The 244,115-nt window shown below is 37.5% G+C and overlaps 21 protein-coding genes and 2 pseudogenes across 30 annotated transcripts; 11 read left to right on the top strand and 12 right to left on the bottom strand.

Annotated features, from left to right (window-relative positions):
- Window positions 1-48,120: 48,120 nt before the first annotated feature.
- LOC145889081 (corticotropin-releasing factor receptor 1-like) lies at window positions 48,121-48,751 on the bottom strand. Its single transcript, XM_082979964.1, has 2 exons — window positions 48,304-48,751; window positions 48,121-48,218 (listed from the first exon to the last, which is right to left on the bottom strand). Exons 1-2 carry the CDS (start codon window positions 48,749-48,751, stop codon window positions 48,121-48,123), a joined length of 546 nt encoding a protein of 181 aa, XP_082836090.1.
- A 22,519-nt stretch (window positions 48,752-71,270) lies between these two features.
- Window positions 71,271-72,066, bottom strand: LOC145889080 (putative adhesion G protein-coupled receptor E4P). Its single transcript, XM_082979963.1, has 2 exons — window positions 71,586-72,066; window positions 71,271-71,500 (listed from the first exon to the last, which is right to left on the bottom strand). The coding sequence occupies exons 1-2, from the start codon at window positions 72,064-72,066 to the stop codon at window positions 71,271-71,273; spliced, it is 711 nt and encodes a 236-aa protein (XP_082836089.1).
- A 17,572-nt stretch (window positions 72,067-89,638) lies between these two features.
- Window positions 89,639-93,427, bottom strand: LOC145889079 (tetraspanin-18-like). Its single transcript, XM_082979962.1, has 8 exons — window positions 93,365-93,427; window positions 92,447-92,644; window positions 92,163-92,237; window positions 91,693-91,788; window positions 90,991-91,242; window positions 90,471-90,566; window positions 89,818-89,889; window positions 89,639-89,695 (listed from the first exon to the last, which is right to left on the bottom strand). The coding sequence occupies exons 1-8, from the start codon at window positions 93,425-93,427 to the stop codon at window positions 89,639-89,641; spliced, it is 909 nt and encodes a 302-aa protein (XP_082836088.1).
- Window positions 93,428-94,832: 1,405 nt separating this feature from the next.
- On the top strand, window positions 94,833-100,750 carry LOC145888341 (lissencephaly-1 homolog A-like). Its single transcript, XM_082979071.1, has 11 exons — window positions 94,833-94,945; window positions 95,002-95,080; window positions 95,176-95,250; window positions 95,504-95,707; window positions 96,638-96,734; window positions 97,005-97,076; window positions 97,336-97,438; window positions 97,572-97,671; window positions 97,823-97,951; window positions 98,141-98,399; window positions 99,324-100,750. The coding sequence occupies exons 1-11, from the start codon at window positions 94,914-94,916 to the stop codon at window positions 99,395-99,397; spliced, it is 1,224 nt and encodes a 407-aa protein (XP_082835197.1). The 5' UTR covers window positions 94,833-94,913; the 3' UTR covers window positions 99,398-100,750.
- A 462-nt stretch (window positions 100,751-101,212) lies between these two features.
- On the bottom strand, window positions 101,213-106,340 carry LOC145888758 (dynein regulatory complex subunit 2-like). 2 transcript variants are annotated; one of them, XM_082979592.1, is made up of 11 exons: window positions 106,127-106,340; window positions 105,799-105,903; window positions 105,561-105,708; window positions 105,021-105,244; window positions 104,374-104,571; window positions 103,805-104,010; window positions 103,471-103,597; window positions 103,051-103,191; window positions 102,511-102,626; window positions 101,982-102,067; window positions 101,213-101,365 (listed from the first exon to the last, which is right to left on the bottom strand). In XM_082979592.1, the coding sequence occupies exons 1-11, from the start codon at window positions 106,274-106,276 to the stop codon at window positions 101,334-101,336; spliced, it is 1,533 nt and encodes a 510-aa protein (XP_082835718.1). In that variant the 5' UTR covers window positions 106,277-106,340; the 3' UTR covers window positions 101,213-101,333. The 2 variants fall into 2 exon arrangements, with proteins under 2 accessions (XP_082835718.1, XP_082835719.1); XM_082979593.1 differs by lacking the exon at window positions 101,982-102,067 and having other exon boundaries at window positions 101,214-101,365.
- A 1,046-nt stretch (window positions 106,341-107,386) lies between these two features.
- On the top strand, window positions 107,387-112,947 carry LOC145889076 (neuronal acetylcholine receptor subunit alpha-3-like). The gene is made up of 13 exons (XM_082979959.1): window positions 107,387-107,474; window positions 107,905-107,998; window positions 108,424-108,517; window positions 108,754-108,896; window positions 109,165-109,354; window positions 109,803-109,899; window positions 109,953-110,098; window positions 110,476-110,605; window positions 110,777-110,918; window positions 111,115-111,207; window positions 111,576-111,690; window positions 111,932-112,050; window positions 112,770-112,947. The coding sequence occupies exons 1-13, from the start codon at window positions 107,387-107,389 to the stop codon at window positions 112,945-112,947; spliced, it is 1,629 nt and encodes a 542-aa protein (XP_082836085.1).
- A 513-nt stretch (window positions 112,948-113,460) lies between these two features.
- LOC145890684 (solute carrier organic anion transporter family member 4A1-like) lies at window positions 113,461-125,156 on the bottom strand. The gene is made up of 12 exons (XM_082981819.1): window positions 124,993-125,156; window positions 124,615-124,746; window positions 124,032-124,304; window positions 123,655-123,770; window positions 123,156-123,246; window positions 118,076-118,288; window positions 117,313-117,485; window positions 116,897-117,058; window positions 116,130-116,305; window positions 115,717-115,941; window positions 115,343-115,513; window positions 113,461-115,005 (listed from the first exon to the last, which is right to left on the bottom strand). The coding sequence occupies exons 1-12, from the start codon at window positions 125,073-125,075 to the stop codon at window positions 114,802-114,804; spliced, it is 2,019 nt and encodes a 672-aa protein (XP_082837945.1). The 5' UTR covers window positions 125,076-125,156; the 3' UTR covers window positions 113,461-114,801.
- On the top strand, window positions 118,529-120,031 carry LOC145890685 (uncharacterized). The gene has a single exon (XM_082981820.1). The coding sequence runs from the start codon at window positions 119,259-119,261 to the stop codon at window positions 119,910-119,912; it is 654 nt and encodes a 217-aa protein (XP_082837946.1). The 5' UTR covers window positions 118,529-119,258; the 3' UTR covers window positions 119,913-120,031.
- A 3,343-nt stretch (window positions 125,157-128,499) lies between the features above and the next one.
- On the bottom strand, window positions 128,500-129,189 carry LOC145889074 (uncharacterized; annotated as a pseudogene).
- Window positions 129,190-132,739: 3,550 nt separating this feature from the next.
- LOC145890683 (solute carrier organic anion transporter family member 4A1-like) lies at window positions 132,740-140,202 on the bottom strand. The gene is made up of 12 exons (XM_082981818.1): window positions 140,034-140,202; window positions 139,657-139,788; window positions 139,062-139,334; window positions 138,708-138,823; window positions 138,250-138,340; window positions 137,326-137,538; window positions 136,361-136,533; window positions 135,987-136,148; window positions 135,638-135,813; window positions 135,225-135,449; window positions 134,847-135,017; window positions 132,740-134,737 (listed from the first exon to the last, which is right to left on the bottom strand). The coding sequence occupies exons 1-12, from the start codon at window positions 140,117-140,119 to the stop codon at window positions 134,534-134,536; spliced, it is 2,022 nt and encodes a 673-aa protein (XP_082837944.1). The 5' UTR covers window positions 140,120-140,202; the 3' UTR covers window positions 132,740-134,533.
- A 776-nt stretch (window positions 140,203-140,978) lies between these two features.
- On the top strand, window positions 140,979-151,224 carry LOC145889106 (transmembrane protein 134-like). Its single transcript, XM_082979989.1, has 8 exons — window positions 140,979-141,233; window positions 141,356-141,498; window positions 141,560-141,612; window positions 144,068-144,142; window positions 144,344-144,420; window positions 144,901-144,945; window positions 145,118-145,171; window positions 149,682-151,224. Exons 1-8 carry the CDS (start codon window positions 141,209-141,211, stop codon window positions 149,759-149,761), a joined length of 552 nt encoding a protein of 183 aa, XP_082836115.1. The 5' UTR covers window positions 140,979-141,208; the 3' UTR covers window positions 149,762-151,224.
- Window positions 145,183-149,667, bottom strand: LOC145889105 (uncharacterized). Its single transcript, XM_082979988.1, has 5 exons — window positions 148,268-149,667; window positions 147,718-147,856; window positions 147,246-147,464; window positions 146,871-147,022; window positions 145,183-146,642 (listed from the first exon to the last, which is right to left on the bottom strand). Exons 1-5 carry the CDS (start codon window positions 148,428-148,430, stop codon window positions 145,837-145,839), a joined length of 1,479 nt encoding a protein of 492 aa, XP_082836114.1. The 5' UTR covers window positions 148,431-149,667; the 3' UTR covers window positions 145,183-145,836.
- Window positions 151,225-151,433: 209 nt separating the features above from the next.
- On the bottom strand, window positions 151,434-155,013 carry LOC145889072 (podocan-like). Its single transcript, XM_082979956.1, has 8 exons — window positions 154,790-155,013; window positions 153,927-154,092; window positions 153,361-153,474; window positions 153,012-153,189; window positions 152,697-152,842; window positions 152,244-152,468; window positions 151,897-152,048; window positions 151,434-151,533 (listed from the first exon to the last, which is right to left on the bottom strand). Exons 1-8 carry the CDS (start codon window positions 155,011-155,013, stop codon window positions 151,434-151,436), a joined length of 1,305 nt encoding a protein of 434 aa, XP_082836082.1.
- A 5,972-nt stretch (window positions 155,014-160,985) lies between these two features.
- Window positions 160,986-163,499, top strand: LOC145889517 (claudin-7-like). Its single transcript, XM_082980482.1, has 5 exons — window positions 160,986-161,168; window positions 161,481-161,583; window positions 161,898-162,004; window positions 162,317-162,462; window positions 162,978-163,499. The coding sequence occupies exons 1-5, from the start codon at window positions 161,034-161,036 to the stop codon at window positions 163,147-163,149; spliced, it is 663 nt and encodes a 220-aa protein (XP_082836608.1). The 5' UTR covers window positions 160,986-161,033; the 3' UTR covers window positions 163,150-163,499.
- Window positions 163,500-166,658: 3,159 nt separating this feature from the next.
- On the top strand, window positions 166,659-169,653 carry LOC145889150 (claudin-7-like). The gene is made up of 5 exons (XM_082980031.1): window positions 166,659-166,871; window positions 167,277-167,379; window positions 167,881-167,987; window positions 168,392-168,537; window positions 168,715-169,653. The coding sequence occupies exons 1-5, from the start codon at window positions 166,740-166,742 to the stop codon at window positions 168,878-168,880; spliced, it is 654 nt and encodes a 217-aa protein (XP_082836157.1). The 5' UTR covers window positions 166,659-166,739; the 3' UTR covers window positions 168,881-169,653.
- Window positions 169,654-172,211: 2,558 nt separating this feature from the next.
- LOC145889239 (claudin-7-like) lies at window positions 172,212-176,302 on the top strand. 2 transcript variants are annotated; one of them, XM_082980142.1, is made up of 6 exons: window positions 172,212-173,206; window positions 173,545-173,647; window positions 174,548-174,651; window positions 174,937-175,079; window positions 175,765-175,942; window positions 176,028-176,302. In XM_082980142.1, the coding sequence occupies exons 1-5, from the start codon at window positions 173,075-173,077 to the stop codon at window positions 175,937-175,939; spliced, it is 657 nt and encodes a 218-aa protein (XP_082836268.1). In that variant the 5' UTR covers window positions 172,212-173,074; the 3' UTR covers window positions 175,940-175,942; window positions 176,028-176,302. The 2 variants fall into 2 exon arrangements, with proteins under 2 accessions (XP_082836268.1, XP_082836267.1); XM_082980141.1 differs by having other exon boundaries at window positions 175,765-176,302.
- A 1,239-nt stretch (window positions 176,303-177,541) lies between these two features.
- Window positions 177,542-179,331, top strand: LOC145889071 (claudin-7-like). The gene is made up of 4 exons (XM_082979955.1): window positions 177,542-177,634; window positions 177,812-177,914; window positions 178,398-178,524; window positions 179,226-179,331. The coding sequence occupies exons 1-4, from the start codon at window positions 177,542-177,544 to the stop codon at window positions 179,329-179,331; spliced, it is 429 nt and encodes a 142-aa protein (XP_082836081.1).
- A 1,362-nt stretch (window positions 179,332-180,693) lies between these two features.
- Window positions 180,694-191,194, top strand: LOC145889070 (uncharacterized). The gene is made up of 8 exons (XM_082979954.1): window positions 180,694-180,711; window positions 180,778-180,947; window positions 181,003-181,865; window positions 182,501-182,659; window positions 183,209-183,322; window positions 186,069-186,179; window positions 186,270-186,380; window positions 190,047-191,194. The coding sequence occupies exons 1-8, from the start codon at window positions 180,694-180,696 to the stop codon at window positions 190,805-190,807; spliced, it is 2,307 nt and encodes a 768-aa protein (XP_082836080.1). The 3' UTR covers window positions 190,808-191,194.
- Window positions 191,195-191,445: 251 nt separating this feature from the next.
- Window positions 191,446-197,239, bottom strand: LOC145889850 (spermatogenesis-defective protein 39 homolog). 2 transcript variants are annotated; one of them, XM_082980894.1, is made up of 15 exons: window positions 196,958-197,239; window positions 196,592-196,749; window positions 196,083-196,202; window positions 195,950-196,003; window positions 195,259-195,404; window positions 194,741-194,977; window positions 194,474-194,615; window positions 194,275-194,410; window positions 193,692-193,905; window positions 193,040-193,265; window positions 192,815-192,912; window positions 192,627-192,750; window positions 192,473-192,562; window positions 192,184-192,291; window positions 191,446-191,823 (listed from the first exon to the last, which is right to left on the bottom strand). In XM_082980894.1, the coding sequence occupies exons 6-15, from the start codon at window positions 194,908-194,910 to the stop codon at window positions 191,779-191,781; spliced, it is 1,353 nt and encodes a 450-aa protein (XP_082837020.1). In that variant the 5' UTR covers window positions 194,911-194,977; window positions 195,259-195,404; window positions 195,950-196,003; window positions 196,083-196,202; window positions 196,592-196,749; window positions 196,958-197,239; the 3' UTR covers window positions 191,446-191,778. The 2 variants fall into 2 exon arrangements, with proteins under 2 accessions (XP_082837020.1, XP_082837021.1); XM_082980895.1 differs by lacking the exons at window positions 195,259-195,404; window positions 195,950-196,003; window positions 196,083-196,202; window positions 196,592-196,749; window positions 196,958-197,239 and having other exon boundaries at window positions 194,470-194,615; window positions 194,741-194,875.
- Window positions 197,240-199,782: 2,543 nt separating this feature from the next.
- LOC145889844 (uncharacterized) lies at window positions 199,783-213,154 on the top strand. 2 transcript variants are annotated; one of them, XM_082980888.1, is made up of 10 exons: window positions 199,783-199,908; window positions 200,091-200,260; window positions 200,319-201,178; window positions 202,292-202,450; window positions 203,300-203,413; window positions 204,733-204,849; window positions 206,769-206,879; window positions 206,970-207,080; window positions 207,816-207,926; window positions 211,938-213,154. In XM_082980888.1, the coding sequence occupies exons 1-10, from the start codon at window positions 199,894-199,896 to the stop codon at window positions 212,681-212,683; spliced, it is 2,514 nt and encodes an 837-aa protein (XP_082837014.1). In that variant the 5' UTR covers window positions 199,783-199,893; the 3' UTR covers window positions 212,684-213,154. The 2 variants fall into 2 exon arrangements, with proteins under 2 accessions (XP_082837014.1, XP_082837015.1); XM_082980889.1 differs by lacking the exon at window positions 199,783-199,908 and having other exon boundaries at window positions 200,122-200,262.
- An 839-nt stretch (window positions 213,155-213,993) lies between these two features.
- On the bottom strand, window positions 213,994-221,229 carry LOC145889200 (uncharacterized; annotated as a pseudogene). Its single transcript, XR_014399487.1, has 15 exons — window positions 220,189-221,229; window positions 219,658-219,777; window positions 219,526-219,579; window positions 218,829-218,971; window positions 218,355-218,584; window positions 217,927-218,078; window positions 217,728-217,863; window positions 217,147-217,360; window positions 216,507-216,732; window positions 216,280-216,377; window positions 216,089-216,215; window positions 215,939-216,028; window positions 215,643-215,750; window positions 214,544-214,628; window positions 213,994-214,178 (listed from the first exon to the last, which is right to left on the bottom strand). The product of XR_014399487.1 is annotated as an uncharacterized LOC145889200 (transcript).
- Window positions 221,230-223,080: 1,851 nt separating this feature from the next.
- Window positions 223,081-237,214, top strand: LOC145889069 (uncharacterized). The gene is made up of 13 exons (XM_082979953.1): window positions 223,081-223,098; window positions 223,172-223,341; window positions 223,399-224,258; window positions 224,885-225,043; window positions 225,481-225,594; window positions 226,899-227,015; window positions 228,598-228,708; window positions 228,799-228,909; window positions 229,183-229,269; window positions 229,920-229,997; window positions 232,324-232,413; window positions 232,611-232,730; window positions 236,100-237,214. The coding sequence occupies exons 1-13, from the start codon at window positions 223,081-223,083 to the stop codon at window positions 236,858-236,860; spliced, it is 2,796 nt and encodes a 931-aa protein (XP_082836079.1). The 3' UTR covers window positions 236,861-237,214.
- A 416-nt stretch (window positions 237,215-237,630) lies between these two features.
- On the bottom strand, window positions 237,631-243,443 carry LOC145889851 (spermatogenesis-defective protein 39 homolog). 5 transcript variants are annotated; one of them, XM_082980900.1, is made up of 15 exons: window positions 243,047-243,443; window positions 242,453-242,621; window positions 242,124-242,219; window positions 241,951-242,045; window positions 241,342-241,487; window positions 240,868-241,070; window positions 240,440-240,591; window positions 240,241-240,376; window positions 239,659-239,872; window positions 239,010-239,235; window positions 238,776-238,873; window positions 238,590-238,713; window positions 238,436-238,525; window positions 238,155-238,262; window positions 237,631-237,861 (listed from the first exon to the last, which is right to left on the bottom strand). In XM_082980900.1, exons 6-15 carry the CDS (start codon window positions 240,974-240,976, stop codon window positions 237,841-237,843), a joined length of 1,278 nt encoding a protein of 425 aa, XP_082837026.1. In that variant the 5' UTR covers window positions 240,977-241,070; window positions 241,342-241,487; window positions 241,951-242,045; window positions 242,124-242,219; window positions 242,453-242,621; window positions 243,047-243,443; the 3' UTR covers window positions 237,631-237,840. The 5 variants fall into 5 exon arrangements, with proteins under 5 accessions (XP_082837026.1, XP_082837025.1, XP_082837022.1 ...); XM_082980899.1 differs by having other exon boundaries at window positions 241,342-242,045; window positions 242,813-243,443; XM_082980896.1 differs by having other exon boundaries at window positions 241,342-242,045.
- Between the last annotated feature and the right edge of the window lie 672 nt (window positions 243,444-244,115).

Genomic DNA, 244,115 nt, shown 5'->3' with positions numbered 1-244,115 from the left:
TGAGAACTTAGTGAAAAATCTGTAATATTTGTAATGGGGTACAGTACAGTAACAGTCGATAAAACTTGACCAGATATGTTTCTATGTTTTGAGTAATTTTATTAAGTTCACTTACTGCAATAAAGTGACAGATGGAGGCAAGTGGATGGTTCTTGTGTTAAGTGAGATACGGCATTAATGTTCCCTGGGAAACCTGTAATAATGAACACAGTTAAACTCTATGTAAGAAACCAAGAAATAAAAGCATGCGTTTCGCTTTGATCAAAAGTATGGACGTAACAGTGTTTCTTGTTAACAAGGTTATCTGCGCTTTTTTGTTTTTCTTTCTGGTTGGAAATTGAGTTATTGTCTGGATGCGCGGGTTTGAATACAACCCGCGCATCCATTCAACTTTAAATTTTGTTACGATTACGCGACTTTTGCAACAACCTAATATTGGTCAGCCGAACACTCGCTTTTCATAACACATAAATGAATTGATTGTCGTGGTAAAAATACTGCTCCGGAACCTGGATAAACAGGAAAACATGCGTGGAAGGAGTGACCGATAGATATGACTTAACATATGTTACAATGTAAACAATTTATATCTGAAAAAGCCATTTCTATGAGGGACTTCTCCGATTTACATATGTACTTGTTATTGGAAAGTCCCGTAGTTAATTTTATTCATTTTAATTTAGCGTTGGCGCAGTAGATTAATTTTGATTATTCGACTTCATGTTAAAACTTATACAACTTTACTTTTTGTTGGCAAGATTTCAAAATAAATATTCTCGTATAATCTCATTAAATTATATTTGTACTAAGATATTTTGTTGAATTTCTTTCTTCTAACAAAATGTGCGGAATTTGATCAGGAAAACCCACTCACATTTTTCGTATCCTTGTACCGAGATTTTATAACCCGAGCCTGGAACAGAGGGAGTTGATCCTTCACAAAACAAACCATAAGCACTGCTTCACTGATAAATAATTATAGCGATAAAAATACTTAAATCGGTGTAACGCATTTCACCTGGTTGTAGGAATTGGATCTTTACGTTAACAGGTGGGGGTGGGGGTCGCAAATTCTCATTGATTGAGGTCATGCAGCATCCACTTCCAGTACAGTTAAGTTCTAAAATTGAATCATTTTTTGGTAGGTGTGAAGTGTTGCAATTGCAACCTCTGTTTCACGATCAACTTTAACCAAAAAGCTGTTTGTTTAAAGAAGGAAAGAATATTTTATCTGTAAAAGTTTTTCAGATTAATTCAAGTTAAAAGTTTGTACGAATTGATTCACCTGTGAGATTTATTTGCTGTACGTTCGCACCATTCCCTGTAATCAAACACAAAGTTTAAACAATATAAAATGCTAATATATGTTGAGTGAAATCGTTGAAAATAAATTAATACACAACAAAAGGTTAATTGTATAACAGTTGATCGTAAAAGTAGATAATATTTTAAAAATCCATTTCCTGAGAAAGCCTATATGAATAGCGGACGAATCGTTGGTGAATCAAAATGTACTTTTAAATATGCCAGAAGAACAGATTAATTACAATGCAATACACCTGGCAGCAACAGTATTATAATATTTGTAAAATAAAATAGCTTGATTTACAACAACAACACATAATTGCAACAGAAGAACAGACCAATTAAAACATTTTGTTTTGACTAAATTACAATTACCTGCTCATTCAAAAGTAGCCAATGTAATTAATAAGGACATCTACTTCAAAATAAAGAAACTTACACTCTCCTCCAGATCCGTAGTAAACTGGTTGTTATTGATTAAGAGGAGCGAAAACTACAACACAGAAACTTTTATATTTGAGGATTGCAATATACTGAAAATGATACAACCACATACGTAATAGAACCTTCACTAAACCGTAAAAAGTTTCAATTTAGTTTCAAACGAAAGCATTGTTGGTTTTAAGTCAAAACCATAGTTTTATAAGAATTTTTTTTAAACTCAGCAAGTAAAGTTTCAACATAAAAAGTTTTACATGTGGTATATAATGTATGTTACTTACCACAAGGAAACGTTGTTCCACCTGAAGTTGAGTTGCACAAAAATATCACACAATCCTTCGGCCCACGATCTAATAAGACATAATGGAAAGAAAGAAAGAAATCTCTGTAAACTTATATTTAAAATTTTTTTAAATGTTATTTGCTTTCAGGGCTTACACTTAATTCGAAAATTCTTCACAATGAAACGTAAATCGTCACACGCAAACGTAAAACGTCATAATCAAACGTAAAACGTCATAATCAAACTTGAAACGTCACAGTCAATCGTGATAATTATATTAAGACTCACCACAATAGTCAGAAGGATCCAACTGATAAGTTGCTGTGAATAGAACAAGCAGAAATGGCATCACTGCAATGTGACGTGTTGTGGTGACGCTATAACACCGGTTAAATTGTAAAATTAACAGTAAAATTGTCATTGTTGGGATTCCCTGTGTTTGAGATCGGCAAGAAACTTCTGCAGTAAATATTTTCCTTTTACCCTGAACATATTCGTATTACTTTCCTTTCAAAAATCTACGTTTTCATGACAGGATCGCCCACTGCGCAGCCTTTACTTGGCGATCAGTTTCACTGGCATCTCAACGATCGCAACCAAGTTTCCAGACGTTTTTTATTAATGAAACGTCTAATAAATTAAGTCATGTCAACGCACTGCACACAAATTAGCTGATTTGTCGATAACTTGTTCTCAGCTGCTGTAAGAACCTCATACCTGGCGCATTAAATTGATCAAAACACCCATACAAGTAAACGAATGTATTGCGATACTCCTTTTAAAATATACTAATTGGACATTCTCCTGTATTTTTGATTTATTTAAATCTCTGCGAAACTAGTTTTAACAAAAAATCTCAACTTTACTGGCCATCAAAGCCATTCACAGACTCTTGATGCACCAATATAACGACGCCCTTATATTTAACATCACGTCGCAATAAGAATGAAGAAGTTTGTTGCATTGCGTATAAAACACAATACAATATATCATGTCGTGATGTCAACACATGAGAATGAAACTATATGACCCAATAGCGCCACGTAGCGGTTAGGAATATTTGATTTAATGCAAGAACGAGTTTCAACTAATTACAAATTTGCTTCTGTTGCGTATCTTTGTCAATGTAGTCGTTTTGTACCACCTTTACATAATAAAAAAAATATATATATTGCATAAATGCAAAATGTTTCATCAGTCAGAAAGAACATAAAAACGAAAGTAACCACTTATACTCGCTCTGCGGAACATTTATACAAACATCTGTGGTCTACGTCAATGTTTCTCTTCTAAAAGCAAGAATGTTTGAATGAAATCCAAAACCTGAATCGTGTGCAAACTGTGCCAGCAACTACCAGACAAACACAACACCTTGATCATATTCTTGTGCAATTGTTCGCTATAACGGTTGGTTCGTGAATATAAGTACTCCACCCTTCGTACATCGCATACAATGGACAGGAAATGTTATAGTGGCAGAATAACGCGGTGAGGAAATTTTTGCTTGTTTCGCTTCACAGGAACGAGGACCAGCATTTTACCTCGGTACAATAAAACCCGGGGAAATTACAACGAATTTAATCAGTAAAGTGAGTTTCCATGCATATGGGAAAGTTGTTTTGGGTTCGCCATGAGGTGAAGGGTCAACAGTGGGGTCACATGCAGTAAAATATCAACCAGTAAGATACAAACCGCGTGTTCGTTACATTTTTAAACTATCCGCTCCACTTTATCGGTTTATCTCTAACTACGTCATCATGATTCCACCTACATGACGCATGGCCGGAATAACTACACGCGCGTTTCAATCAACGTTCATTTTCATCGAAATTTTAAACCAAAACCTCAGGGCGAGGACTGACACCTTACCTGCATGCAAAAAAATCCGGAAAGATTCCAAATATTTTATTGGCGATACAGGATTTGGTGTGAGTTCTGTTGTTGGTTCATCTGGAGGCAAAAAAGTGTCAATGGTTCATCACTGGTTGATATATCATCTGATAAATATATTGTGACACAAATAAAATTTAATTAGCGTTCCCAAAGTGATCTTTCATATGTGTGCAAACAAGGCCGATGTTGATGTTCATTTTATGTTCATTTTATGTCATTTTATGTACACATACTACGTCCGCCTCCAGAAAAGGATGTATAAAGATAAAAAAAACAGTGTCATATTTTAAATGCCACGCTTTTAAACAAGGTGCGCGGGCTTATTTACACCAATGGAATGATGGAAAATATTTAGTACATGTGGGTTGGGTTGTTGGTTTATCTTCAACAACGTTCAATCAACAGGTTATAAGAGAGCACCCCCTTACATATGGCCACTGTCTGGCATGCGATAATGTACAAAAAATGAGATTTTTTGCAATAGTTGTCGGAATATTGATGCAACTTTATTGTTTATAACAACTGCCAAAGCTTACCAAAATAAACCTAAATTCACCTTATTCAGTCAATGCAAGCTTATCAGTTCGTTACTTGATCCCAATGAGAACGCAAACACCAAAGTTGTTTTGAAAATTTATTAAGGAAAAGAAATTGTGCTCATATTGTGTAACAGTAGTGTTTCCCTACATACAAATTCGACTATACCGTTTGCTTTGTTTGCGTCATAATAATCTACACACAGTATTGGAGACACGGTTGTCGGAAAAGGCGATTAACGCACGTCAGGCTCTTGTGGGCGCCGTTTATTTTCAAACGAAGTCAGAACAAGGAAACACGAGAAGCGACTTACCTACGCATGATAAAATCCGGAACAATTCATGCAAATCCAAATACCATGTGAATGATGCAGCGGATAAACCAAAATGCGACATTTTTGCTAAACCCAGCCTGACAATAATGTGCAAATTGACAAAAACAGGCATACACTCCAAATGCCATTGAAAGCGAAGAATGTCTGATGGCGATCAAATCAATAAAAACTTTTTGCAAACAAATCTAATATTTATGACAACAAGTTATATCTACATAAAAGACAACCATAAAAAACAAACACAGAATCTCTAAGAACACTGAACAGAGGTTATGAAGTTTAAACGAACAGAAGTCAACGATAAAAACGTCTCAGAATTCAAACTTGAACAAACGTTTGTTACAATCCGCACTGTAGCAAACTTACACCAGAACTTGGAAAACTTGCAGCACAAATATATTGGTACAATTGGAAAGACACAAATACTTAGTGTTGAGCAAAGACGATATTTCCCACTCAAATCCACTCTACTCATCGTTAATGCGTTACATCACCTCCTCACGTACACGCATATCTTCCATAGCACCATTTCCCCCACTTCTATCATCACGTTTCGGTTTCTTCTTGTCGGGAAGGAAACGCTTTCTGATGACGTCATCCATGACGCAGTAGATAACGAACAGGACGAATCCCTGCATCCCGTTCACCAAGCTGTGAATGTACATGAAAACTTCGTTCGAGATTTCGTTTCCGATTCCTGAAACAGATTAACATTTTTTTACTTCAGCAGAGGGGAGAGCATTTCATATGACGGATTAAATTAAAGGAAAAGGTTAACGAAAAAATATATTTATCCTAACTCACCAGTGAAGAATCCCAAGCTCCAGGTTCCACCGAGCATCAGGAAGAGGAAAATGAACGTCTTTCCAGCTCTCTTTGCATCTTCCTGATCAGGGTTATCTCTTCTGTTTCGCATCTTTCGGGAGGTTAATGCGACATAAGATGTTTTCCCGATGATGAGGAGGTTGATGAGAAGGACGAGAGCAAGAGGAGCGATGACGGAAGTGTAGAAAATCGGAGTATTTGGAGCCAACCAGCATCTGTCGTACTTGGGAATTGGTGAAGTGTTGTTTTGATATTGGTGGCACGCCTCGTAATAAGGCTGTGGTTTCATGTAGACGCCGAAGTGGAATCCCACGGGTGCGGATATTCCCACAATCAAGACGGGAAGAAGCCATCCGAAGATCATGAAGTACTTGAGTCGATCTTTTGAATCCTGGGCTTGGAAGTCGATTGGATTGGAGGTAGCCATGAAGAGTCGTATTCCCTTGATCAGAAACCACATTCCTATGGTAAGAAAAGTTGGTAAATAAAAAAAGTTTTACTGTTATTTAAACATCTTTACCTGAGCACATCAATAAGAAATGGTTTAGTACTGTAAACGCCATGCATGGCTGATCGTGCGTGACGATAACATCGTGCAATAAGTTGACGCCGTGAAGAAGCAGAAGCGATGACGTCAAACTTATCTGGATGTAAATTCTGTCCCCTCCCTCATTGAAACAGAGCAGGATGATTGCGGTGAGCAGGAGGAAGAAGACGGATGTTGATTCTGTGACGTATGTTGTAATCTGGAACAATTGATACATTAAGAAGTCATAAAGTATTTCCAAATAACGACCTCGTCCAAGTTTTTTCAAGTTTGAATATAATGGAACTGGCTGATTTTATAAAGCACAAGTTGCCATTATGGATGGAAAATTATATGTCTACTTGCCTTAACACCGTGTGGAACGACGATGGATTTTACCGCCAGGAGGACGGAGAAAACAGTGAGGTGGTTGCAACTGCAGGTCACGTGATCAGAGCTTACTTCGGTGGTACAGCCCTCATCCGAATATAAAGACGCTGCTCCGTCGAAGAATGTGCATCTGGGAGATAGTTGGGAGATTTTCTGGTTGCTTCCGTTTTTCTTCATGTTTTCAATTTCGTCGCACGCTGATTGTGGTGACGTGGTAGGAAGGACGAATCTCACGTTGCCTTGCAATTGATTGTTGAGTTTTACTTTTCCAGGCTGTGTACTTGGGGGAATTTCGTCCACGTTCGAACCAACAATAACAATGAAGCTCGTATTTTTGATGGCTATGTAACGTGTTGTGGCGAGGGAGCCAACTTGGTCAGTCGGGCCTTCAACCTCAACATCCTCTGAAATCTTGAACTGGAGAACTGAAAATGCGACTTGGTTTGCTCCGTTTGTTTCCAACGTTAGGTCGATGCGAGTTGAACCAAGCAAGATATTGGCAGTGAGTTGAGTCTGGGGACCATTCAATGTCGTATGATTGAAGTAAAGTTGGGCATTACCATTGTGGAAAGTGATTATGTTTGAAGTTTGAGAGAATCGGGTGATATTCTCCACAAGTTGGTCGATGTTTGTCAAATCATCCGGGTTAGCCGGTTGTGTAGAAGTCAGATTACTTTCCAAACCTGAACAAATGTTATGCTGAGTTTTTTAGTTTGGAGCTTCAACTGCTGTTTACTGTTTTTTAATCTTAACTGTATATAAACCAAGCGTTTGCCGCTTGCATAACAATGCATGTTTAAAAACTCTGTAATTGATTTTTTAAAATGATTTGTTACCACTTTTGGTTGCCACGGTATATGTCAATGCACTAAATATATTCCTAAAGTCCATAAACCAGGGATTCCGCTGATGCCCATCGTTTCTTTTATAGGCTCTCCTAGCTACATGCTTGCGAAGTACCTCGCAAGAGTCATTGCCCCATTGATTGGCACCGGTCCCTATCATGTCAGGAACTCGCATGAGTTTGCAGTAGAAGTCAGGAGTGTGGAAATAGCGGGAAGAGAGTGTATGGCGTCTTTAGACGCTGTCTCCTTATTTACAAATGTGCCATTGGTTCTTGCTGTCAAAACGGTCATGGATCGTTTACAAGAAGACGAAAATCTCGAAGAGCGAACGCTATTGTCGCGTGAGGACATTGCTGAAGGGCCTAATTTAAGCCTAAATGCGACATATTTCTCTTTTCGAGGGGATTTTTACCAACAGGTATTTGGCACGGCGATGGGTTCCCCCATCTCCGTTGTGATCAAAGCAAAGAAGATTATTATGAAGAGATCAATATCATCCGGAACGCGCTAAGGAAAAACTCGTATCCCTCGTGGATATTACGTCGAAGATCGGCCGTCACACACAAAGACCTGACGCCAACCTACAGCACGGTGGTTCTTCCCAAGTCCCCACACTCATCGAGACCTTGCAGCGAATGCTGACAGATTATGGGATTAAGTTATACATTAGACCCCATACAACACTCCGCAGTTTGGTGTCGCACCCCATTGTCATGGAGGTAGCGGAACCAAAGGAGTGGTTTATTCAATTCCATGTGGAGAGTGCGAGGGTGTCTACATCGGGGAAACCGGAAGAACCTTGAAAACCAGAATTAAGGAGCACCGCCGCGACGTTGCGTCGAAAGACGCAAATAAGACAGCGTTAGCCAAGCATGCTGCCTAAAAAGGTCATCAGATCGCCTTAGACAAGGCTAAGGTTTTGGAAAAGGAGGTGGATCATACAAAGCGCCTCTTCCTAGAAGCGCTCCACATCTACAAGAACAATCGCTGTGTTAATAATAGGGAACAGTGCGTTTACTTCCCGTTGCTCTATAACAACTTACTGTAACTGTAGTTTTCCCGCCCATTTTTTATACATCACATGATTTTACAAGCGGTGTAAGCGTTATCCCCTTTTTCGTGTTGGCACGTTTTTTTTGGCGTTAGTTGTGTGCTGTACCTGTCTCATTACCTTGAGGAAGCCTTGTTGAATAACAGGCGAAACGTCGGTGAATAAAGTTACGTTTTTTATATATGCCAGAAGAACAGATTATTAAGTTGCACTAAATATATTAAAACAATTTTAGTCATTGGATTATTCGTCGACTCACTAGGAATAATTTCATTCCAACTTGTAGTGGGTTTGGTCGATTGTTGGTTTCTTATTGGGATGGTGGTTTTCGACACTTGTGCAGTTAGGAGTTGAGTGGTTGGGATAGTTGATGCTTGTGGAATTGTCGGTGGAATTTTGTTTGTAAAAGATGTAAAATCTGTAATATTTCATATGCGGAACGGTAAAAAAATTTTGTCAATAAACTTTAATCATATCGCAAAATATCAGTTTATTATATTTTGATTTTGAATTCACTTACTGCAGTAAAGTGATATATTGAGGCAAGTGGATGGTTCTTGTGATAAGATAATTGGTGCGAATGAGGGGGAAATCCCAGGGAAACCTGAAATGATGAACACAATTAAACTTCATGTAAGAAAACAACAAATACAAGCATGAGATTTTCTTGCAGTAAATAGTAGTTATTGTGCATCAATTAAATATTCTTTTAATTAAAATTCTCGAATTCCCATATAAATTTCAATGTGTTGTTAGTTACAAAACAAAAAGTGGTTGGAAACATTTTTAAACTGGAAAATGTAACATGCCAACTTTGGATTGTAGGCCGTACTGTGTTTTCAAATCTGCATTGCAACAAGATTTTGAATTCACTTACTGCAGTAAAGTGATATATTGAGGCAAGTGGATGGTTCTTGTGATAAGATAATTGGTGCGAATGAGGGGGAAATCCCAGGGAAACCTGAAATGATGAACACAATTAAACTTCATGTAAGAAAACAACAAATACAAGCATGAGATTTTCTTGCAGTAAATAGTAGTTATTGTGCATCAATTAAATATTCTTTTAATTAAAATTCTCGAATTCCCATATAAATTTCAATGTGTTGTTAGTTACAAAACAAAAAGTGGTTGGAAACATTTTTAAACTGGAAAATGTAACATGCCAACTTTGGATTGTAGGCCGTACTGTGTTTTCAAATCTGCATTGCAACAAGTTTTAAATAAACAAACCCCTTTAATTTCTACAGGTGAATTAAGCTTTATTACTTTTATTGTAATCTAGTATATATTCCACAGTCAAAGTTAATGAAGCAATGTAACTTACATTTTTCATATCCTTGTATGGAAATTGTATATCCCGAACCTGGAACAGTGGGGATGGATCCTGCAATGATAAAGCATTCGCATTGTTTCTACATTTAGTACATTCTAATACAACCATAACTGGTTTCACAATAAAAGAAAGGTGTGTTTAAAAATTGTTCATATATGCAAAAAACGTTTGTTTTATGCTCATATACACTTAAAATGACAACCATATGCACAAGTGTATTTCTATGGCAGAAAGTTGCTCGGGCGGAAAATCCCCATGTATGAGCATCTTTTGTTCAGTTAATGTAATTTTGTTCAAACGAAACAGCAATTCTTGTTGAAAGGCAAGAAAGCACTTGAGAATTTAGGTCAACAAAGGGTTTGCATAATATTTAAAATTTTATGTTACCGTCTCTTCTCTAAAATCAAACAAAAAATTCCGTGCGTGTTAAATAAGTGCATATTTTTAGGGCCAGGTCGACACTAAAGCTTTGTTTGTTTCATTGCCGCGGTCGTACGCTCGCGAGAATGCTGGGAAGCGTGAGCGTTTGGTCACAAGGTCACGGGCTTGCGTGGGTTCGGCGTAATACGCCCGCATTGTCGCTGAGCGTATACGCCGGCGAAATCATTTTGATTTAGTTCACACACGCAAGATTTGAAAATAGGTTGTAGTCCAAGGTATGGGTGTTGCAAATTGAAGTTTGGTGTGGGTATCAGAAATTTTTTTGGGAGGAATTAATCACAGCATTGCTTTTTAAATTAAAATTTGGTTGTTATCAAATAGAGGTCGCTTTATGAAGTTGTAGTGACCTTTCTTGTTAGTATCACAGATTAACAGTCAAGATCTGTGTCTATGAAAGATACATTACAAGATATATAGTGTTATATGGATGAGGAAAACTAATGGTAAGTTAAACATTTGACTATGACAAAATTATATCTTACAGCTTTTACATAGTTTAGGTAGTTTCATTTAATTAGAATAATGCTGTTGACATGGAAATATAAATTGTCATTTGGTCTATTCACCTTAAAACAGAGTGTCAGGCATTTGGTTTTATTTGAATTAGTTTTGACAAACCTGCTGCCTCTCATGAGGTGAAGTTTACATCATTTTGATATGTAGATGAACCCACTAACAATGAATAGGTGTGACAAAATGTTGCTTAATTATTATCTTAAAAAGTGAAATTACTTTTGCAAAAGTTAAAAATAACTTTCCAATCCAAGTCAATGCAATTTTCGGGCTAAACCAGTGGTCGGGAACCTATGGCTCGCAAACAAGATGTGGCTCTTTTGATGACGGCATCTGGCTCGCAGATAAGTCTAAGGTTCTCCATAACGTAACAATCAACCAAAACAATCCATTCGAAACAACCATACTAACATATGCCAGGCGTTATGAAAAACCTAAGGTAAAATACTTTCTTTATGTGCAAGATGTCGCTAAAAAAACCTCTCACAAAAATACATAGCTGTGATTGAGCATAACCAAGTACGTGCAAAGGACTACATTTAGTGACATATTTTTGAAACAGATTTAGTGAGAAACTCTGTGAGAGGATAAATTTTCCATATTGCGGATTAGGTCTGGGAAACTTTCCATTTTAAACTTTGCCTTAACTTAAACGCGCCGAGCATAATGATCAATTTCGTTTACATTAATTCGTACTTGAACACTTCATATGATTTTCATTATAAGTCTGTTGGGTGTTTTAAGGAATAGAGATATGAAATATTTTTACTCTAATTGTTCTTACCTTCAGCCAAGGACTGCATCAATACGTTGACAGGAGGTGGAGGTGTATGAAGGTCGCCATTGATGGAAGTCATACAACATCCAATACCAGTGCACGTATGTTCTACATTAAGAGAGTTTTTTATCGGGAAATTTTGATCAAAGTTTTAATAAACAATTTACCTGATATATTTAGTCTGTGTATGTTGACGCCATTCCCTGCAATGAAACGACAACGTTTATAGTTTATAAAAACTCATCTCAACCACATTAAAACCGAAGCAGCACTGTCATGTTATTGTACAGGGCACACGCAAATATTACGGACCAAAAACGAATAATTTGAAATGTACGTAACGCAGTCTAGATAATATTTTCTCATTAAGGTCAGTGGAATACTTTGTTATAAGTGTATTTTTAGTGTCGCGCAATCGTCCCCGAATTATTAATCTCGGTTAGTTCGACTCATCCGATAATTTTCACACAAATTTGTTCACACCGCCATCAATCATAAACTGCTTTAACCAACAACCAAGTAGTTCAAGCTTAATATCCAAACTAAACGTCAACCACGTAACAAGAGTTTACTTACACTGCCCACCAAATCCATTGTAAACTTTGTGTGATTCGTTTCGAGGAGCGAAAACTGAAAATATTAAAAGAAACTTTTCACTTTAATCTGGAAATATTTTATTAACAAACTATAGCTTTCCTAGCTTCATATTGGTTGTTTTATCAACAAAAGGTGAGCAGCATGTACAACGTTGTAGGAATATTTTGTTCCCCAGCGTCAAATATTACAGAGTCACCTCACACATTTATAAATTTAACGATAAAAACGTAACACACTTGTGGCGCATACACGAAATATTGAAACCATATATATATTGTTCGTGAACACATTTCCTCGTTTATTGCAAAAATTTCATAAAAATGACTTAAAATAGTAAATATTTACCACAGGGAAACGTTGTTCCAACACCGCCGAATTCGCACAGGAGGACGACGCAATCTCTCGGTCCACGACCTGAAACACAACAACATTCTATTTTAACCCAATAAACATAAATAATGCCACCTTGTTTCAAAATACTTGATGAAAAATGCGAAGATGGATTTAGTTTCAATTTCAAGAAAATTTCGACACAAATTTAAACCGACTTCATTTTTAAACGAACTTACCGCAGTAATCCGACGGATCGAGGGTTAAAACTCCACCAAATAAAGAACAGATTAAAACCAAAGCCGTGACGTAACGAATCAGCACTACGTCGCGCATTTTGTGACGTAGAACACAACGATTTACCATCTTCATTCTCAAGTGGGGGAACATAATTGCAAGCTTTACAAAACCAATGTGGAATTATAATATTAGGAGTGTCGGCTTAACTAAACAAATCTTTCTCCATTTAATACATAACATTTCTATGGTGCAAATCACCTTAAATCATTTCATAAATTATTCGATCTGTTTTGCCAGAGGCTCCCAATGGTGCGCCGTTTTTGTGTTTCTGGGATGTCGCACGCTTACTTGGAGGCTTTGGAATAATTTTGTTTCCATATTAAACTGCGTAACCTTCTTGCTGTTGCAGTGATAAACAACGAATTATCGTATTACGTAGTTTATTTCGTCCAAATAAAGAATGTTCAACATTATAAATATTTGCAAACGCAATAAATGTTTTGGGGTATGTCGAAATAACGTTTTGTTATTGCGTCACCAGTTCAAGGAATCTTAAACCTCTGTTCTCAACAATAAGCAACTGCAAATAGGGACAAACACCAACATTACCGCTCCTTGCATATCACACTTCTTGTGCCAAACCAACCTCAGGCTTTAAACTGAATCCTATGTCGCAATTCACTGTGTATTCATTCAGTAATTGTGCTAAATCGTGTGGCTTCTGTCTCGTTGCGTTGAAAATTTAACTGGAATGTTGATGACGCGAAAGGAACTGCGCGCGTGTTTTCGTCATTTCTCCACACAAACCCGCTCCTATTACCTTGCATTGCTATATTTTCGAATCGTGATTTCGACGGAAGCACTCTCGGTGACATTTCGTCTCACCGTAGTGTGTTGGAAATAAAGCCACCATATTTCATTGCAAATCGCAGTAACGTTCAATCTATTACACGAAAAAACACCTCTGTAAACCGCTATGACTAGTCACCACCTTTCTGCACACTCTGCTCATTACAAAGGTAAATGTATTCCACAAATGTACAGAAAAGTTGACGGAAACAAATTAAAAGGAACGATATCTTCGAACGTTGTACAGGATAACGTATCAATCCGCATTGCGTTAAATGATCACGACTTTATTAATACACATATATCATAAACACGTACATGGAATTTTGATTTAATCAATGAGAGTTAAACAGAAATAAGAAACTGCGGAATTTTTGAGATTTTTAAACAGCCGCAAATATTCGTCAAAGTGATGAGTTGTCGAAAACTTTACGAACTTGTATTACAGATAAGTTTGATGTTATGGGGGTATTTAAATGTGCAAACCGATATAGCGTTGCTCGCATTTCGCATTGACAATGATTTACAATCGAAAACATTTGCAAATTAATTTAACTTCAGTTGTATAGACTTTTGTCCCTAATAATGGTTAGGATTATTTGACAATAACATTGACAAGTGCGTATTTCTATGAAAATAAATCTAAGTTTTGAACCGAAGTTCAACATTTCGTTGCGGTAAGTGCTAAAATGTGGAAAAGAAAAATTTAAATCCAAACACAACCAACACAAAACAATTCTGCCATGCATTTTTTTTCTGACGGCCATTGGAATGAACACAGACGCGAGCAGAGCGTTGTAATCGTTTCCCACCCAGCAGCAAAGATATTCCCGGTACTGCTGTGATTGACTTTCGTCCATGTAACGTCCAGTGGGAAATCCAATCGCCGCCGAGAGACCCACGATAAGCAGGGGAATTCCCCAACCTAGGAGGAGCTTGCCAAGTGCGATTTTTCTGGGTCTTTTCTTGTTCATGGAAAGAATTCGGTCCGTGGTTTTGATGTAGAGAGTCAGACCTTCCAGCAACATCCAAATTCCTGGAAAAAAGGAGGTAAAAAAAAATTTTAACAAGTCATCATAAACCAACGTGCAGTCAAAAGTTTGGTATTTTTGATACGTTGAGGACATTACGGCGGCTCGCTTAATTCCATTTTCTGGCACATATGCAGGATTTTATGTAAACATTGTTGCAGTGTGTCGCCAACGTCACAAACACACAAGCTTCCTTGCTCTCTAGCGCCCACTCGTTGCCAATATTGACCACGTAAAAACACAACAGCGAGTTGTGAGGTTTATCTGCACAACGGTTCGACCACTGCGAACTTTCTTCCGCACTGACGTCAACGTTGCTATTGTTACGACGAGACAGAACACGCTAATTGATCCTTACATAAACGAAGTCATGATAATTTTGACATTTTCGTTGTTCCAGTTATACATCCACTAGAACAGCCAATGTGTCGAAGACAAGACGCATAATAACTTGTTAAAATCGATTCGCCTCATCCCCTGTTCCAACTCGTGTCAACCCACTGAAACAAGTATTGGAAAGAGTCGCTTTTGCTCTACCTGTGGCGTTTTTGATGATGATGGTTTCGTTTTCATTTGTGTCAAGTTGAGTAAGGAGATTTCCACTGCGTTGGACGAGTTGACAATTTCCTTCAACTTCTGGTCGGAGATTAATTTAATGTTGGTCATCTGGTTGTTTGGTTGCACGGTTGGTTTACTCTCTGTTATTGGTTGACTTGTTGCGGTTATTTTAGTCGCAGTGCGGTTTCCATTAGGGCTTGACGTCACTGCAGAAGTGGTTGGAGATGAAAGTGAGGGAGCCGTCATGCGTGACGTCGTTACGGATGGTGTTTTCAGCGGTGTTGTTGTGACTGCAATGGTTGCTGGGGTTGTAACCGTAAAAACTTTGGAAAAAAAATATTGTTTCACGGATTGTAGAAAGTTGCGACACTTCCTAGAATACGTTACAATACCGAACATAAGGTGTATTTGAAGAAAAAGGTTTTTTTTAATCTTGATTGTCGTTTATCACCAGCGTGCTTTGTCTGGCACCCTCTGTTATTGCGTCATGTTAAGTTTTGAACTCGCTTCCCTCTAGAATAAGAAAACTACTTTTTTGCCACCAATGGTATTGAAAAAATACAACCAACACTTTTGAATGTCTGATTCCTTGAATTCTAAATGTTTTTCACAAACCAACTAGAATATTGGTGCTTTAATAAATGAAAAAGGGCAAGAACGTTTTGTAAATCTCATAATTTCTGGATTAGATATGTAAATTTCTTTTGTAAATCATTCACTGCAGTAAAGTTATAGATTGAGACAAGAGCTTGGTTGTTGTTTTAAGAAAGTTGATGCACAATAAGTTCCCTGGGAAACCTGTAATAATGAACGCAAAGATGTGGGGAACCCCCAGAACAAGGAAGAGCATGAGGAAAACTTTCATGTCGGCTCCGATGTTTTTAACATTTCCACCTTCATCACTTCCAGATGGTCTCAGTTCGTTGCTCTTCAGTTTGTGAACGAAACAGATGACGCGCGCTGCTATTTCGTCATCACAATCCCACTGGATTTATTTCAGTTGCAGCGAAAACAACCGTCTTTAGCAACGTTAAGTTCCGTCGTACAATCAAATGAATGCATTAACACGACAAGATTGTGAGCTTCCCTTTGATTCGTATACGGATTTAGAAAAGCGATATCTTGCAAAAATAAAAGAAGTCAACTTGCGAGGTTTCGATAGTGTTAAACGGACGCATCAATGCACGTGACGCCCAATTCTGAACGTTAACCAACAACACCAAAAGAATGCTATTCAACCCTTGGCCAATATGCTGACAGAACATTGTTTCGCCAGAAGACAACAAACACGCATATTGTCAACAGCTGCTAAAAACCATATGTAGGTAGTTGGTTGGTATTAGCTGTTATTATTTTCAAGCAACATGTATGATTTGCCCATATAATAAATTTTCTCGCGGAAAACACAATAAAATGACCAACAACCCAAAATAATATAACAAAGCAACTGCGAAATTATCAAATTTTCCACATCGGCAATCGGGTTCATTTCGTTTACGTCATCATGTTGTCATTAACTGTGATAGGAGAAATTGTTGCGACAAAACGCGACGAGCGTTCGTCATGTGCGTTAATAACAAGAAGAGGAGAATTGTAAACTCGCTTTACTCGTGTTCCATGGAAGAAATCCGGAATAATTACCACAAATTTGTGGAGGGAGCATCAGCGTTCATTTGCGTGCGACTGCTGTTTATCAGTGAGATGAAACAATAAATGGTAAAACCAATGTAAAATATACGAATGCATTGACTTAAATGTAGATACAAGGAGACAATCTTTTTTCTGCCTCTATCAAAATTTTGCTGGGTTCCAAGTGTGTCATTTATAGAACACTTTGCATTACAGGTTTCCAAGGTAAACAACATTCCGAAAATATCTGATTGCGAACAAATATATAAAAGTTTTATGCAAACAAACTAACATTCATGAAAACGACAAAATACCACTCATATCAATTCTACTCATTGTTAATACGTTGTATCACCTATCATGACAACAACTTATATCTTCAAAAAAGTCAACCATACAAAACATACACAGAATCTCTGAGAACACTGAACACAGGTAATCAAGTTTAAACGAACACACAAGTCAACGATAAAAACGTCTCAGAATTCAAGCTTGAACAAACGTTTGATACAATCCGTACCGTCGCAAATTTACAACAGAACTTGGAAAACTTGTAGCACAAATATATAATGGTACAAGTTGGAAAGACACAAATACTTAGTGTTGAGCAAAGACGATATTTCCCACTCAAATCCACTCTACTCATTGTTAATGCGTTACATCACCTCCTCACGTACACGCATATCTTCCATATCAACGTTTACTCCATTTCTATCACCACGTTTCGGTTTCTTCTTGTCGGGAAGAAAGCGCTTTCTGATGACGTCATCCATTAAGCAGTAGATAACGAACAGGACGAATCCCTGCATCCCGTTCACCAAGCTGTGAATGTACATAAAATCCTCGTTCGAGATTTCGTTTCCGATTCCTGAAAAATGTTACGTTTTTTTACCACACGCATAAACTGGGGGAATAGATTCACACGAAGGTATGCTAAGAATAAATTGATAATATCGAAACTCACCAGTTAACAATGCCAAGCTCCAGGTTCCACCGAGCATCAGGAAGAGGAAAATGAACGTCTTTCCAGCTCTCTTTGCATCTTCCTGATCAGGTTCATCTCCTCGGTTCTGCATCATTCGAGAGGTTAATGCTATATAAGATGTTTTCCCGATGATGATGAGGTTGATGAGAAGGACGAGAGCAAGAGGAGTGATGACGGAAGTGTAGAAAACCGGAGTGTTGGGAGCCAACCAGCATCTGTCGTACTTGGGAATTGATGAAGTGATATTGGTGGCACGCCTCGTAATAAGGCTGTGGTTTTATGTAGAAGCCGAAGTGGAATCCCACGGGTGCGGATATTCCCACAATGAAGACGGGAAAAAGCCACCCGAACATCATAAAGTACTTGAGTCGATCTTTTGAATCCTGGGCTTGGAAGTCGATTGGATTGGAGGTAGCCATAAAGAGTCGTATTCCCTCGATCAGAAACCACATTCCTATGGTGAAAAAAGGTTGTTTAAATTGTTTAATTTGTTGTTATTTAAACATCTTCACCTGAACACATCAAGAAGAAATGGTTTAGCATTGTAAACGCTATGCATGACTGATCATGCGTGACAATCACATCGTGCAATAAATTGACACCGTGAAGAAGCAGAAGTGATGACGTCAAACTTATCTGGATGTAAATTCTGTCCCCTCCCTCATTGAAACAGAGCAGGGTGATTGCGGTGAGCAGGAGGAAGAAGACGGATGTTGATTCTGTGACGTATGATGTAATCTGAAAAGATTAATGTATTAAGAATTCATAAAAGTTTTTTCAAGTTTGAATATAATTGAACTGACTAATTTTATAAAGCACAAGGTGCAATTATGAATGAAACATTATATGTTTACTTGCCTTAACACCGTGTGGAACTATGATGGATTTTACCGCCAGGAGGACGGAGAAAACAGTGAGGTGGTTGCAAGTGCACGTCATGTGATCAGAGCTTGCTTCGGTGGTACAACCCTCATCCGAATATAATGACGCTGATCCGTCGAAGAATGTGCATCTGGGCGAAACTTGGGAAATTTTCTGGTTGCTTCCTTTTTTCTTCATGTTTTCAATTTCGTCGCACACTGATTGTGGTGACGTGTTAGGAAGGACGAATCTCACGTTGCCTTGCAGTTGATTGTTGAGTTTTACTTTTCCAGGCTGCGTACGTGGTTGAATTTCATCCACATTCAAACCAACAATAACAATGTAGCTCGTATTTTTGATGGCTATGTAACGTGTTGTGGCGAGGGAGCCAACTTGGTCAGTCGGACCTTCAACTTCCACATCCTCTGGAATCTTAAACTGGAGAACTGAAAATGCGACTTGGTTTGCTCCGTTTGTTTCCAACGTTAAGTCGATGCGAGTTGAACCAAGCAAGATATTGGCAGTGAGTTGAGTCTGGGAACCATTCAATGTCGTATGATTGAAGTAGAGTTGGGCATTACCATTGAAGAAAGTGATTACGTTTGATGTTTGATAGAATCGGGTGATATTCTCCACAAGTTGGTCGATGTTTGTTAAATCATCCGGGTTATCCGGTTGTATAGAAGTCAAATTACTTTCCAAACCTGAGCAAATATTATGTTGAGTTTCTTAGTTTGGAGCTTCAATGTTGTTTATTTTAACTGTATATCAACCAAAACTCTGTAAATACTTTTTTAAATGATTTGTTACCACTTGTGGTTGCCACGGTTTATGTCAAGTCACTAAATATATTTAAACAACTTTTCCCATGGCATTCTACGTCAACTCACTGGGAATAATTTTATTCCAGCTGGTAATGGGTTTGGTCGTTTGTTGGTTGGTTGTTGGGTTGGTGGTTGTTTGGTTGGTTGTTAAGATGGTGTTTGTCGACACTTGTGCAGTTAGGAGTTGAGTGGTTGAGAATGTTGGTGTTGTCGTTGCTTGTAGAGTTGTCAATGGGATTTTGGTTGTTTGCAAACGTAGTGAAAAGTCTGTAATATTTTTAATGGGAAAAGGTAAAAAAAAAGATGTCGATAGATGTTAATATTAATTTATTATAGTTTGATTTTAATAGCACTTACTGCAGTAAAGTGATAGATTGAGGCAAGTGGTTGGTTCTTGTGATAAGTAAGCTGATAACAATGAGTGGGAAATCCCTGGAAAACCTGTAATAATGAACACAATTAAACTTCATGTAAGAAACCAACAAATAAAAGCATGAGATTTTCTTTAACAGTAGTTATTGTGCAACAAACAAAAAATTTTTCATTAAATTTCCAATATAAATTTCAATGTGTTGTTAGTTACAAAACAAAAAGTGGTTGGAAACCATATTTAAACTGGAAAATGTGACATGCCAACTTTGAATTGTAGGCCGTACTGTGTTTTTAAAACTGCATTGCATCAAGTTTTAAATCAACAAACCCTTAACTTTCTACCGGTGAATTAAGATTTTTTACTTTCATTGTAATCTAGCATATATTCCACAGTCAATGTTAATGAAGCAATGCATCTTACACTTTTCATATCCTTGTATGGAAATTGTATATCCCGAACCTGGAACACTGGGGATGGATCCTGCAATGACAAAGCATTCGAATTGTTTCTACATTTAGTACATTTTAATACAACTATAACTGGTTTTACAACAAAAGAAAGGTGTTTTCAAAAATTGTTCATATATGCAAAAAACGTTTGTTTTATGCTCATATAGACTTAAAATGACCACCATATGCACAAGTATATTTCTGCATCTTTTGTTCAGTTAATGTAATTTTGTTTAAACGAAACAGGAAGTCTTGTTGAAAGGCAAGAAAGCACCTAAAAATTTGGGTCATTAAAGGGATTGTGCAATATTTACAATTTTATGTTACCGTCTGTTTTCTAAAATCAAACAACAAATTCCGTTCGTGTTAGATAAGTTTTTAGGGCCGGGTCCACACTCACGCTTTGTTTGTTTCATTGCCGCGGTCGTACGCTCGCGAGAAAGCTTTGAAGCGTGAGCGATTGGTCACAAGAGGTCGCGGGCTTGCGAGCGCACGGGGTAATACACCCGCATGGTCGCTGGGCGCATGCTCCGGCGAAATCATTTTGATTTAGCTCACGTTCGCAATCTTTAAAATAGGTTGTACGTCCAAGGTTTAGGTGCGGTAAATTGAAGTTTGATGTGGGTATCAGAAATTTTACTGGGAGGAATTTATAACATCATAGTTTTTTAAATTATATTTTGGTCGTTTTATGAAGTTGTTTATACATTTCTAGTTACTATCACAGCTTAACAGGCAAGATCTGTGTCTGTGAAAGACATATTATCAGAGATATAGTGTTATATGGATGGGGAAAACTAATGGTAAGTTAAACATTTGACTATAACAAGGTTATATCTTACAGCTTTTACATAGTTTAGGTAGTTTCATTTAATCAGATAATGCTGTTGACATGGAAAATATAAATTGTCATCTGACCTATTCACCTTAAAACAGAATGGTCGACAATTGGTTTTATTTGAATTAGTTTTGACAAACCTGTTGCCTCTCATAAGTTGAAGTTTATATCATTTTGATATGTACATGCACCCACTAACATCGAATAACTTTCCAATCCAAGTCAATTCAACTTTCGGGATCTGACTCGCAGATAAATCTAAGGTTCTCCATAACGTAACAATCAACCAAAACCATCCATTCGAAACAATCATGCTAAGATATGCCAGGCGTTATGAAACACATAAGATAAAATCCTTTGTTTATGCGCCAGATGTCGCCCGAAATACCTCTCACAAAAATTCATAGCTGTGATTCAGCATAACCAAGTACTGCAAATAACTATGTTAAGTGCAAGAAATGTAGAACCATTAGTGATATATTTTTGAAATAGATTTGGTGAGAAACTTTGTGAGAGGATAAATTTTCCATATTGCGCATTATGTCTGGTAAACTTTCCATTTTAAACTTTGCCTCAACTTAAACGCGACGAACATAATTATCAAATTTGTTTACATTATTTCGTGTTTTGCACACTTCATATGATTTGCATCAAAAGTCCGTTGGGTGTTTTAAGGAACAGAGATATGAAATATTTTAACACCAATTGTTCTTACCCCCGGCCAAGAACTGTATCAATACATTGACAGGAGGGTGTGGTGGAGAGGGAGGTTGGCCATTGATGGAAGTCATACAACATCCACTACCAGTGCACGTATGTTCTACATTGAGAGAGTTGAATTTTATCGGGAAAATTCTGATCAAAGTTTCAATAAATAATTTACCTGTTATACTTAGGCTTAGTATGTTGGGGGCATTCCCTGCAATGAAACGACAACGTTTATAGTTTATATAAAATCAACTCATTAATGTTAAAACCCAAGCAGCACTGCCATGTTATTGTATGGGACACACGCAAATGTTATGAAGCAAAACGGAATAATTTGAAATGTACGTAACGCAGTCTAGATGCTATGTTCTCATTTAGGTCAATAGTGCCAGAAGAGCAATACCGATTAATTAACGTAACAAGGGTTTACTTACACCATCCACCAGATCCATTGTAAACTTTGTGTGATTCGTTTCGAGGAGCGAAAACTGAAAATGTTAAAAGGAACTTTTCATTACAATCTGGTAATGTTTTATTAACAAACTATAGCTTTCCTAGCTTCATATTGGTTGTGTTATCAACAAAAAGGTGAGCAGCTTGTACAACGTTGTCGGATTATTTTGTTTCTCAGCATCAAATATTACGGAATCACCTCACACATTTTTTAATTTAACGACAAAAAGTCACACACTTGTGGCGCAAACACGAAATATTGAAACCATATACATATATTGTTCGTAAACACATTTCTTCGCTTTACGCCAATAGTTCCTAAAAATGGCTAAAAATAGTAAATATTTACCACAGGGAAATGTCGTTCCACCGGTGTAGTTGCACAGGAGGACGACGCAATCTCTCGGTCCACGACCTGAAACACAACAGCATTCTATTTTAACCCAATAAATATAAATAATGCCACCCTTTTTTCAAAATACTTGATGAAAAATGCGAAGAAGGATTTAGTTTCAGTTTCAAGAAAACTTCGGCACCAACTTAAACCGACTTAATTTTTAAACGAACTCACCGCAGTAATCCGACGGATTGAGGGTTAAAACTCCACCAAATAATGAACAGATTAAAACCAAAGCAGTGACGTTACGAACCAGAACTACGTCACGAGTTTTGCGACGCAGAACACAACGATTTACCATCTTCATTCTCAAGTGGGGGAACATAATTGCAAGCTGTACAAAACCAATGTGGAATTACAATATTGGGAGTGTTGGCTTAACTACACAAATCTTTCTCCATTTAATTCATTGCATTTCCATGGTACAAATCACCTTCAATCAATTCATAAATTATTAGATTTGTTTGACCAGAAGCTACCAATGGTGCGCCGTTGTTGTGTTTCTGGGGCGTCGCAGGCTAACTTGGAGGCTTTGGAGTTATTTTCTTTCTATAATAAGCTGCGTAACCTTCTTGATGTTGCAGTGATAAACAACGAATTATCGTATTACTTAGTTCATGAATGAGTCACCAGTTCAAGAAAGCATAAAACCGCTGTTCTTAAGAAAAAGTAACTGCAGTAGGGAACAAACACCAGCACTGCCGCTCCTTGCATATCACACTTCTTCTGCCAAACCAACCTCAAGTTTCAAACTGAATCCTTTGTCGCAATTCACTGTGTATTTATTCACTAATAGTACTAAATCGTGTGGCTTCAGTGTCGTTGCGTTGAAAATTTAACTGGAATGTTGATGACGCGAAAGGAACATCGCGCGTGTTTTCGTCATTTCTCCAATCAACCCCCTTCTATTACCTCGCATTGGTTTATTTTAGAATCGCGTTTTCGACGGAAGCACTCTCGACGACATTTTATCTCATCGTAGAGTGTTGGAAATAAAGCCACCATAACAATCCACAAATGTTGTGCATCCAGCAACAAAAGTGACAAACTAACCACAATAGTCAGACGGGTCTAATTGATATGCTCCCGTGAACAACACAAGCAGAAATGATATCACTGCAATATGACGTGTTTTGGTGACGTCACGACACCGGTTAAACGGCAAGACAACAACTGGAAACCTTATGTTTGTAAGAATTCTGCTTTCACAACAAAATTGTGTCTTATTTTTTTCCCCAACAAGCTTGCTTTTAATTTCGAGTTTTATTTACAAATACATTTTCACGCAATAAATACCAAGGTAGCAGACAGGTCGGCTACCAAGCACAGAAGGAAATGCACGTCTGGTGTAATAAACCGGTTCCACAATTGAGCAAAAACAACAACCTAAAAAAGCTGCTGTTTTGAAATCCTCTAAACTATTTAATTAATACTGTTGTATCAAATACTTTCAATAACCTTTGAAAGAACTAAACAACATCTGTCACTCGACAGGACAAACTCGTCAGCAGGCTTAACGTATGACAATACGCTTGCTCCAACACGCGTACTTGGGAAGTCACGCAAACGAAAAACGGTTGTTCTATTGTCGACTAAATGTAGCATACATACCATGGTTAAAAAAATGAAATGATACAATAGCGCCACGTAGCGCCTTAACATAATGTCATGTATTGTTAATGTTTTTGTGAAACGGCATTTTTGTGCAAATTTTTGAAGGAAAACAATTCATATATTAAAGCAAGTGTATTTGTGTCTCATTTTGAGATTTTAGTTTCTATGTCATTCAGCTTAATTGCAACCGATCTGTGTGCTTGGTGTTAGAGCAAGCTGAGAAGAAATATGTAAACGTTGCTGAGATGAAATGCGAAAATATGTTTGCGTGTAATTGTTAAATGCGCATATTGAGACTACAACAACAGTTTTGTCGTGAGCGATCCACAACAGCACGAAAGCTAATGATGAATTTCAAACGAAAAGTAAAATGTTTTGGGAAACATTTCCTCTCCACTTCTACTTGCAAGGCATCGATGAGTAATTTGCTATCCTGCGTTGCATCGAATCCTGATGTAGTTCGCATTCAATGGCTATGAACGTGGGCGTCTTTTTTTTATCAAACATGACTTACAAACAACACTTTTTATGATTGCACAGAATACATGGTGCGTTCTTTGTGTCTCTTCTCACACTGAAACCACAAGAATATTTTTAACACATAGGACAATCTAATGCTAAATGTCTGTAGCTTCCAGGCAAAGGTAGATCATGGCTTCAGTAACTGATCTATTTTTATACAAAACACAAATGTATTCGTTTAATTTGCAGAAACCGATGATGAATATGCAGGCGAAGTTGTTTTTTCCGATATTTTTAAATAATCTAGCTGGCATTTATCCATAGCATTTTGTTTCAAACAAATATATTCCTACACAAAGTGGAAGTCTTTGCTTGGCCGTTTGGTCAGCAAAGTCGTCTTATAGTCACACCAGCTGCACTGATGAGACCTTATAGTTCGAAACTCTGGCCAGATGTATACAGCTTAAAACAACTATATTCCTCTCTTCATAAATTGGTGTCGCTTGTATTAAAACAATGCACAATCAACGGCCAGATCTGCTACATTTAAGTATAGGCTAAGTACAGGCTTAAAATGTAACTAATGTTTAACATATGTTTTAGGTACTTTTCAGGTTGGTCTTTGGCCTATTTGGCTCAAATACCAAGTCATCTGCGTACCTCCTCGGGGTGCTACTGGAAGCAGTTTTGGCTGACCAAACACAAAGGCGCCTCAACTGAGAATGACCACCCAACTTTATGATATCGGAAAAAATATATTAATAAAATTTTTTATCAACTACAACTACAAAAAAATTAATAACATGAACATATGTTTTCATAGTAATTTTTGAATTTTGCATAGACCGAATTTGTTAAAGTTTGATGTTTGATTTCCATTGATAGGAAGATGTTTTTTTAGAGTAAAACAGAAATGAAATCAAAGGACCTACAGCGCCGTACAACCAATACAAAAAAATATTATAATCAATACGAATTCCAAACACAAGAATGAGAATTTATTCTTGTTACGTCACTGGCCGTCTCCAATGCCTTTGTACAGACAACAAGACAGCACCAATCCGAACATCTGGACAAATAAGATGCCTTTAGATGAAATATTTACTTTCCAAACGATTTCGAATTAAGTTTTTACTTCAGGTATGAAATGTTTACTTTCAAACGTTTGCATCACAAACTTTTTTTTCTCACCTCGACGATGAAGACACACACGATTATGATTCCGACCAACCAGAAGTAAATTCCAACTTTTCTTTTGCAGCCCTAATAAAGACGTGATAAAAATTCATTGTAAAACTACTTTTTTTGTATTTAAATCAAAAAATATACTGTAAGCTATTGTTGCATTGCATTTTGAATGTAATATTATTATTATTATTTTTTTGGGGTTGGGAAAAGGTAGATTTCAAAAAAAGCAATAATTAAAATATGAACTATGTTTAAATATTTGCTTTTGAATTGCAATTTAAGAGAATCTGGCCCTCTGTAAGGCATTGTCTGTTTCTCTGCGTCATCAAATTTATGTGAATGTTGCGTAAAGTGTGAAATCAACAAAAATTGCAAATTAATTTAACATCTGTAGTATAGACTTTTGTCCCTAATAATGGTTAGGATAATTTGACGATAACACTCACAAGAGTGTATTTCTATAAACGTAAATGCATGTTTTTAAACCGAAGTTCGACATTTTGTTGCGGTAAGTGCTAAAATGTGGAAAAGGGAAATCAAAATCCAAACACAATTAACACAAATTAATTCTGCCATGCATTTTTAAACGAAATTTTTCTGACGGGGATTGGATGGCGATTTTCCCGCAAACTCGTGCCGATATTTACGAGGAATCACAATAAAATGACCAACAACACAAAATAATATAACAAAGCAACTGCGACCATGTTACCACCAACATTATCAAATTCTCCACTTCGGCAATCGGGTTCATTTCGTTTACGTCATCATGTTGTCATCAACTGTGATTGGAGAAATTGTTGCGACAAAACGCGACAAGCATTCGTCATGCGCGTTAATAACAAGAAGACGAGATTTGTTAAACTCGCTTTACTCGCGTTCCATGGAAGAAATCAGGAATAATTACCACAAATTTGTGGAGGGAGCATCAGCGTTCATTTGCGTGCGACTGCTGTTTACCAGTGAGATGGAACAACAAATGGTAAAACCAATGTAAAATATACGAATGCATCGAATTTAATGTAGATACAAGGAGACAATCTTTAATTCTGTCTCTATCCAAATTTTGCTGGGTTCCAAGTGTTTTATTTCTGGAGAATTTAGTATTACAGGTTTCCAAGTTACACAACATTCCGAAACTATCTGATTGCAAACAAATGTATAAAAAGTTTTATGCAAACAAACTAACATTCATGACAACGATGAAACACCACTCATATCAACTCTACTCATTGTTCATATGTTGCATCACCATTAATGACAACAAGCCGTATCAAAAAAAAAAGACAACCATTTAAAAACATACACAGAATCTCTAAGAACACTGAACACAGGTAATGAAGTTTAAACGAACACACAAATAAACGATAAAAACGTTTCAGAATTCAAACTTAAACAAACGTTTGATACACTGTAGCAAATTTACATCAGAACTTGAAAAACTTGTAGCACAAATATATTGATACAAGGTGGAAAGACACAAATACTCAGTGTTGAGCAAAGACGATATTTCCCACTCAAATCCACTCTACTCATTGTTAATACGTTGCATCACCCCCTCACGTACACGCATATCTTCCATAGCAACGTTTCCTTCACTTCTATCATCACGTTTCGGTTTCTTCTTGTCGGGAAGGAAGCGCTTTCTGATAACGTCATCCATGACGCAATAGATAACGAACAGGACGAATCCCTGCATCCCGTTCACCAAGCTGTGAATGTACATGAAAACCTTGTTCGAGATTTCGTTTCCAATTCCTGAAAAAGATTACGTTTTTGTAGTACACACATAAACTTTGGGAATAGATTCACACGAAGAAGTGCTGAGAATATCGAAACTCACCAGTGAAGAAGGCCAAGCTCCAGGTTCCACCGAGCATCAAGAGGAGGAAAATGAACGTCTTTGCAGCTCTCTTTGCATCTTCCTGATCAGGGTCATCTCCTCTGTTCTGCATCCTTCGGGAGGTTAATGCTACATGAGATGTTTTCCCGATGATGAGGAGATTGATGAGAAGGACGAGAGCAAGAGGAGTGATGACGGAAGTATAGAAAACTGGAGTGTTGGGAGCCAACCAGCATCTGTCGTACTTGGGAATTGATGAAGTGTTGTTTTGATATTGGTGGCACGCCTCGTAATAAGGCTGTGGTTTCATGTAGACACCGAAGTGCAATCCCACGAGTGCGGATATTCCCACAATCAAGACGGGAAGAAGCCATCCGAAGGTCATAAAGTACTTGAGTCGATCTTTGGAATCCTGGGCTTGGAAGTCGATTGGATTGGAGGTAGCCATGAAGAGTCGTATTCCCTCGATCAGAAACCACATTCCTATGGTAAGAAAAGGTTCTTTAAACTGTTTGATTAGTAAAAATGTAAGTTGTTGTTAAATGTTGTTATTTAAACAATTTCACCTGAACACATCAAGAAGAAATGGTTTAGCACTGTAAACGCCATGCATGGCTGATCATGCGTGACGATAATATCGTGAAACAAGTTGACGCCGTGAAGAAGCAGAAGTGATGCCGTCAAACTTATCTGGATGTAAATTCTGTCCCCTCCCTCATTGAAACTTAGCAGGATGATTGCAGTGAGCAGGAGGAAGAAGACGGATGTTGATTCTGTGACGTATGTTGTAATCTGGAAAAATTTAAAATCCAGACGTCATAAATGTTTCAAATATTTTCAAAAAACGACCTCGACCTCCATTTTTCAAGTTTGAATATGATGGGACTGACTGATTTTATGAAGCACAAGGTGCAATTATGAATGAAATATTATGTGTACTTGCCTTAACACCGTGTGGAACGACAATGGATTTTACCGCCAGGAGGACGGAAAAAACAGTGAGGTGGTTGCAACTGCAGGTCACGTGATCAGGGCTTACTTCGGTGGTACAGCCCTCATCCGAATATAAAGACGCTGCTCCGTCGAAGAATGTGCATCTGGGAGAAAGTTGGGAGATTTTCTGGTTGCTTCCGTTTTTCTTCATGTTTTCAATTTCGTCGCACGCTGATTGTGGTGACGTGGTAGGAACGACGAATCTCACGTTGCCTTGCAGTTGATTGTTGCCTTTTGCTTTTCCAGGCTGTGTACGTGGGAGAATTTCGTCCACGTTCAAACCGACAATAACAATGTAGCTCGTATTTTTGACGGCTATGTAACGTGTTGTGGCGAGGGAGCCAACTTGGTCAGTCGGACCTTCAACCTCCACATCCTCTGGAATCTTAAACTGGAGAACTGAAAATGCGACTTGGTTTGCTCCGTTTGTTTCCAACGTTAAGTCGATGCGAGTTGAACCAAGCAAGATATTGGCAATGAGTTGGGTCTGAGGACCATTGAATGTCGTATGATTGAAGTAAAGTTGGGCATTACCATTGTAGAAATTGAATATGTTTGATGTTTGATAGAATCGGGTGATATTCTCCACAAGTTGGTCGATGTTTGTTAAATCATACGGGTTAGCCGGTTGTATAGAAGCCAGATTTCTTTCCAAACCTGAGCAAAAGTTATATCGAGTTTCTATGTTTGGAGCTACAACAACTGTTTAGTTTTTATTCTTAACTCCTGCATAACAATGCATGTTTCAAAACTCTGAAATTGCGTGTTTTTTTAAAAACGATTTGTTACCACTTGTATTTGCCACAGTTTATTTTAAGCCACTAAATAAACTTAAACAATTTTTGTCATTGGATTCTGCGTCAACAATATACTGACTAGGAATAATTTTATTCCAGCTTGAAGTGGGTTTGGTCGATAGTTGGGTGGTTGTTGGGATGGTGGTTGTGAACACTTGTGCAGTTGGGAATTGAGTGGTAGAGAATGCTTGTAGAGTTGTCAGTGGGATTTGGGTTGTTTGCGAATTTAGTGAACTATCTATAATATTTCAAAAGAAGAACGGTAACAAAAATTGTGTCAATTAATTTTGATCTGATGTTAAAATTTGATATTAATTTCAACCACTTACTGCAGTAAAGTGAAAGATTGAGGCAAGTGGTTGGTTCTTGTGGTAAAAGAGCTGAGGGATATGATTCACCCGGGAAACCTGTAATAATGAACGCAATTAAACTTCACGCAAGAAACCAACAATTAATAGCATGAGTTTTTCATATTAAGTTTTTTTAATCAAAATCCCTAAATCCCCATTTAAATTATATGGTGTGTGGTTAGTTACAAAATAAAAAGTGGTTGCAAATATCATTTAAACAGAAAAATGTGACATGCGAACTTTGGATTGTAGGCCACTGTGTTTTTAAAACTGCATTGCAACAAGTTTTAAATTAACAAACCCTTAAATTTCTACAGGTGAGTTAAGCATTTTTACTTTCATTGTAATCTAGCATATATTACACAGTCAATGTTAATGAAGCAATGAATCTTACACTTTTCATATCTTTGTATGGAAGTTGTATATCCCGAAACTGGAACACTGGGGATAGATCCTGCAATTATAAAGCATTTGCATTGTTGTATACATAAAGTATATTTTAATACAAAGTATAACTGGCTTTACAACAAAAGAAAGGTGTGGGTAAAAATTGCTTATATATACAAAATAGGTTGCCGTATGTTCACAAACACTTAAAATGACCACCATATGCACAAGCATATTTCTATATTAGAAAGTTTCTTGTGCGGGAAATCCCCATGTATGAGCATCTTTTGTCAAGTTAATGTAGCTTTGTTCAAACGAAACAGCTAGAAAGCTTGAGCGTTTGGTCACGAAAAGTCGCGGGCTTGCGAGCGCTCGGCGTAATACGCCCGCATTGTCGCTGAGCGTATACCCCGGCGAAATCATTTTGATTTAGCTCACGCCCGCAAGATTTGAAAATGGGTTGTACGTCCAAGGTTTAGGTGTTGTAAATTGAAGTTTAATGTGGGTATCAGAAATTTTATTGGGAGGAATTAATAACATCATCGTTTTTTAAATTAAATTTTGGTTGTTTTATGAAGTTGTAGTGACATTTCTAGTTACTATCACAGCTTAACAGAAAAGATCTGTGTCTATGAAAGATATATTATAAGAGATATAGTGTTATATGGATGGGGAAAGCTAATGGTAAGTTAAACATTTGACTATGCCAAGATTATATCTTACAGCTTTTACATAGTTTAGGTAGTTTCATTTAATCAGAATAATGCTGTTGACATAGAAAATATAAATTGTCATCTGGCCTATTCACCTTAAACAGAGTTGTAGGCATTTGGTTTATTTGAATTAGTTTTGACAAACCTGCTGCCTCTTATAAGGTGAAGTTTTTATCATTTGGATATGTACGAACCCACTAACAACGAAGAGGTGTGACAAATTGTTGCACAATCATTATTTAAAAAAGCGAAATTTTCTTTCTAGGTTTGACTCAAATCTGACTCGCAGATAAATGTAAGGTTTTCCATGAAGTAACAATTAACCAAAACAATCCATTGGAAACAACCATGCCAAGATATGCCAGGTGTTATGAAAACCACAAAGCGAAATCCTTTGTTTTGCGCCAGATTTCGCTTGTAAAACCTCTCACAAAAATACATAGCTGTGATTCAGCATAACCAAGTACTGCAAATAATTATATTTGGTTCAAGAAATGTAGAACCATCAGTGACATATTTTTGAAACAGATTTGGTGAGAAACTCTGTGAGAGGATAAATTTTCCATATTGCGAATTATGTCTGGGAAACTTTCCATTTTAAACTTTGCCTTAACTTAAACGCGACGAACATAATTATCAAATTTGTTTACATTAATTCGTGCTTTGCACACTTCATATGATTTGCATTATAAGTCTGTGGGTGTTTTAAGGAACAGAGATATGAAATATTTTAACTCTAATTGTTCTTACCTCCGGTCAAGAACTGCATCAATACGTTGATAGGAGGAAAGGGAGGTGGGGAAGACTGGCCATTGATGGAAGTTATACAACATCCACTACCAGTGCACGTATGTTCTACATTGACAGTTGAATTTTATCGGGAAAATTCTGATCAAAGTTTCAACAAATAATTTACCTGTTATATTTAGGTTTTCTATGTTGGCGCTACTCCCTGCAATGAAACGACAACGTTTATAGTTTATAAAAACTCATCTCATCCACGTCAAAAAACCGAATCAGTACTGCCATGTTATTGTGTTATTGCACACGCAAATATTAAGGACCAAAATGGAATAATTTGAAATGTACATAACGCACTCTAGATACTATTTTCTCATTGAGGTCAATGGAATACTTTGTTTAGAATGTATTTTTAGACCTCGGTCCTTCTAACTAGATCCGATTTTCGCGTAACACTTATTACCACTTATTTGGCTTTTTTATCGAAACAAAAAAACGATACTCTTATTCTTTCTCGCGCAATCGTCCCCGAATCAATAATCTCGGTTACATCGACTCATCCGACGATTTTCACACAAATTTGTTCACACCGCAATCAATCACAAACTGCCTTAACCAACAACCAAGTAGTTCAAGCATAATACCCAAACTAAACGTCAACAACGTAACAAGGGTTTACTTACATCTCCCACCAGATCCATTGTAAACTTTGTGAGATTCGTTTCGAGGAGCAAAAACTGAAAATGTTAAAAGGAACTTTTCATTTCAATCTGGAAATGTTTTATCAAACAAACTATAGCTTTCCTAGCTACATATTGGTTGTGTTATCATCAAAAAGGTGAGCAGTATGCAAAACGTTGTCGGATTATTTTGTTTCTCAGCATCAAATATTACGGAGTCACCTCACACATTTTTTAATTTAACGATAAAAAGTCACACACTTGTGGCGCATACACGAAATATTGAAACCTTATATATATTGTTTGTAAACACATTTCTTTGCTTTATGCCAATAGTTCCTAAAAATGACTAAAAATAGTAAATATTTACCACAGGGAAATGTCGTTCCACCGGTGTAGTTGCACAGGAGGACGACGCAATCTCTTGGTCCACGACCTGAAACACAACAGCATTCTATTTTAACCCAATAAATATAAATAATGCCACCTTTTTTTCAAAATACTTGATAAAAAATGCGAAGATGGATTTAGTTTCAGTTTCAAGGAAACTTCCGCACCAACTTAAACCGACTTAATTTTTAAACGAACTTACCGCAGTAATCCGACGGATCGAGGGTTAAAACTCCACCAAATAATGAACAGATTAAAACCAAAGCAGTGACGTAACGAACCAGAACTACGTCACGAATTTTTCTCAAGTGGGGGAACATAATTGCAAGCTGTACAAAACCAATGTGGAATTACAATATTAGGAGTGTTGGCTTAACTAAACAAATCTTTCTCCATTTAATTCATTGCATTTCCATGGTACAAATCACCTTCAATCATTTCATAAATTATTACATTTGTTTGACCAGAAGCTACCAATGGTGCGCTGTTTTCGTGTTTCTGTGGCGTCGCATGCTAACTTGGAGGCTTTGGAGGTATTTTCTTTCTATAATAAACTGCGTATTGGTATATTTTAAAATCGCGTTTTCGACGGAACCACTCTCGACGACATTTTATCTCATCGTAGAGTGTTGGAAATAAAGCCACCATAACAATTCACAAATGTTGTGCATTCACCAACAACCACAATAGTCAGAGGGGTCTAATTGATAAGTACACGTGAACAACACAAGCAGAAATGACATCACTGCAATGTGACGTGCCTTGGTGACGTCACGACACCGGGTAAACGGCAAGACAACAACTGGAAACTTCATGTTTGTAAGAATTCCGCTTTCACAACAAAATTGTGTCTTATGTTTTTTCCCCAACAAGATTGCTTTTAATTTGAAGTTTTATTTACAAATACATTTTCACGCAATAAATACAAATGTAACAGACAGGTCGGCTACCAAACACATAAGGAAATGCACGTCTGCTGTAATAAACCGGTTCCACAATTGAGCAAAAACAATAACCTAAAACAAAGCGGCTGTTTTGAAATCCTCTAAACTTTTTAATTAGTACTGTTGTATTAAATACTTTTAATAACCTTTGAATGAACTAAAAAAACATCTGCCACTCGACAGGACAAACTCGTCAGCAGGCTCCACATATGACAATACGCTTACTGCAACGAGCATACATAGGAAGTCACGCAACCAACGAAAAACGGTTGTTCTATTGTCGACTAAATGTAGCATACATACTGTGAGGTTAAAAAATGAAATGATACAATAGCGCCACGTAGCGCCTTAATATAATGTCATGTATTGTTGATGTTTTTGTGAAACTGCATTTTTGTGCAAATTTTTGAAGAAAAACTATTCATGTATTAAAGCAAGTGTTTTTGTTTCTCATTTTGAGATTTTAGTTTCTATGTCATTCAGCTTAATTGCAACCGATCTGTGTGCTTGGTGTTAAACCAAGCTGAGAAGAAATATGTAAACGTTGCTGAGATGAAATGTGAAAATATGTTTGCGTGTAATTGTTAAATGCTCATAATCAGACTACAACAACAGTTTTGTCGTGAGCGATCAACAATAGCACAAAAGCTAATGATAAATTTCAAACGAAAAGTGAAATGCTTTGGGAAACATTCCCTCCTCACTTCTACTTGCAAGGCATCGATGAGTAATTTGCTATCCTGCGTTGCATCGAATCCTGATGTAGTTGCATTCCAAGGCTATGAACGTGGACGTCTTTTTTGTATCAAACATGACTTAGAAACAACACTTTTTATGATTGCACAGAACACATGGTGCGTTCTTTGTGTCTCTTCTCACACTGAAACCACAAGAATATTTTCAACACATAGGACAATCTAATGCTAAATGTCTGTAGCTTCCAGGCAAAGGTAGATCATGGCTTCAGTAACTGATCTATTTTTATACAAAACACAAATGTATTCGTTTAATTTGCAGAAACCGATGATGAATATGCAGGCGAAGTTGTTTTTTCCGATATTTGTAAATAATCTAGCTGGCATTTATCCACAGCATTTTGTTTCAAACAAATTTATTCCTACACAAAGTGGAAGTCTTTGCTTGGCCGTTTGGTCAGCAAAGTCGTCTTATAGTCACACCAGCTGCACTGATGAGACCTTATAGTTCGAAACTCTGGCCAGCTGTTTACAGCTTAAACAACTATATTCCTCTCTTCATAAATTGGTGTCGCTTGTATTAAAACATTGCACAATACATGGCAAGATCTGCTACATTTAAGTATAGGCTAAGTATAGGCTTAATAATGTAACTAATGTTTAACATATGTTTTAGGTATTTTTCAGGTTGGTCTCTGGCCTATTTGGCTCAAATACCAAGTCATATGTGTACCTCCTCGTGGTGTGACTGGAAGCAGTTTCGGCTGACCAAACACAAAGGCGCCTAAACTTAGAATGACCACCCGACTTTATTATATCGGAAAAATATTGTAATACAATTTTTTATCAACTACAACTACAAAAAAATTTTAGTTTAGTTTTCATAGTAATTTTTGAATTTTGCATAGCGTCCTCGACCGAATTAGCTAAAGTTTGATGTTTGATTCCATTGATAGGAAGATGTTTTTTTTTAGAGTAAAACAGAAATGAAATCAAAGGACCTACAGCGCCGTACAACGAATATAAAAAAATATTATAATCAATACGAATTCGAAACACAATAATGAGAATTTATTCTTGTTACGTCACTGGACGTCTCCAATCCCTTTGTACAGACAACAAGACAGCACCAATCCGAACATCTAGACAAATAAGATGCCTTTAGATGAAATGTTCACTTTCCAAACAATTTCGAATTAAGTTTTTACTTCAGGTATAAAATGTTTACTTTCAAACGTTTGCATCACAAACTTTTCTTTCTCACCTCGACAATGAAGACACAGACGATAATGATTCCGAGCAACCAGAAGTAAATTCCAACTTTTCTTTTGCAGCCCTAATAAAGACGGGACAAAAAATTCATTGTTAAATTACTTTTTTTGTATTTGAATCAAAAAATATACTGAAAGGTGTTGTCACATTGCATTTTGAATGTAATTTTTCCACCTCCGTCATGCATAATATTTGGGGTTGGGAAAAGGTAGTTTTCAGAAAAAGAAATAATTAAAATATGAACTAGTTTTAAATATTTGCTTTTGAATTGCAATTTAAGAGAATCTGGCCCTCTGTAAGGTATTGTCTGTTTCTCTGCGTCATCAAATTTGTGTGAGTGTTGCGTTAATTGATGAAGCAGCAAGTTTATGTTGCAGTCGTTTGTTGCTGACGATTTCTAAATCCGTATACGAACGCATCAATGCACGTTGGTTGGTATTAGCAGTTATTATTTTCAAGCAACATGTATGATTTGCCCATTTAATAAATTTTCTCGCGGAAAACACAATAAAATGACCAACAACCCAACATAACATAACAAAGCAACTGCGACCATGTTACCACCAACATTATCAAACTTTCCACATCGGCAATCGGGTTGATTTCAAGTCACCATGTTGTCATAAACTTAATAGGAGAAATTGTTGCGACAAAACGCGACAAGCGTTCGTCATGCGCGTTAATAACAAGAAGACGAGAATTGTAAACTCGCTTTACTCGCTCTCCATGGAAGAAATCCGGAATAATTACCACAAATTTGTGGAGGGAGCATCGGCGTTCATTTGCGTGCGACTGCTGTTTACCAGTGAGATGAAACAACAAATGGTAAAACCAATGTAAAATATACGAATGCATTGAATTAAATGTAGATACAAGGAGACAATCTTTAATTCTGTCTCTATCAAAATTTTTTTGGGTGCCAAGTCTGTCATTTCTGGAGAACTTAATATTGCAGATTTCCAAGGTGCACAAAATTCCGAAAATATCTGATTGCGAACAAATGTACAAAACGTTTTATGCAAACAAACTAACATTCATGACAACAATGAAACACCACTCATATCAACTCTACTCATTGTTAATACGTTGCATCACCTTTCAAGACAACAACTTATATCTACAAAAAAGACAACCATTCAAAAACATACACAGAATCTCTAAGAACACTGAAGAACACACAGGTTATGAAGTTTAAACGAACACACAAGTCAATGACAAAAACGTTTCAGAATTCAAGAACAAATGTTTGTTACAATCCGCACTATAGAAAATTTACATCAGAACTTGGAAAACTTGCAGCACAAATATATTGATACAAGGTGGAAAGACACAAATACTTAGTGTTGAGCAAAGACGATATTTCCCACTCAAATCCACTCTACTCATTGTTAATACGTTGCATCACCTCCTCACATACACGCATATCTTCCATAGCAACGTTTCCTCCACTACTACCATCACGTTTCGGTTTCTTATTGTCGGGAAGGAAGCGCTTTCTGATGCCGTCATCCATAATGCAGTAGATAACAAACAGGACGAATCCCTGCATCCCGTTCACCAAGCTGTGAATGTACATGAAAATCTCGTTCGAGATTTCGTTTCCAATTCCTGAAAAAGATTACGTTTTTTTATAACTCACATAATTTTGGGGAATAGATTCACACGAAGAAATGCTGAGAGTATCGAAACTCACCAGTGAACAATGCCAAGCTCCAGGTTCCACCGAGCATCAGGAAGAGGAAAATGAACGTCTTTGCAGCTCTCTTTGCATCCTCCTGATCAGGGTCATCTCCTCTGTTCCGCATTCTTCGGGAGGTTAATGCTACATAAGATGTTTTCCCGATAATGAAGAGGTTGATGAGAAGGACGAGAGCAAGAGGAGTGATGACGGAAGTGTAGAAAACCGGAGTGTTGGGAGCCAACCAGCATCTGTCGTACTTGGGAATTGGTGAAGTATTGTTTTGGTATTGGTGGCACGCCTCGTAATAAGGCTGTGGTTTCATGTAGACGCCGAAGTGGAATCCCACGGGTGCGGATATTCCCACAATCAAGGCGGGAAGAAGCCACCCGAAGGTCATAAAGTACTTCAGTCGTTTTTTTGAATCCTGGGCTTGGAAGTCGATTGGATTGGAGGTAGCCATGAAGAGTCGTATTCCCTCGATCAGAAACCACATTCCTATGGTAAGAAAAGGCTCTGTAAACTGTTTGATTTGTTGTTATTTAAACATCTTTACCTGAACACATCAAGAAAAAATGGTTTAGCACTGTAAACGCCATGCATGGCTTATCGTGCGTGACGATAATATCGTGCAACAAGTTGACGCCGTGAAGAAGCAGAAGTGATGACGTCAAACTTATCTGGATGTAAATTCTGTCCCCTCCCTCATTGAAACAGAGCAGGATGATTGCGGTGAGCAGGAGGAAGAAGACGGATGTTGATTCTGTGACGTATGTTGTAATCTGGAACAATTAATACATCAAGAAGTCATAAATGTTTTAAACATTTCCAAAACACGACCTCAAACCAATTCATCATCTGTCAATATAATGGAACTGAATAATTCAAGCACAAGATACAAACATATGAACGAAGCAATATACGTCCACTTACCTTAACACCGTGTGGAACGACGATGGATTTTACCGCCAGGAGGACGGAGAAAACAGTGAGGTGGTTGCAACTGCACGTCACGTGATCAGGGCTTGCTTCGGTGGTACAGCCCTCATCCGAATATAAAGACACTGCTCCGTCGAAGAATGTGCATCTGGGCGAAAGTTGGGAGATTTTCTGGTTGCTTCCGTTTTTCTTCATGTTTTCAATTTCTTCGCACGCTGATTGTGGTGACGTGGTAGGAAGGACGAATCTCACGTTGCCTTGCAGATGATTGTTGAGTTTTGCTTTGCCAAGAGGTGGGAAAATTTCGTCCACATTCAAACCGACAATAACAATGTAGCTCGTATTTTTGATGGCTATGTATCGTGTTGTGGCGAGGGAGCCAACTTGGTCACTCGGACCTTCAACCTCCACATCCTCTGGAATCTTAAACTGAAGAACTGAAAATGCGACTTGGTTTGCTCCGTTTGTTTCTAACGTTAAGTCGATGCGAGTTGAACCAAGCAAGATATTGGCAGTGAGTTGAGTCTGGGGAACAGTCAATGTCGAATGATTGAAGTAAAGTTGGGCATTACCATTGTGGAAAGTGATTATATTTGAAGTTTGATAGAATCGGGTGATATTCTCCACAAGTTGGTCGATGTTTGTTAAATCATCTGGGTTAGCCGGTTGTATAGAAATCAGATTACTTTCCAAACCTGAGCAAATGTTATGTTGAGTTTCTTAGTTTGCAGTTTCAACTGCTGTTTGGTGTTTTTTGTATGTGCCACGGTTTACCAAGCCATAAATATATTTAAACATTTTTTTGAGGATGTTCACGTTTTAGAAAATATGTACTCACTACGAATAATTTCATTCCAGTTGGTGTTTGTTGTGGTCGATAGTTGGTTTGTTATTGGGATGGTGGTTGGTTGGTTAATTGTCGGTGATTGTAGAGTTGTCAGTGGGATTTTGGTTGTTTGCAAATTTAGTGAAAAATCTGTAATATTTTTTAATGGGAGACCCAAAACAAAAATTGCTTCAATAAAATTTGACCGTATATTTTTTGTATTTTGAGAGTTCACTTACTGCAGTAAAGTGATAGATTGAGGCAAGTGGTTGGATCATGTGATAACCAAGCTGATAAGTGTAGAGGATCGACATTGGGAAAACCTGTAATTAAACTTGATGTAAAAACTAACAAACAAAAAAAACATATCTTTTTAAATAGTAGGAATAAAGTAAAGATATTTTGATTAAGATTCCCAAATCCCGACATAAATTTTATTATGAGCGGTTAGTTACAAAACAAAAAGTTGTTTTAAATATTGTTTAAACCGGATAATGTGACATGCCAAGCTTTGATTGTACGCCCTACTGTGTTTTCAAAACTGCATTGCAACAAGTTTAAGTATTTTTACTTTCACTATAATCGAGCATATATTCCAGAGTTAATGTTAATGAACCAATGTATCTTACACTTTTCATATCCTTGTATGGAAATTGTATATCCCGAACCTGGAACACTGGGGATGGATCCTGCAATTATAAAGGGTTAGCATTGTTTCTCATTAGGTATATTTTATTGCAACTATAACAGACTTTACAATAAAAAAGGTGTGTGTAAAAATTGCTCGCATATACAAAAAAGGTTGTAATGAGCTTATATAGACTTAAATGACAACCATATGCACAAGTATATTTTTATGGTAGAAAGTTGCTTGGGCGGGAAATCACCATGTATGCGCATTTTTTTGTTCGGTTAGTGCAATTTTGTTCAACCAAAACAGAAATTTTTGTTGAAAGGGAAGAAAGCATTTGAATATTTAGGTCATCAAAGGGTGTGTATGTTTCTTACAATTTTATGTTACCGTTTATTTTCTAAAATCATACCACAAACTTTCCCGACGTAAACAAAGGCTTATTTTTTGTTCCGGGTCCACAAACACGCTTTGTTTGTTTCATTGCAGCGATCGTACGCTCGCGAGAAAGCTGGGAAGCGTAAGCGTTTGGTCACGAAATGTCGCGGGCTTGCAAGCGCTCGGCGTAATACGCCAGTAATTGTCGCTGAGCGTATACGCCGGCGAAATCATTTTGATGTAGCTCACGCTCGCAAGCTTTGAAAATAGGTTGTACGTCCAAGGTTTAGGCGTTGTAAATTGAAGTTTGATGTGGGTATCAGAAATTTTATTGGGGGAATTCATAACATCATCGTTTTTTTGAATTAAATTTTGGTCGTTGTCTGAAGTTTTTGTGACATTTCTAGTTACTATCACAGCTTTACAGGCAAGATCTGTGTCTATGAAAGATATATTACCAGAGATATAGTGGTATATATAGGAGGAAACTGATGGTAAGTTAAACATTTGACCATGACAAGATTATATCTTACAGCTTTTACATAGTTTAGGTAGTTTCTTTTAATCAGAATAATGCTGTTGACATAAAAAATATAAATTGTCATCTGGCCTAATCACCTTAAAACAGAGTTTTCGGCAATTGGTTTTATTTGAATTAGTTTTGACAAACCTGCTGCCTCTCATAAGGTGAAGTTCATATCATTTTGATATGTACATGCACCCACTAACATCAAATAACTTTCCAATCCAAGTCAATTCAACTTTCGGGCTAAACCAGAGGTTGGTTTGATGACAGGATCTGACTCGCAGATAAATGTAAGGTTCTCCATAACGTAACAATCATCCAAAACCATCCATTCGAAACAATCATGCTAAGATATGCCAGGCGTTATGAAACACATAAGATAAAATCCTTTGTTTATGCGCCAGATGTCGCCCGAAAAACCTCCCACAAAAATTCATAGCTGTGATTCAGCATAACCAAGTACTGCAATGTTAAGTGCAAGAAATGTAGAACCATTAGTGACATATTTTTGAAATAGATTTGGTGAGAAACTCTGTGAGAGGATAAATTTTCCATATTGCGGATTATGTCTGGGAAACTTTCCATTTTAAACTTTGCCTCAACTTAAACGCGACGAACATAATTATCAAATTTGTTTACATTAATTCGTGCTTTGCACACTTCATATGATTTGCATCATAAGTCTGTGGGTGTTTTAAGGAACAGAGATATGAAATATTTTAACTCTAATTGCTCTTACCTCCGGTCAAGAACTGCATAAATACGTTGACAGGAGATGGAGGTGAATGAAGGACGTTGTTAATGGCAGTCATACAACATCCATTACCAGTGCATGTATGTTCTACATTGGGAGAGTTTTTTATCGGGAAAATTCTGATCAAAGTTTCAATAAATAATTTACCTGTTATATTTAGTCTGTGTATTTTGACGTCATTCCCTGCAATGAAACGACAACGTTTATAGTTTATATAAACTCAACTCATCCACGTCAAAACCGAAGCAGCACTGCTACGTTATTGTACGGGGCACACGCAAATATTGTGGACTAAAATGCAATAATTTGAAATGTACGTAACCCTGTCTAGATGCTATTTTCCCATTGAGGTCAATGGAATACTTTGTTTTGAGTATATTTTTAGTTCTCGGCATTTATAACAATGCATAGATAAGTCCTTCTGACTAAATCCGATTTTCGCGTACCATTTATTACCACTTATTTTGCTTTTTTATCGAAACGAAAAAACGATACTCCTGTTCTTTGTCGCGCAATCGTCCTCGATTTATTAATCTCGGTTAGTTCGACTCATCCGACGATTTTCACACAAATTTGTTCATACCGCCATCAATCAACAACTGCCTTAACCAACAACCAAGTAGTTCAAGCATAATACCCAAACTAAACGTCAACAACGTGACAAGAGTTTACTTACACGCCCCACCAGATCCATTGTAAACTTTGTGAGATTCGTTTCGAGGAGCGAAAACTGAAAATGTTAAAAGGAACTTTTCATTTCAATCTGAAAACGTTTTATCAAACAAACTATAGCTTTCCTAGCTACATATTGATTGTTTTATCAACAAAACGTGAGCAGCATGTACAGCGTTGTCGGATTATTTTGTTACTCAGCGTCAAATATTACGGATTCACCTCACACGTTTTTTAATGTAACGATAAAAACATCACACATTTGTGGCGCATACACGAAATATTGAAACCTTAGATATACATTTGTGAAAGCTGCGGACAGATGGCCACTGTTTCGACCTATAAGGTCTCATCAGTGCAGCTGGTGTGACTATCAGACGACTCTGCTGACCAAACGGCCAAGCAAAGACTTCCACTTTGTGGTGACTATACAATCACCGTCATCCGTTGGGCAACAAAACTAGCTGCAACCTTACGGAGAAAACAAGGTGGAAACACTATGGCCAAGCAAAGCTCAACCAATAGTGCCGTCGGGCCCCGTGTCACAGCAAAATAGTAAATATTTACTGCTGCTGTCTGCAGCTTAGACAAATGATATTATTGGTTCCAATTTGCTTATCATATATTGTTCGTAAACCCATTTTTTCGCTCCATGTCAATAGTTCATAAAAATGGTTTAAAATAATTAATACTTACCACAGGGAAACGTTGTCCCACCACCGCTGTAGTCACACAGGAGTACGACGCAATCTCTAGGTCCACGACCTGAAACACAATAAAATTCTATTTTAACCCAATAAATATAAATAATGCCACCTTTTTTCAAAATAATTGATAAAAAATGCGAAGAAGGATTTAGTTTCAGTTTCAAGAAAACTTCGTCAGAAATTTAAACCGACTTAATTTTTAAACGAACTTACCGCAGTAATCCGACGGATCGAGGGTGAAAACTCCACCAAATAATGAACAGATTAAAACCAAAGCAGTGACGTAACGAACCAGCAGTACGTCACGAATTTTGTGACGTAGAACATAACGATTTACCATCTTCATTCTCAAGTGAGGGAACATAATTGCAAGCTGTAAAAAACCAATGTGGAATTATAATAACATGAGTGTCTGCTTAAGTAAACAAATTTTTCTCCATTTAATTCATTGCATATCCATGGTACAAATCACCTAAAATCATTTCATAAATTATTTGATTTGTTTGACCAGAGGCTCCCAATGGTGCGCCGTTTTAAGTTTCTGGTTGTCGCACGCTTACTTGGAGGCTTTGGAATAATTTTGTTTCTATAATAAACTGCGTAACCTTCTCGCTGTTTGCAGTGATAAATAACGAATTATCGTATTACGTAGATTATGAATGAGTCACCAGTTCAAGAAAGCTTAAAACCACTGTTCTTAACAATAAGCAACTGCAGAAGGGGACCAACACTACCGCTCCTTGCATATCACACCTCCTGTGCAAAACCAACCTCAGGCTTCAAACTGAATCCTTTGTCGCAATTCACTGTGTATTCATTCAGTAATTGTGTTATATCGTGTGGCTTCTGTCTCGTTGCGTTGAAAATTTAACTGGAATGTTGATGACGCGAAAGGAACATCGCGCGTGTTTTCGTCATTTCTCCACTCAAATCCGCTTCTTTTACCTCGCATTGATACATTTTCGAGTCGCGTTTTTGACGGAAGCACTCTCGGTGACATTTCGAATCACCGTAGTGTTTTGGAAATAAAGCCACCATATTTCATTGCAAATCGCAGTAAAGTTCAATCTATTACACGAAAAACCACCTCTGTGAACCGCTATGACTTGTCACTACCTTTCTGCACACTCTGCACATTACAAAGGTAAATGTATTGCAAAAATGCACAGAAAAGTTGACAGAAACATGATAAAAGGAACAATATCTTCGAACGCTGTGCAGGATAACGTATCAATCCGCATTGCGTTAAATGATCACAACTTTATTAATACACATATATCACAGAAATAAGAAAGTGCGGAATTCTCAAGATTTGAAACAGCCGCAAATATTCGTCGAAGTGATGAGTTGTCGAAAACTTTACGAACTTTTATTAAATATAAGTTTGATGTGATGGGCGTATTTAAATGTGCAAACCGATATAGCGTTACTCGCATTTCGCATTGACAATGATTTACAATCGAAACATTCGCAAATTCATTTAACATCCGTTGTAAAGACTTTTGTTCCTAATAATGGTTAGGAATATTTGTCGATAACACAGAGAAGTGCGTATTTCTATGAAAATAAATCTATGTTTCAAACCGAAGTTCAACATTTCGTTGCGGTAAGTGCTAAAATGTGGATATGAAAAATAAAATCCAAACACAATCAACACAAAACAATTCTGCCATGCAATTTTTTTCTGATGGCGATTGGAATGAACACAGACGCGAACAGAGGGTTGTAATCGTTTCCCACCCAGCAGCAAAGATATTCCCGGTACTGCTGTGATTGACTTTCGTCCATGTAACGTCCGGTGGGAAATCCAATCGCCGCCGAGAGACCCACGATAAGCAGGGGATTTCCCCAACCTAGGAGGAGCTTGCCAAGTGCGATTTTTCTGGGACTTTTTTTGTTCATGGAAAGAATTCGGTCGGTGGTTTTTATGTAGAGAGTCAGACCTTCCAGCAACATCCAAATTCCTGGAAAAAAGAGGGTAAAAATTTTTTTTAACAAGTCATTATAAACTAACGTGCAGTCAAAAGTTTGGTATCTTTTGATACGTTGAGAACGTTACGGCGGCTCGTTTAATTCCATTTTCCGGCACATATGCAGGATTTTATGTAAACATTGATGCAGTATGTCGCCAACGTCACAAACACACAAGCTTCCTTGCTCTCTAGCGCCCACTCGTTGACGATATTGAGCACGTAAAAACACAACAGCGAGTTGTGAGGTTTATCTGCACAACGGTTCGACCACTGCGAACTTTCTTCCGCATCGACGTCAACGTTGCTATGGTTACGACGAGACCAATGTGTCAAAGACAAGACGCAAAATAACTTGTTAAAATCGATTCGCCTCATCCCCTGTTCCAACTCGTGTCAACCCACTGAAACAAGTATTGGAAAGAGTCGCTTTTTCTCTACATGTGGCGTTTTTGATGATGATGGTTTCGTTTTCACTTGTTTCAAGTTGAGTAAGGAGATTTCCACTGCGTTGGACGAGTTGACAATTTCCTTCAACTTCTGGTCGGAGATTGGTTTAATGGTGGTCATCTGGTTGTTTGGTTGCACGGTTGGTTTACTGTCTGTCATTGGTTGACTTGCTGGGGTTATTTTAGTCGCTGTGCAGTTTCCATTAGGGCTTGACGTCACTGCAGAAGCGGTTGGAGATGAAAGTGAGGGAGCCGTCATGCGTGGCGTCTTTACGGATGGTGTTTTCGGCGGTGTTGTTGTGACTGCAATGGTTGTTGGGGTTGTAACAGTAAAATATGTGGATATAAAAATATTGTGTTACGGATTGTAGAAAGTTGCGACACTTCCTAGAATACGTTACAATACCGAACATAAGGTGTATTTGAAGAAAAGGTTTTTTTGAATCTTGATTTTCGTTTATCACCAGCGTGCTTTGTCAGGCACCCTCTGTTATTGCGTCATGTTAAGTTTTAAACTCGCCTCCCCCTAGAATAAGAAAACTACTTTTTTATGCCACCAATGGTATAAAAAAAAAATACAACCAACACTTTCGAATGTCTGGTTCATAGAATTCTAAATGTTTTTAACAAACCAGCTATAGAATATTAAAGCTTTGATAAATGAAAAAAGCCAAGAACGTTTTGTTAATCTCATAATTTCTGGATTAGATATGTAAATTTCTTTTGTAAATCACTTACTGTGGTAAAGTTATAGATTGAGACAAGTGTCTGGTTGTTGATTTAAGAAAGTTTATGCATAATAAGTTTTATGGGAAACCTGTAATAATGAACGCAAAGATGTGGGGAACCCCCAGAACAAGGAAGAGCATGAGGAAAACTTTCATGGCTGCTCCGATGTTTTCAACATTTCCACCTTTATCACTTCCAGATGGTCTCAGTTCTTTGCTCTTCAGTTTGTGATCGAAAGAGATGACGCGCGCTGATATTTCGTCATCACAAACCCACTGGATTTATTTTAGTTGCAGCGAAAACAACCGTCTTTAGCCAACAAACACACATATTGTCAAGAGCTGCCAAAAACCATATGTAGGTAGTTGGTTGGTATTAGCTGTTATTATTTTCAAGCAACATGTATAATTTACCCATTTTATAAATATTCATGCGGAAAACACAATAAAATGATCAACAACCCAGCATAATATAACAAAGCAACTGCGACCAAGTTACCACCAACATTATCAAATTTTCAAACATTGGCAATCGGGTTCATTTCGTTTACGTCATCATGTTGTCATAAACTGTGATAGTAGAAATTGTTCCGACAAAACGCGACAAGCGTTCGTCATGCGCGTTAATAACAAGAAGACGAGAATTGTAAACTCGCTTTACTCGCGTTCTATGGAAGAAATCCGGAATAATTACCACAAATTTGTGGAGGGAGCATCAGCGTTCATTTGCGTGCGACTACTCTGTCTACCAGTGAGATGGAGCAACAAATGGTAAAACCAATGTAAAATATGCGAATGCATTGAATTAAATTGAGATACAAGGAGACAATCTTTTTTCTGATTCTATCAAAATTTTGCTGGGTTCCAAGTGTGTCATTTTTAGAGCACTTTGCATTAAAGGTTTTCAAGGTGCACAACATTCCGAAAATATCTGATTGCGAACAAATGCATAAAAGTTTTATGCAAACAAACTAACATTCATGGAACCGACAAAATACCACTCATATCAACTCTACTCATTGTTAATACGTTGTATCACCTTTCATGACAACAACTTATATCTTCAAAAAAGTCAACCATACAAAACATACACAGAATCTCGGAGAACCCTGAACACAGGATATGAAATTTAAACGAACACACAAGTCAATGACTAAAACGTCTCAGAATTCAAGCTTGAACAAACGTTTGATACAATCCTCACTATAACAAACTTACATCAGAACTTGGAAAACTTGTAGCACAAATATATTGGTACAAGTTGGAAAGACACAAATACTCAGTGTTGAGCAAAGACGATATTTCCCACTCAAATCCACTCTACTCATTGTTAATACGTTGCATCACCTCCTCACGCACACACATATCTTCCATTGCACCGTTTCCTCCACTTCTATCATCACGTTTCGGTTTCTTCTTGTCGGGAAGGAAGCGGTTTCTGATGACGTCATCCATGACGCAGTGTTGCGACCTATTATGTCAAATATGAGTCTCGAATTTGGTCTTAACAATATTATTTATGATCGATGGGAATCCTATTTGATTAGCGCATTTGACATTAGATCGCACGTGAGTTCTAATTGTTGTGTTTTCCTAACCTGACTTTACTTAACTCTCGATGCAAACACTACACCAATATTTATTTACCACGAACAATTTTGGATACGAAATTAACATGCGCAATTATACCAACGCCAAACTAAGTGAATTTACGAACTGAGGAGAGCACAGTACCGCTGCACTGCCCCGCTCCGCCTCAGCTAAACGCACACGGAAAGTTTCATTATTTAAAACCGGAGAGAAACAAAGCGAACGAAGTGTCGTGAAAGAAAGGCGATTCAAGAACTAACGGTCAGCGAACAGTTAACAAAAGACGCACTCTCACACAAAACAATGAAGGACTTCTCTAAGGCGACACATTTAAGCTGGCCAATGAAATCACATAAAAACACAGCTGTTGCGTAGAAACTAGTAACGAGATCAAATCACGTGAGAAAGCAACCGTTGCTATACATTTTGAAATGAGATGCTGGACAAGACTACCTACAGAATGCCTTTACACAAAAAACCCATGGAAAGAGATTCCGGACGTTGATGACGAAACTGGCTGTTATGTGACCATATAGTTCATATTTCCAAGAATGCAAACGTTGCTATGTAACGTAAAATTACGTTACACGCAGTAGATAAGGAATAAGACGAATCCCTGCATCCCGTTCACCAAGCTGTGAATGTACATGAAAACCTCGTTCGAGATTTCGTTTCCAATTCCTGAAAAAGATTACGTTTTTTTAGCACGCTCATAAACTTGGGGAATAGATTCACACGAAGAAATGCTGAGAATATCGAAACTCACCAGTGAAGAATGCCAAGCTCCAGGTTCCACCGAGCATCAAGAGGAGGAAAATGAACGTCTTTGCAGCTCTCTTTGCATCTTCCTGATCAGGGTTATCTCTTCTGTTCCGCATCCTTCGGGAGGTTAATGCTATATAAGATGTTTTCCCGATGATGAGGAGGTTGATAAGAAGGACGACAGCAAGAGGAGTGATGACGGAAGTGTAGAAAACCGGAGTGTTGGGAGCCAACCAGCATCTGTCGTACTTGGGAATTGGTGAAGTGTTGTTTTGATATTGGTGGCACGCCTCGTAATAAGGCTGTGGTTTCATGTAGACGCCGAAGTGGAATCCTGTTGGTGCGGATATTCCCACAATGATGACGGAAAGAAGCCATCCGAAGGTCATGAAGTACTTGAGTCGATCCTTTGAATCCTGGGCTTGGAAGTCGATTGGATTGGAGGTAGCCATGAAGAGTCGTATACCCTCGATCAGAAACCACATTCCTATGGTGAGAAAGGTTTGTGCAAATTTTTTGAACTTTATTACTGTAACATTTTCACCTGAACAAATCAAGAAGAAATGGTTAAGCACTATAAACGCCATGCATGATTGATCATGCGAGACAATAATATCGTGTAATAAGTTGACGCAGTGAAGAAGCAGAAGTGATGACGTCAAACTTATCTGGATGTAAATTCTGTCCCCTCCCTCATTGAAACAGAGCAGGATGATTGCGGTGAGCAGGAGGAAGAAGACGGATGTTAATTCTGTGACGTATGTTGTAATCTGGAACAGGAAATACAGTAAAAATTCATGATTTTTTCAAGCATTTCCAGAAATTGACAATGACGAAGTTTTTTCAGAAATTGACCATGACCACACAGAAGTAATGCCATGCTTTCGCATAGCAAGGCAGGATCGCCCCACTGCCCAGGCCCTTTATATTTGGCGATCACAGCTTTAATATTTTGATCATCAGGTTCACAGGCTTCGAAGCCAAGGCATGGAAGCCAAGCTGGATAAGCTACTTTTCCCGACAAGTCGCAGCGAGATCTGAAAAATCAAGCTCCCGGTTGAACTCACGACCCTGCAATGCCTTGGCTGCGAAGCCTGTGAACCTCATTGACCATGACCAACTTTAAATATAACGGGTCTGACTGATTTTATAAAGCACAAGGTGCAATTATGAGTGAAACATTGTATTTCTACTTGCCTTAACACAGTGTGGAACGACGATGGATTTTACCGCCAGGAGGACCGAAAAAACAGTGAGGTGGTTGCAACTGCACGTCACGTGATCCGGGATTACTTCGGTGGTACAGCCCTCATCCGAATATAAAGACGCTGTCTTGTCGAAGAATGTGCATCTGGGAGAAAGTTGGGAGATTTTCTGGTTGCTTCCGTTTTTTTTTCATGTTTTCAATTTCGTCGCACGCTGATTGTGGTGACGTGGTAGGAAGGACGAACCTCACGTTGCCTTGCAGTTGATTGTTGCCTTTTGCTTTCCCAAGAGGTGTACGTGGGGGAATTTCGTCCACGTTCAAACCGACAATAACAATGTAGCTCGTATTTTTGATGGCTATGTAACGTGTTGTGGCGAGGGAGCCAACTTGGTTAGTCGGACCTTCAACCTCCATATCCTCTGGAATCTTAAACTGGAGAACTGAAAATGCGACTTGGTTTGCTCCGTTTGTTTCCAACGTTAAGTCGATGCGAGTTGAACCAAGCAAGATATTGGCAGTGAGTTGGGTCTGCGGAGCATCGAATGTCGTATGATTGAAGTAAAGTTGGGCATTACCATTGTAGAAAGTGATTATGTTTGAAGTTTGATAGAATCGGGTGATATTCTCCACAAGTTGATCGATGTTTGTTAAATCATCCGGGTTAGCCGGTTGTATAAAAGCCAGATTTCTTTCCAAACCTGAGCAAACTTTTTGTTGAGTTTCTTAGTTTGGAACTTCAACAACTGGTTAGTTTTTATTCTTAACTCCTGCATAACAATGGATATTTTAAAACTCTGAAATTCCTTTTTTTTTAAGAACGATTTGTTACCACTTGTATTTGCCACGATTTATTTTAAGCCACTAAATAAACTTAAACAATTTTTGTCATTGGGTTCTGCGTCAACAATGCACTGACTAGGAATAATTTTATTCCAGCTTGAAGTGGGTTTGGTCGATAGTTGGTTGGTTATTGGAATGGTGGTTGGCTGGTTGGTTGTTGGGATGGTGGTTGTCGACACTTGTTTTGTTAGGAATTCAGTAGTTGGGAATGTTGATGTTGTATTTGCTTGTAGAGTTGTCAGTGGGATTTTGGTTGTTTGCGAATTTAGTGAACTATCTATAATATTTTTTTTATAGAAAAACGGTAACAAAATTGCGTCAATTAATTTTGATCTGATGTTAAAATTTGATATCTTTATTTTTAAGAAGTAAATTTCAACCACTTACTGCAGTAAAGTGATAGATTGAGGCAAGTGGTTGGTTCATGTGGTAAAAAAGCTGAGGCCACTGATTCACCTGGGAAACCTGTAATAATGAACGCAATTAAACTTAATGAAAGAAACCAACAAATAAAGGCATGAATTTTCACATGAAGTTTTTTAATCAAAATCTCTAAATCCCCATATAAATTTTATGATGCGTGGTTAGTTACAAAATAAGTAGTGGTTGCAAATATCATTTAAACAGGAAAATGTGACATGCGAACTTTTGATCGTAGGCCGGACTCTGTTTTTGAAACTGCATTGCAACAAGTTTTAAATTAACAAACTCTTAAATTTTCACAGGTGAAGTAAGCTTTATTACTTTTATTGTAATCTAGCATATATTCCACAGTCAATGTTAATAAAGCAATGTATCTTACACTTTGCATATCCTTGTATGGAAATTGTATATCCCGAACCTGGAACAATTGGGATGGATCCTACAACAGTACAGCAATCGCATTGTTGTCTACATTAAGTATATTTTAATACAAAGTATAACTGGCTTTACAATGAAAATTGCGTATATATACAAAATAGGTTGCTGTATGTTCACAAACACTTAAAATGACCGTCGTATGCAGAAGTATATTTCATATAAGAAACTTTCTTGTGCGGGAAATCCCCATGTAAGAGCATTTTTGTTAAGTTAATGCAATTCTGTCAAACAAAACAGCAATTCTTGTTGAAAGGCAAGAAAGCACCTGAAAATTCATTTATTTTTTCATTTTTTTGGCGAAATGTTTTTGATTTAGCCCACGCCCGCAAACTTTGAAAATAGATTGTACGCCCAATGTTTGAGTGTTGTAAATTGTTTAAAGTGGGTCAGAATACTTTTTTGGCGAAATTACTTTTTTTTTGGTTGTATTTTTTAACTACTCGAAAACATGGAGTTATTGAACTGGAAAAGCGATGATTGTGTAGAGTATGAATTTTCCTATGATTTTTGTGTTTTGATTTTTTGTCTAGCGTTTGTAGAAATAAAGTTATAGCTACCTGAACTTAAGCCATCAAAAAGTGTTAATTTTTTTAACATATGGCGGCGCTTAAAGGGTTAATAGGCAAGATCTGTGTGTATGAAAGATATGTTATCAGAGATATAGTGTTATATGAAGGGGAAAATTGATGGTAAGTTTAACATTTGACCATTACAGGGTTATGTCTTCCGGCTTTAACATGGTTTAGGTAGTTTCATTTAACTATTGATAATGCTGTTCACATGGAAAATATAAATTGTCATCTGGCCTATTCACCTAAAAACAGAATGGTAGGAATTTGGTTTTATTTGAATTAGTTTTGGCAAACCTGCTACCTCTTATAAGGTGAAGTTTACATTATTTTGATATGTACATGCACCTACTAACATTGAATGGATGTGACAAAATGTTGCAAAAGTATTATTTGAAAAAGGACTTGTATTTGTGAAACTTTCTTTCTAGGGTTTGACTCAAACGTTCCGATTTGTTTAGTTTTCAACCTGTGAAATTACTTTTGTGTATGTTACAAAAAACTTCCCATGCCAGGTCAATGCAACTTTCGGGCTAAACCAGATGTCGGGAACCTATGGCTCGCGAGCCAGATGTGACTTTTTTGATGACGGCATCTGGCTCGCAGACAAGTCTAAGGTTTTCCATAACGCAACAATCAACCAAAACCAATCATTCGAAACAACCTTGGTTTATGCGCAAGATGTCGCTTGAAAAACAGATCACAAAAACACATAGTTATGATTCAGCATAACCAAGTACACCAAATAATTATATTTAGTGCAGGAAATGTAGAACCATTAGTGACATATTTTTGAAACAGATTTGGAAAAAAACTCTGTGAGAGGATAAATTTTCCATATTGCGGATTATGTCTGGTAAACTGTGCAGTTTAAACTTTGCAACTTTGCCTTAACTTCCAAGCGCCGAACATAGGCCCGAACATAGAATTATCGAATTCGTTTACATTAATTCGTGCTTTGCACATTTAATATGATTTGCATTATAAGTCTGTGGGTGTTTTAAGGAACAGAGATATGAAATATTTTAACTCTGATTGTTCTTACCCCCGGTCAAGAACTGCATCAATACGTTGACAAGTGAATGAAGGGCGTCATTGATGGAAGTCATACAACATCCACTACCAGTGCACATATGTTCTGCATTGACAGTTTAATTTTATCGGGAAAATTCTGATCAAAGTTTCAATAAATAATTTACCTGCTATATTTAGGTTTTGTATGTTGACGGCATTCCCTGCAATGCAAAGACAAAGTTTATAGTTTATAAAAACTCATCCACGTTAAAACTGAGGCAGCACTGCTATGTTATTGTAAGGGGCACACGCAAATATTATATTTCATAATGGAATAATTTGATATCATTGAGGTCAATGGAATACTTTGTTTTGAGTGTGTTTTTAGTTCTCGGCATTTAAAACTATACATGGACAAGTCCTTCTGGCTAGATCCAATTTTCGCGTACCGCTTATCACCACTTATTTGGCTTTTTTATCGAAATAAAAAACGATACTCCTATTCTTTGTCGCGCGATCTTCCCCGAATTATTAATCTCGGTTAGCGCGACTCATCCGAAGATTTTCACAAAAAATTGTTCACACCACCATCAATCACAAACTGCCTCAACCAACAACCAAGTAGTTCAAGCTTAATATCCAAACCAAACGTCAACAACGTAACAAGAGTTTACTTACAAACCCCACCAGATCCATTGTAAACTTTGTGTGATTCGTTTCGAGGAGCGAAAACTGAAAATGTTAAAAGGAATATTTCATTACAATCTGGAAATGTTTTATCAGACAAACTATAGCTTTCCTAGCTTCATATTTGTTGTGTTATCATCAAAAGGTGAGCAGCATGTACAACGTTGTCGGATTATTTTGTTTCTCAGCGTCAAATATTACGGAGATACCTCACACATTTTTCCAACGATAAAAATGTCACACACTTGTGGCGCATACACGAAATATTGAAACCATATATATATTTGAGTAAGCTGCAGACAGATGGCCACTGTTTCGACCTAAAAGGTTTCATTATCCATTGGGCACCAAACTAGGTGCAACCTTACGGAGAAAACAAGGTGGAAACACTATGGCCAAGCAATGCTTAACCAATAGAGCCGTCAGGCCCCGTGATACAATAAAGTAGTAAATATTTACTGCTGCTGTTTGCAGCTTAGACAAATGATATTATTGACTCCGCTATGCTTATCATATTGTTCGTAACTCATTTTTTCGCTTTATGTCAATAGTTCATAAAAATGGTTTAAAATAATTAATACTTACCACAGGGAAACGTTGTCCCACCACCGCTGTAGTCACACAGGAGTACGACGCAATCTCTAGATCCACGACCTGAAACACAATAACATTCTATTTTAACCCAATAAACATAAATAATGCCACCTTTTTTCAAAATAATTGATAAAAAATGCGAAGAAGGATTTAGTTTCAGTTTCAAGAAAACTTCGACAGAAATTTAAACCGACTTAATTTTTGAACGAACTTACCGCAGTAATCCGACGGATCGAGGGTTAAAACTCCACCAAATAATGAACAGATTAAAACCAAAGCAGTGATGTAACGAACCAGCATTACGTCACGAATTTTGTGACGTAGAACACAACGATTTACCATCTTCATTCTCAAGTGAGGGAACATAATTGCAAGCTGTACAAAACCAATGTGCAATTATAATATTAGGAGTGTCGGCTTAACTAAACAAATTTTTCTCCATTCAATTCATTGCATATCCATGGTACAAATCACCTCAAATCATTTCATAAATCATTTGATTTGTTTGACCAGAAGCTCCCAATGGTGCGCCGTTTTAAGTTTCTGGTTGTCGCACGCTTACTTGGAGGCTTTGGAATAATTTTGTTTCGACAATAAACTGCGTAACCTTCTTGCTGTTGCAGTGATAAACAACGAATTATTGTATTACGTGGTTTATTTCGTCCAAACAAAAAAAGAAACTGCCCAAGGGACAAACACCAACACTACCGCTCCTTGCATATCACACCTCCTGTGCAAAACCAACCTCAGGCTTCAAACTGAATCCTTTGTCGCAATTCACTGTGCATTCATTCAGTAATTATGCTAAATCGTGTGGCTTCAGTCCCGTTGCGTTGAAAATTTAACTGGAATGTTGATGACGCGAAAGGAACAGCGCGCGTGTTTTCGTCATTCTCCACTCAAACCCGCTCCTATTACCTCGCATTGTTATATTTTCGAATCGCGATTCCGACGGAAGCACTCTCGGTGACATTTCGAATCACCGTAGTGTGTTGGAAATAGGGCCACCATATTTCATTGCAAGTCGCAGCAAAGTTCAAACTTTTACACGAAAAAACACCTCTGTAAACCGCTATGACTTGTCATCACCTTTCTGCACACTCTGCACATTACAAAGGTAAATGTATTCCACAAATGTACAGAAAAGTTGACGGAAACAAATTAAAAGGAACGATATCTTCGAACGTTGTACAGGATAACGTATCAATCCGCATTGCGTTAAATGATCACGACTTTATTAATACACATATATCATAAACTCGTACATGGAATTTTGATTTAATCAATGAGATTTAAAAGGAAATAAGAAACTGCGGAATTTTTGAGATTTTTAACAGCCGCAAATATTCGTCGAAGTGATGAGTTATCGAAAACTTTACGAACTTGTATTAAAGATAAGTTTGATGTTATGTGCGAATTTAAATGTGCAAACCGATATAGCGTTGCTCGCATTTCGCATTGACAATGATTTACAATCGAAACATTTGCAAATTAATTGAACATCAGTTGTATAGACTTTCGTCCCTAATAATGGTTAGGATTATTTGACGACAACACAGACAAGTGCGTATTTCTATGAAAATAAATCTATGTTTTAAACCGAAGTTCAACATTTCGTTGCGGTAAGTGCTAAAATGTGGAAATGAAAAATTAAAATCCAAACACAATCAACACAAAACAATTCTGCCATGCATTTTTTTTTCTGACGGCCATTGGAATGAACAGAGGGTTGTAATCGTTTCCCACCCAGCAGCAAAGATATTCCCGGTACTGCTGTGATTGACTTTCGTCCATGTAACGTCCGGTGGGAAATCCAATCACCGCCGAGAGACCCACGATAAGCAGGGGAATTCCCCAACCTAGGAGGAGCTTGCCAAGTGCGATTTTTCTGGGTCTTTTTATGTTCATGGAAAGAATTCGGTCGGTGGATTTTATGTAGAGAGTCAGACCTTCCAGCAACATCCAAATTCCTGGGAACAAAAGAAGGTAAAAAATGTTTTTAACAAGTCATTATAAACTAACGTGCAGTCAAAAGTTTGGTATTTTTTGATACGTTAAAGACATTACGGCGGCTCGTTTAATTCCATTTTCTGGCACATATGTAGGATTTTATGTAAACATTGTTGCAGTGTGTCGCCAACGTCACAAACGCACAAGCTTCCTTGCTCTCTAGCGCCCACTCGTTGACGATGTTGAGCACGTGAAAACACAACAGCGAGATTGAGAGGTTTATCTGCACAACGGTTCGACCACTGCGAACTTTCTTCCGCACTGATGTCAACGTTGCTATGGTTACGACGAGACAGAGCACGCTGATCGATCCTTACATAAACGAAGTCATGATAATTTAAGCATTTTCGTTGTTCCAGTTATACATCCACTAGACCAGCCAATGTGTCGAAGACAAGACGCAAAATAACTTGTTAAAATCGCTTCGCCTCATCCCCTTGTTCCAACTCGTGTCAACCCACTGAAAGAAATATTGGAAAGAGTCGCTTTTGCTGGACCTGTGACGTTTTTGATGATGACGGTTTCCTTTTTAACTTTTTTCAAGTTTTGATAGGAGATTTCCACTGCGTTGGACGAGTTGACAATTTCCTTCAACTTCTGGTCGGAGATTGGTTTAATGGTGGTCATCTGGTTGTTTGGAGGCACGGTTGGTTGACTCTCTGTTATTGGTTGACTTGTTGGGGTTATTTTAGTCGCTGTGCGGTTTCCATTAGGGCTTGACGTCACTGCAGAAGTGGTTGGAGAAGAAAGTGAGGGAGTCGTCATGCGTGACGTCGTTACGGATGGTGTTTTCAGCGGTGTTGTTGTGACTGCAATGGTTGTTTGGGTTGTAACCGTAAAAAATGTGGATATAAAAATATTGTGTTACGGATTGTAAAAAGTTGCGTCACTTCCTAGAATACGTTACAATACCGAACATAAGGTGTATTTGAAGAAAAAGGGTTTTTTGAATCTTGATTTTCGTTTATCACCAGCGTGCTTTGTCTGGCAGCCTCTGTTATTGCGTCATGTTAAGTTTTAAACTCGCCTTCCCCTAGAATAAGAAAACTACTTTTTTATGCCACCAATGGTATTGAAAAAATACAACCAACACTTTCGAATGTCCGATTCCTTGAATTCTAAATGTTTTTCACAAACCAACCAGAATATTGGTGCTTTAATAAATGAAAAAGGGCAAGAACGTTTCGTAAATCTCATAATTTCTGGATTAGATATGTCAATTTATTTTGTAAATCAATTACTGCGGTAAAGTTATAGATTGATACAAGTGCCTGGTTGTTGTTTATTTTGTGAAAGTTGATGCAGAATAAGTTCCCTGGGAAACCTGTAATAATGAACGCAAAGATAAGGGGAACCCCCAGAACAAGGAAGAGCATGAGGAACACTTTCATGGCTGCTCCGATGTTTTCAACATTTCAATCTTTGTCACTTGCAGATGGTCACGGTTCGTTGCTCTTCAGTTTGTGAACGAAACAGATGACGCGCGCTGCTATTTCGTCATCACAATCCCACTGGATTTATTTTAGTTGCGGCGAAAATAACCGTCTTTAGCCAACGTTAAGTTTCGTCGTACGATCAAACGAATGCATTAACATGACAATATTGTGAGCTTCCCTTTGATTCGTATACGGATTAGGAAAAGATATATCTTGCAAAAATAAAAGAAGTTAACTTACGAGCTTTCGATAGTGTTAAACGGACTCTTCAATGCACGTGACGCCCCATTCCGGAACGTTAGACAACAATACCAAAAGAATGCTGTTCAACCCTTGGCCAATATGCTGACAGAACATTGTTTCGCAAGAAGGCAAAAAACACACACATATTGTCAATAGCTGCCAAAAACCATACGTAGGTAGTTGGTTGGTTGGTATTAGCTGTTATTATTTTCAAGCAACATGTATGATTTGCCCATATAATAAATTTTCTCGCGGAAAACACAATAAACGGACCAACAACGCAACATAATATAACAAAGCAACTGCGACATTATCAAATCTTCCACATCGGCAATTGCGTTCATTTCGTTTACGTCATCATGTTGTCATAAACTGTGGTAGGAGAAATTGTTGCGACAAAACGCGACAGGCGCTCGTCATGCGCGTTAATAACAAGAAGACGAGAATTGTAAACTCGCTTTACTCGCGTTCCATGGAAGAAATCCGGAATAATTACCACAAATTTGTGGAGGGAGCATCAGCGTTCATTTACGTGCGACTGCTGTTTACCAGTGAGATGAAACAACAAATGGTACAACCAATGTGAAATATACGAATGCATCGAATTAAATTTAGATACAAGGAGACAATCTTTTTCTGTCTCTATCCAAATTTTGCTAGATTCCAAGAGCGTCATTTTTGGAATATTTTGCATTACAGGTTTCCAAGGTGCGCAACATTCCGAAAATATCTGATTGAACAAATGTATAAAACGTTCATTCAAAAACATACACAGAATCTCTAAGAACAATAAACACAGGTTAAGAAGTTTAAACGAACACAAGTAAACGATAAAATCGTCTTAGAATTCAATCTTGAACAAACATTGGAAACAATCCGTACTGTCGCAAATTTACAACAGAACTTGAAAAACTTGTAGCACAATTATATTGGTACAAGTTGAAAAGACACAAATACTGAGTGTTTAGCAAAGACGATATTTCCCACTCAAATCCACTCTACTCATCGTTAATACGTTGCATCACCTCCTCACGCACACGCATATCTTCCATACCAACGTTTCCTCCACTTCTATCATCACGTTTCGGATTCTTCTTGTCGGGAAGGAAACGTTTTCTGATGACGTCATCCATGACGCAGTAGATAACGAACAGGACGAATCCCTGCATCCCGTTCACCAAGCTGTGAATGTACATGAAAATCTCGTTCGAGATTTCGTTTCCGATTCCTGAAAAATGTTACGTACACACATAAACTTGGGGAATAGATTCACACGAAGAAATACTGAGAATATCGAAATTCACCAGTGAAGAATCCCAAGCTCCAGGTTCCACCGAGCATCAGGAAGAGGAAAATGAACGTCTTTGCAGCTCTATTCGCATCTTCCTGATCAGGATCATCTCCTCTGTTCTGCATCTTTCGGGAGGTTAATGCTACATTAGATGTTATCCCGATGATGAGGAGGTTGATGAGAAGGACCAGAGCAAGAGGAATGATGACGGAAGTGTAGAAAACCGGAGTGTTGGGAGCCAACCAGCATCTGTCGTACTTGGCAATTGATGAAGTGTTGTTTTCATATTCGTGGCACGCCTAGTAATAAGGCTGTGGTTTCATGTAGACGCCGAAGTGGAATCCCACGGGTGCGGATATTCCCACAATGAAGACGGGAAGAAGCCACCCGAACATCATAAAGTACTTGAGTCGATGTTTGGAATCCTGTGCTTGAAAGTCGATTGGATTGGAGGTAGCCATGAAGAGTCGTATTCCCTCGATCAGAAACCACATTCCTATGGTGAGAAAAGGTTCTATAAATTGTTTGATTTGTTGTTATTTAAACATCTTTACCTGAACACATCAAGAAGAAATGGTTTAGCACTGTAAACGCTATGCATGACTGATCATGCGAGACAATAATATCGTGCAATAAGTTGACACCGTGAAGAAGCAGAAGTGATGACGTCAAGCTTATCTGGATGTAAAATCTGTCCCCTCCCTCATTGAAACAGAGCAGGAAAATTGCGGTGAGCAGGAGGAAGAAGACGGATGTTGATTCTGTGACGTATGTTGTAATCTGGAAAAAGAAATACAATAAGAAGTTATAAATGTTTCCAGGATTTCCATAAACGACCTCGACCAAGTTTTTTCAAGTTTGAATATAATGGAACTGACCGATTTTATAAAGCACAAGGTGCAATTATGAATGAAACATTATATGTGTACTTGCCTTAACACCGTGTGGAACGACGATGGATTTTACCGCCAGGAGAACGGAGAAAACAGTGAGGTGGTTGCAAGTGCACGTCACGTGATCAGCGCTTACTTCGGTGGTACAGCCCTCATCCGAATATAAAGACGCTGCTCCGTCGAAGAATGTGCATCTGGGCGAAAGTTGGGATATTTTCTGGTTGCTACCGTTTTTCTTCATGTTTTCAATTTCGTCGCACGCTGATTGTGGTGACGTGGTAGAGAGGACGAATCTCACGTTGCCTTGAAGTTGATTGTTGAGTTTTGCTTTTCCAGGCTGTGTACGTGGTTGAATTTCATCCACATTCAAACCGACAATAACAATGTAGCTCGTATTTTTGATGGCTATGTAACGTGTTGTGGCGAGGGAGCCAACTTGGTCAGTCGGACCTTCAACCTCCACATCCTCTGGAATCTTAAACTGGAGAATTGAAAATGCGACTTGGTTTGCTCCGTTTGTTTCCAACGTCAAGTCGATGCGAGTTGAACCAAGTAAGATATTGGCAGTGAGTTGAATCTGGGAACCCTTCAATGTCGTATGATTGAAGTAAAGTTGGGCATTACCATTGAAGAAAGTGATTATGTTTGATGTTTGATAGAATTGGGTGATATTCTCCACAAGTTGGTCGATGTTTGTTAAATCATCCGGGTTATCCGGTTGTATAGAAGTCAGATTACTTTCCAAACCTGAGCAAATATTATGTTGAGTTTCTTAGTTTGGAGCTTAATTGCTGTGTAGTTTTTTCTAAACTTAACTGTATATCAACCAAACGTTTGCCGCTTGCATAACAATGCATGTTTCAAAACTCTGTAAATACTTTTTTTAAATGATTTGTTACCACTTGTGGTTGCCACGGTTTATGTCAAGTCACTAAATGTATTTAAACAACTTTTCTCATGGCATTCTACGTCAACTCACTGGGAATAATTTCATTCCAGCTTGCAATGGGTTTGGTCGTGGGTTGGTTGGTTATTGGGTTGGTGGTTGGTTGGTTGGTTATTGTGTTGGTGGTTGGTTGGTTGGTTGTTAGGATGGTGTTTGTCGACACTTGTGCAGTTAGGAGTCGAGTGGTTGGGAATGTTGATGTTGTCGTTGCTTGTAGAGTTGTCAGTGGGATTTTTGTTGTTTGCAAACTTATTGAAAAGTCTGTAATACTTTTAATGGGGAAAGGTAATAAAATATGTCAATATCTTTTAATATTAATTTATTATATTTTTTTTAAAACCACTTACTGCAGTAAAGTGATAGATTGAGGCAAGTGGTTGGTTCTTGTGATAAGTAAACTGATAAGAATGAGGGGGAAATCCCAGGGAAACCTGTAATAATGAACACAATAAAACTAGTAGAAAAACAACAAATAAAATCATGAGTTTTTCTTAAAGAGTAGGCATTGTGCAACAAATAAAGTTTTTCTAATCAAAATTCCCAAATCCCCATATAAATTTTAAGATGTGTTTTTAGTTACAAAAAACAAGTGGTTGGAAATATTATTTAAACAAGAAAATGTGACATGCCAACTTTTGATTGAATTTCTTCAGGTGAATTAAGCTTTTTTACTTTCATTGTAATCTAGCATATATTCCACAGTCAATGTTAATGAAGCAATGTATCTTACACTTTTCATATCCTTGTATGGAAATTGTATATCCCGAACCTGGAACATTTGGGATGGATCCTGCAACAGTAGAGCAATCGCATTGTTGTCTACATTAAGTATATTTTAATACAAAGTATAACTGGCTTTACAATGAAAGAAAGGTGTGCGTAAAAATTGGTCATATATACAAAATAGGTTGCTGTATGTTCACAAACACTTAAAATGACCACCATATGCACAAGCATATTTCATATCAGAAACTTTCTAGTGCGAGAAATCTCCATGTATGAGCATTTTTGTTCAAACAAAACAGAAATTCTTGTTGAAAGGCAAGAAAGTACCGGAAAATTTATACGCCCGACTTTTCGCTCAGCGTATACTCCGGCGAAAACATTTTGATTTTGCTCACGCCCGCAAGCTTTGGAAATAGGTTGCAGTTTGGAGGTATGGGTGCCGTAAGTGGAAGTTTGATGAGGATCAGAATACTTTTTTGGGGAAGTTATTTTATCAAACGTAAAAAACAAGATTTTTTATCGTTAAACTAAAACACGAATGTGTTAAATTTTGGTCGTTTTATGAAGTTTTAGTGACATTTCTAGTTACTATCACAGCTTAACAGGCAAGATCTGTGTCTATGAAAGATATATTATAAAATATATATTGTTATATGGATGGGGAAAACTAATGGTAAGTTAAACATTTGACTATGCCAAGATTATATCTTACAGCTTTTACATAGTTTAGGAAGTTTCATTTAATCAGAATAATGCTGTTGACATAAGAAATATAAATTGTCTTTTGGCCTATTCACCTTAAAACAGAGTGGTGGGCATTTGGTTTTATTTGAATAAGTTTTGGCAAACCTGCTGCCTCTCATAAGTTGAATTTAATATCATTTTAATATGTACGTGAACCCACTAACAATGAATAAGTGTGATTGTTGCACAATTATTATTAAAAAGAACATTTATGTGAAATTTTCTTTCCAGGTTTGAAACAAACGTTCCGATTTGTATAGTGTTTAACCTGTGGAATTACTTTTGTGTAAGTTACAAATAACTTCCCATTCCACGTCAATGAAACTTTCGGGCTAAACCAGAGGTGTCGTTATGAAAAACCTAAGGTAAAATACTTCGTTTATGTGCAAGATGTCGCTTGAATAACCTCTCACAAAAATACATAGCTGTGATTTAGCATAACCAAGTACTGCAAATAACTATATTTAGTGCAAGAAATGTAGAACCAGTAGTGACATATTTTTGAAACAGATTTGGTGAGAAACTCTGTGAGAGGATAAATTTTCCATATTGCGGATTATGTCTGGGAAACTTTCCATTTCAAACTTTGTCTTAACTTAAACGCGCCGAACATAATTATCAAATTTGTTTACATTAATTCGTGCTTTGCACACTTTATATGATTTGCATTATAAGTCTCTGGGTGTTTTAAGGAACAAAGATATGAAATATTTTCACTCTAATTGTTCTTACCTCCGGTCAAGAACTGCATCAATACGTTGACAGGAGGATAGGGAGGTGAATGAAGGTTGTCATTGATGGAAGTCAAACAACATTCACTACCAGTGCACGTATATTCTACATTGACAGTTGAACTTTATCGGGAAAATTCTGGTCCAAGTTTCAATAAATAATTTACCTGATATATTTAGTCTGTGTATGTTGGCGCCACTCCCTGCAATGAAACGACAACGTTTATAGTTTATATAAACGCAACTCATCCACGTTAAAACCCAAGCAGCACTGCCATGTCATTGTATGGAACACGCATATATCATGAAACAAAACGGAATAATTTGAAATGTACGTAACGCAGTCTGGATACTATTTTCTCATTGAGGTCAATAGAATACTTTGTTTTGAGTATATTTTTAGTTTTCGGTATTGGAAACGATACATGGACAAGTCCTTCTGGCTAGATCCGATTTTCGCGTACCGCTTATTACCACTTATTTGGCTTTTTTATTGAAATAAAAACGGTACTCCTGTTCTATTTCGCCCATTCGTCCCCGAATTATTAATCTCGGTTAGTTCGACTCATCCGACGGTTTTCACACTGTGATCAATCATAAACTGCCTTAACCAACAACCAAGTTGTTCAAGCTTAATATCCAAACCAAACGTCAACAACGTGACAAGAGTTTACTTACACCCCCCACCAGATCCATTGTAAACTTTGTGTGATTCGTTTCGAGGAGCGAAAACTGAAAATGTTAAAAGAAACTTTTCATTTCAATCTGGAAATGTTTTATAAAATAAACTATAGCTTTCCTAGCTTCATATTGGTTGTATTATCATCAAAAGTTGAGCAGCATGTACAACGTTGTCAGATTATTTTGTTTCAACGTCAAATATCACGGAGTCACCTCACTAATTTTTTAATTTAACGACAAAAACGTTACACAGTTGTGGCGCATACGCGAAATATTGAAACCATATATATTATTTATTTACCACAGGGAAATGGAATTCCACCACTGTAGTCACACAGGAGGACGACGCAATCTCTCGGTCCACGACCTGAAACAAAATAACATTATATTTTAACTCAGTAAATATAAATAATCTCACCTTTTTTCAAAATACTTGATAAAAATGCGAAGATGGATTTAGTTTCAATTTCAAGAAAACTTCGACACAAATTTAAACCGACTTCATTTTTAAACGAACTTACCGCAGTAATCCGACGGATCAAGGGTCAAAACTCCACCAAATAATGAACAGATTAAAACCAAAGCAGTGACGTAACGTACCAGCATTACGACACGATATTTGTGACGTACAACACAACGATTTACCATCTTCATTCTCAAGTGGGGAACATTATTGCAAGCTGTACAAAACCAATGTGGAATTATAATAACATAAGTGTCTGCTTAAGTAAACAAATTTTTCTCCATTTAATTCATTGCATATCCATGGTACAAATCACCTAAAATCATTTCATAAATTATTTGATTTGTTTGACCAGAGGCTCCCAATGGTGCGCCGTTTTATGTTTCTAGGGTGTCGCACGCTTACTTGGAAGCTTTGGAATAATTTTGTTTCTATAATAAACTGCGTAACTTTCTTACTGTTGCAGTGATAAACAACGAATTATCGTATTACGTGGTTTATTTCGTTCAAACAAAGAAGGGTCAACATTATAAATATTGAAAAAAAAACTTTAAATTTTTGGGGTGTGTTGAAACAACGTTTAGTTATTGCTGAATGAGTCACCACTTTAAGGAAGCTTAAAACCACCGTTCTCAACAATAAGCAACTGCAGTAGGGGACAAACACCAACACTGCCGCTCCTTACATATCACACCTCCTGTGTCGAACCAAATCAGGCTTCAAACTGAATCCTTTGTCGCAATTCACTGAGTGTTCATTCAGTAATTTTGTTAAATCGTGTGGCTTCAGTCTCGTTGCGTTGAAAATTTAACTGGAATGTTAATGACGCGAAAGGAGCATCGTGCGTGTTTTCGGTATTTCTCCACTCAAACCCGCTCCTATTACCTCGCATTGTTATATTTTCGAATCGCGATTTCGACGGAAGCACTCTCGGTGACATTTCAAATCACCGTTTTGTGTTGGAAATAAAGCCACCATATTTCATTGCAAGTCGCAGTAACGTTCAATCTATTACACGAAAAAACACCTCTATGAACCCGCCATGACTTGTCACTACCTTTCTGCACACTCTACACATTACAAAGGTAAATGTATTGCACAAATGTACAGAAATCAACGGAAAGTCGTCGGTAAACAATGAACACTTTACAGAGCTGCAAAAAAATAACATGCGCCATAAAGTTGACAGAATCAAATGAAAATGAACAATAACTTCGAACGCTGTACAGGATAACGTATCAATCCGCATTTGGTTAAATAATCAAAAAATTATTAATACACAAACATCATAAACAAGTACATGGAGTTTTGAGTTAATTAATGAGAGTCAAACAGAAATGAGGAACTGCGGAATTCTTTGAGATATTTTTTACAGCCCCGAATTCGGATAAAGTGATACAACTGAAATATCCAAACTTAACTTTATGTAATTATAAACCGATATGTTATTGTTTGTAATATCAAGATTATCTCCAGATCGGGCATCCACAATGCACGAAGTTTACAAAGAGTTGACAAAAATGGCGGGAAGCAAAAATGTTGCGCACAAAAGTAAAAGAAAGTACATTTTCACTTCGCTTCGTGCGCAAACAACTCTTAGGTACCAGTGTAAGTGCTGTTACGAAGTTGTTTGTTTGGAGGGCAAATAAATTTCAGAAGGATAGTAAATTCTGCTCTTCACATAAGTGAAAGATGTTGCACAAACTGGAAAGGAGTCTGTGCAGAGGCTGGACGACATAAGGTTGAATTCGATGGCACTCGCCGGAAACTAACGAAGCGTTCACATTCTTAACACAGTCATTTCATACAATGACGTGACAATGAGTAATATCACACAAAACAATGCAGACGCTCGATTACTGCGGATTTGTCTGGGAAACTTTCCATTTCAAACTTTGTCTTAACTTAAACGCGCCGAACATAATTATCAAATTTGTTTACATTAATTCGTGCTTTGCACACTTTATATGATTTGCATTATAAGTCTCTGGGTGTTTTAAGGAACAAAGATATGAAATATTTTCACTCTAATTGTTCTTACCTCCGGTCAAGAACTGCATCAATACGTTGACAGGAGGATAGGGAGGTGAATGAAGGTTGTCATTGATGGAAGTCAAACAACATTCACTACCAGTGCACGTATATTCTACATTGACAGTTGAACTTTATCGGGAAAATTCTGGTCCAAGTTTCAATAAATAATTTACCTGATATATTTAGTCTGTGTATGTTGGCGCCACTCCCTGCAATGAAACGACAACGTTTATAGTTTATATAAACGCAACTCATCCACGTTAAAACCCAAGCAGCACTGCCATGTCATTGTATGGAACACGCATATATCATGAAACAAAACGGAATAATTTGAAATGTACGTAACGCAGTCTGGATACTATTTTCTCATTGAGGTCAATAGAATACTTTGTTTTGAGTATATTTTTAGTTTTCGGTATTGGAAACGATACATGGACAAGTCCTTCTGGCTAGATCCGATTTTCGCGTACCGCTTATTACCACTTATTTGGCTTTTTTATTGAAATAAAAACGGTACTCCTGTTCTATTTCGCCCATTCGTCCCCGAATTATTAATCTCGGTTAGTTCGACTCATCCGACGGTTTTCACACTGTGATCAATCATAAACTGCCTTAACCAACAACCAAGTTGTTCAAGCTTAATATCCAAACCAAACGTCAACAACGTGACAAGAGTTTACTTACACCCCCCACCAGATCCATTGTAAACTTTGTGTGATTCGTTTCGAGGAGCGAAAACTGAAAATGTTAAAAGAAACTTTTCATTTCAATCTGGAAATGTTTTATAAAATAAACTATAGCTTTCCTAGCTTCATATTGGTTGTATTATCATCAAAAGTTGAGCAGCATGTACAACGTTGTCAGATTATTTTGTTTCAACGTCAAATATCACGGAGTCACCTCACTAATTTTTTAATTTAACGACAAAAACGTTACACAGTTGTGGCGCATACGCGAAATATTGAAACCATATATATTATTTATTTACCACAGGGAAATGGAATTCCACCACTGTAGTCACACAGGAGGACGACGCAATCTCTCGGTCCACGACCTGAAACAAAATAACATTATATTTTAACTCAGTAAATATAAATAATCTCACCTTTTTTCAAAATACTTGATAAAAATGCGAAGATGGATTTAGTTTCAATTTCAAGAAAACTTCGACACAAATTTAAACCGACTTCATTTTTAAACGAACTTACCGCAGTAATCCGACGGATCAAGGGTCAAAACTCCACCAAATAATGAACAGATTAAAACCAAAGCAGTGACGTAACGTACCAGCATTACGACACGATATTTGTGACGTACAACACAACGATTTACCATCTTCATTCTCAAGTGGGGAACATTATTGCAAGCTGTACAAAACCAATGTGGAATTATAATAACATAAGTGTCTGCTTAAGTAAACAAATTTTTCTCCATTTAATTCATTGCATATCCATGGTACAAATCACCTAAAATCATTTCATAAATTATTTGATTTGTTTGACCAGAGGCTCCCAATGGTGCGCCGTTTTATGTTTCTAGGGTGTCGCACGCTTACTTGGAAGCTTTGGAATAATTTTGTTTCTATAATAAACTGCGTAACTTTCTTACTGTTGCAGTGATAAACAACGAATTATCGTATTACGTGGTTTATTTCGTTCAAACAAAGAAGGGTCAACATTATAAATATTGAAAAAAAAACTTTAAATTTTTGGGGTGTGTTGAAACAACGTTTAGTTATTGCTGAATGAGTCACCACTTTAAGGAAGCTTAAAACCACCGTTCTCAACAATAAGCAACTGCAGTAGGGGACAAACACCAACACTGCCGCTCCTTACATATCACACCTCCTGTGTCGAACCAAATCAGGCTTCAAACTGAATCCTTTGTCGCAATTCACTGAGTGTTCATTCAGTAATTTTGTTAAATCGTGTGGCTTCAGTCTCGTTGCGTTGAAAATTTAACTGGAATGTTAATGACGCGAAAGGAGCATCGTGCGTGTTTTCGGTATTTCTCCACTCAAACCCGCTCCTATTACCTCGCATTGTTATATTTTCGAATCGCGATTTCGACGGAAGCACTCTCGGTGACATTTCAAATCACCGTTTTGTGTTGGAAATAAAGCCACCATATTTCATTGCAAGTCGCAGTAACGTTCAATCTATTACACGAAAAAACACCTCTATGAACCCGCCATGACTTGTCACTACCTTTCTGCACACTCTACACATTACAAAGGTAAATGTATTGCACAAATGTACAGAAATCAACGGAAAGTCGTCGGTAAACAATGAACACTTTACAGAGCTGCAAAAAAATAACATGCGCCATAAAGTTGACAGAATCAAATGAAAATGAACAATAACTTCGAACGCTGTACAGGATAACGTATCAATCCGCATTTGGTTAAATAATCAAAAAATTATTAATACACAAACATCATAAACAAGTACATGGAGTTTTGAGTTAATTAATGAGAGTCAAACAGAAATGAGGAACTGCGGAATTCTTTGAGATATTTTTTACAGCCCCGAATTCGGATAAAGTGATACAACTGAAATATCCAAACTTAACTTTATGTAATTATAAACCGATATGTTATTGTTTGTAATATCAAGATTATCTCCAGATCGGGCATCCACAATGCACGAAGTTTACAAAGAGTTGACAAAAATGGCGGGAAGCAAAAATGTTGCGCACAAAAGTAAAAGAAAGTACATTTTCACTTCGCTTCGTGCGCAAACAACTCTTAGGTACCAGTGTAAGTGCTGTTACGAAGTTGTTTGTTTGGAGGGCAAATAAATTTCAGAAGGATAGTAAATTCTGCTCTTCACATAAGTGAAAGATGTTGCACAAACTGGAAAGGAGTCTGTGCAGAGGCTGGACGACATAAGGTTGAATTCGATGGCACTCGCCGGAAACTAACGAAGCGTTCACATTCTTAACACAGTCATTTCATACAATGACGTGACAATGAGTAATATCACACAAAACAATGCAGACGCTCGATTACTTTCGTTTGTTCACTTCTTCTTTACTATTGTAGCGTTTTTTCTTTGTTTATTTGCCACAACATTGTCATTGGTTAATTTACATTTCATACCTCCTGATGAAGGCTGCTGCATAACAATCGAAACGACGATAAACGTCGATAAACTGAAGTTTGCCAGAGGAGCAGTATTCAGCAAGACACAAATTGCTTGACTATGTATGTTGTACTGTGGTTTGTCTCCAGGTAATAAGCGTTGCTCGCATTTCGTATTGACAATGATTCACAATCGAAACATTCGCAAATTAATTTAACATCAGTTGTATAGACTTTTGTCCCTAATAAGGGTTAGGATTTTTTGACAATAACTCTGACAAGTGAGTATTTCTATGAAAATAAATCTATGTTTTTAAACCGAAGTTCAACATTTCGTTGCGGTAAGTGCAAAAATGTAGAATAGAAAAATTAAAATCCAAACACAATCAACACAAAACAATTCTGCCATGCATTTTTAACAAATTTTTCTGACGGGGATTGGATGTTGATTTTCCGCCAACTCGTGCCGATATTTACGAAGCTACTGTGATGGAGTAAGTGCTTGTGAGTCTTTGTGTCTTGGATGGATCATCAGACGAATATCGGAGCTTAATACTGTCGTAGGATCGACCGACCGCCTCCTACACCTCGCTTACCTACGGAGGAAGATTTCCAATTGATATATTTCAGTGGAGGCGAAAACAACCGCTTTTAGCAAATGTTTAGTTTCGACGTACTATTAAACGAAGATTGATACGAATCATTAACACCACGAGATTGTCACATTCCCTTTGATTTGCAAAAAGGATTCACAAATCGTATATCTTGCGAAACTAAAAAAGTCAGGTTGCGAGCCTTCGATAACGTTAAACGGACGCATCAATGTACGTGACGCCCAATTCTGAACGTTAGCCAACAACACCAGTGTTGTTCAACCCTTGGCCAATATGCTGACAGCACATTGTTTCGCCAGAAGACAACAAACACACATATTGTCAACAGCTGCCAAAAACCACATATAGGTAGTTGGTTGGTATTAGCTGTTATTATTTTCAAGCAACATGTACAAATTGCCCGTCTAATTAATTTTCTTGCGGAAAACAGAACAAAATGACCAACAACCCAGCACAACATAACAAAGCAACTGCGACCATGTTACCTCCAACATTATCAAATTTTCCACATCGGCAGTCGGGTTCATTTCGTTTACGTCATCATGTTGGCATAAAGTGTGATAGGAGAAATTGTTGCGACAAAACGCGACGAGCGTTCGTCATGCGCGTTAATAACAAGAAGACGAGAATTGCAAACTCGCTTTACTCGCGTTCCATGGAAGAAATCCGGAATAATTACCACAAATTTGTGGAGGGAGCATCAGCGTTCATTTGCGTGCGACTGCTGTTTACCAGTGAGATGAAACAACAAATGGTACAACCAATGTGAAATATACGGCGGCATTGAATTAAATTTAGATAAAAGGAGACAATCTTCAATTCTGTCTCTATCAAAATTTTTGGGTTCCAAGTGTGTCATTTCTGGAGAACTTAATATTGCAGGTTTCCAAGGTGCACAAAATTCCGAAAATATCTGATTGCGAACAAATGTATAAAATGTTTTATGCAAACAAACTAACATTCATGACAACGATGAAACACCGCTCATATCAACTCTATTCATTGTTAATACGTTGCATCAACTTTCATGACATTAACTTATATCTACAAAAAAGACAACCATTCAAAAACATGCACAGAATCTCTAAGAACACTGAAGAACACACATGTTATGAAGTTTAAACGAACACACAAGTCAATGACAAAAACGTTTCAGAATTCAAGAACAAACGTTTGTGAAAATCCGCACTATGGCAAATTTACATCAGAACTTGGAAAACTTGTAGCACAAATATATTGGTACAAGTTGGAAAGACACAAATACTCAGTGTTGAGCAAAGACGATATTTCCCACTCAAATCCACTCTACTCATTGTTAATACGTTGCATCACCTCCTCACGTACACGCATATCTTCCATAGCAACGTTTCCTCCACTTCTACCATCACGTTTCGGTTTCTTATTGTCGGGAAGGAAGCGCTTTCTGATGGCGTCATCCATTATGCAGTAGATAACAAACAGGACGAATCCCTGCATCCCGTTCACCAAGCTGTGCATGTACATGAAAATCTCGTTCGAGATTTCGTTTCCAATTCCTGAAAAAGATTACGTTTTTTTATAACTCACATAATTTTGGAGAATAGATTCACACGAAGAAATTCTCATAATATCGAAACTCACCAGTGAACAATGCCAAGCTCCAGGTTCCACCGAGCATCAGGAAGAGGAAAATGAACGTCTTTGCAGCTCTCTTTGCATCCTCCTGATCAGGGTCATCTCCTCTGTTCCGCATTCTTCGGGAGGTTAATGCTACATAAGATGTTTTCCCGATAATGAAGAGGTTGATGAGAAGGACGAGAGCAAGAGGAGTGATGACGGAAGTGTAGAAAACCGGAGTGTTGGGAGCCAACCAGCATCTGTCGTACTTGGGAATTGGTGAAGTATTGTTTTGGTATTGGTGGCACGCCTCGTAATAAGGCTGTGGTTTCATGTAGACGCCGAAGTGGAATCCTGTTGGTGCGGATATTCCCACAATCAAGGCTGGAAGAAGCCACCCGAAGGTCATAAAGTACTTCAGTCGTTTTTTTGAATCCTGGGCTTGGAAGTCGATTGGATTGGAGGTAGCCATGAAGAGTCGTATTCCCTCGATCAGAAACCACATTCCTATGGTAAGAAAAGGCTCTGTAAACTGTTTGATTTGTTGTTATTTAAACATCTTTACCTGAACAAATCAAGAAAAAATGGTTTAGCACTGTAAACGCCATGCATGGCTTATCGTGCGTGACGATAATATCGTGCAATAAATTGACACCGTGAAGAAGCAGAAGTGATGACGTCAAACTTATCTGGATGTAAATTCTGTCCCCTCCCTCATTGAAACATAGCAGGATGATTGCGGTGAGCAGGAGGAAGAAGACGGATGTTGATTCTGTGACGTATGTTGTAATCTGGAACAATTAATACATCAAGAAGTCATAAATGTTTGAAACATTTCCAAAACACGACCTTAAACCAATTCATCATCTGTCAATATAATGGAACTGAATGATTTAAGCACAAGATACAAACATATGAACGAAGCAATATACGTCCGCTTACCTTAACACCGTGTGGAACCACGATGGATTTTACCGCCAGGAGGACGGAGAAAACAGTGAGGTGGTTGCAACTGCACGTCACGTGATCAGGGCTTGCTTCGGTGGTACAGCCCTCATCCGAATATAAAGACACTGCTCAATCGAAGAATGTGCATCTGGGAGAAAGTTGGGAGATTTTCTGGTTGCTTCCGTTTTTCTTCATGTTTTCAATTTCTTCGCACGCTGATTGTGGTGACGTGGTAGGAAGGACGAATCTCACGTTGCCTTGCAGATGATTGTTGAGTTTTGCTTTTCCAAGAGGAAGGAAAATTTCGTCCACGTTCAAACCGACAATAACAATGTAGCTCGTATTTTTGATGGCTATGTAACGAGTTGAGGCGAGGGAACCAACTTGGTCATTCGGACTTTCAACCTCCAAATCCTCTTGAATCTTAAACTGGAGAACTGAAAATGCGACTTGGTTTGCTCCGTTTGTTTCCAACGTTAAGTCGATGCGAGTTGAACCAAGCAAGATATTGGCAGTGAGTTGGGTCTGGGAACCATTCAATGTCGTATGATTGAAGTAAAGTTGGGCATTACCATTGTTGAAAGTGAATATGTTTGAAGTTTGAGAGAATCGGGTGATATTCTCCACAAGTTGGTCGATGTTTGTTAAATCATCCGGGTTAGTCGGTTGCATAGAAATCAGATTACTTTCCAAACCTGAGCAAATGTTATGTTGAGTTTCTTAGTTTACAGTTTCAACTGCTGTTTGGTGTTTTTTGTAGCTGCCACGGTTTACCAAGCCATAAATATATTTAAACATTTTTTTGAGGATGATCAAGTTTTATAAAATATGTACTCACTACGAATAATTTCATTCCAGTTGGTGTTTGTTGTGGTCGATAGTTGGTTTGTTATTGGGATGGTGGTTGGTTGGGTAATTGTCGTTGATTGTAGAGTTGTCAGTGGGATGTTGGTTGTTTGCGAATTTAGTGAAAAATCTGCAATATTTTTTAATGGGAGACCCATAACAAAAATTGCTTTAATAAAATTTGACCGTATATTTTTTGTATTTTGAGAGTTCACTTACTGCAGTAAAGTGATAGATTGAGGCAAGTGGTTGGTTCTTGTGATAAGTAAGCTGATAAGAATGGGGGGGAAATCCCTGGAAAACCTGTAATAATGAACACAATTAAACTTGATGTGAAAACCAACACATAAAAGCATATTTTTTTAAATAGTAGGAATTGCGCATAAAGTAAAGATATTTTGATTAAGATTCCCAAATCCCGATATAAATTTTATTATGAGTGGTTAGTTACAAAACAAAAAGTTGTTTTAAATATTGTTTAAACCGGATAATGTGACATGCCAAGCTTTGATTGTACGCCCTACTGTGTTTTCAAAACTGCATTACAACAAGTTTAAGCATTTTTACTTTCACTATAATCGAGCATATATTCCACAGTCAATGTTAATGAAGCAATGCATCTTACACTTTTCATATCCTTGTATGGAAATTGTATATCCCGAACCTGGAACACTGGGGATGGATCCTGCAATTATAAAGGGTTAGCATTGTTTCTCATTAGGTATATTTTATTGCAACTATAACAGACTTTACAATAAAAAAGGTGTGTGTAAAAATTGCTCATATATACAAAAAAGGTTGTAATGTGCTCATATAGACTTAAATGACAACTATATGCACACGTATATTTTTATGGTAGAAAGTTGCTTGGGCGGGAAATCACCATGTATGCGCATTTTTTTGTTCGGTTAGTGTAATTTTGTTCAAACAAAACAGAAATTTTTGTCGAAAGGGAAAAAGCATTTGAATATTTAGGTCATCAAAGGGTTTGTATGTTACTTACAATTTTATGTTACCGTTTCTTTTCTAAAATCATACCACAAACTTTCCCGACGTAAACAAAGGCTTATTTTTAGGTCCGGGTCCACAAACACGCTTTGTTTGTTTCATTGCAGCGATCGTACGCTCGCGAGAAAGCTGAGAAGCGTGAGCGTTTGGTCACGAAATTTCGCGGGCTTGCAAGCGCTCGGCGTAATACGCCCGCATTGTCGCTGAGCGTATACGCCGGCAAAATCATTTTGATTTAGCTCACGCTCGCAAGCTTTGAAAATAGATTGAACGTCCAAGGTTTAGGCGTTGTAAATTGAAGTTTGATGTGGGTATCAGAAATTTTATTGGGGGAATTCATAACATCATCGTTTTTTTGAATTAAATTTTGGTCGTTGTATGAAGTTTTTGTGACATTTCTAGTTACTATCACAGCTTTACAGGCAAGATCTGTGTCTATGAAAGATATATTACCAGAGATATAGTGGTATATATAGGAGGAAACTGATGGTAAGTTAAACATTTGACCATGACAAGATTATATCTTACAGCTTTTACACAGTTTAGGTAGTTTCTTTTAATCAGAATAATGCTGTTGACATAAAAAATATAAATTGTCATCTGGCCTAATCACCTTAAAACAGAGTTTTCGGCAATTGGTTTTATTTGAATTAGTTTTGACAAACCTGCTGCCTCTCATAAGGTGAAGTTTATATCATTTTGATATGTACATGGACCCACTAACATCGAATAACTTTCCAATCCAAGTCAATTCAACTTTCGGGCTAAACCAGAGGTTGGTTTGATGACAGGATCTGACTCGCAGATAAATCTAAGGTTCTCCATAACGTAACAATCAACCAAAACAATCCATTCGAAACAATCATGCTAAGATATGCCAGGCATTATGAAACACATAAGATAAAATCCTTTGTTTATGCGCCAGATGTCGCCCGAAATACCTCTTACAAAAATTCATAGCTGTGATTCAGCATAACCAAGTACTGCAAATAACTATATTTAGTGCAAGAAATGTAGAACCATTAGTGACATATTTTTGAAATAGATTTGGAGAGAAACCCTGTGAGAGGATAAATTTTCCATATTGCGCATTATGTCTGGTAAACTTTCCATTTTAAACTTTGCCACAACTTAAACGCGCCGAACATAATTATCAAATTTGTTTACATTAATTCGTGCTTTGCACACTTCATATGATTTGCATTACAAGTCTGTGGGTGTTTTGAGGAACAGAGTTATGAAATATTTTAACTCTAATTGTTCTTACCCCCGGTCAAGGACTGCATCAACACGTTGACAGGAGGGTGTGGAGGATTTGGTGGTGTGAGAGATTGGCCATTGATGGAAGTCATACAACATCCACTACCAGTGCACGTATGTTCTACATTGAGAGAGTTGAATTTTATCGGGAAAATTCTGATCAAAGTTCCAATAAGTAATTTACCTGCTATACTTAGGCTTAGTATGTTGGGGGCATTCCCTGCAATGAAACGACAACGTTTACAGTTTATATAAACTCAACTCATCCACGTTAAAACTGAGGCAGCACTGCCATGTTATTGTATGGGACACACGCAAATATTATGAAGCAAAACGGAATAATTTGAAATGTACCTAGCAGTCTAGATGCTATGTTCTCATTTAGGTCAATAGTGCCAGAAGAGCAATACCGATTAATTAACGTAACAAGAGTTTACTTACACTGCCCACCAGATCCATTGTAAACTTTGTGTGATTCGTTTCGAGGAGCGAAAACTAAAAATGTTAAAAGGAACTTTTCATTTCAATCTGGAAATATTTTATCAAACAAACTATAGCTTTCCTAGCTTCATATTGGTTGTGTTATATTCAAAAGGTGAGCAGCATGTACAACGTTGTCGGATTATTTTGTTTCTCAGCATCAAATATTACGGAGTCACCTCACACATTTTTTAATTTAACGATAAAAAGTCACACACTTGTGGCGCATACACGAAATATTGAAACCATATACATATATTGTTCGTCAACACATTTCTTCGCTTTATGCCAATAGTTCCTAAAAATGGCTAAAAATAGTAAATATTTACCACAGTTAAATGTCGTTCCACCGGTGTAGTTGCACAGGAGGACGACGCAATCTCTCGGTCCACGACCTGAAACACAACAGCATTCTATTTTAACCCAATAAATATAAATAATGCCACCTTTTTTTCAAAATACTTGATAAAAAATGCGAAGATGGATTTAGTTTCAGTTTCAAGAAAACTTCGGCACCAACTTAAACCGAATTAATTTTTAAACGAACTTACCGCAGTAATCCGACGGGTCAAGGGTTAAAACTCCACCAAATAATGAACAGATTAAAACCAAAGCAGTGACGTAACGAACCAGAACTACGTCACGAATTTTGCGACGCAGAACACAACGATTTACCATGTTCACTCTCAAGTGGGGGAACATAATTGCAAGCTGTACAAAACCAATGTGGAATTACAATATTAGGAGTGTTGGCTTAACTAAACAAATCTTTCTCCATTTAATTCATTGCATTTCCATGGTACAAATCACCTTCAATCATTTCATAAATTATTAGATTTGTTTGACCAGAAGCTACCAATGGTGCGCTGTTTTCGTGTTTCTGGGGCGTCGCAGGCTAACTTGGAGGCTTTGGAGTTATTTTCTTTCCATAATAAGCTGCGTAACCTTCTTGATGTTGCAGTGATAAATAACGAATTATCGTATTACTTAGTTCATGAATGAGTCACCAGTTCAAGAAAGCATGAAACCGCTGTTCTTAAGAAAAAGTAACTGCAGTAGGGAACAAACACCAGCACTGCCGCTCCTTGCATATCACACTTCTTCTGTCAAACCAACCTCAGGCTTCAAACTGAATCCTTTGTCGCTATTCACTGTGTATTCATTCAGTAATAGTACTAAATCGTGTGGCTTCAGTCTCGTTGCGTTGGAAATTTAACTGGAATGTTGATGACGCGAAAGGAACATCGCGCGTGTTTTCGTCATTTCTCCAATCAACGCCCCTTCTATTACCTCGCATTTTTTTATTTTAGAATCGCGTTTTCGACGGAAGCACTCTCGACGACATTTTATCTCATCGTAGAGTGTTGGATATAAAGCCACCATATCAATTCACAAATGTTGTGCATCTAGCAACAAAAGTGACAAACTAACCACAATAGTCAGAGGGGTCTAATTGATATGCTCCCGTGAACAACACAAGCAGAAATGATATCACTGCAATGTGACGTGCATTGGTGACGTCACGACACCGGTTAAACGGCAAGACAACAACTGGAAACCTTATGTTTGTAAGAATTCTGCTTTCACAACAAAATTGTGTCGTATTTTTTTCCCCAACAAGCTTGCTTTTAATTTCGAGTTTTATTTACAAATAAATTTTCACGCAATAAATACTAAGGTAGCAGACAGGTCGGCTACCAAGCACAGAAGGAAATGCACGTCTGGTGTAATAAACCGGTTCCACAATTGAGCAAAAACAACAACCTAAAAAAGCTGCTGTTTTGAAATCCTCTAAACTATTTAATTAATACTGTTGTATCAAATACTTTCAATAACCTTTGAATAAACTAAACAACATCTGTCACTCGACAGGACAAACTCGTCAGCAGGCTCCACATACGACAATACGCTTACTTCAACACGCTTACATAGGAAGTCACGCAACAAACGAAAAACGGTTGTTATACTGTCGACTAAATGTAGCATACATACCATGGTTAAAAAAATGAAATGATACAATAGCGCCACGTAGCGCCTTAACATAATGTCATGTATTGTTAATGTTTTTGTGAAACGGCATTTTTGTGCAAATTTTTGAAGAAAAACTATTCATGTATTGAAGCAAGTGTATTTGTTTCTCATTTTGAGATTTTAGTTTCTATGTCATTCAGTTTAATTGCAACCGATCTGTGTGCTTGGTGTTAAGTCAAGCTGAGAAGAAATGTGTAAACGTTGCTGAGATGAAATGTGACAATATGTTTGCGGGTAATTGTTAAATGCTCATAATCAGACTACAACAACAGTTTTGTCGTGAGCGATCCACAACAGCACAAAAGCTAATGATAAATTTCAAACGAAAAGTGAAATGCTTTGGGAAACATTCCCTCTCCACTTCTACTTGCAAGGCATCGATGAGTAATTTGCTATCCTGCGTTGCATCGAATCCTGATGTAGTTCGCATTCAATGGCTATGAACGTGGACGTCTCTTTTTTATCAAACCTGACTTAGAAACAACACTTTTTATGAATGCACAGAATACATGGTGGGTTCTTTGCGTCTCTTCTCACACTGAAACCATAAGAATATTTTCAACACATAGGACAATCTAATGCTAAATGTCTGTAGCTTCCAGGCAAAAGTAGATCATGGCTTCAGTAACTGATCTATTTTTATACAAAACACAAATGTATTCGTTTAATTTGCAGAAACCGATGATGAATATGCAGGCGAAGTTGTTTTTTCCGATATTTGTAAATAATCTAGCTGGCATTTATCCATAGCATTTTGTTTCAAACAAATATATTCCTACACAAAGTGGAAGTCTTTGCTTGGCCGTTTGGACAGCAAAGTCGTCTGATAGTCACATCAGCTGCACTGATGAGACCTTATAGTTCGAAACTCTGGCCAGCTGTCTACAGCTTAAAGAAATATATTCCTCTCTACATAAATTGGTGTCGCTTGTATTAAAACAATGCACAATCAATGGCCAGATCTGCTACATTTAAGTATAGGCTAAGTATAGGCTTATTAATGTAACTAATGTTTAACATATGTTTTAGGTATTTTTCAGGTTGGTCGCTAGCCTATTTCGCTCAAACACCAAGTCATCTGTGTACCTCCTCGGGGTGCTACTGGAAGCAGTTTCGGCTGACCAAACACAAAGGCGCCTAAACTTTGAATGATCACCCAACTTTATGATATATAAAAATTACTTTGAAAACTAACCCAACTTTATGATGTATATTTTAATAAAATTTTGTATCAACTACAACTACAAAAAAATTTATAATATGAACATATATCAAGGTAAGTTTTCATAGTAATTTTTGAATTTTGCATAGCATCCTTGACCGAATTAGTTGAAGTTTGATGTTTGATTTCCATTGATAGAAAGATGTTTTTTTTTTACAGCAAAACAGAAATGAAATCAAAGGACCTACAGCGCCGTACAACGAATACAAAAAAATATTATAATCAATAAGAATTCCAAACACAAGAATGAGAATTTGTTCTTGTTACGTCACTGGCCGTCTCCAATGCCTTTGCACAGACAACAACACAGCACCAATCCGAACATCTGGACAAATAAGATGCCTTTAGATTAAATGTTCACTTTCCAAACGATCGAATTAAGTTTTTACTTCAGGTATGAAATGTTTACTTTCAAACGTTTGCATCACAAACTTTTTTTTCTCACCTCGACGATGAAGACACACACGATTATGATTCCGAGCAACCAGAAGTAAATTCCAACTTTTCTTTTGCAGCCCTAATAAAGACGTGAGAAAAATTCATTGTAAAATATACTGAAAGCTATTGTTGCATTGCATTTTGAATGTAATATTATTATTGTTATTTTTTGGGGTTGGGAAAAGGTAGATTTCAAAAAAAGAAATAATTAAAATATGAACTATGTTTAAAAATAAGCTTTTGAATTGCAATTTAAGAGAATCTGGCCCTCTGTAAGGCATTGTCTGTTTCTCTGCGTCATCAAATTTATGTGAATGTTGCGTAAAGTGTGAAATCAACAAAAATTTCAAATTAATTTAACATCTGTAGTATAGACTTTTGTCCCTAATAATGGTTAGGATAATTTGACGATAACACTTACAAGAGTGTATTTCTATAAACGTAAATGCATGTTTTTAAACCGAAGTTCCACATTTTGTTGCGGTAAGTGCTAAAATGTGGAAAAGGGAAATCAAAATCCAAACACAATTAACACAAATTAATTCTGCCATGCATTTTTAAACGAAATTTTTCTGACGGGGATTGGATGGCGATTTTCCCGCAAACTCGTGCCGATATTTACGAGGAATCACAATAAAATGACCAACAACACAAAATAATATAACAAAGCAACTGCGACCATATTACCACCAAAACTATCAAATTCTCCACTTCGGCAATCGGGTTCATTTCGTTTACGTCATCATGTTGTCATCAACTGTGATTGGAGAAATTGTTGCGACAAAACGCGACAAGCGTTCGTCGTGCGCGTTAATAACAAGAAGAGGAGAATTGTAAACTCGCTTTACTCGCGTTCCATGGAAGAAATCCGGAAAAATTATCACAAATTTGTGGAGGGAGCATCAGCGTTCATTTGCGTGCGACTGCTGTTTACCAGTGATATGAAACAACAAATGGTACAACCAATGTACAATATACGAATGCATCGAATTAAATGTAGATACAAGGAGACAATCTTTAATTCTGTCTCTATCCAAATTTTTTTGGGTTCCAAGTGTGTCATTTCTGGAGAACTTAATATTGCAGGTTTCCAAGGTGCACAAAATTCCGAAAATATCTGATTTCCAACAAATTTATAAAAAGTTTTATGCAAACAAACTAACATTCATGACAACGATGAAACACCACTCATATCAACTCTACTCATTGTTAATACGTTGCATCACCTTTCAAGACAACAACTTATATCTACAAAAAAGACAATCATACAAAACATACACATAATCTCTGAGAACACTGAACACAGGTTATGAAATTTAAACGAACCCACAAGTCAACGATAAAAACGTTTCAGAATTTAAGCTTGAACAAACGTTTGTTACAATCCGTACTGTAGCAAATTTACAACAGAACTTGGAAAACTTGTAGCACAAATATATTGGTACAAGTTGAAAAGACACAAACATTCAGTGTTGAGCAAAGACGATATTTCCCACTCAAATCCACTCTACTCATTGTTAATACGTTGCATCACCTCCTCACGTACATGCATATCTTCCATAGCAACGTTTCCTCCACTTCTATCATCACGTTTCGGTTTCTTATTGTCGGGAAGGAAGCGCTTTCTGATGGCGTCATCCATTATGCAGTAGATAACAAACAGGACGAATCCCTGCATCCCGTTTACCAAGCTGTGAATGTACATAAAAACCTCGTTCGAGATTTCGTTTCCAATTCCTGAAAAAGATTACGTTTTTTATAACTTACATAATTTTGGGGAATAGATTCACACGAAGAAATGCTGACAATATCGAAACTCACCAGTGAACAATGCCAAGCTCCAGGTTCCACCGAGCATCAGGAAGAGGAAAATGAACGTCTTTGCAGCTCTCTTTGCATCCTCCTGATCAGGGTTATCTCCTCTGTTCCGCATTCTTCGGGAGGTTAATGCTACATAAGATGTTTTCCCGATAATGAAGAGGTTGATGAGAAGAACGACAGCAAGAGGAGTGATGACGGAAGTGTAGAAAACTGGAGTGTTGGGAGTCAACCAGCATCTGTCGTACTTTGGAATTAGTGAAGTGTTGTTTTGATATTGGTGGCACGCCTCGTAATAAGGCTGTGGTTTCATGTAGACGCCGAAGTGGAATCCTGTTGGTGCGGATATTCCCACAATCAAGGCGGGAAGAAGCCACCCGAAGGTCATAAAGTACTTCAGTCGTTTTTTTGAATCCTGGGCTTGGAAGTCGATTGGATTGGAGGTAGCCATGAAGAGTCGTATTCCCTCGATCAGAAACCACATTCCTATGGTAAGAAAAGGCTCTGTAAACTGTTTGATTTGTTGTTATTTAAACATCTTTACCTGAACACATCAAGAAAAAATGGTTTAGCACTGTAAACGCCATGCATGGCTTATCGTGCGTGACGATAATATCGTGCAATAAATTGACACCGTGAAGAAGCAGAAGTGATGACGTCAAACTTATCTGGATGTAAATTCTGTCCCCTCCCTCATTGAAACAGAGCAGGATGATTGCGGTGAGCAGGAGGAAGAAGACGGATGTTGATTCTGTGACGTATGTTGTAATCTGGAACAATTAATACATCAAGAAGTCATAAATGTTTGAAACATTTCCAAAACACGACCTTAAACCAATTTATCATCTGTCAATATAATGGAACTGAATAATTCAAGCACAAGATATAAACATATGGACGAAGCAATATACGTCCACTTACCTTAACACCGTGTGGAACGACGATGGATTTTACCGCCAGGAGGACGGAGAAAACAGTGAGGTGGTTGCAACTGCACGTCACGTGATCAGGGCTTGCTTCGGTTGTACAGCCCTCATCCGAATATAAAGACACTGCTCCGTCGAAGAATGTGCATCTGGGAGAAAGTTGGGAGATTTTCTGGTTGCTTCCGTTTTTCTTCATGTTTTCAATTTCTTCGCACGCTGATTGTGGTGACGTGGTAGGAAGGACGAATCTCACGTTGCCTTGCAGATGATTGTTGAGTTTTGCTTTTCCAAGAGGTGGGAAAATTTCGTCCACGTTCAAACCGACAATAACAATGTAGCTCGTATTTTTGATGGCTATGTAACGAGTTGAGGCGAGGTAACCAACTTGGTTATTCGGACCTTCAACCTCCAAATCCTCTGGAATCTTAAACTGGAGAATTGAAAATGCGACTTGGTTTGCTCCGTTTGTTTCCAACGTTAAGTCGATGCGAGTTGAACCAAGCAAGATATTGGCAGTGAGTTGGGTCTGAGGACCATTCAATGTCGTATGATTGAAGTAAAGTTGGGCATTACCATTGTGGAAAGTAATTATATTTGAAGTTTGATAGAATCGGGTGATATTCTCCACAAGTTGGTCGATGTTTGTTAAATCATCCGGGTTAGCCGGTTGTATAGAAATCAGATTACTTTCCAAACCTGAGAAAATGTTATGTTGAGTTTCTTAGTTTGCAGTTTCAACTGCTGTTTGGTGTTTTTTGTAGGTGCCACGGTTTACCAAGCCATAAATATATTTAAACATTTTTTTGAGGATGTTCAAGTTTAAAAAAATATGTACTCACTACGAATAATTTCATTCCAGTTGGTGTTTGTTCTGGTCGATAGTTGGTTTGTTATTGGGATGGTGGTTGGTTGGTTAATTGTCGTTGATTGTAGAGTTGTCAGTGGGATTTTGGTTGTGTGCGAATTTAGTGAAAAATCTGTAATATTTTTTAATGGGAGACCCATAACAAAAATTGCTTTAATAAAATTTGACCGTATATTTTTTGTATTTTGAGAGTTCACTTACTGCAGTAAAGTGATAGATTGAGGCAAGTGGTTGGTTCTGTTGATAACCAAGCTGATAATTGTAGAGGATCAACATTGGGAAAACCTGTAATGACGAACACAATTAAATTTGATGTAAGAAACCAACAAATAAAAGCATATTTTTTTAAATAGCAGGAATTGCGAATAAAGTAAAGATATTTTGATTAAGATTCCCAAATCCCTATATAAATTTTACGATGAGTTGTTAGTTGCAAAACAAAAAGTTGTTTTAAATATTGTTTAAACCGGATAATGTGACATGCCAAGCTTTGATTGTACGCCCTACTGTGTTTTCAAAACTGCATTGCAACAAGTTTAAGCATTTTTACTTTCACTATAATCGAGCATATATTCGACAGTCAATGTTAATGAACCAATGTATCTTACACTTTTCATATCCTTGTATGGAAATCGTATATCCCGAACCTGGAACACTGGGGATGGATCCTGCAATTATAAAGGGTTAGCATTGTTTCTCATTAGGTATATTTTATTGCAACTATAACAGACTTTACAATAAAAAAGGTGTGTGAAAAATTTGCTCATATATACAAAAAAGGTTGTAATGTGCTCATATAGACTTAAATGACAACCATATGCACAAGTATATTTCTATGGTAGAAAGTTGCTTGGGCGGGAAATCACCATGTATGCGCATTTTTTTGTTCGGTTAGTGCAATTTTGTTCAAACAAAACATAAATTTTGTTGAAAGGGAAGAAAGCATTTGAATATTTAGGTCATCAAAGGGTTTGTATGTTACTTACAATTTTATGTTACCGTCTCTTTTCTAAAATCATACCACAAACTTTCCCGACGTAAACAAAGGCTTATTTTTAGGCCCGGGTCCACAAACACGCTTTGTTTGTTTCATTGACGCGATCGTACGCTCGCGAGAAAGCTGGGAAACGTGAACGTTTGGTCTCAAGGTCACGGGCTTGCGAGGGCTCGGGGTAACACGCGTGACTTGCCGCTGAGTGTATACGCCGGTGAAATCATTTTAATGGAGGTTGTTTTATGAAGTAGTATTGACATTTTCTAGTTACTATCACAGCTTAACAGGCAAGATCTGTGTCTATGAAAGACATATTATAAGATATTTAGTGTTATATATATAGGTGGAAACTAAAGGTAAGTTAAATATTTGAGCATGACAAGGTTATGTCATCCAGCTTTTACATAGTTTAGGTAGTTTCATTTAATCAAAATAATGCTGTTGACATAGAAAATATAAATTGTCATCTGGCCTATTCACGCTAAAACAGAGTGTTCGGCAATTGGTTTTATTTGAAGTAGTTTTGACAAACCTGCTGCCTCTCATAAGGTGAAGTTTACATTATTTTGATGTGTACATGAACGCACTAACAATGAATATGTGTGACAAATTGTTATTTGAAAAATGGCCCATGTGCGAAATTTTCCTTCTAGGTTCGACTCAAACGTTCCGATTTGTTCAGTGTTCAACCTGTGAAATTAATTTTGTATAAGTTACAAAAAACTTCCCATTCCACGTCAATACAACTTTCGGGCTAAACCAGAGGTCGGGAACGTATATGGCTCCCGAGCAAGATGTGTTTTTTTTTATGACGGCATCAGGTTCGCAGATTAGTCCAAGGTTATCCATGACGTAACAATCAACCAAAACAATCCATTCGAAACAACCGTGCTAAGATATGCCAGGCGTTATGAAACACATAAGATAAAATCCTTTGTTTATGCGCCAGATGTCGCCCGAAAAACCTCCCACAAAAATTCATAGCTGTGATTCAGCATAACCAAGTACTGCAAATAACTATGTTAAGTGCAAGAAATGTAGAACCATTAGTGACATATTTTTGAAACAGCTTTGGTGAGAAACTGTGAGAGGATAAATTTTCCATATTGCGGATTATGTCTGGTAAACTTTCCATTTTAAACTTTGCCTCAACTTAAACGCGACGAACATAATTATCAAATTTGTTTCCACTAATTCGTGCTTTGCACACTTCATATGATTTGCATTATAAGTCTGTGGGTGTTTTAAGGAACAGAGACATGATATATTTTACCTCTAATTGTTCTTACCTCCTGTCAAGAACTGCATCAATAAGTTGATAGGAGGGTGTGGTAGAGAGGGAGGTTGGCCATTGATGGAAGTCATACAACATCCACTACCAGTGCACGTATGTTCTACATTGAGAGAGTTGAATTTTATCGGGAAAATTCTGACCAAAGTTTCAATAAATAATTTACCTGTTATATTTAGGCGGTTTATGTTGGCGCCAATATCCCCTGCAATGAAACGGCAACGATTATAGTTTATGAAAACTCAGCTTATCCACATTAAAACCGAAGCAGTACTGCCATGTTATTGTGTTATTGCACGCGCAAATATTACGGACCAAAATGGAATAACTTGAAATGTACGTAACGCACTGTAGATACTATTTTCTCATTAAGGTCAATGGAATACTTTGTTTTTGGGTGTAGTTTTAGATCTCGGTCCTTCTAACTAGATACGATTTTCGCGTACCGCTTATTATCACTAATTTGGTTTGTTATCGAAACAAAAAAACGATACTCCTGTTCTTTGTCGCGCAAAGGTGGAAACTAAAGGTAAGTTAAATATTTGAGCATGACAAGGTTATGTCATCCCCGATTTATTAATCTCGGTTGGTTTGACTCATCCGATAATTTTCACACAAATTTGTTCACACCGCCATCAATGATAAACTGCCTTAACCAACAACCAAGTGGTTCAAGCTTAATATCCAAACTAAACGTCAACAACGTAACAAGAGTTTACTTACATCTCCCACCAGATCCATTGTAAACTTTGTGAGATTCGTTTCGAGGAGCGAAAACTAAAGATGTTAAAAGGAACTTTTCATTTCAATCTGGAAATATTTGATCAAACAAACTATAGCTTTCCTAGCTTCATATTGGTTGTATTATCATCAAAAGGTGAGCAGCATGTACAACATTGTCGGATTATTTTGTTTCTCAGCGTCAAATATTACGGAGTCACCTGACACATTTTTTTCCCGTGATACAATAATATAGTAAATATTTACTGCTGCTGTCTGCAGCTTACACAAATCATATTATTGGCTCCACTTTGCTTATCATATATTGTTCGTAAACTCATTTTTTCGCTTTATGTCAATAGTTCATAAAAATGGATTAAAATAATAAATATTTACCACAGGGAAATATGTTCCCACCACTGCTGTAGTTGCACAGGAGGACGACGCAATCTCTCGGTCCACGACCTGAAACACAACAACATTCTATTTTAACGCAATAAATATATATATAATGTCACCTTGTTTGAAAATATAATGTTTTTGTTGCTGCCAGGCATATTGTAACTTAATAATCTGTTCTTCTGGCAAAGATAAAACGTAACTTTATTCACCGACGTTTCGCCTGTTATTCAACAAGGCTTCCTCAAGGTAATGGAAAATACTTGATACAAAATGCGAAGATGGATTTAGTTTCAGTTTCAAGAAAACTTCGACACAAATTTAAACCGACTTCATTTTTAAACGAACTTACCGCAGTAATCCGACGGATCGAGGGTTAAAACTCCACCAAATAATGAACAGATCAAAACCAAAGCAGTGACGTAACGAACCAGCACTACGTCACGCATTTTGTGACACAGAACACAACAATTTACCATCTTCATTCTCAAGTGGGGGAACATAATTGCAAGCTGTACAACACCAATGTGGAATTATAATATTAGGAGTGTCGGCTTAACTAAACAAATCTTTCTTCATTTAATACATTACATTTCCATGGTGCAAATCACCTTAAATCATTTCATAAATTATTAGATTTTTTTAACCAGAAGCCCAAATGGTGCGCGTTTATGTATTTCTGGGGCGCCGCACGCTTACTTGTGGGCTTTGGAGTTATTTTCTTTCTATAATAAACTGCGTAACCTTCTTGCTGTTGCAGTGATAAACAACGAATTATCGTATTACGCGGATTATGAATGAGTCACCAGTTCAAGAAAGCATAAAACCACTGTTCTTAACAATAAGCAACTGCAGTAGGTGACAAACACAAACACTGTACCGCTCCTTGCATATCACACCTCTTGTCCCAAACCAACCTCAGGCTTCAAACTGAATCCTTTGTCGCAATTCACTGTGTATTCATTCAGTAATTGTACTAAATCGTGTGGCTTCTGTCTCGTTGCGTTGAAAATATAACTGGAATGTTGATGACGTGAAAGGAACATCTCACGTGTTTTCGTCATTTCTCCACTCAACCCTCCTTCTATTACCTCGCATTTTTTTATTTTAAAATCGCGTTTTCGACGGAACCATCACTCTCGACGACATTTTATCTCATCGTAGAGTGTTGGAAATAAAGCCACCATATCAATTCACAAATGTTGTGCATTCACCAACAACCACAATAGTCAGAGGGGTCTAATTGATAAGTACACGTGAACAACACAAGCAGAAATGACATCACTGCAATGTGACGTGCATTGGTGACGTCACGGAACCGGTCAAACGGCAGGACAACAACTGGAAACTTCATCTTTGTGAAAATTCTGCTTTCGCAACAGAATTGTATCTTATTTTTTCCCCAACAAGCTTGCTTTTAATTTCGAGTTTTATTTACAAATACATTTTCACGCAATAAATACAAATGTAGCAGACAGGTCGGCTACCAAACACATAAGGAAATGCACGTCTGCTGTAATAAACCGGTTCCACAATTGAGCAATAACAATAAACTAAAACAAAGCTATTTTTTTATTCCTCAACACTATTTAATTCATACTGTTGTATCAAATACCTCCAATAACCTTTGAAACAACTAAACAACATCTGCCACTCGATAGGACAAACTCTATATCAGGCTTAACGTATGACAATACGCTTACTGCAACGAGCATATATAGGAAGTCACGCAACAAACGAAAAAAGGTTGTTATATTGTCGACTAAATGTAGCATACATACCGTGAGGTTAAAAAAATGAAATGATACAATAGCGCCACGTAGCGCCTTAATATAATGTCATGTATTGTTGATGTTTTTGTGAAACGGCATTTTTTTGCAAATTTTTGAAGGAAAACTATTCATGTATTAAAGCGTTCTTTGCGTCTCTTCTCACATCGAAACCATAAGAATATTTTCAACACATACGACAATCTAATGCTAAATGTCTGTAGCTTCCTGGCAAAGGTAGATCGTGGCTTCTGTAACTGATCTATTTTTGTACAAAACACAAATGTATTCGTTTAATTTGCAGAAACCGATGATGAATATGCAGGCGAAGTTGTTTTTTCCGATATTTTTGAATAATCTAGCTGGCATTTATCCACAGCATTTTGTTTCAAACAAATATATTCCTACACAAAGTGGAAGTCTTTGCTTGGCCGTTTGGTCAGCAAAGTCGTCTGATAGTCACACCAGCTGCACTGATGAGACCTTTTAGATCGAAACAGTGGCCATCTGTCTACAGCTTAAAGAAATATATTTCTCACTTCATAAATTGATGTCGCTTGTATTAAAACAATGCACAATCAACGGCCAGATCTGCTACATTTAAGTATAGGCTAAGTATAGGCTTATTAATGTAACTAATGTTTAACATATGTTTTAGGTATTTTTCAGGTTGGTCTCTGGCCTATTTGGCTCAAACAAGTCATCTGTGTACCTCCTCGTGGTGTGACTGGAAGCAGTTTCGGCTGACCGAAAATGACCACCCAAATTTATGATATCGGAAAAAATATTGTAATAAAATTTATTATCAACCACAACTACAAAAAAAATTAAAATATGAACATATATCAAGGTTAGTTTTCATAGTAATTTTTGAATTTTGCATAGCGTCCTCGACCGAATTACTTAAAGTTGATGTTTGATTTCCATTGATAGGAAGATGTTTTTTTTTAGAGCAAAACAGAAATAAAAGCAAAGGACCTATAGCGCCGTACAACGAATACAAAAAAATATTAAAATCAATAAGAATTCCAAACACAAGAATGAGAATTTATTCTTGTTACGTCACTGGCCGTCTCCAATGCCTTTGTACAGACAACAAGACAGCACCAATCCGAACATCTGGACAAATAAGATGCCTTTAGATGAAATATTTACTTTCCAAATAATTTCGAATTAAGTTTTTACTTCAGGTATGAAATGTTTACTTTCAAACGTTTGCATCACAAACTTTTCTTTCTCACCTCGACGATGAAGACACACACGATTATGATTCCGACCAACCAGAAGTAAATTCCAACTTTTCTTTTGCAGCCCTAATTAAGACGTGACAAAAAATTCATTGTTAAATTACTTTTTTTGTATTCAAATCAAAAAATATACTGAAAGCTATTGTTGCATTGCATTTTGAATGTAATAATATTATTATTATTATTATTATTATTATTTTTGGGGGTTGGGTTTTAAATATTTGCTTTTGAATTGCAATTTAAGAGAATCTGGCCTTCTGTAAAGTATTGACTGCTTCTCTGCGTCATCAAATTTATGTGAGTGTTGCGTAAATTAATGAAGCAGCAAATGTATGCTGTAATCAATCAGAAACTTGTTGCTTTAACAAAACACCTAAATTTGGAAACTAATTTATTTAAAAACAAACATAAACGATGCAAAATTATTTTGAGGGAGGAAGGAACCGTCAGCTTGTCTGATTAAATATTTCACATAACTGCGTCGTAGTCACTTAACACACAGCAAAAGTGTTTCCCAACAACGAAAAACATTTCTGATTTATTTCTAAACAAAAAATTTACACTGGCTTTCGGCAATCCAAATCCTAATCTAACACTTCATGTTGATTTACTTTGCTCACAAACGACATTTTTTGACCAACGCTTACGTTTGTATGCAGATATTCTTTGTACATTCCAGGTGATTTGGGATTCCACATCAAACAATAAGTGACGTTCAATAAGTTGTCTGTTGCCTCGATCAACTGAAAATCAACAACAAGACGACAAAGTTAGATTCACAAAGAAATTCTGTCGTCAACAAGACGCCAAAATTAGAAAGTTTGTCAGTTTATTTTCTATAAATCAGATTGCTAAATCGATATAGTTTTGTATTTTTTGTGATACAGCGGGTGAACCTGGTTACAGGACAAGAAATCCTTAATTTACCTCCAGCCACCCTAAGGGTCAGGGGAAACGGAGAAATGTCAGAAAAAATCAACGACAACATGAAAAACCAAAGGATTAAAGTATTTTCACTAAACCGCGTACAGAGTAATTTTACCGATTCGCAACAAAGAACTCAACCATTTCTCCTGTGCAACTGATAATGTCAGAGTCGTTAGTATGTGATCAAATCACAAATTACTGTATCATAAATAAAAAAATTTATAATTGTAGATGTTTTACCGACTTCCGCTTGCAACAAGACGTCGGTATTTTCTGTCCATCCAGCACGGGAATCCATTTTGGATTTTCAGGAAGCAATCCAATTTGAGGTGCAGGTATTTCGTAATCTCTATTGCTCTCTGACGACACATTTGAGTAGCTTGTATTGACGTAAGGTGGCGCTAAATCCCAACCGGTGTAGTTAAAGTTACGTTGGTTAATCCAATACGTTTTTCTCCAATCTTCTGGTCCGTTAATGCCACAGCATTCCCACTGCAAGGATAACAAATTGTTCAATGGTTTTAAAGAACATTGTCTGATTAAATCTAGTCAAATTCAACAAGGTTGTATACTTCCCAAGCAAGAGATGACGAAATCCTTGTTTATTTGGTGTTTTTTTTTATTAGGCTAATTAATTTGGCCACTAACAGTGTGCACCGAAGCGTGCAGTGTTCCTGTTTTCGCTTTTTCCTCGTATTTTAAGTGTGCTTGTTTGCGTTTGGCGCTCAAAATAAAATGGAACCATTTTAATTTCATTATAACAGCTCATAATGTATTAATGTACTTGCGTTTTCTTTAGATAATGAAACTATAAAAAAATTTCGCCAATTAATTGCTTTGTTCTTCACAAGGAAACACATAGGTAGTCAATTGACGAATAGAAATTGGTTTGTTGCTTTGCATTAAGTTACAACAAACTTATAGTGTTATCTATGTGCTTACTACTGATTGCAGGGTGTCCCAATTATCTGTCGTCATTCGATTTTCGTTTAAGTTTCCATATCTCTTCATCATCGATTCTTTCATGAATTCTTCTATCTGGAAGATTGCTGATAAATCAATATACGTAACAACAAGAGGAATGACCAAACAATGTGCTGGCCAGGGCCTTTTTCCTATACAGTGACGGCAATCATGAGGTCTAATTTTAAAAGAACGATTTTAAACGTACGTTTCGTCTACCATCCGGTGAGACTTTTTCTGGGTTATGGAGCAGCAATTCACCGTGTAATATATGCAGTTACAACACTATCGCTACAAAATCCAACGTTTATTGCTATCTATGCTGTTTTGGGAACAATTAGTCTTAATTAATGGAGAAATTGAATAAATTTGGCGGGTTTCATGCTCATTGCGCAATAGTAGGTAATGTCCATCCATAATGCGATATCGTTTAGGAACTGTTACGATACCTTCGGAAAGTATAGCAGAGCTAAAATTCCAGATGTTATTTCAACAAGTAGGACTCCAAAAACAACAAAAAAGAACTGAAAAAAATAAGTATACGTGTTTTACCTGCTATAATAAGTTAAAACAAGTAAAAAAAAACTTCAGGAGACAAAATTTAAACCAATACAACAACCGTTGTGTAATCCAATTTTTACTAATTAGATTATTAACTGCTCATAGTCAATCATATAGACCATATGTGCAGGTCTGTAATTTTATGGCAATCTAGTAAATATCCTTTACTTACCGTTAATATGAGACATTTGCTATCATTCAATGCCCCGCAGCACCCTAAAACTCCCACGAAGAAAAGGAGTCCGCCAACGAAAAGAAGAATCCAAACCCCAGAGAATATTGCTGAATTTGAAACGGCGAGAATTTGTTGGAAACTTGATCCGTCCACCATAATCCATATCCCGACTCCGAGTAAGGTTCCGCCACTGATCTGAACACGTGAAGAATGTCAACAGAACAAGCATTTTAACCGGGTAGTTTAAGTTTTAGCTCAGTTTATTCCGCAAAACACAAAAAAACAGAAAACATTTGCACTAATTTTCATTGTTTTCGGTGGAAAGACCATATAAGGCAATACAACTCAGCTTTTCTCCACTCAACAATTTAAAAGATTCAAGTAGCCTACTTTCAAAATGCCGCCGAACCAGCATCTCACTCGACAACAAGTTTTGTGGGCGATTTAATATTTCTTTCATAGGTATTTTATAGTTATATGTCTGTTCCCAGCCTTGAACTGAGCCGTCTAACATTGAATTCGCTGACAGTCTATTGTCCTTAGCTGTTAAGAAGCTTGCAGTCTATTGTCCTTTAAAGAAACTTGCACTGATCTTTTGTGGCCTATCTTTGTCAATTACTAGTAAGATTCTTTCCTACATCCTAAAATCATCTTTATTCATAAAATGGTAAGTATACGTAACAAATTAATATCATGTAGCAATGTTAAGAGAAAAAACGTTTTGCGTAAAAAATATGTTGTGACTGCGAATTCGGCAAAGCTTCATTACGATTACAATTATTAAATATCAAAGATTATCAAAGATTAAATATCACACCAGCCGATTAATTGTTACCGGAACAGCGTACGGGCAAGAATTCCTTTAACTTTCCGGTTTACTTTCAGCTCTGTTTATAACACCTGGTTCCTACTCACCGAAAACAGGAAGTTGAATATAAACATCAGAATACGAACGACTTGAAAGCAACCGTCCGCCATTGTGACCAATCTGATACATTGAATACCTTGGAATGAGCAGACGGCAAGTACGTCGTCAGCCTTTCTTGCGTTCCCAGATAATTAGGTCTTGTCCGACTGTTATGTCCAATCACCTTGACACATGTTATTATTGATTTGCTTGCACATTTTTTTGTTCTTACAAAGTGCCGTTTTGTACGACACATTAATTATTGGTGTAAGAAACTTTTAATAACAATAATAGCTCTTAACCGGGCCTCAAACACGTTTTAACATATTAGCGCCGTTTTTGTGAAACATTTTGTGAAACGGGTCCTTAAAAAAACGTATTCTGTTATTTTAAACTAAGCTTGCGCATATATAATAATTTGTTCAGATATGTGCGTAATATTGTCTACTATAAGTCTTGATTTTCGTTTGTGTTTGCACGCTTATCAAGCGTATTTTAGCGTGAATATAACAATCCATTCTGTTTGGATCAAATTGCTTCATTTGAAACGTAAAGGCTCTGTATCGCCACCATGCGTCAAAATATTATGCGAATAACCTACCAGCGTAGTCGTGTCTTTAGGCGTTAGGGTTACCATTTTTGGTCGGGTGATTGGCAGCATTGGTCAAGCGTCCGACCCATATACCAAGAAGTAAACCTGATCAGGATTCGAGCCCAGGATATCCTTAACAATGACCTTTTTTTAGACGTGGCAGTCTCTAATGTCGTTTTTGTAGGGGTCGCAACCACAGAATGGCTATTAGAGGTCCCATATAAAAAGTTCCGGACATTCAGACACTTTTTACCGTTTCCCCTGGTCGCAAACTTTAACAACAAAACTTCAGACATATAAGGAAAACCCGGACGTCTTCGGCAAACCTAAAAATAAAAATAATAACTTTGCACAAGCATATAATACTGTTTAAAAAGATAATTTTGCACTATTGAACTGCTATTGTTTTATTTTTATCTACTGTTTGATTATTACCTTATCATAAGATTTGGATTGACATAAAAATTTTACAAAAGAACCGTTAATTCTTTTATTTGCTTAGACTCTTTTTCGCCATCATGTGGCAGAGTTGATGTAAAGACCCACCAAAGAAAACTTTGAGTTTGATGTGTTGGCGAAATTTGTCTATTTCTTCAATGTGCGCATTTCAAAAGTAATTGTTACTAAACGATTATGTGTTTTGTTATTTTTTCAATTAAAAAGCGCGTATGCAAATTAATGTTGTCTTTGTGATTATCCTATGGATTTTGCTTTTGTGCAGTCATTAAAAAACAAAAGCTTTTATTTATTTTCGGTAATAATCTAAATTAAGATGATGCAAAACCTTTTGTCAAGTATTCTTTTCATTTATTTAAAGTTTAACTCATGTTTCTTTGAACTACCGCAATGAAATAATGTATGTTAAATATATTTTTTTGTTTGCAAAGAATTGGGCAAAGGTACCTTGCTGAGATTCTGCTTTTAGGAAGTTTTCCTGTGTAATGGTTTGAAGAGGGGAAGGAAATATGGTCCTCTCGTCAAGGCAAAGAGATGAATTGTAAGTTTTTTGTAGCATGTGTCTGTATTGTTCATTTACACATATTTTTTGTTCAGAAACTCTGCCATACTGGAGTACTTGAAGTCAAATGGCTACACTAAATCATTAGAAGCTTTTAGAGAAGAAGCAGACGTTGTAAGTTTGTTTTAATAACCTACTGGGCATTAAAATTTGCAAGTAATTATTGATCGTATAGTTGGAACTTCAAAACTGATTGCATTGTTTTGCAGACTGAGCAAACGGACAAAAAATATGAAGGACTTATGGAGAAGAAATGGACATCTGTTGTCAGACTACAACGGAAGGTATATGTCATAATTGATTCTTAAATTTAATTGCAAAACCTTTCAAAAATCCAAATAAGCATAAAAATGTATATACAGAAAAGTGTTAGAGGTAAGATGTATGCTAAATCTCAGAGAATTGTTAGAAATTTAGATACATCTGGACAAATGTTGTTAAGATCAAACCAAAACTATTTTATAGTTTATTGGTAAAACTTAGAAACCACTGAGTTGTAGAACGAACTGCAATTGCTAATTTTACTTCGATGCAAAGGTCATGGATTTGGAAACGAAACTGAATGAGCTGCAGAAGGAGACGAGAGATGGGGTAACTAACTCTCGGAAAGACCCGGCAGATTGGATCCCACGCCCTCCGGAACGATGTTCACTGAGTGGCCACAGAAGTCCTATTACAAGAGTATTATTCCACCCAGTGTACAGTATTGTCATATCTGCTGCTGAAGATTCCACCATTAAGGTAAAAGTGAAGAAAATGTCATGTATGATTTTTATAAGTTTGACTGGCTATGTACCTTGCACCCAAGTCTCGCACATTGTTGCACATCAAAAAATTAAATATCACATACTAATGTTTTTGTAATGGTTTATCCACATTAGCTTCACGGAAATGCTGCAATACTTAATGCAGTTTTACTCTACACACTTAAGTGCAATATAATTATAGTGCTGATTTTATCATAAACGCTTAGTGTTGGTGTTTAACAAAGAAAATATGTGTAACATAACAGGAAATTGATGAACCATTCTGATATGCTTTTAAAAACAGTCGGAACCCACCTCTGTTTGATAGATTACTGAAAGGACCTGTCATATTTAGCCTACTTAAGTATTTTATTACATTGAATCAATTCTGTCAGTAGGATTAATGTTGATCAATCCATCCACAATCAAGATACAGTGGTAGGGATCGTACACCAATCAGCATTTGTCAGTTTATTCATATTTTCCATTTGAAGTGTGTGGAATACTCTTGCCTGTAGTGTTTTGCTATGAGAGGCTGAACATGTGACAGCATTTTGTCGATGGTCGTTCCTCCCACCAATAAAAAATTCATGAGTATTTTAGGGTTTTAAGTGAGGGAGCACAGGTTGTCTCTCCCTCCCACTTGTTGTATGAGATATATGGAATACCTGTCGCACAATGGTTGCTATCACAAAAGAAGGGCGTGAAAAAAATCATTTGTTTGATTTGTTCCATTGATACTAATTGTATTTTTTTGTCCTCAATAACATACAGAAGTGTGTTTAAAACACGCAAAAATAAAAATGCTCCAATTTTTGTAAAAGAAGTATTGGCAACATGTTATTTATAGATTGTGTATAAATTTCATTATTCGAGATTGAAGGCAAATTTGTGTGATCAGTTTTGTGTTTTTTTTTGTTTTTAGGTTTGGGATTATGAAACAGGAGACTTTGAAAGAACCCTCAAAGGCCACACAGATTCTGTACAGGATATTTCATTTGATTCGTCAGGAAAGATACTCGGTAAACTTAATAACTTTTCCAACTAGAAACAAAACAAGATTCACAGAAGCCTGTGAACATTATTATCAAAATACAAGAGTTGAGATCGTCAAATATAAAGGCCCTGCATAGTGGGACGATCTTGTCTTGCTATGCGAATGCATGGTAATATTTCTGCATAGAAACAAAACAGTCTTTACATTTCCTGCATTGAGTTGGGTGTCAGCTTGTCTGTCCAAAATCCTTTCATTCATTTGGTAAAAATTCAAATCTTTTGTTTTGTGTTTTTAGCTTCGTGTTCTGCTGACTTGAGCATAAAAATTTGGGACTTTGACGGTTATGAATGCACAAAGACACTGACAGGTATAAAATATATCCCACATATTACAAGGCTCATTACCTCATATAATAGCATGACAATTGGTGTCATATGTTAAGTACTGTACTCAACATCGTTTTTCTTTTGAACAAAGTTGCTATGTAACAGTGTTTATCTGTTATACTTATTATTAAATAGTTGACTTCTGAATAAATTTGAATTTAATCTAAATTTAACTGAAAAAGTTTGAAAAAATGTGCAATTTTTTCCAATACCTCATCAGGTATGTTTCATATTTTGCAGGTCACGATCACAACGTATCGTCAGTGTGTTTCATGCCAGACAACGATCATATTGTGTCGGCAAGCAGAGACAAAACAATCAAACTATGGGAACTTGCTACTGGGTAGGTAGCTTGCTTGCTGCTTTTATTATGAGTTGGATCTGTGGATGTAAACTGCCCTGTAGTAAAAATATAGACAAAAAATACTTTGACTACAGCACAAGTTGGTCTTTGTATGAAAATCATTTTTTTACAGTTATTGCATTCGAACTTTTGTGGGTCATAAAGAATGGGTGCGAATGGTTCGACCGAACAGGGATGGATCTCTGCTTGCTTCATGCTCCAATGATCAAACGGTAATATCATGTTTTATTTCTACTTATGTTAAATGTAGTCACACTGATCTTACGTACAATGTTAAAACTCCTAAGACCAAAATATAAGGGGGAAACACCCTAAAATATAAACTACATTCCTTTCTTAGTTCTGATAAATTTTTTGCAACAGGTCAGAATTTGGGTGACGGCATCTTCGGAATGTAAGTTCGAACTTCGAGATCATGACCATGTTGTTGAATGTATTTCGTGGGCACCGGAGTCTGCACATGCTAACATCTGTGCTGCTGCTGGAGTTGAGGTTGGTAATCCTGTGTTTCATCAAAAAACAGAACTATAACAAAGAGAGCATAAAAATGCCATAATGTTGAAGTAATTATTGAAAGAGGCACTGTCATTATATTTTTAAGTAAACATTTTTAGCATTTTGTGTGTTTTCGACAATGAAGTCAAAGTGAAAATTTGCATTGAATAATTTTTGTATTCTCAGGTGAGGAAGGGTGAGAAAGTTGGTCCATTTCTCGTCTCTGGTTCTCGCGACAAAACTCTTCGAATCTGGGACGTTTCCACGAGCCAGTGTATGTTCACACTGATTGGGCACGACAACTGGGTGCGAGGAGCAGTGTTCCATCCTCGAGGAAAGTTTCTGCTTTCAGCATCCGATGACAAGACGCTGAGAGTTTGGGATATTAAGAACAGACGATGTCACAAAACTCTCGCGGCTCATGAGCATTTTGTCTCCGCTCTCGGTTAGTGACGTTTTGTTTGGTTTTTATGATTTAAACCTAGTTTATTTGGGGCACGAGGTTTTTTTTAGGAGAACATGTTGTTTCTTGGGTGCAAAGTATCTGGAGTTAAATAGTCTAAATAAAAAAGCCAAAGCTAAAATGCTGTTCATCATAATGCTGGTAAACGATAAGCTCATACAGGGTTCATCATCAGTACTCAATGTTGTTTCTTCGTGCACAGTATGTGTACTGGTAACTATCTCTATTATGTAGCAGTACATTTTACATTATGTTAGACTACATGTTTGTATTCTGTCATAGTTAGCTGCATTAAATTTGTAAAACTATTTGCTGTAGTAAATTAGTGCGACAATACCACAGACAGAAAAAAAATTACGCATAACCCCCCTTAAAATTGTCTGAATTTGAAGACTGGAGCTTGGATTAAAACTGTGCTTAAGAATTCTGTATAATACATGAATTGTAAAGATTAGGTTATGTTCATTTACTTGATTCTAAACCTCAAGATTTCAAACCTAAAAAGTTTAGGACATAAAGAGCACTGGGGATTTCCAAGGTGTATAAAAAACATTTCAATATTGATTGAATTGTTGCATCATGCTTTGTTGTGACGCTAATGTGCGACGAACAACTTAATTATGAATTGCAAAAATCAGGCAAAAGGTTCCTTAACCATGTAAGGTTTCAAGTGTATGAAGAGATATCGGTAACGGAAACTCTCGTTATATAAATGTAAATTGATTGATTATGTACATTGGCCAAGCTGGATTAAAACTATTTCATATTTTGAAAATATAGAATTGCTTCTTTTTCGTACATATGCGTTATCACTTTCAATCTTTTTCAATGGTGCCAATAAACCAGAGACTATAAGTGATGTAAGGACTAAGAAACTGAATAGTTTTGATTCAATCTATTTTTCAGATGTTCACAAAAGCAAGCCTTACATCATCACTGGGAGCGTAGATCTACTTGTAAAAGTGTGGGAATGTCGCTGACAAGTGTTTCAAGTCAGGAGAGTGGGTTTGATCACACAAGGAGGCATTCACACATCACAATGCAGATCAGTGATATTTCACTTTGTCCCGATACTAATTCAAATATATTTAACTGCTAGTCACCGACTTTGCGATTGTAAAAACATGCAATGAAAGAATGTTTAAGATCTTTCTCCTGGTTTTGCAGTTTCTTGAGTTTGGAAATGGGAAACGTTTTTGCACTATATGTATGTCTTCTAAGTAGGTCTCCAAATGTATAAAGTTATGCTTTGTTGATTCAAAGTTTCTGCAGCCAAAAAACTTTTGTGAAATAGCGGATATATCTCTATCAGTTCTGTGGCCTTCCCCATGGTGTAAAAGTAGCTCAAAGCACGTTAAGTATTTCTGCAATATATTTAAAAATCTTTTCACCTGAAAAGTGTAAAGAAGAAGCGCTGACTCTTGTCTGGCTAAAATAGTTGTCGTTTTCTCAGCTGCCAAATTTGCTGCTCTGTCCAGTGAATTGGTGTTTGGTTGCTAGGCAATTGTCACATGTTGCAGGTACTTGTGTGTGTTGTTTGCGAACAAGGCTACATACTCTTTCCAATAACAAACCAAAGCTAATTGATGTTTGAATACAGTGATTTATCTTTGAACAACATGAAAAAATGTGTTTTTCAAAATGTTTTGCTATAGAAAGACATCACAAACACTACTTCCCACAGTTGAATAATCAAATTTTGACATAGATTTAAGGAAAAGTCTTACGTCCACCAAAATGGTGTTGCTTTTTCAAGTTTGTTTGCAACTACCATACTGTAGGTCACCTGAATAGAATTTATAGTATTTCAAGTTTCCTTGACCATACTTCAGTGTGTGTGGCATGATTTTTGTGGTGTTTATTTATGTAAATATAAATTAACTTGTTGGAACACTATTGAAACGCTTTGATGTATTTTCATTTATTTTTTCTTGTCGCAAAATTTGTGGTGAATACTTTTGTCACAAAACTGTCCAGTTCCATCACCACGGCTACCACGTATTTGAGTGCGCAAAAAAACGTGAAACTTGTGTACTCTATCACCATGGAAAGGCCTGTGGCACTTTCGACAAACATTATTTTCTAGTGTTATCGTGCTGCATGTGCTTCCGTTACTATAGCAACTAACCAATGTTCTGAAATGTGTCTCATTGTAATTTCACTCCAAGCACAAGAACACAAGTTTAAATTAATGATTGGACAAAGATCAGTAATTTCCACTTTAACAACACAGGAGAAATCATCCGGCATGTGCTGTTGGCTTGCTTCACAAAATGTTTACTCTGTAATACTGTCACTACTGGTGATTATCGTTATAACTCAAATACATGTTGTCACGCTCTGGTGTTGAGAAGGTTATTTGAGATGTTGAGGTTAACAGTGGGATGTAAATACTCATGTTAACCCAACTAGTAGTTGTTTATATAGGCGAAGTGAAGCCAATATTATGTATTATGAGAGCTGCATGAAGATGACCACTGTTTTTAACTACTAGGTCTCATCAGTGCCGCTTTGAGTGATTATTGTAACAATCTTGTCCACCTAATGGCCAGGCAATGTGGTGACTACAACCACTGTCATCCGTTGGGCACCAAACTTCTGGAGAAAACAAGGTGGAAACACTATGGCCAAGCAAAAGCCCAGCCAATGGTGCCATCAGCATATTTGTTTGATGATTGGTTCAAATCACCAAGCTACAGTTTCAGTTGTTCATGTGCACTCGCGGTAATCTCACATTTGTAAAACATTTAAATATGGAAATAGTAAAATTATACCAGCATTATTTACAACAACCAATGTTTATTATCCATAAAAACTACACACAATAAAATCTGCACAAATGAAAAGGTTTTTCGATGTTTCAAACGGTGTGTTTGACGACGTGAGCTGCTTCCACGACTGTTTGCGCTTGCCTTCTCACCCGTGGATCCAATACTGGGACTGCAAGACTAAAAATATACAAACATTGAGAATTATTACATTGCTTTTAACTTGGGACGGGTTTTAAAATAAATAACAAACAACTCTGAAACACTATTAACAGATTTCCCTATAATCTGTTTATCCTTTTGCTTATAATTCTGAGAACAAAAGGCTGTTGGAAGTTCTGTTGGTGGCATAAGTTAAACATCACTGAACATGTCAATGCTTTCTGCAACATGGGTCACACGGTTTGTTTTTAAAAATATTAAACAAGATTATTAATGTGACCAATCACAGGTTACTTCCATTAAGGCTTGAGGCATTTACATTTAATCCTTGCTTTGGCCAAAATTAGGCAACACATTTGTGTTGGCATCACGACACTCATAACAGGTTTTCTAACACAAAAATTCATAAAACACACAAATTGAGCAGCTACAACTGTAAGATCTCAAACAAACACCAAGCGATGGCATGGGCACCAATAAACCACAAGAGCTATTGATGGGTAGCGGCAAGCCGCATACGGTGGCCACTCGGCCGTGCTGGCCATAACAAAACCTATCACAATCCCCACTCGGTTCAAACAGTAACAAATTAACCAGACAAGCCAAACAGCAACTGCACACCACTGAGGTTTACCATCGCCATCTGACTTGGTGCCATCTTGGAGTAAGTGTAGTTTAGTCACTTGATGGACTCTCGAGTCCATCAAAGGCACCGCAAACCTGATGTTTTTACATTTTAGCAAGCGGGAAATTGGATTGAGGAATATTGTGCATATTATTATCTCCAGAAGCATTAGGGTGTGTATTTTTAAGAAGAAAAATCCATATTTATCAGTGTATTTTTAAAAATAGGTAAAGCTCTTGACAGCGTAACGAACAACAAAGCCTTAATACAAGATTTCTGAGTTGTTTTTTGAGTGATATTGATGAATTGAGGCCTATAAGTAGGCAAATGTATATATCTATACAAATGAAAGTCTTCCGTTTGCTCACAACGTATATCAATGTTTACAACACTTTTTAATTGAGGTAATTGATGATTCTTCGGTTATGTCAAAGAGAAACTTACTGTATGTTAAGGTTCGCAGACTATTTTCTTGTCCTAATACTTTGGCGTTCAATGAGCTTGGCCATATATTGGATAAATAAAAACTAGGCCTTACTTGACGTTGGTCTTGTGGTTGACAACAAACAAGGGGTTATGCTGAGATAAGATTTCATCATTCACAGATATTCCATCCAGATATTGTTTGAGCACATGACGGAGTTGCTGATTTTCCTGCAGTAAACAACGCAATTTAAAACCACAATAAGTACAACACAGTGGGTTGTCCTGGTGTTAAACAGGGTTATAAACATTTGGGGCGATGATTATAAGGTTACTGTAGTATTGTGTGGCAAACAGTGTAGAAAATGTTGTGCCACATACACAAGCCAAATTACAAATTCCTGACACAAACCACCCTTATGTAAGGTCAAGGTAAGGGTAACAAAGCAACCATGCAATAACAATTACATTCCAATGCAAAATTAACTCAACAGCTACAAATCCTCAATAAAGAAATAGTGACTATAGTGCAGCGTGAGTATTTAATTCTGACAAATTTTATTTTAGGCTAATAATGGACAAAAATTGAAGCAAAACTACTATCCTTTAAGTATTTCACTATTGCTTGAAGGGAACAACAAATTTTGTAGCTGACCTGGCCAAGAATCTGTTTCTCTTTGTCAAGAGCCAACTTGTCCAGAAGCACTTTGTTATGTCGTTTCCAGAAAGTTTCGAGTGAAGTGTATTCATGCATGATTCCAGCCAATGGCTCACTGGGAGTCTCCAACACTGCCGCCTGCATTTAAGAATTAAAATATAAGAAATACACAAAACATAAAAGTTGTTTTGTCAAGGCATACTTGCCGAATTGAGTGAAAATGTTTTCTTATATTAGATTGTTTAAAAGGTGACAGGTATGAATATATAAGTTTTCGTGAATCTAACATGGCTATGATGGCAGTTAACCTTGATCGCTAAGTAAGGGCCTTTACAGTGGAGCGATTGTGCCTTGCCATGTGGTAGCATAAAACACTTCTGTATCTAACATGTTTTTGATGCCAAAACATTTTCTGACCTCCACATCTTCCTGTTCTTCTTGGGATAAGGACGATGCATAAAATGGAAGGACTTTTTCCTCCTCTGTCTCCAATTTGCGACACATTTCTGCCAGACGAAGGATCAGTTCTCCTTTACCTTGAACCCTGGAGGAAAAAAACAACATTAGGAATTCAGTGGAACTTAATTCAAGATATTATACAAAAATTAGCTCTGGTACATCAATTTAAAAGATGGTAAGTCAATTTTTCGCATGTTGCAAATGAGCAACATATATAAGGTAATAAGTCAGGCAAGTGCTCAACACAATTGAAAAATAATGTTGTGATTGGATTTAAACCGTAATTACTTACTGTTTGAGCTTCTTTATTGCGGCGTTGCTCTGCAAGGTGAGGGCGGTGAGTTGGGAACGTTCTCGCTCTCTGGTGCAATTCATTTCACTTTTCAGTTGTTGGAAATGTTTCTGGACGTGCTCGCGTTCCTCTCTCAGTCGTTTATTTCTTTCTTCACACTCGCGTGTATTCTGCTGCATCTTGGCCCGGAGTTGACCGATCGTGTCCTGTGTGGTCAGGTGGTTAAATCCTACTGCCACCATGTTGTTTACAGTTTTCAAATTTCAACACTTATTAAGAAAGCTTGATCTCCAATGTGGACAGAATCTAGGCCCTGATGTGTCACTGTCTTAAGTAAACAAACTGATCTAATCAGAAACACTTTGTTTGAAACAAATCTTATTGAGAATGTTTTCTTTTTGAAGAATTTGGGTTTCTTTAGGGCCTGGGAAATATAGGCCAAAATTAGAAAAAAACATTTGTGCATTTGTATTAGAAAGCATTCTCATAAATGTGTTTCATACCAGGTTTGGCAGGTTACAAGGAGACTATTTGTTAAAATGTTTGAAAAAATGTGAAACCCTTTGTACCTGAATTCTCTGCAACTTTCTCATCTGGGTTTCAATTTCTTTGGCGCTCTTTTCATCTTTCGATTTAAGATTCTCGAATGCAATTTTGCGTTCTTCTGTGGTTTCATTATAATTTCTCAAAGCAGACTGAAACTGTTTCCACAGCGATTCCACTGTACCTTCCAGTTGAATACGGAGGGCATGTTTTTCTTCTAGGTTCTGCATGAAGACACAATCATGAAAATGTATGTAAAGATGAGTTCTTTCCAGTTTAAAGTGTTAAAATATAACAAACATTGTACCAAAACCATTTTACAAACCCACCTAAATACACTTTCCAACTGTCAAGTTTGATAAAAACTAGTGTAAAACATTTCCAACAACAAGGGATAATTTCCTTTACGGTAGAAACATTAATTATCAACAATCATTTAGATGAGGTAAAGATTGTTTTTGTTCTATTTGGATCAATATAATTTTAATTCTGCCGTATATACAAAATATTTACACCTCCAAGAACAACATGAAAGAAGTTTGTGTTTCTTTTTCAGTCTCTTTTTATATATATTCTAATCTAATGTTGTGTTACCACAAATACAGGGAACAGTTTTCAAAAAAGAACAACCCACAGTGACATAAGTATTGCATGTAACTATCCCATCTCTCACCTTGTTCTTAATTTCATCATTCATGCTCTGGAACTCCTGCCTTCCGTCTGACTCCTTCTCTTGGTGGTTCTGTTCCATCGCAAACATCACGTCTTGGAGATGCTGCATCTCACGTTTGTGACATTGGTTGATTAACTGCCGTTCGTCCTCAAATTCTGTTTTCACTGTCGTCAGTTCTTCATGATATTCCCCACGAAGTGTGTCGAGTCGAAGGCGATGATGATCTGGGATACAAATGTTAATGGATAGTTATATTTATAACAGTTGAAAGCTCAGGTCACAGGAAATATGTTTGGCACTTGACAACAACTTTCTAGGTGGTTATTTTGTCTTTTACCACAAATCTGTAAACATGTATTTCTGAGGTTAAAATCTGTTGTCTTTCATATGAGGCAAACATATTTCCCTATAAGGCATTTTGTTGTCTTATTTGAAAAGAATATTTGACCACTTTTGCCATGTATTTGATAAAGAGACTTGGCTCAGACATATAGAGATAGCTGACCATAAGTTAGAAAAGTCATCAAACAATATACATACCGATGAGGTCATCAACGTTACAAAGGTGGCTTCTTAGTGCCATGTTGTATTGCTCTTCAGCTTCCTCAGTGTCCTTTGCGAGAGCTTTGATGACGCTATCTTTTCGATCAACAACTCGTTCAAACGTCTGACTGAGAATTTCAATGTCCTGTGTAACAACATAGCTGGTGTAATATCCACTTCTTAAAAGTATCAATTGTTGTGGATATATTTTAAGGTATTCAGACTAATTTCAAACCTTTCGAAGTTCTTTTGACTTAGCCTCCCTCATAATTTGTCGCCATTGTTGGTTAAGTTTGTTCATGTTAACTTTCGTGCTTTTCTCCTCCTTGGCCAGTTTGTCCTGCATTGAGACAACATATGTTTTCGTGTTTCAATACAGACACATAACATATTAATGTTCGATAAACACAAAAACGCATTTAATTTAAAAGCGAATCACCAATCATTGATGGAAGACTACCCAATGTCTTTTATATGATAATGTATTTTTTCTGTGCAAATTACCAAAAAAAATCGTAAAGTTTTTCACTATTTTTCCAATCTGGTAGCCTAATGTTACACACTTTTAAAAACTGAAGTAACATGTCTTCTTTCTTCTTCCTCATTTCTTCTTCAGCAAGAGCTTTTTGTTCAAGATAAAGAATCCGCTCTTCTTCAGACATTTTGGCTAATTTGCCTCCTCCCTTCTTTTTTCCGGACTTTTTCTTGGCCATGGTTTTAAACTTTACTTTTTATCTGCCGTTAAACAAATTCTCAATACAAAAATACTAAACCTATAGGCCTATTACAGAAATATTGTAGCGCGGTTTGCAACATTTGCCGTTGTCTTTATAAGTTACACATATATGATGAGCACGTGTTTTGAAACAACTAAAATGTGACTATACAGAACATGTTACTTGTTTTGGTTAAAAAACAAATACCTTCAAAATATCTTTCTGTGTGACGGAAGCAATTTACTGTGGTTGCCTTGACGAACAACATAGAAATTTTACTCAAAATTGTGCGTATATTTTTATTGGCCTTTCCAGATTTTACTGCTTTTTGTGTAATTATAATTTCTTTTTAGCTATTTGTTGAAATCTAAAAAACTAAAAAGGGAGTAAAAATCCGAGGAATTATATTTCTGCGCAAGAAAATTTTTTTGATCAGACACAAGTTGTCGATCAGACGTTAAACCTAGCGTCAAGTGTTATCTTCACAAGAGATTCAAAGTAACAGAAGAGTTTGCGTATTGTGAGTGAGTTGTGCGTTGTGATGTGGGCTTGTCAGAACAGAGATTCTCAAATTACGTGTCATTGCACCATTTTGGGGTCGCCGTATATGATGTTAGGGTCGCGATTAAATTTTGTAGGAGTAATTCTGTTTTGCATTGAGTAGTTGCATAGCATTTTTCCTTTTAAATAGGGGTAGGCTATAAGGTAGAAATTTCAATTAATATAGAGGAATCGAGTAACCAAAAGTTGAAAAAACCGTAGGATTGTCGGAAGGAATAACAATGTTTTCTTGCGTTATTTTCAACAATATTGAGTTACTTTTTAAATATTATCAGTTTGATTTTGCCTTCTTGCAAAAGAGCTGATAAGTTGTAAGCATTATAGCCTACTTAAATATGCAGGATGATTACAAATGGAAGTTTTTGAACTAATATTTCTGTCTGTCCACGAATATTAAGTTCACGTACAACTTGGTGTATTACAATTGCTATTCTGTACTTTATGTTTTGATGTAAAAAAAACTTAGGCAGGAAGATCAGCTACGTACAACTTGCTGTGTTTTTGTGAAAAACTTTTTTAATAAAAAGCGCATCCCTCACTCAACCCATGTTATCGATCGTTTTTGTCTTAATCACAATATCAAGCCTCCAAGAGGTCACATGGGGTCATAGCAGGTCCAATCACCACGATGAAGGTGAGATAATTGCTGAAAGCAACTTGAATGCGTTGATTGCCTTTTCGCGATCAATATCGTGAACATATGCCAGAGTCATATGCGATTCTTTTGTCTGTGAGTAACCGGATGGAAATCACTTTTACTAAGACTCACGTTTCAGCAAAATCACGTGACAATCACCCAAAGCAGATTAGCCTAACTTGCAGTTCGCGGGACAAATTTGGCCCGTCAGGTCATGCAATCTGCCCAGCCAAATCTTCGTGACTTTATTTCGCTTACAATTCAAAAACTGGTATCATTTGTATTTTGCGCGATACCCGAATGAACAAAACCACGAGAAACGCAATAAAAAAGACCTAAAAACACTGATAAAACCATAAAAGTTAGCTCTATAACATACATACCTGCATCCGTTGCAAAGTTGAGCCTATTTCCCAATATGTTTCAGACCCAGAGGAGGAATTAGACAAGGAAATTCCAATATATTTACACGAACAACATTTATCCGACAAACTGGTGGGAGGTCCTGATCGAATATACAGGTCAGTGTACGTTCAATTGTCGTTCAAAAATCGTTTCGCAAAGACTGTGGTTTTCAGAAATCTTGAAACTACATGTAATATCATGTACACTCTATAACTCGGTTTATTCGGAAATTCTCCTAATTGGTACGAAGTTGGAGATACAAATGATTTGCAATCTGTTTCTTATCAAATAACTTGTGACGTAACAGTCAATGCCCAATGCTTTGTAGGTAATCAGCGCGTTATGTCAGAAACATGTGTTGCTTTTGGATCTTTAGGTAACTGTGTTCAATCAAAACGATTTTTACCGATATTTTACTAACTACGTAACGTTAGGCTCGAAACAAATGCTTTGGGCGATTCGGATTTTTGCCTTATCCGGATAGGTCATACAAATCGAATCCGGATTATCCGAATTCTATGCTGATTATCATATTTGTCAGGAGAATGGCGCGACCGGTGTCGGTGTACGACGATACAATTCGAATCGAGTTTGGAGCCGGTTTGATGCAAATTGTCGATTTGAACGAGAAATTGGTGATTATTCTTTTATTGTTGGTGTTGTAATTTCCGAGCCTCCAAACGTTTTGTTACTGCAATGTTTGAGACGATTTCTTCATGTTAAATATAGCAGAAAAAAAGCCCTTGCTGATGTATGAGCTGTTAACAGGGCACGTTATTTCGGCTGTGTAAGCTCCTATCAGGGAGTAGAAAACCCTGGTAACACAGTTACCTGACTATAAACTTTACCCATTTACCCTTTAACGTTGCAGGAAATACTGGTCACGAAGATGTGGTTAACTATGGACTGGATTGACCATGATCTTACGTGGGTTCCAACACAATACGGGAATCTGACAAGCATCAGGTTACACGCAGATGATCTGTGGGCTCCCGACATAGCCCTCTATAACACGTGAGTAAAAGATGCCTCGAAACTTTTTATTTTTTAAAACCTTGCAATCAGTCGCAGAACGCATACCGATGAAAGTCGTTGCTTAGCAACCGATACGTTGATTGTTACAAATATTATTGCCAAAAGTTTTTATTATTGCCCGGATTGATAAATTTATTCACACAACACAAAATGACAAGATTCTCAAAATCGTTGGGTACAAAAATTAGTCAAAGTCAGCGTGTGCCCTGACCACTCTAGCCTGTACTTTTACATATTTTACTTTCAGAGCTGAAAGCTCCTTCAAAATTCCTCTCGAAAATCTTGCAACGATTCGTCACAATGGCTCTGTGACGTGGGCAGGTCCCGTATTTTTCCGTAGTTCGTGTTTCATCGACATGTCCAACTTTCCGTTCGACCGTCAGAATTGTTCATTGAAAATCGGACCGTGGTCCTGGTCCACCAGCAACGTAGACATGGTGAATACACGTGTGTGCACTTGTGGCGTTTTTGCATCCACCGGTGTCGTTTTTGCCCACTCGGTTACTCATATTACCAATGACACCCAAATAATGGAAGATGCGGTCACATAACAAGTCAGGATCGCCATCAGCGCAAGCCACTACCTGGCGATCACAGCTACCGTATTTTGATCAGTGGGTTCACTGGCTACGCACTGAAACTGGATCGGCCACTTTTGTAGATAGAACGTTTTATTAAATTATTAACTATATATAAATTACAAATATTATCATAAACTTCGCATGATTTATGTTTTAAACTTTCAGCCCAGATTTCTAATGTACACCACCAAACCCAAACTTAACTTTTGTGATGACATCATCACGTACAAGCTACAGTCGTGGTTGCCTCTTAATATCAGAGTTTCTTTTCGCCCAAAACTTTTTCCTCCCTTCCAAACAACAGGTGATCAAACATCACCTTACGGGGCATCCCCACCTTGGTCTGGTCGACATGAAGCGATATTGGAAAAGCGCGGAGTGGGAATTAGAACTTGCCTACGGTAACAACAGCAACCGATTATTCAACAAATCACTATACGATGTTGCACAACAGGCATTAAAAGTAGTCGCCATTACGAAAGCACGGCCGACAACGTATATGCGGATGTGACGTATTTCCTAATATTACGACGACTTCCGTTGTTCTTCGCAGTCAACGTCATTGTACCATGTTTTGAAATATCCATAATAACAGTTATGGTGAGTTCGTTTGTAAATTATTATGTTGCAAATACGAACGGTGGGAGTGCAGTCAAACTCAATCAATGCCAATTGTTACATCGACAATTTCGAGCAAGATACGAAAGTTCAAAAAGGATCATAGGAGTTCCTCTAATGCAGCATAATTTACAAACGATTGTGTATTGTCTTAATACCGTCGACACCGTGTTAAGTTGTGAATTTAATTATTTAAACCAAAATGCTTCACGTTGAAGTCGTAATATCTGGTGGATAAAAGTATTTAAAATTAAAGTGTTTCTTTTAAGATTTTAAGGTTACAATGTTTCCTTCGAATTTTTAACGTGAAACTTTAAGGTTAAAGTGTTTCCCGGACATTTAAACGCACTTATTCGCAGACCTTTCTGCTGCCTGTTGGAAGTTTCGAGAAAACCATTCTGAGCATCTCCGTCCTCGTCGCCTTGACCGTTTTCCTCATCAGAATCATAGATATCGTACCTCCTACGTCACTGGTTATCCCTCTGCTCGGTGAGAAAGAAAGTTGAATTGGGATTTTTTTTTAAATTAGCGGGCACAGTGCCACAGTCAACAGTTGCACTGATGAGACCTCACAGGTCGAAACAGTGCGTGTGTACCTTGTCTGCAGCTCTCAATTGATACAAAGGTCTTTTAGTTAATAACGACGATATTACTTGGCAGGAAAATACCTTCTTTCGACCACAGTGGTGTTGACTCTCGCCATCATAATCAACATTATTACCGTCGCCATTCATTACAAGAATGTGAGAGGTTGTCGAATACCACGCTGGATTCGAATCGTGTTTATAGAGGTCATGCCAAGGTCAGATTTTGCTTCTTTTGCGTTTCGAAAAAATGAAAAACACATATTACGATCTTTTTTCTGTAATACCGACATGTTGATTGGATTAAAAAGGACTTTTAATTGATTGGATCACCAAATTCTGCGACGATATGTGGCGTGTCGTATTTTTAAATGAAACATTGACTCACTGTTAAAGCTCTATGATCCCCCGCAGGTTGCTTCGTATAAAAATCCCAACGACTGCCGGCGAGGCTTGGACAAAAAGGCGGGAATCGAACATTCATTCAAATTTGATGGCGGGAAAAAGGTAAAAACTTGTGTGCCAAATTTAAAGCGTTTAAACAATCAAAGAAAAGCAGCAAGTTAACGGTTAAACCAAAATTATCCCTCGCCATCTTGTTGGTATGTTATACTAAAGGCACGAAATTTAAAAATTTAGAGAATCTGTGCATGGTGTTTTATTTTTTCATATAGTACAAGTGATTGGTGTATAAACCCCCGTAAAGAATTTTTAATAATACTGTTTAGTTGAGTTCAAGGACAAACGGTCACTAAATTGTGTTTTAAACATGCATTCAAAATAACTCTTGCTGCATCATCAGTGCGTGCGTATAACGTAATCCCGGCGCCTTGGAATGTCGGTGGATAACCAACTTGCATTTCTTCTTGCGTCAGATTAAAGAGTTTTCCTTCATTCAAGCAATGCAGTGGATCTTCCTGCTTCGGAAACATCCTTGCTCGCACATTAACCAGGTTAAGAACAAACGGGAAATGCAAGGAGGACATTGTGGTCAGTATTTATCCCTTAATCCTCCCAAACAAACCCGGTCTAAGCCTTATTTGACCTGGGGACGACCCTTATATTTTACTTTTGTTAAGGCATCTGTTGTTTGGTATACGTTAAAAACCCATTAGACGACCAACAGCAAATAGCACACAAAGATTAGATTCCAACAGTTTTCTATGACAATTTAACTTATAATTGTATTGTTTTTTCTGGCTAGTGTATTTTTTATTTTCGTATTTTTTAGGGTGGAATCAGGTTTTCTGAATATTACTCTGGGAAACACGGGGGTTCGAAACGAAAAACTTGTAAACTTTATGAAAGAAACGATCAAGTTTTGTACAGAGAAGCGATAGAAGGATTGATGTAAGTTTGTGTATTTTGTGTAACCAGCTATTACACCCTCTGTTGGACATTTAATATGCTAAATCGTTTTATTGGTCAGGCACGAATGCAAAGATAATTCTCGTTAGCTGACGTACAGAGAAAATCTAATCACTAGAGCGCGCTATTGAGAACATTAAGAACGATATTAAGCCTCACCCATATACCTAAAGCTGTAAACCTGATGAGGATTTGTGGTCAGGATATCCTGGGTTCAAGAACCGGTGTGGTACATAGTTTTGGGCAAAGGCCCTTGGCAGTTGAAGGCATGTGACCCACACAGCAAATGGAAAACCTTGTCGACAGCTTGCATACACCAGTAATCGTCTTTGTGAGGTATTTTGGATACCTTGTCGGCAGTTGCGCGAATTCTCAATGGGTGCAAAGAAGATTTGCTAAATGTAGCAGAAAAATGTCACTGTAGCAGAAAAATGTCATTTTAACAGCAGAAATAATCCTGTTTTGCGAGGGGGCACTGTCTTATAGTCAGGTGTCCAGATTACGCACAAGGAGTGATTCACGATCAGCTTCTTATTGGTGCATTCTTCCTGTGAAAACTACAGAGTTTCCTTCATAAAATAACTTGATTATAATTTGTTAACATTCGTACGTCCATAGAGCGGTGGACACGTCACAGCTCGAAGCTGTGTTAACTGTCCATCTCCTATGCCCTGAATGTAGTTAACTTATTGTATTTTCAGGTACGCTTGTGAAAAAATACAGCGACAAGAAGTGGAATGTCGTATTCGGGCGGAATGGCGGTTTGTCAGCACCGTTCTAGATCGACTCTTTCTCATTGTTTACGTCCTAATTAACATAGGGACGGGGATGATGATGTTTGTGGCAACTTATCATAAAGAGCCGGAATTACCAAAGTAGACGAATACTGTACTACATACACTGCCTTTCCAAATATTACATAACTATAGTAGAGACAAACACAAGCACACATGCTATAGTTTCGTTTATTTGTCAGAAAAACGATTGTTGTCGTCATAATTAACAAGTGAATGCCCATTCACACATGTTAGTAGCAATAGAACATACAAATAAACGCCCTGTGTAATATCGGTTAATAATTTGAAGACAGAAGTTTGGCGAAAAAACAGCTTTTATACAGATACAGAAAAATCCAAATATTCAATTTGAATATAAACGAAGTTTACATATTTTTCAATAATTTAAATTGTTCACCTGGAGATAGCGGAAAAACAAATACAATGTTTTCGAAAAATGTGTTTGATTTATCAGAAGCCGTTTCTTAATATCGTATTCACTTGTACGAACAGTTGCGAATATACAAGAACATAGGCCTACAGTAGAATGTCCAGAAAAATAAATTCATTTATATTCTGCTTCGTATTTATAAAACTATTATCTACCACGTTATAGTTGCCGAAAAATCGTTTTACAAATGTTTTAAAACGCTTCTGGATGCAAGCCTCCATCCACAAAAAGAAAAAAACCTAAACGTTGTAAAAAAATCGGTTGCCACATATGAAAAAGTGTAGCCAGGGGCCAAAAGAGATCAATTTTCATGAAACAATTTTCAGTTTAGCAAAATTATTCTTTGTCAGATTTTGCTTTTTTAAACTTATAAAATGTATGACCCCCACTTTGGCTGAAGCAATTGGCAGCGAAAACGAACAAAACTTTGTGGGTGTCAAAAAACAAAATGAAATATTGTAAGAAAAAAAAACTACATGGAAAATATTGATGAAATAATTCACCACAAACACTGCATAAATTTTAATTTTTGGCAAAGGAAAAGCAGGTAAAATTGACGCAATACACAATATGAATAGGTGCATATCATAAAAATTGATTGTACGCGGGGTAAATGTGCTATAGTATTAGAATGCAATATATGGACATTATGAGGCACTTGCAACAAAACTGCATACACAATAAAACATCATATTTTCACAATAACTAGCTATAAAAATGAAGTCCTAATCGCTTTTACAATGGATAGAGGAATGGTCAATACTGCTTTTCGATAATAATATGAAGCATTACTGGATTTAGTTTTGGTTCAACCAGCGTGATTGTGTTTAAACGAAGCAAAATAACTACCATTATTGTTTAGTCCCACTGAAAATGCAAAGTGTCATGAATTGTTAGTGTGTTAAATGAAGAAAAATGTACCTGAAAAGAGCTGAAAAAAAAATACATTTTAGATGAACCCTCTGACATAATAGTGCAATGTTAATATACGTATTTGGTTGTGGGGGTTATTGAATCGAGTTTCATTATAGAATTTTGAAACTAAGCAGTTAGCATAAAAAGTAATAAAAACATCACATAGTCATCTACACGAACTGATCCTGTCATTCAACCCTGATCTAACACAAGCGGGTTGAGGTAAAAGTTATGACAATAAGGAATATTAAGCAAACAAAAATGAAACCGCTCATATTTGCAGAAGTATGGTGTGTTGAAATTGCATAAAATAGTGTAAGTGATCAGATGAATTCACGAACAAACCTGGTATATGAGCTACGACATCCATGACAACAATAACAATTAGGGAGTGCATATTCGGTGATTGTTAAAAGAATTCAGTCTAAATACAGATGATGATATAGTATTTACTTCAGTGTGGAATATTAAAATACGCTGGACACGACATAATTAAAAAAATTATCCTTAAATCCAATTACATGCCACAATTTTAGTCTCCAGGTAATTTATCAGAATTAGATAAATTATTAGAAAATCCCTGTTTTCAAACTAATTAAATGCAGGGTTGTCATGACCATCATCATTTCCATCAGTTTTTTCTTCAACATTAACAGATTCCACTTTATTTTCAACACTATTTGGGCAGGTTTCAACATTAGCATTGTCCAGTGCGATGTCTTGTGTGGCTTTTGGAGATTCAGGTCTTGGCTTGTAAGTTACAAGGGCAATCGTCAAGAAGGTCAAACTGCAAAACTGCACAGAGCAAACAGTTGATTCATGCATTTGGGAATTTGTGGCAAATTTGCTTAAAACCAAGAATTAGAACAAATATAACACTAAATTAAAGAACAATTATTTCATCACATAGAAATAAACACCAGGAACTGAAATTTGGAAGTTTGGGTTTTGAAAGCAGATTTGTCAAATCTACTTATTCAGAGGGAAAAGGTTTATACAAAACATTAATATAAGCCAACAAGAACGCCTATTTCATCTGTCACTCCACGCCGTACAGATAAAACCATATGGGTGAAAAACAGTGGCCATCCGTATGCAACTCCAAAATTTTATACAAAACACTTTAACCAACCTTGACAACTAGTGATAGAATAAGGATATTTCGTGCAATGAGGTTATTGTCATAGACACTGCATGAACCCTGTACCCCGCATGACACTCCCCAGATGAAACAAGCTTTGTCAAGAACAAAACCGTAGAGTAGTGGTCCAGGTATAGACCCGAGCACTCGGGCAAGAATCCACTAACAATATAAAATACAATTTACATTTGAATGTGATGTTTGTAGATTACAACCATGTAAATAGTGAAAAATAATTTCATTGAAAATATAATTTTAATACTGAGTGTTAAATATTTTTCAATAATTTCCATTCAAAAATTTTTTAAATGCAAGCGTCCAGTTTCTTCAAAAAAATATATTAAAACACTTAACATAAAAACAACCTGGACTCCGACAGCAAGCGATCGTTGGGAGAAAGGAACAATTCTTATTGTTGCCTGAAGGCCAGGGATTGCAAGAAGAAATGTAAAGAGGAGGGCCATGAAGACAAATGCAAGGAAGAGGATTTCCCCACCATTAGGACAAGTTTCACCAACACAGTAACCTCTCACTGCTGTCATGTTCGTCATGTTGGCTATGGATGCCCCAACACACTGGCAGTTGCCAAACTGTGAAAGTGATATGTTTGGGTCAGTAAAAATAGTGATAGGTTGCATCTACAATGCATGGCTCTAGAGGAAATGAATTAAAGACGATTTATCTGATACACACTAACAGCACATTCCAAAGGTATATTCTCCAACAAAAGTAGTGCATGTTCAATTTCTACCAGCTCCTTAAACTAAAAACTTCTTACTGTTGAGTTGGCATAATTAGTGCATCCTGCCAAGCAAGCAGAGTAATAAGACACTCCATCAGATCCACACACAGGATCAAATATTTCCAAATCACATCCACAGTTGTTGTTGCAAGAAGCATTAATTCCTTCAGCGACAGTTTCACCCACATATTGTACTGTTGCCCCAGCAAATGCTGCAATAATAAATCCTGTCGTAGTTCCCTTAAATTTCAAGACTATTTAGTCTACTATACATTAAGAAAGAAAAATTACGACTAAAAACATTTAAAAACCCCCAAACAATTACTTCAAATATAAATTTTAACAAATGGTAATGGACTGTATCATAAATGACTGCACTCTTGAGAAGGTGACAGGGTGGAAATCAGTTCATAAGCTAGGAGTAATTTCTTCATTGTTGGTTTTACTTAAACTTAAAACAACAAAGTGCAAAACAAACGTTGACTAATAACACAAGGAAGCAATGTGCATAATTTACATGAACCTTTTAACCAGTCGTTCCCACTCTTTTTACACTGGTGAAGTTTCAAAACTCTTTTACAGCCCAGCGATTTAGTAAAACTCAAGTTAAAATATGTGAGAAAACTACATTACCAAATATAATTTTGGAGGGGATTTTTCACAAGAAGAATTCCATTTTATACAAAAATATATGTTGAGGGCCAAACATTCATGTGGGCTGACACTGGGCCGCAGATCAGCAGAAGTGAAACACAGATTCAAACAACAGCTTGGGGTCACAATAAGTTTCACAATAAACAAACCTCCATTGGGGCAGGAGTGAAGGAATATAAGGAGGCAGAAGAAGGAGATGACGGCCATTCCAATACAGTACATCAGCATCTTCCTCACACTTAACTTGCATTTCATCACCACAAAACCACCAATGAGCTGACCAAGGGCACCACTCACTATGGCAACAATACCTAGTGGAAAAAGTTCAGTAAGGCTACAGATAGATCCTGTGGCAAATGTGCGCTTTCAACCTATAAGGTCTCATCAGTGCAACTGGTGTGATAATCAGACAACTTTGCCGACTGATGAGACCAGATAGGTCAAAACTTACACAATTTGAAGAATTAATGTTTGAATGCAAACTATCAAACCAAACACATTAAAAGTAACACTAATTAAAAAACAACAATGAAAGAGGAATAACAAAAAAAAGACAAATACTTACCAACTGAGAATGCTGCATTGGACGCAGTGAGTTTAAACAAAGATTCCATCACCTTTGCCCCGAATGTGGAAAGCCCCGTAACCAAACAACTTTCTGTGGCTGCAGCGAGGGAAATGAAGATGAAAGATGGATTTCGAAGAACTGACGCAAGACATTTTGGAAAATCCCTGAACCTAAATGGAAGCATGTGACAAATTAGTCTTTCGTTGTCTGTGTTAAAGCCGGGGTACAAATTATGAGTCATAGTTAACAGTGCATTTTGCAAAACTGGGCTGCATTGCAAAAGTATCACAGTAAAGCTTTGAAAATGCACTGGTAAGCAGGATTCATAACTTGACAAAACCACAGAAGTTACCAAATGGCATATTTCTGGAAATTAATTATTTTAAACAATTTAATAAAACTGTACATACATAAGGTTTGGATAGGGATGTTTCCTACCAAATACCAATATTCAGATTTGTTAGGTGAGTTTCAGTATTCGGCCAAATCCGAATACAAACACAAAATCTGAATATTGACTTCCTATTCGACGTTTATTGTGTGTTGAGCAAATTTAAGCAACAAAACTAAGAATCGCACATTGTCATTGGGATTTATACACAAAAATGGGATGAAACCGACAAATTGAAGCACAAATAATGAACTCAGAATAAAATGTGTTGCTATAGCGAAAAACTATTCAGCCAAATCCAAACCTTTTATGTGTTATTAAATTCCTAGTTTTGAAAGTGCTACAAAAACAAATTCAGTTAGTGTTTACCCTTTTCCAATATCCTGATTCTCATGAAGTTCATTTGCAATTCTGTCGTTATACATTTCCTTTTCCCTGTCTTTGCGAACCTCATCAGTTCCGGGAAGTTGAATAGGAAACATTAGCATCGGAATTCCGACAACCATGAAAATGATCCCAAATATGAGAAATCCTAACCACCAGGCACCAATGAATTGAGGACTGTCTTCGGGAATTCCTGGGCTATAATAAATTACATGCTGGGATTTAAAGTACATTAGTAATGGAATCTAAGGATAAAGAATGAGAGTCCTTTATATTCTTCATACTTGTTATCTGTTTTTTCTGACATTCTATGTAAAAAAAAACAATGAGTCAATTGTTGTTGCGATCATTTTTTTTCTCATTATATATACATAATAAAATATCAGAAAAATTACAATCATGCCAACAAAATAACACATTTTTGTGATATGAATCAAACTGAAAAATTACATTGCTAATAGATTCATAACATTACTCAAAGACCTATTTTTTAACTCATTATGGCATTATTCTTTGCCGTAACATCTCTAAATATTTAAAACATGTCAATGCTTTTACTGTACAGGCCAGTCCCCTCATTCGTACAGATTTAAAGACAGTTTTGAATAACTTGTATACAATCCGGCACAACTTCAAGTCATAAAAACAAAACCAGACCAACAAGTGTAGACAACCTTACTTCAGCCTTGAGCAACACAACCCAAAAGTTTTTAAATAAAGTCAATGATCTATTTTCTGACATCTTCTAGTTTTTAAATTGCAAACTTAAAAATAAACACAGGAAAGTAAAGAAATTAATTAATCACAATTATTAAAATTGAGGATGACTAAAGTGTTGCAAGAGGAAATATACAAGGCACAAAAACATTATTAACTTTACAGGGCAATTTAATGTGACACCTGGTGTGAAGTGAATGAATATTTTCCAGTTTAATTAATTCATTTAACCAATTACTACACAAAATTGGTATGTTTAAAATTACATTGTGGCGACCGAACTGTAGTGTTCGCCTGTGCATTGAAGCGTGCTATTGCCTTTTTCCCGTGTCGCGATTGCCGCCTTATATACACGTGTTTTTTGTGTTGCTCGCCCCTTTCTGACTCTCGCAATAAAGCATCAACCGCTTTACTGGTGACCCCGAGGCTCCAAAACCGTTATTTGGAGGTCATGGAGACTGAAAACGCTGTCGCGCTTAAGCTGCCCACGTTCTGGCCAACCCAGCCACGTGTTTGGTTGCAACAAGCTGAGGCGCAGTTTGCGCTAAAGAAGATCACAGCAGATGAAACGAGGTACTTTCACGTGGTTTCGGCCTTGGACCAGGCCACAGCAGCGCGACTTATTGACTTGCTTGAACGACCGCCTGCCGAAAACAAGTTTGAAGCCATTCGAAGGCGCTTGCTGCAATCATTTGCTCTTTCCCCACAAGAACGTGCAGCCCGTCTCCTGAACATGCCACCGTTAGGTGATCAGAAACCGTCGGTTTTAATAGACGAAATGCTTGCCTTGCTAGGTGACCACCACGCTTGCTTTCTTTTCCATCATTTGTTCCTGCAGCACATGCCGGAAGATATTAGGGTGGTTTTGGCCCGTGAGGATACTGCAGATCCGCGGCAGCTTGCCCAACGGGCGGATTTATTGTTGCTTTCTCGCAATAACAGCGCGGAATTTGCTGTCAGCAAGGAGCATATCACTCGGTCAGCTCCACGCCGCACAGCGAAGCCCTCCAGCATGTGCTTTTATCACAGGCGCTTTGGAGCAGACGCGCGCCAATGCTGCCCTCCGTGCGCTTATCAGGGAAACGACAACGCCGGTTGCCGGTAATGGCTGGGGCAACCGGCGTCTCTTTCAGCCTGTTCTTTCTTTGGGACAAGGTTTCCGGCCGCAACTTTTTGGTTGACACTGGTGCTGAAGTCAGCGCACTTCCCCCCACTGGCTTCGAACGTCGCACCACACCCAAGGGTTCCGTTCTCAAGGCCGCTAATGGAAGCTCCATAGCCACTTACGGCTACAAAGTTGTCCAACTGCACATTCCCTCTGGTGTTTACAAATGGAAGTTCGTGTTGGCCGATGTCTCACGTCCACTGCTCGGTGCTGACTTTCTCCGCGCTAATCGCCTGCTTGTCGACGTTGTCAGGAAACGTCTTGTTCACTCAGAGGTGTTCGCGAGCTACCCCTTGAAAACGTCTCTACAACAACCGCCACAACTTCGAACTCTCAATTCCGTGCTTTGCCCCTACGAGAAGTTGCTGGAGCAGTTTCCAAAGGTAAAAACACCTCGATTTTGTGATTTCTTGCCTAAGCACGGTGTTCAGCACCACTTTGTAACTGATGGGCGCCCTGTGCATTGCCGAGTCAGGCGCCTCTCGCCTGAAAAGTTAGTGTTGGCTAAAGCCGAGTTTCAAAAAATGCTGGATTTAGGCATAGTGCGCCGATCAGCCAGTCCTTGGGCATCCCCTCTCCACATGGTGGAAAAGCCTTCCGGTGGCTGGCGCCCTTGCGGCGATTATCGTCGCCTTAACGACGCCACACAGGCCGATCGTTATTCCATACCGCATCTCCATGATTTCACCGCGCGTCTCGCGGGTTGTTCCGTTTTTTCAAAGGTAGACTTGGTACGTGGTTATCACCAGGTTCCCGTGGCTGAAGCTGACATTCCGAAGACAGCTGTAATCACGCCATTTGGCCTGTTTGAGTTTCTTCGAACCCCGTTTGGATTGAAGAATGCGGCTCAAACTTTTCAACGGCTCATGGACGCCATTTGTCAAGGTTTGGATTTTATTTATGTCTATCTGGACGACATTCTTGTCGCAAGTCCAACACATGCAGCCCACATGGAACATCTCAAACGGCTTTTCCAACGGCTTTCGGACCACGATCTCGTCGTCAACTTACAAAAGTGCGAGTTTGGCAAAAGCAGCATCGAGTTTCTTGGGCATTTCGTCGACCAATGCGGCATCAAACCCTTGTCCTGCAAAGTTGACGCGGTGAAGAACTTCCCTGTGCCGACCACCATCAAAGGTTTACAGGAGTTTTCCGGGATGGTGAATTTCTACCACAGGTTCGTGCCCAATATTGCCAATATTATGAAACCGCTCTATGGTACTTTAGCCGGCAAACCTAAACAACTGGTGTGGTCGGTCGACCTGCAGCGGGCTTTCGATAAGGCTAAAGACGCTCTCGCCAATGCTACGCTTTTGCATCATCCACAGTGGCAAGCCTGCATCGCGCTCACGTCAGACGCCTCTGCGACCGCTGTGGGTGCAGTCCTTGAACACTTTTCCGACGGTCATTGGGCCCCACTTGCTTTCTTCAGCCGTCAGTTGAGAAAGCCGGAAACGAAATACAGCGCCTTTGACCGCGAGCTTCTTGCGCTGCATCTGGCTATCAGGCACTTCCGCTATTTTCTGGAAGGGCGCAAGTTTACCGCGTACACCGATCACAAACCCCTTACTTTCGCATTCAAGAAGGCTGCCGACCCTTGGTCTGCTCGCCAGCAGCGTCAACTTTCTTCTATTTCAGAGTTCACTACCGATGTCCGGCACATTAGCGGCAAGTCGAATGCTGTCGCGGACGCACTTTCCAGGTCTCTCTTGAGTGCCCTACGTGTGCCTCTATTCGAACTTGATTGCGAGGCTCTGGCACGCGCGCAACAAACCGATGAAGTGCAGTCTTATCGCACAGCAACTACCGGGTTGCGTCTGCAAGATGTCCCGGTTGGCAATTCAGGAACCACGCTGCTGTGTGACACCTCCCTTGGAAGACCTCGGCCCGTCGTTCCCTCGTCCTGGCAAAAGAAGGTGTTCGATGCCGTTCACGGATTGTCCCACCCGTCCATTCGCACCACGAAGAACCTTGTTGCCTCCAAATTTGTTTGGCATGGGTTAAAGAAGCAAGTAGCGTTGTGGGCCAAGCAATGTGTCGCTTGCCAGCGCGCCAAGGTTCAGCAGCACGTTCGGGCTCCACTTGCCGAGTACAGTCCTCCGACAGCTCGTTTTCAACACATAAACATCGACATCGTTGGTCCTCTTCCACCTTGTCGAGGTCAAAGGTATTTATTAACTGTGGTCGACCGCTTCACCCGGTGGCCGGAAGCGATACCAATCGATGACGCCACCACCATCACTTGTGCACGTGCTTTTGTTTTTCATTGGGTTGCGAGGTTCGGCATTCCCAGTCACGTATCGTCAGATCGTGGTCCTCAGTTCACGTCCGAACTGTGGACAACCATTGGTCAACTGCTCGGTATCTGTCTTCGCCGCACGACAGCTTTTCACCCACAAGCGAACGGCTTGGTGGAGCGCTTTCATCGCCATTTAAAGAGCGCGTTGATGGCGCGTCTAACTGACTCCAATTGGTTGGACGAGTTACCGTGGGTGTTACTTGGTGTTCGTACCGCACCCAAAGATGACCTGCAGGCCTCCTCCGCGGAGCTTGTTTACGGTACTACTTTGACCGTTCCTAGTGATTTTATTGCCCCTGCAGGCGACTCCACCGTCAAGTTTTTACCGTCATTGCGGGACACCTTGCAACGAATTTTGCCGCAGCCGATGTCACGTCACGCCAACCTTCGGCCGTCCGTCCCTTCCTCGTTGAGGACCAGCCCATATGTGTTCGTTCGTCGCGACGTTCATAGACCTCCGCTGACCAGACCATACGATGGCCCGTACAAGGTGTTGCTAGCGTCGGACAAAACTTTCACTTTGGACATTGGAGGTCACTCACAAACGATTTCGATCGACCGCCTTAAGCCGGCTCACGTCGACATTACGGTACCAGTTCCAGTTGCCGTACCCCCAGCGAGAGGCAGACCACGGCGTAATGTACGGCCACCGCAACGCTATTTAGCGTGACACTTGCCCGCTTCTGGAGGGGGGTCCTGTGGCGACCGAACTGTAGTGTTCGCCTGTGCATTGAAGCGTGCTATTGCCTTTTTCCCGTGTCGCGATTGCCGCCTTATATACACGTGTTTTTTATGTTGCTCGCCCCTTTCTGACTCTCGCAATAAAGCATCAACCGCTTTAACATCATGTATAGATATTTACACATTAAAAATAAAACACTTACTCAACTCCCAAATCGGTGTAAAAACCAAGAAAAGTTCCAGCGAGCAAGAAACCGATTCCTGGTCCAACTAAGGAGATGGCATAATATATTCCTAAAAACATGAAAAAAAAATTTAAGAATTATTTTCTTACCAGGATAAAATTATGAAATTAAGGTAACCAAAAATATTTATGTTAACAAACAGATGGAACTATTTGATTACCCAACTGTCTTATTGGCAACAACGATTGTTACCTGTTTTTCTGACATTTTGTAAGAAAAAACTATGAGTCAATTGTTGTTGTAATCATTTTTTTTTCTTATATATTCATGTATAATATAATATCAGAAATATTACAATCATGCCAACAAAATAACACATTTTTTGAGACATGAAATCAAACTGAAATATTAAATTGCTTATTGATACATAACATTACTCAAGTGTGTACCAAACTTTATGGGCATTTTAAGGATTTTGTTATACTTTTATTGCTTACAACAACAAGCAAATCCCTACCATGATACATGGATGATTGGACCTGCTTAACATTTTCATCAAGATAAGTAACTCCAAGAGTGTAAATTGGTGTTGCTCCCAATCCAATTAATAACATGGCAACATAAAATGCATATCTGCACACAATAACATTGTTCACATTTATTGTTGTTGTTTTAAGAAATTAAACGTTTTGACATGAAGTACATACATTTTCATGACAGATATAACAATTGAATATTCTGCCAACCTATTAATACAACACCAGCGAGAAAAATAATCAATTTTATGTACAATTTAACCTAAACAAAAACATAGGTTAATAGATTAGAAATATTATCTCATAAAATGAAAGTGGTGGGATCTCTCATGAAAGGAGAACCCACCATTTCACGTACCTATAACTTCTCAATGTGTTGTCTGCACAACTTGGAGTGACGGTTTGGTTAGTACACGTCCCTTCCAACACACTTGCAAGTTGATAAGGAGGGGCCATGAACTTGGGAAGGGAGAACACAATAGTCCCAATACCCATAACAATATAACCCCAACCCAGCCATTGTGGTTTGTGTCCCCTTCCTCCAACATAGGTTACAAAGAGCAGGAAAATGCATTGCAGGATGTCATAGCAACTTGCTATTAGTCCAGCCTCAGCACTGCCAAGCTGAAACCTGCAAGTGGGTCATGTGTTGAATCATGAATATATTATAAATAACATGTTATCATAGATAATAATCTAGTAGGGTGTGTTGGTTGAAATTACATTTAGAGATACCAATGATGTCCATAATTTGGCGAAATTCATTACAGTTGAAAAGCACAAGTTGTGCATTACAAATGAATTTTAACAATCAAACATTTGTTAGACTACCAATGTACAGTTGTAAGACCTACATCTGATGACACAGAACTTAAAAGATTGGTAAACATTTCATATGGACCAAGATATATTCTCATCAAAATGAGTTGCTATTTTCTTACCTTGTCTCAAGAGTGGTAATACAAGCATTCACAAATCCATTCACAATAATACCTTGAAGAAAACCTCCAATACTGATTACAACCAGTGCTCCAACTGGTGTAGCACAACACTGGAATATTCTGGTTGGAAACCTAAATAAAACAGTTTTGTACAGGATTAGTACTTCATCAGCACATAAGCGAAAATGAAGCATGGTAAATAGATTACATGTCACCAAGCATAGCAAACACAACTTTAAAGAAACATAGCACCACTACACAAAACATTCTTTACTGCACGAATACATTAAATCTTTTTTTGTAAATGATTAATTCAAACGGAAGCACTGCATTGTAATTACTAATAATTGAAGAACACAATCTTGCGATTATTTTTACCTTTTCCGGGTGCCTTTCGTGCACCCGCACTCGAATCCACAAGTTTCATCCAAGCTTACATCGTTTATATCATCACCAGTCATCACTCCACAAATAAAAAATGTCAAAAATTCCTTGGCCTATTTATAAATGATTAAATCAGAACCCTGTAGCGAGGTGTTTATTCGAGGTACAAACTAATGGAATGACACAATGGGCGAATAAACCACGAGGTACTCTCGTAAAAGAAAAAAGGCAATTTGTCCGGTTCGCTGTAGGAGCGCAAACGTAGTTAGAGAGGCCGCTACATGACCCCCCCTCCAGAAACGGACATATATCAACACTGAAAACGAAGTGGAATACGAATGTTGCCACGCGTGCGCGTGTGTCTGCCTGAATGTGAAAAGTTGGACTGGTGCTCCGGTGGCCCCAGTGATGCGAGGGTTCAGGTGGAACCAGAAAAGGCGGAGTCGAAGTGTGCGAAACCGGCTCGGACAGCCCCGGGTCGGATGGCGGTGGGTGGTGCGTTGATGTCGGGGGTCGACCGCGGCGAGGAGGCACAGCCACCTGTACCGGTTGTGTGAGGTCGACATGTGCAGGCTTCACACGGTCGATGGAAACGACCTGATTGTGTCCACCAATGGCAAGCGTAAAAGCCTTGCTATTGCGATCAAGGACGCGATATGGGCCATCGTATGGCGGCGTAAGCGGGGGTCGGTGTCCATCTTTGCGTACAAAAACGTACGGGGTCGTGCTTAACGCTTGTGGGAGCATTGTGCGAACGGAACTATGGCGTGACATCGATGTCGGCACCAGTTGACGCACTGTGTCCCTCAACGATGGAATGACATCTTGAGGGGTAGGAAAGGATTGGCCGAAACGGAAGAAATCGCCGGGTACCGTTATGGTAGAACCGTAAACAAGTTCGGCCGATGATGCCTGCAGGTCTTCTTTGGGAGCAGTCCGGATGCCAAGCATAACCCACGGGAGCTGGTCTACCCAGTTGGGTTAGCCGTGCCATTAGGGCGCTCTTCATATGCCGATGAAATCGCTCCGCAAGGCCATTAGCCTGAGGGTGAAACGAAGTTGTTCGGTGTAGTTGGATTCCCAGAAGTTGGGTGAAAACCGTCCATAACTCCGAGGTAAACTGGGGGCCGCGATCCGATGTAACGTCGATCGGAAGGAATCCCGAAACGAGAAACCCAATGGAACGCGAAGGCCCGTGCACACGTCAGTGTGGTTGCATCTGGCATAGGAATTGCTTCCGGCCATCTGGTAAAACGGTCAACAATGGTAAAAAGGTACCTATTTCCCTGTGAAGGTGCGAGAGGACCGACGATATCGACGTTGATCTGTTGAAAACGTGCACGACAGGGTGGGTAGTTCGCCAGAGGCGCACGAGTGTGGCGCTGGACTTTTGCCCTTTGACAGTGGATGCACTGTCTCGCCCAAAGGGTGACCTGGCGGCGTAAGCCGTGCCAAACAAACTTGGATGCGACAAGTTTGCGTGTAGACCGTATCGACGGATGCGATAGACCATGTATTATGTCAAAATTTTGCGTTGCCATGATGTTGGAACAACTGGACGGGGTGAGCCGGACGAGACGTCACAGAGGATGGTGGTCCCGGATTGATCGAGCTGTATGTCCTCTAGTTTAAGGTTAGTGACAGCAGTGCGATACGCTTGAACTTCGGGAGAGGACTGAGCGGCTGCCAATGACGAATAATCCAAATCCAGAGGTAGTCGAACAGCATCAATGGAACCGCGCGAGAGAGCGTCGGCAACGTGGTTTTGCTTGCCTGCGATGTGTCGCACGTCTGTGGTAAACTCTGAAATCGCGGTTAAATGACATTGTTGTCGCGATGACCATGGAGCTGACACTTTAGTAAAAGCAAAAGTCAAAGGTTTGTGATCCGTGTAAGCGGTAAACACGCGACCTTCCAGAAAATATCGAAAGTGACGAATGGCAAGGTGCAAGGCGAGTAGTTCTCTGTCAAAGGCACTGTATTTCTGCTCGGGTGGTCGTAAACGTTTGCTGAAAAAGGCCAGTGGGCGCCAGGCATTGTCAATAAATTGTTGGAGGACAGCTCCAATGGAATGCTGTGACGCATCGGTAGTTACAGCGGTCGGCGCATCGGGTAAAGGGTGGTGCAACAGTGTGGCACGGGCTAGGGCGACTTTTCCCTCTGAGAAAGCCGAATTTAGCTTGTCACTCCAAATCAACTTTGTAGGATTGCCCGAAAGTGATTCGTAGATTGGTGACATTATGCGTGCAGCCCCAGGAATAAAACGATGGTAAAAGTTTACCATACCTGCGAATTCTTGGAGTCCTTTGATAGTAGTAGGGCGAGGGAAATTCTGAATGGCTTCAACCTTGTTGGGAAGAGGTCGTGCACCGTTGGTGTCAACCCGATGTCCCAGAAAATCAATTTTGAATACTCCAAACTGGCATTTGCCGAGGTTAATGACGAGGCCATGATCTGAAAGCTGCTTAAAAAGGCGTTTTAAATGGTCGTAGTGCTCAGAGAGGGACTTGCTTGCGACGAGTATGTCATCTAGGTAGACGAACACAAAATCCAAGGATTGACATACCGTGTCCATAAGTCGCTGGAAGGCTTGTACCGCGTTTTTCAAACCAAAGGGCATGCGAAGAAATTCGAAAAGGCCAAAAGGCGTGATAACCGCCGTTTTCGCAATATCATCCGGTGCCACAGGAACTTGGTGATAGCCGCGAACAAGGTCAATTTTGGAGAAAACTCGACATCCGGCCAAACGAGCCGAAAAATCTTGGATGTGGGGGATAGCGTAACGATCAGGCTGGGTAGCAGCGTTAAGACGGCGGTAATCGCCGCATGGGCGCCACCCACCGGACGACTTTGGTACCATGTGCAGGGGCGAAGCCCATGGACTGGATGAGCGTCCAATAATTCCCAGTTGTAGCATGTTGTGAAATTCCTTCTTAGCGCGGGCGATCTTTTCGGGAGGAAGTCGTCGAGCGCGAGAGTGCACGGGTGGTCCGCTGGTGGGGATGAAATGCTGAACTCCATGCTTAGGAAGCGACTGCGAGAAATGGGGAGAAGCTATCCCTGGAAATTCAGCCAACATTCGAGCATAGACCGATGTGCCTGCGGAAATGGCGTTAAGGTGGGGAGCCGATTGCGCTGCTTTGCCCAGTTTACTGCTGGAGAAGGTTTCGGCGTTGATTAGGCGTCGGTGCTTGAGGTCAACCAGAAGGGAATTTGCCCGCAGGAAATCAGCGCCGAGTAACGGCCGGGAAACTTCGGCCAGAACAAATTTCCATTGAAATTTGCCGGGAGGAAAATTCATGGTGACTAGACGTGAACCGTACGTCCGGATGTGAGTACCATTAGCAGCGACTAGAGCCTTTCCAGGAGGATTGGTGCGGCGCTCTAGTCCCGTGGGAGGTATGACGCTTATCTCGGCGCCGGTGTCAACAAGAAAATTACGACCCGCTGAGCTATCCCACACAAAGAAAAGACTATTAACTGCGCCGGCAATCGTAGCAACTAATGATGGCCGGCCTCGTCGTTTCCCTGCAGTGCACAAGGGGGGCGGCACTTTATCGCATCTTTGCCGAAACGACGATGATAAAAACAAAGCGACTTCGGATCGGGCATTATCTGTGGCAAACCTGATGAAGACTTGGAAGGTTTGCTGCGACGCACGTTGGAAAGTGCGAAATCCGTAGACGGCTGACTTCCTGTCCATACCGCATCAGCTTTACGTGCTAAGAGTCGCGAATCACGAAACTCCTCTCATATCAGTCGTGTCCGTACATATTCTGGCAAGCGCTCCAAGAACAGTTCTTGAAAAACAAAGCATTCCTTTTCATCACCAAGCAAAGCCAGCATGTCATCCATTAAAGCGGATGGCATTCTATCGCCCAAAGGGGGCATGTGCAGTAGCTGCTTGGCCCTCTGCGAACGCGTAAGACCAAAGGTGTCAATCAATCGTGCTTTAATTGACTCGTACTTGTCATCATTGGGCGGATTGTCCAGCAGGTTGAGTAGACGCTTTGCTGTGTCCTGATCTAAGGCCGAAACGACATAATAGTACTTCGTCTGATCGCCTGTAATGTTTTTCAGAGCGAACTGCGCCTCGGCTTGCCGAAACCAAACTCGTGGCTGAGCTGTCCAAAACAAAGGTAGCTTGATGGCTACAGCGTTCTCTGAGTTTGCGGTTTCATTCATAATGCAAAAAAACGTTTTTGCACGCTCGGGGTCACCAAATGTAGCGAGGTGTTTATTCGAGGTACAAACTAATGGAATGACACAATGGGCGAATAAACCACGAGGGACGAGACAATTTGTCCGGTTCGCTGTAGGAGCGCAAACGTAGTTAGAGAGGCCGCTACAACCCAATACTAAAAACAGGTTTGAAAACTGACTCAAACAACCTCGATCTATATCTTGTGTGGCAAATAAATTTCACTAACAGAAGCATTTTTTTTTAGTTCCACAACCTGTTTTTAGGGGTGCTACTAAAATGTGCTCGTGCAACTATGTGCCGCTATGTGGAGCTATGTGCAACTATGTGGAACTATGTGTCGCTATGTGCAACTATGTGAAGCTATGTGGAGCTATGTGCAACTATGTGTCGCTATGTGGAGCTATGTGCAACTATGTGTCGCTATGTGCAACTATGTGGAGCTATGTGCAACTATGTGAAGCTATGTGGAGCTATGTGCAACTATGTGGAGCTATGTGCAACTATGTGGAGCTATGTGGAGCTATGTGCAACTATGTGTCGCTATGTGGAGCTATGTGCAACTATGTATCTCTATGTGCAACTATGTGCAACTATATGTCGCTATGTGGAGCTACATGGAGCTATGTGGAGCTATGTGCAACTATGTGAAGCTATGTGGATCTATGTGCAACTATGTGTCGCTATGTGGAGCTATGTGCAACTATGTGTCTCTATGTGCAACTATATGTCGCTATGTGGAGCTACGTGGAGTTATGTGGAGCTATGTGCAACTATGTGAAGCTATGTTGAGCTATGTGCAACTATGTGTCTCTATGTGCAACTATATGTCGCTATGTGCAACTATGTGGAACTATGTGCAACTATGTGTCTCTATGTGCAACTATATGTCGCTATGTGGAGCTATGTGCAACTATGTGGAGCTATGTGCAACTATGTGTCGCTATGAGATCGACCCAAACCACCTGCAACTTATTATCCAAAACAACCATGAGGCGAAAAGTATTGAAAATATGTCAAAGTAACGTTATATACGCCTTGGTTATGGTATGTCTTCCAACGCGTTTATAAACCGCCTTTTACCAAGGTTACTCAATTGCCAATTAGCCCCATATAGACCTTTCCATGCAAAATAGCTTGCAAACACTAGTATTGAAACAAATTTTTGTTCGTGATGTAACCAAAGAATACACGCTGTTGCAGCGATGACACAATAACAATAGGAGAGAATACAAGATAAGGAGAACAATACAAGACAATGCCAAAATAAAGACTACTGTTCATTAACAAAACTAGGCAAATATACGTTGAAGTAACAACATATACACCTGGTCTATATTGCATAAAACAGGGGTCGCCAAACACTTTTTTCCAAGCGCCGCACACATGCGAGTATAAGGACGTTCGGAGGGCGGACAAGTGTTTAAAACTGTTTTCTTGTATACAGGGAATTCAAAAGCATTAATTCCAATTTCATACAGTGTCAGAAAATCAGTCTATGAACAAGATATCCAAAATGTAAAATGTAGTGACGTATAGAGCAAAACCAAGATTTAACGTGCAGTATTCAATTATATTTCTTGCTTTGGGCGTCTAAGCTTTGCGGGCCTTGATGGCCTCTGGCACATAGCTCCACATAATGGCACATAGCTTCACACAGCTTCACAAAGATGCACGTAGCGACACATAGCTCACATAGCTCCACATAGCTTCACACAGCTCCACATAGTTGCACATAGCTCCACATAGATGCACATAGCGACACATAGCTGCACATAGCGACACATAGCTTCACCTAATTGCACATAGCTCCACATAGCTTCACATAGCTCCACATAGCTTCACACAGCTCCACATAGTTGCACATAGCTCCACATAGATGCACATAGCGACACATAGCTGCACATAGCGACACATAGCTTCACCTAATTGCACATAGCTCCACATAGCTTCACATAGTTGCACATAGCGACACATAGTTGCACATAGCGACACATAGCTCCACATAGTTGCACGAGCACATTTTAGAAGGACCGGTTCGGTTCAGACGTTTGTTCACAAGGTTGTGTATCAAGTTGGGGAAGTTCCCAAGGTCAAGTACGTCATGAAAATAATAACGAAAATTCTGTTGATAATTTTGTTACAGATTATACACTCAAGCCTTGTTTTTGTTATTACAGTATATTGAATAAATTTGCAAATTAAACCCTCAAACAAAAGTTTGATAAAGAGACTATTATGTAAATATTTGGGAAATACAACGCATGATGGGCGTTACAAAAGATTTGCAAGTAGCACACAGGTTCGATTCCAGCAGTTTTCTATGACAATTTAACTTACAATTTTATTGTTTTTTCTGGCTAGTGTACTTTTTATTTTCGTTTTTTTGGGGTGGTTTTCTGAATATTACTCTGGAAAACACGGGGGTTCGAAACGAAAAACTTGTAAACTTTATGAAAGAAAAGATCAAGTTTTGTGTGGCGAAGCGATAGAAGAATTGATGTAAGTTTGTGTATTTTGTGTAACCAGCTATTACACCCTCTGTTGGACATTTAATATGCTAAATCATTTTATTGGTCAGGCACGGATGCAAAGATAATTCTCGTTAGCTGAGGTACGGCGAAAATCTAATCACTAGAGCGCGCTATTGAGAACATTAAGAACGCTGTTAAGCCCGACCCATATCCCTAGCTGAAAACCTGATAAGGGTTCATGGTCAGGATATCCCGGGTTCAAAACCCGGTGTGGCAAAAAAACATAGTTTTGGGCAAGTGCCCTTGGAAGTTGAAGGCACGTGACCCACACAGCAAATGGAAAACCTTGTCGACAACTTTCATACACTAGTAATCGTCCATCACTGTTTGTGAGTTATTTTGGACATAATATGAGTAATACCTTGTCGACAGCTGCGTGAATTCTTAATGGGTGCAAAAAGATTTGCGAAAAAAAATATTTCGTGATCTTGCTGACTTTTTAACCCGTACCCAAGCACAAACCCTTAGCTTATTCTGTGTAGCAGAAATATGTCATTTTGACAGCAGGAATCATCCTGTTTTGCGAGGGGGCACTGTCTTATAGTCAGGTGTCCAGATTACGCTCAAGGAGTGATTCACGATCAGCTTCTTATTGGTGCATTCTTCCTGTAAAACTACAGAGTTTCCTTCATAAAATAACTTGATTATAGTTTGTTAACATTCGTACGTCCATAGAGCGTTGGACACGTCACAGCTCGAAGCTGTGTTAACTGTCCATCTCCTATGCCCTGAATGTAGTTAACTTGTTGTGTTTTCAGGTACGCTTGTGAAAAAATACAGCGACAAGAAGTGGAATGTCGTATTCGGGCGGAATGGCGGTTTGTCAGTACAGTTCTTGATCGACTCTTTCTCATTGTTTACGTCATAATTAACATAGGGACGGGGATGATGATGTTTGTGGCAACTTATCATAAAGAGCCGGAATTACCAAAGTAGACGAATACTGTACTACATACACTGCCTTTCCAAATATTACATAACTATAGTAGAGAAAAGCACAAGCATACATGCTATAGTTTTGTTTATTTGTCAGAAAAACGATTGTTGTCGTCATAATTAACAAGTGAATGCCCATTCACACATGTTAGTATCAATAGAACATACAAATAAACGCCCTGTGTAATATCGGTTAATAATAGTAAGACAGTATAGTTTGGCGACGAAATAGTTTTTCATAGAAACAGAAAAATTCAAATATTCAATTTGAATATAAACGAAATTTACATATTTTTTTAATAATTTAAATTGTTCAACTGGAGATAGCGGAGAAACAAATACAATGTTTTCGAAAAATGTGTTTGATTTATCAGAAGCCGTTTCTTAGTATCGTATTCACTTATACGAACAGTGGCACATATACAAGAACATACAGTAGAATGTCCAGAATAATAAATTCATTTATATTCTGCTTCGTATTTATAAAACTATTATCTACAACGTTATAGTTGCCGAAAAATCGTTTTACAAATGTTTTAAAACGCTTCTGGATGCAAGCCTCCATCCACAAAAAGAAAAAAACCTAAACGGTGTAAAAAAATCGGTTGCCACATATGAAAAAGTGTAGCCAGGGGCCAAAGCAGATCAATTTTCACAAAACAATTTTTTGTTTAGCAAAATTATTCTTTGTCAGATTTTGCTTTTTCAAACTTACAAAATGTATGACCCCCACTTTGGCTGAAGCAATTGGCAGCGAAAACGGGCAAAATTTTGTGGGTGTCAAAAAACAAAATGAAATATTGTCAGTTTGAAATTAAGAAGAAAAAACTAGATGGAAAATATTGATGAAATATTTCACCATAAACACTGCATAAATTTTAATTTGTGGCAAAATAAAAGCAGGTAAAATTGACGCAATACACAACATGAATAGGTGCATATCATAAAATTGATTGTACGCGGGGTAAATGTGCTATAGTATTAGAATGCAATATATGGACATTATGAGGCACTTGCAACAAAACTGCATACACAATAAAACATCATATTTTCACAATAACTAGCTATAAATATGAAGTCCTAATCGCTTTTACAATGGATAGAGGAATGGTCAATACTGCTTTTCGATAATAATATGAAGCATTACTGGATTTAGTTTTGGTTCAACCAGCGTGATTGTGTTTAAACGAAGCAAAATAAATACCATTATTGTTTAGTCCCACTGAAAATGCAAAGTGTCATGAATTTCTCAGTGCATAATACAAGTGTAAAATGAAGAAAAATGTACCTGAAAAGAGTTGAGGATAAAAAAATACATTTTAGATGACCCCTGTGACGCAATAGTGCAATGCTAATGTGTGTATTTGGTTATGGGGGTTATTGAATCGAGTTTCATAAACAATTTTGAAACTAAACAGTTAGCATAAATAGTAATAAAAACATTACATAGTCATCTACACGAACTGATCCTGTCATTCAACCCTGATCTAACACAAGCGTGTTAAGGTAAAAGTTATGACAACAAGGAGTATTAAGCAAACAAAAATGAAACCGCTGATATTTGCAGAAGTATGTCATGTTGAAATTGCATAAAATAATGTAATTGATCAGATGAATTCATGAACAAACCTGGCATATGAGCTACAACACCCATGACAACAAGAACAATTAGGGAGTGCATATTCGGTGAGTGTTAAAAGAATTCAGTCTAAATACAGATGATGATATTGTACTTCCTTCTGTGTGGAATATTAAAATACGCCGGACACAAAAATTATCCTTAAATCCAATTACATGCCACAATTTTAGTCTCCAGGTAATTTATCAGAATTAGATAAATTATTAGAAAATCCCTGTTTTCAAACTAATTAAATGCTGGGTTGTCATGACCGTCATCTTTTCCATCAGGTTTTTCTTCAACATTATCAGATTCCACTTTATTTCCAACACTACTGGGGCAGGTTTTAACATTAGCATTGTCCAGTGCGATGTCTTGTGTGGCTTCTGGAGATTCAGGTCTTGGCTTGTAAGTTACAAGGGCAATCGTCCAGAAGGTCAAACTGCAAAACTGCACAAAGCAAACAGTTGACAATGCATTTGGGAATTTGTGGTAAATTTTTAAAACAGTGGCCATCTGTATGCAGCTCAAAATATTTATACAAAACACTTTAACCAACCTTGACAACAAGTGATAGAATAAGGAGATTTCGTGCAATGAGGTTATTGTCATAGACACTGCATGAACCCTGTACCCCGCATGACACTCCCCAGATGAAACAAGCTTTGTCAAGAACAAAACCGTAGAGTAGTGGTCCAGGTATAGACCCGAGCACTCGGGCAAGAATCCACTAACAATATAAAATACAATTTACGTTTGAATGTGATGTTTGTTTGAAAGGCTTACAACCATGTAAATAGTAAAAAACAATTCAAAAATGTTAAAAATTTTCGAAATGAAAAACAATTAAATAATAAGCATTTTAAATGTAAGCGTCCAGTTTCTTCAAAAGATATTGAAATACTTAACATTTATCAAACTTAACATAAAAAACAACCTGGACTCCGACAGCAAGCGATCGTTGGGAGAAAGGAACAATTCTTATTGTTGCCTGAAGGCCAGGGATTGCAAGAAGAAATGTAAAGAGGAGGGTCATGAACATAAATGCAAGGAAGAGGATTTCCCCACCATTAGGACAAGTTTCACCAACACAGTAACCTCTCACTGCTGTCATGTTCGTCATGTTGGCTATGGATGCCCCAACACACTGGCAGTTGCCAAACTGTGAAAGTGATATGTTTGGGTCAGTAAAAATAGTGATAGGTTGCATCTACAATGCATGGCTCTAGAGGAAATGAATTAAAGACGATTTATCTGATACACACTAACAGCACATTCAAAAATGTATTTCTCCAACAAAAATAGTGCATTTTCTATTTCTACCAGTGCCTTAAACTAAAAACTTCTTACTGTTGAGTTGGCATAATTAGTGCATCCTGCCAAGCAAGCAGAGTAATAAGACACTCCATCAGATCCACACACAGGATCAAATATTTCCAAATCACATCCACAGTTGTTGTTGCAAGAAGCATTAATTCCTTCAGCGACAGTTTCACCCACATATGGTACTGTTGCCCCAGCAAATGCTGCAATAATAAAAAAAATTGTGGTGGTTCACAAAAAGAATTCCATTTTATACAAAAATATATGTTGGGGGGCAAATATTCATGTGGGCTGACACTGGGCCGCAGATCAGGGGTTGTGAAACACAGATTCAAACAACAGCTTGGGGTCACAATAAGTTTCACAATAAACAAACCTCCATTGGGGCAGGAGTGAAGGAAAATAAGGAGACAGAAGAAGGAGATGACGGCCATTCCAATACAGTACATCAGCATCTTCCTTACACTTAACTTGCATTTCATCACCACAAAACCACCAATGAACTGACCAAGGGCACCACTCACTATGGCAACAATACCTAGTGGAAAAAGTTAAGTGAGGTTATGTGACTATCAGACGACTTTGCCGACTGATGAGACCATATAGGTCGAAACAATGGCCATCTGTACACAACTTACACAATTTGAAGAATTATTGTTTGAATGCAAACTATCAAACCGAACACCTTAAAAGTAACACTTAACGAAACAACAAGAACGGAATAGAATTACTAAAACAACATATATTTACCAACTGAGAATGCTGCATTGGACGCAGTGAGTTTAAACAAAGATTCAACCACCTTTGCCCCAAACGTGGAAAGCCCTGTAAGCAAACAATTTTCTGTGGCTGCAGCGAGGGAAATAAAGATGAAAGATGGATTTCGAAGAACTGACGCAAGACATTTTGGAAAATCCCTGAACCTAAATAGATGTGACAAATTAGTCTTTCGTCAGTTTTAAAGCCGAGGTACAAATTATGATGGCTGCATTGCAAAAGTATCACAGTAAAGCTTTGTAAAATGCACTGGTAAGCATGACTCATAACCTGACAAAACCACACAAGTTACCAAATGGCACATTGCTGGAAATGATTTATTTAAACAATTTAATAAAACTGTACATACATAAGGTTTGGATTTGTATGTTTTCCACCAAATCCCAATATTCATTTTTTCAGTATTTGACCGAATCCAAATATCAACACAAAATCTTAACATTGAATTTGAATTCTTAATATTGACGTTTATCGTATGTTGAGCAAATTTAAGCAACGATACTTAGAATTGTACATTGTAATTGGGATTTATACTAAAAAATGGGATCTCAAACCGACAAATTTAACGCACAAATAACGAACTTGGAATAAAATTATGTTGCTATAGCAAAAATTATTCAGCCAAATCCAAACCTTTTATGTGTTGGTAAATTCCTAGGTTGGAAATTCAATTTTTTTTTTTTTAATTCAATTCATTTTATTTTCAGAAACTGCGGCGAATAATCAGTACTAACTGTCAGTAATCATTTTGAATGTAGACATGACGAAGGACCGATGGAACCATTCTTGGTTATAGGACCGGCCCTATGTAAGGTACAGGCGTTGCAAAAAGAAAAACACATATCGGTAATCAGAAAAAAAACTTTTCATATTTTTTTTCTCAACTAGTTATACTTTTTTTTGAAAAAGCTACAAAAACAAATTCAGTTAGTGTTTACCCTTTTCCGATATCCTGATTCTCGTGAAGTTCATTTGCAATTCTGTCATTGTACATTTCCTTTTCCCTGTCTTTGCGAACCTCATCGGTTCCGGGAAGTTGAATAGGAAACATCAGCATTGGGATTCCGACAACCACGAAAACGATCCCAAATATGAGAAATCCTAACCACCAGGCACCAATGAATTGAGGACTGTCTTCAGGAATTCCTGGGCTATAATAAATTACATGCTGGGATTTTAAGAACATTACTAAAGACTCATAATTTTGAGGATAATGAGACTAACCCATTTTTTAATCTTGTCAAAATTTAATAAATAAAATAAAAAGTCTTTAAATAAATAAAACATGTCAAAGTTTTTACAGTACAGGCCAGAGATTTAAAGACATTAAAAAAAAACGCATACAAACAGAGCCAAACCAAATAGTTAAGACACCCTTCCTTTGGCAATGAAAAACGAAACCTAAAGTTTTTTAAATAAAGTCAATGATCTATTTTTTACCACTTCCTTCCTGTTTTTAATAAGCAAGCTTGAAAATAAATACAGTAAGGTTTATTTTAGAGAAACATATGCAAATCCTTTACGACAAAATTACCAGCTCTGGATACACAACTATTGTTGCTTGAGTAAAATGAAATTAAGTGAAATAAAGAAATCAATTAATCACAATTATCAAAATTGAGGATGACTAAAGTGTTGCAAGAGAATGTGAAAATAACAGGATGAGCTTTACCCAAAAGTACATGTCACAAGGCACAAACACATTATTAACTTTACAGGGAAATTTAATGAGGCACCAGGCACTAACCGTGAACGATTACTTTCCAGTTAACTAAATTCATAAAACCAATTACTACACAATATTGGTACGTATAAAATTACACCACATAAAGATATTTACACGTTAAGAATAAAATACTTACTCAACTCCCAAATCGGTGTAAAAACCAAGAAAAGTTCCAGCGAGCAAGAAACCAATTCCTGGTCCAACTAAGGAGATGGCATAATATATTCCTAGAACATAAAAAAAAAATTTTTACAATTATTTTCTTACCGGGATAAGATGTTGACATTAAAGTACCAAAAAAATAAAAAATAAATGACCAAACTTTCATACAGGCAATGGGGTTGTTATATGGTTTTTCTGACATGTTTTGAAAGAAAAAACTACGAGTCATTGTTCTTGTAATCGTGTTTTTTTTCTTATATATTTATGTATAATATAATATCAGAAAAATTACAATCATGATAACAAAATAACACATTTTGTGAGATATAAAATCAAACTGACATATTAAATTGCTTATTGATACATAACATCACTCAAGTGTGTACCAAACTTGATGGGCATAACCAAACAAAGACATGCTTTTGTCCCTACCATGATACAGAGATGATTGGACTTGCTTAACATTTTCATCGAGATAAGTAACTCCAAGAGTGTAAATTGGTGTTGCTCCCAATCCAATTAATAACATGGCAACATAGAAAGCATATCTGCACACAATAACATTGTTCCCATCATTGTGGTTGTTTTAAGAAATTAAACATTTTGGCATGTAGTATGTACATTTTTATTACAACATAAGACAGATATGACAATTAAATATTTTGCCAACCTAAGTAAAATAATCAAATTGTCTACAATTTGACCTGAACTAAAACATAGGTTTATAGATTAGAATTATTATCTCATAAAAATATCATCGAAAGGAGATCCCACCATTTCACTTACCTATAACTTCTCAATGTGTTGTCTGCACAACTTGGAGTGACGGTTTGGTTGGTACACGTCCCTTCCAACACACTTGCAAGTTGATAAGGAGGTGCCATGAACTTGGGAAGGGAGAACACAATAGTCCCAATACCCATAACAATATAACCCCAACCCAGCCATTGTGGTTTGTGTCCCCTTCCTCCAACATAGGTTACAAAGAGCAGGAAAATGCATTGCAGGATGTCATAGCAACTTGCTATTAGTCCAGCCTCAGCACTGCCAAGCTGAAACCTGCAAGTGGGTCATGTGTTGAATCATGAATATATATTATAAATAACATGTTATCATAGATAATAATTTAGTGGGTTGTGTTGGTTTAAATTACATTTAAAGATACCAATGATGTTCATAATTTGGTGAAATTCATTACAGTTGAAAAGAACCATCGCACAAGTTGTGCATTACAAATAAATTTTAACAATCAAACATTTGTTAGGCTAACTGTGTAGAGTTCAGCAAGGTCAGCATTAAAGGACATTGAACATATAAGATTGGTAAACATTTCATATGGACCAAGATATATTCTCATCAAAATGAGTTGCTATTTTCTTACCTTGTCTCAAGAGTGGTAATACAAGCATTCACAAATCCATTCACAATAATACCTTGAAGAAAACCTCCAATACTGATTACAACCAGTGCTCCAACTGGTGTAGCACAACACTGGAATATTCTGGTTGGAAACCTAAATAAAACAGTTTTGTGCAGGATTAGTATTTCATCAGCACATAAGCGCAAATGAAACATGGTGAATAGATTACATGTCACCAAGCATAGCCAACACAACTTTAAAGAAACATAGCACCACTACACAAAATATTCTCTACTGCAGGAATACATTAAATCTTTTTTTGTATATGATTAATTCAAACGGAAGCACTGCATTGTAATTACTAAGAATTGAGGAACACAATCTTGTGATATTTTTACCTTTTCCGAGTGCCTTTCGTGCACCCGCACTCGAATCCACAAGTTTCATCCAAGCTTACATCGTTTAAATTATCACCAGCAGTCATCACTCCACAAATAAAAACCGTCAAAAATTATTTGGCCTTATTATAAATGATTAAATCAGAACACAATACTAAAAACAGGTCAGGGAACTAAAAAATAATGCTTCTGTTAGTCAAATTTATTTGCCACACAAGATATTTTGTTATCAACAAGTTTTTTTTTGCAAACTGACTCAAACAACCTTGATCTTTCATGTTACTTACGTTTATAATTCATATTTAAAAAAATGAAACAAAAATGTTCGAAAATTTGTTTTTGCACACCGCAAACTCAAATTACACGCTACACTAGTTTTCATCAGAAAAAAGAAAAAATAGTTTCATCAGCCCAGACCTTTACAAAGTTACGCCATAACCTTTAATGACATCACAACGAACATGACTGGGCAAACCACTTGCCAATTCCACCCTAGGCAAAATGTCACAGGCGCAGTTCGTTTCAGACGTTTGTTTACAAGGTTGTGTATCAAGTTGGGGAAGTTCCCAAGGTCAAGTACGGTACGTCATGGAGAAATGACGAGAATTCTGTTGATAATTTTCTAACAGAAAACACTCAAGCCTTGTTTTTGTTATTACAGGATATTGAATAAATTTGCAAATTGAAATCTCAAACAAAAGTTTGATAAAGAGACGGTTATGTAAATGCTTGGGAAATACAACGCATGATGGACGTTACAAAAGATTTGAAAATTTATATTCCACAACAACAAAATCTGTTTCAGTTTTCCTTTGCAGTCAAACGTGTTGACAATTTTCCTATGCAGCCCCTAGTGGTTTGTGTTAAAGTCGTTGGATGTTAATGGCATGACGTAATGGTTCACAAACATTTCGGGGAGTAATGGCGGACCATTTTGCGTTAATAACGCCATAAAAAAAACTTTGAAATAGGTTCTTCTGCGATTGTTCATTACCAATTACCTTCTAATATATTTTTCCTTGTCATACAGTGCAAAAATTTTCAAAAAAAATATTGAAATATTTGTTGTGCCTGATGGTTTGTCAGAAAATGTCATTCTTTTGTTTGTTTATATTGTATGAAAGCTTTTTTAAGATGTTTTTTACTGTATAAATATACTGTATCACTGCCCTACCATGGACGATGACTTTAATTTACATGGTTGGTACCGTTTTTGACATATTTGCATTTATAAGAGTGTAAATACATAAAAACATGTATAAAGTAATGTGTTTTGTCATCTTTGTGTGCTTGTCTTTAAATAGATATAATCTGTTTTTTAGATACTGTTCCTATAACACCGTCCAACAATGCTGAGTCAACTCCTTTAAAGGAAAGTCTAAAAAGACTTGGAAAGAAAGATGATGAGAGGGCAACAGGGGATTCAGGACATCAAAAAACTGACAGCACGGTTGGAAAATATCAGGTAAATTGCATTATTTTGGTTACAGTTTAACATAATTGTAAAATTGATTAAAATTTTGCAGAATTTTAAAGAGGAGCCAGTTGATGAAACGAACATTAATTCTGTAAGATTACAGTAAGTTTCTTAGTGTTAAATGCTTTTGACTTTAATTTTTATTAATGCCGTGCCAAAACTTGACATTTGTTTAGATGCATTTTTAAATGCTTAAAAACATTTAAATATTAAGGCAAGTATGAATTATATTTACTCAGTTAGTATTTATGCTGATGCTTACTCTATATTCTGTGAAAGACAGTTGGTGTAAAACAGGCACATTTCTGAAGATCTATAAATATATTTGCTGTATCACAAAAACTCTGTGGGCAACATGCCTCATTTTTGTTTATTTAAATATCTGAACATTTTCTCATAAAAAAATGCTGTTTGAATTGTTTAGGTTTTTTGATCCCCAAAAATTTGTACACATGTTTAATTTATTTTTCTCTGATATTCTCACAAGATAATTTCCTGTGCTAATTGTCTGTCACCAGTTGGTCAGTGTATCTGTTTGTTTACATCAGAGCTGTCACATGCACTTCCCAGACTATCCTCTTAACCTACTTGCTTGGCCCTGTCCATTAGGGAGTACAACTTACACAAGTAAAGTTTGCCACAACTTCTTCAAGACATGCACCACATGCCTAATTACTGAAATGACTAATAGGTCTGCGGGTTGATGCAGAAAGCTGTCTTGTGATGTCACAAGCATTTTCCTCGAACAGGGAAGTGTTGTCGTTACTCATGCATGTTTGAGGTGCGTGCAATTTTAATCAGACCTACAGCTTTTTTGGCTCCAGTTCAGCTTATAGCACTCTGAGTAAGTAAGCAGTTCATTAATATTTAAAGCCTAGTGGTTGCCATTTCATACCAGACCTTGGGTTGATGCATATAAAGACACTTCTCAAGTAACTTTATCTATGCAGGTGGCTGTGAAGTACTTAATTTTCCTATCAGTTTAAAATCTACATGCAAGGGATATATACACTTTCTGAGCTCTGAAAGGTTCTGTTCAACTGTGAGTCTATGTTTTTGTACAGTGCAGAGTGAGCTGTGTTAATTTTGACAACGGCAAGTTAAGAGCACTTGAGTGAAACAGAATAGCTTGGAGTGCTTTGAGAGTGCAACTGATCACTAGATTTTTAAACCTGTGGCAATTTTGTATTTCTTTCAAACCAAGGTTGTGTTTCACAGGTTATTATCTAGGTTTATAGCTAGAACTAATCCATTTCAAAGTTGTATTTATCTATAGAAACATTATATACCAATAATGTTATGTTTGAATCAGAGCAAGGAAAAGTGTCATAGCAGCTTTATTTCTGTGCTAGAAGCAGTTTTAAGCGTTACAAATTTTGTAGACTGTTTTGTTTATGTTACTGTGAAGTAAAAATGAAGAACTTGTGTCTACCATAGATATGAGATAAACCAATCCATGGTTGTTGCAATAAATAGAAACCTCCCTTTTAGCACCTATATGTAGTTGATTGAACAAAATGAAAACATTTTAATGGAAAGTATGGCCGGGGTTGCCAACAGCAACACAGAGACACAAAATGGTTTAAGATCTGCACGCGCCACACCAGATCTTTCTGTGAGCAATTGTGATGTAACTTCTAATGGAGATAATGATGGTAAAGTAAATGTTCCTCCACCACAGGATCCCAAGTTTTTAAGCACGCCAATACACACACGGTATGCTATATTGAGGTTGCAAGCTACATAATATGTTACAGGAAAACTCCCACACACACCTGGATATACCACTCATAATAATTGTTCCAACCTTTATGAGTCACATTGAAATGAATGGCATGGTTTGTGTGTGGGATTCCTCTGCTAACTATGTATTTAGGAAGAACTTGTTTTTAATAAATGTAAGTGCTTTGTTGAATCCAGGAAAACCAATTGTTTGGTAACTTTTGATTGGAATGAAATCTTTGGTTTGTGTTACGCATAACACCAAACATTGTGCTGGAATTGTAGTAGTAGCAGAACATTTAAATTAATACAATGTTATGTGTGGAAAATGCATGAAATCCAATGTTAACTTTGAATTCTTAGTCCCACATGTAGTGACATTTATGTCGCATTATCAGTTCTGTTTTGTTACATGTGCCGTGTTTGTAACACAATCCAATAGTTGCATCAGTTCCTGTAAACACCCTTGTTACAAACAATTATCACTAAATACAAACATAAAATATGAACTCTACCATGTAGCACTCGGAAAATGAGGAAATTGCCACAATGTAAAGTCAACCCTTTACAAGTCACGTACTTTAATAAGCTCAATTTATTGCACTTTACTTGTTAAATTAAATGTGTCAACATGTTTTCCAAATGCTGCCTCAAAGCACAGCTGTAGTAAATTATTGTCTATTGGCTCGTTAAACCAACCTGTTTTTTTGCAGATAAAACTGCAATACAAACTATTTTTCAAATATGCTATGCACCAACCAAGCACAGTCATATTAGTAATTCTATAATAATTCTTTTAACTTATGTATGTTTTTGACTTTTATTGCTTTATTAGATTTGCACCAAGAGACAACACAAGCGTGTGGTCATTAAATAGCAGCACTGCTTCCAGTGGAGCCGCAGTAGTAAAGTACGTGTATTTGCTAGCCAATACCTTGTTTAGTACAACAACAGCATTACTTTTAAGACTGTCATATACCCATTGTTGCTCCAAAAAGTTTCACATTAACTGTCCTGAAACCCTATTTATTTGTTTTCAACATAGAAATTGTTTAGACACTGTAAACATTTCGTAAGTTGTACAAACTATGGCATTATTATTTGTTTGTAGGTGGTACAAGCATCCGAAAGTTCGTGAACACTGGAAAGTTGTTGTTGCTTCATTTGTTTTGTTTTTTATTGGACTTTGTAAGTAAACATACATGTTTGTTTGAAACTTAAAACATTAATTAAAGTATATTAGTTTGGTAAAACACTTTATTTTAATTCATTGTTTGCCTTTGCATTCTAATAATTATTTTCTCATAATTTGGGTCCTGTGTACGTGGCTTGTTGTTCATAAATCATTCAGCTGTTTTGAGAATTATGATGTTATTCAGTGAAACACCACTCCCACGAACAAGTTGCACTGTATTCTGGACATAATTTTCAATGCTTTCTAAGAAATGCTTGTTTTTTTGTCTACTCGCATACTATTTGCCACCAAACTCTACATATTGTTTACATTGTATATATTGTATTTACATACACACATAAGTTTTTGTTTGCTTAAAATATTGTTGTAACAATATATGCTATTAACAATATATTGTTTAGTTGCTAGTGAGGTTGTGATTATAATCTTTCATTCACAATATTATTACACATGTCTTTTTATAATTGCTGTAGGTTTATGCATTGTTGGAGTCATTTTAGAAGCTCTTCAAGTAAAATGTAAGTGGTGTTACAAAAATCAACTGTATTTAAACTACAAAATTGCAAAACATACATTTCAACCAAGTAATAGTGTGTTAAAGTGCTGTGTTTAAAATATCACAGGATTAAAGTGGAAAGAATAGTCCAAACTACCTTGACTTGTTAAATTGTTTCCATGTTTACTTTTTAGTGAGTGGGATCTTCATGTTATTTGTTATTGGAATCATTTGTTTCATTCCTGGTGGTAAGTAAACATTTTTATCTTTTCAAACATTTAAACGAGCAATACCTGTTCCTGTACATAAGCACATTGCTATGTACCCTCTGCTTAACATTAATTTTGTTTGTTTGTGTAACTAAAATCACGAAAAGTACATTTTTAAATTTATTCCGCTATGCACAAAGCATGCTCCCCTTTTTTGGTTGACAGTCAAAAATTATGACTCTAAACATTTATTGTAGCTGATTTTTAATGTTTGCTTTGCTTGAATAAGTTTACACACACATTGCACTCAACTAAGATGAAGTAGTTCACCTAAAAAATCCACAACATAATTCATGCAACACACTTGATGCAGAAGTATAAACACTACAAGTGAACATAAAAAAGTACCGCAGCAACAACATAATGGCAACTAAAAATATGCCAAATTAAGTAGTTTTGCCAGATATGACAGATCCTTTGTTTGTTGTTAGTCTTCTTCCTATTTCTCTGGTTTATGGAAAAAGTAACCCAGTCTATTTAACAAACTCAGTTTTGTCACCGTATCCCACAACTGTACATTGTGCAGTTTTATCCATCTTGCTGCAAAAACATCAGAATTAGCCTTCCCCCCTTTCCAAGTCTGCCACAATGTTTGTCAACACTTGTTGCAACCGAAGTGTGACTTTGTCCAACATACATAGGCATCACATAAACCAGGTTGTGCGCTTGAAACCCTGGTATATGGAGTTAAGAATTGTTCTGGCTTGTGCAAGGGACTCTGCCTCAAAGACATACCCCTTAAACTGTTTGCTTATAGTGCAGAAAGTGTCACCAGCAATGTAGCAGAACCTGGTTTCATTAGAAAGGATCTTTCCGCAGCTAGATATGTCAGCATATTTGTGAGAAAACAGAGGAGTGTTGGCATCTCTGTCGTGCACAAGGGAAGTCTCCACAGCAATCTGAGTCAAGGACATGATGACCTTCAGCGGTAGCTTCTGGTTGTGTTTGTATGACATCTGTCGGATGACCTTTTCAATCTGCATCACTCCTCCGTCTTCACCTGTCAACACTTCACCGATGTAATGCACTTGGTACATTCCTCCCACTCCGTCTTCGGCGGCATGAGGATCCAAAACAGGGGCCTTGTCCTTATTTTTACTCGGTGATAGCAGTTCGACCTGCCTTACTTCATCCTTAATTTGTTTGTCTTCAATCCGCTTCTGTTGATCCTTGTAGTATATCTCCATCCAAGAGTGATATTCTGATAATATTGAGCGTAGAGGTGCATAGATGCCCCCTGTAGTTGGAGAACGAGGCTTAATAACAGTCAGTTTGCATGGTATGCTGTGTTTCCTGCAGTATCTCCATACTGAGCGGGCGTCATTCTCGCCACCAAATGTTGCAGGAAACAGAATTTGTCCGTTCATCTCCACCAGAAGGTCACCGACTCCAAGGTTATTTGCATCTGCAGCCACACTTCCTGCTTTAAGCTTTGTCACAATACCATAACCTGCAAAAAAATATTGCATCATATCAGAAAATTAAACAAGGAAAAAAAAACATAAAAATATTAGCGATGGATTTGTCGATTGGACAAAACAGTTACAGATAGTGAGTATTTAGGTATTATGTGTTCTTTTAACATACAAGTAACTTGCTGTAACAGCTTTTAGCATTGTAACATTAAAAATAAGGAGGAAAGATCAAGTGTCAAGCTCTAAATTAGCTAAAAGCTTACCATGAATATAGATGAGTTCGATGCCCAGCTCACAGGTAGGCACAAACTCAACAGTGTTTGTAGCAGGCATAAGCCAGGTTTCATCCAGGAAGAAGGAATTATCCAGTTTTAGTTCAAACTGAAGCGAAGTGGAGCACGTGAGGAGAAGAGACCTTGATCATAAGAAAGTAAGAACTCAGTTTTTTGTTTTGCATAACACCCATAAAAAAAAAATTTAATTTAGTTTTTATAGTCAGTGTTTCATTGTATGGGCACAGCCCATGCAAAAACAGGTATGTTTGCATAATTGAAATCTTGTGTGAGTTTTATTAGAGAACGCAAACCAAACAGTACATTTGTAAACACATGTCAACATACTGAGATATATTTATTCACCTGAATTGTTCTGATAGTTCCTCATGAATTAGAATAGAGCTTCCACCACCAAACTGTGCCATAGTTTTCATTGCTTTTGTTCCACTGCCTTGGTCTTGGTAATACCAAAACTTAAGCTGGTGTCTTCTACTTTTCATAAACTCCACAAGTACGTGAAGGCTCTTGTGTTCCAAGCAGTGTCTGATGATGTAACGAAATCTTCCATCGTTTGTCTTTATTCTGTGGAAGTACAATTGAACATGTCCTAATACACATTTTTCATAAACAACTTTTATTTTTGAAATTAGCTGTGCTGTCCCAGCTGGTAATGAATGTTTTTATAGGAAATGGGAAGTTGTTAGGAAAGTGTAACTGTTGTGGATTCTGCCTTTCAGTTTGTCTATGTTATAATCACAAAAAAACTTCATGTAAATTTCTTGACAAAATACTTCTCCTCGAGCAACAATCTTTGTCTTTTGTGAATAAGTGCTACCTTTTATTCTGTAATGTTGCAGCTATTGCTGCTGAGATAGTGAAAGGAATTGGTCCATCAGTCTCATATGATGCAAGTATTTTCCAAAATCTGTGTCTTCTTTTTGATGCCACATTGTCCATGTTGACATCCCATTTTCCTGTGAAACAAATTTAAACTGGTCAGCATTATAGAGATGTAGCTGAAGCTTGTTATTAGCCAATGCAGTTTGTTAAGTTGGAAAAAAGCAACAACTTGTTTTCATTGTTTGTCATAAATTTTTTATAAAAAAAGGATTTTCGTCAATAAAACAAAACATTTTTAAAATAACGGTAAACATTTAGTTGTCAAACTGGACAAGTTTTTAAATTTGTATGGTGCGGTTAAAACATAATTTAGTTTAAATTAGTTTTTGTTGTTTTAGATGTTAAGTGCAAGCATTCAGCAAATTGGTTTAGTTTGAAAAGTTATGATGCTGCCATAATGGTTTATCACATGAAAAGATACAAACAATAGTTATTCCATGACCTAGTTTTGAAAAGAATAGCATAAAAAATAATGCTCTCTTCACCTAGTTTTATTCCCTTTACAAAGCATTGCTCCACGGTATTGCAAAACTTGTCCAAGTAGACATTGTCATCGGTCACAACTTCACCCACAGAAAGGAATTCCTGTATGAGATACTTCACACTTTTCAGAAGTGGGTCCATTAAAGACATTGTGGTTGCTTTCATTCATTACTCTCCACCTAACTCAATTCCAAATGCTCCTGCCTTATTCTATGGGAAGAAAGAAAAAACATTTTTCGATTGTTGGACACAAAAATCACTTTCTGAACTTAAAACACCAGTATTGAATTGCCTGGTGTTTATGCTTTAAGGCTGATTATCACTTGTATATATCATATGCTTTACTAGTGTAATTAAATCCTGTATGCTAATACAAAAGCATCCTGTTTATTGACATGCTGACCAGAATACCAACCTTATATCTCTCTAAAAGCCTAAACTATGTGATAATGTGTTTAAACTTTAGCAAGTTTCAATCACCAAACATGTTTCCTCTTAAATTTGCAATCAACCTTAACCAGATCACTTTACACACTGTATGCTTGAGGCATGACACTAATGCTTGCAGTGCAGCAAGTCTGCCACAAAGAATGATGAGTTTCCTGATTGGCGACAGCGTGCTTCCTTTGTTATAGGCTTAGTTTGTATGCAGTGCATGCCATTTTGTTGCGTTCATGCTGACCTTACCATGTGCCTGCATGAGTCACGAAATCCTAAACATGCCCCCTGCGCTATGTCATCATTCTAGTAAATTTAGTTACGTTATGTCTACAATGCAAAAAGAACAGCCTGCAATATTTACTTTTTTTTCCACTTTGTACAAGGCACAATATTTTAATACATCCTGCCACACAATGAACATAGGAGGATGTACGTGGGAAATCACTCCTTGTATGTTGTTACTCGTTTGGCATCCAAACCACCACCAACACAGATCTGTTTTCTGTCAAAACATTTGTCGTTGATAGAACAGATTTTAACCATTACTTCGTAAAGCAACTCCTATTTTTGAGTTGCTTTATGAGACTTGCAAATTATCTAGGATCTTAACCAATACATTCAGTATATTCCAATGCTATTTTCTTTACACAAAGAGAATTTATTTGTGACAGAAGAAATTCAAAATTAGATTATGTAATGCTTAATCAAATCACTTGTAATTTTGCTACAAACTATTAAGTTACTAATACTTACAATAGATAGAGCTTAAATTCTTTGCTTATTTTAAGGAATGTAGTTTTTAATTTCCAAGGAACTGATATCTTGTAGATTTTAATAATACTGGGTAAAATGTTGTTGTAAAATCTACATTTTTTGTGCTGAAAAGTCAGTTGGTAGAAACCATAATAATTCTAGAAGCCACATAATGAATTAAGTGTCATTGAAAGGCCTTCAAATTGTTGTTGTGTTTTGCAGTTTACCACGTGATCGCAGTTTACTACGCGGTGAAAGGGAAAAGGGGTTTCAGTTTTTACAACCTTCCCTTGTTTAACTGATGCAACATTGCGGACAATTCACAGAATACTCCTGCTTCAAATCTTCTAAGCATTGAATGAAGTTTTTCCCAAACTTGCAAAACACATTATTATTGCTTCTGGTTCAAACTCTTGTGGATTGAATGCAGGAAACTCCTTGTATTGCTGGGTTGGAATTTGCTTCAGCAATTGATTTTTAACCCTCATTCTGGTGCAAAATCCAAATTCCTTCACTTGCATTTGATCTCAATCAACATTTAAAGTTTAAATTTAATGAAATGTTTTGTTAAGATTTATCACTTGTTTTATGATTTGCACATGAAACTTACAACAATATTTCAAAATCTTGTTATGAACGATGAAAACATGTTTTTGGAAATTATGTCAAAGTTCCAGATTCAGTTGTTGACAACGCTTTACTCAAACTAAATGTTCAAACATCCTGGAAATCAATAAGTCTGATTTCCCTCTGTGAATGTTTGCAAAATTTAAAAACAACTGCTTCATGGCAATTTTTACATGAAATCTTATTTACGTTTGTAACAACATTTAATATTTTGTGCTCAGTTGCAAAATTTTGTTGCTTTTGTATTTAAACTTTTGCGGTTTTTGGTGAAATTTTCAAGTTATCGTAACTCCCAACATAAAACTATTCGCGGATTTACTTGTGGTACAAATAGTGCATTTGCTGTAATCATGTTGTTTTGCTTTTGCCGTGGCAGACTTCTGTCTTAGCACCATAACTCACATGCAATTTCATGTTCTGCATAAAAAGTTATAACATACTATGTAACATAATGAATTATAAGATGGTTTTATTTTGCATTGAGTCATTGATGATCAATTGAATTTCTACAACTAGAAAAATTGATTAAAATAGTTGTATAATTTTGTTACTTCTGTTGTTCTTCACTTCAGCAGCGTCGTTACCAAGACAACCACCACTCTTCACTGGTTGTTACTTGTTGTTGTTTATTTGGCTCTCTGAAACCCCAGTGTAGAAGCGTAGAATATAAATGCGATGGTGAAGGTGCTACTGTAATGTTGTACACAATCTGAACCTAGTAATTTTTATTGGAAAGCAAATAGAATATTACGTCATTGGTGATAAGCTCCAACCAACTTTTATGTAAACAAAATGTTTTTTTTTTATCCATGCTAATTTTTAATTAAATGCCCTTTGACTAAAACGGAAAATATCCATGCATGTCTAACAGAATTTCTATGGTATGTCTTCGTTCAGACATACCTAATATAAGTTTTAAGCAGATAAAAGGGCATTTAAAACTTGTGCATTATTTACTCTTTTGAAATATTTTTTTATGGTTAAAAAAACCTGAATCATTTATTGACTGTAATTCCCACCCTGCATTTAAGTACTTAGTAGCATTTGGAAGTAGCAGTTTCTTCGCCTTATGGTTGTTTTATTCTGATCTTGTGCTTATTTATGTTTTGCAAATAAATTAGCTACGTTTTCGTACAAAGGTTTTGCATTACTGCAGTTGAAAAAGTTCATCCAAATTAGTGTTTAGAACTTTGCGAAACAAACTATTTGCAAAATTGAAGAAAGCATGAATACAAAACATAAAAGTTGCAAAAATGTATAATTCTGTGCAGGTTTTAATTCTTACATACAATTCAAAATTGAATTCCAAGAACAAAAAGAAAGATCTCTGAACAGTTTTTAAATATTTTAACACACAAATTGATCAGCTTTTATTATGTCCCATGTCTTTCCTGTCAGGTGTTCTGGTGTTTTGCATTTCATTAAATGTGGATCCTGGATAATAGAACTGAAAAGAAAGCTTTCATTTTGTAAAATACAAACACACAAGTTTTTTCAAGATTTTAGTTTTATTGGCATTCAACTGTGATTAATGATATTTTTTTTTTGGCATTTATGATTAATTTATTATATTAATTATTTTTTTTTTTTGCTGTGATTAATGATATTTTTGTTGGCAGTTCACTGTGATGCCAGTGAACTTAATGATGTAAATATGAGATGTGTTTTGGTAAAGTCAGGGCCTTCACAGTTGGCAATGTCATGTAAAAACATGGGACTCTTTTGCATTATTTTCAGATTATTATCCTAAATTGTGGTTTTTTTTATACATATCATTGTATAAAACCTAAAATCAAAATTTTGTGATCACCTGTTTTCTTGGTATTTTTTTAACCACGATAAACTACAATCACAATTCCATTGGTCTCCCCATAAATATATGACAGAAATTTTGGGAATGAACGATGAGGAAAACACTCCTTCAGGAAGAGATGTGAAAGGGTTGTCATTCAACCATAGGGTCTAAAAACACACGAGTTTATTTGGAAAAGTATTGAAGCTGTGGGCACTTCTGTGTATCACTGAATTGGACAATGTTTTTAACATCAAGTATTTCAGACAATTGTGCCTTTTTCTCTCATGAAGAACAGGTAAATATTATTTTGTTTACTAAATTATTGCAGTTTAAAAAGTTTATTCTTGGAGTAATTGTTTTACCTCCAACTTGTTCAAACCAGCAAGAGTTCCAATAGCCATTTGAGGGATTTTGCTCAAACTCATATCAATCTCCTCAACTGATTGTAATCCATTAAGGGTGTGGTTTGTCAAGTTGCTTGTCACTTTACAATCCATTAGTTCCAACATGGTAAGGTGTGTTAATTCTTCAAAAGCATTATCTTCAATTGTGGTCAGAGGACTTTGCCACATGGAAAGATCAAGTAACTACAAATTGAATGAATTAGGTGCAAAAATGTTGCAAATTTAAATAATATTTTTTTTCTCTTTTTTGTTCTGCCTAATTTTCTACGCATTGTAACTTTTTGTTGTTTAGCAAAACTTTGTTCAAGATTTACTTCATTTTTGCAGGAAAATTTAACGTTTTTCATCAGTTAAAACAAATGAATAAAAAATTATATTTTTGAAAGTTGAGAATTTTCGTTAAATGTTTACCTTTGGAAGATGAGAAAATGCATGACTGTGGAGGATTGTGATGGAATTACCAACAAGATCAAGATATTGAAGGGAGTTGGGAATGAGCTTAGGTACAGTGGTCAGATGATTGAATCGGAGGTTAAGATATTTCAGCTTTGTTAAACCTTGAATTCATATAAAATATACGATCATGTTGTCTAATATTAAGTTGTTTACCTTATTTTGTTACAAGTCTTCAAGAACCACATATTTTCTGCTCAATAAAAGTCTAAAATATGGTATGTTTTGATCAATTTATATCATTTAAATAGGTGATCAATTAAACTTTCCAACCTTGAAAAGTACTTGGAAGAATTGAGGAATCACTCAGATTGTTGAATGAAACATCAAGGTTTGTGAGATTAGGAGCGTTATTTCCCAAAACCACATACAGATATATAAGAGCATTTTGATTCAAACTCAAAGTACTTAACTTAGGATAGAAGCTGGAACCGAAGTCAATTAATGAAATCTGCCAAATATTTTGTGTTACAACAACAACATAGTTGTATGTATTTGGTAAGAAAGAAATATTATGTTGTTATTTAATTTAAAGTTGCAACGGGCCATGCTGGTCCTTACGAAGTTGTTTCTTTAAGTTCACAACTACATTTTTCAGCGAATAATATTTAACCAGACCTACCCCACAACCGTAAATATTTAGGTTTGTTATATTTTCTGGTAGGTTGCGTGGAATCTTCGTTAAATTGTTTGAACCAAGGTAGAGTATTGTCAGAGCATTTGCTGATCTAAAAGTCTGCACGAAAACAAAGACCAATAATTAAACATAAAATAAAAACATTTTGAATCTTTTAAAATACCAACCTAAAATACAATATATTATGGACAAAAACAATAACAAATCACACAAAAGTAAAAAAAAGAACTTTGAGTGCAAATGTGGCCAGGGTGTCATGGGTTCGAATCCCGCGCGGTGCGTTAAAAAAATGCGGACGAACCAAACTCTGGCTATACTGCTGTTTTCTTGCTGCCAGGCATAGTAATTAATGGAAATTGCTCTTCTGACACTTAAGTTTCTAAAGTGTTTATTGAAACCGACGTTTCGTCTGCCATTCGGTTAGAATTACCCAGGGTTATCCCTTGATAACGAAACGTCGGTTTTAATAAAACACTTTCGAAACTTATGTGCCAGGAGAACAATTTTCAAACTCTGACTTCATGCTTAAAAGTAGGTAATAACAAACATACGTGTTGCGCAAAACTTTTGTCGTCGAGTTTGTTTTCGTCCAAACTGACTTGTTGGAGTTTTGGCAAACCAGCAAACGCGTCATCGGACAGTTTTCTGATATCGTTTATCGATAAATCGACATTCGTTGTTTGGATCGGGAGTTTTGGTAGCGTTGTCAGATGAAGTCTAGAACGAACGATGAATGACGTCACCTTACCTCGCGGGTGTAATAATAACTTTGTAAATGCCGGAGCGTTGCGGCATGAAAAGAAACAAATTAATGGATAAGGAATACGTGTCTTGCTAATGACCGATCATTAACGTGTGGAGGTCCTGTTTGTTCTGCATTATACAAGCTAGTTTGGGGAAAAAACGTGTCTATGATAACGCGTGGCATTTTCCATGTTATAGATAGCATGTTGTTTCTGTTTCAATGTTTTGTCATATTGCTGCGTTGTCGTGTAAAGTAATTCGAATTTCCCCGCGATGAATCTTTACCGGAAATCGTTTCCTAGCGTGTCATCATAAATCATTTTACAAAAACCACGGTTGTCACTTCCAGCACAAAACAAACTGATGCATTAACGTGTAACGCGATCGTTATTTTTACCACAACGTTTTTATGTCAGTATAACCTGCGTGACCCCATATGCCCTGGTCCCAAATCTTATTTAAAACCACTTGCTTTTTGCCTAAAAACAAACTCGGCAAGTGCCCGCGAATACTTGTATAACGTAGCAATCGCGACAATTCTATTGGGCCTACAACAAAAATAAGATTTGAGAGTTTCATTGGTAACAAACATGTACCTTAATAACGGAAGAAAGAATATACAATTGCATGAGCAAGATTATGACAACCGTGCGTGTTCACTCACACATACCTGCTACAATTCACAAATCCTTCGTTGTTGCAAACACAATTCTCTGGACATGGATCCGTTTTGTCCCATTCTGATATCACTGGGTCCCCAACCTTAATGGAAAAATCAACGTCAGCGTTTCTTGCTTTGCTTCGTGTGGACAAACGAACGATCTCGTTGATATTATTTCCATGAGTTTCACCGACAACTAATAGAACGAGGAATATCAATACCGGTGAAATCATGCTGATTGCTTTCTTTGCAAAATGTGAACACAATGCTGCATGCAGTCTTGATGTGTTTTGTTTGGATAAGTTATTTGATGCTAATTAATGATTGCCTGATTGTTATCTTAAATAGTTTGTCATTCGCAAACAAAGCGTTATGATTTCTCGGATTGTTCACATTTCGGGCACATCCATGGAAACTAAACCAAGTTATATAAAGACAGGTGTGCATTGACTAGATTTTAATAAGTTATACATAATTCTGCACAGAACGAATGTTGTTCTGTTATCGAAATTCACAAATACTCCATTTTACTGGAACTCCATGACAAGCAGAACGTCAACAATATTTTGCCGCTGGAGGTCCATAAAGAGTTAAGTAAAATCATGAATCCGATATGTTTGTTATTACAACTGTTTCAACATTGTCCACTCACAATAAGCACAGGGAAGCTTTCCCAATCAGTTACGTTCCTGCAAACTTGAGTTAATGCATAAAATGCTCTGTTACGATGTCAGAAATTTTACGTGAAATAAATTCACAAAACAATAACGAAAGACACCTGTTTAGAAATATAAACAATCAAAAGCGTGATTGTAAGTAGAAAATCAAATTGTCCTTGAGCGTAAGATGTAGAAAAACCTGTTGTTTGTTGGTTGAAGAATTTGCGTTCAGTTTAGGAGGTCATGTACTTATTGCATTAGGGCCCGTAAAAAATGTTCAACACACGCAGGTATAGTGTGCGTAGGGCCAGTTCTGTTTTTTGTCAAAACTTAAGGGGGACAACCAGTGCGTACCATGTGTTCGTTTAAACCGAAACACGATTCATGAAATGTAAAAGACACCAAAAACTCTTTACACGCAAGATTTTGTGCCTAAACTTTAGACGTTGCTGTCAGACGCTCGCGTACCGTGTACCGAATCGTGTAGAATTACATTGTGTAATTACATAATTGCATAGTAGCGCAGTCAAATTACTGAAAAATGCGATTGCCACCTAACTATCGTGGAGTTTAACCAATCATTATCGTCGTACCTGTGGAGGAATGTTCGGGCATATTTTTAGAGTTGGCCACTTTACGAAAGGTATTGAAAATAATGATGATTTGGACACCAGTTGATGGAATAGACATAAACTCCTCGTTGTTGTATTAGAACTTGTTTTGATTTAAACGGTTAAAATTTGTATATCGTTCAACATTATCGCTCGAGAATCTCGCATATGACTGGATGTGCCCCTTTGTTTGTAAAAACCCTAGTCGAAATAAGTTGTAAGTACTGTAGAGCGCAGAGACCAGTGTTATGTGCGACTTGTTAGTTTCAAACTGTAACTCTTTGTGTCCAATTAGCCATATAACTTTATAGAATTAAAGACATGTTTGATCAACTTGTTTTAGTTTCTTACTTTTCTAATTATCGTGTGCGAAATAAATCGATGGTGGTTAGATTCGATTGAAAGGAAACCAACTCACGACCACACGACAATCTTCGTCTTCTATTACAACGCGCAGTTGTTGAATGATTTGTCCATTGCCTGGAGGGAACCACGTGATCTCACGTCAGCACTATGACGTAATATACACTAATTCTCCTACGTGTTGGTTAAAAGTAATACAACTCCCCTGTTACTGCAAGTGTTGGGAGTTGAAGATTTTGGTTTATCTCGTTTCTCACAATTGCGAGGAACAGAAACATGGTTGGAATGTTATTACAACGCTCGGCAAAATGATGGTGCGACTTATTTTTTCCTCCACCTTCAGCTGAAGAAGTTTAATTGCGATGACGTAAGTCCGTTTGTTCTCTAAACTACATTAAGTCTGGCGTCCAGCACCAGACCGCACTAAGTGGCATGTCCTTATTTGGGCATGGACATAAAACTGCTGACAATTAAATCCTCCGCGATTCAATGTAAATTATAGGTTTACGAGATCAGAGATAACGTTCCTACGTAGGTCGGTTGAATGACGCCGTCTTGATACGAAGTTAAACGTTCTGCATAATTATTTGGTTCGGCAACAAACTGATATGTGTTCATTGTTTGATTTCCTCCCTTTTACCTCGCGTTTGTGCCTAATTATTAATTCCATAAACGTGACTGGAATCATTCAAATGTAATCATCTCAAATTATTTCAACGTAGCCATCCACAGAATCAGGAACAAGTCAAGGTTTTCGTACAAACATTCCTTCGTTTGAGTTATGTCAGGGAATATTAGAACAGAAGTAGACTCAACATCAAAACAAAACTAAATAGTTTTTGGAAAATAACCAAGTTTTTTTGCGCACCATTTTACAAAACATCTTTCTTTTATTGGAGTTAAATTCAGTTGGTCTTGAATACAGTTTTCCAACACAATAAAGAATACTTAAAACACCCAAATACACAATAACTGTGTTACTTCTTGGTTTACTGTTTCTTTTTTGTGTCTGAGACCAGAGATGATTTCATTGTCAAGGTCATCTGGAAAATCACGACACTCACCTGCCCTGAGGACTTTGGATCGCGAAAGTGAAATCATCTTCTGAATTACGTCATTATCCCGATTGCAAAATTAAGGACTTTTCTCTTTTAAAGTGCTTGACCATATACGGAGGTAAAGCACATGAAATTTTCATATGACGTTGAAATATTCAAAAGAAACGCGACTACATTAGTTCCAGATCAAGTGACTTCTCTCCGACATAGCGTAGTTTGATATAAAGACCTTCTATAAAACGTCGTTGGCCTATTTTCAACGTTCTTTGTTCCAATTTCGAGTTGTGTAAAGTAGTGATTAGCTTTGTGTTTGACTCTTTATGCTTTGCGGTCATTGTTCGCCTTGCACTGGAGCAGACAAAAGATTTTCGCAGGTTGTTAAGAGAGGGCAATTGAAAAAAAGTAATTGAAAATGTATTTTTAACCATCCGTGCAAAATCTCAATAAAAGTTAGTGGATTCAATAAAACGTTAGGAAAACTAAGCATAGTTAAGTAAAATTTACCAGAACAAATTGTCAATGTGAGAAGAATAAAAAGGCAAGTTTGTGCATTTAGCCTTGGTATAGGTTATCCCGGTCCAAACAGAACAAGATTGTTTTCTGTTGTGCCAGGTCGTTGTTATCCCATAGGAATGCCGCAAGTTAACCGTTTGCCCAGCGTTGGTCTGTTTCAGCACTAAGAAGGATTTGATGTTGTGAACAGAAAGGAAGATGGTGTTGATAACGCCCTGCTTTGATATTTTAAATAGTTAGGGAGTCTGATTTGCAGCCTGTGATATAACATCGCACAGAGGAAAGAAGAATCTCAGCCTACTTGAACATAATCGCCACAAACGCGTTTCGAGATCATGGTTTTGTCAAAGTGTTGATCCAACGTTTATTTTTAATTTCTTCAGAAGTAATTTCTCTAAATTCAGTTTTTCAAAAAAAAATTTATAAAAAATAACAACCCCAGGTTTATTTACCTTTCAGCTAAAAGGGAATGTTCTATTTTTCCTACTTGGAATTATTGTTAAAAAATCAAATACGTTACGATTTGGTTCAGTGAGGAGTAAATGTAAGTTTTTTATTTAGTTGTAATAAAGCGTAAAGTTTGTGGTTATTTGATTGTCGAACAAGAACAATTATTGTTGTTCTTCAACAATCGTCATCGCAAAACGACGTGGATTTCGCAGAAGAACGTTGAACACGCCAATTAACCGAATAATAGCGGGCGATTGAACGCGCTATGTTGTCAAGAACGAAACGCGGGAGTCGACTTACCAGCAAGCCATTATTATTCTGGCACTTTGAGAGCCACAACTAGCCCGGAGGCTATCGCGGCTTATTTGCTCGTCGGGGATTGTGATAACATTCCTTTATAACTCTTCGGGTCGAACCTCGCGCGATGCCACCAGCACCTGTTGGTTTTGCACCTCGTTGATTCAACCTCGCGCCGTGATGTCATTACAGAAAGCGCGGAGGAGTAGTTGCAAAGAAAACTATAAGCAGGTTCGAGCGTTGAGCGGTTGGAACTGGAGCGTTTTATTCAACGTTGGCGGATGTGGAGAGTTGGGAGTTTGGTTGAATCGGTTGTTGCTGACGGGCAAATTGCCCGCTTATGGGAAGGTTTCAATTCACCACTGCGGGTGTGTTTTGTGTGGCAAAAGTGGCAACGCAAACGCAACCGTGCCCTTTTTCTTGCTTGTGAAGGTCGAGCGTTTTGGTTTTATTGTTAGTTGCTAAATGCAATGGGTTGTGGTAGCGGATTAGATCGTCTATGATATGTCGATTAATTAAAGTACGTTTAGTCGTAGTTTATTTCAAATATATCAAAATTAATTTTTATTTTGCTGTGGAAAATCGTAACTCATTGTTTTACAGATGGTTTGGGGAAATGCAAGCATTTGTAACGATACTGGACTACTTTTTTAGAATAAATTTTAATGTACAGTAAATCTGCGCAAATTTTAACGTTTATAGAAAACAGATATTTTGCCTTTGTTACGTTCAGTTTCATCCAATTAAGGACAAACTTGCGAACTAGTAATTTTTTACCAACATACCTTTTAAATTGGCGCATTTGGTTTAATTAATACGTGGACTCCGAACCGTTTGAATAACTACTGTGGGTAACACGAACGCCTCGTCATTTATATCTTAATGCGTTTTAATAGCGGGACAATATAAGTTTATTATCTTAACACTGCAAGTTTAAGAACAAGTATTCAAACATTTGTATTTTACGACGTATCGATCCGATTACGTCACTGTTTTATGACGTATTTACAAGCCAACTTCGTAATAAGTTGTACGCCAAACCCGACTTGTGTTTTTAGGGTCAGTGAATTGGTAAACGATTAGTGTATGTTTCATCAATTTCAAAACTCATTTGATAATGTGTAATACCCACGTTGTTCATAAGTTGAATCAAAAGTAGTTGTTTTTTTATTTTAAAAGCAACCTTTTAAAAGACTTTGTTGCAAACATTAAAATATTTTGACCTTGTGATATCAAGAAAAAGGTCAGAAAGTATTATTAAATGCAGGAATGTGTTGAGGAATCTTGTCATTAAGTATAACAAGGCCAGGACAATTCCCCTTTTTTCATTTGTGGGCAACGTGGTTTTGTTGAGATTGATTGAGTAATTTTATTCGGCACTTGTTGGTTGTAGCCTGGGGGCTTTGAAATAGCTCTGATGTCCAATCTTCGGGTCAACCTCTCTGTCCGCTTGCTGTGTGCAGTCAGTCGGTTAGTGAGAAGTCTTGTAGTGCTGACTACGTGACTAGTTGTTTTTTGCAAGCGATGGCGGCTTTGAAGTTGTTTCGTTTTAATTATGTACGTGACAGTAAAAGCTGTGTGATATTTTGTACGCGGAAATAAGAAATGTCGGACGAATTTAACAAAGAAAAAAAACTTACAAAAAGCGTAATTATTTAGAGAGGTTGGATTTATATAAATGTAGGAAATTCGATGAAAGGTCAAAATATTTGAAAACAGACGAAAAAAACGATCAACAGATGCATCACATTTGATTTGTTTTATCAAATCTTATTTTTAAGAATGCCAACCTTATACGATATTTGAAAACGTTAAATTAAAATAATATGCATTTTAAAGTTGCGTTTAAATTCAAATCGCATCCACATAACGTCATTATCGAAAGCGAAGCGCGCCTTTTCTTGCGGCTTCAAAATCTGTCCGCCATCTTTCCCACTACGCCCAAGCTGCGCTGTTACGTCACAAGGCCGCTTGTTGCGCAACAAAGCAACGGGAGGTGGTGGGATTCGTGGTGTTGTGCGCGGGCAGTAATTGAATTGTTTTTACTTTCAGTTCCTTTGGAACAAACACATTCTGTTCCTCATATTTTTGACAACTAATATATATTGAAGTGTTCGAAAGTTTTAATACCTCATACCTCAAAAACTGCTTGTACTTTTGGTACCGAATCACTTACGTAGTATGTTTATCACGAATTGCTTCCATATTTGATAAAGAGATTATATGATATCAATTTTCTTTTTTGATAGATTTTACTTAATTTTGGTTTGATTTGTAAATTTTACTGAAGTAACTCAACAAAATGGCTGGATCAGGAGCCGAGATTGCCACTATTGTGTTCATGAGTATTGGAACTATCATGTCGATAGCGTGTGCTGCTGTACCCTACTGGAAAAAGAATGACCCTGAAGATACGATCAGAGACAGCATCGTTCGTGTAAGTTCATTTCATTAATTTTTATCTGTGTTTTTTTGAACAAAGTAAGATAAGGGAATAAATTCAAAACCCGTCGACGCCCACTCTTCTGGATGAAATCACTTTTCTTTTGGGAGAAAAGTAATTATAAATTACGACATCTCTGTCATAGTGATGACGTTCTATGTTATTACAGAATGACAAATAGCGATTCACTTGACGCCATTTGCTTGGTTTTAAAGTGGCATCTTTTGGAATCTTTTTCCACCCATAAAGCCTAAAGATTTGTTTGATATGAGATGGATGTCTGACTAATTCCTCATGTATTTGCAGCACGAGGGGTTGTGGATAAAATGTCAAACCTTCCAAACCGGTAATTGGGATTGTGACGATTTCAACAGATTCTTTCTCGGTTTGCCCTCAGAACTCCAAGCAGGTAGAAATATTAATCATGTTTTTTACAACTTAGCTTTAACGTGATAAAACGTTTGGGTGTTGCGAGCCTTTTTCAACGTTATTTGATTGTGCGACCGATTGTTGAAGCTTTTAAACAAATAACTGCCAAAAAGCAAGATTTTCCGCGGCTTTGTGACAAATGCAATTGTACACCCATATTATACATTGTTCCTACAATCAACAGCTGTCGTTCGGGAATTGTGCTTTATTGCCGTTTGTTGTTTCAATGCTTATCGATCGAGGCATTGTTCGAAACAATGGGAGTGTTCTACAAACAATTTATATTGTTTTTAGCTCGTGGTTTCGCTATCACTTCGATTGTATTCGGAATGTTCGCCATTGCTTGCATGATCGTTGGTATGGACTCCGTTCCTTGCGGCAGTGACGACAAGAGCACCAAGGTATTATGTGATAACCTACTTTACTAATCCACTGCCCGAGTTCTTATGTTTGCTGCCGAGTGCTTGATTAAATCCATTTCAAAACATATATTTCCCTCTTATTGCATTATAACCTCTAATTGCTGTTGTTTTCAAAATACAACTGTTTAATTAAAGAAGTCATATCCTTTGTTAGTATGTTCAGCAGTTCCCATTTCCACGCGGTTAACCATAATTGGTATCAACCAATAGCATTAAAACTATGCTCTCGTAAGAGAAAAGCAGCGCTTCTAAAACTCCTCCCAACATCTAAACATTACTTTTCTTATCCAGAGACGCATCCGTCTGGTTGGGGGATGTCTTGCTTTCCTCTCCGGGCTTCTTATTGTGGCTGCAGTATCCTGGTACGCCAATGACATCAGAATCCAACACGAGTTCGCAACACAGCAGAGATTGGTCGGAAACACATCACTTAACAGGTTTGTTGCGGTTGAACCTTGGGAGAGTTGGAAACGGATGTTGATATTCTGACACTCATGTTATCTCTATAATCTTGAGGTCACCCATGTTGTCTATTTAATTATCACAAGAACGACTACGAAAAGTTGTTTATTGACATACAGAGGCATATGGGTAACAACATTGCTAAACTAACCTTCATAAGTTACGGCTATTAAAAACTGCACTGAATGCCTGAGTTAGAGTGAATGCAACTTATTGCCTTTTACTAATGGACACCAGAAACTGTAGAAGATACAGTTTTAACAAGATCCTATTGGCTTTCCTATTTTAAGAATATTTATAGCTAATGTTGTTTATTGACTTACAACGACATGCGCAACAACATGGCCAAATTAATTTAAAAACTGTACTGAATTCCCAACTAAAATCAAAATTGCCTTATACTAATGGGCATAAACTAAAAATAAAGTTTTAACCGAAATGTGGATTCTATTGCCGGTATTTTTTGTAAAAAAAGTTTCTGATCCAACAGATTTATCTTCGGAGAGGCGCTGTTCATCGGTTGGGTCGGAGGAGCGTTCATGGTTATCGCTGGCTTGCTGGGAATATGCTCCGGTTGTGGCGGAGAATCTTACGAAGACGGACCAAGAAGCTACGTTTACAGGCCACCCAAGTCAGCTGGAACTGGACAAGAATATGTCTGAAGTGCCGAAGCTCCCTCAGATGTTTCGCCAGTAGTTTTTGTAACATATCATGTCCCGTCGGGGTACTTTTTAAAGCCTGTTTTTAACAAGATTTTAAAGTAACTTTTATTACTTGGTTGAAAATCCCGCCCTGTTATTGTGGAAATTTTTGTACCGAGTTTTGTCGACCATTACCCGGTGCTCTGTGAGGCAGATTGTGGACACGACCAAAGGTTAAAGTGCCAGTTTTCGTCACTTTTTATCAGGTGTTGAAATTCGATATTGTTTTGGTATCGAGTCTCGTTTTCTTAACCGCCCTCCGCAGAAATTCATATTCCTGCCTTTTTCGTAACTTTTCTGCTGTACAGATGTAATAAAATGGAACAAATAATTCCGGTTGTTGTTGATTTATCGATGGTAAGGAAACCAGCTTAAAGTTGATGAAGTCTCGCCACCTGGGTTTTGTGACGCACAGTATCACGTGATCTCTAAACACGCAGTTGTTTAAAGTTAAATGACGTCACTCGGCCAGCCCGCGAAAAATGCTGTGAAAGAATGAAGAGAAAATTGAAATTTAACAGAAAAACAGTTTCCTATTTTGTGCGATGTAATACTGATTATGTGTGAATAAAATATTAGTGGAGGACATTTCGATCAATGGTGGAAAAGAATATAAATTTATGATTCGAAGATTTCGTTTCCAACATTTTTATATTTCACATCTACGACAGTTTTGAGACAAACAGGAAAGCAAATAGACGTTTTACACGAGACTCTGCAAGTCTGTCGTGGTTCCAACACCGCAAACTTTGCTGACGGCGTGTTCTGAAAAAAGTTTGCGGTGCAGATTAAAGTATAAGGAGTGGAAGAAGTCTATCCTTTGCCCTTTCGTGTTCTTTTGCGCTAACAGGAAGTTTGCAAGAAACTCGAAATCCAGTGTTTAGACTTGTTGATTGCCCACATTAACTGGCGTGTCTGAGTGGTTATTGTGTCAATGGGACTCATCAAGTAGTTTACCGACGTTGTAACAAAAGATACCTGTTGTTTTGTTTCTAATTTAAATGCAGAGCTTTTTGGTTCGTTGTTGTTGAGTTGTTTATGGACTGTTATCTCGTTCCTTTTTTGTTACCCATGAAAAAGCAAATGTTGCTGCCATTTCCATATGTGATAAGTGGGCAAAACGTTGCTCGCCAGTATGTGTGACAAGCACTAGAGTGGGCGCACTTGGCTGATCAACAGCATTGGTTTACGGAAATGTTCTTGTAAAATTTTCTCTAGCAATTTTCTTCAGACAATTCCAGTACTTTTCATCATGTGATAAAATCCGTAAGGAATCGAAACTTCACGATGACGCTGCGTTCCAACTCCCCTATATAACATACGTCATCCCGTAATGGCGAGAGCCCTGTGTTGAGATTGTGCCGAACGCGTAGATTTATCAAAACAAAACGCCAGGTCGTCTGGTTTCAAGCCTGGTGCAATTCTCAGATTTGCTGAATGATTTCGCGAAAGCTTCAAGGTCAAATGTTCAAACGAAGGATTCGTGCATAGAGAGTTGGAAAAATCTGATCAAGATTATTCTAGTAACACAGCATAAAAGTATTTTTTTGTTTATTTAAAGAAAAAACAGCGATTGTTTCATTGCGTGAGGAGAACATGCAAGTATTGTTGACTGAATACGTCTAATTCTAATGAACGAACCATCGTAAAGCGCAGAAAATGTTAAATTACCTGCCCTAAACACTGCTTAGTGTAAAGCGAAATATTAAAACAGAGTACACTGATTTTCTGCCAGACCTCATGTTGCGTTCATAGAGTTGTGAGCAACGAGTTGGGCTGCGTGCTCCTATGCCACACACTGGAGCTTATCTATTATACATAACATACGACGGAGGAAGCAGCTTGCGAAATATGCTGAGCGTGAACAACAGCTTGCAGTCGTTTGTTGTAATTTGCAGAAAGCAGACAGACGTCTTTTTTCCAAAGTTTGGTGTAATAATAATACGCATTTGTAAATCAGCCTCGTTTTGGACCCCATAGCAAGCGGGAACTAGTTTTTCGTGAAAGTTTATTTAGTAGCTGGAATGGTTTCGATCGAAATATCAAGGTTTGTTTGTTTGGTTTTGCAGGAGGCTTTCATCGGTTTGATCTAGTACTGGAGAACGTTTAGTGAACTAACTTATTTGTAGTGGTGGAGTGGTTCGTGTATTACCAACTACAGCAGTGCATAAATTTACGTAAACTTTGTGTTTTTGAATTATTTGAGGCAAAATCTGCGTATGAAAGGTTATATTCAAGACACAATAGTTGTTGCGTTGATTCGACTTCAGGTGACTTCAACCGAATAAGAAAAAATCCATGACCCCATCGTGTTTTTAGTGGAATGCGCTGCGCGTTTATGTTTGAGATAATGGTTCAAAATTGTTGCAGAAACGTATGAAAACTTTCATAAAATTTCCTTTTTTCGGATATAGAGAAAACGTAAGTGGTTTTCAAGTTAGGTATGATAAATATCCATTGTTTTTAGTGGGCTAATGGCAATGATTTTTGATTTTTTAAATTTATCGTAACCGCCTTGTTCCAAAGGCCCTTAATACTCGTTTTGACCTAAATTTTAATCACATCATGTGTGTTGGATATTTATTTAAAATATATAAAAAAATTCCACTTCAAGTTCACAGCGTGGGATCATTCAATGAATCAGTGAACCCGTCATCATCATCATGTGATCTGTTTATTTTTACTTTGGCTTCTCGTAACCAGCTTATGAGATGCCTGGGGCTGTATATTCATATTTCCATCATCCTAGTTTAAACGCAACCTGTAATTTGCTTGCATTTGCACTTTGTAGAAGGAAGGGCGGAGACCTGGATTCATTCTTACAAGGTTCCTGACAAACGTCGGTGAGATACGGACAGAAAGGTGGAAGTCTATTGAATAAGTTTAGTGAGAGGAACATTTTCTCTTGGGTTTGTTTTCAAAGATTTCAGAAAGTCTAATCCAGTTAGAGATCCGAAAAGTTAAGGTTTAAAATAAGAAAAATAAGAAGAGGTGATTGCGTTAAATGTGGTCCTTGAGTTCACATGCATACAAATAAATATCGTTGTAAACACGCATGTGTAGGCTGTAATAAGCTCTAAAATCTAAAGTCCGCAAAGTTCGTGAAATGAAATGAGAACTCGTGAAATTTTGCAAGAGGTGGTGGGAGTCGTATGTCTGTCAAAGGTTTGTGATGTAATACGCAACATGAAAGTACCGGTCTATGACCTCACAAAGCATGGTTGTAAAATGTGGAATACATCCATTCATGTGGTGAAGATGGTTTTGTGTTTGCAATGTTGAGGAGTGAAAAGTCGCTTTCATCCCGTTCTTTATCCTAAATTTAATTCTGGTATTTTCGCAACGCACGAAACGTTATGAAACAACAATTATACTTGCTTGTATGTTGAAACAGCGCAAGCATTCAACCCTAATGTATACGCACTCACTAGAGTTTATAAAGTTCAATTTTTTTCGACTTTTCCCGCACAAAAATTTTACTTACTTTGCAGTCTTATAGGATTTTGTATCGATTTAAAGATTGTCTCTAAACTTAAACATTCGACGTAACAATGGGATCCGGTGCCCAAGTCGCGACCATCTCGTTGATGGTGATTGGAACTTTCATGACCATCATAAGTGTCGCCCTTCCATACTGGAAGAGGAACGACCCTGAAGACTCCGTCATTGATAGCATTATAAGGGTAGGTTTATGTTAAATTTTGAGTGTGATTTCTATTCTATCAGTGACCTCGTAACCTTTTGAAAAGTTATTAAGTTTATTTGAAAGATTTTTCGAATTGGAAAAAACGTTTATCCATTTTTCAGTTAAAATAATACTTGTAAAAAAGGCCCTTGGGCACACAACCTTAAAGTGATGTCTTACTGTATTGTGGATGGTGTATATATCCTAAAAAACATAAAAAAAATCTGCAAAACGCCAGTTGGCTGCTTCGTAAACGTGACATCCTAGACAATATTCTCTTAATCGGCTTACTGTGACGTAACAGTTATGTGTCCATTAGATGTTATGTTTGTTTTACTGCCACGTTTGTATTCTTTTTATACGAAATCACCGAGTAACGAATCTCCAACATTTTGTCGAACAGCACGAAGGTTTGTGGATCAAGTGTCAAACTTTCACTACTGGAAACTGGGATTGCGACGACTTCAACCGTTTCTTCCTCGGTTTGCCCGTTGAACTTCAGGCTGGTGCGTTGAGAGATACACAACTTTGTGGTTATGTATTATGCGACCTCGCCCCTCGGGCTATAGCGTACATGGAACGGGCGCTTAACGTTTGCCGCCCAAACTTATAATTTGAAAATCCCACAAAAATTATCGATACTCCCATGCTAAAGTTCAAAGTGTGAAGTCACACTGGTTGACGTAGAATACAGAAAAAGTGCTAACTGAGGTTGTAAAGCAAGTCCTGCCAAGCCCACAATATATGTATGAGAAAAAACGTTTTTTTCCTATCCCACTCCGAAACATATTTACGGCGATTTACATAATTGGGTACTTGTTAGGTCTGTATTACGTTGTTTGTTAAGATGGTCATAAATACCTGCAAGGCTCCCTATGTATTTAATCCTATGATTAAAATCCTTACGTAATTGCCAGTAGAAATCTTTTACCGTTTTTTCAAATAACCATAGTCTCTCACCCTTTCATATAATTCGATTCGATTCGATTAAACTATTGTTTTTGAAGCTCGGGGATTCGGAATCACTTCGATCGTGTTTGGATTATTCGCTATTACCTGTCTTATTGTTGGAATGGATTCGATTCCTTGTGGGGGTGACGACAGAGGAACTAAGGTGGGTAAAAAAAGTTTTCAAGGATAAAAACCTAAAAAATAATCACAGCAAATAGTTTTAAACTCATGTTTATTTTGACTATGTGCTTTTAAATAAATTTTCTAGTTGTTAAACAGACGTCACAGTGTTGGTTCCGATTAAAACTTTTGCAACAATTACACAAATAACAAAATCAATTCATTACGGTGCTTCCGATTCCAATAAACATTTCGTAAATAATTACATCATGAACTCTTCTCGTTGTGTTTTTATGCCTTCACAGACAATTTTATCTTTTCACGAACTTATTTTCTGACACTTTAGAACTAAATTTAACAAAAGGATTCTTACCCTTCTCGAATTCGACAGCTTTCAAATTCTCCAAGCTCTGAATGATTCCATTTTTTTTGTTCCTTGGCTTTCAGAGACGGATTCGACTTATTGGTGGAATTCTTGCCCTGTTGGCCGGACTTCTCGTTGTGGCCGCAGTGTCCTGGTACGCGAATGACATCAGAATCGAGCATGAATTTGCGACCCAGCAGAGATTGTTGGGAAGCTTTTCTATCACGAGGTATTTCTTCTCCCGCTGTTCCTCGAGCAACATTTGTTTTTAGGTTTTAATCACTCAAAACCTCGGCTGTATGGGAATTTGATGGAGTTTTCTTAAAAGAATGCTTTTTCTTATCAATTCAAAAATATTAAAAAACCTTGTGACAAGATTTACACGAAAAATTGAATTATGACGTAGGTACATCTTCGGGGAAGCCCTCTTCCTCGGTTGGGTTGGTGGAACTTTTCTGGTAATTTCCGGGTTACTGGGAGTTTGCACGGGATGTGGTGATGATACATATGAGGACGGACGTGGAAATTACGTCTACAGGCCACAAAAATCGTCCGGACAGGAATATGTGTAGTGCAGTCGTTTGGAAACGTAAACGTATTTTTTATGTTCCCTTTTATTTGGTGCTTTTAAGGATTTGATCGTTTTGTACTTTGCTACTCCAATGTTGGACTTTTTGTCGAGCTGTCGGAATATTTCTGGCTCATATAAAAACACATATTTGTAAAACTTGAGGTCAACCTTCTGTTTTGCTCAATTTTAAGTTAATCGGATTGTTGTAACAGGCAATATTTAGATTTAAATAATAAGTATTCTATTCGAGTAATCCGTATTCGGATCCGATGAATGTGTTTATTAATGTGCCGGTACGTATGTTAAACACTTAATTAGAGCCTGAAAATTGTTATATCAGCTTGCATTCTTAACGCTCGCTTGTCACTTACATATGTGTACCTGCTTATTTGTATGCGCCTACAATGCCGTTCCACCGATTGCCCGTTAAATTACATAGTGTGAATTGTGCAGTGTATTTGTTACAACGGCTTGTAGTAAGGTGGCGCCGTTTCCCTGAAGTCTGCTTTGTCGTTTCAACCAATCGTTTCGTTGTTTCCACGACAACGCAATAAAATGTTCCAATCGGCGCCAACTTGGTTCACAATGTTCGTGGGCCCTCCTGTTTCAATTGTAAAAGTGTTTTTATTGGAAAACCACCAAACAATTTCCAGCGTGAGTCTGCTGCGGTGTATACTTCTATTAGCATTCTGTGTCACGTTCTTTCAATAAAACGTTTTGTTTGGGATCAAGTGGTGGCGTTAACACAATTTGAAACAAAAATAAAAGCAAATGTCCAAGTTTGCCAATTTTGTCGACTAAATACGTCATCATAAATCAACGCTATATTGCATTTGGTTTTTGATAAATTGCTGGTACTTCGTCGAAATGGGAGTTTATGTGCAACAAACTGTGTCCAAAAATTCAAACGAAGAAAGTTCAACTTGAACGTGAGGAAAGGAACGTTTTCGAGTCAATTACGCGGTCGAGTTGCGCGAATTGCCCTCGGCAACGTAACACGAGAATGACAAGTTTGAAACGTGATGGTTTTAAGTACGTTCTCGTGATTTACAAGCGGAGATATTGACAATAAAAATTTAAATTGGTTCTGAGTTTAAAATTAAATGTAGCTGTTGTATGTAACCAACCTTTTTTACGTTTTTCGAAGTTTCAAATAACTGATGTTGAAAAAAAAACGAGTGCCCTGTTTCCGCTTGGTTGATTCGCTTGAAGATATTTTTAATTAATTTTCTACATTCCAAACCAGTGGTTCTTTAATATCTTTCTTGTCGACATCGACAAAGAAAGTCGACAAAGACAAGTTTAACTGCGCAATATGACTCATTAACCCTCAGGTCATAATGTACATTAACAACAACATGTACATAATTTATAATTACAACACACCGTAAAGGTGTTTTATACGTTAAGCTACAACATTGGACATAACGTTATTTATTGATTGGCAAAAAAAACAACTGCAACGTATACATGTTTCTACTGTCGTGTATTTAAGCCTTTGAAATAGCATATAGTGGTGAAATGCATTACGTCAGTCAGACAAAAATCACGTGATAGGCGTTTCTCTTCGGTTTGAAAGTCATTTTCTCATTGGAGCTAAAAGTTAAATTCGCCTGCCAACGTATAATTACATCATACTTGTAGCAACATCTATCTCAATTTTTAATTCGTTTTATTTTCGCCATCGCCAACATCAGCGCAATACTCGATACAAATTGCGAAATGGGGAAAAGTTCAGACGAGGGATCGGTCAAAATAAGTAACAACACCCAATAAGATTAGACATTGAAACTCATGTCTTTCTGTTTAACCTGAGTTACAAAAACCACTTGGGGGGCAATAACTTTATATTCTGTGTTTTTGCCTCGTAGCGGCCAATTTCCTGCCTTGTCCAAACACAAAACACCCTCCCGTTTGGCTTATACCATTACTACTACCTTCCCCTAGCACCAGCACGTACTAACAAGTGCTGCCTTGTAACAACAGGTAGAGGCTGTAAGGCGGGAGTAAATTGTGTGACGTTGAGGTTTTGTTGTTGCTGGGTTTCGAAGCCTAAATACAAAGAAAGAAACAGTTGAAGAGAGTTGTTGTGTCTTTAACAAAATAATCACAACGTAATTAATCGCAGCACCAAACAGTATAACCAGTTTTATGGCAGTGTAATCGAGTGAATTTGAAGATTTTGGTACTTTGTATTCACCCATTAAACCTCCATAGTCTTTTGTAAATGTGTGTTTAAGCCAAAACTGTGCTTTATTCATTATGTGGGAGAGGCTACATATATTAGTAACGATTAATCATGCGTTTCATAATCCCTAATTACCGCATGTAGTATTGAGCAGACCTGCAGCTGCCAGACAATTGGTAAGGTGCACAGCACTGACGTCATCACGTACAGGGCAGATTACGCGAGCCGTTTATCTTCGCATGTGGTGGGAAGTGTTAGGTAGGCAATCAGAAAATGCTTTCTGGCAACAGGTGTCAATACAATGTAGAATTCGCACAAATGCATGTTTCATGACAGAAAATCACTTGGTAATAATAAAATAAATTGTATTAAAATTTATTTAATAAAAAAATATCTACATGGGAATGATTGGAAAATACACTGTGGTGTTACTGACTAGTTTCATTTGCATGTCATTTCAAAAGGTACTGTCCGAGTAGGTTTGAAACTTTAAACACCGTCCAATAACATTGGCACCAACAACCGGAACGTCGTGCATTCTGAACCGCCCCGACTTACTTTCAACACCAAGAAAGGCCACAATAAATGTATTTATTGAATACGTATAGTCTATCACAAACTCATAAAGTGCTTGATAACTGTGATACCGAAAACCGAAGGCAATACGAGTTGAAATCCAGTCTGTACAATTCTGGGCTTGGTCATTAAATTGGCACAAAGAAAACATAAATTGAAATTGAAGTATCCGGATTCATCTTTGTATGTCGTAATGGCTCTTTTATATTTAGTCGTGAGATTTGTGGCAACGAGGTTCAAATATTTTCGACTGTTATTGTTTTAAATCATTGCCTGCTCACGTGACGAGTTAATTACTTGAAGAGGGTACGCGGGCAATCTGAAGGTAATCTGTTGTCAGTAGCCCGGGGCTACGTTATTTCGCAACCAACCAGAACCTTCACGTCAGCTTTATCCCGTGTTAAGCCAGGATACGTTTTATCGCGATATTTTGGTGGGAATATAAATGATTATGACCAACACAGCGCAGATCGTGCGTTGAGCGTCTGTTATAAATGTTTTATAACCCAGTTTCAGTCAGGCAGAAGCGCATATAGTGTGTAGTGAGTGAACTGTTTTCATCGCCCAGATAGTGGGAATTACTGTGAGAGAATTATAAAAGTTTGTTTCAGACAGAACTGATAGAGGGACTGCTAAAATGTTTGTTTTGCTGTTTTTGTGATGATTTGATGAAAATTGCCTTCTTTAAAAGTTAAGGATATAAATTTGGCTAAATTATTTTTTTTTTAGAAAAATGTTTCTTACAATTTTTTTTAACTGTTTTTGTATGTTTTACTACGAGGTTTCCTTAATTCTATTATGACAAATAAAGATTGGTTTGAAAAGCTCGCACGCTCTACCCAGCATAATTTATTTTACGTAATTGTAATCATCATCACACAGCCAAACTGGTCACATGCCATCCCAAATATGGCGAGTTACCCAGACTTTACTCTTCTAGACGAAGTAGTGATTAAACTCAACTGAAGTTAGTTTGAAAATGTGTTTTTGTGTCAGACAAAAGCTTACAATAAAAGTTTGTTTTCTGTGGCGGGCCAACGTCATAACCTCACGATTTAGAACACTTTGCAAGTCTGTACCAGTTTAAATATTTTGTTCTACTTATCTTAAGATTTATTTTTAGAAACATGATACATAATTACGTGAGTTGCAGACAGGTCCGCTGGGATGACCTAAAATGTCTCATCCGTGCACTTTGTTGCTTGTTGTCACATTTTCGCCCCCAAAACAACCAGACAAAAACTGCCACTTTGTGGTGACAATTACGACTGAAACACAATGGCCAAGCAAAAGCTAAATCAATAGTTTAGTCGTGTCCTATATATTTAATATGTTTTCTATATATTTGATATACGCCATGTTCGCAGAAATAATAGGATTTAAGTTTTACATTTTCTCTGCTTTGTCTTTTTCAAACAAAGTCGAAGAGTTATGGGAGTCGCAGCGCAGTACATCGCCTGGATCGGTTTAATGGTTGGTTTTGCTCTTTCCTGTGCTGCAGTGTTTGCTCCATATTGGGCAAAACAAACTCCAGAAGACACCACTAGGGACGACATAGTGAGGGTAAGTCCTCAGATTTGATGACTGTGTGTGTACACTTTAATACAGAGTGGAACATTAACAATATATTTTGACGGAACCAACTTTGTTGTTTTTAATAAACGTGCAAAGATTTACGAGACAAGAAAACGGAACCCGTTCAAATGTGCTTGCAAACGTTATTCTTTCAGTTAGTTGAGCACCCTATGGTGGAAGGCTTGTTCCTTTCAACAATCACCCAATACCATTTTTACAACTTTACATACATGGCCGGAATTATAATAAAATTTATGATAAAAAACTTCGCTCTTTGGTTAAGGCTGTAAAGGTTTTTTTCAACGAACTTGTACTTCTTTCCACAGCATAGAGGTCTCTGGATTCAGTGTCAAGCCCTTTCTACAGGCAACTGGGATTGTGACGATTACAATATGTTCTTCATTAACCTTCCTCTCGAACTACAAGGAGGTCAGCTTATAGATAACCACACATATCTTTTCTATTTTAACCACAAATATGGTTTAGTGAGTAAAGGCATTTGGTTTTGAAGATTCCCTTTCTAAAGAAAAAGATATATTGGATTCTAAATAAGCGAAATTATCAAATAAGTTTGATAAGAAAGCCAATGCTGATATATTGAAACTTTTAACACATTGATTGAGTATGCGGCTCTCAAACAAACATTGTGATTGTGCAACCATGTGCAACCATGTGCAACCATGTGCAACCATGTGCAACCATGTGCAACCAACACTCATCAATCAGCCAATCATGTTTATTTTGCACAAAAAAATGCAATGTAAATGAACTACTTACAAGCAAACGTTAAAATGGCATAGACACATATAAAACTATAGCTGATTGCACTTGGAGATGATGACTAGCAACTGACCGCATCCGTCCTTAGTTGACCGCCACCATGCCGTGTCAGCCTCAACAACATTTTGAAACTACTGCTTTTCAAATTGTCACAAATACTGATGGCTCATAAATGCATTGAGTGCAGAGGTGTTACCGATCTGATTTCGATGAATGCGGAGTTAGTCAGAAACTTGCCTCTTATTTTATCGGCTTTGGCGAATGCTTTTGATTACGGTTTGATGTTTTCGTTTTCATCGGCAGGATATCGTTGCCCTTTACAGGGCGAAATATATTTTCCTGATTTTAAACATCCTATGGGCTGTCTGCCAGACTGATTTTTTTCGGTTTATGTACTCAGCGTCGTATCGTTTTGATAATATCAGTTTCCGAATACTTTTAATTGACATTTGTTTGTTACAATCATTGAGTAGAATTTGAACCTATTTGCATCTTGCTGGCGAATCTATCCGGGTATATTAATAAGGAAACCTGATTTGTTTCTTTCAGCCCGAGGTTTTGGAATTGGATCCTTGTTTCTTTCCTTGATATCCCTGGGTATGATAATTGCCGGCATGAAATGCTGTCCCAGCGGTCTTGAACCTGTGATCAAGGTAAGCTTTATATGCGAATAAGGTTGGTTCCTCAATTGTGGCTGCATCTAGCACTTAGGCATTGTCCTAATATCAGCATGAATTTATTTCTTATGTTAGGAAATTATTTATTTATCAAAAATAACAACAATTCATCAATTTGGGAATACATTAAATTAGATGATATTTGAAAAAAATGATAAGGCACGCGGAAACGTTTTTTCAAAAAAACTTCAATCTGAGGCAATTTGTTTCAAAGAGTTATATTCGGATAATCCAGAGTTTTTTAAATAAATGAATTTTCAGAGAAAAGCGCGCATGTACGCCGGAATATGTGGAGTTGGAGCCGGAATTGCGATGTTGGTCGCAGCTTCTTGGTACGCCAGCAAAGTTTACTCCGATTATTATCAAGCAACTGCTTATCTGATGCAGAACTACTCAGTCACCAGGTGAACCTTAGTTAAACTGCATTTATCCCGCGGGCCAGTGTTGTATACAAAAAAATATCTTGATTACAAGAAATTACGGAGTTACGGAACGAAATTGATATTACACGAATAAAACAACTCCTTTATTTATTGCAACGTTTGTGTTCGAGCTGCTTCTTTTAACGATAGAGGTCGTGCCCACGGGAATTTTGGCTGCGGCCATGTTTCCAGGCCAAGTTACAATTCGCGAGCCAACCCAAATTGGAACCTGCAGTTTGCAACGCTGCCTTAGTTGTATAAAATTTTGCTCCTTTATTCAAATTACTCATTTTAGCACACAAATGCTAAAGTTGAAAAACTGCCATGATTCAATTTTAAAACAAAACCCATCATTGATTTGGTTGCCGAGTTTTCCTCGCTCAGTAAGTTTTGACGCGACTCTCGTGCGTCCTCTCGCGGTTGGTATGTATTAAAAATGTTTAGCCAACTTAAGGCAAAGACGGTCGACCGCGATTGGCAACAACGGTCAAACGCCCGATCTGCAAGGATTTCATTTCAAAAGAAAAGTTTCTTTCAGATGTTATTTTTTGTAAGAGCAATATTATGGAGTTACTGTGGTTTTTCTTAATGTAAAGTGGATGTTTTTAGCAGGTCTCTATTTTAACTTAAAAAGCACGCAACAATTCACCTCTGTCATCGCTTTCAGGTGGATATTCGGTGAAAGTTTGTTCCTGGGTTGGGTTGGTGGAGCTCTATCTCTTGTATCAGGAGGAATCGCCATTTGTTCAACTTGTGGATCGAGATCGGATGAATATTCTGATGATTATAGATACGGTGGACCACCGAGCAAAGCGGCTGCTATTAACGAAGCTTACGTGTAAATTGTAAGGGGACGTTATATAAAGAAAGCCATGATATTTTATTTGTATATTCGTGTTTTTGATTCAAACAAACGCTTTTTATTCGTAGCATTACTGCACTAATCACTGGGGAACATTTGCCAAATCCTTGTCATATTTTTATTACGGCCGATTGGCCGCGTCATATGTGGCTGCTCGCAACACAGAACTTCCCAGTTCGACTGGCTGCGATCCAACGGCAGACTGTGATTCTCCGTGAGGAAATCACCTTCACATGGGCGTTTGACTCGATAACCTTCATGGTTTATCGTTGCCCATGTCATTTTGTGTTTGACGTTTATCGTTTATGTGCGCAGTAAGTTTGTGTGCAAAATAAAAATGATTTGATTTGATTTTAGTCTGCTAGCAGGAATTAAAAATTGGCCTAGAAATTAAAGAACTCATCTGCAGCACGACACTTTCACAACAATTAGGTTCCATCTAACTTTATGCAAAACTGCTGAAGAACTGACGTCATTACGTACGAAACCAAGTCCAGGTATTGAACAGATTTAATATCTCAAAAACAACGAAGACATCAAAATGGTTACAAGGCTAGTTGTGAGTCAGTTAATATTGCTGCAGTGCTTGCAGGTGTTTGCGAAAACTCCAATGTTAAAACCACGCGTGAGACGAATATTCAGCGTGCATTCGCCGGCGGCAATCTCACTTCCCAGCAAAAAGCAAAATTGAATTCTAAACTCGTGAGGTTTCTCAGTTAATCATTGCATTGGAAGTTGATGATTCTCGAAGCTGCATAGGTAAGTGCCGTAAACATGTTTTAGGCAGACAATACTTTAAAAACCGACTCATTCACTTTATTGAGATAAATTTAGGTATGTTTTAGGATAATAAAGGTATATTTTTTGCTTAATCTGTTCTTCTGGCACAATTAAACGTACACTTTCATTAACCGAAGTTTTACCTGATATTCAGCTATAGGCTTTCTTTACTCTAGCAGCAACAACAACTTAATATTAAATAAAGTAGATTTTATGAGTTTTTAATTCTTTCTTAAAAGGTTTAGGGCAGTAAGGCTCTTCACGATTAACAATAAGATATATAAAGGCACAATATTTAATGGTGAAGTGGAAATGTTAATATTTCTCGTCAGTGATGTTATGATGAATATGTTCAACTTTAATCGCGCAACCAAACTTTGTTTGAATTCTAACAATTTTTAGAAAATATTTTTACCATTAGCACGGAAAGGTTTAAGATTAGGTTAAAATCTGTCAGCTTTGTTGTTTAACATAAATATATTTCACTTCAAAAATCATCGTCAGTGTCGGAATAAACATTTTTGTTCTAAATATTCATAGTGTTGTGTATTTTTTCGCAAAACCCGTAGGATACTTACCAACAACGACAGTGTCTTAATGCGCAACCATTACAATGCTGACTAGGCCAACATATAAACAGTATTAAAATGGTGCCACAAATTGTAAAAATTCATTGTTCAGAGTCACGTATCTGAAATATTTTGCTGAAATTATTTGCTTTATATCGGATTTCATATTAACATCTGGGTCTCTCAGAAAACGGCAAATGGTTGTAGTGCAGTATATTGCCTGGATGGGTTTAATGGTTGGGTTCGCTCTTTCCTGTGCTGCAGTGTTTACTCCATATTGGGCAAAAATAAATCCAGAAGACGCCGCCAAGGACACCATAGTAAGGGTAAGTCCCTTGACTGCATGACTACAGTTGTTGATTTTCTTACAGAGTGAAAGTTAACACTTTTGACGTAAAAACTGTTCTATTTGTATATGTTTGTGAAGGGTTTAAAAGAACAATGCTTGGGTAAGGTTTTGTGTTACTTAGCTGCAATCAATCGAATAATTACATTTTCCACAGTACGAAGGATTGTGGATTAAGTGCCAGACTTTTTCCACAGGCAACTGGGATTGTGACGATTACAGCAGGTTTTACCTTGAACTTCCCCTCCAACTAAAAGGAGGTCAGAACACAAATCCCGTACCTGCAGTTTTATGTTAAGGACAAATTGTTGAAAGTTTTTTGGGTTCTGGACATTTCACCTAAACTAAGTCACAACAAGATGCTAACATTAGAAAAACTATAAAAACGAATTAATTTTATCTAAAGATTTTTATGTTACGCTACTCATAAGGAAACCATCATCTACATTATTAAGTCTTAAATCATGGTAACACTCTTTCTTCCTAATTACTGTGTATAGCATGAGTCGTTATAAAACTTTCGTATCTATTTTTTTGTTAATTTCACGAAGAACGTAAGTGAAAAAGCTTTAATCTTTTATTTCAGCTCGTGGTTTTGGGATTGTTTCTCTAATTTTTTCCATACTTTCGTTGATAATTCCCGGATTGAACTTCTGCCCAATTGGGCATTTGTTGAAGGTAAACTCCCAAAACACATTTACAAAGTAGCAAACTTATTACAACTAACTAATTCCCGAAAATAGCTTTGATTTCTGCTGGAATATGTGGAATCATATCTGGAATTGCGATGTTGGTGGCAGCTTCTTGGTATGCCAGCAAAGTCGACGCCAGAAACTCTGCAGCAAATGCTGAACCGTTTGAGATACTCAGGTGAATTCCCTTCCCTGATTTGATGTTTTTACCGCGCTCTTTGGACATGTATTTTCGAAACGATTCTCGCACGACCTCATGCGGCATACAAATATTAAAATTATTCACAGAAGGTTGCGCGCGAGAGTTTTGATTTGCACGATCTAAACGCATCTTGTTTGTTGTTACGAATACCTTTGTCATTAAAAGATAGGTCACTGCTCTCAATTAAACCATTTACTTACACTGAAGACTCCTAAACGTAAATGGTCAGATCGCAAACGGCATGCTGTTCTTGAGATTTTTAGATGTTTATAAATTTAAACACGTTTTTTAGTCAATAAAAACAACCAAACCTCACATGTAAACATTTGCTTCATATGGATTGGATTGAGATGTTTCAATTCGTCCCACTTCCGGCCAATCCGATTCGTTTCTGGTCGCACATATAAACGGGCTTAATGCAAAATTACGATATAGAAATCAGGTTGTATTTAATATATTTAAATCCCAAATATTTAATACAAAAAAGCGGGTCCTGGCGTGGACTAAAGGTGTCTCGATATTTGTTTTTTTTGCTGAACAAAACTGTCCCTGAAAATCTCCAGTTTTTAGGGAAATCATAGGATTTTTGTATTTTCAGTAATACTCTAGTGTTAAGAGATTTGAAAGGACGATATTTTAAATACAAGGCAGCTGAACTCTCTGTCCTTCGTTCGCAGGTGGATTTACGGTGAAAGTTTGTTCCTGGGTTGGGTTGGCGGAGCTCTATCTCTTGTATCAGGAGGAATCGCCATTTGTTCAACTTGTGGATGTTCAATATTCTGATGATTATAGATACGGTGAACCACCGTGCAAAGCGGCTGCTATTAACGAGGCTTTTGTGTAATTTGTAAAGACTCAGTATATGAAGAGAGTCGTCACATTATATTCATGCTTTTATGCAGAAAAACGCTTGTGAATTCGTGGCATTACTGCACTGATATTGCGAACAATAAGGACATGGTTTAGGTTAACATTGTTTCAATGTCAATTACTGTTTATTATGTGAAAGGAAAGAATTTTAAAGACTGCTCGCCCTTTATGCACGCAGCCCCGCAAACAAACCTAAAACTCAATCCAGTTATAAATGTCACCTTGCGTCGCCTTTACCAATGCTCCCATTGCATGTTACAGATTTTTGGAGACTTGTAATTGTTGCCTTGTTTATCTGTCACATATCTCGTAAATATACTACCCGTATTAAACCTGTTTGTAAAATAATTTCGGTTAGCTCTGTTGAAGAGCATTGCAATAAGGAAACGGAAGCATATTTAGATTATTTCATTAAAGCTTGAATTTCAAGAGACAATAGCAAAGTTTAAAGGTGGGCGTAATTTATTCTTTTATCTGGGGAAGTTACGTCATATTAACATAAGATTGAAAGCAACTTTGAGAACAAATGACATCCGACAACGATCAGACATTGTGAAAGTTTCACCCCGCCCCCAAATCTGGCCCTCCAGGTGTTGAAATAAGTTATTATCGCTCAAGAGAAATGTTCGTACTGCAGTCCCATTGTATAAGTTAAATACTCGTTTGTGTTTGCTTTGCAGTTTTAACATCGTATCAACTGTATAGCGCAAACACTCCATGTTTACTTTATATAGGCACATCCCATGGTGCACCCCCATTGGTCCACCTGATAATATTTTCTTTTCTAAAAAAGCATTTTCTGGTTCGTGAGCTGAATAGTGTTTCTACCATCACAACAAACAAATTGACGGAGAAATTATCGCACACAAATCATGGTTAGATTTCATGATGAACGCCGGTATTTACTCGCCCAAAACTGTTTTGTCTCCAAAATGACTGCCAAGAAATCGTTTACTGTTCTGTCAAAACCGAAAGTTAATTTAGGTGTTTTTACTATCTAGAGCCTACAAAGGCAGTCAAGTCATTGGCGACCGATTTTATCGACCTGGAAACCAAGACCCGATGCGCTCACTTTGAAAATCCTCTGTTTTACGATGTTTGACAATTGCTTTGTCGACGAGGATTCGTCAATATATGAGGGCAGAAAACCTACCTGCAAATTCGGTTTATTGCTCTACAGTTCAATGGAATTTTCAGCCAAACTTAAGATAGACACATTTTTTCAAGACGAAAGCATCCACTTTGGAGATTGGAAAGTAGTAATTGCACCCTGGGATGTCTTCAGAAGAACAGGTGTGTTAATAATCCTCTTTTAATCCACCAATGCTCAACGAATTTAAGTTAACTTGTTTGCTGTAGTACCGTTCAATCAACGCTGGGGACATTCGATGTGATCCAATCAAGTTTATTGCTGGAACTGGTGGATTTGGAGATGTCTTGATTGGGTATCACATTCGTTTGGAACGATTTGTTGCAGTAAAAGTCATTAAAGCTGGCGGACCTCAAGACGAGGAGATGTTCAAACAAATGTAAGTGCGGCCTATTTTACCCTGAGCTTGCAATTTAAAAACAACATTCACGCAGATTCTGGGAGGAATTGGAAAATCTGCACAAACTAGGAGATCATGACAACATAGTTCGTGTCTACGGTTGGACCAAATGGCCCTTTGCCATCGGGATCGTCATGGAGTTTTGCGAATGTGGAAACTTGCTTCAGTTATTACTGAATCATTCCATTTTATTGGGATTTCCTTTACGTGTCCAGCTTTTACACGATGCTGCAAAAGGTCTCAAAGCTTGCCACGGTTTACCTCTGAAGAGAATGGTTCACGGAGACGTCAAGCCAGAGAATGGCTTGCTGACTAAATGGCTGCGCCTCAAACTATGCGACTTTGGAAGTGCTGAACTCGCAACAACCACAGGCTCGATGACTGTGGATTCTTCGGCAAGAAGCAAGAAGGAAAGACCTCAATACACTGCGATGTACACGGCACCTGAAAAACTTAGAGACCTCACCATGAAACCCACTAAAGAACTTGATGCTTACGCTTTCGGTGTAATGGTGTTTACCTTTGTCGTGCGTGCATTGCCATATCCGACTGGCAACCGTAAAGCTTTACTGGATTCCATCAAGGAAGGAACAAGACCAGATTGTTCCATAATAAAGCAATATATAAGGCCTCATCTCAATTACAGCGACAGAGTAATCGTTAAAAACCTCGAGCAACTGATGAAGCAGTGTTGGGATCAAGATCCATCTAAACGACCAACGATGATCGAAATCTGTGAGAGATTGCAGCAACTTCTCGACCAGCAAAACCCAGAAGTGATCGAGCAACAAGTGGAAGATGTTGTCAGACAGATGGACATCAAAGATCCCTTTCCTATCAACCTTGATCGATTGGTTCCACTTGATTGCTATTCTACAAGACAGGAAAGATTTTTAGGTTGGTTTCGATAGTTTACAAATTGTCGCTTAAGATTGATGGAATATGACTTTTAACTGTCAAAGCCACCTCAGGTCATGATTGCCAATTGAGCGCATTTTTCACACAATTTGTCGTGTGGTCTTGGGTGTTCCAGCTTTTTTAAGGCCCTTGCGCTATAGGGGTAGTTGGTAGTGCTTTAGAAATTCAAAACTTGATTATAGATTCATTAAATTTGTGCAAAGCGCAAACGCTGTTTCTTCCTTATTTGAAACACTACAAACTGAACATATATTACGTCATAATCGTATTGCAATGACGATTGTGATCAAAATAATGAATTTTTAGCGATCTTGCTCAGAGTGAGATAAGTGCAGGCAACCGTAGACATGAAATGACCATCGGTGTAACTAATTATTTATTAACTTGACTAACATTAGGCGCATTTGTACGCGTTGTATTGCTGAAATTTGCGCTTTTGTGTAAAATATCTGGCAACAAAACTTTCGTTTGTCATCCCTGTTTCGTCGTTTGAAATTGATGTTTTTAGTCGATAAGTGAGAAGTAAGTCTTTGTGAAACTTTTTGCCAGAAAAGTATAAAGTATCTGTCAGACATGTACATTCCTACATTGTATTTTTTTATTTTTTGACACAGTTACCGCCGATACCCGTACATCGACAAATTATGACATCAGAGAAGATCGTTCATTCTCCCACAACCAACCACTTCCTGATGACGTCATTCGACGTCCATCAAGTACTGGGTTAGGTTCTGAAGGTCATCTTAGTAGCCAGGAGCAGCAACTTTTAGAAGGTAGACCTTCAACACGGTTGTGGTATGAGTTTGTTAAACATGATTAATGTGAGACCAAAGTATCCATATCAATGGAGGATTTAAAAGAAAGGATTTCTTTGAATCATTGCATCTTAACTAGGGGTGCACATTAAGCTAGGAGGGAAATTCTCAAGATTCTCCCGAAAAGTAGTATTTTTCCTACACAATTATGGGATTGGTGGGTGATATTTGTGGATAATGGAATGCCGTTTTTGGGTCCAAGGAGTGTACATAACACTGAACAAAATACGGCAAAAATCACTATACATGTATCACCTTTTAAAAGATAATGCAGTTTGTTTGTTGTTTCACCAATTGGCAAAGTTTATATATACTTACTTTCCTTTGCAGCTCTGTAATAATGATCTGGGCCAGATAGTGCACTGTGCAAAATCTGTACATTTTTTAACCTGCACCACACTAAAGTAATAATGTTTTTCCTTTAACAACAATTTCAGGATGCAATATTTATAGCCTGGTGAAAAATCTGGACCCTGAAAGGTAAATAAGTTTGTATTTTGGTCACAGATTCCAATCCAAACTCTGATGCAGGGAACCGATCCCAAGCACTTGGTGATGTCACCCGAACTCATTCATCCTCTGATTCCACTCAAGGTCAAGTTTTATCTGAGCAGAAAGCAGGTAATATTGGAAACTTGTATAGTTTTAAGTTTACCATTAGATAGAGCATCTGATGGGACAGCACTGCAACCAAACTCGAGGGTCAAACAGTTAGTGAAGTTGTGGTCAGATACAACATGTCATAGTTTTGTATTGTTGTGTTGAGGCTGTACAAAAATTGAATGTTTTGTTAATGCCTGCTATGCAGGTAATACCCATCTGCTGTCATAGATAGGCAGTACATAACAAAACAATCGGTGATGCAGTAAGGTCAAATTTTGGGTTGAATGAGCGTGGACGTGCATGTTGTTTACCTCTTTAATCAGCTGGTTATTTGGTGCTGGGTGTTGTCAAAATGTTGAAATAGCATCAAAATGTTTGAGGGGATGTAATCACAGAAGTAAACTTTAATTTGCCATTTTATGTTTTTGCACTCAGCCAGGTCCAAATTACATGCGGGATAGTTGCTTAAAGCATCCCCAGGGGGCATTTCGTCACCTCATGAGGCTGCAAAAATGTAGGCTGGTTTTGTGGAAAATAAATCAGAAAAACCTCCATCTACAATTCAGGGTTGGCCCCAACCCTTCTCTATGCAATAACGTCATAGCATCATAGTAAAGTTGCTTTGGCCCCCTTAGCCAGTCTGCAGGGTATAGCAGCTGCATGTGTGTGAGGTTTTTTTTCACTTTTTTTTGTTTGCACTCCAATTTTTTCGCTGCACATGGAAATTTTTTGGGATGCTAATGTCTAAAACTAAAATAATTAACTGAAGTACCAAAGGTGTTTTATCGTTTATGTTGCATGTAGGCTTGGGGGTCGTGCCCATGCAGAAAGATTTAGTTGGGTTGGGATCCCGAACGATGATGCCATTAAACTTTCAACACCACCTTCCAGTTAAATATTGTTGTTTGATAAAGACTCGAAGTAAAAATTTTTACTTTAAACGACTTATACTGGCACCAACGTCTTCCAACCACTTTTACCACCAGCATGTACGGCAAAAAAAATTGGCAACTACATGTGAATAGGAAAATCATTCAATCTTCTAAAAAATAAAACTAGTAAGATCGATGTGAATGTTGCAAGATTAGCGTGACCGATATGTTAGGCTTAATTAATTTATTATAGTAATTCAATTTATAGACTTGCAGATAACAATAGCGTTGGTCTGTTCATAGTACTGTATACCGGTAACTTAACATTCATTCACGCCGCCCGTGTCGAACAGTGGCGTCGCGTGTCGAACAGTGGCGTCGCGTGTCGAACACTTAGAATGGTGAAAAAGGTATAAATCGACACCCTGCTCCTATCTATTATGGTTCAGTGCAAGGTCCATCTCTCCTTGACACAACAGCACCAAAATTGGTTGCTGAATAATTACCTAAACAACCCCCCAGGGCTGTTTATGGCCCCCTGTTGGTCACAAGATTTTCCAGGAGGCAAATCATTGCTATGTACTGTCCCATCCAGGTGCAATAATTTTTTTTTACTTTTAAGAATATTAGGTCCCTATATGGGTAAGAAGACCCAGCAATGATTCTGGTAACCTGCACTGGAACAGTCATAAGTTGCATAATTGCTGAGGGCCTTGAAAACAGGATTTCTTTGATTTAATTGCCATATAAGTCCTTAAAACTGTCACCCTAATCACCATGTGCTTTTTGTTTGCGATAGGTTGTAAACATGCTTCTATAGTATTGTTTTGGGGATTTGTTGCAGGCCGCATCTCTGTATTTCTATGGAAAAGACTTTCCCGGTTGGGAATTGCCCTTCTCGAACTCCTGCGTAACAGAGTAAAATTGTGTGTAACAATGCAATGGGTCATGCATGGGCGCCAGTGTTTTGGTTGAATGAGCGCAGATGAACAGGCTGTTGCCAGGGCGATTTTCAGCGTGTTTGGGGCAGTTTTAGTTTGTTTTTCAGGGCTATTAGTCAGGCAGTAAATTGGTAGAGGGTGCTGTTGTACATGTAGCTGAAAAACTACCCAAATATTGAGGTTGATTTTGTGAAAAAATGAATCAGAGAAAGTATGTTCAATTTGTGATTTTCTGTTAGTGCGGACCCTTGGCAAGGAATTGTGGCCAAATTTATAATCAAAATAACTACTTAAACTGCTCCCCCGGGGGCATTTTGACCCTCTGTTGGCCATTATTTTGGTCAAAAAAGCAGAAAAAAGTGTAGGTTTGTTTTGTGAAAAAATGAATCAGAGAAAGTTACCTCCATTTGCGATTAAGTGAAGCCACCAACCCTCCTCTACACAATTCATGAAGAATTAGATGTCTTGTAATTGTCTTGGGGCCCCACCGGGGCTGTTTGTACACCCCCTAGGACTGACAATTTAGCAGTTAGCCTTTGCAAAACCCCCCAATGTGCTGTCTTAATGCAGCTGCAATCAATTTTTTTTCTGATCAGCAATAGTAGTCCCCCTTCATGAGTCATCAGACCCGGCGATTGTTTTTGGCAAAGAAGAGAAACTGTAACCAGGTGCACAATAACAAATGACTTCTAAAACTCAATTTTTAGGATTTAATTGAGAGATGCGGCCTGCACAATGCATCAACATATTTTCAAAATTGTTACAAAGTAACAAACATATGGCGTCAGTATTTAGAGGTTGCTACAGACCCCTGACAACACTCTATTAACCCCCAGGGGCCTGTGGACCCCTAGCTAAGGATCATTAGTATTGTTACAGCAGCAATGTAGTAAAGATATAGGCCAGATACTGTAGTAAAATCTTTCAATCTTTTAACTATTTTGATTACAGACTCCAATCCAAACTCTGATGCAGGAAACCGATCCCAAGCACTTGATGTTACTCCTAGTCAAACAACTTCTGTATCCACCCAAGGTCAAGTGGTATCTGAACGTGAAGCAGGTAATATTGAAAAAATATATCTGGACAATTATATTTATGACAAGTTTTAATCATTTTTGATGTCACCTGATAGATTTTATTTTTTTGTAGAACAAATTCAAAGTACGGAGGAGCGTCCAACTACTTCTCATGACGAAACATACAGTCGTCCACCAAGTGGAGAAACAGAAAATGCAACACAGGAAACAATGCAACAAACAGGTAACTTAATGTGTGTTGCATTATTTACTAAGCTAAACTTTTACATTCAGAAAGTTTATTGCTGACTTTGGTATTGTTCATAAATAACGCATGTGTTCATGATTCGGAAAATAACTTTAAATGTTCTTTAAAACCTTTGCAAAACAGTGGGAATAGTTTGTTGTAAAGCAAGGTTTTATTCAACATCAAAAATAATTGAACAAACAATCCTGGTCACTAATTTGTAGGTGAACAACATAGGGTCATGGACCAGAGGAATGTTAGTTGACAAAAAAAATCGCCAGTTGACAAAAGTTTGAACGCGGGTTACTCGGCCGCCTTACGAGGTAGCGACTTACTTTTTTCACACAAAAATAGATCACAGGCTGAACTTTAAAAAAAATTACACTCATATTCAAATATGAATATGATATGTTTGCTATGTCATAAACATTGTAAACATCGATTCCCGCTGAAATCCTTAAGGGCAGATATTCTTTGGCGTCCATACTATCTAAAAATATTAAACTTGTTCGCGAGAAAAAAACGCGCACCTCAATTTTGAAGAATATTAACCATACCCCCCATATTTTCCAACGTTTTGCGCTCCCCGTGAAAGGTAACAGAAAAAACTCCCAGTTAACAAAACTTTGGCCGCGTGAAACTCGCGATTCGCAACACAAACATCAGCATTATCCACGTTATCTTCACCTACTTCACCCTCGTCGCTTACACAGGGGGGATTTATGTCGACAAGACTACGCTCAACATTGGATTGATGTTCAAAGATTTCGTCAGTTATTACTTCGCCATTAATATTGTACTCGGTTTTAGCATCAACATTACAGTCGCCAAACAAATCGAGACAACATTTTGTTTGTCCTTTATGTTTTGTCCAGAAGTATTTTAGTTTTCGAATTCTGTTATCCCGTTTTTTTAGACATGTCTTCGGCAAAAAAATGCTTTATCAAAACATGCCATGAAGAGGGTGTGCGAGGATCAAATAAAGTGTACGTGGATAATGCTGACACAAACATGTCTACTGTTAGGTTACCTCGAGCTTGTCCTTTTGCGCACTTCGAAAGTGGGGCGGGTTTTCTCCTTCAAAACTCTCGTACTCTCTCGATGGCGACACGACCTTTGGGTGCTTTCCCTCCTCGATCTCTCGCTAGACTTCTTGGATGTGGAATCGGTGTTCTTGCGCACTTCATCAACGGCGATGGCGAGCCGGTCTTCTTGGCGCTGGGACTCTTCTTCCTCTTCGTGCACTTCTTCAATGGGGAGCTGGTCTTCTCGATGTCCTTGGTGGTTGGGTTGGTTTCCTCGGTGTTCTCGGGTGTTGGGCTGGTCTGGAACTCCTCGCTGTTCGAGTATCCCCACCCCCTCCTCCTCCTCTTGTTTCAACCATCCATCCGGACTCCGATGCTTCCGTTACTTTCCGTTGTGGTCTTGTGCGCAGTTTGGTGGACGACCGCAGGTCTTGTTGGTTGGAATCCAGTACTCCTCCTCCTCCCCATATTTGAGCGCCCTTTCCTGAACAACATCAAGAAATGTTGGCTTGATTTCACCGATTCCATCCGTTCAATGAATTTCTAGTGCAAAATATTGTTGTTGATTGAATAGTTTTGTTGGTAAAAACATTTGTACTCGCCGATAGTGGGCTCGGCTTCATCTTTGTTCCCGCATTTAATTCGGGGAAATCCTGGATAGCCTTAACCACCACCTTCCGAGATTGGACAATCCTTTTCGCGTGTGTCAGCAGAAGCGGTAGAAAGTTCCTGTATTGCATGCCAGATGGTACCACCAGGCATGCTTAAAGCTGCAAAATCAAAAGAAAAAGATTTAGATGGTTTTACCTCATAAGGCGAAACGTATTTCCGAGCATTGCTGTCGGAAATATACAGCAACCGCTTCCGGCTGCTTTTGACGGGAACCCGCCACATCGTCTGCTTCCCAGATACTCCAACCCTATACTTCTCCACTCTTGTAGGCTGCAAAATAAAGTAAACGCAATTAAATTTACATATATTAACAATAAACAATGCTCGAAAAAGAGTTCTTACCTTTTTGGCTGGGTACAAACATTCAACTAGTTCTGAATAATCGATTTCTCCACAGCTTGTTTCGTAACAATGTATGTCGTAGCTTCGTCAATTTATGCCGATCAGAAAACACGCCGCCCGATCTTGAGCCTCGCACACCCCGATCTCTCTGCCCGCCGCGCGGCCTTGAGCCTCGCTGATTCCGATCACTCGGCTCGCCGACTTATCAGATTCCCCCCGCCTAATAGGGTCCAGCGTAAAAATAATGTTGCGAAAACAACTGATGAGCAACATTCCTTTGTGGCAAACAACTCCAAAACGTAAAATCCCATTAAAACTTCATTAAATCCGAAAAAATATTTGAACGAATTTTGAAAATATGGGGGGTATGGTTAATATTCTTTAAATTTGAGAAGGTGCGCGTTTTTTCTCACGAAAATGTTTAATATTTTTAGATAGTATGGACGCCAAAGAATATCTGCCCTTAAGGATTTCAGCGGGAATCGATGTTTACTTATGGTTATGACATAGCAAACATTTCATAATCATATTCAAATATGAATGTATTTTTTTTATTTTGTTGCAAAGTTCAGTCTGTGTTTTTTGTTGCAAAGTTCAGTCTGTAATCTATTTTTGTGTGGAAAAGGGAGGTCGCTACCTCGTACGGCGGCCGAGTATCCCGCGTTCAAACTTTTGTCATCTGGCGATTTTTTTTTGTCAACTAACATCCCTCTGATGGTTATGTTGATTAATTTTTTGTACTTAAAGGTTATGAGAACTGGGTGGGAATTAAGTCATTCTGATTCACTTGGTGAAAAATTCCAATTTTATAACCACTGTTTGAAAAAGGCACCAGTTACAACCAAAGATACGCTAGTCGACAAAACTTTAAACGCACAAAACTCTGCCGTTACTCGTAAAGGAATTTGTGTAAGCTTTGCAATAGTAGAAGAATTGTTTTCCCCGCGTACACTGTGCTAAAGTTATAAGTAAAAGATTGATTTTTTTGTACGGTCATAATAATTGTTCGGTCGTTAAAACATATAGCTCCCACAAAATCCGCACAAGTTTTGTATCGCTGTATGAGATTTTTAAGGGCTTTCCAACGGTGGTAGAGTTGCCTTTTCTGTCAACCTATGCAAAACAAGTTATAGCTGATTTATGGCAATGCACATTAATATCCGGTAATAGGAAATTTTTTTTATGTTCATAAATTTTGTGTCAATCTATGCATCTTGCAAAAAAATTATCGAAATCCCACGAGTAACGGCAGAGTTGTGTGCGTTTGAAGTTTTGTCGACCAGCGTCTCGTTGGTCAGTTGAAACGTTAAAAGTACAGGCATCAGTAAAAAAAATTGTCAAGTTTATTTCGGCGATATACACAAATTAGTTTTCTGTGCAGTGACATATTTTTGTTTCATTTTGGAGTAACAAAAGTCACAAATAAAATGAATAATTTTTTTCTGTTTTTTTTTGCAAAACCAAAGCCTAAAAATCCCCATTTATAAAAAATTATCTGTTGGTGCTCTTTAGCGCCACCAACCCATTTTCCGCGAGAATTTACACTTTGAAATGAACGTCAGGGTACGGATAAGCAAGATGTCGGGTTTATTTAAATCAAAAATCAATTTATATTTTATTTCAGATAAAAAAATCGATTCAAATTCCCTGATAAAAATTTACGTGAATTTGTTGAAAAACAAAAAATATTCTGAAGCAAATGAAACAAGAAACCAACTTTCAAGGTCACTTGAAGGTCTTGGGGCAACTGCAAAAGATTTGGAAACAACTGGAGATAAAAAGAGAGAAGAGGGAAAATGTTTGGAATCGATTTTATTTTATGAACTTGAAGGTGAATTTTATTCAAGGCATCACGATGACGTGAGAGGGGTGGAAGGTGTGAGGGATTGTGTTCTGGGTTTGAGTCGGACATGCGATGATTTGATGAAAACATCGGATTCGAATCAAAAACTTGAAAACAAACGAATAATTCGTGGTCATGTGATCCCACTGATGAAAACGATGAGACTCAAAATACAAAATATTAAAAACGTGGAAGAAGGATTCAGATGTTTAAGTGAAGCGTGGTGTTTGCTCTGGATTGAATTGAGTCAACTTTTAATCGGAGATTATTCGTCGAGTGAATCAACAATTAAACTTGGAATTGAAATGATGAGGAAACAGTTTGGTGAAAACTCAGCAAAGCATGAAGTGTTCGGAGATTTGTTAAACAACCTTGGTGGTGTTTGCATGGAAACAAATCGACTGAATGAAAGCGTGGATTTGTATCAAAAATCAATCCAAGCTTACAGAATGGCAACAGACATAACTGAAGAGGAAAGAAAGGAGTTGATTGAAATAAATGAAAACAATTTGCGAATAGTTGCAAAAAAGTTACAAAAGTAGGCATTATGACATCACAACTGCATAACAATCGAAAGTTGTGGCTTCTTGTTTGGTCAGTAAGCATAAAGCAGCAGTAATAATTATGAGTAAATGTTTTCCATAAAATGTACTGTGGAAACTTCGGATAAAATGTATTGGGAGTAAAATCAAACGCCATGTTATGTAGAAAAATGTTGCTTTTGTAAATATTATGGTTGTTGTCTTTTACCGATATTTAATTGTGAATGCAATAAAAGTAGATTTCAGAGAAGTTTTATGGTGAAGAACGAGGTTGTTGAGGACAAAAAAGTGATTTTGAAGACATTTGTATCAAAAGATATACAGAAAGCAGTTGCTCTAATCAGCCTGAGAGTGGATACAATGACTAAATGTGTAAGATCTATGAGTATTTTAGATTCAAGTTAACAACTAATGTATTTTGCGGGATAAAGTTAGTCTTTAAAAAACTCAGGGCACTGTTTAGTTATAAAAGTTTCAAGCAAAACAAAGATGCAAGTTTTAGTTTTGATATAAAGAACTAAATCCAGATTCTTGCAAACCAACCTTAATGTGTAGAAATTAAAAAACTTGTGTTGCAATTTACAACTGCGACTCATGCTTTTGGTGACAAGATAAATTTAGTGCTGATGACATCATGACTTGCTTCTTCATGACTTTTTAGTCAAGGGGTTGTGGATGTTAAGTAGGAAATACTTTTAAACATGGAGCACAAACAAGACTTCCTAACCTGTGCCTTCCCACTTGTTTCTAAGTTTTTTGTACATGGGCAACTGGTTTTGACGCATTTAGGGTAAACTTGCATTGCAGGTAAGTTACACACATAACCAAGATATACATTCAGATATTTTGTTGTCAAAGAAAGATTTAGTAATATTATAGATCACTTAATGTAAAGCACTGCACACATAATGTTATGGAGTAAAGTTCAAAATGCTGTTAAAGTCAACTTGGATGTGGATGAAACCGACAGATTAGAGATATCTTTGTAACAATATCAGTTTTTTCCATTTGAACTCCTGAAAAACAATAAAATACTTAACAGTAATAAAACTATCAAACAAAAACCTGACTGGTGTTATAAGGGCAAAAAAGCCATAATAGTGCACTGATGAGACCTGACAGGCTTTGACTGGTGTTGTTTGTGGATTAGTGTAATCTTGGGGTTACTATGTTTTGTTGTCAATTGAAACTTGTTTAACAGCAGCATGGTATTGATTCAAACTAGGGAACCTTACGTTAATTTACAGGCAATTATGGGTCTTGTCTTTAAATTCTGGACATTTGGACACTTTTTTGTCATTTTCCACAATCACAAATTTTAACAACGAAACTCAGGACATCTGGTTGCCTGGGAACCCTATGTTATGGCAACTCACCTGTGATCTTAACTGATTTGACAAATACTGCCTCATATGTTGGTTAGCTTGCGGGATTTTATCAAGATACAACATCAACTGCTGTCGATCACGTTGATAAACAAGAGTCTGTACAAAAAACTCAACTTTATAATTTATCTCAATTCAAATCCACTGTAGTGTGACAGTTGTAAAAATACATAATATGTAATAATATATATTTTTAGATAAATGGTTTACACAAGCAGCTAAGGCTCAATGCAATGGCACTAAAACCTAATGACTGATATGTTAGCTGATAAAGCCTTACATCAATTACAACTTTGTAGCATTTCAGTTTCATCACCATTTCCAATCTTTTATCGGATGTTTCAATTTCAGCGCAATATTTTGCAAGGGCCTTTAAACAAAACGTGGAAGAATATGAACAGGTTGCAAAATACAATGTAAAAAACACAACAGACATCATCTGGGGCATGATTTTTACTCAGAACATCGACCACTCGATCAAAACCAATAACAGCTTGCAGTCTTGCACTCCGAAACAATGAACGTGGAACTGTCAACAAAGTTTCTATATCACGCCATCTGCAAAATTGTAATTAGTTTAAACAAACATTAGAAATGTGTGTGTGTAACAGAAATACTTTGCCTTCTCATTCTGCACAAAGCTGCTATTGTCGTAAACATAAACTGTCTTTCACTGATTTTATGTTGATTGCGAATTGAAGTGGGACTACTTAAAAGACCCTGAAAAATAAAAATAATTTCTGGGTTTTTGTGCAGAGGTATAAATATACAATAAACAACAGATAATAATAAGATAAACATCAACATAAAACTTATCCAACCATTTTAATATTATTTTTACATTTACCTCTGCCTCTCCCGAATGATAATAACAACAATAAAACAAAGTGTCCACCACTGGTTTGTGGATAATTGCTTCTTTACAAGGGTGACTTTTAAACACCATGACTTGACCAGTTTTCTCAGCAGCGCTGTCAGCATCCTCCACAGCTGATTGTCGTTCCATCATCACGATTTGTTCAAATATTGCACTGGTTTCATTGGCAAGGCGAATGTCAGCATCAAAATAACATCTGAAAAATGAAGTTTGTTCGTAGCTTTCACATGATAACTGTGGGTTAAACATAAGTTTCAAAAAAACCAATGGATAATTTATATATTATTTCACTTAGTTAAAAAACAGCAGTTGGCAAAATCATCAACTAAAAATTATTACAAACTGGACCGGCCAATGGCTATAAAGTGAACATAGAGTGTTTGCACTATAGTTTTTAAACTAACCTATTTTGTCACTGAAAAGCAAAAACATTTGCACTAAAATGACATACATTTTACTGCAATCTGAACAGCATTCAAGAGCAACACTCATTTATACAAACCCCTGGTAAGATATTTGAAAGAACAAGTTGGTCAGATTCCATCTTTGGGTAAGAGTTTACCAATATCTGGGTTATGTTATGGGCACATTTATTGTAACTTTCTGTTTACAAGGAACTCACTTAATACAGTCTTTCAACCCCGATGCTCTAATTTCAGGAGTGGTTGTGGCAGTCGATGCAAGACATTGTTTATATTTCAATATTGCAGCTTCTTCAGTTCGACCAAGGGCACTTAATGTTTCGTGTAGTTCATCAACTTCACCAGCTTCTCGCAGATAAGCACAATAATGATCCACTGCCACTGGCCGACTCATCAGTTCTTTGCTAAATATATCTACAAACATGTAACATATTTTTTTGTCAGCAACCATGTAATTGTCAATGCAATATTTGCTATTAAAAGCATTATATAAGTTGCCTTGTATTATATTAAGTGAAGTTTAGTGCCCTCAAAATCTGTATCGTTCTTTGATAAAAATATCCAATATGTATATACCATATATTCAAGATAGCCACCATGTATAATCGTCACCACAATAAGAGTAATGATGTTTAAAACTAAATGTAAGTGGCCCTCAATTGTAAGATGTTTATTATTTTAAGTAATGTTTAGTGTCCATTTTTGTATCAGAATCGGTTTCCCTTATTGGTAGATAAATACATGAAGTTAAACATTTCCAGACATAATTAATCTAAAGCTTACCTCGTTTAAGTGTGTCTCGCATAAAAAGAGTTACTGCAACAATTGCATTGCCATCATGTCTATGAATTGCACTGTCCAAGAGCTTAGTTTTTTCATCTTTCGACTTGTATAGTTCAAGTACATAGGGGTTGCCAATCTGATTACAAACAATAATGGTTTAAACTAGGTACTGCTGGGTAGGCTTTGCAGTTTTACCCACCAATAAATGACGCAAAGTGTCAGACACTGAAGGAGCTGCAGCTCTATCTCGCTTTGCTTGCACAAGTTGGCGTCGAAGAGAGTTGATTTCTGTTTCAAGCTGAGCCATGTTTGTTGCGGATGGAACAGCTTTTTTGTCATAGCTGGAAACAGCTTAAGATGAAAAATGATGAAGTTGTTTTTTTCAATAAAATATTAACTGTATTTTTACGGACAGCAACTATAACATTATTATCTACATGTAGCTCTGTTTTCCAGGGCTGCCTACTAGCTTGTGGTTATTGTGACCAATGGATTCCTTCCTTCTGTGATGGTCACGGTTTGTTGAACATTGTTGGATTTTACTGATTCACTTTTTGTGGCAGGAGGTAAAGTTGCAGATAAAGGTTGAAATTGTTGTTTTTTTGGCATCGATGGCCGATGGGATCTGGCCGACATGGCTCGTGGTGGAGTTGCCTCAGCAACGTAACTCTTTTCACCATGACCATAAACACTTGCTTGATTTCTATAAAAACGACAAATGTAAAAATAATTGGACTTGCCAACAATCGACATAAAAAAAAAATTCTTTCTTAAACTCCAATATCACTTTAAGGTAGATGGAATCTAATTAGAAAAATAACCGTATTTTTTTACAATTCTGTAATCCATTCAAAAACAATCAACAAATTAAATAAAATATACAAAATGTCAATTTATCCGTGCCATCAAAGCTTGTCTAAAAAAAACTAGTACAAAATTGCAAACTTTTCAATCTTGGGTACCATTACATCAAAAGCATTTTACCTTTTATTGACAAGAGTTGCTGTTGAACCAACAAATTAAATTTTTTCGATGCTGTCTTCATTTTCATCGTCATCAGCGAAGTTGAATTGTTTTAATGAGGTTCGACTCCAGTATTCACCCGAGTCAACTTGCTGGGGAACTGTTGGCTAGAATAAAACACAAAATTTTATGTACACCCAATAATGTCCTGTGCGTTAGTCCTATAGTACTACTGTATATTAATATTGGGAAGTTCTCAAACGTTTTTTTTTCATTTTCTGTGTTAATGCAAACTACACTATTACAAATTAGCATTTTTTTGTGCAACGAATGCACTCATCCAACTTAATTACCTGCCAACAAACTGAAGCCATGATAAAAAAAACTTTAGTTTACTTCGTACTATTTTCCACAAATAATGAAATTAATTTAACACAGAAAGTAACAAGGAGTTTATCTGTAATGTTTGTAGGCCTAAATCTCCAATGTGCCAATATCGTTCGAAACCCGGGTAGTAAACGGTTGTTTGTAAACAATTTGCTGAGTTGATGCCTCTGCTTTAAAGTATGTATATTCCTCTACACAACCTCAAACTCTAAACACCAGTGAAAGACACAAGACTTCAAAGCTTGTTGTATATTCATATGTGTATCGGATATAATAAATAACTATCTATAAATTCTCCAGAACCCTGCAATTATACAAACCCAACCTGACAAGCGTCTCCAATTATGCTGTGCTGCTGTAACATTGGACGATGCTTGATCTATTGTGTAAAAAGTTTTTTGACATTAGTAATTAAAGTGTGCAATTATGCTTCACCAAATGCATGTTTCCAATATTACCTGCTTAAAGTTCGGAAACCACTTGACCTTGAAAGGAATCAGTGGATGAATGAGTTAGGGTGACATCACCAAGTGCTAGGGATCGGTTCCTTGCATCAGAGTTTGGATTGGATTCTTTGACTAAAATACAAAAATATTAAACTTTCAGGGTTCAGGTTTTCAAACAGGTTACTCTGCATATGATTAGTGAATGCTGAAATTGTTGTTGAAATAACAACATTATTAGTTTGGTTTAACACAGGTTAAAGTATTGACAGTGTTCGTGCAGTGCAGTATCTGGCCAATATCCTTACTACAGAGCAGCTGTAACAATAATGCAATGTGTTACCACCATTTATATCCTATAGTGGCACAAAAATAATCTGGGAATAGCTTTGCACGAACTGTATTCATGATACAGCAATCAAGTTTACAGAATCATTAACTATATCAGGTGAATGCAACCATTTGAAACTTTTCTGATCAGCATATACCACAAACTCATACAACATCCATGTTGTAATCCTAACCTTCCAAAACTTGTGGTTCCGGCGATTGCGATGACCTTCAGAATCTAACCCAGAAATTGATGGACGTTGAATGACGTTATCATGATGAGGTTCATTGTGGAAGGATGATCGACCTTCTCTGATGTCATAATGTGTCAATGTACGAGTATCGGTTGGAACTGTGCCAAAAAAATTGACATTAAAACAAGTATATCTGATACGATTAAACAATGAAATGTAGTATTGTATACTCCTCAGGTAGCAAATTAAACAAATATTTTGTTGTAACTTATTTCAAACAATTTATCAGTGTTTTGTTATTTATGACTAAAAGTACTTTTAGATTGGTTAACAACAAAGAGTAGCAAAGCATGTTTATGTTCGCACATATATCTGTGTTACATAGAATTCTGTGAGGATCAGGGTTTTCGACATGTGTCATGGGGCAGAGTTCTCCAACCTAATTTGCACTACAGACCAGTGTAAAGCAGTTAGTATTTTCATAGGCTGATCTTCATGGTGTAGCGAGTGAAGAATGATTGTCCTCTGGCTGGATAAGTGCACAACTGGTATTCCTAGGTGCGTGAATGTAAAGCATGTCGCACCCTAAAATCAATGCAAATAAATTTTCCCCTCTAGGGACCGGTTACAAATGCCTCACAGACCAGTACTGCCAAGCCTGCAAAAAAAACGAAAATTTACATTTAAGTGTAGAAGTAGCCTGGGATCAACGATAATGAGCTGCAGATAACTGGCTTTGATACGCGCTTTCACCGTGGCCATTAATTTCCCATCGCATGGAAAATAAATTATTCCGCAAAACTAATTTTAAAATGCAAGATTGTGCTTCTTTGCTTGTTCAAACGAAGAATGTTATTTAGTATAACTGATTCGTTTGTTACGTCACTTTCAAAACTACAATGCTCATTATCAAAAAGAGTGAAGCATGTAAAGGGTATTTCCCAATTTTAAACTCCTTTTAAAAGATATCAAACATGTCACATAAAGGATAATCGTATCAAAATATGTTTGTTAACCACAGGAGATTTTAGTATTCTATGGTTACACGCATTAAACACTCTGACGCTGAACAATTAAAGAATGTGGAAATGATCATAATATTTTTCCAGTATTTAAGAAAATGTTTTGACATCTGTCTTAAAGTGAAACACACATTTATTGACAATTATGTTTACCGTAGTGTAGTGCAACACTACAATCTGCAAACAACACACAAAAAACTTTAAACTGTGCGTATTGACTGTGCCCATTCATTTGTATGCGGAAGAAGAAATCCTGCAGTAGGAAGAGTTTGGAGATTTAGGAGATAAGTTACTTCATCAAGGTGACGTTGGAAGAAACCCTGACCTAGGAAGCAGAGATAGGAAAAAGGATTTTTAGAAAAAAATCCATCCAAAATATAATTAAATTTAATCCGCCCACGTTTGCAACTCTCATTTGCATATAAGTTTGCCGCTTGGTGTCGCACGAAAATCGAATATTAAAGGCGTAGTCCTTTCATTGATTGGAAATTTGAAAGTAATCTTCGGCTTTTGACGCGACTCTCGTGAGACCTCAGGTGGCACCCAAACTAGTTTATGACGTCACTACATTCACGAGACTCACTTTGTGAATTCGTTTGTAGAGTTTGTGTTTCCACTGGGGGAATATAATTCCCATCAAACATAACTTTATGGATGCAAGTTGATGCTAGTTTATTTAGGATGTGAAGATTGACATATTTTTTAAAGCCCTCTGACTTGAATTAAAATGCTTCAGTTAAACAAAAAATTGCAACCGGCGAAAATCAAACGTCTCTGTCATTGTTTAGCAGGTATATTTACGGTAAAAGTTTGTTCCTGGGATGGGTTGGTGGAGCTCTATCTCTTCTATCAGGAGGAATCGGCATTTGTTCAACTTGTGGATCGAGATCGGACGAATATTCTGATGATTATAGATACGGTGAACCACCGTGCAAAGCTGCTGCTATTAACGAGGCTCATGTGTAAATTGTAAGGACTCGGTGTATCATGAGAGCCGTGACATTTTATTCGGGTTTTTGTGCTTGTACACGCCATTATGTTTAAACTTTTCTGCACTGATTGCAAGGAATATTTGTCTAAACCCGACGACAACAATATTACTGGTATTTCGTTTCCATGGGTTTATTGACAGATTAGAATGCTTACTGAAACCCGTAACACGGGTTGTGTTGTTCGTGGAGGACATTAGCATTATTGTTTGTTATTCTGAGACAATTGAACCCTTTCTACACGTAACATGGGAATGTGAACAATGCAAAGGTGTCTGTAACATCACAGTGCCAGTTATTACAGCTAGCAAGCTTATAACGACGTGGTAGAACCCGCTGTTGCTTTCAGGAAATCAGAAATTTTTAAAACACCAAATGCTTTCTAATTTAAAGATCGTAATATTTGGAGAAATTTTTATTTTAATTGAACACGCACGCCACTGCAACAGACATGAAGTTTTGGCGTCTAACATACGCCTAGCAAAAATTAAGTGCAGTCACTTAAGATAAAAGTTAGGAGAAGTCCCTGTACTGAAATAAACATTTTTACCCGTGATACCGTTTCCGCTTTGGACTGCGAAGACATCTTGTATTGTAAAAAACCAAGGTTTCCATGTTGTGCGTAGCGATGACCTTGATGCGTTGTTTTGGGTTTCCAAGGTCGTCGCGTTACAATTTATACCTACAAAATGTGAGTTTTTTAAGGAGAGATAGAGACAAAAAACAATTTAAGTCCGGTTTCTGCGATTAAAATTTTTAAACAAAGGTACTGATCGTCGCGATAGAAGGTTTGTCGCAAGTATCGTGAAGTTATTCCAATGCGTCGCAAACTCAAAAGTCTGAGAACCAGTGCTGTGTAGGGTTAAACACCTTCTGTTCAACTCTTCGTGTTTTTGTAATACGATTAGAACGTAACAATGGGTAGCTTGTGATGTGATACAGACGCTTTGTGAGATTTCCTAACGAGCCCAACATCCTTGGCACCCCTGAACGTCCAAGGAAACAAAAGGTAATCTAACGAACAGCAGATGCGCCTTACAATTCTTGTCAGTGAGAGTAATGACTAAAAAGTTTTGTTAAAATAAAGTTACAAATAGTCTTTGCATTTTATCCAAATAGTTTCCTAATTTTTGAAATATATCTCCCGAATCTTGCATATTGTTTTTTAATCAATCCATGACTTCAGGATTTGTATTAATAGGATTTATGTGATTAGTAATATTGCTTTCTCCATTGGATTATGCTCATTGCTTCGTGACATTGTTGTTGACCTTCACAACATCTTGTGGTGATGGCCTCAGATAAGGTACGTAAAGATTTCTTAATTTGCAAACGTTGGGACAATTGCAACTTTCATGCAAGTTTTGTGGATTAATCGAAGCAAAATCTGTGCGGTTTTATGAAAATTTATTACATTATATGGCTCGGGAAGTTTTTGCATATTTGTAAATATCTGATTTAAATGCTCATAATAAATCGTTTTTCCAGTACCGTTCAATCAACGCTGGGGACATTCAATGTGACCCAGTCAAGTTTATTGCTGGAACTGGTGGATTCGGAGATGTCTTGATTGGGTATCATATTCGTTTGGAACGATTTGTTGCTGTAAAAGTCATTAAAGCTGGCGGTTCTCAAGACGAGGAGATGTTCAAACAAATGTGTAAGTGTAGCCTATTTTACTTTTAACTTGCGATATTTAAAACAAATTTCACGCAGATTCTGGGAGGAAATGGAAAACCTGTACAAACTAGGCGATCATGACAACATAGTTCGTGTCTACGGTTGGACCAAATGGCCCTTTGCCATCGGGATCGTCATGGAGTTCTGCGAAGGTGGAAACTTGCTTCAGTTAATACTGAATCATTCAATTTCATTGGGATTTCCCTTACGTGCCCGGCTTTTACTCGATGCTGCAAAAGGTCTCAAAGCTTGCCATGGTTTACCTCTGAAGAGAATGGTTCACGGAGACGTCAAACCAGAGAATGGCTTGATTACTAAATGGCTGCGCCTCAAACTATGCGACTTTGGAAGTGCTGAACTCGCAACAACCACAGGCTCGATGACTGTGGATTCTTCGGCAAGAAGCAAGAAGGAAAGACCTCAATACACTGCGATGTACACGGCTCCTGAAAAACTTAGAGACCTCACCATGAAACCCACAAAAGAACTTGATGTGTACGCTTTCGGTGTGATGGTGTTTACCGTTGTCGTGCGTGCATTGCCATATCCGACCGGCAACCATAAAGAGTTACTGGATTCCATCAAGGAAGGAACAAGACCAAACTGTTCCATAATAAAGCAATTAAAGCCTCATCTCAATTACAGCGACAGAGTAATCGTTGAAAACCTCGAGCAACTGATGAAGCAGTGTTGGGATCAAGATCCATCTAAACGACCAACGATGATCGAAATCTGTGAGAGATTGCAGCAACTTCTCGACCAACAAAGCCCAGAAGTGATCGAGCAACAAGTGGAAGATGTTGTCAGACAGATGGACATCAAAGATCCCTTTCCTATCAACCTTGATCGATTGGTTCCACTTGATTGCTATTCTACACGAAACCAAAGATTTTCAGGTAGGTTTCGATAGTTTAAAAATTGTCGCTTAAGATTGATGAACTATGACTTTTAACTATGAAAGCCACTTCAAGTCATGATTGCCAATTGAGCGCATTTTTCACACAATTTGTCGTGTTGTCTTGGGTGTTCGTGCTTTTTTAAGGCCCTTGCGCTATAGGGGTAGTTTGGAGGGCTTTAGAAATTCAAAGCTTGATTATAGATCAGTGGTTCTTAACCTTTTTTCTATCACGCCTCCTTTTAGTAACGGACTTGTGCCTTGCGCCCCCCCAAACTGTAAGTGGGTTTCATACAAAAAGCAATTGTGTTTTTGTCGATCATATTATGTATCAATTTAAGCTTGCTTATTTAACTAAAAAATTACGGGACCAATAAACGGTTTGTGACGAAACAGATGAATCAATACAAAAGGTATTTTGTGACGCAATGGTTTCTTTGTGATGTAACAGTAACTTAACTGCACAGGCGGATTTTTCATTGAAACTACAAAATTTTTGTTCCGAAACTGCACGAAAAATATGACAGACAGCATGGGACATTAAAGTCACTACAAAAAATGAAGTTTTGGTATAGAGCTTGCGCCCCCCATGAGAATTGGTTGACGCCCCCCCGGTTAAGAACCACTGTTATAGATTCATTAAATTTGTGCAAAGCGCAAACGCTGTTTCGTCCTTATTTGAAACACAACAAACTGAACATATATTGCGTCATAATCGTATTGCAATGACGATTGTGATCAATTTGAAACACAACAAACTGAACATATATTGCGTCATAATCGTATTGCAATGACGATTGTGATGAATTTTTAGCGATCTTGCTCAGAGTGAGATGAGTGCAGGCAACCGTAGACATGAAATGACCATCGGTGTAACTAATTATTTGTTAACTTGACTAACATTAGGCGCATTTGTACGCGTTGTATTGCTGAAATTTGCGCTTTTGTGTAAAATATCTGGCAACAAAACTTTTGTTTGTCAGACCTGTTTCGTCGTTTGAAATTGATGTTTTTAGTCGATAAGTGAGAAGTAAGTCTTTGTGAAACTTTTTGCCAGAAAAGTATAAAGTATCTGTCAGACATGTACATTCCTACATTTTCTTTTTTGACACAGTTACCGCCGATATCCGTACATCGACACATTATGACATTAGAGAAGATCGGTCATCCTCCCACAACCAACCACTTCCTGATGACGTCATTCAACGTCCATCAAGTTCTGGGTTAGGTTCTGAAGGTCATCTTAGTAGCCAGGAGCAGCAACTTTTAGAAGGTAGACCTTCAACACGGTTGTGGTATGAGTTTGTTAAACATGATTAATGTGAGGCCAAAGTATCCATATCAGTAGAGGATTTAAAAGAAAGGCTTTCTTTGAATCATTGCATCTTAACTAGGGGTGCACATTAAGCTAGGAGGGAAATTCTCAAGATTCTCCCGAAAAGTAGTATTTTTTCTACACAATCATGGGATTGGTGGGAGATATTTGTGGATAATGGAATGCCGTTTTTGGGTCCAAGGAGTACACAGCACTGAACAAAATACAGCAAAAATCACTATACATGTATCACCTTTTTAAAGATAATGCAGTTTGTTTGTTGTTTCACCAATTGGCAAAGTTTATATATACTTATTTTCCTTTGCAGCTCTGTAATAATGATCTGGGCCAGATAGTGCACTGTGCAAAATCTGTACATTTTTTAACCTGCACCACTCTAAAGTAATAATTTAGTAAAAATTCATATTATTGGCTCCACATTGCTTATCATATGATTATTGTGACACGGGGCCTGACGGCACTATCGGTTGAGTTTGCTTGGCCGTAGTGTTTCCACCTTGTTTGCTCCGTAAGGTTGCACCTAGTTTGGTGCCCAACGGATGACGGTGACTGTATAGTCACCACAAAGTGGAAGTCTTTGCTTGGCCGTTTGGTCAGCAAAGTCGTCTTATAGTCACACCAGCTGCACTGATGAGACCTTTTAGGTCGAAACAGTGGCCATCTGTCTGCAGCTTATACATAAAGTAATAATGTTTTTCCTTTTACAACAATTTCAGGATGCAATATTTATAGCCTGGTGAAAAATCTGGACCCTGAAAGGTAAATAAGTTTGTATTTTGGTCACAGATTCCAATCCAAACTCTGATGCAGGGAACCGATCCCAAGCACTTGGTGATGTCACCCTAACTCATTCATCCATTGATTCCATTCAAGGTCAAGTTTTATCTAAGCAGAAAGCAGGTAATATTGGAAACTTGTATACTTTTAAGTTTACCATTAGATAAAGCATCTGATGGGACAGCACTGCAACCAAACTCGAGGGTCAAACAGTTAGTGAAGCTGTGGTCAGATACAACATGTCATAGTTTTGTATTGTTATGTTGAGGCTGTACAACAATTGAATGTTTTGTTGATGCCTGCTATGCAGGTAATGCCTATCCTCTGTCATAGATAGGCAGCACATAACAAAACAATCGGTGATGCAGTAAGGTCAAATTTTGGGTTAAATGAATGTGGACGCGCATGCTGTTTACCTCTTTAATCAGCTGGTTATTTGGTGCTGGGTGTTGTCAAAATGTTGTAATAGCATCAAAATGTTTGAGGGGATGTAATCACAGAAGTAAACTTTAATTTGCCATTTTATGTTTTTGCACTCAGCCAGGTCCAAATTACATGCAGGATAGTTGCTTGAAGCATCCCCAGGGGGCATTTCGTCGCCTCATAAGGCTGCAAAAATGTAGGCTGGTTTTGTGGAAAATAAATCACAAAAACCTCCAATCTGCAATTCAGTGTTGGCCCCCACCCTTCTCTATGCGATAACGAAAAACATCATAGTAAAGTTGCTTTGGCCCCCTTGGCCAGTCTACAGGGTATGGCAGCTGCATGTGTGTGAGGTTTTTTTTCACCTTTTTTTGTTTGCACTCCAATTTTTCACTGCACATGGAATTTTTTTGGCATGCTAATGTCTAAAAATAAAATAATTGATTGAAAGTACCAAAGGTGTTTTATCGTTTATGTTGCATGTAGGCTTGGGGGTGCACATGCCCATGCAGAAAGATTTAGTCCTGCATGCCCAAGATTTTGTCAGAACTGCCATATTCTCCAGACTGGCCCCTAAGCATTTTTTGCAATCCAATAGGACCTAAGGCTCCTGTAGGCTCCTCAGATCCTTGCTGTGTATATTCTAATGCAGCTGCAACCCTCTGCCCATGGTAGAACTATTAGTGGACCTTAATGGGTCAAAAGCCACAGTAATTATTTTTGTGAAAAGGCAAATCACACAGTTCTTGACAAAAAGGTATATTGCATCTGTCAACCGGTTGATGGGCACAGACAATTATTCTTTCTAGTCAGTAAGAAAAAGCAGTGATGATGAACACAGTTGTGTTCTCAGTGTCCTAGATTTCAAAATTATTTTCAAAACTAAATCTTTCCTGTATATACATACTTTCCAGAAAAGTATCAGATTAAGGCAATCAAATATTTCATTCTTGGTACTTGTTTATGTATTTTCTGTTAAAGTTCCGACACTTATTTATTAACACATTTTGACATCACAGAAGATCGTTCATCCCTCCACAACGAACCACGTCCTGATGATGTCATTCAACATCCATCAATTTCTGGGTTAAGTTCTGAAGGCCATCTCAATCTTCAGGAACCGCAACTTGTGGAAGGTTAGGATTACAACATGGTTGTTGTATGAAGTTGTTGAAGATAATTCAATGAGGGACTGAAGTATCCAGATCAGTAGAGGTTTTAGAAAAGGTTTTCAGGGTTCTAAACTTAGGGTGCACAGTGACCTATCTAGGGGATGCACAAGATTTTAACAGTTTGGTTTCAACCAAATATTTTGTGTAATACCCTGTTAAATTGGCATAAACAGTATATGGCAAGCTGTAACAATACAGTACCAACAACAAAACAGTGCGATTTGTTTGACATGTATGCTGATTAGCATGGTTTATACCCATTTTTTGACCCCCGGGAGCATTTGATCCATCCATGTTGGACATTATTTAGGGTAAAAAGCAAAAAACATGCAATTGGATATTGAAGAAAAATGAATCTATTAAGTATCCTATCCAGGGCGTCGATTGTTTATTGAATGTTGAACATCTTGAGAAAAATTGTCGTGTTTGTCGCAAAAATGTCGTATCTGGTAACTAACGCATGAGAAAGACCAGGCTTATTTCGATTACAGGATTCTTGTACTTACATAAGTTTAGAATACAAGTTGAAACAACGTCAAAACAATTAAAAACCCTGCATGTTGTTGGGTGCTATGTCTCTGTTAATACGATTGAACGAAATGGTACTTGTTTCGTAACAATGACACATGATCGGTAACAATGCTCCATGTTTGGAAACAATGGTAAGTTTAACGCGCTTATTTGCCGAACGTTAAAGCAAGTGTTGGGTGGCTTTTGCATGGATTTTGTCCTATAATTTACTGTAGTTGCGTTTATTCGTTGTTTAAACACACAAATTTATTTGGGTGGGGATCCCGAACGATGATGCCATTAAGCTTTCAACACTACGTAACTCTTCCAGTTAAATATTGTTGTTTAATAAAGAACGTCTTCGAACCACTTTTGCCACCAGCATGTATGGCAAAAAATTGGCAACTACATGTGAATAGGAAAATCGTCCAATCTTCTAAAAAAGAAAACTAGTAAGATCGATGTGAATGTTGCAAGATTAGCGTGACCGATATGTTAGGCTTAATTAGTTTATTATAGTAATTCAATTTATGGACTTTTGCAGATAACAATAGCGTTGATCTGTTCATAGTACTGTATACCGGTAACTCATCATTTATTCACGCCGCCCAAGTCGAACAGTGGCGTCGCGTGTCGAACACTTAGAATGGTGAAAAAGGCATAAATCGAAACCCTGCTCCTATCTATTATGGTTCAGTGCAAGGTCCATCTCTCCTCCACACAACAGCACCAAAATTGGTTGCTGAATAATTGCCTAAACAACCCCCCAGGTCTGTTTATGGCCCCCTGTTGGTCACAAGATTTTCCAGGAGGCTTTACAAATCATTGCTGTGTGGTTCCCCATCCAGGTGCAATAATTTTTTTTTACTTTTAAGAATATTAGGTCCCTATATGGGTAAGAAGACCCAGCAATGATTCTGGTAACCTGCAATGGAACAGTCATAAGTTGCATCATTGCTGAGGGCCTTGAAAACAGGATTTCTTTGATTTAATTGCCATATAAGTCCTTAAAACTGTCACCCTAATTTTTTTGACAATTTTGCATCTTCTGAGATAAAATCTAAGTTGCACATCACCATGTGCTTTTTGTTTGCGATAGGTTGTAAACATGCTTCTATAGTATTGTTTTGAGGATTTGTTGCACAATGCATCAACATATTTTCAAAATTGTTACAAAGTAACAAACATGTGTCAGTATAGCGTCAGTATTTAGAGGTTGCTACAGACCCCTGACAACACTCTACTAACCCCCAGGGGCCTGTGGACCCCTAGCTAAGGATCATTAGTATTGTTACAGCAGCAATGTAGTAAAGATATAGGCCAGATACTGTAAAGTGTAAAATTTTTTAATCTTTTAACTATTTTGATTACAGACTCCAATCCAAACTCTGATGCAGGAAACCGATCCCAAGCACTTGATGTTACTTCTACTCAAACAACTTATGTATCCACCCAAGGTCAAGTGCTATCTGAGCGTGAAGCAGGTAATATTGAAAAAATATATCTGGATAATTATATTTATGACGAGTTTTAATCATTTTTGATGTCACCTGATACATTTTATTTTTTTGCAGAACAAATTCAAAGCACTGAGGAGCGTCCAACTACTTCTCATGAGGAAACATACAGTCGTCCACCAAGTGGAGAAACAGAAAATGCAACGCAGGAAACAATGCAACAAACAGGTAACTTGATGTCGGCCATGTTTGCATCATCTGTGAACTTCTGCAATGTAATATTGATATGCTTTAGTCATAAATGCCGTAACCATGTGGGTGTTTATTGGTAGAAGGGGCTGAAAGGTTACCATAATTATATAAATTACCCACATTTCTTGTTTATGACTGTTGGTTGTCGACAATGTACGTATATAGTTGTATTGTACTAATTTGCTTTTTACCTTTTGTCTATTTGTACAATTAAACATTAGTTATTACTACAAGATGGCTCTGATGGCAAATATACTTGTAAGTATCAACTTTTAGGTTGCTCTGTTATACATCTTGTAGTATTAAAAAAAGCCCCATGCTAATGCATTAATATAGACTGAAATACTTGGTGGTCCAAATGTTAATTTCCTAAAATCTTGATGGAACTTGCAAGTATTTGCAACACACAATCAAATTCAGTTGGTCGGAATCATGCAGTAAAACATTGTTGTGATATTTCCACCCAGCTCTGTCACACCGTTCACCACCTTGGCACTTTTTACTTATAAAGTCCATCAGAGAAAGGGCATTCCCCCATTTAGGAAGCATAAATATTACACATATCAGAGCAGAAAAAATGGCAGAGTTACACTGGTGCCATAACCAAGGCATAAACACCCTTGTTGATTTGAATGTAACCATTAAGAATTTCAGAAAATGTGTGTCGCAAATCATTTTTAATGTCACCTGATACATTTTATTTTATTGCAGAACAAATTCAAAGCACTGAGGAGCGTCCAACTACTTCTCATGACGAAACATACAGTCGTCCACCAAGTGGAGAAATAAAAAATGCAATGCAGGAAACAATGCAACAAACAGGTAACGTGATATGGGTTGCGTTATTTACTAAGCTAAACTTTTACATTCAGAAAGTTTATTGCTGACTTGGGTAATATTCATAAATAACGCATCTGTTCATGATTCGGAAAATAACTTTAAATGTTCTTTAAAACCTTTGCAAAACAGTGGGAATGGTTTATTGTAGAGCAAAGTTTTGTCCAACATCAAAAATAATTGAACAAACAATCGTGGTCACTAATCTGTGGGTGAACAACATAGGGTCATGGACCAGAGGGATGTTAGTTGACAAAAAAAATCACCAGTTGACAAAAGTTTGAACGCGGGTTACTCGGCCGCCTCACGAGGTAGCGACTTACTATTTCCACACAAAAATAGATCACAGGCTGAACTTAAAAAAAAATTACACTCATATTCAAATATGAATATGAAATGTTTGCTATGCCATAACCATAAGTAAACATTGATTCCCGCTGAAATCCTTAAGGGAAGATATTCTTTGGCGTCCATACTATCTAAAAAATATTAAACTTGTTCGCGAGAAAAAACGCGCACCTTCTCAAATTTGATTTGAATAATATTAACCATACCCCCCATATTTTCCAACGTTTTGCGCTCCCCGTGAAAGGTAACAGAAAAAATTCCCAGTTAACAAAACTTTGGCCGCGTGAAACTCGCGATTCGCAACACAAACATCAGCATTATCCACGTTATCTTCACCTACTTCACCCTCGTCACTTACACAGGGGGGATTTATGTCGACAAGACTACGCTCGACATTGGATTGATGTTCAAAGATTTCGTCAGTTATTACTTCACTATTAATATTGTTTTCGGTTTTACCATCAACATTACAGGCGCCAAACAAATCGAGACAACATTTTATTTATCCTTCATGTTTTGCCCAGAAGTATTTTAGTTTTCGAATTGTGTTATCCCGTTTTTTTAGACATGTCTTCGGCAAAAAAATGCTTTATCAATACATGCCATGAAGAGGGTGTGCGAGGGTCAAATGAAGTGTACGTGGATAATGCTGACACAAACATGTCTACTGTTAGGTTACCTCGAGCTTGTCCTTTTGCGCACTTCGAAAGTGGGGCGGGGTTTCTCCTTCGAAACTCTCGTACTCTCTCGATGGCGACACGACCTTTGGGTGCTTTCCCTCCTCGATCTCTCGCTAGACTTCTTGGATGTGAAGTCGGTGTTCTTGGAGGCTGTAATTGCCCTTCGTGCGCACTTCATCAATGGCGATGGCGAGCCGGTCTTCTTGGCGCTGGGACTCTTCTTCTTCTTCGTGGACTTCTTCACCGGGGTGATGGTATTCTCGGCGTTATCAGGTGTTTGGATGGTCATCTCGGTGTCCTCGGGTGTTGGGCTGGTATGGAACTCCTCGCTGCTCGAGTACCCCGACCCCCTCCTCCTCGTCTTGCTACAACCTTCCATCCGGACCTCCGATGCTTCCGTCACTTTCCGTTGTGGTCTTGTGCGCAGTTTGGTGGACGACCGCAGGTCTTGTTGCTTGGAATCCAGTACTCCTCCTCCTCCCCATATTTAAGCGCCCTTTCCTGAACAACATCAAGAAATGTTGGTTTAATTTCACCGGTTCCGTCCGTTCAATGGATTTCTAGTTAAAAATATTGTTGTTAATTGAATAGTTTTGTTGGTAAAAACATTTGTACTCGCCGATAGTGGGCTCGGCTTCATCTTTGTTCCCGCATTTAATTCGGGGAAATCCTGGATAGCCTTAACCACCACTTTCCGAGATTGGACAGTCCTTTTCGCGTGTGTCAGCAGAAGCGGTAGAAAGTTCCTGTATTGCATGCCAGATGGTACCACCAGGCATGCTTAAAGCTGCAAAATCAATAGAAAAAGAATTAGATGGTTTTACCTCATAAGGCCATTGGCGCCAAGTTTTCATACTAACCGGGGGTACGGTCTTATCGTGACGTCATAACTAATGTTAACCGTAATTGGAGGGTTCCTAAATTTGGGCTAAAATTCCTTTGTATTCCTTCTGCTAAAATTTCTTTGGGAGTAAATATGGGGTCGAGCTCGAGAAAGCACGAACGTCCGTGTTTAAGTTAATGAAAACAGACACAAACATGAACTGTGGTTTGAGCAATTGCATTACATAATGGAAAACTCAAATGCGAGATTTTGCGGCGATGCATGCGCCGTACGTTTCTTTTACTTTGGGCGAAAACGTTTAAATAAATATGGTGCCATAATAGATTAATTGTGCGTTAATGTGCTTAAGAAAATAAACAAAAAAAATACATGATGTAGCCCGGTAAGCTCCTGCACATTTGCGCTATGTGTTTGAACACTAAAGTAATTTATGTTTGTTCCGCAGCGCAAAAAATGGTTTGCACTGAGAAAAGCGCATGCTATTGCAACTACGAGATCACTTTTGCCCCAGTCTCTTAAAGCTGAGCAAATAAAATGGCACTTGTTTCGTAACAATGCAACATGTTTGGTAACTATGGCGCAAATTTAAGCGCGACAATCTAATACACTTAACGAAAGAATTCTTACAATGCGAATCACTTTACCGACATTCGTACGAAGCGTGTCAAAGTGTCCCTGCGCAAGTTTGTGATTGTGACCAAACAATTTAAAATTTGCGGGGGGACATGGAAGCCCCGTCCACCCGGACTTGGCGCCACTGCATAAGGCGAAACGTATTTCCGAGCATTGCTGTCGGAAATATACAGCAACCGCTTCCGGCTGCTTTTGACGGGAACCCGCCACATTGTCTGCTTCCCAGATACACCTACGCCATACTTCTCCACTCTTGTAGGCTGCAAAATAAAGTAAACGAAATTAAATTTACATATATTAACAATAAACAATTAACAATAAAGATCGAAAAAGAGTTCTTACCTTCGGCTGGGTACAAACATTCAACTAGTTCTGAATAATCGGCTTCTCCATAGCTTGTTTCGTAACAATGTATGTCGTAGCTTCGTCAATTTATGCCGATCAGAAGACACGCCGCCCGATCTTGAGCCTCGCACACCCCGATCTCTCTGCCCGCCGATTTATCAGATTTTTTTTGTTGCAAAGTTCAGCCCGTGATCTATTTTTGTGTGGAAAAAGGAGGTCTCTTCCTCGTAAGGCGGCCGAGTAACCCGCGTTCAAACTTTTGTCATCTGGCGATTTTTTTTTGTCAACTAACATCCCTCTGGTGGTTATGGTGATTATTTTTTGTACTTAAAGGTAATGAGAACTGGGTGGTATTTAAGTCATTCTGATTCACTTGGTGAAAAATTCCAATTTTATAACCACTGTTTTAAAAAGGCACCAGTTACAACCAAAGATACGCTAGTCGACAAAACTTTAAACGCACATAACTCTGCCGTTACTCGTAAAGGTATTTGTGTAAGCTTTGCAATAGTAGAAGAATTGTTTTCCCCGCGTACACTGTGCTAAAGTTACAAGTAAAATATTGATTTTTTTTGTACGGTCATAATAATTATTCGGTTGTTAAAACATATATCCCCCACAAAATCGCGCACAAGTTATGTATCGCTGTATGAGATTTTTTAGGGCTTTCCAACGGTGGTAGAGTTGCCTTTTCTGTCAACCTATGAAAAACAAGTTATATTTATGGCAATGCACATTAATATCCGTATCGAAATCCCATGAGTAACGGCAGAGTTGTGTGCGTTTGAAGTTTTGTCGACCAGCGTCTCTTTGGTCAGTTGAAACGTTAAAAGTACAAGCATCAGTAAAAAAAATTGTCAAGTTTAATTCGGCGATATAAACAAATTAGTTTTCTGTGCAGTGACATATTTTTGTTTCATTTTGGAGTAACAAAAGTCACAAATAAAATGCATAAATTTTTTCTGTTTTTTTTTTGCAAAACCAAAGTCTAAAAAATCCCCATTTATGAAAAATTATCTGTTGGTGCTCTTTAGCGCCACCAACACATTTTCCGCGAGAATTTACACTTTGAAATGAACGTCAGGGTACGGATAAGCAAGATGTCGGGTTTATTTAAATCAAAAATCAATTTCTATTTTATTTCAGATAAAAACATCGATTCAAATTCCCTGATAAAAATTTACGTGAATTTGTTGAAAACCGAAAAATATTCTGAAGCAAATGAAACAAGAAACCAACTTTCAAGGTCACTTGAAGGTCTTGGGGCAACTGCAGAAGAATTGAAAACAACTGGAGATAAAAAGAGAGAAGAGGGAAAATGTTTGGAATCGATTTTATTTTACGAACTTGGAGGTGAATTTTATTCAAGGCATTATGATGACGTGAGAGGGGTTAGAGGTGTGGTGAATTGTGTTCGGGGTTTGGATCTGACATGCCAAGATTTGAATAAAACATTGGATTTTGATCAAAAACTTAAAAACAAACGAATAATTCGTGATCATGTGATCCCACTAATGGAAACGATGAGACTCAAAATACAAAATGTTCAAAATGTGGAAGAAGAGTTTAGGTGTCTAATTGAAGTTTATTGTTTGCACTGGATTTCAATTACTCAAGAATTTATCGGAGATTTATCGTCGATGGAATCAACAATTAGACTTGCACTTGAAATGATGAGGAAACAGTTTGGTGAAAACTCAGCAAAGCATGTAGTATTCGGAACTTTGTTAAACAACCTTGGTGTTGTTTGCAAGAAAACAAATCGACTGAATGAAAGCCTGGATTTGTGGAAAGAAGCAATCCAAGCTCACAGAATGGCAACAGACATAACTGAAGAGGAAAGGAAGGGGTGGATTGAATTAAGTGAAAAGTGTTTGCAGAGTTTTAAATAAATGTCAGGTTACTAGAATTATTAGTACATTTGTTCAAATCAATCCTGTGCAGTTAATCTTGTTTACATCTTTGTGTAAATAGTTTAATTTGAAAAGAAACTTCAACAAGAAACATCAACAGTAAATGTGTCTAAAACAAAGGATGCGCATTTTATGCACTTTGTTACTTTTGTATTTATTTTTCCAAGCTAAATTACAAAGTAAATCCTGTTTCCGATTTGAACGGTTAAATGTTAGTTCATGTGACAGCGTAAATTGTTTCCTCTTCTCTAAACTGCCTGCGTTGCAGTTTGGTCATTCTAGTCTACTACTATCGCTTGACAAGTGCACGTTTGGCCTCCATCCGTCCACCGTAAGAACCGGGGTAGGGCATTCTATTCTATACTCTAGCAGTTGCCACGTAAACTGCTATGTGTAAAGAATTGAAGTTAACATTTCCTGCTTTATGTCTTCGTAATGGCATTTGGTAAATAAAATTGTATATACAAATTGGAAGATTGATTAGTTCGAAACCAGAAGAAAGGAGATTGCCAAATTCTAGCCCCAAGGGTCAAGGGCCATAAAGAGTGAGGTTCACCTAGGAATACTATGCCTAAACTAGAGGACCTACATGGGAATTAAATTGGAGAAATTCTATTTTCAAGGCACTCTGCTGTAATGCATCTAGCGACTGTTCCACTTAATTCCATTGACGAGTCTTGTGACTTACATAGAGACCTAATATTCTTCAAAGTTTTGCTCCTGGATGAGACTGTACAGAGCAAGAACTTGTTGAGCAACATCTTGTGACCAACAGGGGGGTATATAAACAGCCCTTGGGGGGGAGGTGGTGGTGCTTCGGCACTTTTTCAGCAACTAAATTTGATGCCATTGCATAGAGAAGGGTTGGGACTTACACAAAATGCAAATGAGTGGGTAGTTGAACGATTAAATTTTCTGCAAAATCCAGTTTTTGTTGCTTTTTTTGTCAAAATATTGACTAACCAGGGGGGCAAATGCCCCCAGGGGGTGACTAAATCATTTTTCTAGTGACTAATTTTGATCAAAATTTGTAGATATGGAATAGATCTTCCATAAAATCAAGAATGATCGGCAACTTAAACGATTCATTTTTTCCACAAATACAGCCTGAATTTTGTGCTCTATTTTCACCATAATTTTCAGCAGCACCCACCAGCAAGTAACTACCTGATTGAAATAGCCAAAACCCCACTAAAACTGCTCATTTAACCAAAAAATTGAGCCCTATGCATCACTGGTTTGCTTTGCGACATAAAATTTGTATTGTGACAAAGGTCTACACGGTGGGCATTTCCAAGCACCAAAACTTATTTTCATAGAAATACCAATATGCGTCCTTCAATAGGAGGTCAATGGACCAGAATCCCAATTGGCCTATGCCGCAAAGTACATGGGACATTCAACTATTACATTGTGAAGTTTCCAACCTGGTTGATCATCGATCCAAGAGTTATGGCTGTTTTACCAACACCCCCTAAACAACAGAAAATGGCCTTATCAGCAGGGCTACAAGCAGTACAGCTAATAGGCAGAAAATGATGCCACCGACCTTAAGCGGTTCACATAAATTACACCGAAACATCATTCACCAGTCATGGCAACAGCCCTTTGTATGCACACATGCTCAATGACACAACAAAAGTTTCAATTAATCAATATTCGAGGCTAATTAGTCACATGCATAATGGGAAGAAATCATGGCTATCTCCAAAGTATGAAACTGAAATGAAAAAAGTGCTGTTAAGTGGCCTACAACACCTTGCAAAGTGTTTTGTATTGTAAAGAAATTGTAAAACACAATTAGGAACTACTGTACTGGTAAACTAGTGCAGTACATACAGGAAATACATTGTTGGTTGCAGCAGTGTGAGTACTGGAATCCTTTTGTATGAAGTATCAGCCACCGGCAATGGACTATTTCTTTCTGTGGCAATAAATACAGTAATTAGGCCACAAAATAATTATATTTGATTTGTTATGACCAAACAACATCAAACAGCCTTTAATTCGAGATTTTGCAAACTAGATCAACAAAAGAATTGATGCTGTGAAAGACAGCACATGCAACAAATGCCATGACGAATGAAGAATACATTGCAAAAACTATGTGTTATAAATGACTCAAAATGTGTTGCAGAATGATAATAAAGGAAATGCATGCATTTTAAGCTATATTTCAAGTTGTTTGAAAGCTGGAAGTCAAGCAACAGACCCCATACTTTATGTACATTAGGCATTGAAAAAATTCATTTAAATAGGGACCTAAAGTTCTTCCAAGTTGAAAAAAAAATTTGCTCCTGGATGAGACTGTACAGAGCAAGGACTTTTTGGGCCTCCTGGAAGATCATATGACCAAGGGGGCAGGGCTTTGACACTGTTTCAGAAACTAAATTTGATGCCATTGCAAAATATTGACTAATCAGGGGGGGGGAAATGCCCCCAGGGGATGGCTAAACCATTTTTCTAATGATTAATTTTGATCAAAATTTGTAGATATGAGATGGATCTTTCATAAAATCAAGAATGATTGGCCACTTATACAATTAATTTTTCCACAAATACAGCCTGAATTTTGTGCTCCATTTTCACCATAATTTTCAGCAGCACCCACCAGCAAGTAACTACCTGATTGAAATAGCCCAAAACCCCACTAAAACTGCCCCAAAGACCCTAAAATTCGCCATGACAACAGCACAGGCATGTGCGCTCATTCAACCCGAAAATTGAGCCCTATGCATCAATGGTTTGCTTTGTGACGTAAAATTTCTATTGTGATAAAGATCTACATGGTGGGCATTTCCCAGCACCAAAACTTATTTTCATAAAAATACCAACATGCATCGTTTAGACATTTTTTGTCATTTCTCACAGTCACAGATTTCAACAATGAAACTCAGGACATCTGGTTGCCTGGCAACCCTATGTTATGGCAACTCACCTGTGATCTTAACTGATTTGACAAATACTGCCTCATATGTTGGTTAGCTTGTGGGATTTTATCAAGATACAACATCAACTGCCGCCGATCACGTTGATAAACAAGAGTCTGTACAAAAAACTCAACTATATAATTTACCTCAATTCAAATCCACTGTAGTGTGACAGTTGTAAAAATACATAATATGCAATAATATATATTTTTAGATAAATGGTTACAGTCCGTCACAAGCAGCTAAGGCTCAATGCAATGGCACTGAAACCTAATGACTGATAAGTTAGCAAGCAAAGCCTTACATCAATTACAACTTTGTAGCATTTCAGTTTCATCGCCATTTCCAATCTTTTGTCGGATGTTTCAATTTCAGCGCAATATTTTGCAAGAGCCTTTAAACAAAACATGGAAGAATATAAGGAGGTTGAAAAATACAATGTAAAAAACAAAACAGACATCATCTGGGGGTGATTTTTACTCGGAACGTCGACCACTCGATCAAAACCAATAACGGCTTGCAGTCTTGCACTCCGAAACAATGAACGTGGAACTGTTAACAAAGTTTCTATATCACGCCATCTGCAAAATTGTAATTAGTTTAAACAAACATTTCAAAAGTGTGTGTGTAACAGAAATACTTTGCCTTCTCATTCTGCACAAAGCTGCAATTGTCGTAAACATAAACTGCCTTTCACTGATTTTATGTTGATTGCAAATTGAAGTGGGACTACTTAAAAGACCCTGAAAAACATTGGATATTTGTGCAAAACCATATATATACAAACAAACAGCAGATAACAATAAGCTAAACATACAAAGAAATCAGGTAAAACATATTGAAGCATTTTTCATGTTATTTTTTACATTTACCTCTGCCTCTCCCCAATGATAATAACAACAATAAAACAAAGTGTCCACCACTGGTTTGTGGATAATTGCTTCTTTACGAGGGTGACTTTTAAACACCATGACTTGACCAGTTTTCTCAGCAGCGCTGTCAGCATCCTCCACAGCCGATTGTCGTTCCATCATCACGATTTGTTCAAATATTGCACTGGTTTCATTCGCAAGGCGAATGTCAGCATAAAAATAATATCTGAAAAAAGAAGTTTGTTTGTAGCTTTCACATTATAACTGTGGGTTTAACATAAGTTTTTAAAACCCAATGGAAAATTTATACATTATTTCACTCAGTTAAAAAACAGCAGTTGGCAAAATCATTAACTAAAAATTATTACAAACTGGACCAGCCAATGGCTATAAAGTGAACATAGAGTGTTTGCACTATAGTTTTTAAACTAACCTATTTTGTCACTGAAAAGCAAAAACATTTGCACTAAAATGACTGCAATCTGAACAGCATTCAAGAGCAACACTCATTTATACAAACCCCTGGTAAGATATTTGAAAGAATAAGTTGGTCAGATTCCATCTTTGGGTAAGAGTTTACCAATATCTGGGTTATGTTATGGGGCCATTTATTGAAACTTTCTGTTCACAAGGAACTCACTTTATACAGTCTTTCAACCCTGATGCTCTAATTTCAGGAGTGGTTGTGGCGGTCGATGCAAGACATTGTTTATATTTCAACATTGCAGCTTCTTCAGTTCGACCAAGGGCACTTAATGTTTCGTGTAGTTCATCAACTTCACCAGCTTCTCGCAGATAAGCACAATAATGATCCACTGCCACTGGACGACTCATCAGTTCTTTGCTAAATATATCTACAAACATGTAACATATTTTTTTGTCAGCAACCATGTAATTGTCAATGCAATATTTGCTATTAAAAGCATTATATAAGTTGCCTTGTATTATATTAAGTGAAGTTTAGTGCCCTTAAAATCTGTATCGTTCATTGCTAAATATATCCAATATGTATATACCATATATTCAAGATAGCCACCATGTATAATCGTCACCACAATATGTGTAATGATGTTAAAACTAAATGTAAGTGGCCCTCAATTGTAAGATGTATATTATTTAAGTAATGTTTAGTGCCCATTTTTGTATCAGAATCAGTTTCCCTTATTGGTAGATAAATACATGAAGTTAAACATTTCCAGACATAATTAATCTAAAGTTTACCTCGTTTAAGTGTGTCTCGCATAAAAAGAGTTACTGCAACAATTGCATTGCCATCATGTCGATGAATTGCACTGTCCAAGAGCTTAGTTTTTTCATCTTTCGACTTGTATAGTTCAAGTACATAGGGGTTGTCAATCTGATTACAAACAATAATGGTTTAAACTTGGTACTGCTGGATAGGCTTTGCAGTTTTACCCACCAATAAATGACACAAAGTGTTGGACACTGAAGGAGCTGCAGCTCTATCTCGCTTTGCTTGCACAAGTTGGCATTGAAGAGAGTTGATTTCTGTTTCAAGCTGAGCCATGTTTGTTGCGGATGGAACAGCTTTTTTGTCATAGTTGGAAACAGCTTGATGAAGAATGATGATGTTTTATAAAACATTAACTGTATATTTACTGACAGTAACTATAACAATATTATATGCATGTAGCTCTGTTTTCCAGGGCTGCCTCCCAGATTGTGGTTAATGATGATATTTGTATTTAATAAAATATAAACTGTATAGTTACTGGCAGTAACATTATTATGTACATGCAGCTCAGTTCTCCAGATACAAAACTTTGTCAAATGAAGTTTTTGAATATTTTCTGCCAGCTTGTGGTTATTGTGACCATGAATTCCTACCTTCTGTGATGGTCACGGTTTGTTGAACATTGTTGGATTTTACTGATTCACTTTTTGTGGCAGGAGGTAAAGTTGCAGATGAAGGTTGAAATTGTTGTTTTTTGGGCATCGATGGCCGATGGGATCTGGCCGGCGTGGCTCGTGGTGGAGTTGCCTCAGCAACGTAATTCTTTTCACCATGACCGTAAACACTTGCTTAAATTCTATTAAAAGAAAAAATGTAAAAATACCTGAACTTGGCAACAATCAATTTTAATAAAAAAATGCCTTCTAAAAGTCCAATATTGTATATGGGGGTAGGTGGAATTTGATTGGACAAATAACAGTATTTTTTGCAATTCCGCAATTCATGGAAAAACAATCAGCTAATTCAATAAAATATACAAATACAGTACAACATAGCAAACTTTTCAATCTTGGGTATCATTACATCAAAAGCTCTCTTAGACAAAGTTTGAAACAATTGCATTTTACCTTTTATTGACAAGAGTTGCTGTTAAACCAAAAAATTGAATTTTTTCGATGCTGTCTTCATTTTCATCATCATCAAAGTTGAATCGTTTTAATGAGGTTCCACTCCAGTATTCGTCTGAGTCAACTTGCTGGGGAACTGTTGGCTAGAATAAAACACAAAATTTTATGTACACCCAATAATGTCCTGTGCGTTAGTCCTATAGTACTACTGTATATTAATATTGGGAAGTTCTCAAACTTTTATTTTCATTTTCTGTGTTAATGCAAACTACACTATTACAAATTAGCATTTGTTTGTGCAACGAATGCACTTGTCCATGTTTTAAACTTAATTAACTGCCAACAAACTGAAGCCATGATAAAAAAAACTTTAGTTTACTTCGTACTATTTTAAACAAATAATGAAATTAATTTAACACAGAAAGTAACAGGGAATTTATCTGTAATGTTTGTACGCCTAAATCTCTGATGTGCCAATATCGTTCGAAACCCGGGTAGTAAACGGTTGTTTGTAAACAATTTGCTGAGTTAATGCCTCTGCTTTAAAGTATGTATATTCCTCTACACAACCTCAAACTCTAAACACCAGTGAAAGACACAAGACTTCAAAGCTAGTTGTATATCCATATGTGTATCGTGTATAATAAATAACTATCTACATAAAGTTTCCAGAACCCTGCAATTATACAAACCCAACCTGACAAGTGTCTCCAATTATGTTGTGCTGCTGTAACATTGGACGATGCTTGATCTATTGTGTAGTAAGTTTTTTGCATTAGTAATTAAATGGTAAAATTATGCTTCACCAAACACATGTTTCCAATATTACCTGCTTAAAGTTCAGAAACCACTTGACCTTGAGTGGAATCAGAGGTTGTTTGAGTTTGGGTGACATCACCAAGTGCAGAAGATCGGTTCCCTGCATCAGAGTTTGGATTGGATTCTTTGACTAAAATACAAAAATATTAAACTTTCAGGGTTCAGGTTTTCCAAAAGGTTATTTAGTGAATGCTGGAATTGTTGTTGAAATAACAACATTAATAGTTTGGTTTGACACAGGTTAAAATATTGACAGCGTTCGCGTAGTGCAGTATCTGGCTCATATCCTTACTACAGAGCAGCTGTGACAATTATGCAATGTGTTACCACCATTTATAACCTGCAGTGGCACTAAACTAATCTGGGAATAGCTTTGCACGAACTGTATTCATTTTTCAGCAATCAAGCTTACAGAATCATTAACTATATCAGGTGAATGCGACTGATAATCATTAACTACATCAGGTGAATGCGACTGATTAAAGCTTTACTATTCAGCATATACCACAAACTCATACAACAATCATGCTGTAATCCTAACCTTCCAAAACTTGTGGTTCCTGGCGATTGAGATGACCTTCAGAATCGAACCCAGAAATTGATGGACGTTGAATGACATCATCAGGATGTGGTTCGTTGTGAAAGGATGACCAAATTTTTCTGATGTCATAATGTGTCGATGTACGAGTATCGGTTAGAACTGTGTCAAATAATTGACAATAAAACAAGTATATACGATTAAACAATGAAGTGTAGTACTGTACACTCATCAGGTAGCAAGTTGAGCAAAGATTTTCTTGTGAATAGTCGACCAACACATCAAATTCAAACAACTAATTGAGTTTTTTTTAGTTAATGACAAACAGTCGAAAAGCAAGTTTACGTTACATATTTCTATGTTACATAGAATCCTATGAGGATCTGGGTTTTCGACATGTGTCATGGGCAAAGTTCTCCATCCTAATTTGCACTACAGACCAGTGTAACGCAGTTAGTATTTTCACGGACCACACTTTATGGTGTAGCAAATGAACAATGATTGTAAAGTGTACATAATTTATACCTCTGGCTGGATAAGTGCACAACTAGTATTCCTAGCTGGGTGAATATAAAGTATGTCGCACCCTTAAATTATTGCAAATAAGTATTTTTCGCAAGTTTGCCAAGCCTGCAATAAAAATGAAGATTTACGCTTAAGCGTAGCCCAAGCTTGCAAGAAAAACGAAAATTTACAGAAAAATAACAGAAAACTAATTTTGATTGTGCTTCTGTGCTTGATCCATTGTAAAAATGTTGTTTATTCATCACTGATTGGTTTGTTACGTCACTTTCAAAATTACAATGCTTATTATCAAAAATTAAGCATGTGGAGGGTATTTCCCAACATAAAAAACTTTAAACTGTGCGTATCATTTGACTGAGGCAATTTATTTATATGCGGAAGAAGAACTTCTGCAGTAGGAAGAGTTTGGAGATTCAGAATGTGATTTAGGATGAGTTACTTCATGGTGACGATGATAGAAACTTTGACCTTTGAAACATAGATTGGAAAAAGTTTTTACAAAAAAATCTATCCGAAATTAAATTTAATATGATCAGCGCACGCTTTCAGCACTCATTTGCATATAAGTTTGCCGCTTGGTGTCGCACGAGAGTCAAATAATGAAGGCGAAGTCCTTTCATTGATTGGAAATTTGAAAGCAATCTTAGACTTTTGACGCGATTCTCGTGCGACCCCAGGTGGTACCAAACTAGTTTATGACGTCACTACATTCACGTGTCCTACTTTGTGATTTCGTTTGTAGAGTTTGTGTTTCCACTGGGGGAATTCCAATCACACATAACTTTATGGATGCAAGTTGATGCTAGTTTGTTTAGGATGTGAAGATTGACGTATTTCTTGAAGCCCTCTGACTTAAATCAAATTCCTCAGTTAATCAACAAAATTGCAACCGGCGAAAATCAAACGTTTCTGTCATTGGTTCGCAGGTGGATTTACGGTGAAAGTTTATTCCTGGGTTGGGTTGGTGGAGCTCTATCTCTTCTATCAGGAGGAATCGCCATTTGTTCAACTTGTGGGTCGAGATCGGACGAATATTCTGATGATTATAGATACGGTGGATCACCGAGCAAAACGGAGGTTTTCATGCAGAACTCTCGTAATCTTCTGGCATCCGGCTCGACGACAGACATTTTTCATCGCAACTTGTTATAAATACATGTTACCCGTTTACAATTTACTCTGACGTTAAGAAGTAGGACTGCAGTTACTCAATGAATTCCGTGATTTCTTCTCACGTTCTAACCAACGCACGCGCTCTTAAGAATCAGCAACGTGTTGTAATTATTTCCATCTCGCTCAGTTACCAAGGCAACATGTTTCAATTAACAAAAGTCTACTCACGGAGTCAGTAGTAACCTATACAGTAAGAACACGCATAGCAGACTTAGTTTCAGTTATGGAAGCAGCCTAACGAATTCATACAAAATCACCGCAACATCTACAGCAATATGACGTCACGGGTAGTTTGTGACTTCGCCACTGTGACGTACTCACCACGTCAGTATTTTACTCTTATGTAGATTTCAGACGTGGTCATTATAGCAAACACCCAACCAAATCTCAAACATTTGGTATTGCTTGAATTTTAAATACTTTCAATTTACGAATAACTACCAGGACACTCAAAACTAAAAGTTAATAATGCAATCGCGAAAAGAACCAAGCAATCCTTGCGTCGTCGATTCAAATCCTTTGCAACTGCAGTTCTTCAAACAAACTCGACAACTGCAAACATAATCTGGTGTTTGTGGACACCAAAACTTATTCCGGTAAAAGACCAATTATTCTAGCCACATACAGACAACAAAAATTTGAATAAAATTAAACTTAGGATTCTTTGGGTAATTTTTAAATCCTTTTATTAAAAAAATGTGGCAATATTTGAGGTTTTCTTTCAGAATCCACTTTTCTTCCAACTCCACTTGTTGTGCGTGACACAGGTAGAAACTAAACATTTAAAATTATAACATAAACATAAGCTCATGAACGCAGTTTAGTTTAATAGCAAATGTTCCTCTATTTAGTCACAAATAAAGATACCAAAGAGTTGAACTTATGACGAGCAAACCTGGATGGCACAACAAGGAAACACAAGAATGGTCTCATTATAACTGCGTGATTGGATATAAGAGTCATTGAGCGAAATAACTGCAGTTCCTTGAAGTGGGAAAATTTCATCGCCTACACGTTGCGCAAATTGAAACAAAGGGAAAATTCACACTTTTTGGTGCATAGATAGTTTAGCGGAAGTTGCGTAGCTGAGGTGGTACCAAAGCATTGTTATTAGCTTGCTATGAAACGAGTCAACTCGTCTACGGGCTACAGTAAATACTGCAAATAGATAACAGGCACCTGAAGGAAACAGCCTCAATGTCGTCCAAAGAGAAGGTATTTCTGGCTGGGATTTTTTAGATTTCTGCAACGAAATATCTGTGTGATCTTTCTATCTGTTTTGATACAGTACAGTTCAATCAACGCTGGGGACATTCTATGCGATCCAGTCAACTTTATTGCTGGAACTGGTGGATTCGGAGATGTCTTGATTGGATATCATATTCGTTTGAAACGATTTGTTGCAGTCAAAGTCATCCAAGCTGGCGGACCTCAAGACGAGGAAATGTTTAAACAAATGTAAGTGCGGCCTATTTTACCCTGTGGTTGTGAATTTTAGAAGCAACTCTTATGCAGATTCTGGGAGGAAGTGGAAAACCTGCACAAACTAGGAGACCATGAAAACATAGTTCGTGTCTACGGTTGGACCAAATGGCCCTTTGCCATCGGGATCGTCATGGAGTTCTGCGAATGTGGAAACTTGCTTCAGTTATTACTGAATCATTCAATTTCATTGGGATTTCCCTTACGTGTCCGCATTTTACTCCATGCTGCAAAAGGTCTCAAAGCTTGTCACGGTTTACCTCAGAAGAGAATGGTTCACGGAGACGTCAAGCCAGATAATGGGTTGCTTACCAGAGCTATGCTCCTTAAACTATGCGACTTTGGAAGTGCTGAACTCGCAACAACCACAGGCTCAATGACTGTGGGTTCTTCGGCAAGAAGCAAGAAGGAAAGACCTCAATACACCGCGATGTACACGGCTCCTGAAAAACTAAGAGACCTCACCATGAAACCCACAAAAGAACTTGATGTGTACGCTTTCGGTGTGATGGTGTTTACCGTTGTCATGCGTGCATTGCCATATCCGACCGGCAACCTTAAAGCTTTACTGGATTCCATAAAAGAAGGGACAAGACCAAATTGTTCCATAATAAATCAATTAAAGCCTCATCTCAATTACAGCGACAGAGTAATCGTTGAAAACCTCGAGCAACTGATGAAGCAGTGTTGGGATCAAGATCCATCTAAACGACCAACGATGATCGAAATCTGTGAGAGATTGCAGCAACTTCTCGACCAGCAAAACCCAGAAGTGATCGAGCAACAAGTGGAAGATGTTGTCAGACAGATGGACATCAAAGATCCCTTTCCTATCAACCTTGATCGATTGGTTCCACTTGATTGCTATTCTACACGAAACCAAAGATTTTCAGGTAGGTTTCGATAGTTTGCAAATTGTCACTTAAGATTGATGAACTATGATTTTTAACTGTCAAAGTCACCTCAGGTCATGATTGCCAATTGAGCGCATTTTTACACAATTTGTCGTGTTGTCTTTGGTGTTCGTGCTTTTTTAAGGCCCTTGCGCTACAGGGGTAGTTGGTATTGCTTTAGAAATTCAAAACTTGATTATAGATTCATTAAATTTGTGCAAAACGCTGTTTCTTCCTTATTTGAAACACTACAAACTGAACTAATATTACGTCATAATCGTATTGCAATGACGATTGTGATCAAAATAATGAATTTTTAGCGATCTTGCTCAGTAAGATGAGTGCAGGCAACCGTAGACATGAAATGACCATCGGTGTAACTAATTATTTGTTCACTTGACTAACATTAGGCGCATTTGTACGCAATATATTGCTGAAATTTGCGCTTTTGTGTAAAAGATCTGGCAACAAAACTTTCGTTTGTCATCCCTGTTTCGTCGTTTGAAATTGATGTTTTTAGTCGATAAGTGAGAAGTAAGTCTTCGTGGAACTTTTTGCCAGAAAAGTATAAAGTATCTGTCAGACATATACATTCCTACATTTTATTTTTTACTTTTTTTATGCAGTTACCGTCGATACCCGTACATCGACACATGATGGCATCAGAGAAGATCGGTCATCCTCCCACAACCAACCACTTCCTGATGACGTCATTCAACGTCCATCAAGTTCTGGGTTAGGTTCTGAAGGTCATCTTAGTAGCCAGGAACAGCAACTTTTGGAAGGTAGACCTTCAACACGGTTGTTGTATGAGTTTGTTAAACATGATTAATGTGAGACCAAAGCATCCATATCAGTGAAGAATTTAAAAGAAAGGATTTCTTTGAATCATTGCATCTTAACTAGGGAGGCACATTAAGCTAGGAGGGAAATTCTCAAGATTCTCCCGAAAAGTAGTATTTTTCCTACACAAATATGGGATTGGTGGGAGATATTTGTGGATAATGGAATGCCGTTTTTGGGTCCAAGGAGTGTACATAACACTGAACAAAATACAGCAAAAATCACTATACATGTATCACCAAAATCTGTACATTTTTTAACCTGCACCACACTAAAGTAATAATGTTGTTCCTTTAACAACAATTTCAGGATGCAATATTTATAGCCTGGTGAAAAATCTGGACCCTGAAAGGTAAATAAGTTTGTATTTTGGTCACAGATTCCAATCCAAACTCTGATGCAGGGAACCGATCCCAAGCACTTGGTGATGTCACCCTAACTCATTCATCCACTGATTCCACTCAAGGTCAAGTTTTATCTGAGCAGAAAGCAGGTAATATTGGAAACTTGTACAGTTTTAAGTTTACCATTAGATAAAGCATCTGATGGGACAGCACTCCAACCAAACTCGAGGGTCAAACAGTTAGTGAAGCTATGGTCAGATACAACATGTCATAGTTTTGTATTGTTATGTTGAGGCTGTACAGCAATTGAATGTTTTGTTAATGCCTGCTACGCAGGTAATGCCTATCCTCTGTCATAGATAGGCAGCACATAACAAAACAATCGGTGATGCAGTAAGGTCAAATTTTGTGTTGAATGAGCGTGGACGCGCATGCTGTTTACCTCTTTAATCAGGTTATTTGGTGCTGTCAAAATGTTGAAATAGCTTTAAATTGTTCGAGGAAATGTAATCACAGAAGTAAACTTTAATTTGCCATTTTATGTTTTTGCACTCAGCCAGGTCCAAATTACATGCAGGATAGTTGCTTAAAGCATCCCCAGGGGGCATTTCGTCGCCTCATAAGGCTGCAAAATTGTAGGCTGGTTTTGTGGAAAATAAATCGCAAAAACCTCCAATCTGCAATTCAGTGTTGGCCCCAACCCTTCTCTATGCAATAACGTCATAGCATCATAGTAAAGTTGCTTTGGCCCCCTTAGCCAGTCTGCAGGGTATAGCAGCTGCATGTGTGTGAGTTTTTTTCACCTTTTTTGTTTGCACTCCAATTTTTTCGCTGCACATGGAAATTTTTTGGCATGCTAATGTCTAAAAATAAAAAAATTAACTAAAGTACCAAAGGTTTTTTATCGTTTATGTTGCATTTGGGCTTGGGGGTCGTGCACATTCCCATGCAGAAAGATTTAGTCCTGCACGCCCACAATTTTTTCAGAACTGCCATATTTTCCAGACTGGCATTTTTTGCAATCCAATAGGACCCAAGATTCTCCTGTAAGCTCCTCAGATCCTTGCTGTGTATATTCTAATGCAGCTGCAACCTTCTGCCCATGGTAGAACTATTAGTGGACCTTATTGGGTCAAAAGCCACAGTAATTATTTTTGTGAAAAGGCAAATCACACAGTTCTTGACAAAAAGGTATATTGCATCTGTCAACCGGTTCGTGGGCACAGACAATTATTCTTTCTAGTCAGTAAGAAAAAGCACTGATGATGAACACAGTTGTGTTCTCAGTGTCCTAGATTTCAAAATTATTTTCAAAACTAAATCTTTCCTGTACATACATACTTTCCAGAAAAGTATCAGAATACGGCAATCCAATATTTCATTCTTGGTACTTGTTTATTTATTTTCTGTTAAAGCACCAACACTTATTTATTAACACATTTTAACATCACAGAAGATCGTTCATCCCTCCACAACAAACCACGTCCTGATGATGTCATTCAACATCCATCAATTTCTGGGTTAAGTTCTGAAGGCCATCTCAATCTTCAGGAACCGCAACTTGTGGAAGGTTAGGCTTACAGCTTGGTTGTTGTATGAATTTGTTGAAGATAATTCAATGAGAGACTGAAGTATCCAGATCAGTAGAGGTTTTAGAAAAGGTTTTCAGGGTTCTAAACTTAGGGTGCACAGTGACCTATCAAGGGGATGCACAAGATTTTAACAGTTTGGTTTCAACCAAATATTTTGTGTAATACCCTGTTAAATTGGCCAGAACAGTATATGGTAAGCTGTAACAATACAGTACCAATAACAAAACAGTGCGATTTGTTTGACGTGTATGCTGATTAGCAAGGTTTATACCCATTTTTTGACCCCCGGGAGCATTTGATCCATCCATGTTGGACATTCTTTAGGGTAAAAAAGCAAAAAAAAATGCAATTGGATATTATTATTATATGAATCTATTAAGTATCCTATCCAGGGCGTCGATTGTTTATTGTGTGTCGAACATCTAAGAAAAATTGTCGTGCTTGTCGCAAAAATGGTGTATCTGGTAACTAACACATGAGAAAGACCAGGCTTATTTCGATTACAGGATTCTGGTACTTACATAAGTTTAGAATACAAGTTGAAACAACGACAAAACAATTAAAAACCTTGCATGTTGTTGGGTGATATGTCTCTTTTAATACGATTGAACGAAATGGTTGTTTCGTAACAATGACACGTGATCGGTAACAATGCTCCATGTTTGGAAACAATGGTAAGTTTAACATGCTTATTCGTTGAAGCAAGTGTTGGGTGGCTTTTGCATGGATTTTGTCCTATAATTTACTGTAGTTGCGTTTATTCCGTTGTTTAAACAGACAAATTTATTTGGGTGGGGATCCCGAACGATGATGCCATTAAGTTTTCAACACTACATAACCGTTCCAGTTAAATATTGTTGTTTAATAAAGACTCGAAATAAAAATTTCTCTCCAAATAATTGTTTGCCGTTTGAAATTAAACGACTTATATTGGCACAAACATCTTCCAACCACTTTTGCCACCAGCATGTACGGCAAAAAAAATTGGCAACTACATGTGAATAGGAAAATCGTCCAATCTTCTAAAAAAGAAAACTAGTAAGATCGATGTGAATGTTGCAAGATTATCGTGACCGATATGTTAGGCTTAATTGAGTTATTATAGTAATTCAATTTATGGACATATGCAGATAAAAATAGCGTTGGTCTGTTCATAGTACTGTATATCGGTAACTCATCATTTATTCACGCGAACAGTGGCGTCGCGTGTCGAACACTTAGAATGGTGACAATTTTGCATCTTCTGAGATAAAACCTAAGTTGCACATCACCATGTGCTTTTTGTTTGTGATAGGTTGTAAACATGCTTCTATAGTATTGTTTTGAGGATTTGTTGCACAATGCATCAACATATTTTCAAAATTGTTGCAAAGTAACAAACATTTGGCGTCAGTATTTAGAGGTTGCTGCAGACATCGGACAACACTTCACTAACCCCCAGGGGCCTGTGGACCCCTAGCTAAGGACCATTATTATTGTTACAGAAGCAATGTAGTAAAGATATAGGCCAGATACTGCAAAGTGTAAAATCTTTCAATCTTTCAACTATTTTGATTACAGACTCCAATCCAAACTCTGATGCAGGAAACCGATCCCAAGCACTTGATGTTACTCCTACTCAAACAACTTCTGTATCCACCCAAGGTCAAGTGGTATCTGAGCGTGAAGCAGGTAATATTGAAAAAATATAGCTGGATAATTATATTTATGACGAGTTTTAATCATTTTTGATGTCACCTGATGCATTTTATTTTTTTGCAGAGCAAATTCAACATTTTGAGGAGCGTCCAACTACTTCTCATGAGGAAACATACAGTCGTCCACCAAGTGGAGAAACAGAAAGTGCAACGCAGGAAACAATGCAACAAACAGGTAACTTGATGTCGGTCATGTTTGCATCACAAGCACATCACTGTGTATTTTTGTTTGTTATCTAACAACTTTAAAACGACGTGCTTTTGTAATTTTGCGTTATTGTAAATATAAGGTTGTAAGTTATTACAAAGTTATTGTTTTTGTTAATACCAGAGGAAGTCAGAGTTATTTACAGATTATGTGTTGGTTTGTCTTTCTGTCCAAGCTGTGACAGCAAATTTCATGACAGTTTGAACTAACAAGTGCCAAAACATTTTGTTTCTAACATAGAAAGCAGAAGAAGACCAGAGGAAGTTTTGTCATCCTTATCACTGTCAGACAGCTCATCACCACAACATGTACGAATCACACATACTGGTACAAGTTATATTATACATGTATTACTGTACTAGTTTGTAATATAGTAACTACGTGTTACTTGCTAAACTCGTGTTTTTAAACATGACAAACAATTTGGCACCAAAATTTCAAAACACACCAGAGCTTATAAGCCAAGCTCCTATTTTTCTTACACATACTGGTATACTAACACATTTCATGCTTCATCAGTAAAGGTTTAGGCATTAGGATGATTTGACATAGAATGATCTGTGAACTTCTGCAATATAATATTGATATGCTTTAGTCATAAGTGCCATAAGCATGTGGGTGTTTATTGGTAGAAGGGGCTGAAAGGTTACCCAGGGGTGCGCACTCACTTTTTTAGCACAATTGAATGTGAGCATGATCAATACACATGTCCGAGCAGAAGAAAATGACATGCATAAAAATACCAATTTGTTAATTTCGATTATGTGTCATCAGAGTCTTATCTCCAATGTTTTCATAAAAACATTGAAGCACAATTTGTGGTAAACTTAATGAAGATTCAATAGCATAGGCTGGCCCTTGGATTAAAACATGCCTCAAGCCAATTCTACCTTTTCATTATTGCTTAACCACTATTTTCAAATGTTTATACAAACAAAATTATCCAAATTATTGGTTTAATAACTGCACTTGTGTAGGTTCAGCAAGGTCCAAGTCAGGCTTCTTGGACAAAGTATTTCCTTGGCTTCGAAAAAAAGATGCCACCAAATACCCAGGTACCATAATTATATAAATTACCCACATTACTTGTTTATGAATGTTAGCCGTCGACAATGTACGTATATAGTTGTATTGTACTAATTTGCTTTTTACCTTTTGGCTGTCTATTTGTACAATCAAACATTAGTTATTACTACAAGATGGCTCTGATGGCAAAAATACTTGTAAGTATCAACTTTTAGGTTGAATTTTGAATCTGACGCTTTTCTGGTGGAGAACAACAAATATACACCTTTTGTTTAAAAAAGATTGTATTTTCTGACGTTTCGCCTGTACGTACGACTAGGCTTCTTCAGAGAATAAAACAAACACAGTAGCGAAGCGAACCCACAGGGCAAAGAAATTGAGCGACGAAAAAACAAAAGGGCGTAACAGCGAAAACACAGCGGGACATAATTCAATGGACAACTTCGATCATGGGTCAAACGGCCAAACATGGGAAGCAAAGTCACGAATTGTTACGGGCGAAATTGCGGAACACGGGCGAAAGTACTTTTCCATCGTTCCGATTTAAAACATTCGGTAGCGAATTAATATAATAATTTTCCACAACCAACCGTTTTGCCAAAATTGTTTCTTGTTTTAATACTTTTGCTTCCTTCCAATAGATACTGTGGTCGGTGTCAAGCATGTGGGCACATAGGGCAGATTTATTGGGTTCCACATTGCGTATGGCTGCCTTGTGTTCTTTAATACGGGACGTTAAATTGCGCTTAGTCTGGCCAATATAAACAGTGTTACAATCAAGACAAGGGATAGAGTAAACTACACCGGTCATTTGAAGCATGGGAATACGGTCTTTAGGTTTGGGAAACATGTTTTCTAAAGTGCATGCCGGTTTCATGGCAACTTTTACGCCAGTGGCGTTGAGTATTCTTGATATCCGCTCAGAAACTCCCTGTACATATGGTAACACATTCGGAACGTTCTAAAACTAAACAAATTTCCCACTAACCTAAATCTCACACCCCCCACACACAACAAACCCACACAAACATACACAGCATTCACTTCCATACCATGTACAGGGAGTTTCTGAGCGGATATCAAAAATACTCAACGCCACTGGCGTAAAAGTTGCCATGAAACCATGCTTCAAATGACCGGTGTAGTTTACTCTATCCCTTGTCTTGATTGTAACACTGTGTATATTGGCCAGACTAAGCGCAATTTAACGTCCCGTATTAAAGAACACAAGGCAGCCATACGCAATATGGAACCCAATAAATCTGCCCTATGTGCCCACATGCTTGACACCGACCACCGCATCAATGGGAAGGAAGCAAAAGTATTAAAACAAGAAACAATTTTGGCAAAACGGTTGGTTGTGGAAAATTATTATATTAATTCACTACCGAATGTTTTAAATCGGAACGATGGAAAAGTACTTTCGCCCGTGTTCCGCAATTTCGCCCGTAACAATTCGTGACTTTGCTTCCCATGTATGGCCGTTTGACCCATGATCGATGTTGTCCATTGAATTATGTCCCGCTGTGTTTTAGCTGTTACGCCCTTTTGTTTTTTCGTCGCTCAATTTCTTTGCCCTGATGTGGGTTCGCTTCGCTACTGTGTTTGTTTTATTCTCTGAAGAAGCCTAGTCGTACGTACAGGCGAAACGTCAGAAAATACAATCTTTTTTAAACAAAAGGTGTATATTTGTTGTTCTCCACCAGAAAAGCGTCAGATTCATAATTCATTATGATACCTGGTGGTCAAAGCCTATTTTCAGTTTTCAACTTTTAGGTTGCTCTGTTATACATCTTGTAGTATTAAAAAAAGCCCCATGCTAATGCATTAATATAGATTGAAATACTTGGTGGTCCAAATGTTAATTTCCTAAAATCTTGATGGAACTTGCAAGTATTGGCAACACACAATCAAATTCAGTTGGTCAGAATCCTGCAGTAAAACATTGTTGTGATATTTCCACCCAGCTCTGTAACACCATTCACCACCTTGGCACTTTTTACTTATTAAGTCCATCAGAGAAAGGGCATTCCCCCTCTTAGGAAGCATAAATAATACACATATCAGAGCAGAAAAAATGGCAGAGTTAGTTGGAATACAAATTTCTTAAAATAGGTGTCTTATCCCGAATAATTTTACAAACATTGAAGCACAATTTGTAGTAAACTCAACAAGATTCATTAGCATAGGCTGCCCCTTGATTAAAACATGCCTGTATAGGTAAACTCTACTTTTTCAACTCTTGTCCATGCCTTGCTGTTTTTATTTTCAAATATAAAAGATTCTTCATTAGTTGTGAAAATTTTGTGTGTCATTACTTATTGTTAAAATTGTTGCCAAAATTTTGTTTTTTAGACAAAAAAAGGAAAGTTATTCTGAGTACATCTGGTGACGTTGTTCAAGCTGAGATACAGAGAGCAACAATCAAAGAAGTCCAATTAACCAGTATAGACCTTTGTTATAACTTGCATTTATAGAGTGTTGTTTCTACACACTTACACAAACACAATTAAGTGCACTGGTGCCAAGTACAACCAAGGCATAAACACCCTTGTTGATTTGAATGTAACCATTAAGAATTTCAGAAAATGTGTGTTGCAAATCATTTTTAATGTCACCTGATACATTTTATTTTATTGCAGAACAAATTCAAAGCACTGAGGAGCGTCCAACTACTTCTCATGACGAAACATACAGTCGTCCACCAAGTGGAGAAACAGAAAATGAAGAAAATGCAATGCAGGAAACAATGCAACAAACAGGTAACTTAATGTGATCTGGGTTATTTACTAAGCTAAACTTTTATATTCGGAAAGTTTATTGCTGACTTCAGTAATATTCATATATAACGCATGTGTCCATGATTCGGAAAATAACTTTAAATGTTTTTTAAAACCTTTGCAAAACAGTGGGAATAGTTTATTGTATAGCAAGGTTTTAATCCAACATCAAAAATAATTGAACAAACAATCCTGGTTTCTAATCTGTAGGTGAGCAACATAGGGCCATGCACCAGAGTGATGTTAGTTGACAAAAAAATCCAGTTGACAAAAGTTTGAACGCGGGTTACTCGGCCTCCTTACGCGGTAGCAGCTTGATTTTTCCACTCAAAAATAGATCACAGGCTGAACTTTAAAAAAAAATTACATTAATATTCAAATATGAATATGAAATGTTTGCTATGTCATAACCATAAGTAAACATCGATTCCCGCTGAAATCCTTAAAGGGCAGATATTCTTTGGCGTCCATACTATCTAAAAAATATTAAACTTGTTCGCGAGAAAAAACGCGCGCCTTCTCAAATTTGAAGAATATTAACCATACCCCCCATATTTTCCAACGTTTTGCGCTCCCCGTGAAAGGTAACAGAAAAAATTCCCAGTTAACAAAACTTTGCCCGCGTGAAACTCGCGATTCGCAACACAAACATCAGCATTATCCACGTTATCTTCACCTACTTCACCCTCGTCGCTTACACAGGGGGGGTTTATGTCGACAAGACTACGCTCAACATTGGATTGATGTTCAAAGATTTCGTCAGTTATTACTTCACCATTAATATTGTTTTCGATTTTACCATCAACATTACAGTCGCCGAACAAATCGAGACAACATTTTATTTGTCCTTCATGTTTTGCCCAGAAGTATTTTAGATTTCAAACTTTGTTATCCCGTTTTTTTAGACATGTCTTCGGCAAAAAAATGCTTTATCAATACATGCCATGAAGAGGGCGTGCGAGGGTCAAATGAAGTGTACGTGGATAATGCTGACACAAACATGTCTACTGTTAGGTTACCTCGAGCTTGTCCTTTTGCGCACTTCGAAAGTGGAGCGGGGTTTCTCCTTCGAAACTCTCGTACTCTCTCGATGGCGACACGACCTTTGGGTGCTTTCCCTCCTTGATCTCTCGCTAGACTTCTTGGATGTGGAGTCGGTGTTTTTGGAGGCTGTAATTGCCCTTCGTGCGCACTTCATCAACGGCGATGGCGAGCCGGTCTTCTTGGCGCTGGGAATCTTCTTCTTCTTCGTGGACTTCTTCAGCGGGGTGATGGTCATCTCGGTGTCCTCGGGTGTTGGGCTGGTCTGGAACTCCTCGCTGCTCGTGTACCCCGACCCCTCCTCCTCTTCTTGTTACAACCTTCCATCCGGACTCTGATGCTTCCGTTACTTTCCGTTGTGGTCTTGTGCGCAGTTTGGTGGACGACCGCAGGTCTTGTTGGTTGGAATCCAGTACTCCTCCTCCTCCCCATATTTGAGCGCCCTTTCCAGAACAACATCAAGAAATGTTGGTTTGATTTCACCGGTTCCGTCCGTTTAATGAATTTCTAGTTAAAAATATTGTTGTTAATTGAATAGTTTTGTTGGTAAAAACATTTGTACTCGCCGATAGTGGGCTCGGCTTCATCTTTGTTCCCGCATTTAATTCGGGGAAATCCTGGATAGCCTTAACCACCACCTTCCGAGATTGGACAGTCCTTTTCGCGTGTGTCAGCAGAAGCGGTAGAAAGTTCCTGTATTGCATGCCAGATGGTACCACCAGGCATGCTTAAAGCTGCAAAATCAAAAGAAAAATAATTAGATGTTTTACCTCATAAGGCGAAACGTATTTCCGAGCATTGCTGTCGGAAATATACAGCAACCGTTTCCGGCTGCTTTTGACGGGAACCCGCCACATTGTCTGCTTCCCAGATACTCCAACCCCATACTTCTCCACTCTTGTAGGCTGCAAAATAAAGTAAACGAAATTAAATTTACATATATTAACAATAAACAATGCTCGAAAAAGAGTTCTTACCTTTGGCTGGGTACAAACATTCAACCAGTTTTCAATGATCGACTTCCCCACAGCTTGTTTTGTAAAAATGTATGCTTCGTCAATTTATGCCGATCAGAAGACACGCCGCCCGATCTTGAGCCTGGCTGATTCCGATCATTCGGCTCGCCGACTTATCAGATACCCCCCGCCTAATAGGGTCCAGCGTAAAAATAATGTTGCGAAAACAACTGATAAGTAACATTCCTTTGGGGTAAACAACTCCAAAACGTAAAATCCCATCAAAACTTCATTAAATCCGAAAAAATATTTGAACGAATTTGGAAATATGGGGGTATGGTTAATATTCTTCAAATTTGAGAAGGCGCGCGTTTTTTCTCGCGAACAAGTTTAATATTTTTAGATAGTATGGACGCCAAAGAATATCTGCCCGTAAGGATTTCAGCGGGAATCGATGTTTACTTATGGTTATGACATCGCAAACATTTCATAACCGAATATGAATGTATTTTTTTTAAATTTTTCTTTTGTTGCAAAGTTCAGCCTGTGATCTATTTTTGTGTGGAAAAAGGAGGTCGCTACCTCGTAAGGCGGCCGAGTAACCCGCGTTCAAACTTTTGTCATCTGGCGATTTTTTTTTGTCAACTAACATCCCTCTGGTGGTTATGTTGATTAATTTTTTGTACTTAAAGGTAATGAGAACTGGGTGGTAATTTAGTCATTCTGATTCACTTGGTGAAAAATTTCAATTTTATAACCACTGTTTTAAAAAGGCATCAGTTGCAACCAAAGAGACGCTAGTCGACAAAACTTTAAACGCACATAACTCTGCCGTTACTCGTAAAGATATTTGTGTAAGCTTTGCAATAGTAGAAGAATTGTTTTCCCAGCGTACACTCTGCTAAAGTTACAAGTAAAATATTGATTTTTTTTGTACGGTCATAATAATTGTTTGGTCGTTTCGAAATCCCAGAAGCGACGGCAGAGTTACGTGCGTTTGAAGTTTTGTCGACCAGCGTCTCTTTGGTCAGTTGAAACGTTAAAAGTACAGGCATCAGTAAAACAAATTGTCATGTTTAATTCGGCGACACAAATTAGTTTTCTGTGCAGTGACATATTTTTGTTTCATTTTGGAGTAACAAATTTCACAAATAAAATGAATAATTTTTTTCTGTTTTTTTTTGCAAAACCAAAGACTAAAAAATCCCCATTTATAAAAAATTATCTGTTGATGCTCTTTAGCGCCACCAACACATTTTCCGCAAGAATTTACACTTTGAAATGAACGTCAGGGTACGGATAAGCAAGATGTCGGGTTTATTTAAATCAAAAATCAATTTATATTTTATTTCAGATAAAAACATCGACCCAAATTCCCTGATAAAAATTTACGTGAATTTGTTGAAAAACGAAAAATATTCTGAAGCAAATGAAACAAGAAATCAACTTTCAAGGTCACTTGAAGGTCTTGGGGCAACTGCAGAAGATTTGAAAACAACTGGAGATAAAATGAGAGAAGAGGGAAAATGTTTGGAATCGATTTTATTTTACGAACTTGGAGGTGAATTTTATTCAAGGCATCACGATGACGTGAGAGGGGTGGATGGTGTGGAGGATTGTGTTTGGGGTTTGAGTCTGACATGCGAAGATTTGATGAAAACATCGGATTTTGTTCAAAAACTTGAAAACAAACGAATAATTCGTGATCACGTGATCCCACTGATGGAAACGATGAGACTCAAAATACAAAATATTGAAAACGTGGAAGAAGGAATAAAATGTCTAAATGGAGTTTGGTGTTTGAACAACATTGGATGGAGTCAAAGTTCAATCGGAGATTATTCGTCGAGGGAATCAACAATTAAACTTGGACTTGAAATGATGAGGAAACAGTTTGGTGAAAACTCAGCAAAGCATGAAGTGTTCGGACATTTGTTAAACAACCTTGGTTTTGTTTGCGAGGAAACAAATCGACTGAAAGAAAGCGTGGATTTGTTTAAAAAAGCAATCCAAGCTTACAGAATGGCAACAGACATAACTGAAGAGGAAAGGAAGGAGAGGATTGAAAATAGTGAAAAAAATTTGCAAACAGTTACAGAAAAGTTACAACAATAGGCATTATGACATCACAACTGCATAACAATTGTAGTTTCTGGATTGGTCAATAAGCATGAAACAGCAGTAATAATTTTGTGTAAATATTTTCCATAAAATGTACTGTGGAAACTTTTGATGCAAAATGTATTGGATTGAAATTAAAACCTTAAGTATTGTAGAAAAATGTTGTGTTTGTAAATAATATTGGTTGTTGTTTTTCACCATGTCAATATTTAATTGTGAATGCAATAAAAGTAGATTTTAGACAAGTTTTATGGTGAAGAACAAGGTTGTTGAGGACAAAAAAGTGATTTTGAAGCCATTTATATCAAAAGTTGTACAGAAAGCAGATTGCTCCAAATCAGATCTGACAGGTTTGATGGAAAAGTATTAAAAACATTAACTATATGTGGTATTTTTAGGTTAAAATTTATTACCAATGTTGTAAGATCTGCTGGATAGGCTCTAAAAATCTTGACACAAGGCACTGTTTAGTTTTAAAAGTTTCAGCAGTTTTGACACAAACAAAATTCAGATTCTTGCAGATAAACACCAGCTTTAATGTGCAAAGAAACTTGTGGTGCTATTTTAGACTACAATTAATATTTTAGGTGACAAAAAAGATATAGTTGTGATGACGTTTGCTTCTTCATGACTTTGTAGTTGAGGGGTTTGTAGATGTTAAGTAGGAGATAGTTTTAAGCATGGAGCACAAACAAAACTTCCTAACCTGTGGCTTCCCACTTGTTTCCAAGTGTTTTATACATGGACAAATGGTTTTGACACATTTAGGGTAAATTTGCATTGCAGGTAAGTTACACACATAACCACGATATACATTCAGATATTTTGTTGTCAAAGCAAGATTTAGTAATATTGTAGATCACATAATGTAAAGCATTGCACACATAATGTCATAGAGTAACAGTTCAAAATGCTGTTTAAAGTCAACTGGATGTGGATGAAACCGACAGATTACAGATATCTTTGTAACAATATTAGTTTTTCCATTTGATTTCCTGAAAAACAGTAAAATACTTCACAGTAATAAAAATATTTAACAAAAACTTGGCTGGTGTTGTTTGTGGATTAGTGTAGGGTTACCATATTTTGTTGTCAATTGAAACTTATTTGACAGCAGCATGGTATTGATTCAAAATTGATAACCTTACGTTAATTAACAGGCTATTATGGGTCTTCTCTTTAAATACTGGACATTTGGACACTTTTTGTCATTTTCCACAATCACAAATTTTAACAACGAAACTCAGGACATCTGGTTGCCTGGCAACCCTATGTTATAGCAACTCACCTGTGATCTTAACTGATTTGACAAATACTGCCTCATATGTTGGTTAGCTTGTGGGATTTTATCAAGATACAACATCAACTGCTGTCGATCACGTTGATAAACAAGAGTCTGTACAAAAAACTCAACTTTATAATTTACCTCAATTCAAATCCACTGTAGTGTGACAGTTGTAAAAATACATAATATGTAATTATTTTTAGATGAATGGTTACAGTCCGTCACAAGCAGCTAAGGCTCAATGCAGTGACACTGAAACGACATGTTAGCTGATAAAGCCTTACATCAATTACAACTTTGTGGCATTTCAGTTTCATCGCCATTTCCAATCTTTTATCGGATGTTTCAATTTCAGCGCAATATTTTGCAAGAGCCTTTAAACAAAACATGGAAGAATATGAACAGGTTGCAAAATACAATGTAAAAAACACAACAGACATCATCTGGAGCATGATTTTTACTCAGAACGTCGACCACTCGATCAAAACCAATAACAGCTTGCAGTCTTGCACTCCGAAACAATGAACGTGGAACTGTCAACAAAGTTTCTATATCACGCCATCTGCAAAATTGTAATTAGTTTAAACAAACATTTCAAAAGTGTGTGTAACAGAAATACTTTGCCTTCTCATTCTGCACAAAGCTGCAATTGTCGTAAACATAAACTGCCTTTCACTGATTTTATGTTGATTGCGAATTGAAGTGGGACTACTTAAAAGACCCTGAAAAACAATGTTGGATTTTTGTGCAAAACCATATATATACAAACAAACAAACAACAGATAACAATAAGCTAAACATACAAAGAAATCAGGTAAAACATATTTAAGCATTTTTCATGTTATTTTTTACATTTACCTCTGCCTCTCCCCAATGATAATAACAACAATAAAACAAAGTGTCCACCACTGGTTTGTGGATAATTGCTTCTTTACGAGGGTGACTTTTAAACACCATGACTTGACCAGTTTTCTCAGCAGCGCTGTCAGCATCCTCCACAGCCGATTGTCGTTCCATCATCGCGATTTGTTCAAATATTGCACTGGTTTCATTCGCAAGGCGAATGTCAGCATCAAAATAATATCTGAAAAAAGAAGTTTGTTTGTAGCTTTCACATGATAACTGTGGGTTAAACATAAGTTTTGAAACCCAATGAAAAATTGATACATTATTTCACTTAGTTAAAATACAGCAGTTGGCAAAATCATCAACTAAAAATTATTACAAACTGGACCAGCCAATGGCTATAAAGTGAACATAGAGTGTTTGCACTATAGTTTTTAAACTAACCTATTTTGTCACTGAAAAGCAAAAACATTTGCACTAAAATGACACAATTTTACTGCAATCTGAACAGCATTCAAGAGCAACACTCATTTATACAAACCCCTGGTAATATATTTGAAAGAACGAGTTGGTCAGATTCCATCTTTGGGTAAGAGTTTGCCAATGTCTGGGTGATGTTATGGACACATTTGTTGAAACTTTCTGTTCACAAGGAACTCACTTTATGCAGTCTTTCAACCCTGATGATCTAATTTCAGGAGTGGTTGTGGCGGTCGATGCAAGACATTGTTTATATTTCAACATTGCAGCTTCTTCAGTTCGACCAAGGGCACTTAATGTTTCGTGTAGTTCATCAACTTCACCAGCTTCTCGCAGATAAGCACAATAATGATCCACTGCCACTGGACGACTCATCAGTTCTTTGCTAAATATATCTACAAACATGTAACATATTTTTTTGTCAGCAACCATGTAATTGTCAATGCAATATTTGCTATTAAAAGCATTATATAAGTTGCCTTGTATTATATTAAGTGAAGTTTAGTGCCCTCAAAATCTGTATCGTTCTTTGATTAATATATCCAATATGTATATACCATATATTCAAGATAGCCACCATGTATAATCGTCACCATGGTATGTGTAATGATGTTAAAACTAAATGTAAGTGGCCTTCAATTGTAAGATGTTTATTATTTTAAGTAATGTTTAGTGTTCATTTTTGTATCAGAATCGGTTTCCCTTATTGGTAGATAAATACACGAAGTTAAACATTTCCAGACATAATTAATCTAAAGCTTACCTCGTTTAAGTGTGTCTCGCATAAAAAGAGTTACTGCAACAATTGCATTGCCATCATGTCGATGAATTGCACTGTCCAAGAGCTTAGTTTTTTCATCTTTCGACTTGTACAGTTCAAGTACATAGGGGTTGCCAATCTGATTACAAACAATAATGGTTTAAACTTGGTACTGCTGGATAGGCTTTGCAGTTTTACCCACCAATAAATGACACAAAGTGTTGGACACTGAAGGAGCTGCAGCTCTATCTCGCTTTGCTTGTACAAGTTGGCGTTGAAGAGAGTTGATTTCTGTTTCAAGCTGAGCCATGTTTGTTGCGGATGGAACAGCTTTTTTGTCATAGTTGGAAACAGCTTGATGAAGAATGATGATGTTTTATAAAACATTAACTGTATATTTACTGACAGTAACTATAACAATATTATATGCATGTAGCTCTGTTTTCCAGGGCTGCCTCCCAGATTGTGGTTAATGATGATATTTGTATTTAATAAAATATAAACTGTATAGTTACTGGCAGTAACATTATTATGTACATGCAGCTCAGTTCTCCAGATACAAAACTTTGTCAAATAAAGTTTTTGAATATTTTCTGCCAGCTTGTGGTTATTTTAACCATGAATTCCTACCTTCTGTGATGGTCACGGTTTGTTGAACATTGTTGGATTTTACTGATTCACTTTTTGTGGCAGGAGGTAAAGTTGCAGATGAAGGTTGAAATTGTTGTTTTTGGGGCATTGATGGCTGATGGAATCTGGCCGACGTGGCTCGTGGTGGAGTTGCCTCAGCAACATAACTCTTTTCACCATGACCGTAAACACTTGCTTAAATTCTATTAAAAGAAAAAATGTAAAAATACCTGAACTTGGCAACAATCAGTTTTAATAAAAAAATGCCTTCTAAAAGTCCAATATTGTATATGGGGGTGGGTGGAATTTGATTGGACAAATAACAGTATTTTTTGCAATTCCGCAATTCATGGAAAAACAATCAGCTAATTCAATAAAAAATACAAATACAGTACAAAATAGCAAACTTTTCAATCTTGGGTATCATCACATCAAAAGCTCTCTTAGACAAAGTTTGAAACAATTGCATTTTACCTTTTATTGACAAGAGTTGCTGTTGAACCAACAAATTGAATTTGTTCGATGCTGTCTTCATTTTCATCATCATCAGCGAAGTTGAATTGTTTTAATGAGGTTCCACTCCAGTATTCGCCCGAGTCAACTTGCTGGGGAACTGTTGGCTAGAATAAAACACAAAATTTTATGTACACCCAATAATGTCCTGTGCGTTAGTCCTATAGTACTACTTTATATTAATATTAGTATGTTCTAAACTTTTATTTTCATTTTTTGTGTTAATGCAAATTACACTATTACAAATTAGCATTTTTTGTGCAACGAATCCACTTATCCATGTTTTAAACTTAATTACCTGCCAACAAACTGAAGCCATGATCAAAAAAACTTCAGTTTACTTTGTACTATTTTCCACAAATAATGAAATTAATTCAACACATAAAGTAACAGGGAATTTATCTGCAATGCTTGTAGGCCTAAATCTCTGATGTGCCAATATTGTTCGAAACCCGGGTAGTAAACGCTTGTTTGTAAACAATTTGCTGAGTTAATGCCTCTGCTTTAAAGTATGTATATTCCTCTACACAACCTAAAACTCTAAACACCAGTGAAAGACACAAGACTTGCCTGCAATTATAATTGCTTGCCTGCAATTATACAAACCCAACCTGACAAGTGTCTCCAATTATGTTGTGCTGCTGTAACATCGGATAATCCTAGATCTATTGTGTAAAAAGTTTTTGGCATTAGTAACTAAATCGTAAACTTCTACTTCACCAAATGCATGTTTCCAATATTACCAGCTTGAAGTTTAGAAACCACTTGACCTTGAGTGAAATCAGTTACATCACCAAGTGCCTGGGATCGGTTTCCTGCATCAGAGTTTGGATTGGAATCTGTGACCAAAATACAAACATGTTAAACTTTCAGGGTTAGGTTTTATTGACAGCGGTCGCACAGTGCAGTATCTGGCCCATATCCTCACTACAGAACAGCTGTAACAATAATGCAATAGGTTACCACCATTTCTTACAACATCATTACCTACATCAGGTGAATGCGTTATTTTGAAACTTTACTATTCAGCATATACCATAAACTCATACAACAACCATGTTGTAATCCTAACCTTGTTGTAATCCTAAAAACTTCCAGTTCCTGATGATTGAGATGACCTTCAGAATTTAACCCAGAAATTGATGGATGATGAATGACGTCATCAGGACGTGGTTCGTTGAGGAAGGATGAACGATCTCCTCTGATGTCATAATATGTTGATGTATGAATATCGGTTGGAACTGTGTCAAAAAAAAATTGGCATTAAAACAAGAATTTATGATGGGATTAAACAATGAATTGTAGGATTGTGTACTCATAAGGTAGAAAGTTAAACAAATATTTTCTTGTAACTAGTTGACCAACACATCAATTTCAAACAACTTATCAGGATTTTTTTAGTTAATGACAAACAGTAGCAAAGCAAGTTTACATTTGCAGATATTTCTATGTTGCAAAGATTTGCATGAGGATCTGGGTTTTCGACATGTGTCATGGTGCTGAGGCCTCCAACCTAATTTTCACTACAGACAGCGTAACGCAGTTGGATATTTACGGACCAAATGGTGTAATTAACAATGATTGTAAAGTGCACATAAGTTAAACCTCTGGCTGGATAACTGCACAACTGGTATTCCTAGCTGGGTGAATATAAAGCATGCCGCACCCTCAAATTATTGCAAATAAACATTCCCCTCTTGGGACCGGTTACAAATGCCTTACAAACAAGTACTGGTCCGCGGACAGGTGGTTGGAGATCCCCGTCATGGTGTATTGGTATTTTCCGCAAGTTTGCCAAGCCTGCAATAAAAACGAAAATTTACGTTTAAACGTAGAAGTTGCCTGGGGTAAACGACAATGAGCAACAGATAACTGGCTTTGATACACGCTGAGGCCATTAATTTCTCATCGTATGGTAAATAAATTAGTCCACAAAACTAATTTTGAATTGCAAGGTTGTGCTTGTGTGCTTGATCAACCGAAAAATGTTGTTTATGCATCACTGATTGGTTTATTACGTCACTTTCAAAATTACAATGCTCATTATCAAAAATTGTGCATGTGGGGATATTTCCCATTTTTGATACTTCCTTCAATAGAAATCAAACATGTCACCTAAAGGATAATCGTATCAAAGTATGTTTGTTAACCACAGGAGGTTTTAGTATTCTATGGTTACACGCACCAAACACTCTGAAGCTGAACAATCAAAGAATGTAGAAATGATCATACTAGGGTGTAAAATACTTGGAGTTGATTACTTGGAATAGAAAAGCCTACAAGCTAACTGATGATGAACGAAGTTAGTGTTTTGATCATATTATTTTTCTTCCAAATGATCATAATATTTTCTGTTGTAAAGTGAAACATATATTTATTGTCGGTTATATTCATTGTAGTGCAATACTACAAGCTTCAAACAATACCAAAAAAACTTTAAACTGCTCGTTTTATTGTATACAGAACAAAAACTCCTGCAGTAGAAAGAGTTTAAAAATCCAGAGTCTGAATTAGGATAAGTTACTTCATCAAGGTGACGATGGTAGAAACCCTGACCTTGGAAACAAAGATTGGAAAAAGTTTTTAGAAAATAATCCATTCGAAATTAAATATATTTAATCAGCCCAAGCTAACTGCACTCATTTGCATATAAGTTTGCCGCTTGGTGTCGCACGAGAGTCGAATATTGAAGGAGAAGTCCTTTTAGGTGGCACCCAAACTAGTTTATGACGTCA

The sequence above is a fragment of the Ascidia mentula genome, chromosome 2 (genome assembly GCF_947561715.1).
Source record: "Ascidia mentula chromosome 2, kaAscMent1.1, whole genome shotgun sequence".
Lineage (NCBI taxonomy): Eukaryota > Metazoa > Chordata > Ascidiacea > Phlebobranchia > Ascidiidae > Ascidia > Ascidia mentula.
This window is presented reverse-complemented; position numbering and strand designations above follow the sequence as displayed.

Excerpts from the sequence above, each read along its gene's own strand:
- LOC145889081 (XM_082979964.1), bottom strand. The coding sequence starts at position 48,751 with ATGGCTACCTCCAATCCAATCGACTTCCAAGCCCAGGATTCAAAGGAT. Across the intron at positions 48,219-48,303 it reads GAGCTTGGCATTCTTCACTG|GAATTGGAAACGAAATCTCG; the intron begins GTGAGTTTCGAT and ends AATCTTTTTCAG.
- LOC145889080 (XM_082979963.1), bottom strand. The coding sequence starts at position 72,066 with ATGTGGTTTCTGATCGAGGGAATACGACTCTTCATGGCTACCTCCAAT. Across the intron at positions 71,501-71,585 it reads GAGCTTGGCATTGTTCACTG|GAATTGGAAACGAAATCTCG; the intron begins GTGAGTTTCGAT and ends AATCTTTTTCAG.
- LOC145889079 (XM_082979962.1), bottom strand. The coding sequence starts at position 93,427 with ATGGCGGACGGTTGCTTTCAAGTCGTTCGTATTCTGATGTTTATATTC. Across the intron at positions 92,645-93,364 it reads TATTCAACTTCCTGTTTTCG|ATCAGTGGCGGAACCTTACT; the intron begins GTGAGTAGGAAC and ends TCACGTGTTCAG. Across the intron at positions 90,567-90,990 it reads CTTGTTGCAAGCGGAAGTCG|TTGATCGAGGCAACAGACAA; the intron begins GTAAAACATCTA and ends GTTGATTTTCAG.
- LOC145888341 (XM_082979071.1), top strand. The coding sequence starts at position 94,914 with ATGGTCCTCTCGTCAAGGCAAAGAGATGAATT. Across the intron at positions 96,735-97,004 it reads TTCGTCAGGAAAGATACTCG|CTTCGTGTTCTGCTGACTTG; the intron begins GTAAACTTAATA and ends TTGTGTTTTTAG. Across the intron at positions 97,077-97,335 it reads ATGCACAAAGACACTGACAG|GTCACGATCACAACGTATCG; the intron begins GTATAAAATATA and ends CATATTTTGCAG.
- LOC145888758 (XM_082979592.1), bottom strand. The coding sequence starts at position 106,276 with ATGGCCAAGAAAAAGTCCGGAAAAAAGAAGGGAGGAGGCAAATTAGCC. Across the intron at positions 105,904-106,126 it reads TGTTACTTCAGTTTTTAAAA|GACAAACTGGCCAAGGAGGA; the intron begins GTGTGTAACATT and ends GTCTCAATGCAG. Across the intron at positions 105,245-105,560 it reads TAACGTTGATGACCTCATCG|ATCATCATCGCCTTCGACTC; the intron begins GTATGTATATTG and ends TTTGTATCCCAG.
- LOC145889076 (XM_082979959.1), top strand. The coding sequence starts at position 107,387 with ATGTTATCGATCGTTTTTGTCTTAATCACAATATCAAGCCTCCAAGAG. Across the intron at positions 108,897-109,164 it reads GACATAGCCCTCTATAACAC|AGCTGAAAGCTCCTTCAAAA; the intron begins GTGAGTAAAAGA and ends TTTTACTTTCAG. Across the intron at positions 110,099-110,475 it reads TATCCATAATAACAGTTATG|ACCTTTCTGCTGCCTGTTGG; the intron begins GTGAGTTCGTTT and ends ACTTATTCGCAG.
- LOC145890685 (XM_082981820.1), top strand. The coding sequence starts at position 119,259 with ATGGAGACTGAAAACGCTGTCGCGCTTAAGCTGCCCACGTTCTGGCCA.
- LOC145890684 (XM_082981819.1), bottom strand. The coding sequence starts at position 125,075 with ATGACTGGTGATGATATAAACGATGTAAGCTTGGATGAAACTTGTGGA. Across the intron at positions 123,247-123,654 it reads CCAATCATCCATGTATCATG|GAATATATTATGCCATCTCC; the intron begins GTAGGGATTTGC and ends TCATGTTTTTAG. Across the intron at positions 115,006-115,342 it reads TTCTATCACTAGTTGTCAAG|TTTTGCAGTTTGACCTTCTT; the intron begins GTTGGTTAAAGT and ends TGCTCTGTGCAG.
- LOC145890683 (XM_082981818.1), bottom strand. The coding sequence starts at position 140,119 with ATGACTGCTGGTGATAATTTAAACGATGTAAGCTTGGATGAAACTTGT. Across the intron at positions 139,335-139,656 it reads ATTACCACTCTTGAGACAAG|GTTTCAGCTTGGCAGTGCTG; the intron begins GTAAGAAAATAG and ends ACCCACTTGCAG. Across the intron at positions 135,450-135,637 it reads CTAATTATGCCAACTCAACA|TTTGGCAACTGCCAGTGTGT; the intron begins GTAAGAAGTTTT and ends TCACTTTCACAG.
- LOC145889106 (XM_082979989.1), top strand. The coding sequence starts at position 141,209 with ATGGACGATGACTTTAATTTACATG. Across the intron at positions 141,613-144,067 it reads ATTAATTCTGTAAGATTACA|ATTTGCACCAAGAGACAACA; the intron begins GTAAGTTTCTTA and ends TTGCTTTATTAG. Across the intron at positions 144,421-144,900 it reads TTTGTTTTTTATTGGACTTT|GTTTATGCATTGTTGGAGTC; the intron begins GTAAGTAAACAT and ends TAATTGCTGTAG.
- LOC145889105 (XM_082979988.1), bottom strand. The coding sequence starts at position 148,430 with ATGAAAGCAACCACAATGTCTTTAATGGACCCACTTCTGAAAAGTGTG. Across the intron at positions 147,857-148,267 it reads TGTAAAGGGAATAAAACTAG|GAAAATGGGATGTCAACATG; the intron begins GTGAAGAGAGCA and ends TTTGTTTCACAG. Across the intron at positions 146,643-146,870 it reads CGAACTCATCTATATTCATG|GTTATGGTATTGTGACAAAG; the intron begins GTAAGCTTTTAG and ends ATTTTTTTGCAG.
- LOC145889072 (XM_082979956.1), bottom strand. The coding sequence starts at position 155,013 with ATGATTTCACCGGTATTGATATTCCTCGTTCTATTAGTTGTCGGTGAA. Across the intron at positions 152,049-152,243 it reads CTGGTTTGAACAAGTTGGAG|ACCCTATGGTTGAATGACAA; the intron begins GTAAAACAATTA and ends GTGTGTTTTTAG. Across the intron at positions 151,534-151,896 it reads AAAAAATACCAAGAAAACAG|TTCTATTATCCAGGATCCAC; the intron begins GTGATCACAAAA and ends CTTTCTTTTCAG.
- LOC145889517 (XM_082980482.1), top strand. The coding sequence starts at position 161,034 with ATGGCTGGATCAGGAGCCGAGATTGCCACTATTGTGTTCATGAGTATT. Across the intron at positions 162,005-162,316 it reads GTGACGACAAGAGCACCAAG|AGACGCATCCGTCTGGTTGG; the intron begins GTATTATGTGAT and ends TTTCTTATCCAG. Across the intron at positions 162,463-162,977 it reads GGAAACACATCACTTAACAG|ATTTATCTTCGGAGAGGCGC; the intron begins GTTTGTTGCGGT and ends CTGATCCAACAG.
- LOC145889150 (XM_082980031.1), top strand. The coding sequence starts at position 166,740 with ATGGGATCCGGTGCCCAAGTCGCGACCATCTCGTTGATGGTGATTGGA. Across the intron at positions 167,988-168,391 it reads GTGACGACAGAGGAACTAAG|AGACGGATTCGACTTATTGG; the intron begins GTGGGTAAAAAA and ends CTTGGCTTTCAG. Across the intron at positions 168,538-168,714 it reads GGAAGCTTTTCTATCACGAG|GTACATCTTCGGGGAAGCCC; the intron begins GTATTTCTTCTC and ends ATTATGACGTAG.
- LOC145889239 (XM_082980142.1), top strand. The coding sequence starts at position 173,075 with ATGGGAGTCGCAGCGCAGTACATCGCCTGGATCGGTTTAATGGTTGGT. Across the intron at positions 174,652-174,936 it reads GTCTTGAACCTGTGATCAAG|AGAAAAGCGCGCATGTACGC; the intron begins GTAAGCTTTATA and ends ATGAATTTTCAG. Across the intron at positions 175,080-175,764 it reads CAGAACTACTCAGTCACCAG|GTGGATATTCGGTGAAAGTT; the intron begins GTGAACCTTAGT and ends CATCGCTTTCAG.
- LOC145889071 (XM_082979955.1), top strand. The coding sequence starts at position 177,542 with ATGGTTGGGTTCGCTCTTTCCTGTGCTGCAGTGTTTACTCCATATTGG. Across the intron at positions 177,635-177,811 it reads CCAAGGACACCATAGTAAGG|TACGAAGGATTGTGGATTAA; the intron begins GTAAGTCCCTTG and ends CATTTTCCACAG. Across the intron at positions 177,915-178,397 it reads TCCCCTCCAACTAAAAGGAG|CTTTGATTTCTGCTGGAATA; the intron begins GTCAGAACACAA and ends TCCCGAAAATAG.
- LOC145889070 (XM_082979954.1), top strand. Across the intron at positions 183,323-186,068 it reads TTTATCTGAGCAGAAAGCAG|ACTCCAATCCAAACTCTGAT; the intron begins GTAATATTGGAA and ends TTTTGATTACAG. Across the intron at positions 186,381-190,046 it reads GGAAACAATGCAACAAACAG|ATAAAAAAATCGATTCAAAT; the intron begins GTAACTTAATGT and ends ATTTTATTTCAG.
- LOC145889850 (XM_082980894.1), bottom strand. The coding sequence starts at position 194,910 with ATGTCGGCCAGATCCCATCGGCCATCGATGCCAAAAAAACAACAATTT. Across the intron at positions 193,266-193,691 it reads GGGTTGAAAGACTGTATTAA|ATGTTATTTTGATGCTGACA; the intron begins GTGAGTTCCTTG and ends TTCATTTTTCAG. Across the intron at positions 192,751-192,814 it reads GCTTTGTGCAGAATGAGAAG|ATGGCGTGATATAGAAACTT; the intron begins GCAAAGTATTTC and ends ACAATTTTGCAG.
- LOC145889844 (XM_082980888.1), top strand. Across the intron at positions 204,850-206,768 it reads GGAACCGCAACTTGTGGAAG|ACTCCAATCCAAACTCTGAT; the intron begins GTTAGGATTACA and ends TTTTGATTACAG. Across the intron at positions 207,081-207,815 it reads GGAAACAATGCAACAAACAG|AACAAATTCAAAGCACTGAG; the intron begins GTAACTTGATGT and ends ATTTTATTGCAG.
- LOC145889069 (XM_082979953.1), top strand. Across the intron at positions 224,259-224,884 it reads ACGAAACCAAAGATTTTCAG|TTACCGTCGATACCCGTACA; the intron begins GTAGGTTTCGAT and ends TTTTTTATGCAG. Across the intron at positions 232,414-232,610 it reads CAAAGAAGTCCAATTAACCA|AACAAATTCAAAGCACTGAG; the intron begins GTATAGACCTTT and ends ATTTTATTGCAG.
- LOC145889851 (XM_082980897.1), bottom strand. The coding sequence starts at position 240,976 with ATGCCCCAAAAACAACAATTTCAACCTTCATCTGCAACTTTACCTCCT. Across the intron at positions 238,526-238,589 it reads AAAATCATGCTCCAGATGAT|GCTCTTGCAAAATATTGCGC; the intron begins GTCTGTTGTGTT and ends TTTTGTTTAAAG. Across the intron at positions 238,263-238,435 it reads GCCACAAAGTTGTAATTGAT|ACTCTTGTTTATCAACGTGA; the intron begins GTAAGGCTTTAT and ends TTTTTTGTACAG.